This window comes from Atractosteus spatula, chromosome 1 (assembly GCF_055471065.1).
Source record: "Atractosteus spatula isolate fAtrSpa1 chromosome 1, fAtrSpa1.hap1, whole genome shotgun sequence".
Classification (NCBI taxonomy): domain Eukaryota; kingdom Metazoa; phylum Chordata; class Actinopteri; order Semionotiformes; family Lepisosteidae; genus Atractosteus; species Atractosteus spatula.
In genome coordinates, this window is record NC_142706.1 from 37,177,953 (window position 1) to 37,408,482 (window position 230,530).

Here is a 230,530-nt window from a genome sequence, read left to right on the forward strand (position 1 = left end):
CCATGCAGAACTTTTCCAAGCCCTTCAGATGAGGTGCACCTGTGTACTGCGCTTCTGAATTCTGTTTCTTTAGCTTAAACCACAAATATTCTATTGGACTGAGCTCTGGAGTTTGTATTGGACAACTAAGAAAACAGATTTTTCATTCCCTTTACTTTTTTGAAAGTGAATTGAAGTGCGCTTCAGGTTATCATCGTGCTTGAGCTTCTAGTTTACTAAGAATGTGAGGAAAGATGTGAAAACTGATGTCCATACAGTAAGTGATCCCACAGCAACGTAAGAGAGCTTGAGCAAACGTTCCAAGAATAATGGGCAACAATTTCACCCAACCAACCCAAAGGGTGGTAGAGACTTATCCAAAAAGAATGGTGGCCATAAATTCTGTCATAGGTGTTTCCATCAAATATTCAGTCCATGGGTCTAAATAGTTGTGTAACCATCCATTTTCTAAGCACTTTATCTAATTCTGAGTTGCAGGGACAGCCTATCCTGGCAAGCAAGAGGCACAAGGCAGGAAAAACCCTAAATAGGATGACATTCCATTGCAGGGCACAAACTGGCAGACGCACACACCGGTGCCAATTTTGCCAGAAGTCAATTAACCTACCAGTGGATCCTGAGAGGAAACCAGAGCACCCAGTGAAAACCCACACAAACATGGGAAAAACATACAAACTCCATACAGATAGCACTCCTGGAAGTGAACCCAGCCCCCCCAAGCACAGCAAGGCACTGAACACTTATGCAATCAACAAATGACATTTTGTTTAAAGTTTTTGCCCACATTTACTGTAATTTACAGTAACTTACCCTTGAAAGTCTTCAGTTTGTGTGTTCAGGTTTTGAAAAAAGTTTAAAAAATGTTTATGTATCATTCTGTAAACTTTCCCTAGGAAGGACCTGAATACCTTTTAAGGCACTGTATCCTAAAAAAATATAGCATTAATAAACCTGGAAAAGCCTCTTTAATGTTAAATAAAAATGGAAATCTCCAGTACCCTCACCTACTGTAAAAATAGTCAAAACATTTAAGAACTACAGTACGTCCTAGTCAGGTGAAACCAGTATGTACTTGCTAAATGGCTGGAATGTGTATTTGTGAGATAACTGAAAATAACTGTCACTTGTGTTTTCGGTTTTATGTATCAATATCAGGAACAGTATCGCAGAAGAGAGCGTATGGCAAATCCATACTATTACATCGGTACTGTATGCACAGAAAGAAAAGACAGACTACAAATCTTTTTAATGTTTTATTTCACAAGGATGGATTAATCATTAAATCACCAGACAACAGTAATCAAAGAAGTAAACATGTAGACAAAGAAAACTGGTAAAAAAGGAAGGTAGGGAAAAGTGTGTTCTGAGTTCCACTTCAAGAAGAGCAGAGCCTCTTGTACTGCTGTGCCTCTTTATTAGCATGTGGTGTGTGCTTATTTTCTGTGAGAGTACCATTCATCCTTATTGTAAAGACAGTGCTGCAGTTCACATAAATGAAGACAATGCTAAACTATTTGCATATGCCTGTCATAGCTTAAAATTGCATCGTTCCTACTTAGGTAACACTGTGAAAATTCCCTGTTAATCTTAGCTGCCAACAGATACTACCATTCTCTAAAAAAAGAAAACATCCATTGTGGTTCATTCCATGAACCTAGAACTTAGTCTGCTCTTGATTACACTGCAAGAGCTGTGTATCTAGGTTATACCTTGGCAAAAACTCTTTACATCAAAATGTATAGCTACATGCAACTAACTACCCAACACATTGAAAAAAGTGCAAAGTACCAATCTCCAGTTACAAAACAATACTGATTTACTTTTGTCTACTAAAAGGGTAATGGAAGCACCATGCTTGAGTTGACTATGGCATGAGTTACAATGGCGAGGCAGTCATGTTCGAGCAATAACATCACACTAAGGTCACCTCATCCTATTAAACAAACAGACACTTCATCTTCTCATCAATACCAGAGAATCTGAGGACTCAAAAACACTGATATACAAAGGAACTGAACAGTCTCCCTCACTGATCCATTGTAATGTCACAATCCTCAAGTCCAAGACTTCAGCCCAGGCTGGTGATGTTTGAACGGCCACCTGGGGGTGCTACAATGCGGTGACCAGAGCGTCGAGGAATGTTGTCATCGATCTGTGCACCTAGAGAATGAGGCATAGTGAGAAGTTAGGACAAATTCAGGTGATGCTGATTAATTCAGTACCTTAGAATTTCTTTTAATAGGCTGCACACTGATGTGAAATATTTCATGATTGAGTATTTCACAGTAGAGTCCTAATCTACCTACTGTACTTGCTACAGTATACTGTATATTAGAGCTACAGCAATTGGTAAGTTTCTTGATAAGATTTTGCACAGTAGTGTTTAATTATCCCTCTTAACATATTTCTAAAGGTCAGGGCCTTTTATGAGTTTATTGGCCAGATTTATGCTTTTGTATCACCACAAACCCATTTTTACTTAGATTGTACAGTTAAAACAAGGTACTATTGGAAAAGAAAGAAAAATAAAGTAATGATATGCACAAGTAGTACGTTTCTGTAGAATTTCTTTCACTAAACACTTTAAAAATCAAAGTGGTGAACAAACTGATTTCTATCAAACTAGATATTTACCTTATGAGCTATGCATATAAATGCATTTACTGTACAAGTTTATAATGAAAAATAATGTGATGATATTCACAAGTAGTACGTTTCTGTAGAATTTCTTTCACTAAACACTTAACCCTGTAGTGTATTTATGGTTTGGTCACCCCTAAAAATAAGTGGTGAACAAACTGATTTCTATCAAACTAGATATTTACCTTATGATCTATGCATATAAATGCATTTACTGTACAAGTTTAAAAAAAGGTATTAAGTATTTATAAACATAGGTCATGGGATGTGCCACAAACATAAAACACAGAATTAACAAAGCATAACAGAGGGAAATATTATTTTGTAGAAATAAAACTCTATTGAAAGGTTCATGCACCAATTTTCAAACTAGTTATTCCGTAAAATGTTGGGATCCAATTTATAATGACTTACCCAGATTTCTGAATGAATGTCAAGGAACAGTTTCTTATAGATTACTCCTGTTTGTTGTCTAATATGAGGAACGTAATAGTCTACAAAAATTATCATGAGACAATGCAATAGGTGTTAACCTCACAAACCTATGGCTGGTGTGTGCTTGTAATGTTTGCTTGTATTTGTGTACCCTTCCAACTGTTGTCGAGAAGCTGCCCCTGGAAATATATAAGATGATGCATGTGAGAGTGCTATTCTAAATACAACATTATTCACATAATATATATAATACCAACTGAGTATAATGCAGACCCATAATATGCTGCTACTGGAAAACAGCACTTCTGCTACAGTTTTGTTATACATTTGTACTTAGCCAAATCATTATTATCACATTACAATCGCCTTATACACAGAAACACATTATAATATTGTCCTGTATAGAATTAGCATGTTCCACAATAGCAAACATTGTCTGAAATGAAATACAGAATATCTTCCATTAGTAAGCACAAAAGTTAATGTGTAAGGTTAAAACTTGACTTCTTATATTTTTGACTGTACATTTATTGAGGCCTTATTGTGGTTTTAACATGCTTTGTGCTTTTCTGTAAAGTGGTATGATGTGGTATTTGTCAACAAAATAATCTCTGTAACACAAAATCATTGAGAGATTGTTGAACCTTCTCCTATTATGAGTTAAGGAAATAGCTTAGAATTCTGTTACTGTCTTAACTACAGGTATATTATGCTGTGCTTTTGTATGAATATTTTGTAAATGTGGTTACATTTTTCCTCTGATAGACAGTAGAAGGTAAAGCAGTAAGAATGCAAGAAAAAGTTAACGAACGTTTCACATTTCATTGTCGTATTAGTATTAGGTCTGAGATCCCGTTATCTTCATTTTGAAGAGACAATGAGCATGTTTTCTTTCTCAGCTGTGAGGAATCTGTAACTCCCAGGGTAAAAAAAACGCTTTCTCCAAAGGAGTTACTTATGTTTAAATCTATTTATAATTAACACGGCTCTTTATCTTGTTCATTTTCTCAACATCTTATTTGAAGGACACCAACAAACACAGACATTCCCAGACATTAAAATACATAAACACACACCATAAAGGGGTAGAAGTACAGCACATACTGTAGACTACAGGCAAGTGAGAATGTTCTCATGACTGTAGTCCAGTGTGTCCTGGGTGGCCACACTAAATCGGAGAGCAAGACAACATCGCCCTACCTGATAGGCTGAAGTTAGATTGGTGAAGGTTCCTGATTGGAGGAGCCTGGTTCTTGGCAGGAGATGATTTTGCTGATGGTGCAGGTGTGGTGTACTTCGGAGTTGCAGGGATTTCATACACAGGCCCATCATACATGCCCCTAGAAACTCCACGCATTCCCATTACCTTGAAATACAACAACACTGCTTTAAGACAACAGCATGCCAAGAATATACTGTAGAATTATGCGTTAGATTAATAACCATGTTGTACCTCTCATGAATGTTTCCTGACCTCCTGTACTACGAAACAAACATAGATCATTCCACATGGCTTAGATGAAGAGCTGATACAATGGCAGTAATAAATTAAGGTGTACAAATGAACACAGTAAACATTAAACTGAGCCAGAAGTTGATTGTCTGTATTCCTTCCTATTTAGGAGGTGGCGCACTGGCAAGATAGCACAAGTGTCTGAAAGCTGGGGCTCTTGGCAAGTCTTCATGTTCTCCCTGTGTTCGTGAGGCACTAGACTCTGGTTTCTTTACGCCACCCAGGGGCATGCAAGTAAGAGTTTATTTGTAAAACGTCACTTGGATCATAGAGAACATTAGTTCTGCAAACAACTGAGAACTATAATTTCTGAACTACATAATTATAACAAGGATTAAATGGTTTAGCATTAGATGTTTTACATCTTTATCCTTCGGGTGGGTGTTTAAGCTGCTGTTACAATATTAGCAGAAAGAGTGTACTGTATGCATGATGCTCATAAATGATGCAGCACTGCCATCTACTGGAGTATTTTTTGGAGTATTTGTATTGGATATTTAATCAAAATATTTTCAGGGCATGAAAAATAAGGAGCATAAAACACCTTTTAGAAAAAATATTTCAAAGCAAAATACATGAAACACGGAAATACAAATCAAAATCGGGGCCCTAAAAAGTCCAAAACAGAAATGCACTCACAACAGAAGGTCCCGTGTGAAAAATAAGTCATCTCTGTAAGTTGAAGGGGGCCTTAATGTGCATGTAATTTCTTTATGTAAAGAAATCTTCTGTGCAAGTGATTTGATATAATAGGATCAGGTTTTTACATTTTAACTGTCTCGTGTTTCATTTTGTTGAGAAATATTGTGTGGTATTTCACTTCTGAATCATTCAAATATTAAACTACACAGAAACTACACTGCAGAGTTGCAACTTGCAACAAATGACAGTGCACAAGAGATGGTGGAAAGCTGCAAATGATGTCGTAGTTTAGTTTAGTAAACAAGGACAGCGCACAGATCATAAGCTGTACCAGAGTAAAAAAAAGCTAATTTACTTCAGTAGTCCATGGGCAGGTCACAACCAACAAAATACAAGTTCAAATTAGTAACACGGGTTACAACTTGTTTGATTTTTAGTCCTAGTTGAACGCTAAAACCTACCAGATAGTCTCTGGGCGCTATACCTGAACATACAAGAGAAATGAAACAGCTTTAATGGTCTAGCGGCAGATTACTATTGCCCCAAGATGATCCTGATATACAGTAGGAGACTACAAAAGTTAATTGTAGCAAACAGCCATATCACCCTGCAACTCACAACTGGCAGCCCACTGAAGCTCAGCAGCTGTGAGCCTGGTCAGTACCTGGATGGGAGACCTCCTGGGAAAAACAAAGATTGCTGCAGAAAGAGGTGTTAGTGGGACCAGCAGGGGGCGCTCACCCTGTGGTCTGTGTGGGTACTAATGCCCCAGTATAGTGACGGGGACACTATACTGTAAAAAGGTGCTGTCCTGTGGATGAAACGTAAAACTCAGGTCCTGACTCTTTGTGGTCATTAAAAATCCCAGGGCATTTCTTGAAAAGAGTAGGGGTGTAACCCCAGCATCCTGGCCAAATTTCCCATTGACCTTTACCAATTATAGCCTCCTAATAATCCTCATCTATAAATTGGCTTCATCACTCTGTTCCCCTCCCCACTGATAGCTGATGTGGGGTGAGGGTTCTGGTGCACTATGGCTGCAGATGAGTGCTGCACTTTGGTGCTGGTGGAGGGGAGTCCCCATTACCTGTAAAGCACTTTGAGTGGAGTGTCTAGAAAAGCACTGTATACTGTAAGGAATTAATTATGAAATGGACTACTGTAGCATCAAAAAAACAAAACCAAGTAGGGAAGTTAAAAGAACTGTAAAAAGTCTAACTTCTTTATGTTTTTTTTCTAAATCAGTTACTAAAAATTTATTAAACACATTTTTACAGTTTAAACAGTAAAACAGTAAAACAAGCACTGAACACTAAACATTTTAATCATTTTCAGTCCTAAAAGAAAACTTGCAATAAATAATTGGGTAATATCCTCTTCCATTTTCAACAGCTTGTCTCTTGTTCCTGCTGTTCTCAATTTGATATGTACAAATATGTTTAACTGCTATAGTCTGATAATGTATGCTCCATGATTTATGCTATGGTTCAATATATAAACTTAATTACCTTGTGAAATACTGTATACCGCAGGATGCATTAGGACTTGTGAGCCTTGTAAATAGCCGAAATTGTTCTCATTTTAATCTTTTCACATGCCTATAATATACCAATCCCTCTAATGAAGAACATAATTTGCTCCTTTAAAATTCATAAATTGGGAAGGAATCCCATTGTTTTATGCTAAACTTTCCAATGTGTGACTGAGGTTACAAAAATCAAGTAATACACAAGCAGGGGTTGGTTTTTACCCTAACAAATCCCTAAAGCATCATAGTAAAAACACTTTTTCCTGTTAATGTAATTACCCTATTTACCTTAGAACAGTATATAATATAAAAAGACAAGAAAAAATGCTTAACAATTCTAAGAACACAGAAACACTGAGGACCTGTGTTGTGGGAGGTCGCATTCAGCTAAAAAAAAGGATGAACCTTCACTGTAACAAAACCCTCTTGGTAACAGAAAAAAATGGGTATAAAAACAAATGTTTCATTATTGTGAAATTTGGAAACTGGGTGGCTGTAAAGTGAGGCAGGAGTGTGTATATTTTTAGAAGCTACTCTTGAGCTCTTGATGTATAAGAAATTAACAATTGCAATATGTAAATATATGATCTTAATACAGTTAACATTGTGAACATTTACATATCACTTGCAGATGGGAAATGCTTTTTCATCTCTGTCCCACTTAGCACCTGTGAAGAACAGCCTGATGAATTGGCCTGCACTGTTTCCCAATCTTCTTGGGGGAGATTCTTGTACATACAGAAGACAAACTTGACATCATGTTCTCTTGTTCCACTGTACAGTATATAATGGTATATCCCAGCTGTTTCATCGCTGTAGCCTACTGTACAGTATGTCACAGATTTAAATTTTAGCTTTTTAGTTTTACAGTACAGTATGTTTACTGATTTTTATACTTTGCCTTCACAGAGTGTGACAAGAAATCAGGTTTCATATTCACTTCAGTTTCAACTTCCAATAGCTTTTCTGTACCCTTAGCAAAATGAAACCTCATCTAACCATTAACGCAAGACATTAAATACTGGTGAGGGTCAGGAAGCCAAAACCTGTCCTGTGAACTGATAACATACCTAGACGGGACACCAGTGCATCACATGGCCAAGGATAAAGAGGCAGTTTACAAAAAGCCACTCTAAACTATCAACCAACACCTGCCAGAAGTGGATGAAATCAAACCCAGGATTCTGAGAGTGTGGGACATTGGTGCTAACAACCACAACCTCAAGGCCTAGTTTTTATTTGGTACTGTAGGTCTGTCTGTCACTAAATTCCTGAGGTACACAAACTTTAAATGTTCACTGCAAATGACAGATTTGCCACAAACGGCACAAAATAATGGCATTTTACCACAGCAAATGCGGCAAAAGACGTAAATATAATCTGTATTTATCCAAAAATGGCACTTCTTTAATTTCAGAATATTTTTGTGGAGTGAGAAATCATTTCCCTCATGAGAGTTTATTTCTGTTGTGAACCAGGAAGTTTGATGTTACAGCATATACCCGTTTAGAAATGTTTTCCTGTCCCTTTTTAGACATTTATTTCTTGCTTGTGTTTTTTGGAAGGGCTTCCTTTAAGAGTTTTAATTTGCATTTTTCTTTATTTTTGTTTCACATTTTGCACTTCCAGGCCTTTGTACTTCACCCTACTCTATATTTGACATCAGGTGCAGAGGGAGGTTCACGCAAATCACAAAAAGCAGGAGCGATGCCTGTTGTAAGGGGGTGTTTGATAAAACCACAGACAGGCCTCAGGCCTGAAGAGCTGAGGCATTACCTTGTTCCTCGTCTTGATGCGTTGGTACACATACTCAGGGAAAGGCTTCCGGGGAATGTAACGGCCCATTCCCTGATGGACATGCAGATTCCCATCTTCAAACACTATTTTGCCTTGGCTGATGACCACCAAGGGAGACCCATGACACTCCATTCCTTCAAAGATGTTGTACTCCAGAGCCTTAAAACAATCAAGTGAAAGTATTATTTTAAAAAAAACAAACAAGGTCTGCAATTTCTACGCTTTCAGTGCTTGATACAAAATTTAGCATAACCTATTTAAAAAATGGAGAAAAAACTAACTTTATTCATAATAATATAAAAAATATGAGCAAAGCTCTACAGTACAGTATGTTACATGTTTGTAATACACTGTTGCTTAGGAGTTAGGAGTTAATACATCAGATACTGTATGCTTGTTCTTACTGATATTTGCATTTTGGCAGTAATAGTCCTTATCTTGTCAGGATCCCAGATGACAATGTCAGCATCTGAGCCCACGGCTATCCGTCCTTTTCTGGGATACAGATTGAAGATTTTTGCAGCGTTGGTGCTTGTGACAGCCACAAACTGGTTCTCATCCATCTTACCAACTGCCTGGCAGAAAACAGAACATATTTTTCCTTTTTTCACAAGGATGGAAATTTGCATGCTTTTCATAATGTGGGACTTTAGTAAAATACAGGTTTTACTGTCGTAAATCAGTAATAAAACTTTGTACTTGAAAAGTACTTCCTCTGAACCTGCTTGGATGAGACTGCCCTTCCAATCCACTCCAGTCCAGATTTTTGCAGTAACCAGCTCCTTAACTGATATTCAGCAGGATTAATAAAGCAGTTAATGGGAGGGATTTATCCAAATTCAGCAATGAAGCAGACTGGACTGCTAGTGCAGTAGTGATCTAGACAATCATGTGCAGCTGGAAGTTCCAACAGAGGACCAGTAGATGGCACTGTCCCATCTAGAGCCACAAAAGTTAATCTTCCACTATGGTGACAGCTGCCACTGCATTGTAAAAAAAAAGCATTATTTATTGGAAGAAATGTGAAAGTGAAGTCCTCACTATTTCCAAGTGTTCAAGATCCCATGATATTGTTGTCCAATTCAAGCTTTAACAATCATGCAAAATCTAGAAGCCTCAAACTTCAAAAATACAAGTTCCACACTATAATGGAATAACTACAGTAGGTTTATGGTAATGTTCATAGGTATAAAGGTATTTATAGAGGGGGAACAGAAAGAACTATAAGCTACTCTTTTTATGACTTTGAATCAGAGGTAGTAAACGCAGACTCACTACGGCCTTGTCCCAGACGACTGCCATCCTCTCCTCAACTCCATTAGTCCCCTCAGGAATGAGAGTGAAGTTGTCCTTCCCAATAGCTTTCTGAGCTGTGCTGTAGGCACAGTGAGCGCTGCCCACCACCTGCAAGTCTCCGCTGAACAAAAAAAACGACAGGTCAGAACATCAAGGCGCCAAATGTGATGCAACATGATGTTACACCAAATAGATCTATTTATGTGTAAATAGACCATGACCTGAAAACAAAGAGGCTCCAACAAGGCCCAACCAGAACACAGAATCATTCAGAACACAGGTTAAATCCTACAGTCCAAACATTAAAGGTTCAGTCCTAGGCTTAGTCATTAACAGACAGTGATGGGGATATCCCAAGTAGTAGCACACAACGGGCCAAATACCCCTGGCTTTGGGTGGGGTTGAGTTGATTTGGGTGTCCTTGAACAACAGTGATGTCTGGGGTCTGTCAAATGCCAATGATATAGCAGTGTTGCGACAGAGACATTCAATCAGTCAGTACTGTGCTGGGACTCACAACATGAAAATAACATGACAACACTGACAATTGATCTTTTTGTCCAGAGAGACTGCAGTTTTCCATATTGACAGGGAAAATAATAGAAAATACTTCTGTAAATATTTCATCATCAATCATCCTGCTTATTTTTTATAAAAGCAGAGCATTTGGCGATTAATACAGCAGTAAAGAATACATGCCTGAGACTGAGAGCTTTAAAACAAATGTATAAAAGCAGGAAAGCAGCACATATTGTGCATCAAAATAAACATCAATTATAACTGCACTGCAAGTTATGAGGCACAGGGCTATATTTTTTGTAGTAGGCACACTGATCTTAAATTGAACGGAGATCGCATAGGCAAATTCATCTTTTTGATTAACATTTTTCATCAATTGGGGGGTCTACAGTGAAAAAATCACAGGCTAGTTGTGTGTTTGGGCACTACTGGAAGCAAAACAAGTTGTACAATACATCTATGACATACTGTATGGCTGGTACAGTGTTGTAGATGCTGTCTTGAGTAATTCTGTCCCTACAGTATACTCTTTTAAATCCTTGACAAGCACATGCAAATGAAGCCTAGATGTCACACATCATCTTAGCTAAAACAAAAAATGCTCAATGGGGCTCATATGTGGCAAATAGGGCAACAGTGTGACTGCCATGTTATTATCTCTCAAGAAAGCCACTGTTACACAAGCAGCATGAGGACATCTGTAGTACTTCTCATCCTTTTTCATGATGATGCCATTCCATGTACATGTAGCTCTCTCATTTACTGTATGTTATTTCCGTGTTACATCTCATTCTACCACTTATCTATTGACTGGTATGTTTATTGTTGTGTAATACCCATTGTAAGTTGTGCTATGTTGTGCCTGATGTCCTTATTATTTATTGTTTTGTAATGTACTTTGCACATTGTATGGTGTTGTCTGTTGTATTTGCATGTCGTGAGAGAACAGGGAGATTAAGAATACCAATTTGCCATAATGTACATATGGCAAATAAACTCCTTTCTCTCTTGCGTCAGCCCACAGGAAGGGCAGCAGGTAGGTTCAAGGACTTGATAAATGAAGAGTCTGCAATCAGGCAGCCTGGAATTTGTGGAGAACAAACAGTGGTGGTAAAACTATCACACTTGGACAACTGCATCCAGGCTGGCACAGTGTCAAGCTTGTGGCTACCCAGGTTGTGGCCTATAATTGGAAGTACACTGTACTGAAAGTACAAAGTTTTACTGTAAGGGCTCATCTTAAAACATCTTCTTTTCCAGATGGTAAATCACAGTGCATTGAACCAGTCCAGCCTCTAACATACCGAGGGCAAGATTGTATGGTCTTCTTGATAAAAAAGAAATATTGGTTTCTTTTCCTTTTCTTTCATCAGGCTGGGAATAACAACAGGTTAAATCACTTCATCTATGCCCAGTCAACTCTCAACTGACTCAGTGTTTACACCTGAGCCTATCCCAGCTATGAATGATCTGTTAGTCAAAATGATGAGAAAAACTCTGAATATATCTCCAGAACCTGTATTCTTTATTTAACCAAAAACATACATTGAGTGATATTTCAATTGATACTCAGTATATAATTTATATTTGTATAATTTTTATTTCAGTATATACATTATATTACACTATGTAATCAATAATTGATCATGTTTTAATGTGATTCTTGACAGACTCATGCCATTATAAAAAAAACATTGCTCAATGATTGGTAAAACAAAAAAATGTAATAATGAGGTTAGGTTTTAAAATCATGACTGCCTTAATTTCCAGACTAATGTCTTCCAAAGATTGCTAATAATATTTTTGTCTAATTTAATGTCCCTATATGGTCAGTAATGAAGAACTTCAAGTCTAAGTAAAAACCCATTTTTTTAAAGATTATACAATTTTTAACCAGCAGATGTCCCTAACAAGCAAAAAATAACCTGAAAGACAGGAAGTAGCGTCTCCTAATTATAATTAATACATTATTTCTCATATTGTTAAAGTTTTTTTCTCATTTTCAGAATAATACAAAGATTTTTTAAAATAATTTTAATCCTGGCTGTGGCATTTGCAAAGGCTAATTTATTGTTTCTTCAAGAAGAATAGTCCATCTTCTCTAAAAGGGAGCATCTTTCATAACTAACTTGTCTCACAGCCAAGGTCATCAAAAGATTTCTTTTACAGATCTTGAAATAAATGTGTTCATGACTGTCCTTTTAAGACACTTCCCTTCTTTCGAATATGAAGGTCTAAAAGAAAACAGAAGAACCCTTAAGATGCAACTACTTGTTTGTAGGTGCTATGTGACACTGTATCTGACTGTATTGTTATTTCGAGTATCAGCCAGAAATATAAATGTAATGAGTGAGATTCTGGAAAGAAACTGTTACCCCCTCTCAAAGATCCTGTTTTATTTGGTAGCCAAGCATAGACAATCTGCACACACCAGTTTTGTTTTCTTACCTGAACTGGTCCACCACTTACACTCCTATAACCTAATCATCCCTAACGAATAGTAACAGTGGAATTTTCCTGGACTCAGTTAATCCCGTTTGGATGGACCTGCTGTACCATCTCCATTACCTTGCTGGCAGGCTGACACAGCACCAACTAACATACAGTTCTTTTACTTTCTGAGAGCCTTCCTTTGCTCTTAATACAGTACATGTTTTAACCCAATGTCTCACCGACAGACTAATAACCGTCAGTGTCACTGTGGGTCTGTTCTAACCTGGAGTCGCACCCCAAGATTGCTCCTGTAACTGACCCCCTTCTGGGGTAGATCTGTCGCTATCTCAGATGTCTCACCACAAGACTTTTTTCACTGTTGTCAACCACAACCGTGTCAGTCGGCCTAACCTAAATCTGAGCCAAAAACCACCGTCTACTCCCTCAACACTTATATAGGGAACCTGGTCCAAACAGGTGATACCAATTCCCTAATAACCTCCGGAACATTTGGAATAACCTTTTCTCCCTATTCCTGGAGTGTCTTGAGCCAATTTCGACACTCCAGATGCAGCTGTCCTGTTAAAACCCCCCAGTAGAATAGCTACGCAGCCGGTCAATTTTGGAGTGTCCTCTGTATAACCATAACCTCTCTTTTTTTATTTATAGAAGGTACAATGTCTTGTAATGCAACAGCACTTGTCTTTGAAAGTCTCTAGGGGTGCCGAGCAGTTAAGGCAACAAATCTGTCTTCACAGATCTTTGGGCCTAGTTTATTTTAAGAATCCAGGACAAGGACAAGTGTTCTGCATGAAGGAGGGGGGAAAGCTCTGAATACTTTACTTTGCTGAGGATAAAACATTACAGCATTCTATATTAAAAAGACACCGTCTGGCTTCCCAAGTGGCTCACTAAAAACACTTCAACCAAAAATGAAAAGGAGATACGAAACCTAGTAGGAAACCAGTTTTACATCAGTGTTTCTTTACGTTAACACGTGTAGAAATGACCAGGCTCTGCCAGACCTCTGTGGGAAGAAGTCAGCCGAGTGTATTTGCTGCACTGCAAGGGAAGTGTTTTTTTTCCTCCTTCTTTAGATGCTAAAGCCCTGCTGTTAAAAAAGTGGGCAAGGAGGCAGTGGGAGCAGCACTGTACGTGTCAACAGTGCATGGTTTTCATGTGTCTCAGAGTGGCGCAAGGGATATGAGCCCCGATACTTTTGAGTGGGTAAAAGTTGAGTGTTAAAATCTGCGGTTGGGGAAAGGGAGGGGTTGGAAATCTACAATTTTAAGTTATAAGAGAAACGGCAAACATCAATATTTGTACAGTACCAGGATGGTGCTTATTTAATAAAATGAAAGGACCTGTAGGTTTTAAGAGGTTTTGATACTGTTCCAATTGGCAGTGAGAATGAAAGACACTGGCTCTGTACTGACTGCAGAAGAGAAACATTGACCTGTCACTAGTGTTTCAGGCGGCAGAGACAGTACAGGACTTTGTTCTCTCAGCCAAGTGCTGGGCTGAGGCACCAAGACTGTTGGTACACTGATTGGGGTAATCAGTAAATCTGAGAACTACTGTTTTAGTTAAGTAGTTGTCATTTTCACAAAAACATTTCTGCGGCATGTTTGATTAGGTTAGTAATCACAGCAATAAAGTGAGCCTTCATTGTAAGATACATATTTTCATCGTTAAAGCGCTGTTAGCCCAGACCTCAAAGTCAGTTAGTGTGTGGCAGAGAATACAGCATACAGACACTGCCTTTCTAACCTCTCTTGGCCATGTTCTCAAAACATGAACTTCTCCAAAACGTACTGTATGTACTATTCAGAAAAAAAAGATCCGCTTCAACTTTAAATAACCACACGTTTTCAAAGACAGATCATACCAAGCCAGAAGTGAATTGAGGTGGTCTGGTGTCGTAGCATCAGGACTCAATGGAGGCGATGTCACAAAAGCTGCTGCCTTGGCCCAGTTCTTACTCCAGTAGTGAGTTCCATCTGTACCAAGGCTCGCAGTGATCGGCTCTCCAAACACTACAGATCCTAGAGTTTCAGGTTAAAAATAAGACATTAGTATAAATCTACTGTATGTTTAAAAGCAAAAAGCCTTGTTTTATGACACGATAATACTTCATTGTTTGACATCTCAGAACATTGTCTCGCATCAGAGCGTCTATGTTTACACACACAGAAACTTACAACCCATGTAAACAGCACAAGTAAACATTACATTAGAAAAATAATATTAGATAACAGACTATACCCATACATATTCATATTACACCGCTCATACAGAAATCCACACAAATTAAACCAGAGCCCTGTAAATTTACTCCACCCACAATTATACAAAGCCCATATAATTACACATCACCCCTTCACCTTTGCACATGATCCACTGATTGCACTTGGTCATAACCCATTACTCCTTAGATCCACAGGCAGCACAATTATTTGTAAAGAGAATCATCAAAAAAGAATGAAAAGCAGTGGTAAACTCACGCAACCTTTGGGCATGCCAGTTATCACATCAGAAGAAAGTGTATTATTAACTTTAGCCCACTGCAATCTTCTCATATGGAATTAACTGTGCCAAAACATGTGGATTGATCTGTAATTGGATAATTCTTAATAACAAAATATCTGGTTGGATTGTGTTAAAAGCTGACAAAATGCCAAGGAAAAGTACTCTAGCGTATAAGCTGTGTTTGTCCAAATGCTTTGAAATAAAGTAAATGAGGTAAACTACTGCATGAAATAGACCATCCTTGCCATTTACTAAGTGAGATTCAAAAGCAAAGTCCTCTTGGCACTGAACACATCACCTCCCACTTTTTGGCAGTACCTTCTGACAAGTCTCTTCAGAACCTGTTACTTCTGGCACAGTTCACCCCAATGAAATGGATATGAAAGGATACAAAAAGGAATAAGCAAAAACAATACAGACCTTTCTTCTTGGACTGAGCAATGATGTCAGCAGCACTCTTGCTCATCACCTTGGTGATGTACACTGGGCAGTTGACTCGGTTTCCTAATGTGATGGCACGGAAAACTGCCTCCGACTCCAGCTGCAAGACAAGACACTCGAGTCAGCCACAAAGATGGAGAACTCCCTTTCACTAAGCGGCTTTTTGCACCCTTGCCAAGAGACTAAAAGGACAGCAACAGACTGAAACCCCTCGTTGTTTTATTTTCACAAATCCTCTGTCTGCTCCTTGTGCTCCAAAACTGACATTTCCATGTGCAGAGAATATGTCCATTCAAGTCCACTCAACTCAGTAAATCTAGCCTTTCAAATTTTAAGGGCGCAGTATTACAAGCTTGATTATAACTGAAGTGTAATGCCAAGCTTTCACCATACTTTTTAAATAAGATCAAGACCATTAGTAGTAGAAAGGTCAATTATCCAGTGACTGGAATGAGAAACAGGAGTCTGAGTGCCTATTGAAGCCACAACACATGCGTACTGTATGTCTCTAGTACAGATAATTTTGTCACTGTTTTATTTTCCTATATAGTGTGGGGATTTGTGGATTCTCCATCAAACATCAAACACAGCAGCTTTATTAAGCTTATACTAAGTAATATACTGACTAATTTGGTATTAACATTGAACAGATGTAGTTTCCCTTCCTTACAAAACTACTGTAAAACTGACAATAATGTATTCTTCTAAATCACATGGGTAAAAGCCTATTACAAAAGTAAAACAACCTCTTCTGCATAGCTGGTGCACATAAATACTGTAACCAAAATTCATACTGAGAAGCTAATGTAATACTGCAGTTCTGTGCGAGACTGACAATTAATTAAAAATCTAAATTGACTGAAAATGTTTCTTCACTTAGATGTACAGTAGATGTTTCACCACAATGTTTAACTAATGAGAACATAAATCTGTTAATGAGACTTTTTTTTACAAAAATGCATACTGTACATTGTGTTGTAAGGTACACTGTATTTTAAAGTGTTAATGGTACAAAGGAAATACTGAAGGTCCTTACTTCTTCAGGACGACTCAGTGCGTGTCCCTCTGGTCCAGTTATGCCCATGCTGAGTATCCTGTTTTGTTCCTGCACGAATCAGAAAATCAGAGTCATAGTAACATCTTAGTATCTACTGTATCTCGTGGTTTTTACTTCAATACCATATGCTATTGCACAATGAAAAATTGACAGTCTTTAGGAGTTTTACACCAAATTCAAAAGGATGGTCAGATCCTATTCTCACCTATTTTTATGCACCTATATATATATATATCATTCCCCAGACTTCCATTTGCACATCTGTCATACATCCCGCCCACCTACACATCTTCACCATTGCAGCAGCTCCCTGACTCATTCCGTAAAAAAACGTGTGTGTGTGTGTGTGTGTGTGTGGAGTGTCATTCTGCCTCAAGTAGGCGAGTTTCCACAAACAGCCTCTAACACATTCCATCATAATATCACATTTATTAGGATCTGACCAAACTACAGAATAGCTCATTGTGTGGACACAAAATGTAATAATGTACTCTACCTTTTTAATAGCAATAATATAAATGTTTTTGATTGAGCGATACTGAGCTCAGGTGATGCAATTTTAAAAAAAATCAAAGCATGTAAAAGTAGTGCAAAATTGCTGTCAATCAAGAAGAGGCCATTCTGCTCATCTAATTCATAAGATTTTTTTTAGTAATTATTTCAAGACTAGTTCAATTCTACTTCAAAATTAGTTCAACTATTTCAACCATTCAGCATAGGATACTCCTTTAATCCCTGGAATCTTTCTATTGTGGGTAAATTTAAGATCAATAACCTTCTTGAACTCGACTAAAACTGTTGATGATATGCCAAATGAAGACTTACTGTACTATTGGGTATTACACAGCAGAATTTTAACATTACATCCTTTGATTTAAATTCTGTTTTTAGCTACATATCCTAACATTTTGTTTGCCCTGCTGATTGCTACATTGTTAAAAAGATTAAAATGATGCATGTACATACCTCTTTTTCATACAGTATGTAGCCTCTAAAAGCTTAGTGGTTCCCATTTTATATTTGGAGTTTATGGTTTTGCTAGTTCCACGCTACACCCTGCATTTGCCTACATTAAACATCTCCTGCCAGGTGATCACAGAGCCATGAAAGTGGTGGTTTTTGAAATCCTTGTGCAATTCTCCTAGTTTGGTATCATCTGCAAACATAATCTCTCTCCCTGTGTCTGTCAGTACTAATGAAAGAGCTGGACGGTCATTTGCCATCTTAGTCTGGTGAAAGGTGTTTTATTGTGGAATAGAGATTATAACCAAAGGTTGGGAGAGATGACAACAGCTTCAGTAATGTTTAATTATTCCTGAAGTCATTTCCTTACATAAAAACTATAAATCCTATATGTAATTAAGGTGGGTAGCTGCAAAGAAACAAGTAATAGGTTTATTCCATGCTGACAAAAGAAAGAAAACAACGTTTTGGCCGTGGAGCCTTCTTCGGGTGTAAGAAAGATGTACAGTAAGTGGCTTACTGCCCTGTCTTTCTCACACCTGAAGAAGGCTCCACGGCCAAAATGTTGTGTTTTCTTTCTCCTCTTTTCAGCGTGAAATAAACATATTACTATATGTAATGTTCCTTCAACCTCATCTCAACCTTTGCAGCTGTCCCTTGGTCACTCCTCACTCTGCATGGGGGTCCCAGACTCCTCAACCTGTGACTAGGGGGCTGGCCCTCAGTCAGGTGGGTTTAGACAAATTTATTGTGACTAAAACACTATAAACCTTTCAATAGGCTTAATTCTTGGGTGTTGTTATTCCTAGGAAGTTATAGAATGGGTGATCTATCTTCACAGTGGCCATTGATAATCCACAGACATTTAAGAATTAGAACAGTAATTAATAGATTTTTACAAGATTTCACAAGATTCCTAATTTCTAAGACGTGTCAAATCATGTGCTTGATCTTTGCTTTCCAAAAGCCCATGGTGAACTCCAGAAATTGCTAAAAAATTTGAAGGACTGGAAGTGTCTAAATGCTTACGAAACCTAGACTCATAGGAAAGGAACAAGGCTGTTCCAAAAAGTCAAATGCACCAAAGAAAAAAGTGAAGCCCGCAACAATTCTGCAAAAATATTTTCTCGTTAAAGAGTGAAGTGCTCAGCTTAATACATTGGCCAATTCCTAATGCATTTTAATTCAATGTGCATGGAGAATAATTTATAATCTAAAATAATAATAATGTGCTACTGTAATTGATGGCATAATTCCTTAGTTTTCTCTAATGTCAACTACGCCCATCCCTTTGTCGGCCATAAATCGCTGCCTAACGAAGATCCATTTGGATCAAAATGTCTTCAGCAACATTATGCTTTGTCAGAACAGCTTTTGAATATATTGTGACACAGTGGTGTTTTTATCAGTCGGCTTGGAAGATGCAGCTGTGGACAGTTCTGACTTAATTTTCACAGAATGAGAATGGGTAGTTGTGAAGATTTCACCCTTTAGTAAGAAAATAATTTTTGTAGTACAATACTTATGCAAAAAAAATGAACCAATTTGTTGAATAATAACCCTCCTGGTAATGAGGCAATAGATAAAATTATTAACAATTTAGTCCTTCTTTTCATAATCTAAAATTATTCTCTATATTCCTTATGAGTAGAACTTTCTGTCAGTCTTCTTAGTAAAAAGGTGTTTTTAAAAATCAACCCCAATACAAAGCCAAGATAAAAAAATAATGTACTGTATCACACCCACAATCAAAACATTATCCAACAGGAGCCACCTGATAAATACATAAATATTGAAAAAAACCCGCTAGATGTCTAGATGGAATTGCAATGAAAGATTCACACTGTAGAATCTCTTTTCCTTGGCATACTAATATGTATTCTCTTGTCATATTTTCCCATCCCAAAAATAGACACAGTTTTTATGTTCACTGCCTCCGTACTGAACAGACTGCTTTTGTTCACATCTGAACATTTCTAATTTTGTCACAGACTAAAGCAAGATCTCAAGCCATCCTGCAGCAGTAAACTGCAAAACCTTTGGCAGTTGTAAATTACTAGTTCCTTTGATGCCAGATTTTAGTTGGATAGAAAGAGAAACTGAAAACTGAAAGGCACTACCAAAGCATAAGGTGAATTGTGTAGTGCCACTTGGGTCTGATATCTGCTTTGTTACACATTCCACTCGCATCTCTGTCCCGTATTGTATTCCCACGCGCACAGTCTTTAACAAACGCTCACGCCGCAAGTACTGTAATACACCCATCACCGTTTACTCCCGTCACTATTTTAGTTCTCCTCTTTCCTCACTTCCCCACTCACTATTGCGGATACTCCTAGAGCTCCCAAATGCACATTATTCTCTTCTAAGCCTAAACCTCTGTATTTGATCTTCTAGCCTGCTCCTCGTTTTCGACTTTGCCTTTCGTTTTGGATTAAATGCCCTCTCGTTATCTCTCCCATGTTCAGACATACTTGCTTGCTTCCTGGTTTCGTTCTTCGCTGAGTGATTTGAATTGTTGCTCTCTCGTTGTCTCTCCCATGTACAGACCTACTCGCTTGCTTCCTGGATTTGTTTTTTGCTTGGCGATTCAGCTTAGTGATTTCTTTCTCTCCTGACTCCTGCACAGGATCCATACACCCTATCTGTCCAACCTGACAGCTTTATGGTCTACAAACTCAGTAACTTAAGTTGTTGGTTTTTGTTTGGGAGTATTTTGAACAGCTTTTATTGCCTTTTCTATCTTTAAGTGACCCAGTTTCTTAACTTTGTAGCACATTCCTTACTCCAATGTAAGAGACCTTCATCTTGATTCTCATTATTATATTTCCACATACCTTATTCTCTAAGAGTCTGAATTCTTATCTCATTAATAAATGTCCTTCTTTGGCACCATTTGGAACTACTTTTGGTGCTTTTATGGTGATTAACTCCAATTAGCATTCATTTTAGTTATAGTTTTGTATTTTATTGCTACAGCAATGCCTATGTATTGCACATACCTACAGTGCAAACACATTCACATTCATATCATTGAAAGTACTCTAAATTATTTTACTTGGTTTCTTAAATTAAACGGAATCAACAATTAAGTATTGGTTTAACTTAATATGACTGTAAAGACAAAAGTCTTAAATGTGCTGTAAAAGTGTTATATTATAAAAACATCCTAATTGATGATTTATGGTATATATCAAAAGCAACAATGCAGACATAACTGAAAAGCAATGACTTGCGCTCAGCTTTCTCTGACATTTCCTCTGTTAAAACATGTTTTTTGCCTTTTAATTTCAAGAAGACAAAGGCAAACCAAAATTACTACACAAAGGACAAACTCAGAAATAATATATCTGGTGGGTAGCCGTGTCAGCATGCGTAGGCTGCAAAGGAACAAGTAATAGGTTTATTCCCTGCTGAAAAGAGAAGAAAGAAAACACGTTTCGGCTGTGGAGCCTTCTTCAAGTGTGGATATTAATGACACCTGAAGAAGGCTCCACAGCCGAAACGTTGTTTTTTTGTTTCTTCTCTTTTCAGCATGGAATAAACCTAATACTTCTTCCTCAGAAATAATATGCCTTGTGAGAAACAAAAACAAGTCTCTCACCTGAGCAATCAAGTCTCCATTTTCAGCATGTAGCAGGACCACTGCTCCCAGCCCCTTCAGGAAAGTGAAAGCTTCATAAAGCTGTCAAAGAAGCAGGATATTAGTCAAGAACCCACAACACAGCCATCTTGGATACAGTATCTCTTCCATCCCTCAGGATTTCTCTAGGCATAGTGTTCAGGTTCTGTTGATAAAATCAAACTGAACTCCTACAACAAAGCGATACTCTTTTCAACAGCGGACAAAAGCATGTTACAGAATTTCAAAATTATGGAAACAACCCATCTTTTTCATTTTATGTTTCCTTATTGTTGTTATCTAATGCTTACAATTATAATATATAAACTGTCATAATACTGGCAAATATGACATAATAGAAAATTTAATTAAACAGATGTTAGAACTTTTACTTCTACATTATACTGTACCAAATTATTTTTTCCTTTTGTGCTTTATTTCTAGATAAATAGAATAGTCAATGACAGTTCTTTTTCCAAGATAACTTATGAACTTTATTACTTATTTTATAACTTACTTTCCAAGTTATAAAATAGATAATAGTGATAATTTTTATTTGGCTGTACACTCTCTAAAATTCCACTTCATAATATTGCTATTCTACATATTTACAAACAAGGTGTACCAGTCCGTATCCTTGATCTGTAAAACTAGTGTTACACCTGTTAGTTATGACAAGAAATAAAAAGCAGATAATTATTCTACAATTAATTTGAAACAAGAACACAAACAGTAAATATAGACTATGGTATAAAATCATTTTCTGAATGAGAAATAGGATGAGTAGACTCATCATACTTGTTAAACATACTTTGAAATAATTAACATCTCTAGGCAAAAGAATACTGTGTAAACATACATTAGTTAACTAATTTGTACCATCTACTGCATATAACCTAATTATTCAGAAATTATATATTGTTACGACCCCAAGTGTCTAGGGGTAAAGGGGTGTAACATTTAGGATAATTTTTGGATGCAGGTGGGTTCTGGTGAGGGACTTAGGAAGCATGACATCAAGGGTTGGTGCAAAAAGTGATTATTTTAAGGTTAATAAGTGACTGGTACGTAATAAGACACAATAACACACATTGAAAAGGAACCAGAGTGGTGCCAAAGAAAATAAAACAACAAACAAAATGGAACTGGCTAAAAAAGTGAGGGAAAGCTGACCTAACTACAAAAGAAAACCCAAAACACACAGTCTTTGGCATCTTCAAACGCCCTAGCTAACCTTCACTGACTACCCAAAACCATACAAGACAAAAGGCACTCACCCACACTAAACTAGTGTTACTAACACAAAAATCAACTATGTGTGCAGAATGTACCCAACAACCTAAACTAACCCTATACACAAAAGTTTAAGTTTACTTTCTTTAAGAATGCCACAATAATTGTACTCTTTTGATTTGAAACATTAAGTCATCAGCAAAGAACAACATCATTTCTGAAAGGTAATTTCTTTCTGAGCCAGGCTGCAGAGTATATACAGTACTGTACAAGATTTTTTGGAGGGGTTAGTACACCTATCTGTGTTACACATTTTAAGACAACAGCATAATTCTAATAACTAATAATTAGCCGTTGATGGCAGGTGATGTCAGTAAATTTGATCAGGTCACCGGAGCTTGTAGCTCAGGCAGTAAAGACACTTGCCCGAGTACAGGAAGAGTTTTATGATCACGGGTTGGAGTCATGTCACTTGCCCACAGCTGCCTGAGATCTGATTTCAGGGTGGTGCTAGTCCACCAGGGCTCTCTTAGCTCTCAGCGACCAGTCCTGCCTGTTGTTCCATGAGGGCTGTGCTGTCTGTGACATGTTGAAAGACAAGTGGCGTGTACGGCAAGTGGGCAAGTCAGAGGTGTCTGCCTCCTCTTCCTCACTCTACCCTGTGTGTTGGCCACGAGGATTGCCGCTGGGAGCCGAGATGTGAAAGATCATCAATTCCAAATCAGGTCAGTGGAATAAAACTAATATTGCCTAAATTATAGTAAATGCTAAAAAGTACCAGTACCATCGGCAAAGTTGTGGTACCTTGTTACAAAACTCTCATATCAATCCTTTTAACACCCTTCCTGGACCGTGATTTTTCATTATTCAACTTCTGCAGAAAAGCCTTTGAAATCCAGTGGCAAAAAGGGGGCCAATTCATGAATCTTACCTGGCTGTCCGTCATCTGAAAGATGTCCTTGTATGCCATGTAGACTTGGAATGAGTTAATTCCTTTTCAAAGGAGGCAAAAGGATAAAGCATTACATACAAGCAGCTTCTGCTGCTGTCAACTTTACCATTTCTGTCAGTACTGGGTATATTTCTGAGAAAATATCAGTGGACATTAAGCGCCACAGTGTTTACATTGTCAACACAATTAGTCAAACCTTTGCCTTCCACAAGCATCACCATCTACAGTATCATGAATACTGAAGATAAGAGATCATGCCAAAAATGTCACATTTTAAATGCTGGACCAAAACCCACATCATATTTTTATCACCAAAAAAAGCTTTAACATAACAAAATATGCTAACAAGTTAACAGCTCATTCAGTTAATGCATGGCACTTGAATGTGCTTTCTGTCTGAATATTTATGCAATGTCGTTCTACTAAGATAACTGTAGCTATAAAGACTGATGATTGGCACTTAGCAAGACATTTAAATGGGCCAAAGTGGCACCTAATTCAGCTCTCTTAATTCTCCACCAATTTTATAGGCTATTAGGCCACTGAATGAAATCAGGTGATCTGCTAAAATGACTCTTCTGTCATTATCCGGCAGAAGAGCGATTTCTCTTCTGCCGGAGTCTACATTTTATATAATACAGAACAAATTTATTTATACAGAGAGAGCTATCTGTGACATCTAACTTTGACTTTAAATAAGCAAAAGCAGACATAAAATCTGTTAACCTGTACTGTGAAATGTCCACAGCCCATTAAAATCCTTTGATTTCACAGAGCCTGCTTGCTTTTAAATCACACCATAATCCTGAAAGCACAGCACAGTATCATCAGCATATTTATAGGGAAATGCAATCTTGTAAAAACTCACTGTGAATTCACTCTTGGTGTGTCTATAATTTTGCTTTGAAATAAAAACGTATACAGATTTATTTTTTAGACAGATCTACGCCCATGGCCAGCAAAACAAATCAACTATTGAGGAATCCAAGCTGTTAGAACTGCACATGCAGCAATCGAGCCGTTGACTAGACACCCCCTAGACGGACAGTCACCCAACCCACGAAAAGAAATGAATTACAGTGAGAAGGGAGTTTGCTAACTCCACATCAGGGGTTTCAGAAGATCAGAGCTCAGCGCTGCTCACCTTTTTCTTGCACAAGCACCTCCAACTCCTCCTTGACTCCTTCGTGCCAGTGGGGGATGTCAATATGCAGGGCATAGTCACAACAGGACTTGTTATCTGCTGCTTCGTGCCACTTCTCAAAGGCAGCCAGAAGACTCCCACCAGGCTGGGGGACCACGTGGTCAACTGAAAGACAATGAACCAACTCCTATCAACCCACAAACAGAAACTGTTGATTTGAACTGTCTTACACCTGAAGGCCCAGAGCAAACTAGTCTAATTGTACTTTGTACATTATCCTACCATCCATTACCAAAAAGCCACTTGACCTGGTCAGGGAATCAGAACTTAGAGCCTCTGTTGGATGCAGTGGACACAAGAATGCTCTTACTTTTGATAGTATATCAGTCCATGGCAGATCCACAGAGAAAGAGATGATTAAGAAATGGCAACCAAACCTAGGTTGTATAAGGTTGATGGAAGAAAACCTAATAAACCCACAGATAATATGGAAACACTACACTACACAGAAGGTGCCCTAGCCTGAAATCAAACCTAGCACCCAGGAGTTGTGAGGCAGCAGTGTTAAATGTCATTCCATTGAGAAAAAATACTGTACTAACTTCTGAAGATGATGTTTTTAAGCTTTCATCCAAGTGTTAATTTTCTTAACTGGGATACTTGACTCTTCTAATAGTTAACCATTTTACACATTATTCATATGTGGGCTAAACTTAAACTTCACACACCTTCAAAACCAAAATCTATTACTTGGGGCTGGAAATAACTGTTTAATTACCAGCCTAAAACCTGTAGCAATCCCAAAACTTCACTACTGAGAACTACTTCATAGACAATACGAAGTGTAACAGGCAAGCAATGGAAGAACAGGAAGATATTTAACAAATGTGTAATAAAACAGCAGGGAAAACAGATGGTAAAATTTACTTCTCAGTTTGATTTTCATTAAGCTATCCACCCTTAGATCTCTCCTCCTTAATGACTGTTATTGTTTTAAACAAAATATGCAAATCAAGAGAAAATGTTTGTAATGAAGTAAAATGATTTATTAATCCTGAAATGTAAAATCATTCAAAGCCATTTTAGAGTTTTGTTTTGACTTATGGAAGCCACACTGTAAACTGACTTTTAAGTAAAGTACTATAGATTAGTTCTTGAATATAACTTTAAGCGTCATGCAATTTCATGGAAAACATGTGAGGAACAAGTTAATTCTCAGCTGAGGAATTAACTTCTACAAAGTAACAGCTGAAATGTTGTTTATGTTTTGTTGTATTGTTACAACCCCAAGTGTCTAGGGGTACAGGGGTGTAACATTTAGGATAATTCTTTTGGAAGCAGGTGGGTTCTGGTGAGGGACTAGGAAGCATGATAACAAAAGTGGGTGCAAAAGTGATTTTAAATTGAATAAGTGACTGGTCAAACACAATAACACACGGGGTAAGGAACTAGAGTGGTGCCAAAGAAAAGAAAATAAACAACATGGAGCTGGCTAGGAAAGTGAGGAAAAGCTAACCCGTCTACAAAAGAAAACCCAAAACACACGGTCTTCGGCGTCTTCAACACCCTAGCTAACCTTCACTGACTACCCCAAACCATACAAGACAAACAGCACTCACCCGTACTAAACTAGTGTTACTAATACAAAATCAACTACAGTAAGTGTGTAGAATGTACCCAACAACCTAAACTAACCTTATACACAAAAAGTTCACACAAAAACACAAGTGAACTAGGAATACAAATAAGGGAAAACGAGAGTAATCAACAGGAACAGGGTACAAAAGAACACAAAGGTTGAACATGTAACACGTTAGGGCAAGGTAATGGCAAAACAAGGATAAACACAAACAAAAGTACAAGGAGACAAACAGAAACAAACAAAAGCCAAAGCTATAAGAAAACACACACAAAGCAACAAAGCAACAAAGCAACAAAGCAACAAAGCAACAAAGCAACAAAGCAACAAAGCAACAAAGCAACAAAGCAACAAAGCAACAAAGCAACAAAGCAACAAAGCAACAAAGCAACAAAGCAACAAAGCAAACAGGACCGAAGTCAAACAAAAGGCCTCTCCTTCCTGAAAACCTCCATGTTATATAGTGAATAAGATACACTCTGATTGGCTGAGAGGCTGATTGATTATGATGTCATACGGAGCAGTGGTGTAATGGTGGGACAATGGGGAAGGGAGAACAAGGTCAGCAGTGTGGAACATAACAAAAAAAAAACACACACAGACCACACACTGGGACGTGACAGTATTTATTTTATTTTCATGCAACAATGCAACCGAATATAACCCAAGGATGTGCTGTTTGTGTGAAAGCACGCCATTCAGGAGTTGTTTAAATATGCGGGTAGGGTGACTATGAAAAATGTGAATTAAATTAATGTTATTAACTAATATTATTTAGCTAATTCAAAGTTGAGAATACTGTACCTGTTTACCTATTTAATAATAATTATTATTTCATATAGCACCTTTCATCACACATTATTTCCAGGTTTTTTGCAATAAAATAAAGCGGTAGCCAAAACTTTAGAAATATATGAACATACTGTAGATACAGAGAATTAAAGGCTAGAGTAAGTTTTAAGATGGAATTTAATAGTACTGACTTTTATTATTATTTTTGCTAAACAATGAATATGCTGTTTTTATATCATTTAAACAGATACATACTAGATAAAACAAGCCTTTTGATTTTACAAATATTATTTGTTATATATGTTATATATTATCATCTATTTTAGTTTCAAGTCCAAATTAATGACAGATCAATATTAATATCTGTATATACTGTACAAACAACATAAAAATGCACAATTCATACAGATATTATTGAAAATAAATGTGTTTTTAAACCTGAAAAAAAAACAGAAGCCTCAGGTGTCACGATTGTAATCCCTCTGTCACGGACGTCCAAAGGGACTAACCGTGGGGAGCAGGAGAGCGGAAAAAGACCCATATGCGTAGCGGCGAGACGGGAAAAAGGCCCAGGCTCATTAGTGCAAAGAGTTCAGGAATGCCGTATAGAAACCTATGCCCTCAGGGAGCGGACGTGGGGCGCCCTGGTGCTAGGCGGGTCTCAGGACATCCGAACGTCAATGCTGAGCCAGGACAGAGTGCAAGACCCGGAAATATATAGCCCAAGGGAAAGAGAGGGACAGGAAGGACAGCAGACCGGAAACTAGGGACAGGACAGAGAAGGAGCGCCCTCTGGCTGCAGAGGGCGTGACAGTACCCCCCCCCCCCTTCATGGGCGGCTCCTGACGCCCATACAAATAAAGGAGCTGCCCAGCACTGGGGGGAGGAAAAACCTCATTTAACTGAAAGGAAACCTCCGGGAGTCCACGGCTGAGAGCTACCCCCTCCTCGGGGGTATAAACCTTTATTGGGTGGAGGAAGGGGGGGTAGAGTAGAGCTCCGGAGACTTAAAACAAAAAAGTACACAAGCACAAACACAACAGACAAAAACCTGGGAAAGACCAGGGAGACAAACCACACAAAACAGATAGGAACCAAAGTTCCGAGACACAGGGAGCAGGGGGGACCAAAAAGGAGGGGAAACCAGGAAGAAAAAATCAAAACAAAAGGCAAAAAACAAGAAAAAAAAACACAAAAACCCCGGGGAAAAATACCGCAGACTGGGCAATGGGCACGTTCACATTCTAACGCTGATATCGGAGTGGAGAACCTGAGGAAAGCCAGACCGAAGTCCGCTCACAGACACAGATGCCCGGAGTGATATCCAGCGAAAAGAATGGAGGAACGGCAAATGGGCACATTCACATTCTAACGCTGATATCGGAGTGGACAACCTGAGGAAAGCCAGACCGAAGTCCGCTCACAGACACAGATGCCCGGAGTGATATCCAGCGAAAAGAATGGAGGAACGGCAGAACTCACCAAGCTGACGCTGATATCGGAGTGGACAACCCGAGGAAAGCCAGACCGCAGTTCGCTCACAGACACGGATGCCCGGAGTGATATCCAGCAATCAGGATGGGAGAGCCAGCTCAACATTCAATCACTGATACCGGAGTGATCTACCCGAGGAAAGCCTGGTGCAGGACCCGCTCACAGGCACGGAAGATCGGAGTGATATCCAGCGATTAGAATAGAGGAACCGACTAATAATAAAAAAAAATAGCCCAGAGCAAAAGAAAAAAAAACTGCGGCAAGACAAAAAGCGCCGCTCACGGGGTCAGTAAATGGCTCAGCATTCTGTCACGGATGTCCAAAGGGACTAACCGTGGGGAGCAGGAGAGCGGAAAAAGACCCATATGCGTAGCGGTGAGACAGGAAAAAGGCCCGGGCTCATTAGTGCAAAGAGTTCAGGAATGCCGTATAGAAACCTATGCCCTCAGGGAGCGGACGTGGGGCGCCCTGGTGCTAGGCGGGTCTCAGGACATCCGAACGTCAATGCTGAGCCAGGACAGAGTGCAAGACCCGGAAATATATAGCCCAAGGGAAAGAGAGGGACAGGAAGGACAGCAGACCGGAAACTAGGGGCAGGACAGAGAAGGAGCGCCCTCTGGCTGCAGAGGGCGTGACACCCTCCTCTTAAGGGTGCTCCGGCTCTTTCACATTTTAGTTGATAATATGCACCTGCCTCCAATCCAGCCCATCCTTATAAGCCCAGACGCTCACTCTATTCAAGACTCTACATTGGAAGACGGATGCCAAGAGGCCCGCCTACCACCAAGTCGCCCTACGCCCTACGCCCTACGCCCGCGTCTTGAGGGCACAGGCCTCCTATCGGCGTCCTGACTCAGCTGAGTCTGGAGCTCAGAGTGCCTGGTCCCGTTATCCCCATTTTTATTCCCTCTCCCTGCACTGGATCCCGTTCCGGTTTTTAACTTTGTCTTGTTTTCGTCTCGTCTGGATTTCTCGGTTTTTGGACTCTTGGACTTCGCCCTGGATTTCCCCCCCTGGACTCCCTCTGACTTGTTTACCATGGTCACGCCACCCGAGCACCAGTGCACCGTCATCATGCCCCCCTGTTCGTCAACCTGCCCAGTTCCTCATCGTCTCCTCCCCGTGTCCGTTTCACTCCCTTCCTAACCAACACATCGTAACATCAGGAGTGTTTCCTTATCTCCCTCAGGGCCCAGCTGTGTTGCTAAGGAAGTTGTTTCTACCATAGGCGGATTTCAAGCACTTTCTTTCATGAGTGTGAAGATCTCCATCGATGTTGTGTTTCTTTTCTTCTCTTTTCAGCATGGAATAAATCTTTACGGATTCCTTTGCAGCCTACTCATGCTGACGCAGCTACCTAATTGAACTAATCTCCATCTATACTACTACTACTACTAATAATAATAAATATAATAATAATTCCTTATACTTATATAGCACTTGTCCTAACACTTCCCTCCACCAATGTGCAGCACACCCACCTGGATGATGAGACGGCAACCATACTGCGCATAGTATACTCACCACACAGTGGGGAGAAGTACAGAGTAATGAAGCCAGTTTATATGGGGATTATTAGGGGATATATACAGTATGGGGATTATTAGAAGATGATTGGTAAAGGCCAATGGGCCAATGGTAACACCCCTACTCTATTCAAGAAACACCCTGGGATTCTTAATGACCACAGGGAGTCAGGACCTCTGTTTTATGTCTCATCTAATGAGCGGTACCTTTTCACAGTATAGTGTCCATGTCACTTTACTGGGGCATTAGGTCCCACACAGACCACAGGGTGAGCACCCCCTGCAGGCCTCACTAACATCTCTTCCAGCAGCAACCTTAGTTTTTCCCAGGAGGTCTCCCATCCAGGTACTGACCAGGCTCACACCTGCTTAGATTCAGTGGGTTGCCAGTTGTGTGTTGTGGGGTGATATGGCTGCTGGCAAAGTACTATGAAGCATGAAATATACAGTACAGTATTTCTATGAAGTATTTATACTGTATAAAGCCAGTAAGTCACTTTCTTGTACAGTAGCTGTGATGGAGGTGATTTGGAGAGCAATTAAAGGGTTAAAAGTTTAAAACAAAGTGGTTGAAAAAAGTAAATTTTGCCAAACATAAAGTGACTAATGGGTGTCATGGTGGTCTAGTGGTTTGTATTCCTGACCTGAGGTGCTATCTCTTCGGAGTTTGAATGTTCCCCCTGTGTATATGTGGGTTTCCTCTGGGTGCTCCACAGTTCAAAGACAGTACTGGTAAGTTAATTGGCTTCTGGGAAAATTGGGCTGTTGGCGTCCCATCCAGGGTGTCCTCTGCTTTGCATCCATTGCCTGCTGGGATTGGCTCTGACTCCCCCGTGACCCTGATTTGTATAAAGCAGTTTGGAAATGGATGGATGGATAAAGTGACTAATATCTTGGCTGTTATTTTAAAAGTTAGTATGAGAATGTTTTGCTCACTGAAGTGCTTTTTATAATGGTGTTTGTTCCAAAATAAACACGAGAATCATCCATTTTTAAAAATGTGTACTGTAAGAAGGAAAGAGTGACTAAAGTATCTGAAAGACTCTGGACAACTAAACATAAGTCTAGACTAGAAAGAAGAAAGACCAGACTAGAAATCTGAAAAAAACACTCACTAACTCCTTAATTTTACCATTCATGACATATATTTAAGGCTACCGTGGCTAACATTTCAATACATGTCCCTTCAGCAATCTGGACTACTTCTGCCTATACTGTAGGCCTTCTTTTCTTGCATGTGGATAGCTAACACACTGTACTACATTCTGTAAATAACTCCCCAGGCACATCTTAATAGTCCAATAACTCTTCATAGCAGAAACACAATTTTGGTATAAGCAAATCCTATAAAAATCTTTTTTTTATTTAAAGTGCTTTTTTAAAAAACAGAATGTGCAGTACAACAGCACATATGTAATCAAACAACTTATATTACATGTAGAACTTACTCCCAGGAGTAACACTAAATTATACATTATAAGCTTTAGTTGTAGTGAAAAGATAGATCGTTAAATGCATTTTCCAAATAACAACAGTCCAGTGGATTTTGCCAACACATAAATGTAGTACTGTACACAAGAAGGCTCTAATGACAATTGTGTGAAATGTGGTCATTAGTAGAGTAAAATGAGGTTTAATCAAGAACACGTAGAAATTTGGATTATATTCATGTAATAAATCCTTAAGGCAGCCTGGAGTTAGATCATTTAGTGCCTTATACAAAAGCATACAAACTTCAAAGTCCTTGTTAAATTTCAAAGACAGCCAGTACAATTTAAATCAGACATGAGTTACATTCTGTTTTACTTATATTTATGTTATATGTTGTTTTAGTTATTTCACAAGCTGCAAAAATTCTGGGCACAGTGAAGTCCATGTATTATCATCACTCCAGAAACTCCACCACGTAATGCATTAAAATCTAATATTGATTAAATAAAGCTATGTGTCAACATTTCAGCAGCAGATTCAAGGGCCTTAACATAGCAATATTAATATTAACAGAAGGCCACGGTACCACAAAGGATTCTAATTTCTGTCAGCGATTTAGTTTAGGCACCTTAAACAACAACACTGAATTCACCAGCTTTCTGAAGCTATTGGAGGGAGCCTATGAGCGTGACCTCACTACACTTTAGCATAGTTTAGCTTGGGGACATTCTGTTGCATCCATATCTTAATGTCAAACAGGTACCTGTAAAACACAGAAACCACAGCAGTAGCATCTGAGTTTTGTCACGATCGCAAACCCCTCCTCTTAAGGGCGCTCCAGCCCTTCCTCGTTTGCCTCTTTCCCTGCACCTGTACCTTGTTTCCACCCTGTTTCAGTTCGCCTTTATAAGCCAGGCGCTCACTTCACTTGTGGCTCTGCATCTGATTTCCGTATCGTGCGAGTCCGGGTCCTGATGAGTCTGGCTCAGTCATGGTTTTAAGTCTTTGTTCCTGTTCCCCTTGCCGGTTCCGACCCGGTTCCTGATTTTAATCTCCTGTTTCGGATGGATCACCTGGCCATGGACTTATTCTTGTGTTTTTAGATTCCCTGTCTGGATTATTTTTGGATTGTTTGCCTCGGCCACACCTCCCCCGTGCACCAGCGCACTTTGGACACGCCCCCCTGTTTTCATCCCCGTATTCCTGCATGACTTTTCCCCAGTGTTTCCTCACTATTTCGGATTGTGTAGTCCGCATAGGGTCCGGAAAGAACTGTTTCGTTACAGTTTGTCTGTAAATAAATCTGAGAACCCAACTCCCGGACAGCAAATAATCTGATGAAGAGACAATGTGCAAATACTAAACAATACAAAGCAGGATAATGACAGCCTGAGCTAGAGAACATGCATGTGCTGTTGAACTGGTTGATTCTGGACTATGACTCTCCCAAGCCTGGCTCTTTCACCCTCTAAAGGTTTGATTTGATGAATACCTGCAGACATCTATTTCCTTGACCAGACATCAGCCTGCTTGAATGGGAACTATAGTACGTGGTAATCCTCAATTGGTACCATTTCAGTTTGGAAAGAAATTGTCTGAATAATTTATTTTATGAAATCGCCTTCTCTTCCTCTGAGATGCAGAGAAACAAAAAAAACATTGCATTAATTGTATTTCTCACAGGTTCAGTCAATTCTTACAAGCACTCTAAGGTCTCTTTTTATGTAATCCTTTTATTTAATCTAGTTAAACACCAGATAAGTCAACTGAGAAGCAAGGCTCATTTGCAATTTTAACCTAGTCCAGAGGTCTGCACAGCAGCACAGAAAACAAAAGATTGAAGAAAGAATGAACTGACTCCTGTCCCCACAAAAGGAATTACACAAGATGAGATCTCTCATATAAATTATTTTCAGAAAAAAAGAGAAAACAGTTGTTTTTAGCTTTTTAACATAAAAATACTTCTGTTACACATATATATCAAGCATGATTTGTATAGTGATTAAATTACACATTGAGCATGAATTTCAAAAGTTGATCATTTGTAGATCGTGTTGTCTATACTCGAGGTTGTAACCTTAAATCTATTTGTTGATGTTTTCCGTTTCTGTCTTTAAAATTGTGTCCTGAATAAAACAGGAAGGGCTGGCCAAAAAACTTACACTACTGAAGCATGATAAGAAAACAAAAAGAAATGCAAATATCAATCATGACTTAACAGCACAATACAATCAGATACAAAACTGGATAGTTTTAGCTTGATTTGTCATTTATTCCAGTCATTTGCTAGAGCAAACTGGTAAGAACAGCAATTACTGATGTAGTATGATAAATGAGCTTGATCCTAAATTTTAACATGACGTAGAAAACTGTAGTTAGACTGATAAAAACAGGCTTTCCCAATCAAAGATTTGTAATAAAAGGTAAACCATCGATTCACTTGTGTACTTTATTTTTTAAAGAAGGTCAGTCTGAGTGATAAATTTAGAAAATATTTTCTCAAGTGCCATTTTTACATAATGCACATCTTTTAAAAGCTACTGTGAAACAGTGATGGAAATGAACACCAGACTGCATTCTAGGAAACACACAGTACTATTGTGATTGGAAAAAAAAACAATTTAACTGCTCTTAAAAAAGAGTTTAGCATCCTGTACGACAAGGCATCCAAGTTAAACATAAAGCCTGTATTATTACCTTTCTTTCTACAAGTCATTGTCAAATCTTACTTTTACCATTTACTTGGAAAATATCTTTTCAACGAATTATAGAGGTTAAACTATCCTTTGAAGATCAGGAAGCACAAGTTTATCATCTTGGCAAATCTAGCCGCATTGTCCAAGTTAACCTCAGACTTACTTATCATGGTGGTTCCTCCTGCCAGGGCTGCCTTGGTCCCCTGGTAGAAGTCATCCACAGTTGTTGTCCCAAGGTAAAGCTTCTGCAAATAGGTGTTGACATCGATCCCCCCAGGGAGAACCATACACCCATTGGCCTCTATAGTCTTCACCCCACCCGGCACTATCAGGTTCTCCCCAATCTGCCTGGAAGGTGGGAAATAAAATACAGAAAAATCACGTCATCGCTTTTATTGGAAAACCAGCGGCTGGTACGCAAATCCTTTTGTTTTATTTCTTTAGATGTTTCTAAAATAATAAATATCACCTCTCTTTAAAGTGACATTTGAAGGTGTCACGGGAGTTCGCAAGCGGCACACACAGTCATGGACTTTACCCACTACGTCATCATCTTAATTAGATACTTTTCATCAGACAAGTAGGTGTAAGATAAAAAATGAATAAAAATAGATCACTAAATATACTACATTGTCAAAACAAGCAATGTTCTCACAATCAAAGCAAGTGATTTACCCAAACATTCGGTATTCTGTTCTCTGCTATACGTGTTCCAATAAACATATATTTTAATGTGCTTTATGTGTCTAGAACTGTATAAAAAACAAAGAGAAAAAAATAATCATTGCAGCACTTAGAACAGTTATGGGAACACCCTGGAGCTTTCCAGAACTTTGGTTCTGCACATAGTTACCGTAATGTTATTCTTGCCTTTTTATGTCACTTTCAGTCACTGTCATTCTAGAGCAACAGCGAAGGGAGGTAATGGAAAAGTAGAGCATGTCATAAAACCATGAAGTGGATGATACTTGCTTCCATAACAAAATCCTTTATAATCTCATAAACAACAAAAAACTTCACAAGCTAGACATTTGCTGCTCACAAGAACACTGATCTAGTTTCCTCACTGGCACTGAGTGGGCAGTGAAGACGCCAGACTGTTCTCAGCCTACTGTCACGTCAGTATGTTTTCCCATTGCACTTTGTTGACGGGAATCATAGGCAGCATTAATGTGCCAACTTCCTTTGCCCAGCTGCAAGTCATTTGGATCCTTACTGAGAGGGCTTGATTACTGATATCAATCAATGTCAATCCGATAATCCAATATCAAAGGCCCAACTCTTTTATCTGTTCTATATACAGTACTGTACATCTAGACTATCAAAGATATGCACAGTATTTTATAAATATTGTGTAAATCTGAACAAATGTTACTGTCCACCTTACTGTATTTAATAAATATAAACAGTGATAACTGCGTTATTATTTAGCAATAAACCGGGGTAATTGTAACTTGTAATTCTCTTCATTGCAATAACTGTTGCTTCATGCTGTAGTCCAGTAAGTTGAAGGCTAGACTATAAAATTATAAAGCATACACTGTATACAGTGTATAAAAGTATACACTGTGCTTGCCACTGCAGAGTTATCTAAGATGTCACATTAAGACTACCAGTTTATACATTATTCTAATCAGTTTAATACTTACTTTATCAGCCCATCTTCTAGATAAATGTCTGCAAAGAAAGATTGATCATCATTGATCACTCTTCCTCCCTTGATAAGTAAACGGTCACTCTGGAAAACACAAAGAAACATGTCATAAGAGAGCTTGATATCAACATCACAAGTTCCATTATTTGCTACAATAGGTACTGTATACATGTGTGATATATACAGCATAGTACATGTTGAAAAAATAGTCTTCCTTTCTCATTTTATTAATGATGTGCAAGCATAAAAATGAAAAGTTGAAAAGTAAACTGCAAAACCCTGCAAGATAAAGAAAACAAGTCTTCAACGCCTGGTCAGGCATATTTGTTTTTAAGTAAAAAAGTAACTGAAATACAAACATCAGTAGTTAAAAAATGTAGTAATTTGCGGTCAGTCCTACAAATGTGATTACAAAATTTCACATCAAATACAATTACAAATTCATTTCAGTCACTATTTCCATATTAATTTTTGGTCAAAGATAACAACCAATTGGAAATAAAAGAGTAACCCAAAACAGAAACTTAGGAATAACATATAAGGTAGCTAATGAATTAGTCCCTTTAGAAAAGTATGATCTAAATTTAACAAAGAGAAGTACTGTACTGATAATATCAAGTAAAGCTCCTAGATGCTTAAGAATGTGATTATCACCTGTCACAAAAAGCCACTCAGATTAAGAAATACTGTAGAAGTATAAGCTGAGCTGGCCCAAAACCATCCACATACCGTGGAGAATTCTGAGTAACAATCACTCCACTATGTTTAGAATTGAAAGGCTACAGTGTGCTCCAGTACTTTAAGGGCAGATTTGAAATCCATCTAAAATTGCTACAGTAAGTGTCCTGATCCAGAGAGCGCCACCCTTAGAATATAAGAACTATTGATAATCTGAACTATTCATTATCAGATATAGAAGAAGAAGAAGAACTACAATATGCATAATCTGAGACAAAAACAATAGATAATATGTGTATAACAATAGTGTTATACTCATGTAGTACTGTATACACAGTAATAGTGTAGGCAGAAATTAAATCATTTTCAGTAAAAACAGGTAAAAATATTTCTGAAACTTCATGGGATTTTCTAAGAAAAAATTAGAAATACTGTAGATGTACTACTGCAGTAACTGCTCTTGAATCTACTGTATAGTTAAAAATATAACAGCTTCCAAATGTAATGGATTAATTATTTAAATGTGTTTGCCAAGCACATCTGAAACAAATCAACTGTTTTCTATCAAATGCAGTGAACATTTCATGAAAAAGTGTAAGGCAAATACAAACCTAATCATGTAACACAGCTTTACAGCTTTATGCAGTTTTTTTTTTTCAAATCAAACATTTTATGCAACTCTAGGAATGTATTATTTTTTTACATAACATATTGTATCAATACCATATTTTAAAAGAAGCAAGATAATTATATAAGGACAATGGAAAAAACAGCTCACTTAACCTTAAATTAAAACACCCTTCACTTTTTAATAGATGGTAGAATATCTGTCCATCCATCTTCTAACTGTTTCTTCCCCTTCAGGGTCACGGGGGATCTCGGCAAGCAATGGGTACTAGGCAGGGTACACCTACGACGCCAGTCTGTCTCAGGGCAACAAGAAACAAACAGACACGCACACACTCGTGCCTAAAGTAGGTCCAGTTTTCTTAGAACCAGTTTGTTCTTGGACAGTGGGAGGAAACTGGAGGTGCCAGAGGAGAGCCATGTGAACACAGGGAAGCTTCAAATAAATACAACCCCAGGTCTGGAATTGAATCCAGGGACCAGTACTATGTCACGATCGTCATCCCTCCTCTAGAGGGCAGTCCGACCCTTTATTGCCAAGTTCATTATCACGTTCACCTGCCCCCTTGTTCTGTTCTTTATTTAAACCCGGTTTAAACAACTTTATTTGTCATTATACTTACATGGGTGCATAGTATAGTGAAAAGTGTTTCTCATTAGTCTCTCAGGTGCAGTATATATATATAGAACAGCAGACAGGACAATAGACAGAAATACAATAACAATAACAGTGTAAACAACAGTATGGTGCCATACTGAAAGAATAGGTGGAAAGAGAAAAGAAATGGGGAGCAGGGGAGAAGATCCAGTGGAGACTGCAGGAGAGGTCAGAGAGAAAGGATGGGCTAGAGCACATGCGTCAAACTCACAGCCCACGGACCGTATTCAGCCCACCATCCGTTTTAATCCGGCCCTTGCAAGACTTTTCCCGGTCTATTGTATGAGTCCCGAGACAGCAGGAACTGCAATTCCCACGAGCTCTTGGCTCCAATTGCATCACGCAACAACTGAGTATTAACGTCCTCCCCTCCCCTCTGGAGTAAAATTAGATTGGCTATGTTTACACAGATATCACCGTGAATCTAGTAGTAGAAAAAAGGCTAGTAATAACAGTAATAAAAGTCATTTTGCTAGTAATACATAACTGTGGTGAAGGCAAGTTTTATCGTGGTTGAAGAAATAGCTAAATCGGGAAGGGAATGAGCCAGAAATAGATGTCAGGGAAAGAGGTAGAATGGCAGACAGAAGTGAGAGTAGAAATTAGGTAAGAATTTGTGGATAAACCTAGGGCTGATGCTCAATAGGTTGGGGTTTTGGCAATTAGAGAATCATGAGCATAAAAAGTAATTTCCTGATATGGGAGATAGCTGGAGGTGGCCCCCGAGTCACGTTGGAGGCCAGGGGGCAGAGAAGACAGAGATCCATGGGACGCCTGCCAACTGATTTGAGAGTAGGATGCTGTACTGGAGCCAAGAAAGCAAGATCAAAAGAACAAGGGCATTAAAGGAAGGAAGCCAGGCCAAACAGGATACCAAGGTGAGAGAAAAGAGGAAGACCAAAACTTACATTAAGCAACAGGACAAAAGGGATTCAGCCTGGGAGTGATCTGTTTTGGGTTTTAGAAAAAGGAGTAGAGCAAACAAGAGAGGTCAGTAGACGAACTGGTAGAAAACAGAGTAGGTCTGAAGAAGAAAAGACTGAGGGATTGAAGGAACAGAAATATATGAACAAGATACGGTGGAAGACCCTGCAGGCAAAGCAATGGGCTGTTCAGGGGTCCTTGCAGCAGGCTGAAATGTGAGTGATGGATGACATCATCACCAGACTCAGAAGTATGTTGCAAGAACTGGGGTCGTGTATTTTGAATGAAAGTTTGTGTTTGTGAAGCCATAGAGGAATGAAAAATGACATACCTTGACCAAATTTAAAGATCAAAGTGGAAAATGTCTGTGTCAGCAGAAGCAAAGTAGGTAGAATAAAAAACATAGCAATGCAGGTTAGAGCATAGTTCATACTCTGGAATACATACTGGAATAAGACAAATGCAATAAAGCAGCATTGGGTTTTGTTTTTGCTTCACATCAACAGGATTTCTCTGTATTACTTGGTTTGTTGAAGCACCAGAATTTTTTGGTTTCAAGCAGGTGATCAAGCAGGTGATCAAAAAAGAGGAGCCACAGAGCATTTCACTGAATGTGAAATGAAATACAAAGCAAGTAGGCTAGAAACAAGATTTATAGATAGATAGGAGGAAAGGAGATAGATTAGAGCTTAACCTTCTCCTGAAATACTGTTTTAAATTCCACTTAATATCCAAACCTGTTTAACATTTTAGTTGTACTGAACAAAGGAGTGCAGGTACAGTGGTTCTGTGTAGTTTTCTTGTTATCGCATAAAGTCTCTTTCAAAGAAGGCTGGCATGAGGAAGATTTAGATACTCTTATGTCTCAGCTTCAGAAGTTTTAGTTTAAAAAAGTTAAAAACGATTTTAAAATCAGAAGATATTATATGATATGAAGATATCATATAATATCAGATATCAATAATATCATATATATGAAGATATTTCCCTGTTGATAACATCTACAGTATTTAGTTTTATTACAAGACTTGGCATTGTTCTCTAATCTCTTAATTACTTCAGGAATCAGGAATGCTTTTTTTTTGTCTTCATCCAGCTAGCAACCTAGTTCATGCAACCCAGATCGCTTTCTTAACAAGATCTTTGAGGTTGGCACTTTAATTGCTGCTGTGACTCCCTCCTTACATAAAATGTACTAATTTTAAGCTGACATCTTCATCGCATACTTCTCATTATCAAATCCAGTGGTTTGTGAGATGTGCAAGAGACAGCAGAGTAATTGCTGCAGCTGTTCCTAATCTTGCTTGTGTTAATTTAGAAAACTCTTCTGTGACCATATTAAAGCAGAAAAATACCATTTAAGACTTTAAAGACAATTTAATAAATATGATATAACCTAAGATCGTTTTCAATTCATTGCAGCTCTAATACCTCTAATGAGATATTACTCAGTCTTGCTACAGTGGAAAGGCCACATTAATACAGTACATGTAATAAATGTGTGATGTGGTAAATCTATGCTAATACTGTATCTCTAACTATTCCTGCTTATCAATTCCATATAGTGAAGACTGAATTTAGTAAAATGATGGGCTTAAAATGCCAGAAAAAAAAGAATTAAATTACACTCATCACTCATTATACATGATGAATTGCCAATAGGCAAAAACTTCTAAAAGCAACACAAAATTCCCATTACAATACTTGTAAAAGGTTTCAACACATTCAAAGTGCTCTTAAGAGGACATAAACAAGTTGAGTTTAAGTACTTTTCTGATCTATTTGAATAGTTTGATACCATTAGGTGCAAAGTACGTTACAACAAATAGAATTTACAGTACCAATACTTACGTGGAGAAATAACAAAAAATGTTAAATTATGTTAGTTAATAAATATTGTGCAGTCAAACACGGAATAAAACCCATACTGTAACTGTAAAAGTAAAACAAAGCATCAAGGTGTCTGGTGATATCAGTACTGTGTATTCATAGTGCGCATAAATAGAAATAAAGCATTTATTTGTATAAAATATTACAATTTGTAAATCAACGTTATGGTTAGAAATGATGGATTCTGTACCATAACTAATATAATTTTTCTACAATTTCTGTTACGTTAGACAAAAGCCTAGAGGAGTGAAAAATAAAAATGGAACAATGATGCTTAGAGCTCATATTAGCAGGGGAAGTTAACTAGCACTGTATAACAGAAATACTGTAGGTATGTATTGCTCATTTTTAGCAAATACTTGCAAATAAAGCACTCGTTTAACGAGAGATGAGTGTACATGCTTCTGCGGTCATTGACTACAGAAATCTTACTTCCTGCATAAGAGACAAAGTATATCTGTCTGTCCATTATGTTCTGTTTTCAGAGCTCAGAGGCAACGATATGCAAGTGCTCTCCAAACACTTGCATTTGTCAAGAAATATTATTTTCTGGCTAAGCAGTGAAAGCAACAAATCCCCATTGATCCACATTCCAATGCTACAAGGAGCCCCAAAGAACTGAGTACATGTCAGTTCCATTTGTATGCTCTGTTAAAGTAATGGTTATGCATTACATTAAGGGACACACTATATCCTTTTACTGCTGCAGCAGAGTATGGTTTGCCCAGCCCAGAAATGTCAACCAATACCTACAGTATACTGTAGATCATGCTTTGCCCGTCAGGATATTTGCACAGATCTTCCTACATATCGTGCCTTTACCAGTTTATCACCACACATTGAAGATGACAAGCATCTTCTTTATGATATGCTGAATGCTGTTTAATTGCCTTCCAATTGGATTTTAAAATGGAAATTCTCGGTTTCATGAGAAAAATATGACCTGTTTGGGTGGCTTTGACTTGGCGTGTGTGAGCTTGCAGAGTTATGGGACAGAGCTGCACTTTGCTGACAGTACGAAAAGTACACATTTTGCCGGACATATCTACAGTGTTTATCTCTCTTGTACATAAGAAACAGTACTGTAGTGGGACAACTGCCAACTACAATTGAGGGAGGTAAAGAACACATGACTCTAAAATCAATAAATTGATTCTATTTTTTTTTAAATAATCCAAGTTTGAACCAAAGGGTTTAGAGTGTTCTAGTCCTTGGATAATGATGGTGTGCTTAATTACTTTTATTCCCTGAATCTAAAGACACTGTAAATTGTACTTACTAAATTCCAAAACCAAATTTAAAATTTGCTACTGTACTTTCAGCAAACAACTGTGTTCAATTAATCAAACCACATTAATTTGGTAATAAAGGAGTTTCTTCCACTAAAGAAAAAAAAAACATTAGTGTTGGTTTTCTAAATACTACTGTACCTTGACTACTGTAGAGTAACAAATAATGAATACATTTTCTATATTAAGGCAAGACTTCATTCAAGACTTCATTTTTGAGTTTTGACACATAAGTGCCCAACAGTCCCCGCTTCTCTGTGTCGTTAGGGAATTCAATAACAACACTGAATGTGTTTGCAGGCCCACTTGTGCCACCGCTGCTAATGGAACGCTCTGCCAACAGCATCCCTCGGCAATGGCCCAGTACATCAACATCAATCCACTTGTTCTAGAAGATATGGAAAGGAAAGTATTCTTTGGCAGGCTGTCCACACAGTAACCACTTTATCTCAATTGTGATGCTGGAGGCAGCAAACTCAAGTTTGTGTTGACCTTGTGGAATGAGCTGAGTCAACAAAGTCAGCCCTGCCAGACAATCTACGATAAGACAAGCTTGAAGACTGAAGTTTTTTTTTTTTTGTTTTTTTTTGTTTCAAAAACTACAAAAAAAAGAGAAATGATTTTGCTGTTCAAGTTTCTGTGAGTGTTATTTTTTGCTGTTTGGACAGATTGGGTACTTGTCTACCTTGACTCCATCTTGTGCTGACAGCACACCCTTAGCAAAAGGAGATATTTACAGTATTTCACATGATGATGCCATTCAGTGCTGCAACAGATTTCTTCAATATTAAATGTTACTAAGAAATTCTCATGAATGCTTAACATTTCCTCACATTCTGAACTGAGAAAGTCTTAAACAGTTCCGATTGTTCTAAACCACAGCTGTGTGAAAATGAAACAGATCTATTTTGAAATGGTTGCATATTTGATCATGTTTAATGTTAATCTTCGAGACGATAATCTTCTTAACTGCTTTCATTTCTCTTATTTGCCATCTTAATGAGACTTGCTTGCTTTATTTTTCACTATTAAACTTATATTAGATTAAAATCATTACAAATTAAGTAGTACATACAGCACAATCAGTAAAAACAATGTATATACTGTACACGAAAACCTATATCAGACAAGTTGATCCCTTTATCTAGTTTCATTAGTCTCCTGAGCAAGCAGTCAAAACTAATTACAGAGACATATACAGTATAAACAATTAGACAGGAAAATTAAAAACACAATCTGTGCAAAATTAAAGATTGAATGAAATACAGCCTCTATTTATATCCTCCATGTCATTTGAGCTTGTCATCATTAATATTATAAGATTCCACAGGCTAAGTGACAGTGAAGCTTCTGTTTCCATGGCTACATGTGCTGCAGAAATTTCTCTTTAGATACAGGAAATATGTGTGACAAGTATATTTCTATAATGATGTGTATTAGAAAGATGGGTGACATGGCACTGCCCAACAGCTCTTGGTCCCCCTCCACATCCATGCGGGTTTTCATTAAGTACTCTTTTTTTTACAATTTTAAGATTAAGATTTGCTCTCCTAGGTTAATTAGCAACTTTAAATTGGCCCCATGTGTGGGTATGTGTGTGCCCAGCAAAGGACCATAATCCCATCCTATGCTACCTGTTCTCAGTTTTAAATGCACTTCCATGTAGTTTCCACTTGTGTCTTCTAGTTTGTGTTTTGCTGTCTGTTTATTGAATAAATTCACTTTCTTTGTACTCATATCAGGTCCTCTTGTAATCCTCTCTGTTTGAGATTAAAAAGGTTTAGTACTTTCAGCCTGTCAGTGCAGGGCATTTTTTAAATCCCACAATGCATATGGTTGCTCTTCTCTGGATTAATTCAACATTCGTTTCTGTAACATGGTAAATAATTGTACACAGCATTGTAAATGAGACCTTACGAATGTGTTATAAAATGTTATCATGACACCCCTTTGTTTGAATTCTGCTCTTACGACTACACCAGTATCCTTACATTGTGCTTCTTTTTTAAATGCTTCCCATGTTGTGTGGAAGATGTAATTGCTGTGTCAATAGAAAAACCTAAGTCTTTTTCATAAGTAGCTTCTTCTAGCTCAGTGTTACCCCTTGTATTTATGGTTTAAGTTTTATGATCTGCATTCAAAACTCTGCCAATAAAACACCCAGAAGAATTTATCCTCTCTTAGCACAAGTAGGATGCTTATTTATAACAGATGATGTATATTTTCAGTCATGCAGTCACCCCGATGTTGGGAGCTCAAAGCACTTTCTTATTTTGCTGATTATGTTCACCTGCCTAGTCCTGCCCCTCCTTATTAAAGCCAGGTGGTCTCACTATTCTGGACTCAGTATTGGGAGATGGACGCCCAGAAGCCCGCCTACCAGCAGGTCCAGGAGTGACCTGACGGAATAGGCTTCATCACGGTGTCCTGACCATCTGAGTCCGGGGCTCGGAGCACCTGGCCTTGTCATCCTGTTTTTATTCACCGTCCCTGTACTGGATCCCGCTCCGGTTTTTAACCTTGTCTTGTTTTCGTCTCGGATGGACCACCCCGTTCTGGACCTTGGACTTCGCCCTGGATTTTCCCCCTGGACTCCTTGGACTTGTCTGCCTTGACCACGCCCCCCCGAGCACCAGTTCACTGTCGTCACGCCCCCCTGTTTGTCAACCTGCCCTGATCCTCGTTGTCTCCTCCCCGTTGTCCTTTTCCACTTACTCCTGGATTATACCGGCTGCATAGGGTCCAGAACTACACTTCACGGGAGCCTGGACCAGCTCCCATTACAGCAGCACAGCAAGTCGAATTCAGAACGATTTTTGTTCTCTTTGTGGAGTTTAATGCCATTGTCTGACCCAGACAATCCTTTGTTTAATATCTTCTGCTTATTTAATGTTCTAATACAACATTCTAATAGAACATACTAGAAGAATATCAGTATATGAAGTAGATAAAAGTATAATGCAATTTTGCATTATAACGTTTTGTGTTTAATAAACATAACAGTCTGTATGGATCTACAGTACGTTACATTCCACTGTTTCCTTTTCTATTTGAGTCTATATACAGTAAATTTAATATAAAAAAGATTTTAATATAAAATTTTGTAACCAAAAACGGTATGGAATGTGATTCATTAATATGATCACACATCACAATTATGAATAAGTCAGACTCTCTTAGGGCTGAAAAGCTTTTTACATTTACATTTAAGTTTTTAAAAGAGAAAAGCATCAATGACATCAGCGCTGGAAATTTGTTTCATGTATATGTTAGTATTTTATATACTCATATACAGTACATACAAAGTAAAGGCAATGATCCATGCTCAATAGCCCACAAAGTGAGAGTCATGTCCCCATGAGAGAACATCGGAGCGGACCCGATCCGTCACAAAGAGTTTGTCCGAAGGGCACGTGGGAGGTACGGGGTGGTCCTTGAGTGCGTCTCGGACAAGGTGCTCAATGTTAGAGCGGACGGCAGCAATGATCCGGAGAGAGGGGATGATGGGTTCGGAGACAGGAGAGGGCGTCAGCCTTGCCATTCTTTGCACCGGGGGTGTAGGTGATGAAAAAACTAAAATGGGCAAAAAATAGAGAGCACTTGGCCTGGCGTGAATTTAGGCCCTGAGCAGACTGGATATAGGACAGGTTCATGTGGTCCGTGAGGATGGTGAACGGATGTTGGGCTCCCTCCAGCCAATGCCTCCATTCTTCCAGGGTGAGCTTGATGGCAAGAAGCTCTCTATCTCCTACATCGTAGTTAAACTCCGCCAGGGAGAGACACCTGGAGAAGAAGGCACAGTGGTGGAGAGTACTGTGATCCCTGTGGCGCTGGGAAAGGACAGCCCCAACCCCATGAGCCGAAGCATCGACTTCCAGGACAAAGGGCTGTGAGGGGTCCAGATGACGAAGGAGAGGGGCCGTGGTGAAGAGGCGTTTCAGGCGGAGAAAGGCACAATCAGCCTAATCGGTCCACTTGCCCAGAGTAGGACACTTACACGTGAGGGCAGAGATATGAGCGGCGATCGAGCTGAAGTTCCGAATGAAACGGCGGTAAAAATTGGAAAATCCGAGAAAACGTTGGACCTGCTTCTAGTTCCGGGGGGTTGGCCAGTCCCTTATTATGGCAGCTGTCTTGGCGGGGTCCATCTCAATACCAAGAAGGGAGGGAGATGACCTAACCCAGGAATTGAATAGTCGAAACATGGAAAGTGCATTTTTCCAGCTTGTGTAAGATGACCAGGGGAAGGGTCATTCATAACAGCTGTTTTCGGAATGACCTACTTAAAATACTAGATATGGACCTTAGCAAAATGGCTGCCAAAAAGAATCAGCTCACCCGTATATGGAAAGGGTCTACCCTGAGAAACAATGAGACACAGCTGAGCAGCATCAGGAATCGAAATATAAGTGCCCCGGAGGCAGTGAACAGGGCGGAAGCCGATAAGGTGAATGCGATTTGGAGGAAGAGAGAGGAAAGAGGTTTATGTTAAAGATCGGACTAAAGAATAACGGACTACTGAAAGGAGAAAAGGTTTATGGTTTTTGGATTGCGGACAGTGGATAAGGATACATCGCGGATTGGCTTTATTACGGACTTTTGGAACTCGGATCGGATCAGGATTAAGGGAACGGATTACGGACTGGATTTGGAAGATAGTTGGAGGAAGAAACGCCACGAAACTCAGGAAAGAAAAGTGTGGTGTGAGTACTTCTCTCATTTACATAAACTTTCCCCCGGAGGCACCACACTTGGCATAAAGACTGTTCTTAATGAGATGGGTTAGGACCTCCCTGACATGAATGACATGTTCCTGAGGGCTACTGGAATAAATTAAAATATCATCCAAATAGACGAGAGCGTACTGCTGAATAATATCCCGGAAAATGTCATTTATATAGTTCTGAAAGACAGTGTTAGCAAGACCAAAGAGCATGACCTGATATTCGTAATGGCTGTGAGTGGTGATAAAAGCCGTCTTCCATTCATCCCCCTCGCGGATGCGGATAAGGTTATATGCGCCACGAAGGTCGAGTTTGGAAAAAATCTTTGCACCCCGAAGGGACTCCAATGCCGCAGGAATGAGCAGCAGGGGGTAGTGATTCTTAATGGTGATTTCGTTGAGACCACAGTAATCAACACACAGTCGTAGAGATCCATCTTTCTAAGTAATAAAAAAAACTAGCACAGGCAGGTGAGGAGGACGGACAGATGAAGCCAGACTGCAGGAAGTCCTGAATGTAAGTTTCCAAAGCCTTGGATTCATCCAACGAGAGGGGATAAACACGCCCTCTAGGTGGTAAAGCATCAGGAACTAAATCGATAGCGCAATCGTAAGGATGATGAAGGGGAAGAGAGAGGGCCCTACGTTTACTAAAAGCAATGTGAAGGTTGGCGTAAGGGGGGGGTGACATGAGAGATCTGAGCAACAGGAGGTTTCGTGGGGAGCTGGCAGCAGTGAGTTAAGCAGTGGGGTCCCCAGGGTCCCCAGGCTTCAGGCCCTCTCAGACCAGGAAATGCGGGGATTGTGTAGCTGTAACCAAGGGAAACCAAGAATAAGTGGGAGTGACGGAGAATGAAGAAGGAGGAACTGAATAACTTCCTGGTGGGTGGCTCCAATACGCAGGGAGAGAGGGATCGTCTGCCATTCAACCAATCCTTGAGAGAGGGAGGAGCCATCGATGGACTGGATGCAGATGAGAGGGGACAGGCAGCAAGGGAATCTTCAAAGAGGCGGCGAGTCCGGAATCTAGAAAGTTGCCCACTGCACTTGAGTCAATGAAAGCCTGGAGAGATTCCTGAGACCCGCCCCAGGAAAGAGTAGCAGGGAGGGACAGCCCGGACACGGAAGGGTTGAGTGAGAGAATACTGACCTTAGCAGGGGGATGGGTGGAGCCAGGGGGTCGCACCGGACAGGAAGCTCTGAGATGATCTGACGCCCCACAATAGAGGCAGTGCCCCTCAGAGAGTTGGCGGCTCCGTTCCTCTGGAGCAAGACTAGAGGGGGAGGGAGTGGATGGTGTAGCTGGAGAGGGAATGGGAGCGGTTCGGCTGGAGGCAGAGCGGAGCGGGAGGCATTCGGTCCTACGTTGCTGTAGGTGGACATTAATCTCCGTGACCAAAGAAGCAAAGCTCTCCGTGGTCGGCGTATGGAAGGGGAGGTGAGCCAGGTGATCTTTCAGTTCCTCAAAGAGCCCCCTACGGAACTGGTGGATGAGGGCTTCCTGGTTCCACGCAATCTGGGAGGCCAGAACCCAAAAGTCCGTCACATATTCCTGGAGAGGCTGCGCACCTTGCAATAAGGCCGAAAGACGAGAGGCAGCGAAGTAGGGAGACTGGACATGTCCGAAGCTGGCGTTCAGCAATGCCTGGAACTGAGCAAGGTCTGAGGCTTCCTGAGCATTTCTGGCGAGAAGGCCCGCAGTCCATTCCAGTGCCCGGCCAGAGAGGTAGGCGACCATAAACGCAATGCGTTCTCGATCCGTGGGAAAACAGTCCGGACGGAGGTTATATGCCATCCAGCACTGCGTCAGGTAAACCTGGCACAAATTCGCACTGCCATTGAATTGGTCTGGGGTGGGGGGTGGCAGGGGACTGGAGGAGGCAGCTGAAACTGGAGGCAGCATGGGGTTAACCAGTTGCTGGATGGTAGAATTCAGCTGATCCAGTGCCTGGGAGTGCTTGGATTAATAGCCAAGGGAATAGTGCCCGCGGGATCCATCTTTCGGCTCACGATTCTCTCACGGGGAACTGGACTTCGGTGGATTGGGACCCTATGCGAGGCACTTCTGATATAGACGGTTCGGCATTGAGATGGAAGGCGAAGGCTTGGTCAAGGACTAGGCTAGGAGGTCAAAATCCAGAAAGGTTACGTGAGTTCGAAGGTACCAAATCGGGAGGCAAACACGTTGTCGAGAACAGGAGCTGGGGTCATCATTCAGGAAGGTATCGAGAGTTCAAAGGTACCGAATCGGGAGGTGAAGTAGTAGTCGAGGAGAAGCGTAGTCAAAATACAGGGTGTATAGTAACAAGCAAAGTAGGGTTGGGAACGTACGAATACGGAGCTCAGGGAGGAGACCTCAATTGTGAGCGAGGAAAGGAAAACTAATGAGGGTTTAAATAGTGCTGAGTAGACTGGTGCGTGGACATTTAGGGAGAGAAGAGCTCGTGGGAATGTAGGAGTGCTTACATGCCCGTGTGCGATTCGTGACATAAGCATAGACATTACATACTAAGTGATATTTTTGCGTTATGTGTGTGACAAATTCAGAGAGCTGTCATTCCTTAAAAATATTACAGTATATGCAACGTTTCTCTACTTTGGACCCCCACTTCCCACACACTGTGATAATATGGCTATGAGATCCCTTAGGTCATAGTGAAAATGTGCATTTTAATTCACCGATTTGCATATATTAAAACCCACTCAATGAGAACTATTCTTTTGTGAGAGGCTCTTGCATTTTAAATTCGAAAACAAAATATACAGTATAAAATACACTGCATTATTATGAATGGAAACTCAATCCATTGACCGTTATTGCTATAATCCTTTTGTCACACACACCATGATAACTACTGCCTTCAGTGCTGTAGCACAATGCCAGTCATAACACCATCCGTCAGAACTCCTCTGTAGCATCCATATAATCCAAAGTAAAACGCACACAGTAACTTTACATGAATTGCAAGTACTGTATTACTGTGAGTTAATATTACAAATTATTTGAAATTACTCTCCACAATAGAATAACAATAGGTAGAAATCCCCTTAATCTGTTATGTTTTTAAGGTTTTTTTACCTTACTAACTCGACTACTGCCCTGATACAGAGAAACTCAACAGCACTCCTGATTGATTACCTCACCAAGAAGAAAATATGAGAGCGTTTTCAATATTACCAAGAACGTCTTGGCGAGAAATCCTTACACGTTTCTACTTAGCATGCAAAAACTCAGTACTCAGTAGGATTTTTAGCATTATACTAAGAAACACTCAAATGCACTCTGTATAAATGCTTCTACTGTATAAAAATTTTTAAGAAATTCAAGTGTTTCACTTTTTTTCACAAATCCCTAAGGGAGTGTACATTAAAAGGGCTAGAGAGAAGGAGAGTTACAGAGAGCAAAGCTGCCCTTAATCAGGACTGCTAGGGATTTAATGGAAAGACTTACATGGCTCCTGAACTAAGACAAAAGGCTTAGGAAACAGTTCTTAATTCAGCTTCAGACCAATAGCTTTGATTCGAGAGCGATCGGACAGAGAGTCCATACAACCAAAACAATAATAAAGGTGTCGCCAATATTTCAGTATGACCTCAGTCATTTGTTTCAGTCTATCATCTGTATTTCACCATATCAAAAAACAGAAATTGTTTTTTATGTACAACAGAAGGAGGAAATCTTGTAATTGAAAAACTGTGCATTTTGATGTTAGTAAAAAAGTGGGGATGTGGATTGTAACTTAATGGCTTATACTATTTCAGTGAACCGTATCATTGCTTATATGAAATGGGGCTGTTACCAGTTCATCTTGAAGCGCACATCTGGATTGATAAAGATATTTGCTGATGTCTTCCTAAAAGTAAATCTTCCTAAAAAAAAAGTCATATATGGATTGACATTTCCTGTAAACTAATAGAATTCTGTCCACGGTGATTAAAATATAACTAGGTAACTTTCATTAAGACTTGTAACTTCCACAAAAGAGTTATTATAATGGACAACATTTATTAAACAAAATTACAGGCTTCTTTTGCACAATATAAATATTATTCATATTTTGAGCTTCTGAGGGAAATGGGCTCTGCATTATCTACAATTACATGCAACTTCAAGGATAACACATTTGTAACACCTTCTAGATTTGATTGGGTTTAATCACGCTTAATCTAAGAAGTGCTGAAGTTCTGGCAACTACTTTCTACAGTCCTACTGTACTTCCTCTAGTGGAGTACACTAACGAGTGTTAGTTTATTCTATATACAGTATAAAGTTTTTTTTCAGCCATAATGACAATGACAGGTAAAGCCACTTGTGAATGAAAACTATCCGCATACTAGTTCTTGCACCAAAAGTACATTTTTTTTGCTGAAAAACACAAATGTCAATAAACTGTTAATATAAACTTAATATACACTATTGCTTGCGGGAGGGGCAAATATCAACAGACCTACTGTACATTATGAGATCCAATTAAGAAGCACAATGCTTTTGCATGATGAAGACCGGTTGTTCAACTAGATGGAAATATGGAACTATTTCATCGTTAAGAAAAACTAGTGGTAATACAGTACACATACAGTATATGAAATAAGAAAAAAGACTAGGCTGACCAGTAAAGAGAGGAAGGCTGGCACATGAGATACTGAATGCACGGAAAAGGTTATTTTATCTTTTGTCTGGTGCATACCAAAAGTAAAATACTGTACTACAGCAACATAACAGTATGAACACAACTGTCCCTACACATTACAAACAGATTGGAGCAATTTCAGTTTCCATGGTTACCGTCATTCATCTTTTAGTACCTACAGTAGTGCCTGAAAAGCTTTGAAAAGAACTGTCTATTCTATTGGACATGCAGCACAACGTTTGCATGTTGTGGGAAGAAGAAAGGGTAAGCACTGAAAACATAGCCTAGCATATAACTTAAATAATGCAGATGGCATTCCAGAAATGCAACGGGGAGCTAGAACGTTGTAGATTTTGTAAATAGGTCATTACAGGAAAACCTGCATTATTGTACATAATTTTATTTTATTTATGTACAGTATTTTCAATAATGTATGAAATTAACTTAAAAAAAACAACCTATTTCTGTATAATGAATTCAATCATTAAAATGAAGGAAATGTCGGAATATTGACATGGTTGATTGAATTTTAATTAAAATGTGCATATTGGTATGCATATCAATAATAATATCAAGTTATTAAGTAAATCATTTAGAGTTAAAACATTCTATCATCAACAGAATGTTTGTTGTTTTACATTCATATTTTACTCATTTACTTTTGAATTCCCGTTAATATCCCGTGCAATTGTGATTATTCACAATAGCCATAATTCTAAAGACTTGGATAATATATCTATATGCATTAAAATACTTGCTGGAGAACAGTTTCAACACTAGTTCCTGCCAAGTGATTTCCTGTCCAGCATTCATACAATTTCATTCTACAAACCTTGACTGTATTATCCAGCTATTGTTCTATTAATGGAAGCCAAAGGTGTTGTCTTTGCTACAGCCATCCCTGTCAATGGGAATAATAGCTGTCACCTTACTATCCTTTGCTCATTGAACACATTTCAAATGTGCAGGAACATAAATGTTTTTTTAAAGTACTTTATTCTGGGACACAACGAGTGATTCGAAGATGGGCTGATCTCCTTCCATCTTTTGTCTGTTTTAATTCTCGATTATCCAGCGCGTTTGATCTCCAAACTGCAATGTGTTATTCGGTGAAATGCATTAAAATGGCAATAGTACCCACGCAACAAAACACGACGCATCTATTAATTTACATCACCTTGTCGTGGTAGGACACAGTTTTTGTTTAATTTTAAATATTTGGAAATTGCATTGAGAACCCCAATTCAGTGTTCATTTTTAGATCGCTCTTGCACAGCAATAATAGACCCACCTGAAATAATAATAGACAGATGGCGAATAACGGAATGATATGCACGCAAAAATCCTACAGATCAACCTTTTTACCACGACAACTCCAGAATTGTGTTTAACAATTTTAACCAATAATTGCGATTTTTTTCTCTGCCATTTTTTGTCAAGGCAGTACACATTTGTCAGTTCCCAGCTTCGCCCTCAACGAGCCGCCATAGCTGTCGAATGCATTTCTCTCCTTTTTCCTATTATTTTGTTTTCCGTCCTCAATTCTCATCTGGCATCACCAAAACGCATCATTATGTAGCGTCATATCACCTACGAAGCTTTCACTATCACCAGCAGAGATTACATCTCAGTCCAACATAAAGACACGGTAGTTATAAAATACATTAGAGAAGCAACGCCTAATACAGTATTTTCTTACCGTTATGTGAGGGATACTTTTCTTTCCTTGATACCCGGACACAGACATTCTTGCTGGATATTCAAGATAACGATCGAAATTTTTTTTTTTTAAAGAAATCACCAGCTCCTTTTAGTCCCACTTTCAATATGATCAGTAAATCTGCCACCTTTATGTAGCAAATAATAGATGGACGAATCTCCCTACGGGGAGTTGCTATCTAGAGCTCCAACTAGGGGCTGTAGCGCCCTCTGCATCATAAAACCTGATCGTTCGCGAGGGGCAAAGGAGACAGTCGACGTACAGTACAGCAGCTACTGTACTACTATAAAATGGTAAAACTGTAGCTTCTAAACCCAGTTTAAAATACCTCAGTAGATCAAGACTTCATTTTGAATTTTAGGTACCTTTTTACTTCATGGTTAACTAAAATAGCAGTACTGAACACTTCTGTTATCTTGTTGCCACCACAGTATGAGTAAATAGCTGAATTGCTCTGATTGGTATTGTGATTTTGACGTACCTCTGAAAACATCGTTAAGCATATACTGTAGCCTGCAATGTAACTGAAGATTGCGTTTAAACCGGAACGCTCACTCCACCAAAAGGGATCAGTATATTATTGTAGCCACAAACAGATATTTAATTGAGGAAAGTACTGCAATACAGAAAATCTCATCAGCTTTTTTCAGTTCTTAATATTGCAGTGTTACAAGCTTTACGTTATTCTAGTAATCTAAAAGGTCATTAACACGTAAAAAAATACACAAGGCCTTTAACAAATAAGAGTAAACTAGAGTGTCGAAAGTGTATGGAAGTACAGTATACGTGCATGCTGTATGTGAACATGAATTTATCCAACGAAATAATAATCTAAAGAATCAAAATCCTAGGCTTCTGTTTATTGCATCTTACAATTTTTTTTTCATTAAAAAACGAGACAGCAAAATACTACACTTGAAATCCATGCACTTGGTATCATGCTGTGGCCTTTGTATGAATGAATGCATGCAGATTTTTTCACACCATACTACAGTACGTGCTACCAAATTGGAAGACAAAGAAACGTCTTGTCTACTTCAATAGTCTTTCAAGTTAATTGCACATATTTACGCTCTTACAACACTGTGTCTCAAAAGTTAACAGAGGCATTCTCACAATCTTACGTTATAGTCAACTGAAGCTACTCTACCATGCATTTGTTATAGCTTCTAATTAATCAGTGTGAATTACCGCATTAAAAAGTTTTCTAACACAAAACCAAAACATCCGTATCTTCATAAAGTAGGTATAATGGCTTCTAGTTCTCTAAAATATTTGAAGCCATATCACAGACCAAATTTCTTAATTGGATTAAGCAAGAAGCAATTATTTTGTGATACCAAAACCTTTACATTGCTTCAAACTATCCAAGCAGGGTCAGGAAAAAAACGTACGAAGACGCTAAGCGATGCTAAGCGTACTGCATCAATGCCAAACAGCTTCACTTCGGCAATAAGGATGGAACCAGCGATAATACTTCTCCGAAAACCTTGTTTGTGCCTGAAGTAAGGTTAAGTTTAAAAAATAAATCACAGCTGTCTTGGTTTAAAAATGCCAAAGCCATACTAGGTAATAGCTCAAATGCGAACTTTTTCTAAACAGTGTTTCTTGTTATATTGAAAATAAAGCAACAAATTAAATATGAATGAATATTATATTAATCGTATCATTACGTTTTCTGTTGGTTATAAATAAAGAGCGGGGTTTTAAAGAACACGTGAGAAATAGTAATGATAACACAGTACATGCAATCTTTCATGTTCAGTATACAGTATGAGTAGGATGTTATGCTTTTAAGTCCTAGAGTAATGGATTTGTATCCTACCTTTCCATTTTCCTGTCCCTGTAGTAACTCCTTGCCAGCTGGATATTTAATTTCCACTCCCAGGGTCTTATCGTCCCTGTCGCTGGGGGAACTGATAATCGAGCCGGAGACCTCGCTCACATCACTAGCTGTCTCGCTGAAATTGTCCCCTTCCAGCATCTCCCGGCTTCCACTCCTCGGGGTACGGTTCCCTTTCCTCCCTACGCTGTAAGAATCGAAATCTATGGTCTTGTTCTCGTAGGCCCCCTCCACAGAAGCAAACATTCCCCATGACTTTTGCCGCGGGGTCTGTGCAGTGGTACCTGGTCTGGCCAAGTAAACTGGCAAGTCATCTTCTTTATTCCAGTTTCTCCTACGCTCAGCCATCCCAATGCGAGTCAACAGACGGGGAAATCCAAATCCGATCAGGAAACGCTAACCATAAATGAAAAAGAAGCAATGCGGTAAATTTGATCAGCTCCAAAAATAAAACACGCTCCTCTGGTCACCGCTACCGCCAGCTGAGAACCAATCACAAATAGCTGCAATTTGATTTATAAAGACAGCGAATCCAGTATTCCTGTTCGACCTTGGCGATTACAAAGGAGTACTGCAATGCACTGATTCTCAGGAGCAGCGCAACTCGAGGGAAAAATACCAGTTTGCGCCGAAGTCTGGCTCCAGCTGGAGAACGTAGTTGCTATACATCAACCGCTTTGCAACAGTCTATCGATTGTTCAAGAACATGGCCAATTAGCAAAATTAAAAAGCAGCTCAACGCACTAAAACAGTTGCAGAATAAAATATTTTCCCAGTTCTTTGAAGCGTAGAACCTGTCGTTAACAGAAAAGGATGCTGCAGTGAGCAGGAACAAAGCACGACAACGGTTAAAAGATGTATACCCACGGTCCAGAAAAACGTTTCCTCATTTTGCAGACGACTCCGTTTACAAGCACATGGATGGTAACGAATGATAAAAATAACAACAAAAACTTAATTGAATGAATAATCCTTAATCGACTAATGCAATTAAACCCATAGCATGCAGGTGTCTTCATTTACCAACCAAGAATTTCGATCTAGATGAAAAGCTTATGGTCGTGAACGATTAAAAATGCCTTCTTTCAAAATAAGCCCCAACCGTAAAGTTGCAAGGTGGATGTGAGTTTATACGTATGTAGCGGTGGCAAATACTACTGTAGATGTAAGGCATCTCCACTGACACGGAAGTAAAACGTCTTGCTACTGCGTACTTTTAGGATTGTCTGCACCAGTCTTTATTCACAGCTGATGACTGGTTAAATTTCCACGCCAAGATGACTCAAACCTCAACGATCTGTCATTGAAAACGCAAAACACATCGCTGGTTGTCTCACATAGTTATATCGGAATACACTGGGAGCTGTCCATCAGCACTTGCTGTATTTTTGCCTTTAGCGTACGCCACGCACATTTTTTTAAGCTTTTAAACGTGGTACTGCATTGTAGGCTTTAGTACAGGAATATCCACCCATTTTGATTAACAGCTTTATCCTTAGAGAGTCGTGCTACTACTGTACAAGCGAACAGCATGCGGTTTATTTTTTCTTCTACACTGGTCAAATTAACTAGGCAGGCTTTGTTAGTGTGGAACAATGATGGTATAGAAAAAAATAAGTTTACTGTCAAAAGCTTTTTGCTGAAATAAGGAAACAAAATAGGGTGTTTTAAAATCTATTTAATTTTTGAAATTATATTAAAATGACGAGTAAAGAGACTGGACAAAGAATAAATGCTGGAAGAACTGTGACCTTTATTATCTTTAATTAAGACTTCTGCATTTTAGTTCTGCATTTTAAAGGCTGACGTACAGTAGATGTACACATAGCTGCTATTACAAAGGTTCTTGGCTTGACTTCCAAGGCCCATTTCAATGATTCACAGCCAAAAATACTTTTAACATAACATACACTACAGAAATAACACTACTAATAAATTAGTTTAAAAAAAAAACTTGATTTAAAGCAGAATTATTCCATTCATACTGTCATTGACCACAGGCTGTTATGTTATCTCACATTTTTAAGCAAGTCAAGCTAAAGTTGACGTAACCAGGCCTATAAGGCACTTCACTGTTTTACTACGTGACTGAGCAGTACTTAAAAAAAGTTCATAATGTTCATTACAATTAATGTATTGAAACATGTCATTTAAATAATGAACAGCACAAATATTAAAACTAGAGCACACACCTAATATGTTTACTCTAATCATAATAGTATAATAACAATCATATACTGTACAGTACAGCAAATAATGACTGTTGTACAAGGTAATAAGGGAAAAAGCCTGGTTTACCAGTCCTTTCAAAAAGATATCCTCAGTGAGCAACAGGACATGCTGTTTAACTAGTGTATCTCCCAGCCACGCAGTCACAAGTTACATTCTTATCTTAAGCAGGGAATGGAGAAGGGTTGTGTGTAGGGGAGCATTCTTTTTGTTAAGGAGTGATCTCCTTGTTATAAGAAGTATCGCAGTATCAGAACACTGCTGAATAGATTCAAAAACAGTTTCATCCCCCAAGCAGTCTGCATCTTAAACAGCTCAAATTAGCACCATCATATATTAGCACCTGCACTTTAAGGTACGGCACTGTTTGCACTGTATCCTGTCTTGACTGTATTATAATGTCTATTGTCTAAATTTATTGTCCATGTCTATTTGTCATTTGTGCCTATTTTTTTTTCTCTTATGTTATTTGGTACAGCCAAACAAGTAAGTATTCCAATACACTTGTTGTATATGGCAAATAAATAAATCTTGAATCTTGAATCTTGGTTCTTGGTTGTTCTATACCTGTATTCTCTGCTGTATAGCAAGGCTGCTGATGCAGAATTACTTCCATGCACCAGATGCTCCATTCCAATGGAAGATGAATTGTTCTCCTGTCATTGTTCCAATGTAAAAGTACACCATTTACAGTACCCCCATCCAAAATCATTTTCTTTTCATTTTTTCACCCTTAAGAGTGTTCAGTTTGAGCATTATCATTTTTGTGAAATATTACACATCGCCTGCAATTAGAAAGTGGGACATCTTTGGAAAGGGGTCCACACACCAGTAGGTACACTCATTTCATTTCAGTGCAGCAACAGATTGGAAGGAAGTAGTTTTGGATCAGAAGTCTCACTATACAGTACAGAATAAAGGTATATTTATACACAAATATACAAGTATATTTAAGAACTGAGATAAGAAGGTAGTTTTAGCACAAAGGAATGGAGGTCTGGAACAAGCCACCCAAACATGTTATAAAAGCCGATACCCTGGTGTCTTTAAAGAAATGTTTTAGTAGCAACCAAATAGGCTAGATGTACAGTATAGTAAGCTTTCTCATGTTGCTTAACAAGAAAAAGGTTGTTTTGTCTCTAGACACGAATGTTATTTCAGATAACATCCAGATGCTATTGGACTGACACAATGGCATCTAATAATGTATCTGTATTTTAAGGGATATAATTGAAGAGGATGTGCATAAAATCCCACTTTTTTTCTTAGGCAAATTTTCAGCTCATACATTAATTTTTTCCAGTTTCATTGGCTAATTGACTAGGTCGACTATTAAACTGCATAACAAACTGAAATGAAAAACATTAGGATTGAGGTCATCTGTAAATAGTTCATATTCCTTAAGTCATAAATTGCTATTAAGAATTATTTTGTCTCCAGACGTAATACACCATAAAGAAAGCAAAAAAAAATGTATGGGTTATTCAAAGTTTAATTGGCAGTACTGAGGAGGGCTAATGTTGTGGACAATTATTAAAAATACCACAAATGTACCTTTGCCTGAAAAATATTAAACATTGCTGCGTGTGCTTCTTATAAAGAAAAATAAAACAAATCATGCTGCAATGTTTTTTTTATGAAATTTTATTTTTTTTACAATTTTTACAAATATTATAGAAATCAATACATCTTAAAATACAAAAATACATTTGTATTAACAAGATAATTGTTCACGTATTTACAATTAAATACAAGTATTAATAATAAAGCTACCATACACAGAGCATAAACCCAAGGGAAAGCTCATATAGTTTCACTCTAGTACTAATCTTAACAAAAGTATATGCTTTTTGTAATCACACATTGCATGTCTAGACATGTATACACAGTGAAAAGCCTTGGGTTGCAATATACAGTAAAAGCATGACAAAAATCATACAGCTGTATTATGGTGCTCCTTTAACTAAAAACCCAAGGCACAAAGGGGGTAACTTGTAAGTTCTTGTCATTGTTTTTTTCCATGTGTAGGAAGGGTTTTCTTTTAGAAATAAAACATACATTAAACTAAATGAATATGAAAATAGTTCCAACACATAAAAATCATTTTAATTAGGTAAGGTAAGCATGGTTGTAGAATAAGTGAGCAAAGCGGATTCAAAATCTTTGGAATTAACCCTGCTGTATTTGGTTAGGTCTGAAATTGGACACTACTGTAACAAGTAAGCATAATCCTATGGTCTGCCCCCTCTCTGCCTCCATAAGGCACTAAAGGAATTCCAAAGGATCTCACTGACATGCCATTAAATAAATTGACATTCTGTCCAGTATTAGCAAAAACTCTCCTTCTAGTGTTATGTTAAATTAGTAGATTTATACTATATATACATAAAGTTATCCATTCCTAAGATATCTGCTATGCAAACACAGAGAGTCTTTGTTCCAAATGTTTAAATGAAAAACAAATTATTTAAGAAATAGAAACATGCAAGTGATTAAAAGTATACTACAGTTGTATAACAGTGCAGTATTTTAAAAATGGAAGAAAAAAAAACAGCTAACAGTATGACTGCAAAATACAAAACCTTTTCAGTTTTATAAAGGGCCCACAATTCAGTATTTAATTTCAATCAGTTCATGCTCTCCAGATTTAAAATTATGTGCAATATATTACGTCTTTTTTAAGGGAAATCTGTGCTCATAAACTGGGCAATCTGTACAGTATGTTCTTAATCCAATGTATGTTTTCAATGTGTGTCTTGTGTGTATAACTGCACATAAACTTGCACTATAAACTGTTCCCTAACACCTTTTATTGAGTTTCCTCCTCAGTATTAGTCCAAGACTAAGTCTCATCTTGGAAATGTGATGAATGTCACTGTCCTCAGTTGGTAAGTCTGTTTCTAGGTGAAAAGGCAAGTGTTTGTAAGCACCCTATAAATGCTTAATACCAATGTAAAGGCATAAAAAACCCTATATAAAGATAGGAGCTGAGATTTTAAAAATAATGTATTGGTTATAAAGCTCATATTATGCACCACCCACTTAATTTTTGATCCAAGCTTCTTCTGTCTTATAACCATTCCATTTTTATTTGAATACATAAACTCATCAAACTTTTTAACATTTAAGCCTACTTCATTATTTATGTTAACAAAGTAGCAAGAGGCAAGACATTCTGCTGAAATAAGATGCTTCCTAAATGTTTTTAAATGTTTAATACTTCAATCTTAAATATAGTGTCAATTTTAGAACTGATTTCCCATGAAAAACATGAAATATATACATACTGATAGACTTTGTACACGTTGCACCATATGTTTATATTGTAAAAGGAAGCAGCACAAAATAAGTGTAATATTAGGTAAGTGGCAATTTCTAATAAACAGTTGTAAATAGTACAAAACAAATAGTACTATAAGAATTCACTGAAATAAACAGTAAATGACAAACACAATAAGATACATAACAGTTTTATAGCTTGGTAAACAGCAAACCTCAATGTTTCAAGAACATGGTAATCTTTAAAAGAGATGAATACACCAAAATACTTGGAATGTATAGACAGATCAAATTTGAAGAGAAAGGCAAGAATTTGATACCAGGCCTAGGTTATAGCATTGCTGATTAGTAACTAGCACCATAGGTTTGTGCATGATACACAGTTTACTGTACATGATTATACACATTGTACTGTATGTACTGTATGTACAGGCCAAGCCCAAACCTTTAAGTTAAATTTACATTTAAGTTAGTTCACACCAGCATGAAGGACTTCACACACAGATGCATTTACTGTATAGGTTCTTATTTGAAGACCATTCCTGTGTAATGATCCATATGTTATATTAAATACACTTGTGCACCTACAGTAGTAAATATACCCTAGTGCTTAATGCAAGCTAATCATACTGTAAGTGAACCTGGGGTTCAGTGTGGCCAAAATGAGGATGCTTTGAATGTTCACATACAGGATATTTGCATTTACTGTTCAGGATTTTGGCAGGTTTCAACAATGTCAAGAATCTTTCCCAAGGATGAAACTAAAATAATTAAATTAGATAATGACGGTTAAGTGACTGATTTTCTCATCTTCCAGTCTCTCAAATATTTCTCTTTAAAGCATTCAGGCATTGGTGTTTTAAACCAAGGAAACTGTCTGCCTTTGTAGAATTCCATGCAAAACCACAGAGCTCCAATGAATGACAGTTACTTCTAAATTGAACCTATTCCCTTTCTTCTGAAGTAATTTGCTGTGAATTGGGTTGGAAGGCCAGACTGCTCACACAGTCCTGTCGGCAGGGGCTTGCTCTTCTGTGCTGGTGGTTATAGCACTGCAGCTCATGGCACTTCAGAGGAACTGGAAACATGGCAAAAACACAACGTTTATACATTAAAGTATTCAACACATTTGAATAGAAATTCTGATTAAAACACTTAATTCTAAAGTTTATGGATTCACATTTTATCATGTAGACACCAATAAAAACACCTACTTTTTATATTGAAGCTACTGTATATAGGAGGCAGACAGTTAAATTGTTTATTTTACATGTTTTCTATTTTCCTTTTTCAAATGAGCCTTTCAAGAACCTTCAGTTTTCAAACAGCAGCTTGTGAAGACTCCATAGAACATTCTTTCCCATATACTGTAAAGAGCAGCCCTTTTATTTTCTTACTATTCCTAATCAAGAACTACGGTATGTCCCTTTGTATTCTTGCTTCCCTTGCATTCAGTGATTTTGCAAATGCCATCCAAAATAGACATGGAGAGGATGTGAGGATACTTTCGTATAGACATTTTGGAGCTCACAGAGTAAATGCTAAGTGCATGGTGTTACAACTGTGAAAAGCCCAACACAACACCAGCCAACACCATCCCTACTGTCAGTCATGCTGGCAGAATTATGTTCTAGGAACAAGTAATAGGTTTATTCCATGCTGAAAAAAAGAAGAAAGAAAATACAACGTTTAAGCCGTGGAGCCTTCTTCAGGTGCGACACCTGATACCTGACACCTGAAGAAGGCTCCACAGCCAAAACGTTGTGTTTTCGTTCTTCTTTTTTTCAGCTATTACTTGTTCCTTTGCAGCCTATGCATGCTGACGCAGCTACCCACCTGAATTATGTTCTAGTTATGCTTTTCATCAGCTTGGGCTGGGAAGCTTGTCAAGCATGAGGGCAACATACAGTAGTTGGAATGAAGAACTAATAAAAATTAGAAGGAAAAAATTCCTACAAGTTTTTCCACACCGTTCAGCGGTACAGTAACCCAAAGCACAAGGCTGAAGCTGCTTAAGGAGAGTTTAAGCAATTTGAGCAAAGCTGCCCAAAATAATGAGCTAAAATTACATCAAGCCAGTGTGCCAAATTGGTAGAGAAACCAAAAAGACTTGTGATAATTGTTGCCAAAGCTGGTTCCACCAGATATTGAGTTCACGGGTCGAAAAATACTTATGTATTCTCTTTCATTTTGGTGACAGATACTGTAACTTATCTTACACTTTGAAGTCCACGTTGAAAAAAATATAACATTGCATCATTTTTTAATAATTTTTTTTTTAATAAACAAAAAATGTGATTCTCTCCTCAAAAAGCACCAAAACATCTCAGTCAATCCAGGCACTCAGCACATGCAGTGTTTCTACCTTTATTATGTATTTGACCTAAATGGTTGAAAAGAGCCCCACATAGAGAGGTTAATGACTCTAAAGTGGCAGATTCAAACACCGTTAGACAGGATCATTTTTATAAATATACAGTACTTTCCTAATTGTTTTTTACATTTTACTTTCTTATTTCTTTAAAAAAATGAAACAATTCTGGTATCATTCATTGGAATCATAACCTCTGTGGTGCCAAGGACAGTCATCAAGAAACGCTTCTTTATTTGCTGATACAGGCACTGATCTTGAAACTGGGGTCAGGTCCCAGGATAGACCTCTTCGAGTAAAATGTAATGGTGCACTGTGGGAGTATGTTCTACAGCAACCGATCCTTACTTACAGGATGTAATGAGGGTGAAAACATGTTGTATCTTACACTGTGTGGTAACATTATCCATACGGCCAGACCAGGATTATTTGAGAATGTTTCTCTTACGAAAACATGAAACAAGTGAGAGAGTTGTTAGAAATAATAATCATTTCATATTTTGCATTCAATACATTTAACTAAAATATGATTAATAAAGCTGTTGCTGTTCAAATCAGAGATAATGCATGGTTTTAACTCCACAACCCACTTTTTTTTTCTTGTAACTAAATTAAGGATTGCACTACATTCTGGCTCTCATGATCATGTTCATTAGCTCCCTGTGTGTTTAAAAAGGCCCCAGACGCCTTCCTATAAATAAAACATACTGCATACTTACTGCTTTTTCCTTCTTCTCCCTTGGCAGGCCCACATTAACTTTCTCAAGGAACGCTGCTGGTGCAAGACCTCGCCTTCTATTGACCTAGAAGAGGAAGAAAAAGCAGGGCTTGTACTTGCAAAGCAATCCAGTTAATTGCTCAATTAGTATGAATAGTAGGTTTCTAATTCATACAGTATGTATTACTTTGATCACAAAAATGAATGTGTTTACAGAAATTGATTTGCATCTAACACTTGCTCTTTTTAATGTCAGCTTCTGCATGTCATAATGCATATGTCACTAAATGCATACTCAAAGGCAAGGTGCAGTAAACGTAATGCTTCAGTTTTTAAAAATAATCGGATTACATGAAATGGCAAAAATGAGAAGAGTTTTAATGCCCATTTTCTTGTTTATACTTTTGTAGAAGAATATACAGTATTAAGTTAAAACAATGTGTTTCCCAACAAGATACAACTGCAATATGCCTGTGCACTCCTCTCTGTACCAAGGCATGTTGGCAATATTATGAACTCTCACTTACATTATGTACTTTACATTATGGGACTGTCACATTCAAAAAGATTACATTTTCCTGCTGTACACTATTGAATGCTTAAACATACATGGCATAAACATTTTAGAAACTTTTCATGAATATGAACCAAATAGTATTGTTTTACAATGCCGTTGAGGAAGAAAAAATGAATTAAATAACATCACTGCATGAATTTAAAGCTGTAATGTAATGTGAAGGCCAAGAAACTGTCAGGTGAAATGTTATTACAGTTTACATATTCATAACAATGTGGTATAATTCACATTCCAATTTCTTCTCTGGGTGGCATTTTTTATAAAATGAATTAGACATAACTGGTACTTTTTCATATGCACTTTCATATCATGGATTAAAGATTATGCTAAAGGCATGAGGCTTAAAGGTGGAATTAACATCAATGTCAATTTCAAAACGAGGTCAATATCGCAAAGAGTGATTATCATTTTTCTCATTCATGTGTTAATTGTAATATATCATTTAAATATGTAGTTACCATGAAGTATTGGAAACAGAGCATTTATTTGTGTTTTGCACCTTTATTTTTTAGTGTATATACCTATAAGTAGTAAAAAATATTTCATTTAACAACAATTTGCTCTGAGATGTTGTTTCCTAAATTTAATTTCCTCACAGAATTTCTTTAAAAAATACTATAAATATCATATATACTATTTAAGATATCTGAAATAGTGCAGAAGTAAACAACAAAACAAATAAAGTAACGTTTTTATTCTCAAACAGAAACAACTGATTTAAATGATAGAGGTGTGCTCTGTGACCAAGATGTTATAACTTAAAACCTTGCTCACATTCCTGAAACGTTTCATGAGAGCTACACCCTTTGAATTCTACATATTATGGGCACATTAACAAGTCATTTAATATAAAGTATATAGCTGGTTCGCAACACTTCACAGCCCAAATTGTCTATGGACTAGTGAGCACAAATAAAGCCATCCCTGTGTTGCAGGAACAGGAGGACATTCTATCTGAATGTATAATTATTAGATCCAAAACAGAATACAGAAAAGCAGCAATGATTCTGGCAGTCCTGAAACAAGGACTGAAACTCAGCAGCTACACTATATTGTCATACGTACAATGATGTTGGTATATTTCCAGTTACACTACAAGACTGTCATTGTAAGAGGAAGAAAAAAAGACAAAGTGGGGGAAAAAAATCACATTCGACTGTATATGCTTTCCTGCCATCTAGAGAACATCTCTTAGTCTTATCAAAGATGCGCACACCAGTAACAAAACATGGCTCATATGAATTACACAGACAAGATTGAAACTTCAAGAAAATAATGTTAAAGTAAAGAATAAGCCTGGAATAAAAAAAAACTGAAAATCCAGTTACATAATTAGATATACCAAACAGCAAATATGTGATTTTAATTGTGAAACCTATCCCAGGGCGCTTTTTAAGTTCAATTCATAATTTACTGCATTTAGCAGAACAATACATAAAAATGATTCTTGATCTGGTAAAATATTTTCTCAACTCTCCACAACAAACACTGACTGATCAGATCTGTGGAAGTACAAAGCAATATTATTATACAGTGTACATCTTCAAGATACTTTCCGAGCTTGGGCCTGATACGCTACAACTTATTGTTCTTTTACTTAAGACTCCTAATATTCATGAAATAATAGACTCATTATGACAATCAGTAGTAATAATCTACACATTGAATCTGAAGTCTTCCTCTCATGACTAGTATTCTAGATGATCCTCCTCAATTCAGAAGGATTTCTCTTCATTCCTACAGTATAATCAATAGTCAGGATCTGTACAGTATCTGAATATCCTGATAATTTCCTTTGAAATTACTGTATTTAATCTTATTTCCATATTAGTGAATTTAGACCTTAAAGTAGTGTTATCTTAACAAATTTTAAGAAGTACCCCTGGAGCATTTTTTGTCATATAGGCTAAACAAATTCAACCGCCCCAGAATTCACTTGAAATCACATTTGGTGTAAAACCCAGTTAGACAAAATCATCAACCGTGAGATTTCTACTAGTTTCATTAAAAGTCAAATACCATAGCATCACCTGGGTGAAACTCCTTAAGGGGACTACTGTGATATAAAGATATCTTTCTTTCTTCTAATTAAGTTCCATCTCATAGTATTGTTTTGTTTCTTATCGAATGATTTCACAACTACTTTAAGGGTCAGCTTTCACAAAGCTTTTGCCATTCACTATTCTTGCTCACGGATCCCATTCACATACTGTAGGATACACAACAAATAATCCTACTCTGTTTTTCAAGGGCTGGAAGATCACAAAATCAAAGGCAAAACACGGAAAAGATCACCAATGTTGAGCGGATAGGTATTATATGAATAAGTGGAAATAAAGAACTGTACAGTAAATAATTATTTTGTGTTGAGCTTAGACAGCTCAAGCACCTTCGTAAGAACCAAATGAAGGGAGGCCATATTGGAACACCTACACTACTTTAAGACTCCTAAGATTAAACCTGTCCAACCACTGCTCTTGCTCTTTCAACAATACAAAATCATGTTGTCTGTCTGACTTATGAGATCCTAATTGAAAAATGGGCAAAATGCTGCTTCATAAGAGGATGGGGAAATCATGCCCTGTCCTGCAAATTGTTTTCTTTAAACTATAAAAGGCAAAAATAGGTTGAAAATATAGTGAGTTTCACAAAATAAACTTTATGCACCTTATAAGGGAAATCATATTCACAAGGAGAAGTTGCTCATTGCTAAACAATACATGGTCTGGCATCAAGAATATGACATATCTCTATCTACAGGTTTCTGTCTGTTTGCTCTGAGCTTTGAAATCAATATGTATATTTTAATGACATAAATACTTTTTTATTACACTTACATTTATAGCATTTGAATAGAATGTAAATTAACATTAAATAGTTTCAGCAGGACGGAGTGGACAAGTTCTATGTTCTGGACGAGCTAAAAAATCCAAGCTAAGAAATCCTCATGCATTAAAAAATCAATATGCTTTAAACATACTATGCAAGCCTATCCTAGTGAACACATGAAAAGCAGAAAAGATGTCCCCCAACTGTTCATACTGTACCTCTGCCTCACAGAAGCCATCCCTCCTTGGTTTTCCAAACACCCACACAGTGTCCCCTTCCCTGAAAGCTAGCTCTCGGCTGGGGTGAATATTGGGGCTGTCTTTCAGGGGACTGTAGTTGTAGATGGCGACATACTGCAATTCACATACAGAGGGAATGTGCAGGTCATTCGAATAAGCAAAAACTCTGACAAAAATGTGAATGCGACTCATGCACTTAATTCATGTTCCAACACCTTTAAAAGTCAAACACATAAATGATTAAGGGGTCTAATCACAATCAGGACACAAGGAGGTTCCGCAGTTTGGAATTAGTCTTTTAAGTACAAGCTCTCACTGAGATTTCAGTTTCATCCTGAAGCAAGTACTGAACCTCTTTGCTATGATGTCCAGTTGTGGCAGGGGATTCTAGTCCAAAATTCTAGAATCTCAAAACGGGTGACAAACAGACTTTCTACTAAGGTAGAAAGGATGCCAGGTGGAAAATGTAGCTTGCTTTATGACTACATTTAGTCCATCACCACCAAAAGACTTGCCATGATTACAACTTAGTCGTTATTTCAGTGGCTGAAAGATAAAAAGGTCTTTATAAAAAAGGTCTCTATGTGTAGCATCCAGTGAAAACTGATGTTTATACAGCTTGTGATTTGTTGTGTACTGTGTATAGGCTCACAGAGTGTCACGTGGTTACTGTGATCTCGCAGTGCAGAAGCCTGAAAAGTGAGACATTTTTTTTAAAAAGAGAAGAGAAATTTTTTTTTTCTTGGGGAGTGTGGAAATTTCCATCAAATAAATTACTAAGAGGTGTCAGAGATTTGTGGGGGACGTAACATATGGCAAAACACTTCTGAAGGCCTGATATTTTTAATATCACTATATTAAAAAAACTCCTTGTGCATGGACTCAATTCTGTCAATTTTGACATAAAATGGAACTTAAGGTTCAGTGGTAGGACCCCCTCCCTGTTATGCCCATGTGCAAACTCTTTCTGGAATCATTGCACAGCTCAATAGTGTAACTTCATTTGGTTGACAGGCATAAGCCCACTTCTGTGGAAACATTGTTTTTCCAGTTTTCATTTTATCTCACGTGTGTTTGTGTTTCACTATTTTTGTGCTTTTGGGGTATTTCACTAACACCTTGCCTCACCGTGTTCGTGGTGCAGCTTGTGTGGTGCTTCCATTCCGTCTACAAGAATGTAATTCACGAACCAATACTGAGCTTTGGAAACTTAATTTTGAAATGTCTGTTTTCTCCATTGCTCTGTTGTCTGTGAAAGTTAATATTGTGAATACTAAGCTATATTAAAAAGTACAATGTCAGAAGGGACAGTGAAAAGTATAACCACAGTCCCGTGGTCATACAACACACAAATAAATATGAATATTAGGTTTATTAACTCTGCATGCCGACAGGGAGAACAGGATAGTCTGAAGCCTGAGAGGGTGACAGTATCACAGTGGGAAACTCCTTACCTGGCCAAGCATGACATTCCAAGTGAAAATAAAGATGTCATATATGATATTTACACAGAATATATCCATTATATTCTACAAGATAAACAATAATTTACAAGAATTACAGTATGTACCTACCTTAGTAGGCTTCACACCAGCACTTTGAGAAAATGTTTTCAACTGATGGGGTGTACTGACGTTCTGCGAATAAAGTTTGAAGCTGTTACAATTTCAGAATGTACTTTCTGCTGCATCTTGCAAATGCACTGAGCAGTATATTAGCAACAATATATCTGATTTTTTAAAAGAAAATACATTATAGATCAATTTAACACCTTTTTAAAGATACAATACAATACATAAGACAATAATAAGATACAATACATTAGATTTTTTTAAAGAAAATACATTATAGATCAATTTAACACCTTTTTAAAGATACACAGTTCATTTCCTCACATGAGTTCCTCAAAACAGCCAGCCTTGGATTAATCCCAAAACTACACATACTGTGTACAGTACCAGTGTTGTCCACTGTGAAGGAGCTTGGGGTTGTTACAACATTAAACATAAGAAAAGTTTCAATTTAGAGGAGCCTGTGTAGTCCTTGTACAGTATCTCATTATTGTTTCTAATAGCTAATTAATCCTAGTCCTGTATTATATTTAGCTCTTTATTGAACAATCCCAGTGAAATATCATCATGGCTCCTGCAACACTCCTATTCTCAGTCTTAAATGCCCTGACCCTTAGTTGTTCACTTGTCTCACCCTTACTATTTGACATATGTTTATTTTTATATATAAAAACCTAAATTAAATAAATATCCTTTTTGTGCCTCTGCTGGGTTGTACAGTATCATCACTGCTTTCCAACAAAAAAAGTTTTATATCTAAGAATGAGGAAACAGAAAAGGCCCCTTTTTATACGAACCATACAAAAGTGAAAAACTAAATAACAGATGTTTTGTTTTTTTTTAATATATCACTAGTTTTACTTGTCTTTCTATCAGTGGAGATGCTAAAGAAAGAGGTGCTACCTCCTCTCAAACATGTCTGACTGCTCAAGACCTCATAGCATTTATTAGAAGAGTGACAATTCTGCTCATTCTGGACTCAGTGGTACCCAGCACCACGATACCACCACAAATACAGATACCACCGGGCGGAGCAGTGGCACTGTGGCTAAGGATCTGTGCCTGTGGCTGGAAGGTTGCCAGTTCAAATCCTGTGGCCGGCAGAGGAATCCTACTGTGTTGGACCCCTGAGCAAGGCCCTTAACCCCAGCTGCTCCAGGGGCGCTGTATAAATGGTTGACCCTGTGCTCTGACCCTAAGTTTCTTTCTCCCTGTCTGTGTGCCTGTGTGTCTCATGGAGAGCAAGTTGGGGTATGTGGAAAGACAAATTCCTAATGCAAGAAATTGTATATGGCAAATAAAGTGATATCTTATATCACCATTGCAGAGGATACTCTAGAGGAGTGAAGCTCACAAAACCCAGAATAGTTCCAGTTTTTAATACATGGAAAAAGTGTTCCTGATGGGTGCATACAGTACCACTGTGCAGAAACAGATGGTGGATTTTTTTGTACAATCATTGAACAAGGGCAACGCAGCTAGGAATCATTGGCCCAGCTGCCTTGATTAACTGTTCAACACATCTAAGATTAATGTTGAAGGATTGAGAGTGTGAAAAACTAACTTTGATGGATAACGATTAGGCCAACTCATAAGGGTACATGTACAGTATGTGTATTACACACTGATGGTAAGAGCTGGCCTGTTTAAGCATTTGTAACTTAACACTTTAGCAGAGACTTCATATACTCACTGTCTAGAACTTATTCTGTTGTTAATGTCAATAATGTGTTGTTTACAAACACCACAATACTTCAAGAAATCACTATACAGTATATAGCATGTTTTCAAAAAGCATTTTTGCTTTTAAGGGTCAAGGGTACTATGATCTATTTAAGACAAAAAACAAGAACATATAGTCTTTTTTTCTATTTTTTTAGGGTGTCACATTTATGTAGTTTACTGTATGTCACAAAGCAACAATAGCTTTATTCATGATTGGGAGCCACGTACTGTACATTCATCCTTATATTTCCATTTGAAAACAACTCTGTTGTACAATTTAAAGTGCAATCTTACATCTTTTAGTAAAAATGTACTTTTTAGATATTTCTCTCTTAACCCTAGCCCTTACCTGCTTTAATACAATGTTAATAGAAATATAATACAGTCAAAGTAAGTTGAAGCATAACCAGGAGAAGAAAAAAACAAGAAAAAGACTAGTTTTGCATGGCACTTTAAAGAAAAAAATAGATATTAGTATACCACTGGGCAATAATTCTTCACAGCCCCTTTTCCCCTGAATTTGGTCATTTGATATGCTATGAAACATTTGAAAAGCTACTATACTGGGATTATGCTGTCCTTGATGAAGCAAATGACCATAAAGTCAAGATAATAAACATTTTAAGCCAAGGAAACTTCTTCACTCTAAGTTTATTCAATTTTACTGTAATCATGGGTGTTATACAAACTATCGAAGGCTGGGGATGTGTTAATATGTCAAATGGTAATTGATCATGGCTTATTTAGAAACAGATATTTAGTTCTGAGACTTCTTATCACAGCTTTTAATTGCACAGTGAAAAAAGTAGGATTTAGGGTTTAATTCACCAGACATATTCTAATAATACACTATTACTGCCAGCATTTTTCTGAACATACTGTACATACACAACTTAAAAATGTAAAAATACTTAAGAAGTCAAAAGATCAAAAGAGGTCTGAGACTTCTAGCCCTGGCTGCAGCCCATAGTAGACTCACCAGCTGAGTCCTGCTGGGCTTATATGTGTGAGAAGTCCTGAGGTCTGAAGAGGACAGCTCTGCGCCAGCAGGCGAGTCAGAGCTCTGGAAGAGAATATGGACCTTCTCAGCAAACAACCCATTGGCCCCCAGTGTCTGGACACTGATTTGAAATGGCACTGACAGGTCAACATTTTCCAACACCGCCTGAAAGAAGCATTGATAAATGGAGGTGTGAGAACAGTGTCAAAATGTTCTTTACAATCACAGACAAGAGTCATTAGCATCTAAGAAATACCAACAGCACAGGTATTTACCAAGAACTGGGATCCTTCCATATAAAAAAAATGAGATTAGTTTTATTTTACTCAAATGAAGCTGTGCAACTGGTCCGTCAGTGCCTCTATGTCATGCTTTCTATTGTGCTGGTTTCATTATTACAGACCTCGTGTGACTGGTCTATTTTAGCACAGAACCTAAGATGATTCTTGTATTGTATTCCCATTCTGGAATGAGGTAATCAGAGCATTTCAACTGAGTTTTTTAGTTCACTAAATGTAAAAAGATAAATATAACACTAATAAATTAAGATTATATAATGTACAGCTAACAAACCTTTATAATGAAAGCTCTATAGTGATGTTTTTTGTTTACCAAATGTATCATATTCTTATTTTATCACCACTGCCAGATGTCATTTTTATTAAAAAAATATACTTTTCCTTTTCCCTTTATAAAGCATATCATTTGGCCCTTCAGTATGTATGTCTGCATTAGACTTTGCACATTCCATACTTCAAATGAAAATGGTGTTGGATGGAAACATGTAAGCACTGTCATTAAATAATAGCAATCAACTACCAACAGTGGAGCTTAGAGATTATGCAAACTGTACATTGTAAGAGTTTAGAAAGGAGTCAAGGGTTTATATTATTTTAAATGCCGCTGCTCTAATATGGATCAGAGCTGCAATTAACCTCAGGCTTCTTTTTACCAACCTTTAAGTGGAAGTTCAAATACATGACTGATTGGACCAGCTAATCTTGCATTTTAAGCACTTCAGGAAGGCAGAAAAAATTGACAATATAGCAACGCTGCTGCAAATGTCTTACCTTAGTACAAGCTGCGCTCATCACTGATTTGTGGAATTCCCCATCAACATAGATCTATAATTAAAAATGGCATTCTTTATAGCATACTGTCTAAATATACTGTGAGTGTGTTATTAATTATTCAAAGCTATCAAAGTCCCATCACTGTTTCTCACTTTGACACCGGACAAGAACAATGGCCTACCTTAGCTGTCACTGTGAGATGCAGTTTCATTTTCAAATGAACATCACTCCATCCGTTTCTGAACCCAAAGCTAATCATAATCCTGTGTTAATTTAGGTGGGTAAAAATGGAAAAGGGAGGGGGGTGTTGACATCTTTCTCATGAGAACTGTTGTATACTTCGACTAAACAGAAATGTTATGAGCTTTGTCTTCCACAAATGTATAGTAGATCAAAGTATTATAAATAATAGAGGAAGAACAAAACCACTGGTGTAACTAGTTGAAATAGCAAGTGACAACGGGTATAAATACTGTAGATTTTATGTGAGGAAGAAACTGCTGTCCTGGTTTCAGAGCCAAACCCTAGATCATCTTGAAGCTGCACTCTATCTACTGTAGAAGAAAGACATTAATAGTAAGTGTGCGTGTGTGGGGGATTCTTTTTGGACATGATGATCTAAGGATTCATTTTAAACGAATGAATAACTGGAGGAAAGACATATTGATTATGGTGATGGTGTATCTTGCAGCTGGTATTTCTGGCACTACTTCCTAATCAGGAGTGATGAGCAGTATTTTTAGAAAGAGAGGCAGCAGCTACACTCACAGGTGGATGAGCCAGTTCTTGGCAGAAAGTGTTCCCTATGGTAATTCAGGAGGGAAATAAAGAGGGTAGAGCACAGTATATAAAATAACATATTTTGGTTTCCATGGATACGGCATTAAATGGGATAGGGCAGCAATTCATTGCCATGGGAACAGAAGGCCATTGAACCCTTGATCCTGGTGTTGATCCTCTTCCTCAAATCAACAGAGGACCCCACCCACCCCCTTCCCCTGGAAAAAAACAGCATTTGAGACACTTCCCAACCCATCCAAATTGAAGTCACCCAGAACATTCTATCAAGAACACTTTGCAATTCTTTTCTATGGAATGTTGAACATTAAACATAGCAGGCCAAGATTATGTAGGTCGATATTGCTATTCTTGGCAACCAAACTTTAAATCTAAGGCAACAAGTAAATAAATCATACCCGGTAACCATAAACAAAAGTGCCATTGCTACAGCCCAGCTCATCCAGTGGGGGTCTTTCCCAGCCAATCATGAGGCTGCTTTGACCCACAGTCTTTACAATCTGAAGCGAGCCAACTGGTGAAGGGGGTTCTGGGGGAAAAAAGAAAATAAATACCCTAAATAAAATAAAAGGATTAGGGCATTCTATCTAAACCTCCTGAAATATTAAGGATCATAAAATGGTGCAGTCAACATTATCACTTCATTTCATTCAGATAATGTACAATACCTATTCTAGTATTTTAGTATCTTGCTGTTATCCCACATAGAAATCCTTCAAATGAAAATTTTAATTTGTGTTTTCATAGAGTTTTAAGTCATGAGTGCTATTATAATTAAATGCAGAAAGTGAAAAGCTTTTAGCTGTGCCAATGGCTATACTGGTTCACCATAGAAATAAAGCTCACACTCATTTTGTAAACTGATGAGGAATTTCATTAGCACCTCTTTTAAGATACAGTGCTTTCTAAATCTGTTCACCCTCCACCAATCACATTTGACAGCAAATATTGCTTATATATTTTTTTCAGATCAAAACTGTAGTGATCAAACCGAATATTGTTATACTGTATGTGACTAGAAACTTATAAACATCTTGTACAAAAAAAAAATCTATATATACTGTACATTCACATTTTCGGACTCCATTGGTTTTCAGGCTCCTAATACGGTACATTAGTAGTTGGAAACACTTTTGACTGCAGTTTCAGCTATGTATCTTTAACATAGCACTCTATCAGCTTTGCAAGACTGATGAATTTCATTAATACAGATACAGTAGGAACAGCAGATGCTCTTCCTTTCAAGCTAGTGTTACAAACTGCACCTTTATAACTACATACTGCATTTTTTAATGTTACCTTAAGAGCAACGTTTTTCCTGTTTATACTTCCTTTTACACCATTACCTCCTTCCTTTCTTTGCAGTTCAGAAATAGTTAAACAATATATAGTGATATAATAGCACTCTATTTAGAAAAAATAGGATCTCAAATACAGTAGATCCCAACCTAATTGATGCATTGAATGAACTAATCAGTCAGTTGTGCTTTCCAGGTGCTAAATGAAAGGTGCCTCTAAAACAGGAAGGATCACTACACTAGAGATCCAGAGTTGCCCATCTCTGAGTTTGTCATTTGCATCTGGAAAATTCAGAAAAATGTCAACTTTGATTTCACAGTTTACCCTGTTCTGTGGTGAGACATAGAAGATATCAGATACCTGAACACATGCTTTAAAAAACACAAACACAGAAAAAGAACTAAATAAAAAATTACATATAAAAATGAAGGAAGTATAAGCAGGAAAAACTTTGCTCTTAAGGTAACATTAAAGAATGTGGTATGTTGTAAAAAAAGGTTTCGTATAATGCTAACCAAATATTTACCCATTTTGAAGCAAAGATACAAGGTACTGTAGATCTCAGTTTTTTTTCTTAAATTCCTTCCTAGCCTACTTCTGACCTCACTACCCCCTTCGCCATTCCTGCAGGGCTGTTAGCAAGCATGCAGGGTTTTCATCAAAACCAAAATGATCTGCAAGCTCATTAATCACTGACAGTGACAGTGATCAATATGAAATCACTTTCTTGGTTTCCACTTACAACCAATAACACGTTGCCTATGTCGTTGTCAAACCACCATTTTTTAAAAATTAGATTAGATTCATCTTATCTATTTCTCTACATCACCCTGTATAGAGATCCTCCTCATTTAGGGTGATGCTGAGGAAGCAGAAGCAGGGAAGACAGGGTTAAAGATGAGGTTGCAGCAGCCCTGTCCAACAATGGGTAGGAGGGGAAAGTTACCATATATGTACTTATAATTGTATAATCGTTACTTATAATTATACTTATATAATTACTTATATAATAACTTATAATCATTGGTTGGAGCTAACAAACAATACCACTTTGAATCGGAAAACTGGTGTTTCTTCATAAAGAATTAAGAATTAAGAATATCTCATAAATCAACACTGACACTAATCATTTTGTAACTAGCAGTGACTGTCTCTGAAAATTATGTATAAAAAATAAAAAAATGTATACTGATGTGCTCCTCATGTGGTATTGCTTCCGTAGTTCAATCACAACAATCTGAATCTTTTGTGATGCAAATGTTTCCTAACAACAGTACAGTATTTATTTCACACGTATTAAATTCCTGACATTTCTTTAACTGTGCAGAGCTTTGCTGCAAGGCATTCATGTTTTTTTGCTCTTACTTTTTAATGTACCATAAACAATAGTTCATTTAAGCACATGTAATATTCTAGGCAATTATGAATTGTTATAATTTTCCTCCTATTATAGTAATTACTTTAAAACCAGTTCACTCCAAGTGTACCTTTTGTTTGCACCTTTTTATTGTTGCTGCAAATGATACTTGGATCTATTTTATTTTATAGTTACAACCACAACACACATGGGAAGCTATTGATTTTGAAAAATAAGAACACTACTTTCTTCAGACCAGATTAAACCAATCGGGAGCGTGTTGCCACAACCATTATTAAGTCTAGCTTTCCCAGTGCAATCATTCTTGATTTACTAATCAGTAGTTTATATGATGCCCACACAGAGGCAATTCATAGTTCTAATTCCTGGTTTGCATTGATCGTTCAGAAAAGAGACTGAAATTATCTCATTTTCAACTGCATTGTTTAGCTGTGTACAGCAGTTGCTTAATTAACTAAGAAATGAGTTAATATAATATCTTTTTGTATTAATTTAAATGTTTTTCTTTTTTTAATTAAATGTATTTGGAACAAGAAAGATCGTTACTCTTCACTGAATCCTGTGGTATGTTTTGAAATTGCTGTTTCATGTGTTATCTTCTGATAGAATCTGACAAGGTGCACTGAAAATATGGATGTCTCTGGAAATTGCTGATGTCCCTCTTATACCACTCAAGTGATGTCTAGGCAAATCAGACTAAACCAGACTGAGGACACAATGCTCCAGGGTAATGCAGAGCACTGCACCAAGGGTATCGAGACACAGTGTAGGAACCTTTTCCTACCAGAATCAAAAAAATAAAGGAAATCACACATGATACATTGAACGCTGCATTTCTGTTCATCTGTGCACCTGTCATGTGTGGCTGTACTTAAGATAAAGTCAAATAAAACGTTATTACACAACAAGCATGCCACACTGTCTTGATACAATATATTTATTTATCTAGTATTCAAATTCATACAATATCTTAGCTTGAAATAAACTGAAAAATAAAATAAGTAGTAAAACCAGCATACAAGTTAGTGTGTTAACTTAGATAAAAGTGTCCATGTCTTTTAAATTTGGAATTTTAACTCTTAACTTTCTTTGTAGTAATTTAATAACTGAATCCTTTAAATGCCCTTAGCATCTGCTTTAATCACATTCAGTACCATTCACAAATAATTCAATAACAATAACATATAAAATGCTAATATTTTAGTCCTAAGAGGGATTTTAAAAGATCCCCTGCAGAATTCAAAGATAGATCAAACATAAGGATGCTTTTACCTTGCTTGGCTCTTATTGATCTCTGTTCTGGAAATAGGCTATTGGAGATGATCCCCTTGACATTTTGCTCCTGGCTGTTCAGTAGTGACAGCTCTGACAAATGGCTCCTTGCTGCAGCTGCTGAGGCACGACAATTTGCATCATCCCTGGAGAGCCATGTGTTATTAAGTATGACTCCTGCGTCTCGCCTTGCTTGGCTGGTACCTCTCTTCATCTGCTCCCCGGCATCTTTTCCCTGGACATCACTGGGCCTCCCAGCGACCTCTGCCTCATTTTCCGGCTGTGATTTGGATGGTCTGGGACGTCCACCCTGGACCAGACAGGGAGTTGAAAGCAAACTGCGGTCTGTCACGGGGTTGGAATCAGACGTGACCGATGAAACCTAAAATGAGATCACAGAAGGAGTCTGGGATAAAACAGGGAGCATCTTAAGTAGCAGAAATTCAAAGCCCTGGGATGTCCCATTGGGAATGACAATATTTCCTCGTACAAAGGACCAAAATGATCATATAGTATGCCAGTCAGTTTTATCCCTGCGGGGCCATGTTCTGATTTGTGATCAGGTGACCTTCATGAGACATTAACTTAACCATTGGACCTCTTCCTACACCTGCATCCCACCAGGGCTTCAAAACAGAGCAATGGGTCTATTCGAGTTTTCAACTTACACGAGAAAGCTTCCCTGAAGCCTGAAGCCAGTTTGATAAATAATTACTTCAGGATACAAAAACAGCACAGTGCTGCTAAACTCCAGATAGGTCAGTTATCTTGGACGCAGATAAACCAATTCGTAGTCACTTTTATAGAGAGTACTTGGCACATTTCCCACTTTTGAAATAAGTGCATTTGTGCACTTTGGGTTTTAAAAGCAGATTTCTAGGAGATTTTATTTCAAACTAAGTTCATGTTTTTAACTATGGAATTTACAGTAGATCACAGAAGACTGCATGCAATATCTAAAAAAAATAATTACATTTTCCTCACCCTTGAAAGAACTCTAGATGTTAGGCAATCTATAAACTACTATTCAGAAATTTCCCATTATAAACTTGATATTTCTGAATACATGCAAAACAAGTGTGAAAGACTATTGTGAATGAAGATTAAACCGGAAATCATTTAATAAAATCTAGTTATCCTGTAAAGACCACTGGAATAATATATTCATTTTAATGAATGAAGAGTCTGAGTAGTATAAGTGTTAACCTGGTAATTGCTGCAGTGTGTTTGCTGCATTTGCTGATATAGCTGAATGATCCTCTCAGGACTAGTTAACCCTGGGACTGGACCAGTACATTGTTTATCAGAGGGGTGCAGGTCTTGGTGCAGGTCCTCAGTTTCTTCTAGAAGACATGCAGGAACAAGCCCCGCCTCTCCATTTACTTCTGCATGGTACAGCCCATGGTTGTCTGGAACTCCAGTGACTTGAACTACTTCCCCAGCAGACAGAGGCAGCTGAAACAATGGAAACATTTTTTTTAACAGTATGCTATAAATGGTGATTTCTAAGCTAGGATGTAATAATTTATAGATTTTATTAGATATTTGTGAGCTATTTGACTAAATAAAATACAGATTTTATTTCTGAAGCAGATTAAATTAACCTGAAGTAATGATAACTCATTATTTTAAAATGCTGTAGCTCTTTCAGTAAACATCTCACTGCATAAAATCAGATGTCAGTTACAATGTGACAATGTGAAAGATAACTGATAATATAGTAATCATTACAAAGGCCTTTTCTTAAAATGATCCCCTTAGCCTTACTGCTGGAGAAATTCCTATCATTTAAAACAGTTAGTTTTAGAATTTAAGAAAAGTACCACCAACTGCAAAATGAATTTGTTTCAATGAGAACTGAATCACCTCCCTACTCTAACAATGGGAAAAGTATAAGTAAAAAGTAAAAAAATGACCCTCAGTACAGCTTTGCATTAGGATTGACATATCTTTTAAACAACACACCTGGGAAGTCAAGCTGCTTTCTTATGAATTTGCATTGTATTATTTAACACGTCAATTTAGATAATGTACTGTCTGGCAAAAGATACACATCTTATCTGCTGCATGATATCCCATTTCATTTGCTGTTAGAAACCATGCTGTAGAACCAACACATTGTTTCTGTTCTCTCAATCCTATCTGTGGCATGTGCTATTAACTCATAATAGCATCACTGAAACTGAAAGAAATAAGTGCATTAATAAGTAAAGTTTTTTACTTACTATACAGTATTGTATACTATAACATTTTTGTATTTTGTATGGCATTTGTATATGCCCTTTGTATGTGTACAGTATGTGGAATATTTTCTATATTGAGCAGATTATTATGATGCTGCTCATTATAACGTGCTTTTTCACACTGCCACTTACAGTACATTCCAGATATTCAGCTCTGAATTACTGGCTTAGAATTCTTAAGCAAGAATTATTTTTAATCCCCTGAAAATAATTTATAATAGAACTATTATTTCCAATTACTATAATGGAAATCATATACTTGGTTACAAGTACATCTATGTACTGTATGTGTACCAGAAAGTTTGAAGTGTAGCACAAGCCAAAAACGTTCACAATACCAATGCATCTAAAATACATGACTAAAAACATTTCACATTGAGAAATTTCATATAATACAGTATCTCATGAAATTGGGGGTGGCATGGTGGTGCAGTGGTTACCATTGCTGCCTCACAATGCTGGGATCCTGGGTTCAATTCCAAACCTGGGTTGCTAGTTGCATGGAGTTTGTATGATCTCCCTGTGTCTGTGTGTGTTTTCACCAGGTACTCTGGTTTCCTCCCACATTCCAAAAACATACTGGTAAGTTAATTGGCTTCTGGGAAAATTGGCCCTGGTGTGAGTGTGTGTACTGTATGTCTGTGTTGGTATCTGTGTCTGCCCAAAGACAGACTGGTATTCTGTTCAGGGTGTACCCTGCCTTGTGCCTATTGCTTGCCAGGATAGGCTCTTGCTCCCCTGCAGGTCTGAACTGGAAGAAGAGGTTAGAAAATGTACTGATGGATCTGATATAATTAACTGCTCAAAGGGCATTAACAGTGCGGTGGTACGCTGTACCTAAAGCTTGTTTTCAGATACATGAGGTTTAGTTCTTCTAACTGCAGAAGAAGTTAAATCAATGCATGAATTTAAATATAGAAGGACTTCCACAAAATGCTTTAAAGTAATGTACTGTGTACAGTACATGCATAGCCTAGCGTATAACTCTATTTCACATCTCCTGTATATTCCATGTTCTTGCTGGAGTGAATAGTATCAGAGAAAATGGTGAATATTTACACCTACTGTAGTTTCTCTGTTTCTTTTCACAGTAAAAATAGAAAAGGCTGAAGTGAAGACATGACATAGCGGATGTATATGCAGTAGTTTTCTCAGACTAATTAGGGACAGCAGCAGCTAATCAAGAGAACCACAATTAACAAATGTCCACTTTGTTTCAAATAACTGGCAATCCTAAATGTCTTTAAATGTATTATACAGAGTGTTATACTGTACACAGAAGGAGAAAACAATCAACACTGTAAATCAGCATGTTGGATCTAGAACAAAGCACAAAAAAAAGTGGTTTGTTCAAAAACTGTTCAAAGCCAGTTCCATTAAAATGAGCGAAAAATGAAAACAAATTGAAAGCCGTCATTCCTCAAGGGGAAATGTTAAAAGTGCTCTAGACCTGTGCTCGATTCTTACAGTGGGCAGCACTGTGCTCGGCATGTCAGGGGATGGAGAGTAATCAGCTGTGGCTACACAGGAGCGGAAGCTGAGAGACCCATCGAGATCTGGGAGGCTCCCTCTGCCGCTGGACAAGGAGCTCTGCAGGGGCCCTAGAACACAAAGAGGTGTTGCAGCCCCTCATTACCAACACTACTTTGCTCTGGGCTCAGAAGAAGATGAACGTCACTTGTCCACGGTCCCTGAATGCAGCACGCTGTACTTCACCCCAAAGGCAGCATTTCTTTTTCATGTCTACAAAACACACAGGATTTTGACTTTCTATCAGTCTTCATGGATGCTATTTCAGTATCTGGGACTTTGAAAAAGTAATAAAAGAACACGTTTTTATCCTATACAAAATATGTGTGTTGCATACTTGCCTTCTTCATCTGTTTGCGTCTGCTGTCCCCATATATCCTTATAAAGACCCTGAAACAAATGGAGATCAAATAAAATGTAGGTTTTACACCAATTTTCAAAGGTGTGCTACAAAAAAACAATGTATCAGTAACTGTAAATGCTGCACTTGATTTTTTCTATTCCACCACATAAAATCAAAGCAAAATTCTTCTGCTGCCTCCTTTCAGTGTTAAAGACAGCAGTAAAAGATACTCAGCTGGTAAGGATGCTCTAACACAGGTGGCAGATGTGAGCTTGGGTCGTGTCACTAGCCAGCTGTGAGCAGGATTCCCTGGCGGGGCAGGAATCGTCAGCAAGGGCTCGATCAGCTCTCAGTGACAGTGACCCCTGCAGCCTTCCACACGCTTGCAGGGACATAGTGTGGTCTGCCATGAGTGCGCCTCTCCTCCAATCAACACTGAGCTGTAATGTCTCTGACATTTTAAAAGGCAAGTACTGTAGCTTGGACAAGGGCAGGCTGGGGGAGTCTACACTCTCTCAACCCCTCCCCTGGGAGTGACAGGCTTTGAAGCTACAGGCTGATTGAAAAACAAACAACTGGCTAGTGCAAACTGGGAGGGTAGAACAACAGTAATTGTGAATCCTAAATTGGAGGTTCACAACTAGAAAATACAAAAGTGTGCCTTTACTGTATTTTCTTCTTCAATGACAAAAAAGGAGAGCTAAATTTTATCCCAGTATACTTGCAAAATGCTTAGCTGTTGCGTCGTCACCCTCCTATAAGATTCCTCCACTCCTCACTCAGAACAGGACCCAGCCTTGGAACTCTTCCAGGGTAGCCTATCTGTGATATTACATGTCTCTCCAAGGTGGTCTAAAAGGCTGATTAACTTCTTAAATACATCGTAGTTGTCCTTCAGCTTGGCTCAGCAATATTGCTTCGGTTTTGCACTGTAATATTTTAGAATGAAGTCTACAAACATACATCAAAACAGTATCACTGCACTGCCATCAGTAGACAGGAGACAGTAACAAAATTATTATTATTATTATTTTTACTGCATTTCACATATAGGAGGGGAACCACTTTATCCATCAAGTGCAACACCCACCCTTCATGTGCCAGCGGCCCCACTATACTGATTTGGTTTGGAGATTGAGCTCCAGAAAGAAGAGCACTACCTGGATCTACCAGAATCACTTGCAGAAGTAATCTGGTTTTCTCATGACTGACCTGGCCGAACCTTGGTTAACTTTCGAGATCTGACAAGGCTGGGCTACAAGGCGGTAAAAGTAAAGTAATGATTCAGTTTGCAGATCATACTGAAACTCACATGTAAAGAAAACAATGTCCTAGAGCTTGGAAAAACTTCTGCTGGTTAAGAGGTTTCAAAGAAACTTGGCAGCAACATCAAAAAAGCAGCAGGTTACCTAGCGTTGTAACTGACCCCAATTCAAGGGCGTTATCTGCAGTATCTTTCTTCAGCAGTGCTTTATTACAGTACACACAGACAATAGCCCATAAATATATTACTGTATATCAAAATACGACATAATTCATTTGTTTTAAGTAAGGATATATATATAGATTACTAAATTTTAAATCAGCCCTCAATGTTTAATGTATGTGGTTGGTATTGAAAACAAATGGTTTCTAAACAGAAGATGTACTGTAAGTAAGCACATTATATGAAAAGCTAATGACTGCTGTAATATAACTTAACTTATCTCCGTAGTCTGGGTAAAGAGTGGTCACTGTTTCTGTCATTACCTGACTGCTGTGTGAAAGACGGTAGGTGCCTGAATACTCCATCAGGGCAGTGTCGTTCACCAGGTCTTCAGCTTCCTCGATCACATTGAAGTCAATGAAACCGTGCCTGCGCAGTGCCCTCACCAGCTGAATTATCAAGCTATTGCGCTCCTGACATTTCTGGACCAAACAGGCAAGTCTGGCCTATTAAAGGAGAACCCCAAACTTGAGCATGGCAGTGATTCAAAGAATCCACCCTACTGCTACACAGCAATGGCCAATTGAGTGTGTCAGCAAGAGCAACAACCCCAAAATATCTCTATTTTTGCTCAAAACGTGAAAGGCAAAACTGAGGGGGAAAAGGAAAGGCAGTACAAAATGGAAAACATGTTAAAACTGTCTTTTCTGTTCAGGAAAAAAAAAGAGAAATTTTGATTATTTTGGTAATTAGTACACCTTTCATCTCATCATTTAAGCATTTTTTGAAGAACATGAATTGGAAAAGTTGAGTTATTGGCAAGTCACTGATTTATGATTAATGTCTGAAAAGGTCAGCTAGGTACACTATCCAACCTTGATGATTTTAAATGGTGAACGTGCAAAACTGGTGTAACAGTATAATGAACAATCCATGCACAAAATCATTAGCTTATTTAATACTTAAAAGCACTTCTTGCGTTACCCAGAGAAGAATGTATAACTCACTACAATCAAGCCTTTCTAAACTTGTACTATTTCGGAAAAGCATTAGTGTACAACTAAGCAAGCAACTCAATGGTAATTTAATATATCCATCTACTGACTATTATAATCTGCAGGAGAAATAACCCCTGGAGAGCTGTGGTCTGTCACGTCTAGTCTCCTCACTGAACTCTGGTGTCTGTCAGCTATTCACAGCAGAGATGTTGAAGTTGTATGTCTGTGACCTTTACCCAACCTTTCATTTTCCACATACAGACTCATCAGATGACCATTTTTTTTAAAAAGACTGTTTTGTTAGAACTATCTTTAAGAAATCCTGAAGATGATGTGGATGATGACCGTTTTGCTGATAGTTTGAACTGACAAAGAAACATGAGCAGTGTGAAGAAACATATACTGTACACTTCTCTTATTATCAAAGGAACGGTTACTGGGACAAGCTGCTTATTAAAGTAAATTACAGGTTACATTAACTCACTGGATTGGATGGATGACACATTACTGGAAAGAGACTGCAGATCATCCTAAACTACAAATGCCCGTGAGGAGAAATACTGTGGGTTTAATTCACTCATCAAAGTGATCATACTGTACCTTTAAAGGAGCCACATCTAATTCAGCTTCCGTCTTCTTTCTTAAAAGTTCATCAAACTATAAAAAATAGAAGATGTTGTGGTCTGTAATGTTTTATGCAGGTACTACAACTTGTTAAATTTGTTAAAATAACAAAAAACAATACTCTTGCTCTACTTATAATAAAAATAAAATAAAAAAAATAGTAAAAAACTTTTAACCTTCCCGATCAGGGCTTAGATTGATTAAAAACACATTTTTTTCTGTGATAAAAACAATAAAATACTCCAATATTTTGTATTAAAATCATTTTTCTGAATCCAAAAGGCTTTATAAATATCACTTGGGGAATTTGTGTGAACTAATCTGTATACTGTATGTTCTCAGTTCTTTCAACTGCTGGGTATAATTCCCATTGCTACAATCTATGACTCTCCTGTTACTCTTACAGCATGTTTCTATTAGGTTTATTTTTTATTAACATCTGGTTTTACTGATTTGCTTACAAAACACACCAATGTACTAATTTTATAAGTTACAACAGAAATTGTTAACACTTATGCACTTATATATACTGCAGGAATTGTATATTTATCAACATAAGGCTGTTGTACCGCCATTCATAGATAAGACAAAACGCACATAGATTTTCTCTATAAAATACTGTTTTTAAGGTATCTTAAATGGTATTGGTGAGATGCAAATACACAAACTAAAAGAAAATATATACATTTGTTTAGTAATATGACCCCAAAATGAATCTTACGGTTTGAAATACCTGGTTTCTGATGTCCTCGTATCGAGACTTTAGCATTTTTACTGTCTCACCCCAGTCTTCTAATTTACTGACCTCTTTCTTTAGGGCAGAGTTCTCTGCTTTAAGTTCATTTTCGAGGGCAGACTATTTTAAAGAGAAAATAAGGATACTGTGAATTTGAAAAGTCCAATAACAACATTTGCAAACTATAAGACTGGATTAACAAATTACAAATAACAGACTAAAAGCCAAAATGATACCAAAATTGAAAACAATATTGAAAAAAATATGTTTTTTAGTTTGGGGAAGCTAAATATTATTTACTCTATTTTGTTACATAACAAAAATTCACAATAAACCTTGTTTTTCCAAAAATATTGTGCTATAAAAACACAAGGTGTTTTAAATAACAGAGTAAGATTCCCATGGAGATTTGACAGAAAGGGCCTGTTGAATGATAATCAATACCTTCATATCAAGCTGACTCTGTATGTGTGCTAGTGGTGTTTGGAGCTCATGACGATGGACTTCCAAGTCGGTGGGGTCTTCCAGCTGGGATTTCAATTCCAAAATACCCACTGATACAGACTCTCTTTCTGCCATTCTTTTTTTCGTTTCACTTATCTGGAAAAAAATCTTTTGTTATTGAGTCATTAACGGTTTGCAGTACATTAAGTGTTTTCACAGTGCAATGATTATTTACTGTTTTCCAATGCCTTGAAATTCTGAAATATTACACAGGGAATAATAACTTTCTTTGTTTTTACATCCCTGTTAACATGAATCACAGATGGAGACAAATTTAAGAAGAGGTATGAACAACTTAAGAAGGGTTAAAAATCATGTGGGCTTTTTAGTCAGCTAACTGATGCAAGACTCTTTTCTAGAAAGAAGCTACTGTAGGGTTTCAGTAACACGTACAGTAACATTGCTGGACAACCTGTTCCATACTACCATAACCCTTTGTTTAAAGACGTAATCTCCTGTCTCAGTTTTAAATGTACAGTATTTCCCTGCAGTTTTCACTTGTGTTCTCTGGTTTGTGATTCTATTCAAATGACACTGTATAGAAAATGAAATATCAGGCACAGTGGCTAGCATTGCTGGGTCCCCAAATTCAATCCCAGACCTGGGGTGCTATCTGTGTGGAGTTTGTATTGTTTCCTCCGACGTTTTTTTATGTTTCATGTATGTCAACCATGCCTGGTGGATCTGGCACTGCGTAGGTCCTCAAACTGAGGTGCTCCGGTTTCCTCCCACAGTCCCAAGACATGCTCCTGGGTTAATTCTGGGAAAACTGGAACTACAGTAGTTGTGAGTGAATGTGTGTTTGTGTCTGTGTGTCTGCCCTGTGATGGGCTGGGTGCCGTCCAGGGTGTACCCTGCCTTGCACCTGTTGCTTGCCAGGATAGGCCCCTGGCTAACCCCGTGACCCTAAATTTGAAGAAGCGATTAGAAGATGGATGAATGGGCGTCACTCAAAGGCCTTTTATTTTAAAAAGAATGAAACAATTTTAAATCATAACAAATGACTACTGCAATTCTGATTGCTTACCTATACCTTCTTTCATTTTTTTGAAATAGTACAGTACTTAACATAGAGCATGCTTATTGTCTATACTGCTATTAAAGTGCTACTCAATAGAGGGAGCTATTGGCCTTCAGACGTATTTTTATATCCCACTGACATTGCGTATTATCGAAAATACACCACAACAGTTAATTACCTCTTTCCTTAGTTTTGCATTCTCTTTTTTCAAAATGTCTTCCTCTTTCACAGACTCTCTCATTCTTTTGACTTCATTCACAGCCTGGGAGAGTTTTTTCACTGCTTCCTCTCGTTTAGACTCCGCTAGACCCAAGTCTCTGTACCATTTCTGTGCCTAAAACAATTGGGACAGTGACAGACAGCGACAGTGAAAAATATTTAGATTTTAGTCAACTTCAACGTGTCTATTCAATGCACCCCCAGGGGGGAAAAACAAATAAGGGGAAAAAACAGGTTCTCTGGGAGAAGAAGAAGTAAAGAAATGGAGCTTTAACAATTCCCCATCAGAGTGAAATCAGCACACCTCGGATTTTGCCTTTTCTAGCTCTTCCTGAGAAGTCTTCAGCTCTGCTGCCATGTCTTCCAGCTGCTTTCGCAGCTCAGCGTCTTCTTCACTCACAGTAGGCTTCGCCTGGAAAACGGGATGCCATCTGACTGAGAATACCAGCTTCTACCAATATACAGTATCAACAGCTGCACAAGGTTTTTTCGTATTTTAAAATGTATATATGTCATACATAAAATAATAAATATAAATAATTACATAAATGAAAAAAATGCCAAACACAGGTAAGTAACCAACAAATAGAAGCTTTGAAAAAGGGATTAGTGTTGCCACAGAACATCCATTATCCTTTCAACACCCCCGCCTCCCTCCCAAATCACAGACAGTTATTGGCTTCATTCAAGAAGTGCTGGACTACTGAACACAATCTGAAAGACCACTGTTACTATTTGACCTATATGGAAGTTCCTTTATTGTATATTTTAAGCTTAGGATGATCAAGACGATAACAATAAAGCTTATGGGAGAATCTTAAAACAATCTGAAGTGTGATGGTCAGTTGATGAGGCTGATATAAATCATTGGACATTTGGCCTTCCTAAAATACTGTGCTACATTTTTGACTGCATTATCTATCACTGATAGATATTACTTACCATCGTTTCTCTATATAGGAATTGAAAATAATAGGAACTATTAATGCAAAATCTTAACACATTGATAAAACAAGAAGTTACAGTACATACTGTATGTTTTACCTACATTCACTGAATTCATTGGGGTTTTTTTATCTAAGAACAGCATCCCAAGTACCCCTGCTGCTGTTGATCTGAATGTAATTACCTGGCTTACACTTTTTCACAAAGCCACTTAGATTTGTTTCTATTTATACAGCTGGATTTAAAATATAGCTGGAAGTACTGTATAGTACTATTCTCAGGGGTTTAGTCGCAGTGCCCAACCTGAACTGAACCCATAGCTTTGCCTGAATTTCTACATACTGTATACTGTACAGCTGCAAGTTATTACCTGTGTTCTCTATTTTTTACCCATATTTCATTTTTACCTCAGTTTTTTCCTCATTTTCCATTTGAGGATGTTCTAAATTTCCTTTCTTTTCATCCATGTTGTTTCTTAAAAGCATCTCATGTTCTTTTCTTAATACGTCCATTTCTTCCCTAATCCTTGCTTCTCTTTCAATCATTTGTTTTTCACGGTTTTCCAGGACTAAAACTTTTTCTAAAAGCTCTTTATTTTTGTAGCTCGTGATATTAATTGTACTTTCCCATTCCATCTTGTTATTGGCATCCTTTATTCTCATAACTCCCAGTTCTCTTTCCAGATTACTTTTCTCTTCTTGAAGAAGAGCCACAGTCTGGGTGAGCTGTTCATGTGCCTCTTGAAGATCTGAATATTTTTTGGAGCTCGTCTCACATTCATTTTTAAGTACCAGAAATTCCTGCTCAGAGTTCTTTATGACTTTCTTCAATTCAGCTATCTCCTGAGAACTTCTGCTTTTTTCAGTTTGAAGTTCCAAAATAAGCTTTGAACCTTTTGTGATATCTTCTTGTTGCTCATTAATTTTATGGATAAGACAGTTATTTGTTTCAGTCAAGGGCTCCAGTTTGAGTGATAAAGCTTGGATCTGTGTCTCCAAAAGACCATTTTCTGCAGTTGCATCATTCAGTTCTTCTTTGAGCTGTACAGTTATGTTAGACCAATTTTCTATCTTTTCTTCAAGTTCTGTAATAGTCTGGGAGTGCTGATTATTCTCTTCTTCCACTTTTGTTTTAAGAATCTGTTGCTGGTCTTTCTCTTCTTTCAACTGTTTGATTATTTCAGAACTGTCTTCTAGATCCTCTTTCAGTTGTGAAGTAAAATTCAAAAGCTCTTCCACCTTTTCTTGACTCTCTAAAAAATGATGCAAATTCTGTTTGTTCTCATTTTCCAGCTTTAGCATATTCTGATGTTTTACTTTTTCCTCTTGAAAATTCAGGATCTCTGAAGACATTTTCTTGATGCTTTCCTGTAGCTCAAGAATCAGTTTTGAGCCTTCTTCTTTGTTTTTCTGGAGTTCAAGAATTGTGCAGCAATATTTATGATTGTCCTCCTCCAGCTTCGAAATATTCTCCTGGTACTGTGAAATTTGCTTGTGTAGTTTCACTATTTGGATCTCATGCTCCCTTTCTAGTTTTACGATCTGCTCGTGAAGTTCCTCATTGCGTTTTCCAAGGACTTTGTTTTCTTGTCTCCAATTATTTTTTAACGTCTCCAGCTTCAAGTCATTTTCCCCTTTCAAAGTTTCCTGTTCTTCCAGAACCATCTGTCTCTGAAACATGCCGAATTTTAGTTTGGCTTTATCTTCAGACAGTCTTTGCATAGCATTTTCAGAGAAAATGCTTTCCAACTCCACCTTGTTTTTCTGGAGACTTTGTGCATCAGCTTCTAAATTCAGTGTAGTTCCTTTCAGGGACTCAGTTCCCTCAGCTGGGGATTCAGTAGTAAATAAAGGACTTGACATATGAGAACACTCCTGAACAGTGTGATTATCCACAGTACTACAGTCAACATCTATGGTTTTAGTGACTAGGGATATAAAATTGGTATTCTGGGTTTTGTGGCCCATAACCTTCAGAAGGCCTTGTTGCGAGTGAATTACAACTGTTTCTTTATGTTTTGAGAAAAAACTGTCTCCTTCATGTTGACTCTCCTCTGTATCCTGGCTCTGGTTATGGATCCAAAGCTTAGAAGGCAGTGTGAGTTCATACTCTGCAACAGTTTTAAACAAGTGAGACAGCTCCGATTGGGTCTCAGGCTCTCTCATAATCAACTTGACCTATAGGAAATTCAAAGAAAAAATGTATTATCCAAATCCGATCATTTTTATTCATTAAAATATGTGTGTACAATTTAACTTTTGGCGACAAAGTATTAAAATGTCCTTCTGTAAAACAGAAGTTAAAGAAACATACGGTAATTCTCTAATAATCTGTAAGAGTCAGCTTTGTCAGAGAAAGCCTCCTGTTATTTGTAACTTTTCCTGGAAGCTGGCAGATGCAAAACTTGCACATTAATGACTTAAATGTAAACCTTGTTGGATTTAATTATTCTTCAACATTGTGCTACAAATCTTTATATAATCTTTACATAATCATCCATATATACTATGCAGTGTTTATATAGTACATTCTCATACATACAGTGTTTATATAGTACTTTACATTCTCATACACACATACTGTAGGTTTGAGTAGGGAGCTGCACGTACTGTACATGTACAGTATGAAAAAACAGAAAAGGACATTCAAACTGGAATTTGTATTACAAATAATATAATAAACTGGGCTGCATCAAGTAGGGATTGATGAGGAAGAATTAAATGTGTTCATCAAGTACTTGGCCTAAGTCTCCCTGACGAAGAGCTTGCATGATTTCCATGAGGACCCGTGAGTTATTATCCAGGAATGGAAACACCCACTGCTCCAGGAGTTCACATGAGCACTGAAATGAAGATCCTAGCTGAGGAACTAATTCTGCAATGATAAAAACAAAATATTTTTTTTAAATAACAGCCTTGAAATTAGCTGGGGATAATCAATCTGGTTTGTTTTAAGCTTGAGTAATGTTTTACGTTTAAGTACATATCTTCATCATGAAACTAACCACGTACTGAACTAGCCACTTTAACGAGTCATACAATTAGTTGAGTGGCCTCTGTCTGAGTGTAATAAAAGTGGTTGTCATGGTTTCAGAATAAATATGCCTGTCTCTGTAAGGTCCCTCTGTCAGGTAGTGAAATTGTAAGATAAAATATCAACCATGAAGACAAAATAGCTTTCAAAACAATTTAGGGATAAGGTGTGGAAATATATACAGTAGAACAGGAGAAGGGTATAAAAACAGTTCAAGGACACGTTAAATCTCTTTGAGCATGTTGAAGTCAAACATTAAAAAGTGGAATTCACCCAGACAATGCCTACAGTAGATGACACTGTGATTCCTAACTGAACATCCAGGCATGGAGAAAACGTCTTAAGGCAGCCATCATTACATCAAAGGAGACTTTAGAGTTATAGTTCAGCTACTGAAATGGGAAAATATATCCATGGATCAACAATATCATGGTCACTCCACATAGGGAGATTATATTGAACTGAAAACAAAATCTGAAATCCAGCATATGGTTTGTAACAGCAAAGACCTAAGACTGAGGCAAACATTCACCTTTCCAGAGGACTGTGATACACAGAATAAGGAAAAAGAAAAAGAAAGTGAATATCCTTGAATGTCCAGTCAAAGCCTAGACTACTTTCCATAGATTCTCAATAGGATTTAAAACTGCAGTCCAAAAGCAATCCCAAAGCAACTTGTGAGACCTTGCCACAAGAAACATGAAAACTGCACCAAGCTGGTGTGCAGAGTTGATAGAGGCTGATCCAAAAAGACGTGTGGCTGTAATTGCCACCAGATGTGTTTCTACTAAATATAACAGATACAGTAGGTCAGAATACTGCATGAAATCAGCATACTGTATTTCAGCTTTTCCATTAAGCTTACACTTACTTAAACTTATCCTTTGAAGTTTTCATTTTGGGCATATAGGCTATATAGGTAGGGTTAAGACTTTGTTAATAACCTACTGGCAATGAAGATTGCTTCTTTCAGGCACTGTGTAAGTGATGGGGTCTGAACAGCTTTATTCCTGGAAGGATCAAGAACAGCTTCCTTTTTCAACTGCAACATGTCCTCTATGAAGACAATATCACCAGCCTGAAGGAAACAACTATATTTAGACCACAAACCACAAAAAGGAAAAAAAAATCACCATACTTTACTCAACGCAAATCACAACATGTTGTCATAAATGTTGTCACCTGATACAAAATGTTCAGTTGTGTAACCTCAGTTGAACCAATATACCGCGGACTTTAACAGAAAAAAAAACATGTTCTCATGATCTATTAGCTCACTTATACTAAATTAGGCTAAAAATCTGTTTGTAATGGATGGTACAGTATGTCAATGTATGACAAACAGCACTGTAGAACACATGGCTTACCTGAAGCTGTGATTTAAGATCAGTCAGAACGTTATTTAGCTGTATGTACTGGCTCTGCAAGTCTTGCTCTTCCTACAACACAAGACACTGTAAGAGACTGGAGCTTATGACAACAATACCTCACTTGTTGTCATCATATGTTGGGTTAAGGAAACCTAATATTTTTCATATTTAAAAATGTTAAAGTTTATTTTAGCACAAAGATACTACAAAAGGATCAAACCTACCGTATACAGTACCTCAATATTTCACTAAGACAGATGTATTACAAATTTTTGTTCTCAAAGTTTTAAGCACTATTCACACCTCCAAAAGCATCTTTACTGTTGGTGAAAAAACACCCTCTAAATATACTCTGCTAATCCAGAATCCATCTGATACTCACCATGAATTCTGTGATTGTGGTATAAAGCCTGTTCAGTTGATTAGACTTCAGGGAGTCCTAAAGGAGGAAAAAAATTGATCAATTTGATTTTCAAGATGATAGATAATACAATTAGGGAAAAAAAACTATGCACAATAACACCATGTCATGTGTCCACTTATTTTTTATTGTCACTAAAATAAAAAAGAAATCATATGGTAGAAATTCTTGTCTAATGAATCTGTAATGTTTTTGAACTCCAATCAAATCAATTCTTCATTCACAAAAAAAAATGTATTTCATTTTGAAATATTCAGTTTTCCAAGATAAAAATGTGTACTCAAAAGTTTTAAGACTGGCGCTGTTCACCAGCTGCACACTTCTGTTTACATAGTACATTTATTCCTGGTTGGATCCAGAATAGTACATTACTGTTGTAATGCCAATTATAGATAATGAAAAAATATTTAATATACAATGATGCTGTACTATTATATATGACCAAGCAAACACAAAAAAAAACATGCTGTTACACTGCATGACTAGCAAAGCTCACTTAAAAAATACCATAGTCATTAGCTTCCTTTATAGTTACTATCTTTAAAGTTTCAACACTATGTTGAACTCTGGATGCTCTTATCACTGCTACTTAAGTTCTGTGGCCAATCTAAAAAGTAAATATTTCTGTATAATAACTTGCACCTTTACTTTTAAATAGAAATAAGCAATATATGCTAAGTATGAAAAGAAACCACTTACAGCGGCAACAAATGCACAAAGATATTATAAGGAAAATGAATCTTTTTACAGCTGGACCACTGACATGTTATTAATCAGACAGTGCATAGATAAAAGATTGCTCATGGAGAGCAAGTTGGGGAATGAGAAAAGACAAATTCCTAATACAAGAAATTGTATATGGCCAATAAAGTGATCTTAAGTCCATTAAAATTTACAGTAACTAACATTTGTCACCAAAAAGATGGATCAATGGAAGGTTAACTGTGAAAGTCACAGGCTTAGAAGCAATGCAGCCTTAGAAGCAATGTCTTGTGGGATTCTTTTCCATTGCTGTTGTAGAGCCTGGACAAGCACGTCTCTGTGCTTTGGATGCAATGCATGATCCTAATTCATCCCACAAATGTTCAACGGGACTTAAGCCTGGTTATTTAGAGCATCTACAACATACAGTAAATGACACATTCGCATCTCAAAAGAAATCCATTGTTAACTGCTTGCAATGTTGTCAGACATGTTGTCCAGTTGGAATGTTATCACATCTGGATGAACCCACAAGTGCTACATTTGATAAACAAAGTGTTTATGTTTATGGTTTTTGTCTATGTGAAAAAAAGCTATGGGATCCCTTGGAATGAAATGTATGATATAAATGTAAATCATCATTATTTTTAGAATTATTTGTCAATTCAGCACTGTAGTGTCAAGTTGTCATCAATGACTATAACTGGAGTTTTATGGTGAATAGACACTCCTGCAGGGACCATCACACTTGGACTTTGCATAGATCTTGGTGAGATGTGTGACTTGTAGTCTTCCAGACTCTTGCCTCTCATTGATGGACTGTGTTTGGCCGTTAAGTCTTGACAGTTTAGAAATTGTTGGCTATGAACACCCCAGATAGTGAGTGACAGTGTTCTGACTCTAACATACTAAAGGCACAAAGGCCTATTGTTCTCTTGTAAGCGTATTAGTTCCTTTCTCTGTTCTTCAGGCTTGGGCTTTAAAGGGTAAAATCACTTCATTTCTTGCACCTAATCAACTGTCTCTCTTATGAGGTGATACTTATGCAAGTCACTCAACTGCATTTCAGTCACGAGCAGTCAATAAATCAAAATGACAGCAAAACATCTAATCAATATCCAAAATCTATATTCTTTCTTTTTCTAAAAACATACCATACATACATAAATAGAATGATACTGTATGTTGCTTTTGATGCTCAGTATATTAAACACAAAATGAACAATGTGGGCCTTTAACTCCAAAAATTACTGTTATACAGTATTTAAAGGTTGCTGTTCTTTTTTGTTGTTGCTTGTTGACATCCAATTCCTTATATTTTATAATAAATTAGGGACTACATTAAATTTGGGAACTAGAGTATGAATGCCAGGAATAGGTAGGAAATAAGGAGTTCATAGTTAATATTATGGGCACTATGCAACTCTTTAAAGTAGAATTTCTTGAAAACATGATGAGTAACACTTCATATCAAGTTCAATTCAGTCAACCTTTTAAAATTTGGTTTGATAAATAAAGAGATAAAAAGGATATACTGTAAGGCTGGAATGTATTAGTCAAATTTAAATCACTGTGCAACATCTTGCTCTGTAATACCTACCTATCTCTGTAAGTCCTTCATTAACTCTCTGGGCATCTGCACATCTGCTATGATCTTGTCCCACAGATGCTCTAACAACAATCATTTCTTCACCCTTGAAAATCTCTCTCAAAAGTTCTTCACTTATGGTTTGAGAACAAATGCTTACAATTACAGTATGTGGCCATATAAAGTACACTGCATTGTCCTATAACGGACTGCTCTGCAACTTGCCGTAAAAGCAAAAGCTTGAAAGAAAGTGATAAATCATTTTCAAACTCTAGCATTTGCATTGAAAGCACAGGCATATAAACAGATGAGGCCAAAAGTGATTGAGTAATCCTCCTGAAACCATGCTCAATGAGAACATCATTCAACCTGATATTTCCCAAAAGAGAGCACGTCTCAAAAATAGACTTTTACCATTAGTGATACATTCTGCTTGGTTTGGTGAGGTAGCTTTAGACTAATATCTTGATTCAGTTAAGTATATTATCCACTCAGATCAGTGGAAGATTAGTGAAACACTTTGAAGAAAGTATTAACCCGAACCCTTACCTATGCTAAACCCTGAGCTAGGGTTAGGGTTAGGATTCCCACAATACGTAGACAATTTTGGATCGCATGACTGTGTTTTCAGACAGGAATTAAATTAAGGAAAAGAGACATTTCAATGTTATCTTCATTTATTTTTCTTCCATATATGGCCATACACAGTATGCTGCATTGTCCTATAAGGGACTGTTGTCCAACTTGCCTAAAAGCAAAAGCTTCAAAGAAAGTGATTATTGTTTTCAAACTCTTGCATTTGCATTGAATGCACAAGCATATTAACAAATGAAGCCAAAAGTGATTGAGTATTCCTCACTCTTAGCCTAGTTTAGCCTGAAACCATGCTTATTGAGAACACCATTCAACCTGAAATTTTCCATAAAAGAGTACTGTACGTCTCAAAAACAGAATTTTACCATTAGTGATACATTTTGTTTGGTTTGGTGAGGTGGCTTCCGACTAATACAGTACTGTATTGTAGCAGACTGAAGTAAGTATGTATGTATTATGTGTTGTATTTATTTAATTTTAAACATGGGGAAATAAGGTGGGATGCGTTGTTACTCTAAAACATCTTTATTGTATATAAGAAACACTCAAAAGAGATTTCTAACCTTCAAATGAATTAGTCTAAATATGATTTACTTCCTTCTATGGTATAGAAAGACATTTACCAAGAAACAAAACAAATATTTTGCTTTGTGGCTTTGTTAGAGGAATGAAAATGTTATGCAGGAATTAAAAACAAAACACTTCTGTGGCTTCTCATGTCCTGTCAGCGGATTTTCTCTTTGCTCAGTTTCACCCTCAAACAGCATAACATGATTAGAAATACATAACCCATCCCTTTCTGTAATGAAATCTATAAAAAAAATATTTATAATACTTATTTTCCTATCAGTGCTACTTACTCATAAAATGTTTGTCTAGGGAAACCCTTTTGACACAGTAGATGAACTATGGTTCTGTCTGAAATACAGTATGTACTGTATATTAGCTGGCTCACTAATCACCTCCATACAGTATACGTGTGTCCTATAATGGATACTGTTGTTTTTTGAAGGAGGTGGATATTTTTGTAATGCTATGTAAAAAATAACGTAACTAACTGTGGATGTTGCACACAATGATATCTTTACTGTGTCATTATAGTGAATAACACTTACCATATGCTTGCTGTCAACAGTTACAGGTCCGTTGTTTTCAAAATTGGCAGAACATTCTTCTTTGGAGTTGATATCCTTCCTTGCCTGCGGTAAGTTTCTTCTGAGGCGCTCATTCTCTTCCGCAAGCTCTTCCAGCTCTTCCAAAAGGCTGCTCTCGGACAGCTTCAGCTCGTGTATGCGGAACCGAAAGTCCTCCAGCTTTCTGCTCAGAAATTCCTCATTCTCCTCAGCATCCTGAAGCCGGTCTTTAAGTTCTCTCCTCTCCATGTGACTGGCCTCTTCCCTTTCCAGCAAGTTGTTTAAATCCTCTTGAAGACTCCGGATGAATCCCTTTATCTTATCCTCACCTCCGTCAAGAAAGGATGTTATTCTAGTGTCCACCACATCCAACTCTGTCAGCCTCTGGCCTCTTGCAAAAGCAGCAGAATCCAAAGTGTGTTTCTCCAGCTCTGTCCTCAGCAGAGCTGCGGAGGCAGTGAGCTTGATGATCTCCCTCTCCAGCTTAAATATCTGCCCCTGCAGGCCTTGCTCCCGTTCCTTCATGAAACCCAGCTTGCATTTAAGCTTCTGCTTGTAGTGCTCGAAATACTCTGACTGCTTTCTCATCTCTTCTTCTTTCATTTTTATTTGGTTCTGAAAGCGATGCAATTTCTCCTTCCAAACCTTTTCTAGTTTTTCCTTTTCTGATACCTGTAAAATAGGGCAAATTTTGAAATACAGTAGGGTCTCAACATTCGTGAGGGTTCGGTGAAGAGAACCGTTGCAAATTCCAAATTTGCATATAACCACGTCCACCCCTATGCCATCGCATAATGTACTACAGTATGCGATAGTATATTTGATTAAAAGACACAAATGTACTTCCCTTATTTGACAGTTGCTAATGCATTGGCTTTATGATAATTTAAATAACCTTGATTAACTAAGATAAGCAACAGTAATCAAAACCTTATAGTAATTAGCTAAAAAAACAACAAATTCCTCCTCTTCGTCCAGTGGATGCCTGCAATTTCCTCTATCTGTGTGATTACCACTGTAATTAAAAGGGGAATAAAACTGTCAATGTGCCTGTAAATTCAGCTCCCTCCTGTCATTGTTCATGCTGCTGACACAGAACCGGGAGTGTTCATTACAATACATAATCCAGACCGTGTTGAGATGCTGGATAGTAGGTACTTAGGCACAGGGCAGGGAGAAGCTCACTCACTAGCTAGATTCGACTCTTGATCCTAGTCTGTTGCGCCGCTAGTTTGAAACTTCCCCTTAAAACCCTTTGGCTCCTTTTCACCCCATTCTGCTCTTCTTCCCACTCTTCAACAGGGTCTTCCTTCAACAGAGTCCGTTGGCCAGTCCGAATCATGAACAAGCTGATGTTTAATTTGCAGATTTAACTACTGTGATTGTACTAGGTAATAAACTTGAAGAACCCTAATAGAAATTATTTTTAATAGTGTCGATTACATTTTGTTTGGAATAAAAAGGGGGCCGATGATCGATGAATTTGAGAAGAATTACATGCTTGATAATTCCCGTTTTCTGATACAAAATCTTTGGATGTACTGTATACAATGACACCCAAGACAGTCTTCCGCTGCTATAAGAGAACATTTTGGAGACTGCGTGTCATTAGTTATCGTATCAAAATTATACCACATTTTGAAATATCTAACACAGCAGATACACACACACTGCCATTTGCTGAACATGAACAGTTGACACAAAATGGAAATGTATGTTCTTTATCAAATGAAAGGCACAGCTACTGAATTGAATGCTAAGACATTGAACATGAATTGTAATACGTCTTGCGGCACCTCTCATCAATCTCTAACTTCATACTGCAAATGAAACAATATGTACTGTACACAAACGTGGCTTTTCCATGAGATGCTAATTCTATTAATACCTGGTACACACAATAATTTTATGTGTTATGGTTGTGTGTACTGTAGATACTTCAGCTGGCAGTTAGATTTCTGCATGAAATATACCCCTAAAAATCATAACAAATATTCAAAAGCATGTATTATACAGGTGTACTGAATCATACAGTATATTGTGCAATATTACTCTAAAATTAAACTGAACCAGAGTTTGAAAACAGAATTAATCATATGGATTTTACCATGTTCTGTATTTCTTCTTTGAGCATTTGAAGCTTGTCTTCTTGTCGTTGTCTTGGGACAGCAGATGGCACTGACCTTACAGTGAGACTGTCCACCTTAGCCAGAAGATTTCTTTCTGAAATTTCCAGTTCTTTAATTCTGTCAGGCAAATTAATATTAAACAAGAATGTACCATTGACAATAGTAAATGTAATTAATTGAAATATATTATTGTATATAATTATAATACATGATTTAAAAAAGAAAAAATAAGAAAATACCATGTTAAAATAAAAAAAATAATTAATGCAAGTATTCAGAATCACTTGCTGTTGTCCATTTCATCCTACAGTATCACCATATACTGTATATATTCTTAATTACAAAACAAATATCAGTTTCTTGTGGATAGAAAATTATATACTAATCTGAGACTAAATCTGTATAAAAACTGTGTTAAATCTCATGTAGTCATATACAGTAATAGACTCAAGCATAACTAAATCATGAGTGCCTAAAATTGAGTAATACGGCATGGGTAGTATACCCAAGTTCCATTTGTTGTTGAAATACACCAGAGAAAATACATTTAATTAAGATATTTTCAAGTACAAATTTGATAATCCCTATTGTCTAAAATAAGAGGCATTTGTTAATGATATGCAATGTGGGAGGAGGTAATTCACTTTAATGGTTTTTAATGCTTGATCTGAGACTGAAAACCTTTAGCATTTTTTTTACAAAAGAAAAGGAAATATAACAGCCATACAGTCAGAAGATCATTATTTTCAGATTACCGGTTTTTCAGTGCTTCTTCAGACTCTGTGAAGCTGTTGACATTATCCCGGAGGCTGTGCTCCAGCACTTTTACCCTCTGCGACAAAAGCTGAAGCTCCTGGTTAGCCATCTGCTCTTCAGGTTGCTTGTCAATTCTCTCTCTTTTTGCCTCCTCCAAGTCCTGGAATGACCAGGAGGTATCAATCTTCAAGTTCACATTCACAACATCATCTCCCTCAGAGCAGGGGACAGTGAAACTGTAACAACATTCCTTGATTCTCTCCAAGGACTCCATAAGTCCAGTTTTACATTTGCAGATGTCTGAGACAGTGCTGCTGGCATACCTGCCATGTCATTTACCAGACCTGCCTGAAAACGGTTCACATCTTAAAGTCAAGGTATACTGCTGGATTCCCTTTTGTTCAGTGAATCTGTCTTAATAATTGATAACAGAATGTAGAAGCTTGCCTGCTACTGGTTGCATAGTCATAAAACATTAACAAGCCTCTCAGATTACCCTCTTCATTTAGGCAGCACCTAAGACTGACAATAAATACCTATGCAGTATTTGCCCCTCTGTCACATTTCACTGTGATAAAATATGGAATCATAATGTGTTTAACTGGGACTTTTGCCATTGGTCAATACAAAACACTCTTTAATGTCAAATAAAAATACAATTCTACAGATATTCTCAAATTAATTATAAATATGAACAGAAAATAACTGACTGCATAAGTATTCATCCCCTTTGCAATGGAAAACCTACACATGCTCTGGTGCAGCCAATTTATTTCAGAGTCACATAATTAGTTGAAAGGAGTCCATCTGTGTATAACTTAGATGTTGCACATGAGTTCAGGTTAAATACACCTCCCTCTGCAAGGTCCCACAGTCGATAGCTGTAGATCCCCACAAAACTTACTGTATAGTGTATCATGAAGACAAAGGAGCATTTAAAGCAAATCGGGGAACTTGTTATTGAAAAGCATCAGGGGAAAGGTTAATTCCCAAAGCTCTGTAAAATCCATTTTAAAGAAATGGAGAAAATACCGCCCTACTGTGAATCTGGATAGAACAGAGCATCCTCAAAAGCTAAGGATCTGGGCAAGATGGGCTCTAGTCAGGGAGGCGTACAGGAGGCCTGTGACAACTATAAAGGAATTACAGTCTTCCATGGCTAAGATGGGAGAAACTGTGCATATGACAACAATTGCCTGGATGCTGCACAAACATGGGCTTCCTGGGAGAGTGGCAGAACAAAAACCACTGTTTAAAACAACTGACATCAAACCTCAATTACAGAAGGCACGAAGACATGTGCGATACTCTGAGACCAAATGAAAGACGATTCTATGGTCTCTCATGAGATTCTATTTGGTCTCTCATGAGACCGAAATTGACCCTTTTGGCCTCAATGCTAAGCACTATGTTTGGCACAAGCATAACACTGCACATCATCCTGAAAACACCATCCATACTGTGAAGCATGGTGGTGGCATCATCATGAAATGGGTATGTTTAGCTGCTTCGAGGCCTGGAAGACCTGCCTGTGAAGATAAAAGGCAATATGGATGCAGCAAAGTACAAAGAAATATTGGAGGAAAACCTGCAGCAGTCTGCAAGAGATCTATGACTGGGGACAAGCTTCAGAAGGACAATCACCCAGAGCATACAGTACTGCCATATCCTCACTGGAATGCCTTAAAAAAAGTTGTTCTGGAATGCCCTAGCCAAAGCCCGGACCTCAATCTGATCAAGAATCTGATGCAGGAGTAGAAAATTGCTGATCACCAGCAGTCCCCCCTCCAACTTGATGGACCTCGAGCAATTCTGCAAAGAACAACAGGCAAAAATTGCAGTGTCCAGATATGCAAAGCAGGCAGAGACTTTATCAAGAGGATTCCTGGCTTTAGTTTCTGCCAAAGGTGTATCTATCAAATATTAACTCAAAGGGGGGTGAATACCCATGCACGCAGTTTAATTTATATTTATAAATTAGGAGGATATATAGTTAGGAGTGTTTTCTATCAAAGCTTTGCAAATTCTCTGGGTTCTGGTATAGAGTTTAGCATGCTGCCCGTACCCACAACTTAGTTCTCAAGCTTTGCTCCCTGTTTGCGTTTCTCTCTGAACTCCCACCCTCCTACGTTCCGACTTTGCCTTTGGATTACCATAGCGCTCTGCCTCTGGCTATGGACCCATCTTGTTTCCGGACATCAACTTTGAATTTCCTGTGTGTTTTGGCTCAGTGTCTATTTGTTTACAAACGTTGCCTTCTTCTTGACTATGGCCCTGGACTGTTTTTGCCAGCATCATGCTGGCCTGCCTGCCCATCACCGCTCTGCTCATTACCTGCTACACACACCGTGCTGCCTGCTGCTTTCCTCATTTGTCTCTTTCAATCTGCACATTGGTTCACCTCACAGCTCTCAGCTGTGGATTACTTCATCTTAAGCAGCCAGCAAGACAAAAACATTACAATTCCATATTGTGACACAATAAAATGTGAAAAGGTCCAAAAGGGGTGAAAACTTTTGATAGGCACTGTACATTTAACATATTCAGGTTAGCTTTTAACATTTAACATAGCTCAGGTTAGTAATCTATCGTCAGTAGATTACTTCATTAATCAATGCAACAATCAAGCTCCCAGGACCCTTTCCACACCCAGGAAACACAGGTCTAACCTCACCCAAGGAGAAATTCAGGCGCCCCGATCTATATATCAATGAATAGACCTATATACAGTATATACAGTACCTATATATCAGTGAAGCCTCCAGACAACTAACCAACACTTCATCTACCATCCTCTCCCACAGGATCCTACTACTAACTACCAAATGGAAGTGGTATCCACCATCTCTCTTCTGATCAGCAGCAAGGAGCTCCCCTAAGAGGTGAACCGTCTCATCGTTGAACATCCCCAGGTATCCCCATTTTACCTCCTCCCCAAAATCCATAAACCCGACACCCCTGGACGCCCCATCGTCTCAGCGTGCAATCGTCCAACTGCTCACATCTCTGCCTTTCTCGACAGCCTTATTAGACAGATGGCTGAAGAGCTTCCTTCATACAGTATATCAAGGACACCAACCATGCCCTCCAACTTTTTTAACAATTTCCATATTCAGGTTAGACTAGATATCTTGTCAAATTAGAAAAATCAATAACCTACTTTTGGATTAACTAATAATCAATATTTTAGTGTACATAATAAATTAGTGAAAAACATTTGAGGTAAAAAAAAACAGGTATTTATGCCTGTAACTGTGCATATACTGTAGTATAGCCAGTATCAGAAAGACAAGTGGGTTGATGGATATAATGATAATAATAATAATTGCTTACACTTATATAGTGCTTTTCTGAACACTCCACTCAAAGCACTTTACAGGTAATGGGGACTCCCCTCCACCACCACCAATGTGCAGCATCCACCTGGATGATGTGACGGCAGCCATAGTGCGCCAGAACGCTCACCACACATCAGCTATCAGTGGGGAGGAGAGCAGAGTAATGAAGCCAATTCATAGTTGGGGATTATTAGGAGGCCATGATTGGTAAGGGCCAATGGGAAATTTATTTAACTTTATAATGGGAAAGGGATATGTCTTTCCTGGATGGTATATAGTAGAATAGGAAATATAAAAAAATATGATTTAAATTATATCATATACAAAATGTATCATAATTTTATAATCTAATTTAATAATTAAAAATAAATAAAAAATATATTTGTAGAGGTTTCTCAAAGCTAATGCCAATGAACACAGTTCAAGAATATTAGTGTATTATAAACCTGAATAACTGACAGGAAAAGCATTAAGATTACTAACTGAATTACAGTATTTCCTTCCATCAGTTTTTCCTTTTTTCAGCTTTATCTCACACAGATCGTCACTGTATGCTTCCTGTCAATCTGAGAACTGTTTCCACAGACTACTCGGGCGCTATGAAATTTTTAGTGTCCAGTACAACTGAATGGGTATCATATGAAAATGACATTCAACAAGATCCGTTATGTTAAACATATTAAACATCTTATTTAACAAAATGTGTATTAGTTTGACTAAGTTTGCATTCATTATCCATACATTAATGTGTACATAACACATTACAGTGTGCAAGGCTGGTAAATATTTAAATCTGATAAAAAATCACATACCTCTTGTAAGTCCTTTACTTGTGACTGCAATGCACGCTCTTGCTGTTGTAAGTTTTTGATTTTCTTATCTTTAGTACTAAGGTCATTTGTCAAACTATTTAAAACCTGTCTTTCTCTGTTTATTGTCTCCTCTAATGACGTCACAAGCTGAGAGTTCTGTAAGAGCTGAATATCCAGTGCTTCATTCCTCTGCTGAAGTGTGGTTTCCATTTGTTTCAGCTTACAAATATTTTCTTTTAGAAAATCAAAGTTCTGTTTCAACATTTTGTAATGCTCATCAGATGCCTGTAACTCCCTCACCTTTTTCCTTAGCTGCAATTCAAGATTATGCCTTTCTTTCTGCCACGCAGACTCCTTAATTTCAAAGTCTGTCGTTAACCTTTTCAGTTCAGACAAAAGATCTGTGATTTCCTTATCTTTTTTGGTGCTGAGGCCTTCAAATTCACAGATTTTTTCTCGCAGTTTGGATTCATAGTGTGAACTTTCAGACTCCAGTCGATGAATTTTCTCTTCCAGTTGTTTGTTTTCAATTTTTTTTTCCTTGTCACACCGTTCATAGTTTGCGCACTTCGCCTTCCATCTGTGAACCTCATCACTCAAGGCACGTTGTTTAGCACCAAGTTCTTCATTGCGTATGGACAGTCTCCTCTGTGTCTCCTCCATTTCTTTCAGGAGCTGTTCTTGACTGGTTAGCCTGCTTTGATGCCCCTGTATGGTCTCTTCTCTCATGCTCAGCAGTTTCTCCATTCGAGTAATTTTATCCCGTCCATTTTTTGAACAGTCTTTCTGCATGTCTTCCAAGAGAGATTCCAGCATTCTGTTCCTTTCTTGTAGCTTTCTTTCAGATTCTGTGTGAAGCACCACTTTCACCTGAACGTCTCTCAAGTCATTCGTCAGGCTTTTGACTTGTTTGTTCAGTTCACTGATGTTTATGCCCTTTTCTTTTATATCTACCGCATACTCGGTGTCCATCCTAATAATAGCTCCAACCTTGTCTAATTCAATCCTTTTGTCAAGTTCTTGCCAGACAATCTCTTTTACGGCTGGTATATCTTGAGGAATGTCTTGACTTTCACCATGCCTTTCTCCATCATGTGTTTGGTGAAGTACCAGAATCTCTTGCAGTGGAACAGCTGTACCTTTGTCTGGAATTTCTTGTGTTGGGGTCTCACTCTTGCCTTGAAGTTTGCTTTCCACTTTGGCCAACTGTTCTCTTTGTTCTCCTACCAGTACCTCCTGGATTACCACCTCTTTGACTGCACTCTGTGGTTTTCCAAAAGGCTTGCTGAGGTTTGTCTTTCCAAAGGCTGTCCCTGACAGCTTTTCCTTCAGCCGATCGTTTCTGATTTCAAGGACATTTGTGTGATCGCTCATGCCATTTACCTTCTCAGCTAGATCTTCGTTAGCCTCTTCTTGAACGACACCCCTCTCTGTATTTTCAAACATTAGCACCTTGATCTCCTGCATGTGTTGCGGCTCTGACTCATCCCTCTCCATTTCTAACACATTTTGTCTTAAAAACCTAGTTTCGTCAATTTTTCTTTTCCGGGATGTCTTCGTACTTTTCCTCTGTATGCTTCAGTTTGCTTAGGGATTCTAATTCTTCCCGATACTTTGTGCAGTCTATATTGAAGTATTGGAGTTTTTCCCCATATTTGTTTCAGAATGTTACCACTGTGCTTTATGTTTCATTTTTTTGCATGTTAGCTATATTATGGCTAGGAAGAGAAATAAAAGCAATATTTCTTCTTATGTAACATCCGACTTATTTTCAAAATCACTGATAATTCTTTCTGAAAAAAGCAAATTCTGCTTATTTTACATGAGTGGTTTCTTCCTTAAAAGTGCTACCAAATAAAAAACGCCATTATGGATTGTCCGTTATACAAAAGGCTAAAAACATGTAGTGTTTTATTTAAACTCAAATAGTAATTTACATTTTATTTCAATTTTAATTATAGTAATTTACTATATAGTGTTTCTTGGTGCACTTGAATGTTAACGCATTCAACTCATCATGTTCCATGAGTTCGTTTTAGTGCCTAAAGTGGGGGAAAAAAGAAATTAAACCCAATTACATATTATTCTACGACTAAATACACAGCAGACTGTTAAATACAAACATCAAATAGTAAATTGGTAGAGATAAAACAGACAAAATTAACATGGCTCTTTTTCTAGAAATGGTAAAAGATTGAAAGAGAATCTAAAACCACAGATTTAATTTTGCTGTATGATTTAGACATTCTAAAATGTCACAATATAACTAAAGAAATGAAGTACATGTAAGAGACAGAAACAATTCAAATGTTCTAACACTGTACAAATTACTGTATGAATGCCTTTTACCTGTTCTTTGATTATGTTGTCTTCATGGCCAGAGAATAAAAGCTAAAGAAAAAAATAAAAAGAGAAACAAAAACTAAAAAAGAAACATAAAAAGTTTCCCAGAGAAAATAAACAGGAGAGAAAATAAAAACATGTTATCAGCATAATCTCTGTTAACATATTAACTCACATGCAGTATTACAGATAGCTATTTCAGAACACAAAGAAATGTGAATACAAAGAAAGACATACAGTTTCCAGCTTGGTAGCTAGCACATTTGTCATTTGCATTCAACTGGCATATCAAACCAGCATAAAAAGAAAAAAAAACTTTAACAGTGCTGTTTTCTCTTTAGATGCGGTAACCCAGATCAAAAACTCCAACCAAATTCTACAACAGCAATGAATACATTATTAATAGGCACAGAAATAAAAAGGAAATCATTACATTTCATTCAGCATGTCAACTAACACAGAAAATCCAAACAAAACACATACTGTATTAATGACAGTAATAATGTAGTAAGGAAATAATTTTAGAAAAATAAGCTGTATCCAGTACTATCCAGTTCTTTTATTTGTGTAATACAAAACAAAGGTATAAATACATTATGCACAGTTTAAAATATCAGCTACAATATTTGGAAGATGAAGGAGAGAAGGAGATGCAATGAACAGAAGACGCATTCTGTAATACAAGTGTCACAAGGCAACACTTAATTTTTCTGAGAGTGAGGAAGGGAGAAAGACAGACTGCAAAAATACCTTTTCTTCAATTTCCTTAATTTGTCTTTTCTGGATCTCTATCTTATCCTCCAGTTCTCTTATTCTCTGTGAACAAACAAACAAAAAAAAAACCCAATTCATTTTAAAATGCTTGTGATGTGTGTTTGTTTTAAAATAATAGTATTATCTACATATCTAGATAAGCCACAAGTGGAAAATGTATCATTTTATAATAGAGCACACTCACCAGTGACTTTTTAATGCCATTCCCCAACGCATATACAAGAAAAAGTATCTAGTTCATGAACACCCATACAGTACAACACACTGCACTCCTACTGTGGCATGTGAAGCACAGTTGCTATGACAACTGGCAGCAAGAACAATTGTGAATTAATCTTCCACTCAGCTAATGCTTGAGCGGATTTACCCCCAACTTGTTATGGGATAGGAAGGTAAAGAAACCCAAACTACCAATGCTGTGGTGTAGACCAGTGTCACGCAGGTCTGAATGACCCTACTACAGTCTTTCTATCTCTTCTGACTAACAATGCCCGACAGCTGCAAAATGTACAGTTATTTAACAGTAATGTTTAAAATAATTAGGTCTATATGGGCATTGAGCTGATGAATTGTGCAAAAATACTACCTACAGTACATTTACTGTGGTCTGTGTTATACTGTATGCACTTCTCGTGGAGTTACAGTACTGTATGTCTTAGGTATAGAAAAAATAGTACCAATTTGCTCTCTGGGAGGGTTTAAGAGGCTACGGTTTCTTTGAGTGATGACTAGCTGTCTAATCAATGCAAGCAAGTTATAACACGCCTTGTGAAAAACACTGCAATACAAGCTCATTAATGGTCAATTATCCTTCAAAGAAATGCTTTGTCACTACAGTAGGTTCCCTTTGGTGTACTTTTTATATCATTGCACTTACACAAATAAAAACATTCTTTTGTAACACATAACAATAGTTGAACCCCACGAAGGCAAATGCATATTGCTTGATAAAAACTCCCAAGGTTTTCTTTTAGAGAATGTTTAGTTATTATAAAGGAGAAAGTATATAAACAACTCAAATACTACAATTTTAAAAAATGCTGAGGTTACAAGCAAGCTTAATTTTTTAATACTCCTGACTTAGTTTTCAGTGCTATGTGACAAGGCGTAAATTAAGCATACATAAACTTAATATTCAACATTAAAAAAAAACATTTCTTCAATGATAACATTTGCAACCTAATTAAAAATGAATTTTTGAAAATACAGCAATGTATACCAGAAAAACACAAATACCAAGAGCTCACACCTTAAAAATAGGGAAGGATAGATATGATAAAAAGAAAATGCTGTCACAGATTTTGCACTAAGAACAAAGAAAGGTTACAAATGAGAGACCATTCAGCTCTTCTAGCCTATTTTAACCTTTTAAAATTTGCTTTCACCTCTTAAAATTAATGGTATTTGCAATCGGTATCAACAATATACTAATTATACTACTAATTATTAGGTACTACATGTGAGCTGAAATTTGATTAGTGGACTTAAGGAGAGGGAAAGATACTCACTGTGGGAGTGCCTGATACATTATCACCTCCATCTGTGTATGTTCATTATAAAAAGGTCACCTACAGTATCAAGAGCTTTTCAGTCAGACAAAAATGGAGCAAATTCAGAATTGAATTCTCCTAAGTCCTAAGTGCAATAACAAAAAACTAAATAAGTAGTCAGATCAGGCCCCAATTAAAAGCAGTAACTAAGGACCCAGCTGGAATGAAAATTACAGGAAAAGACTCACGGTTCATTCAGGATCAGAATTTAGAACATTAGCACAGACATTAATTTAAGAAGATCTGTCACAAAGATTTCTTCAGGTGAAGCACAAATATGTTTAAGCTTATACTGTATACTTATAAACAATTTAAGACTTTAATCAGACTTTGATCTTGCTAGTGTAAATACTACTCTTAATACTGTAAATACAGTAATAATAATAATAATAATAATAATTATTATTATTATTATTATTATTATTATTATTATTTAGGTTCTCTTTACCAAAAACTCATAGTCCTGTGCAATAGTACACAAATAATACACAGAAAGAAAGTCAAGAACACTGACTTTGTGTAACCAGGAATAAAACTAAATCATTAAAAGGCTGGTTTTTAAGTTCTGAATAAACCAGTAGTCCGAGAGTGTTTGGATTCTAATCTAATGGATTTGTAATAGTTTCCCACAGACATAATGCTGTATTCAAGAAGGCCTTATGACCCATTTTGTGGACCTGAACCTCGTCTTCAGCAGAATAAGAAGATCTAAATCAGTAGATCACATGCGACATGACTTTTAAGTAACCATTTAGTATCTTATATATGAACAGACAAACCTTAAACTTAATTAGAACAAGGTGCAGTTTAGAGGGAATGAGATTTACATGCTGAAGCACGAGTAATTTTGGAATATGAGCTGCAGAACTCTAGAAATACCAGTCTGTTTTGTTCTATTTTGAAGATGTTCCAGTAAGTATGGCATTAAATTAGTATAATCTTGAAAGGTATGCATTCATGTCAGAATCAGATCCTGTAGCTACAACTGAGCAACATTATGCAAATACAGAGACACTTATGATGTTCAAAAGTAACACCAATGTTCATAACTTCTCTGAAAAGTTTGACTTTAGCACAGCTCTCATCAACAATGAAGTCACCCCTTGTAATTGCAGTGTTAGAAGTCTGTGAGCAAAACCTCAGTCTTAAAGTTATTTTTAAATATATTCAACTATTATTTTCTTTATCAGACAGCTGGCAAATAAATCTGAGTGCACAGAAGAACACAATGATTGTAAATGCAAAGTGCAGCTTAAGTCATTGACATTTTCTCCCATCTCAGCCATTGAACTCTGTATCTTATTCAAGGTCATTGGGCTTCATTGTGAGATCCCTCACCAGTTTCCTCCTTGCCTGACTGATCAGTTTGGAGGGACAGCATAATCTAGACAGATACTTTATTGTCCACTAAATTTGTCTTTGGCTTCTCCTATAGAAGTACAAAACACACAAACAAAACACAAGAGTCACCTAAAATCACAAAAACGGAATGTGATACAAAAATAAACTGACAAATAAATAGGTAGGGGTGGGGCTACATTTACAGTACATTCTGTACATTCATTGAACAGTTTCATTGCAGAGAGGACAAAATGTTTTTATTTGAATTTGGTACCCTATACCATCTTCCTGATGGGAGTATTATGAATTGAGAATGGAATGGGTATGTGGAATCAGCTCCTTGCCATTCTGAGAACTATTATGATATAAATCACAGAGCTGGAGCTGCTGTTTCCCAATTATGTTTTCACAGTCCGGGACAGTTTGGTTTTGCTTTTAACCCCCAGGTTTCCTTACCAAACTGTCATGTGAAATACCAGGCTCTCAACAAGGCAGCTAGGTACTGTACTTTGTGATACATCTTTCACTTCTTTTGATTGGCTTCACTGTGCACAAAGGGATATTCATTGTCTTTTCATTTTTAATACCCTCTTAGCCTGTGCCTCTTTACAACTGTAACACTAAGGTACGTATGAAAGCACCTTGGTCATCATGATTACATTTTTACTTAAAATTCACTGCCTGAATTCCAGAGACAGATGTATTTATTCTGAAATGACATTAACCACTATTATTGTACACAAACAGAGGCCATTCAACTACAGTACGTGTGTGGTACTTTGGTGTACATAAATTAATGTGGTTTGCCACAGCAAAGGGTTTGAATCCTTATGGGATTACTAATTTTCTATTTCTCTTTCATATTAATCATATATTTAATTATTTTTATTTTTTATTTAATGTGTGGAGTAGATTGTGTATATAACAAATATTAATATTATAACTCTAAAGCAACAACATGCACATGTACTTTAAAATGTGCAAAGGTGTGAATACTTTTGCAAGGCAGTGTAACTAATTGTTACATTTGTTTCAGTTGTATTTTTTGTGCAATGTGGTACTCTTTTACTCTTCCTAGACAATGTCTCATCACGATATGAGCCATTGGCAGGATCTGATACTTATTAGCTATGCATAGGTCTAAATAAAACGTTTGTTGTTTAATATTGTATTTTTACAGCTATGGCCATTATTTGTTTTTCATTGGTGGTAGAATATGCCACTATTAATACTGTTTATTAGTTTCTTTATTATAGTTTATTAATACATGTTAAAAATGTCATTTACCACAAAGAATAAGCGGAAATATGTTAGATAACGTCCATGTGCTGTCCTAAGTCATGAGGCAGTAAACATATTTTTGCTTCAACAGTACAGTAACTCACCATCCAAGTATTTTCTATCATTAATTATCTGTGCCTTGATATGCAATGCCAGTCTGAGGACCATTTGATGATGAAACATTATAATTAACCTGTTCTTTTTCAATTTTACAGTGATGTTACATACAAACACCGCAAAACATGTTTACATTTTACTGGTGTTTTAATGAAAAAATATTATTTCAAATGAATTTAACCCTTCACTGAAACTGGGTTATTGTAGAGTGCTTCAAAATATGACCGGGTTCTAACAGTGACCAGCAATGTTGTTGTACAGGTATGTACAATCTGCATTACAATAACTACATTTTCTTATCAATATTTCTGGAATGGCAAAGTTAATGCCTATTATTCACTGCAGTCAGAGAACCAAGCCTTTTCTCAACATGTGTTTGTGGGGGTTTTGACAATCTATACCAACCTGATGATTCACAGTAGTGTATGACAGTAGCTTTACAACTGCAAATACAAATAACATAATAGGATTTCAAGGTTACCTCCTGTCAGTCTGGCATAGATTTTATCTTTTCCTATAATCACTTTGAAAAGCATTTGAATTTTAATTGTCATTGTGAATCAATAAAGCAACAGTCTAAACAGTACTCGGTTCACTTTAATAGATACAAAAGAAAACCTTTGACATATGGCAGTTGCCAAATCAACATCAAACTGAGCGACAGATTAACAAAATAAACAACTGTCTTCCTCTGACAGGACCAATTATAATCCAGTTTCGTTCAGACAATAAAAGGCTATTTCCTCAATTTTCTTATGGCAAAATAAGCAATTATGTATGTTAAGATAGAACAGAACAGAAGTCTATCTAGAATTAGCTGTGCACAGATATTGAAAACTAGTTGGAAAGTTGTTTTTCAGAACAGTATACACAGTGCGACGGATAAGGACTGAATGGTAAATACCATGCCGACTGAAAGCAGCTTATGTTCATGTGATAAATTCCTACTTAAGTTCCAACACAATGGGTTGGAATAACAACACCCATGAAAAGCCTTTTTTGTTAAGTTTACAACATGTCGGATTCTAATTTTTCCATAATCTGATTAGTTTCTGTCTACCTTCTACTGAGCGCTGCAGACTTTTAAGTCCACTCTCGACAGTTTATACTGTTATACTGTTTTCCCAGACTGTTACCCTCTTCTGCACATACTTCTAAATATCACCACATGACCTGCTGCTCTCAGAAAGGATCTTTTATTCTGCAATTTTTTCTTTTGTGTAGCTCTACCATGAAAGAGTTGTGGGAGGCCATCTTAAAGGTAAGTGACTTACAAATGAATTTTCTAGATGGACTTTGGGGGAAAAAATGAAAGGGGGCTTGTGTCAGCGCCCACGTGAAATAAACACAGATTTGCACTGAAAATTATAAAAAAATATATATATATTAACAACCTCATCTACAGCAGACACATCGACTAAAGTATTTTTCTTAAACAAGTGTTCACAGTAAATATAAACAGACAAACGTAATTAAAGGTACCATAACCCATATTTGTGTTTTATTTATTAATAGTATATAATTATAAGTAATTGATAGGCTGTATTATTAGACATTCACATCAATGCAACGTGCACATAACATGTAAAGACTTACAGTACTGTATAAAAACAGTCTATCAAACTACAGCATAAACTGCTATATTCCTGTCAAAAAGAATAGTCTAGGTGGTAAAAAAAAACACATTTCATTAAATTGGCGTATAAGCAGTTAAAAAAAAAGTATAGCGTTTCAAAGTATATAAAGGTAATTTTTAAGATTTCAATCAAGTCTCTGCGAAGTTGGGGGGGTATTGAGGAAGCACCAGCTACAGTATACTGTATACTGTACAGTACAGCAGAAGCTGAACAAGGATTACAGCGATCAGAGGGGATACTGCATCTTTTATTGACGCTCCTGGTTTCATCCTGACTTACCTGCTGAGCCTGCTGTAAAAGCTCCGTGCGCTCTTGCAAGATCTGACTGTCAAACTCTCGGCTCTGTCTCAGAATCTGTCTCCTCAGTTTTTCCACCGCTATTCTCAGCTCCTCCTTTTGCCTCTCTGTCAAAGATTCACCCACTCTGTGGCCTGGGTCTTGCTGCAGAGCATTATAGAGTGTGGCTTCCAACTCCTGGATTTTCTAGGATAATTTAAATTACATAGAAACGTTCACATTGCGGCGGAAATAAAAGGGGGAAAAGTAATAGAGTTGAAGATTACCGGTATACTGTACGTATCCCTCATCTCTATTACACACAGAACAATAACAAGTGCACTGAAACAAGGAAACAAAATGAACGAACGTAAACGACATTAAGTATATTTAATAACGAAAAAAAGCACTGTGCTGTACAGTACCTTATTTGTTTTAATACAATTGTGATCGTTAACTTTAACAAAAGAAAGTGGAACAATTTGACCGTGGTATTTTAATTACGTGAAATGTAGACGCTGCGGAGTCCAAAAAAAACAAAATGTACAGTACTGCCCCCTTGTACGCCGCGCTCCCAAACTCCTGAGCTCTGTCTAACTCACACCCACTGCCGTTGTGTTGCCCTTGGTAACCGAAGACAAACTACAGCAAGTCTTACTTTGACATTTGTTAAATTTTTGCCGATGACCAAAGGTTGGGATAATCATTCATCAGAAATGCCTGTGGTTTCCTTTTAATACATTTTAAATGAAGCTTTTTTGATTAAAGATTACAAGGATTCATGACACGCAATAGGGACTGCTTGGAAATGTAATCGTCATACTGTACATCAAGCGTCCACCCAGCTTTTCAATCAGGCCCATTATCGTATTACGAATTCCTATTGTTTAATATTCAGCAGTGCATGGAGGGACATTGTTGTAAAAGATGCAGTATCCCTTCAACACTAAAACTAGGTCACAAATGCAAACATGAGAATTTATTTATATTTCATTGATAAAAAATGCATTTCTGCATACCCTACATTTGGACAGATCCACCCCAGACATATTTTAGAAATAGTTAAACAACTGCACATTTTATGAAACATTTGTCCTGGCTAATATTCCAAATACGTCTTTAAAATGGTATCACTGAAGATCACAAAATGCAGAAATACTTTGCAACTAAAATGTAATGGCACTGAGCAAACAAGACCAGAAAAGTAAAGCACATTTTCAATCAATCAATCAATCATTTTACAAGTCTTATCCAGCATGCACTTTTACTATGGAGTTAAGCATGTTTTCTTACCATATAGGCCTGATCCAGGGCTTGTTTCCTGTAATCCAGCTCTTCCTCTAGATAACCCTTTTGTTTACTGAACAGCTCCTGACAGGGGATAAAAGAAAAAACAACTTTACTCAGAGCTACTGTACTTTACAGTTACATGATGAATCGGAGAGCCAGCATGCTTGATATTTTGATGACTACGTTGTGGCGGTGGCATGTTGTGGAAAGATTCAACAATAACTGAAAAAATAATCTTTTTTTTTCATTGAAATGAAAACGGGAGATAAGAATCAGAGGAGGATCTCATTAATTTAGAAGGTTATGGGAGTGAGCTTCTCATTTATGGAAGAATAACACAAAGTTGCAGTTAAAATCTCTTTCCTGGGCTTCCAGTTTGGCTCGACCATTAAAGGGTCAGACATGAGCACGGGGTCGAGCCTGGGTCACCTCACTCGCCTTTACTAAGATTCCCTGAAGGTGGACTTCCTACTGAAAGTAAAACATTTATCAATGAAGTTAAAACAAATATGGAAGAAATAATGTTAAGTTGACCAAAAAAACCACAGGTGTTGAATGGTAAAATTAAATACACAAAAAATTAGTTCCAGTTCCATGATCTGCTCAGTTACTCCTTTCTTCTACAGTTTCTACCAATTTGTAGAGGAACCAAAGTACCCGCAAAAGTCAAACGTTAACTTACTAATTGGTTAAATATTATTTTTGAAAGTTATTTTCAGAGTGGAACAAAAGTGTTTATAAGTTATGGCAGTAATAAGACACTACTTTTACTTGAGAAAGGTATAATTCATACAGTTATAGGCAATGTTAAAATAAAAATGTAACAGAGACTGCTAACAAGCTAGGGGTGGCATTCAGGCTGTGTTGCTGGTTTAGTAACTACAGTAGCAGCTACAGTAGGTGATCCCAGAACTTTATCTAACCACTTCTTCTAATTTCCCATGAATTCACTTTATCAGGGTAGTTGGTTTAAGAGGCCCACTACACCTGAAATAAAATAAATGTAGTCTCATACAGTATATTCCTACTGTATATAGTATGCCACTATAAAGATGCCAGTTTTTTTTAGTGAGCATGAGTATAAAGGACATGCAAGGTCACTTACCTTTTCATTCTCCAGATCGATCATCTTCTGAGCCAGAGCGGCCTCTGTGCTGTCAATCTGTTTTAGCCACTGTAGAGGGTCAGACAAAGCAAGAACAAATAGCAGATAGCAACCGGCTTTTAAGGTGGGAGTCAAAATGAAGAAAGATCAGGAAAAACATGAATACAAAATGTTACATCGCCTATTACTATGTACTGCAAAAGGATTTGTACTTATATCACTGAGACAGGAAATAAGAAATATTCCTAGTTCATTGACCTATGAAATAAAGGACATACTGGAAATTGATTGCTAATGGAATGTATAATTTACCTTAAAAAACATTTTTTTGTGTGTAATGAACATGCACTGATGGGGCAGCTGCAATGCAAAACAATATGGTGACAAATTAGTTCATCGATTTAGATTAAACTGTTCCAACTCTTATCATATTCAGTAAGTATTTCTTGTCACCTTCAGGATAAAACAGGAGAGGCCTGAAGAACAAGCCTGACACCACTGCACGTTTTTGCAATGAAGGTGAAGAGACCTCCTGCAGATTCTATAAACCTTTCATGATAAACGTGAGTTTACAATCATAACTTAATAGCCACAGCAAAATAGTCTTACATAATCACACACATAGTCCAAAGTGAGATGTTTTATTTCTTATGATGTTTGCAAAGACATACGGAGCAAAGGAAATGTTCTTTTAACTAACAGAGTTTGAATATCAATTGTGTTCACTCTATTTTCATTCAGGTATACACATGATAATTGCACAAGAGTAGTAACACATTGTAATTATACAATCAGGGATGATTTTACGTATAAAAGGCATAAATGTAAACGCTGAACTTAGAATTTATTTTCATTATAACTTAAGTACTTTACACATGTCTCCAATAGTTTTCTCACTCTCCTTTCTATGTTTTAATAATCCATTATTGTTGTTGAAGTATTGAGTACTCTCTAAAATGGAACTTATATGACAATCATTATTTATAACCACTATTTCTGCTTACAGTAAACATCCTGATACACAACTAAACTAAACACAACTAATTTTACATCAGTATCTTGCTGGACACATACATGATTTAAATAGCAGATAGGTTTATTGATTATTATTATTGTACGTACCTTGGCCTTTTAACAAAATACTGAGCTTGTCATGTGATATCATAAAGTCCAGTGCTCACTGTTGGTCATGCAAGTTAAAACCCCTAAATGAAGTTACGAATATGTATCAATAACCACTCAGAAAGACATGATTTTTTTTTAATTAATGAAGAAACAGCAAGCCATATGACTTTGTTCTACGTAAGTAACAAAGAAAACCGGGTTGTAATTGGCATGACTGAAGGTAGCCCGTCCAAAGAATGGGGTGTTCTGGTCCAACCATCTTGAGACTTTTCAAGAGAGAGCACGAACATGGCCACATGCTGGAAAGCAGAGGGTCACTCAGTTGTCCCAGGCGGAACATCAGAACCCTTTTGCAGAAATTGCTTTTAGATTGCAAATGCTTACAGCACATTCAATTCCACAGGAAGAAGTAACCTGCCTATCAGTGGAATGACTGTAACACCACACAGTGCTAAGATTACAATGACAAAACTACAGTAGAACAATGTCAAGGTCTTTATGTGCAACCAACTCCCCAAGGCCGTCAATAGGAGAGCCCTGCTACCAGCCAACCTCTGCCAGCTGACAGCAGGTACACAGGAAGAATGGCACAGCAGGCCACGCCACAGCAGGCTGTCCAGAGGCCAACCAGGTCTGGGCATCAATCCTATCAGGGCTGTACAAATGCCTAGTAAGATCCAACCCATACCCAATTCTAACTTAATGTTTTCATTGTAATAATGTGACAAGTTTCCGACTGAAAATCCACAATTCTGTGGTTATTTTTGCTCACACATCGGGTGAGTCAAATCATCAGTAATGTATTGTTAGTTGAAATCAACAGGATAAAAAGTACAAGAATACATGATACTTGTAACAGAAAACATTACAAACATAAAAACAATATGCCCAACTTACAAATGCCCATGCCATTTGACTAAAGGGTTGAACCATGTACTGTAAGTCGGTTTTCACGTAGCTTTTCCTCAGAATTTGTAATCAGTAGCTGTCCTTCACTCCCAAAATTTGGAATCATCTCACTGGCTAAATGGCTAAAAGCCCTCACCCCAGCAGGGGAAAAGACCTATACATGCCTTATTCTGAAATGTATACTATGTAGTCATGTAGCACAGACCCACAGTTCCTGTAGCAGAGTTGGCATTAGATAAAACTCTGATGAGGCTCATACAGCTACAGTACCACTTCAACCTCACAGGTATCCCACAAGCTACAGGGGGTTACTGTTGGTGGCAATCCAAAGATATCCAAGGTTGCGTGCAGATGAGCTAACCTGTATGCAAAATATTGTGTCTTTGCTCAAGAAATCTTGGTCAAAGTCGTTGATAACATTGTCGAGGCCTGAAAGAGGTCAAATCTACAGGGCCCAGCATTCACTCCAAACAGTCTTCACTTGTCGATCCACTGCCTACAGCTCATAATCTGGACTACTCTGTGGCTATGCTAACATTGTTTTTTTATTTATAGAGAAGAAAAATTAATATGTTTTATTTGTAAATCTCAAACATTGAATAATCAATTCTGTATTCTGTATATTAGAGTTGTATTAAAGCGCTCCTCAGAGTAGTAAAATAGATAAAAAGCTCAAAGCCTATGGGAGGCTGAGAAAGACTGTCTTGTAGGGGCTATATTATATCTAACTCCCAGAGCATTTAGATGACAAGATTGATCTATTCAGCTGCTCCAAATGTTAAGTCAATTAAAGAACATTAAGAGCATACTACATTTATAATATGTGAATAACAAAATTCTGAAGACTTTATCAAAACTTAATTGTTTTCAATGATGCCTGCACATACATTATATATTTTGCAAGCATAATTTTGCTTACCTGAGAAATGTATTTCAAACAATTCTACCGCACAGTTTTAAGAGAAGTGTGCTATTTCCTGGTTAGGTGTTCTAACTTGTGTTCTAACACTGTCTGCAAAAAAAACTGCTTCACATAATAATTTTACAATATTTTCATATTTTTTCCTAAACTGAGCATCAAAAGAAACTTTTCTTGTACAACTTTTAAATCTTCAATTCGACCCAGCTACTGTGGTTTGTAAATTGGCAAATCATGCAAATCGAGAAAGGGGTGATTAATGAGAATTTTCACAAATTTGTGTTTATTTTATGCCACCAGGTGGCAGTAAAAAACAAGGGAACAGGACCATTGAGAAACGCAAAATAGCATGTTTGTTGAAGTAGTTCAGGTGGGTAGCTGTGTCAGCATGCGTAGGCTGGAAAGGAACAAGTAATAGGCTTATTCCATGCTGAAAAGAGAAGAAAGAAAACACAATGTTTCAGCTGTGGAGCCTTTTTCAGGTGTCATGGTGTTCCAGGTGTCAAGGTGTGGAGCCTTGTTCAGGTGACACCTGAAGAAGGCTCCACGGCCGAAACTTTGTGTTTTCTTTCTTCTCATTTCAGCATAGCATGTTTGTGGTGTACTTATTTGTCTAATATTAGTATTAGTCTAATATTTTGTTTGTTTTGACAAACTTTATACAGATATAATATGCAGGGAAAGTGTTGTTACAAGCTAAAAGTTAAATATTTTAAATTTAAAGATGTATAGAGGTACTAAAACATGTTTTATCTATGTGTATATGGAGTGCTTTGCAAATGTATTCACCCCCTTCCATTGATGACCACTTTTCAGAATTATAAATGATGTATACTTATTTTTTAAAGAGAATATTTTAGAAGTAAAATAAGTTAACCGTTAGCAACAATGGCATAAAATGTTAAAAATGGGATTTTCTGGTTGGGTGGCATGGTGATGCAGTAGTTAGCATACTGTAGCTGCATTGCTGTACTGGGGCACTGAGTTTAGTTCTGTACCTGGGGTGCTATTGTTGTGGAGTTTGTATGCTCTTCCTGTGTTCTTGTTGGTTTTTGCCAGGTGCGTCAGTTTCCTCCCACAGTCTAAAAACATACAGTACTTAATTGGCTTCTAGGAAAACTGGCCCTGGTATAAGTGTTTGTGTCTGTGTGTGCCCTGCGATGGACTGATGTCCAGGGTATCCTGCCTTGCACCAGTTGTTTGCTGGGATAATAATAATAATTAATAATTGCTTACATTTATATAGCGCTTTTCTGGACAATTCAGAGACTCCAATTAACCTAGCTAGTATGTCTTTGAAAACGTGAGGAAACCAGAGTTATATTACCTCTTATATTAACACCAAACACTTTAAGTACTTTCAAAGTGCCATGTACAGTACGTGTACAGTAATATTGTTGTATATTTAAGACATCACAGTCAAAATGAATAAAGAAACAAAAACATGCAGATGACATAGGTTACATATTTTTATTGTACAAAGGCAAAGTAAACATATTCAGAAATAAAAAAGAAAAATATTCCATGAATGAAGTATTTCAAAACACAACTGTACCTTTTCACAAAGTGACAGCACTGTGCCTGCTTGTATCACGGCAACCTGTTCCTCATTCCTTAGGTTCTGTAAAAAAATATTAGAGGAAAAGAACAGAACGCTATCACTTCCAACCAAAATTCTCAAGAGAATGCTGCACTGTATCAAGGACAATTCAAAACGCTGTAAGATGCTGCGCACAATGCATCATCATTCAGGCTGAACCTTAAGTGTATAATGATAAAAATAAAGATAAAATTCAAATGGCTATTGAAAAAGTACTTACTCCATTATCTCCAAGAATATCAAGTTTCTTCATGAGATCAGGAATAACAACATCCTAGAAAACATGTTTTCATTTCAGAATTACATGCAACAACCTTTTTGCAGTTTGTGATGGGCAAGAATCAGTGGAAATTAACATCTTTGTGTCTGAAACCTTTAAAGCTTGGAATACATATGTAGAAGACCTTCTAACATTTTTGGTGATTACTGAAAAATGGGGGGTGGCAAAGTGACACAATAGTTATTCCAGACGCGGGGTGCTATCTGTGTGGAGTTTATATGGTCTCCCCATGTTTGTGTGGGTTTCATCTGGGTGCTCCTGTTTCCCCCCCCCCCCCCCCACAGGCCAAAGGCATACGTGGAAGATAACTGGCATCTGGAGAAACTGGTCCTGCTGTGTGAATGTGTCTGTGTGTGTCCTGAAATAGACTCTGCCCCCCTCTGACACCCTGAATTGGATGAAGCAGTTAGAAAATAAGTGGACATTGAAAACCTGTGTCTTTCACAGAAGGCCAATTAAACTTTACACTGGCACAAACACACTCACACCAGGGACAATTTTCCCAGAAGCCAATGAACCTACCAGTACCAGTACAGAATGTCTTTGGACTGTGGGAAGAACAAGGAGCACCCAGAGGAAAACCATGCAAACACAAGGAGAACATACAAAAATCCACATAGAGAGCACCTCAGGAATTGAACCAAGGACCCAAGCACTGCAGCACCGTGCTGATCAAGTAGAACGTAGTAAAAGGTCATTCACAGGTGGTGGCAAGAGGTGGTTTAGCAAAGGATCCATAGGCTTGAAAAGCAGCCCTACCTTGATGCCCTCCTGGTGGCAGTGCAGCTGCAGGGCACTACTGTTGTTCTCCGAGAAGGCTGCTATATGGAGATTAAAAGCTGGGGACCTGCGCTCTCGTTCCTGCCAACAAACCATTTAAAAATCATCATACTGTCCTTTAAAGCGATGAGCGAAATTAATGAGGGCAGCACAGATGCTTCTGAAGTAGTAAACCAAGATTAAATACAGTTTAATGAAAGGCATTGTCAGTGTAACAAATGCTATTGGTATCAATATTCATTGGTTGCATTTTTAGGGTCTCTGAGTATATACAGTATACTATAATTCTTACACACTCCTGTCCTAGAAAATCTCTCTAAATCACTTTGTGATTTTGCTTTCCTTATTTACTTATGTATTTAGATACAGTATATAAGACGTTCTCCTGGAAAATGTCCTGTGATTGCATGAATGGAACTTTCAATACTGCCACCAGCTTCTGTTTTTAAAGGTATCTTAATGACAATACCTTCTTTGATGGGAAAAACGGTAGTATAAGGAGATCTGCAAGGTAAGGAACAAAAACAGATCACATCCGTCTCTTAAAAATAGGACCTCTGTCACTACCTACTGAGTGAAGACTACAGCATAATCCTAGCTGGTGGACAGGGAAAGGACAGCTTTGTATCATCAATGGAAGGTAAGACGTGTTTCCTTTGTGAAGAGGAGGCTGCACTGCTTTGTGAAATAACCCGTGAGTGGAGGTAACATACAATATTCTGAGGTGCTGTAATGTCCTTTCTTGGCTAGTAGATCAACATTTGTCATTTTGTCAAATATGCAGTATGAGTCCTACAAAGGAAAGCGGAACTTTAACCCTCGAAATCATAATCACGCACAGCAGTACGTTGCCGATAGTCGATAACCTGACAACCAAAATTAAGTTTCTTAAGAGATTTCAGAACCTGCTCAACCTTTTCTATGGATGCAAACAGAACCAGAATGTACTTACATGACTTTAAAAGCATGCGAGGGATCTGCTGAAATGAACCGGGTGAAAAAGCTCGGAAAGGGGTGGGATTCAAACCAACTGAATGGAGTAAAACATGTTAAATGAAGGACTGCAATAACCAAAACTTGAACCAAAATGTTTTTTTCTGAAAGAAAAGTTGTGTTGCTATGACGGCTGACATGAATTCCACTTACTGGCAGTCTGAATAACCTATTGCTTTGAAAGCACAGTACATTCCATTAGCTCTCAGCACAGTTTTATCTGAAGAGGCTGTCATGGGTCTGATGTTTCAGTTACATTCATATGAACTAGAACTGTCACTTACAAGGGCATTCAAAAGCTTTAAAATGGAAAGGAGAGAGCCTTGAAAATCTACATATAAATTAATCTCAATATTTTGGTTCACATAAAATAAAATTATATGCCTGTGTAATCATTCCCTTGTGGGAATGATTTTACTGCATAACTGCCATACAACAGAAACAAGATTAATGAATACATTTATTCTGATGTACTGTGGTCCATAGAATCTCACATTTCAATGTGAGATTGTTAGACCACCATATATTATGCAAATGATTTGTAGTGTGCTAACTGCAGTGGAGTTCACGTAACAGTCATGCATTTAATTGTTTATACATGTAATTAAAACAGTTCATGCAGGGGAAGTGAAAAAAATGAACAGTGATGTAGTTACTTTCATAGAAAAAAACGATTTATTAAAAGGGAAAAAAATATGCTCAACATACATTAGAATTTACATTTTTCATTTAAAAAATAGCACTTATACATTACCCAACATTTAAACATACACTGTACATAAAGCACATTAAGGCAGCATTAAATAGCTTGAAACAAACAAAAGAAATTACAAGTCTTATGTGTGTTATCCTACACCTACAAACTTCAGTGTCTTATTAAATGTATGTTCTGCATTTTGGCTCAAAGACAATTTCTCCTCCTGCAGACAGTTTCGAGATGGAGTCTCTTACTTCAAGTTCTAGCACTCGGAACTCTAACAGCTCGTTCTGGTCCTTTACATCTTGCATCTCGGTCTTGAGACGGCTCTCGTTCAGCTCCAGTTTTGTGATCTGAAAAGGATTAAATGCAATAAAAAAACTGCACATGCAGTGAAATGAAGAAGGGAATTAAAAAGGTTAAGTATCGTGTTTGAATCGTAGGACTACATGTTTTGTATATCTTTCTCTACAGCAAAAGCTTATCTGCAAAAAGAGATTTAGAAGTTTGGATTTGTCCAGTCACAAACCTGTAGACCTTCAATGGGTCTGTTAATTCATCTTCAAGTTTTCAAAGATTGTCTTCTCCCTGACTGCCAGTTTTGAAAACACTTTTTTACTTAAGTGTCTAAACTCTCTTGTTCATGGCCTAAGGTAATATTACAAATTCCATTATTCTGACTGTTCCCCAGATGAATAAACAATTATAATATAATAACTGAATTATATGAATCAATATAGGTGAGCATGTGATTCTATAACTGTATATTAGACTTGAACTGAAACCGGCACTGAGCACAATATATGTGTTCAGTTTTACCTACACAACCAACCACCACTGAAGCTGAATGTACTGTAATTGTACACCTGAATGGCACAAGTGGAAAGATCTACAGTAGCTGAGCTTTGTGAAAGCAAGAACCATTGTGAAATATTTGACTCACTTTAGTATTTTAATTACCTGATTAAATAAAATGAAAAGTTTTTTTTTAAATGACATAAATTAAAGCAAAGAATCAGCATCTCACTTTGTGGTCAGAGCAGTGTTTAGACCTTGCTTTCATGCATTACTGTCAGTACAGGCAAAGAAGCAAACCAATCAATAGGTCCTAACACATTTTTCTATACTTTCTATGAAAAACTAATAAATTAAATTAATAAATTGATTAATTAATTGAATGCCTTTTAAGAGCTATATGCATTTAAGTCACAACATTATATAAAACGTAATAAAAATGTGGGCATAAACCTACAGTATTTAGTTTCATTTTCAGAATGAAGCTTAATATGTGTTTTAAAAAGGATTTCCAAAAGTCATCTAATTCTGTTTCCCAGTTTGTAGATGCCTTGACCTTTATTAAACCCAGCACATAGTATGCGAATCAAGTCCAATGCCAGGTTTATGTACTGTACCTTCTCGAAGAGCTCCTGATTTGTTCTGATGAGGTGCTGTTTTTCTTCCACCCATTTGGAGTCCTGTTATCAGAGTGCAAGTCTCAATTAGAACAAAATAAAAAATGCAGCAGTAATATCAAGAAAGATGACTCAATGCTGTTGGTTAAGGTACATCGTACTAAGTCACTGGCAATACTGGTAACAAAATTTACATTTTGGACAATGACAGAAAAATATTGTTTGGTTAAAAATATCATCAAGATAATAACAAATCACTGCAATTCTAGCAGACCAGAAGCAGACTTCTGATTTACAGTAGGCATTGGCACATAAAAATAAGCAGCCCAGTAAAAAAACAAATCCAGCGGACAAATAGCATGAAACAGAAACATACAACTTTTATCACAAGAATGACAAATATATACTAGAGTAGAGATGACCCTCCATTAGTAATATGCATTTCACTAAAGTAGAATCTGACAAAATAACATTATACAAGTCATATAAATCTAAAAATTAAACTTTATTTTGCAAAAGGGAAGGTAGGCATAAATATGAAATAATTTTATACAAATTCGGTATTTTTCAAAGGTACTGCTCACATTTCCAACAGTTGTCATTAATTAATTTAAACGCATTTATTTGTTACTCCAATACCGTATACATTTTTCCTTGTAAAAAAAAACTTGCAGTATGCATTTCTTGGAGCACAGCTCAAATAAAGCCTATGCTAATGAAGATATTACTACATTTTTCAACTGAGGAGAAAAAGGATTTTATGAACAAATAGCCACATCCTAATATGTCAACTAAAGCGTACAAATTAGTGTTAAAGATTTGGGTGTTTCCTTTTTATTATTAATGAAAAATATGGTGCAGACTCTATGCAGATTTTTAAAAAGTAAAATGTGTACTATAGTATGATTTTAGTATGATTTATTTTTGTACTATTGTACTAATTTAAGATGTCTTTAAATAAAATACACTGGATACATTTCAAACAGAAATTTTAACTTGGTTATTTCCTTTATTACAAATATAAGTCACTAGCTTAGAACAAATATACTGTTCAGCCCCATCTTTCTGGGAGAAAATACAAAAGCATTCTGCATAAATTATTACAAATAGTTCACACAGGGGTTTTGAAATAAGCAGTACCCTTTAAAGTGGCACTGTGATTAACCCATCTACAAGATATGCAGTTTAGAAATGTTAGTTTTTTGTTATCAACTCACATCTCATCTGTTTATTAAACCAATGCAAGTTAACAAATATTTAATAATCCAGCTGTACTAAAAACCTTTGTGAAAGATGTGTTGAGAACTAAGAGAATAATCTGCTGAAAAAAATGCTGTATTCTTTCATCTGGAGATAAATGATGCAGATATGGATATATGACATGGTGATCAGTACTTGGAAATGCACCGAGAGAACAACTGAACCATTGAAATCCACTGCAATTTAAACCACTATCAACTGAGGCCTTGATGAAATGGTTCTAACCTTTTAAAACTTGCAATATGTTTGGTCACAATTTACTTATGTATTTCATATTAACACAGGGTGAATCTCATAAGAATCATAGACCATTACAGACATACAGTATACAGTACTGTAGACATTACAACTTCATTACAGTTGACCAGATGTGTACAATTCGTTTGTTTCTTGTAAGCTTCTGTCCGCTATACAGAATACAATAGCTGTATTCTAATCTGTCAAATGTATGTCTATACTCAGAATTTTTTACATACATCACAATATGTGCCACAGGTACTGTAATTGCAGACAACTGTCCACTGAAAAATAAAGAAAAAAAAACACCTTCCAAAGAAAATTCACACAATCACCGTTCCATCTGGACTTTTTGAAAACAGCCACTTTCTGTTCACAAAAATGGAATGGTCTCAGATGTGGTGCAGTAATCGATACTGCAATGTATCAAAAAGCAGGATGACAGATGATGTCAGCAAAATGCCAAGCAAAACAGAAAACTGTAATGACAAGACAGAACAAGGCGACGGAGATCTTAGCAAGCAGTTTATTTCCAGATCCTTTTACCTGCCCCCTCTCTGCCAGGGATTTCTCAAGGTCTTCAATTTTCCCCTGGTATCTTATTAGATCTGCATGCAGCTGCTCACGGGTCTGTGGAGACACAATAGCACGTCAATTAGCCTGCAGCTTTACTAATTAAGGTTTACAAACCTTCCTCCTCGTGTAAGCACAAAGGTAATGTGTAATAGGTCCTTAAAGCACAGTACATAACTAAAAGGTGAAGATGTGGAACGCAACAAAAAATCTCCTACTGGGAAACTTAATCTTATTCAAAGTAATGTCCTGCTGAGATGCAGACTGGTAAAAATTACTGCAATTTAAATATCAAAGAAAGGCCCAGAGAGCAAAACCCACATTTTGAAAAGAAATACTGACAGGCTTCTGAAGCAATGATTCTGTTCCTTCAGTGTTCAAATGATCATCTTGTGCTCAAAACTGAATCTTATTATGAAATGTCTTTCCACATTATATATGCTACAAAAAGAAAATGCCATGTGTTGTCTTTGACCCAAAACATTGCGGTAGGGAAGAAAATTTGGGAAGAACCCAAAAGGGTTCAAATAATTTCACTTCAACATTCTCCCGAATGTTAAATATGCCTGGAAAAAAATGGGAGAGGTTGGGAAGAATTCAAACAAAGGCTTGGTCGTTTCAAGGATGTTTAAAATAACAATTTTACACAACGTGGTCAAATATAAGAAAAAGCCTTGCTTAGAAAAACAACTTCAACAAAGTTAAATGGGATACAGAGCTCGAGTGAGACAGAGATTGAAAAATCAGATAAAGGCACTTAGCCGCTTGATAATATTCCTTCTGTCCATCAGCACTTACCCTTGCTTCCCTCTCAGCATCCAGAGTCCCTCCCACCTGTTCCTGAAGGAGAGCGTAGGCCCTCTGGAGAGCCTGGTACTCTCGTGTCAGCTGCCTGAACCGCAGCTCAGACTCCTCTCTGGAAATTCCCTAGGAATCAGGCACAAAACCACCCGGCCTGTCAAACAAACTTTCACATTTTTACAACAGCTAACTACAAAGTCGAAATAAGCTCAAATTGCTTTTCACTAAATCTCTACACCATAGTTGAGCGCTGTGTTTTGCCAAAAAAATAAAACATCCCCCCCAGGCAGAGTTCACATGTGATGACGACCATTTATTGTGCAGCCAAGTTAACTCACTAACTCACAATTCAGTCCGACAGATAGAGGATATATGATTAAACCTTTGTCGCATTGAACAAAATGTTGCCGGGACGTCTCGTTCAACCCAATGGGGATGTACAGTGTGTGTTGTACAGTATATAATAATTAAACTATTTTAAAAACTTGGGATTAATAATGATAGAAAAAACATCCAGGACCTAAACTGGAAACCTGTTAAGACACAATGGCTATTAAATTGAAGGAGATGTGGTTGTAAAATAAAAAACCCCAGTGATGACTGTTTTTTTGTATCAAATACTATACAGCAACTCGATATCAATCCACCTTTCTGGGGTTGGGGGGGTTCAGTTATTATACTTTACATAAAAATAAATTACAATAGCTTCCTTTTGAGCTGAAAATGAAATACATTCAATACTACTGAAAAAACGTTTTAGTGAACATTTGTTTCAAGGTTTTCCATTTTGGTGATTTTGTTCTTACCAGCTAATTAAAATCACAGAAGAGTAAAGTCTTTGTGTCACAGTTAAATAGCTTTAGCCCATCTGTGCCCAGTGACTACGTACATATTAATATATGTTTACATGTAATTTCAATTTAATTTACATAGTTAAACAAATTGTGCATACTCCCTGTCGATATTAGGGTAGCTTACTGATGCCTCTAAGGTAAGGACCAAGGACCTCAAAGCGCATTGTGTAAAATAAAAGATGTATGCAAAATATGTAAAAGACCACATTTTTCCATTATTTACAGTATAGTGCTCTCTCTCTCATCCTAGCGTTAATCCCGCATCAGCAGGGATTGCTGATGCGGGATTGTCATCAGCAGCTTGTCGGCACGCCCGTCTCCATTTGGTGGTTTGAACCTAATCTTTGAGCTGACGTTGCCATTAAATGCGCCTGCCGTTGGAGGGGAGGGGGAGAGGAGAACAAAGTAATGTACCCAATTCATAGAGGGGGATTATTAGGAGGCATGGGAAATTTGGCCAGGACACCGGGGGTTACACCCCTACTCTTTTCGAGAAACACCCTGGGATTTTTCCCACGACCTCAGTTTTACGTCTCATCCGAAGGACAGCGCCTGTTTACAGTATAGTGTCCCCGTCACTATACTGGGGCATTAGGACCCACACAGACTGCAGGGTGAGCGCCCCCTGCTGGTCTCACTAACACCTCTTCCAGCAGCAACTTTAGCAACCTTTTTTTCCCAGGAGGTCTCCCATCCAAGTACTGACTAGGCTCATACCTGCTTAGCTTCAGTGGGTTGCCAATTGTAAGTTGCAGGGTGACATGGCTGCTGGCATTTACAGTATAGTGCTAACTGCCCTATTTTCTGTAAACACAACTGTGCCTTTATTCTTCAAGCAGTCTTTCAAAGAACAGACTCTTTGTGAAAATAAAAAGTAAGAACAACGTAAGATCCAAAGGAAAACGAAAAAAGAAACGTCCACTTCAAAATCCCATGATTGCACAACCAAGAACCATTTCTTCTCTGACTTGCAGAACTCATGTTTGAGACTTGGATTCGTATTCAATCACATGTGACTTGGAGATAACTTCAAGTCATTTTCGTTTTCTTTTACACAATATATTCTACCTCTTTTGATGTAAAAAGAAGATTGTAGCTGGGAAGCCTTCCCTGCAGCAGGACTGGGGCAAAACAGCCATACAACATGCGCAACACACAGATAGAGACTGACTTGGGAAAAATAGAACTATGGTTGCAACTCTTCCTACAATTGCGGCATAAGGTTTTAATACTGAAATGTTATTCGTTTTAAATTTTGTAAGAAAAATACTGAGGAACAATGGGGATGACAAACTTTAACATAATAAAAAATGTTTATTTTTCTCATTAATTGCTTTTACTGGTTAGAAGGAAAAAGTATTATGAAAAATGTGACAGTCACTTTGTTATAAAATTTATGTAAGAATCACAGCATGCCAGCTGCTCTCACCACTGATTACAGTTTAATCACTCCTCCTAGTGAAGGACAAAGTGCCCAATAGCCAACTTACAGTGCCCTTGAATAGTGAGACAGCAAAGTCAAAACAGCTACAGTATTTATGCTTTGAAGTGAAATCATTTCTATTTACGATCATGAGATTGACATGGATGGCGAGTACAATATATTACACATTTTTGCGCAATTGCATGCATATATTTGATGATATTAGAACAGGAACAATTCTTGGAATGTTCCGACTTCCAACTTTTTTCATGTAAAATGCATGCTCAATTGGATTTAAATATAAAGACCGTGTGCCTCCACTCTTTTTTCCACTCTTCTTCTCCTAAAGAAATTAATGGTTATATTGATTGTATGTTTTGGGCCACATTAATGCTGTACGGTGAAGCACCACCCAATGGGTAGGGAAACAGAATTGACTGGCATTGCAACCTCTATCATACTTCAGAACTTGCTCAGATATGCAAAGATACTAGGAAAGTTCTGGAACAAGAATTTATGGACAGATGAATGCAAGACAGACCTACAGTATACTAAAGTGATGGAGAGGTTAAATTGTGGAGAAAGAAAGGAACTGCAGATGCTCAAAAGACTGACTACCTCTTTTGTAAAGCACAGCCTATGCCAACACCTTGGCAACTGGCTCACTTGTCTCTTTGGACGATGTAACTAATGAAGGCAACAGCTGCTGTTTCGGCTTCTGTAAAAGAATATTCTTCCATACTCTTTTGGACAGGGCTTCACCATGCAGCATAAAATGTCCCAACTGTTACTGCTGTTGCTGTATTTTATCATTTATTATGTTGCACGTAATCAAGAGTTAAGAGTATCAAGAATATAGAGTAAAAAAAAATGGATAAACAATACATTTACCTGAGAAGAGATAAACTTTCATAGCTGTCTTGCGATTTGTGAGTCCTTTGTTAGACACAACACATTTGCTAGTACTGTCCATATAATTTCAATCTGAGGGACTCGTGACTGAAAACATTGGACTTAAATACAAGTCTGCTACTTACGTCTTCCAAGTCTTCTTCAGGAGTAGCTGGAGTTCTGTCTGTTCTGTCTGTGGTGTAAGATGTCAAAGAGGAGGTCTCAGAGTCCACAGATTCTTCATCAAATCCAAAATATGTCTCCACAACATGCCTCTGAGGATATAAAGCCCCAACACAGTCATTGAATTACACCAGCAAAAACACTCATTTACTGTACACATTTTACGTTATCACAACAAAACAAAGTACACTTCCAAATGCTTTAGGCCTTTCTACCACTACTTTCTGGTGCAGGACAACACAATCCCATCAAAGCATCAAAAATACGGACAGATAACTAGACTTGTGGTATTAACTGGTACAGTATCTACATCACAAAGAACAATTAGTTACACAATTAATACAATTTCCTTTCACTTGATTAAAATGAACAGAAGATAAATACAGATATGTTTATCAGGGCCAGGTTGTACAAAGAACACAAGACATGATAAAACAGGCAGAGGCTATTCAGTCATTAAGTCAGTTAATTAAGATCCTCCCTATGAGGGGAGAGTCCAACTTGGAGGAATTCAGTCACAATTGCAAAGATGGCAGTTTTTCACAATTGATGCTTGGGTTGCCAGTCCATCTAGCAGCAATACCACCTTCTAGCCCGATCTCAGACCTCCAAGGAATACCAGGCTGCTGCTTGTGGCACACCATTAGGTGGCACACCTCTCTTTGGACCATAATCTCCAAACACATTCCCCAGTATGGTGAACAGAAATGCCACTGTTTGGAAGAGACATGAAACCAAGGTGTACTTTACAAAAGCCATTAAAAATCCTCTGGCACTGTTGTATGATTAGATAACTATAGCTTGCTGGTTAAATTTCACTCTGGGCTTGCACAATCTGGCCTGCCTAATGTTCCCATTGCAATTTCTCACTTCTCTACCTGATCAGCCATGTACAGCAGCAGAGGTGTTGGTGTATAATGCCTGCTGCCTGTACCCAGGTACCTGTGCTGTACTGGATTGAGGTGGCTTTCCTCTTACCTAAAAAGAGCGTTGGCATCCTCTCAGACAAGTGCTATATAAATGCTATATAAAGGAATACTGGAATTTCTGTGTAGCTCGTTCATCTTCTCTTTGCTAATATATCCAGGAATATTATTAAAATGCTTGGTGAATGAAATCATGATACCTGCTTTAACAACATGGGCAACTTGTCTCACACCCCCTTCAGTAAGGATGTGCCTCCTGTTCTCAGTTTTATTGAGCCTACCTTCTACTTTCTGTTCATTTCTTCTGGTTTCATATTTCATTGATTATTCTGAAGAGGTTCACGGGGTTGTCTGCGTCACTACCTTTGAGGATTTTTAATACTTGAATCGGACGTACTCATAGCTTTAAAAATAACAAAGTCATCAAAAGCTATCGAAGCCTAAAAGAAAAGTTATTTTCACCAGTCAATGTACTGTAGGACAGTGATGTGGTGATAAGACCAAGATTGTACATGGTTTCTTTTCTTTCTTTCTCAGACTATGGTGACAAACTCTAATCAATAAACGCAGTTTAACCAGTAATCTTTTTGGATGGACCTCCTTCAAAAGCATTCTCAAATTTAAATAAGGTTATCAAATATTCACTTGTTTCACTTGTTCAAAACATGAACATTATTTAAACCTGCCTCTAAAACATGTTAACTCTCCCCAATAATCTTAGTGCCATGTGGTTATATATACTGTAAGATTGTCTAGTTCAATTCTGATAGTTTCTATATTCTTATGTGTAATAGAAGTCTTTTGTGTATAATGTCTTGTTTTGGTTATCACCCGTTCTATGGATGGGTGTTACAATAGCAATTTTCCTGTTTTACTGTAGGAAAAGTCTGGCTAACAGCCAGTGAATAATATGTTGGTTTTTTAAGTATAATTGGCTGAATACATCAGATCCTGGATGTATTTTTTTGTTTACATTAAACCCTTCTACATTTCTGTGCCTCTTCTATGCTAATATTATTTACAGAATACAGAACTTTGTGTTTCCACAGCCCGAGGCTTGCAGCCCATTTCTTGCTTGATAGACACTAATGATACCGAAAAAAGGACTGATGTTCATCGTGTCCGTGAAAAGACGTTTTAAACAGTGTTTCGAGATCCGGGTCTACTGAAGCACATGGGGGTAACTAGGGAACATGAGATGTACAGTAATTGTAAAGCTACAGTTTATATTTCAGCTCATTTGGTAAATGTTTTTCTCATAATTCTTACACTTGGAAGGAGAACCGCCCTATAACCCTAGGAATACGTGCAGGATCCCATGGCATGCTTTTAAAGAGTTGAAAAGAAGAAATTATGTTTATTGAATGTAGTGTGTCATCACAAAAGTAACAGCTGTAAAGAGTAGGATGTACTGTATCTTAAAAATCCAAACATGATGATTTACATTAAGTCACCTCTGAGCCAAGGCACCTTGTCAAACTAAACAAACCCCCTTCCCCACCACTTCAAAAAATGTAATAAACTTGTCATTTTTCTAAATCATTGATCTGAACATAATGCAAGCCACACTTGAAAAGAAACAGAACAGCAGCATTTCGGAATTAATTATCCACTGGGAAATTAACAACATATTTCAGTATTGGAGGAAGACTGGAAGAACATTATACTATAAACAAGTATTAAAAACCTGCTGTTTCTAGAAAACATTTATTCATGATTAACTAGGATATGCAGGGTAACAGCAATGTGGAAAAGATCAGAGTGATTCCTAGAACAACAGGTGACTTCATCTGTGAAAAAGAAAGGTGTTGTCGTGGCAGGAAAGACATGAAAAAGTATAGACAAATTCAGATTCAAGAAGAAAAAACATGAAACAGAATTAACACCTGAAAATTCAAATTCAACTGATAAAATCACTAAAATCACTAAAACATTTTAAATGTGAAGTGTTGCGACCATGTATTAAAAGCACTCTGTCCATGGGCAGACTGTAGTTATGATTGTTCTTTATAATAAACATTGCCAAAATTACTACAGATAAAAGATGACCAAGAATTTAAGATAAGCTCGACTGTATGTACTGTAGGTGTGTAATTACTTATGATACTCTGTAATATTTCTATTAGTCAACAGCAGTGTCATAACAGCAGTACATATTTGTGATTTGGGAAAAGGTAGATCAAGGTGCAGTAATTAACATGAGGCAATGGACAATCCAGAATAAAAATCACAAGAGACTCAGCCTACATCATTACAAATTCAAAACACCTTTAGCCATGAAGAATCTGTTTGTACCATAGGCTAAAATTAATCCTAAAAATGATAAGTACGCAAACAGATGGGGAAAAAAAAAGAATGATCAAAAATGAATCAAATTAATCTTGAGCCTCATTAGTCTATGCACAGGAAAATACAGTACAGCTCATATACAATTAAATCAAGGTCTTAACAATAAATATTCATTCAAGACATACACCAGCATGAGAAAACAAAAACAACTAGTAAGGGTGGACTTGGTTTTAAAAAAACAACAGGAAATAATGTACTAAAAGAACCTATTCTATTACATTCTGCTTCTTAACCAGGCAGCACGGCTAAAGGGATCTGCCTTTGAGTTAACAGCACAATCCCTACAGGACAAAATATGCCATCAACATCCCTTACATGTAAACTGTATCTCCTCATCTACCTGGTAAAGCCATTGTAACCTGTCCTAAATAATCTATAAATTAAAGAAGATTTAAAAATAATTAAATTATTTTTTTCCCCCAAAGGAAGGACCGGATAATATAACTCCCAGACTTCAAGCTTGCTTTCAGATATTGATAAACTCTTACCTTCATGTTTATAGGTCATTTCTTGGCACCCAGAAAAATACAGGCAAACAAGAGCGCACAAGCAGATGAAAGATGAAAAATACAAGATAAGCAGCAAATACTCCATTGTCGCGTTTTACACCAAAGCGGATTATCCTTGATTCAGCCCTTTTTAAAAGGTCTTGATGTCAGTCAAACATCCACGGCAACACAACTTTACAATATATGATTATAAGGCAAACGAATCTTAGATCATTAATACTAAAATGTTTTTTAAAAATGAGTCCTTAGGCATGTACTGTAATTGGCTATAATCTACTAAATCTCAGCGATAAAAAAAATAATTGGATTAATTTCTGAGAAGGGATTGCTTCCTTTCCCTGAACTTTTGTTCATGCCAAATTTAAAAAGAAATTGCTCTTTTTACTTCAGATCAACAATTTCTCTACAACTACATAAGCCAGCAAAGGATTCTTTCAATCTTTGAAGACCCCCTCCCCTCAGCACTCTGACAATACAGGGACGTGCGTGTGCCTCCGTTAATGTGATAGTTATCACTGACTCCTGCAGTCTCCTCTCCACCCCTCCTTTGCTTCTATCTAACTCCATGAAACGGTCTTTTCGGTCTGCATTCAGCGTTCACAATTCCCCATCTCCCCAGCCTGGTGTTACTGGGAGGGCTCTGCAAACCCAGCAACCAAACCTCACTGCATTTCCACTTCATTAATACCCACAGCACTAATCCATAACTTCCATAATTCCTATAGCCCTTAATAACGGTAATAGGGATTTTACCATTTTTTGTGCAATTATGCTGTCAGGTAAAAACAAATTCATTCTAAAAATCAGGGATGTCAAACTGTAAAAACACAGTAAACTTGTACAGAAATCGAATGCACTAAAAAATTATTTCAGCATTTTTCAGCAAACAGACTAGCTGAACAGTTAACATGAAGAGCTTTTAAAGGCTGAAAGGTGTACTCGGCTACAACGACAATACCTCTGTGTATGATCAAATGAGAGAGAAAAAAAATGACAATGCAATTTCAAAATAAAAAAAAACACTTTTTAATACAGGAGAAACTAACAATCCTATTAATCCAAGCATTTTTGGAAACAATGGATCTTGCAATGATAAATGTTAACTTCTTGAACTAAAGTCTATACTGTGATCCAATATATTGGGTAATACATCAACATATTAAGGATCTAAGTGGTGCTATCAAAATACATGACGTTCAACAGCTCTGTCAGCTGTGGGTTTCATTATGAGGACTGCAAACAACCCGTCTTGGACACATAATGAAAATTACTTTGACTGTGCATGCGCATATTTTAAAAAGCACAGAACAAATTAGAGTTTCATAAATTGTGCAAGATTAGTGGAAATAGATTTTTTCTCAATGTCCATGCTGTACGCCACAGTAGATTACTCACTAAAAGATATCAAAGTGACTAAGGAATTAACTGACCAGCATACAGGAGTTCACCTTTTAAATTCTTAAAAGAACAGATTCAGAATAATTCAGAGTCTCATGAAATATAGCATGCATAATGAACATGAACTAGACAATGCACTAAATTGTTAAGGAGAAATAAACTACTTACAGGTAAAAGCAATTTGTGGGTGAAATACTTTCACGCATGATTTATATTAAGTTTATATCTTAAGCATCAAATTTAATGCCTCTCAGGGCTTAAGAAGTTTGTAAAATGTTGAGAAAGTGCTACAACACAGCGGACCTAAGTATTACAGTTAGTGACTGTGGTTTGAGAGTTAACATGCCCAGAGCCACACAGACTAACTCCGTGGTCCTCAGGTTCACATAAGACAAAATGTTAGAACTGAAAGAAAAACTTACAATTCAATAGCATTAAAAGCACTGTCTCGTAGCCACAGATGGACATAACACCATCATATGATGATAGAGTCCTTATGATCACAAATAACTGAGTTTTTTTAATTTAAAGCCACAATAACCACAATCAGTTTTGTGAAGTGCTTAAACGGATGAGACTAAAGTAAAGCCACCTCTCAATGGTACTGTACATTGTACACAAGAAAATTCTGTAGCGGTGCTGTCTGGTTCTGACCCTGAAAGTAATAGAAAATCTAAATCTCCCAAAAAATGAATCATGTATAAGGGATTTAAAGAGAACAAAACAGAATTCAACCCTCACTAGCCAGGTAAGCACGGCACTAAGTGCAGGAATAAAATATATTTTTTCTCCCATTTACAACATCTGATTTTAGACAGCAGGAATCAGCCTTACCACAGCCCCTGAGTACAATTAGAGGCTGACTTGCATCCTCTGCGAGACAGTTGCTAAGAGACTAGAGTGACAGAGCAAAACTTAAATAACCCAACCGCTGTGAAGAAAACAGAACAGACATATTCCCCCAAGCCAGCCGAAAGAACAACAGGCACCATCATGTGAATCTGAGATAACTTTGTACATTTTGAGAATCCCAAATGGATAATAAAAATAACATGAACAGCTTAAAGAACTAACTATGTATGTGTCACGTCCAATTTCAATTTCATCGTCTTTTCAGAGTAAATTTAAGAATTAATTTCTCAAAACACGTAGCTCATATCTAGGTAAAGCCCGGTAACAAGAAAATCAACACCCCAGTTAGAACTCTTTCTAGATGATGATTCTATTCTGGGCCTCACACAGTATCAGAAACAGATCTGGCTGCTGTTGGCCTCCCTCTCCTGGGATGAACGGATCATGGCCAGGCCTGATATTTTTTATATGAACTGTCGACATCTAGACTGCCAGGGACTGACCTAAAGTGGTAGCCTGGAAGAGCTGATGCAGCCAAAGTCTTATTTCTTGGACACTTCCTTTAGATCCTTAGGGAGAAACGTGGAAGGGAGTATCACTAAACGGCAGGGCTCTGTTGGGGGTGGGGATTGGTTATTTTAGTTGTTGCATTTTGGCTGGGAGGTTAAAAAAAGCAAGGTATTGTACAAAAGGTGCCTCAATCTTCAGTCCAACCTCCGTTTAGATCCCAGTCCATCAATAATAGATCACCACACATCTGTTATCAGTGGGGAGGAGAACAGAGTGATGAAGCCATTTCATAGATGGGGATTATTAGGAGGCCATGATTGGTAAGGGCCAATGGGAAATTTAGCCAGGACGCCAGGGTTACACCCCTACTCTTTACGAGAAGCACCCTGGGATTTTTAATGACCACAGAGTCAGGACCTCAGTTTTATGTCTCATCCGAAGGACGGCGCCTGTTTACAGTATAGTGTCCCCGTCACTATACTGGGGCATTAGGACCCACACAGGCTGCAGGTGAATTTCAGGGATAGTGTTTACTCAAGTACAGTACATCAGATTTTTTATTTGGCATTTAACAATGTCCCAAGCTTTAATCAAATATTATGAAAACACTGTAAATTAGAGGTTGGTACAGTAACAGTATGCTTTCGAGATTGAAAGATTTATTATTAAAATTATGGGTTAGCACTGCTGGAAATCTATTAAGTGAAAACAATTACACCATAATCATTCCCAATGATGCAAGAAAAAGAATCACTGTGTACAATATCTAAGAAATGCTGTACACCTCTAAAAGCAGGACATATCTTTAAACTTCACACTTAACAAAAGTACACTACTTTATATATGTAGACTAATACACTAAGACAGTGTATTAGCGAGATTTTATAGTCCCTATTGGCTAAATTACTAGCACTATGACAGCATGTGAAAGTGAATCCGTTCCTTGAGCAAATGACAGATTTCTGATTGTAGCAGAGCAAAACAATCTCGCGCACAGTATTTGTTGTTTAAATGAAATATACAGTAAGAGAGTATAATAAGAATTGCCAACACAGCAACACTGGCACGAACATACCCCCAACATGGTTCTATAATGTGCAGATACCAGATTTTCATTTTAATTAAGCTGAAACGTTCATATACAGTGCACTTCAGTTCACTGTTCATTGGGTTCCAGCACCGAGTCATAGAGCGATACTTCAAAGGGACTGTGAGGGAAAAAAAAAACATACAGAGGACTCTGGTTCCCATGAAAAAGAACAGTTTTTGTTGAGTCCCCAAATCAAGAAAACATTACCTTACTATTATTATAGTCTACAGGCATGTGACATTAGGGCGATTTGATCTTTAAATCACTGTTTACTAATCTAATTAATTAACTGAGCAAACAAAGTAATTCACTCCGTGTAAGGAAGTCCACCAATAAAGTCATATGAAATAATGTTAATTGACATTTAATTCAGTTTTATAAAATGTTGTTAATTATACTTGTTGTTGTTACTTGTTGTTATACTGTATTACACTTATGGTGTCTAACAACAATATCTTACAAAGTATACTGAACATTCATTCAGCTTGGCCAGCAAATATTTCAGGTAAATTTACTATGTGCATACAAGGGGTGCAATTCTGTTTGTGGCACCCAATATAATACATTCGGGGAATTAAATAATTTTAACTGAAGTGTTGCAAGCGTCAGTAATTGTACAGTGGCAGTACAAAGTTTTAACCTCCCTCGGACCTATACCACATTTTGCTCAACTTCAAATTGCAACACATTTGAACAGGATTTTTTGTGCAATCAACAAAACAGACTTGATTTTGAAATGGCATAATTGTTTTTATTGTAAAAAAAAAAAACTTTATGAAAAAGAGAACACCGAAAAATACATCTTGGACAAGTATTCACCCCACTAAGACCTTAAGTATTTAACATCGAGGTCATTGTCCTGTTGAAATATGAATGTCTGCCACAGATTCAGATCTTTTGCAGACTGTTCCAGGTCTTTCTCCCGGATCTACCATTTGCTCCATTCATTCTACCCTCTACTTTGACAAGCCTGTAGGTCCCAGCCAATGAAAAGCAACCCCAGAACATTATGCTGCTACCACCATGCTTCAATGTGGGAATGGTGTTTTGTGAGTGATAAGCAGTGCTCTTCCTTCACCAGACATACGGCTTTCATTGAGACCAAATAACTCAATTATTCTCTCATCAGACCACGACTATTATTTTTCCATATTGATTCAAAGGACTCATGCTTTTCTGCATATTTAAGAAGGGACTTGATGTGAGCTTTTTTTTCCCCCAAATATGGCTTCCCCCTCGCCACTCTATCATACAGCCGTGATTTGTTTTGGCCTCTTGACCACTTCTCTGACCAATGCCTTTCTTCTCTGGCTGCTGAGTTCTGGAGGACAACCTGGTTGTTGAAGATGCTGAGTAGTTTTATGTGTCCTCCAAGCCCTGCTAATTGATTTAAAGTGCTTCTTGGGATATTCAGTGCCTTATCAATCTTCTAATGCCCCCCGCCTGACTCGAATCTGTCCACAACATGTTCCTTAGTTGTTGCAGAAGCTCCTTTGTGTTCATATGGCTGTGTCTGCAATGTCCAACAATGGGAATGCACAAAGACTGGTGTGCTCAATCTGAATGGTTAACCTTTTTAACAGCACACAGGTGTATTCCGATCAACATACTGTACAAATTCTGAAGCAACAGGTTGGTTAATTCTAAGGGGGTAAATACTTTTGCAAGGAGGATTTGTAACTATTTTTAGCCCCTAACTTTTAAACACATTGATATCGTAGAGCAGTGGTTCTCAAACTTTTTGGACCAAGTACCACCCCTAATCCAACCAAAGCATCCAAGTACCACCTATAAGTCATATTCTCATAGGTACCCCAGAAATTCTCAATGACCAACATGAGCGCGCGTGCACACACACACACTCACACATACATATAATAAATATTATAATAATAAACTGTATTTGATATAGCGCCTTTAAAGGTGGCTTCTCAAAGTGTTTTACAGAAAAAAAACATTAACAACAACTAATAAAAAAGCACCATTTCAGTGAGAGGGGTGAGCCTGTTTAATTGAGCAAAGCAGATGTGAATTAATTTTTCGAGCCTTGATACAATTCACAACAGAGTCTAACAGATATTAAATCGTCAGGCATTTTCTTGACGGCAAAGGTCTCGCGGTGGATGTTGTAATGCGTACATTAATTTATGGAGCAACCTCTCTAATTCGTGCAACTACACCGTTATGTTGGCTTGTCATTGCTCTAGCACCGTCTGTACAAACTCAGACGCATTTTATCCAGTCGAGGCCATTCTCTTCGAGAAATTCATTCAAAAGCTGAAATATGTGCTCTCCTGTAGTTCCTGTTGGTAGCGGTTTACAGAACAGAAAGTCTTCATGGGACATGCCCTCAAACTCGTATCTAACGTAAACAAGCAAATTGGCCAAATCGACTACAGACTCATCTAATTGCAGTGAAAAACATCTGCTCATCTTAACGCGCTCTATCGGTGTACTTTTGATATAATCCTTCATTTCAATAATTCTATGAATGACTGTGTCTTTCAGGGGGAGGGGGGCAGCAGGTCGAGCTGTTTAGTAGCTTTTTCTCTACACATAATACGTGTCAGCTCTTTTGCCAACGGTAAATAAGGTTCTTCAAAAATAGTGTAGCTTACCTGCTTTAGCAATCCACAAGCTTACATTTTTCCGTGTTTCCGTTTTTATTTCCGTATTTATTTAAAGTTTTTATTTCATGCGCATGGGAGCAAAACACAGAGACGCTCGGTGTATTTTTCTCAAATTAGAACAGTTCTTAAATATTTTTCTGTTATCACGCTTTCGTGTGCTCACAAGATTACCTGCGTTCTTAGCATGTATTTCTATGCATTCCTGTGTTTACAACGTTGGCATTGTTCCAAAATCATGCACATTCTCCTTTCTCCCTATTTGCTGGAGATACAGTAGCTTTTTTAAATACAATTGGTCACTTGCATCCGTAGCACGCATTCCTTTAGAGTAGTATAGAATTACAGAGTATCTCTTGTGTCCACTGAAGTATTAGCGCGCACTGTATCGTAGTACGTAGGCTGCGTATTCGACACGTATTAAAATACAAAATATGAAAACCCGTCCCGATTTTTCAGCGCACACGACACAGTTCCAGGGTCATTTGGCGTACCACCTGGCGGCACTCTGCGTACCACAGTTTGAGAACCACTGTCGTAGAGGATGCTGCTAAGAACACATAGGAAGGTCTGTTGCGTTTTCCAGTTGTAACACAACGAAATGTGGCAACAAAATGGCGGTCTATACTTTCTACACCCACTGTATACTGTACTGTACTGTATGTAGTATATCATCACATGTAACCGAGTTCATGTAATGTTTGAAAACATGACGTATAAAATAATTTATAAACATTAGCTGGCTTCATATTTTACTCCATCATTTCACAGCATCTCCCTCACTGTTCACACTTGGTCCATCCATCCATTTTGTAACTGCTTTATCCAATTCAGGGTTGCAGGGGAGCCGGAGCCTTTCCCAGCTAGCAAGCGACGGACACAAGGCAGGATACATCCTGGACAGGACGCCAGTCCATAAAAGTGCACACACAGATACACTCACACCAGAGCCAATTTTCCCAGGAGCCACTTAACCTACAAGAACATCTTTAGACTATGGGAGGAAACAGGAGAACTCATGTGAACCCAGTTTAGTGGGTTTTTCAATACATTATCACGACAAAAACATATTTGTGAATTCTTCAAAACTGCACTAGCTTAAAGACATTAAGAAGTAAACAAACAGAATACTGTACATCTAATAAATGCAGAGACATCTTGGAATTTATTTTATACAACGGGAATCTAAACACATTCAAACATCTTTGAAAATCTCATGCCAGCTCATGAATCATTTCAGCAAATTAAAATCCTACTTACCTTTGGGAGCTTGATGCTTTTCCTTTTGTTTTTTTTGGAGAGTCTCAATCTGTCACGCTCCTGTCAAGGGACAAAGACATTGCAAAGCTTGTCAAACTTTTGAAGGGAAAACTGAAACCGGGAAAGAGATCTAGGAATCAGACTGCTGCAGTCAGTGTAAAGGAGACAATTTAGTAGAAAAGGACAGGGTGGAAGTGAAAAGTCCTTTGGATTCATTAGCCTGTATGAAAAATACTTTTAAACAAGCCTGCCTTGTAAGGTTGATGCTCCAAGACCTGGATATCCACAAATCAATCCCAAACAATAAGGAAGATGAAGCTTATAAAAATAAAGATTTAGCTTTGACACTTCAGGTTTCCAACATTCAGCACTGCACAAACATGGAAAGGTGGATAATTGTTTCCTGCATTGTCAGCACTTTGTGACCCTGTCCATTTTGGTTTTTTTTTTACAAATTTGCTTTAGTTACAGTTTAGCAGATGATTATATATTCCAATCAACTTGAAATTGATCAATTCCACTCAACCTGTATTACGAAACTGTGGCAGGATGGATTGGGAGAGAGGAAGATGGGTCCAGTAGGTACCCAGATGGGGAAGAGGAGAGACAAGAGCAGGAGACTCATGTAACACCAAGGCACTTCTCAGGACAAAGTAGCCTTAGTTGGAGAAGGTTCATAGGAGCTCAGCAACTCTGGAGGCATATACTGTAAAGGAGCAACTAACAAATGAAAACTTGTCCAAGACTTAACAGGGGAAAGGAAATGGTATTAAAAGAAGCAGTAGCAGTCAGTGCCAACACTGGGAGGTGCTGCCTGAAAGGTGAGTTGCCCCAGCAGCAGGGCACAACTGGCTGAGCAATGCAAGAGTAGGGTGGTTAAGCACCGGCCATGTTTCAAGAGAACTAAATATGTATTTTAAAAAAATGTTAAGAAAAAAGCTTCAGAAGTTCCAAATGTCAAAGGAGCACCAGGATCACAAGGACCAGTTGGAGTGCCTGAGTCCCCTGTGCCACCTGCTACTGCTCTGAACACTGAGAGGACAGCTAGAAAAGCACAAGAGGAAGAGACTCTTGAAGACCTCCTTAAATGGGCAGAAGATAACAGGAGCTCCGAGAACTGCAGCACTGAAAACGGAGCCCCAGCGCTGGTGCAAAAGAAAAATTAGCTCTCAGCCTTGTCTGAGAGAATGGACTTGTGAAATGGTATACAAGGGGAAATTTTCTCTGTACTGTTTTACTGGTTGTGGGTCAGTCTACTATTCAGGGTTGGATTTATCTTGGTTAGATTAAAGGTTTGACTGGTTGGACTAGGATTAGATTAGGGACCAGTGGGACTAGGAAAAAGTTTTATCTTTATACATAAAATTGTTTTATTTTTCTTCTTAAGAAGACTCCTGTAAAATTGGTAAGCTTATTGTTTTCTCTTTTCGTCTGCTCACTTCCTTAGTATCACCATATGCATCCTGTATTGCTTAAAATCTGTGGTTCCTACAAGGCTTCAAAATAAAGATTTTTTTTTTAGTTTTAAAAGCTTGCCTCTCAGATATGACCTCCTTTGGAAATCGATAAACCAGCCGTAAAGGGTCACCTTTGGAGCCTTCTCTGAAGGATTAGCCTTGCAGGAGCATTGGGGGGGCTACACCAGCTCTCCCCAGAGGTTTTAGAGTTTGTGCCTCTCGGGGGCAAGAGACTCAGCAGCGCCAGGCAAGCGTCCTCTCAGTGTCCTTCACAAGGTAACTCCTGTGCTCTTCTAGTTGAGGTGCAACAAAGGCTTCCCAGAAAGAACCCCCTGCTTTTGACCTTCAAGGTAGAGCGAGTCCGTGTGCCTCAGCGTAAGCTCTCCCCTGACAACTTTTGGTGACCAATGTGTGGCTCAAAAAGGGGCCTGAAAGTTTTTTCTCAAGACTTGCAGAGCTAAGCAGAGGAAGTAAAAACCCTAGCCAGAAGTATAAAGCTAATACATTCAAGAACTACTGCTTTGATACAAGAGGTACCTGAACTAAAGTTAATAGTGAAAACTCGAAACAGGCTTTGAAGGCTTTAAAAATGGCGGCCAGTGCGAGTTACTGCTTTGTTGTGAACCCCCCATATGCTGATCTCCCAGAGACTGTAGAAGATATACAGGTATACTGTATAGGGCTTCTGGATGCACAGTGTTAATTTGGGGTAATGTCCATGATGGTCACCATAAAGGTTGTGCCTGTGAATGGCCATTTCCTAATGGAAGGACTCAGGCAAGAAATATTATCTAAAATGATACCAGCACAGCAGTTTATATTGCATGGAGAAGCTTTTGTAATGATTTACTGAATAAATTACCAAAAGACATGGTCCTCCTGTCTTCAGGAGCGTACACAGATAAATGGCTGAAAACCCACTGTGCAGAGGATAGGACTATCTGTATCAGAAGGAAGATCACACCCAAAGCGGGGTGACTGGGTAGATATGGAGAATTTAGTAAAGCAGTACAGTAGAGGGAGGCTTCCGTAGACAAAGGACACCTTGCCAGGGAACAGTTTATGACCGACAAGATGATGAGGACTCCACTTGGAATGAAACAAAAGATACCTCTCCCTACGATCTTCCAACGGGAGCTGACGATGTTAAGTCAGGCTATATAAATGAAGGTTCAGGAGCTGAAATGTCAATGATAAATTCTAGGCCAGGATTTAAGGCACTAGGCTATGAAAATATAACTCTGGCTGATGGGAGCACAAAACATTAATGCCTTCTACTGTACTAATAAATGGAATGTAACAATGCTACTTGGAAGCTATGACCTTATCCTGCTCAAAGACTTAGACAGGTGCAGCAGCACCAAAACCACAGAAACGACACTAGCCGAGTCAAGGCTTCTCTGGTACTGTATAAGTCAGCTGACATGTCAGTTGAAATTGGAAAAAAAGGTAGAAGAAGCTCAGATCAGTAGTGCTAACAAAAATACACTCAGGCAACTGTTAAAACAGTGGAAACATGAGCAGTGATTCTGCACACGAGATAGAAGGAGGAATACACCCCTCTGTAAGACAGCCTAATCTAAACTCAAAAGCTAAAGAAGAGTTGAGAGTAATAGTTTAAGAATCAGTAAATAAAGAGGTTTTAATACCTGTTAAAACAGCACTTACCAATACTCCCATTTTAGCTGTACTTATGCCTGATGGGACATACCATCTGGTCTGCAATTATAAATCCTTAAATAGTAGGACAGTTACTATAGCTCTACAGCCAGCTTAATCTATCCTGGTGCTACTATTAAGCACATTAAACTCTGCAAATATAAAACCCGTATAGACCTGGTAGAAGCATTTTGGTCTGTGCCTTTGAGCCCCTTAAGCATGCAAAAAACCAAAAAACGGTTATTACTTATGATGGACAACAGAACATCTGGACTAGGTTACCTCAGGATTATAAAAATGCCCCAGTTGTCTATCATGCATGAAATTCTAAAAGGTGAGGACTGTAAAGTTTAAATTGACCATGTGTTTTTGACTCATGACGATGAGACTAAACATTTAGAGGCTGCTGGTCGTGTGTTTCAAATAGTTACAGTTCTGTAAGGGCACGGTAGAATATTTAGGATTTCAACTCTCCTCTAACATTGATATTACTGGAGACTATAAGGAAAAATAGAAAGCTGCCAGACCCTACTTGCAACAGAGACTTGAAAGTTAATTTTGAGAAATGCAAATTATATACGTGATCATGTGCCTGAATTTCAGAAACTGGCCAAGCCTTTGTACGCTAGACTAGGAAAAACAGAATGGTCATCGAATGACGAAGATAAGCGAGTACTAAGCAATTAAGAGAGGCTGTCTGTCTAGGCCTACAGTACCTCTGACCCCTAGGAAAGCAGAACAGAGACTAAGAATAGAAATCTCTACTGATGTGAAAAATGGAACAATTAAAATAATGAATGAAAATAAGATCTCGACTGCAATTTGGATGAAAACCTTTGGAACAGTGGAGCAAAAGTTTGTGGAGGTTGAGCGAGAACTTAGCATGTTAATGTTTTACTGGTTTAGACTTAAGGAACTAGCAGTAGGCAAAGACATAACCCTAGTTACTAAATATAACAACCTTAAGGAACTGTAAAAGAGACTGTTATAGGTGCCAAGGCTACTAATGTAAGATGGGGGAAATTTCAGAACATTCTCCTAAATCCTTAATTAGTGGTAGAAAAGGACGGTAGTCTACAAAACACAGCTTAGAGTAAAGAAAGGAAGGACTGACAGTTTAAAGTCTTCACTGATGGAAGTATGAAGGGAACAGATGTGGAAAAAGCCTTATGGGTCTACATGATTAAAAAGAATGACCAGACAATTTTTACTAAAAGAGGGAGCACTACTGGTTCTGCACAGAAAGCTGAAGTAATAGTAATCGTAGAAGCCTTAAGCCAGTGTGAAAAGATGAAAATTAGGAAGTTTATACTATTAACCGATAGCTTCTACTGCTATCATGCCATAACACAGAATCTTGAAATTTGGTGTCAAAATAATCATGAGAATTTGAAACGAAAGCCCATTGTTCATGCAGGAGAATGGAAATTAATAGCTGAGTTTATGGTTAAAATGGACATCACCCCTGTGCACCAATAAGGGCATCAGAAGTCTGGAGATCATGCTGGCGGTAAAAACGAGGCAGACCTACTGGTTCAACTGAGGATTATTATAGTTGGAAAATCATCCTGGCCTGAGAAGGGAGAACTTAGGGAAGAGCCCCCTGATCAGGTGGCCGAAGTACTGCAGGGAAACCATGAGGAATTGGGTCATGTAGGTACTAGATATATCACCAAGCACTGTAAGACACTTGGTCTGAGCATCCCTTGAGTACGTCCACATGCTGCAGAAGAAAATGCACTACATGTCAGGTAGAGGAGGGTCAGCCCCTACATCGAAAAGAGGGTGAGAAATCTGTGAAGTCCTCTCTGCCTGGAGCCAGTTAAAGCCTGGAGCTAAAGGGAATATTAAGTATTTTTTTGGCAATTGTCTGTAACTGCACTGGGTACAGTATATCAAGGTCTACCCTGCCAAAGTTGCCACTGCAAATGTGGTTAAAAGTTTGCTAACCAATTGGTTTTGTGACATTGGGAATCCCTGAGGAAATTAGGACTGACCAAGGTACTCATTTTAAGAATTCTAAAGTGTTATTACAGTTATTACAGCAACATGGAGGACAGCATGTTCTCTCTCCACCCTACACTCCTCAGTGCAACGGATTGGCTAAAAGGGCAATTGGCCTCGTTAAGAAGGCCATAGCCAAAAACTTTAATACAGTAGCTCTAATTAGCCTAAGAATTTGATTAAATTACATTCTATTCTAAATGGGAGATGTAGAGAAAATCGACCCTCGTCCACTCGGGAGATGTTGGGAAGGGAATTCCAGTCCCCTGAGACTGGAAGCAGGGGGAGGGAAATTGAGCAAGCTCACCTCTGCCCTCTCACTCCAGGCACCCAGGGGATAGGCACCCAGGGGATAGGTCCGTAAACCAGACATTCACAGAAGAAATTGACACAGTAGAGGAGGTAATCAGGCCTAACTTGGTAAGGACTTCAGGATGTAAACAGACTTACAAAGGTGTCTTAACAGATCTCAGATGGAGCTTTAGATAGATTTACTCAACAGGCAGATTCTTGGCATACTAAGGAGGAGCACACATTCGTGCATGAAAGCATGGGAAGAAACATATGTAATATAAGCTAAGAAAGGGATAAATGAGAAATTACCTGTATGCCTTAAATGGACTCCTTATAAAAGTGGAGATTGTCTTAAGTGTGGGAAAAGCCCATATACAGTAATCTGGACCAGGGCCCCAGGGAACAAGGCCCCATCCTCCATCCCTGGAAGAGATAAAGACCAGGCCTCGGGCCTAAGAACTAAGCTTTTAGGAGGAGCCATGGTAGTGTCCTGTCCTGAATGAAGGCCCTCTCTTCCCGAGCTTCAATTGTGGTGCAGGGAACTGAAAGTGATGAAGCCTTAAACCGGAAGATGTAGCTGTGGCATTGGGACGGTACCACTCTGAGAAAATGCATAGTACAGTATACAGTATGAGTATATAGTGACGGAAACACTATACTGTAAACAGGCACCGTCCTTCGGATGAGACATAAAACCAAGGTCTTGACTCTCTCTGGTCATTAAAAAATCCCAGGGTGTTTCTCGAAAAGAGTAGGGGTGTAACCCCGGTGTCCTGGCCAAATTTCCCATTGGCCCTCCTAATATAATCCCCATCTATGAATTGGTTTCATTACTCTGCTCTCCTCCCCACTGATAGCTGATGTGCGGTGAGCGTTCTGACACACTATGGCTGCTGTCTCATCATCCAGGTGGGTGCTGCACATTGGTGGTGGTGGAGGGGAGTCCCCATTACCTGTAAAGTGCTTTGAGTGGAGTATCCAGAAAATTGCTATTTAAGTGTAAGCAATTATTATTATTGTGGTCCAGGAATTTCACTGAAAAAAATACTACACAATATCACTAGCTCTCTATTATTTTAGTAAGTAACCAATGAAACTAGCTGTAACAGCAGCTATTCATTAATGAATTTAATACTGGCTGCAAACCCTAATCAAAACCACGAAAAACCCTTCAGGATGACATGACAGAAAGTAATAGAAAACGTTCTCTAGGTATCCTATTTTAAATGGAATGTGTACATTCAGTTGTGCAGAAAAGAAAAACAATCAAGAAGTAAAAATAATAAAATGGTATAACATGGATACATGGCAGCTACTAGAGGATACTGTTACAGCTTTAGGTGACTAAGAAGCGCCTCTTAGATTTTAGATAAAGTTTGTGACACTTCTACTTTCAAGGGCGAGAGGTCTGAGGTCTGGGGGGGTTCCTTCAGCAAAAACAATTGTAAAGTTTACCTTAGTATACTTAGTATACCTACTGCAGGTATGCTGTGGGTTAGTGATTGTTAATGTGCAGTACAGAAACATACAATATAAGATCACATTAAGAGCACAGAGAGACAACAACAAGATCAAGAAAGAAGGGGAAGAGAGAGGAGAGACAAGTCCAGAGGAGTCGAAACTTGAAGCTTGCTCCAGGCGATCCAAACAAAACCTGACCGGAACTAAGTATTTGAACCTTGCTAGAGAGAGCTTGCTATTCTGTGGTTTTAGAGAGCTTGGGTTTCCTGGGTAAAAGATGACTCAGTTAGAAACATCTTTCCTACTCAGGTTGCATTTTTATGGATAGGGATATAGGCTCCCATTTATTTTGTGGCATCCGGGGTGCAGAGAGAGAGATTTAACTGCAGGTTGCATTGTATTTAGTTAGAAGGCAGCTCATCCCTTATGTGGCCTCTGTAGGCATTAAGAGTTTTATACTTAGTAGCAGTCTGGGGTTTTCTGGGTGACCAGAATCTTAAGCCTCTGAAATGTCCCGTTTGTAATAGTGTACTGTATATAGAGTAACTTGTGTATTGTATGTTTTGTTGTGTGCAGTGTAGTTTGTGTCTTGTCACTGTAATACATATTTGTTTAACCAAGTGTACTTTTGATTATTGCTTTCTTCACCGAAGCTGTGCCAGAGATTAAAGAATTCATGTGCCTCTAATTATACCAACTGCTCGGGTACTGTATATTCTGGAAAAAGCACTTAATAGCTGGAGGTTATGAATAAATTATTATTTCACTTATTGACTAAAACACTCGGTCAATTCCTGATTTTCACTATTTTGGTAAAAATACTAATACAGACTACTGCGATATTGGCTTAAAGGATTCAAGGCCAACAACCTAAATGCATCTAAGAAACAGTTTACATTTATACTTTTGGCCTGACATTGCAAAGACCCCAAGGAAAAAGGAGTTTAAAAGTCTAATAGGAATAGACAAAGCAGAACAAAAATAAAGCCTACAACTGTCTGTAGCAAGCTATCTGGATATTCTGTAAATTATACCTGTACTGTACTTTATATCACAACAACAGCCAATAGCTGATAAAAGCCCCAGTTCTTCAAAATAGATATACAGTAGGTTTAGACCTAATTGGAATCTTAATGGATCCTTTCCCTGGATCTGGATTTGTAATACTTCAGTCTGGGGAGTGGAGTTCAAAACAAAAACAGATAATTGAGAACTTATCGAGGTTCAAACAGTTCAAAGTGAAGATTTGTCTAGTATTTGATTGTCTAAGAGAAAGCTTTTATTCAGCTGGGATACCTAATCCCAATGGAATTTTTAATATTTTAACATCACTGCATTTGATGGATGAATGTGTAGCAAGTAAAATTTATTAAATTTCACTACAAGCTGCTGAACAAAGCTAGAGATTGACATAATCAACCAGACTATGACCTCTGAAAGCGCCTGTACATTTTCAGTGAAAAATGTCATTGCAACTAATTGATACTAATTCCCTTTTAACAAGAGAGTTACATTGTAAACAAGTTCAACAGTGGGCTTCACCTGCTCCTGGCCTTCCACCTATCTGTACTGGGCCAGAGACCATTGTGGTGAAATTAAAATTTAGAGACTTTAGAATCAGATTAACTCTCCATAATGCAAATTTACAACTAACCATTCCTTCACACTTAGGGAAAAAAATGTACCAAACCACCAAGGCAAGACAAGAAGATACTTAGGAAGTAAAACAGCTGGTTTGTAGATGGTCTAAACAAATCAGAAACTGTGCTGCAAGTGCTTAAGGCAAACGGAGAAGATCCACGAACAGCATATTTCAGGCTAGAAACATATTTTGCATTCATATTGACGGTCCCCAAATAAGCTACATGAAAATCCACACTGCAGGGACAGCAAAGCTCACCAAGCTCACCACGGTCAAGTCGTCGATCATGCTCTGCTGCTCAGCCACTTGCAGTTTGAGGAACTCGATCTCCTGCTCCTCGTGCGTGTGGCTGAGATCATTGAGGGAACTCGGTCTCTTCAGAGCAGTTTGCGTCTGGGAATGTAATTTCTCCTTCTGGAATAAGAAAGCAAACAGACGGAGATCAGGCATCTTCAGGACAATTCACAAGAAAAGGTGCCCAGTTGTGCAGTTCACAATGTAAGTTTTGATTTAACACATACAGTCTTTATATTGAATAATAAACATGATTGCAAATCAATTACTGTATGTTTTCTAAAAAAACTTTTGTTAGTTCCTGTAACAATGCAACTTAAGCCTTTCTTTATCAGTGTTTCTCATTATTGAGAGCCTGTAAGTCTTAATGAGCTTGCATGACTGCAAGGAACTGCAGGTTCGGAAGGTTATCTGCTCCATGACACTGTACATCACCCTTTTCTATAGTTTTAACTGTGCAAACTAGTCCATAGAAACAAGGGCTGAAGCTGAAAAACTCACATCTAAATATTCATTTATCCTAAGACAGTATTGTAAAATCAAAGACAATCTGTTAAATTTGATTTGCAACCTTTTTACATTTTCATTTTAAAGGTACACACAGAGGGGAAAAACATTTACCTGGTTGATTTAGGAAGCTCAGCATGTTAGCTTTAGGATATTTAAGTCTGTTTAAAGTTAAAGCACTACAAAACTACTACATCTCTGCAGTCTCTATTTCAGTTAGAATTAAAATATCACAAATCTCAAACAGCAACACATTTTTATTTGAAGTGCAATTACATTTCATTTTTTGGAGGAAAACCATATAAAGAAAAAACTGGAGAATGATGTCTGATAGAATTCCCATAGCCTAGATTTTTCATTTTCAATGCCTCAGATTTTCTTGTCTAATCACAATTTACAACTGGCTAACCCAAGAGAATGTACTGTATTTAAGGGGATGCACAGGATAAAAAGAGAGTAGAGAATTATGAAACATGAAGTCAGCTTATTAGTGTGCGATAATTAAGCTCTTTAAAATATCTGTAATTCTGGTTGTATTTATTTTTTGGTCTGAAATGACCAAGTATAGTCATGTTTGCTAGGGACAGAAGACAAGAAACAGAGAAGAAGCATTCTTAATGAGATGCAAAAAAAAAATCTTCACCATCAAATACAAACTCCAATAATAAGACTGAGATAAAGAAAGGTAAGTAATTTTCATATCTGAACCAGAACAGCTCATCTGGACAAATCTTACCCTGGTTTCCATGGTGTTAACACGAAATATCCCCCAGCAATAATGCCCGCCACATACAGTGTACAGCTGGGTGGACTGAGCAGCAGGTACAGTATCTCATTCAAAGGAAAACGGGATGTGACCACTAGTTATGAACCCAGTACACTTACCCACTATGATATGCTGTCCCAACGATACAAAGAAGGAGCCTTTATTCATCTTTGGCTTTAACCTACCATATGAAATGCTATTTTCCTTACAATTTAAAAAAAAGGCAACACTTCTAACTTTTCTGTCAGTGTATTAAATGATGCTTGGAAATAGCTGAATTGTGAAATGCAGTGTCTACAGTGTATGACCAGTCTACAGAGAAAATTGTTTAAATTTGGAAAAACATTTCTTAATAAAATTCCATTACCAGGACTATGAAAGTTACCTTGAAGATCTGAATGAACCATTTCTGTTGCAGCACAATCCTAGCAACTCATTTTGTATTTATGAAACCTGCATCCTGAAACACATATTGATCTCCTTAATGCTGAAAAAATCTCCAGACAGCTCAAAAAACATTCACACAAAAAGGTCTTTCTTTGAAACAGTGCCTAAGGGAAATTATTAAACACACTTTGCAGACAGAGGATAAAAACGTTTACCTAATAAACATAAAAGAATCCTTGTGTTTAATTGGAGTTTGAGCATTTACAGTACAGGCTTTTTGTGCATGTCAGTGGGGTGAACACAATGCTATTCTATACAAACACAGCAATCTAATAAAGCATGACTTCATTCTGAATTACTCCAAAAACTGCAACCAGGTGCAGGGTGAGATACTGTAGCAATCAAATAAATTGAATTATAATAAAATATGGTTAGAAAATTAAGATGACACCCCCATAAAAGACAAGGAATTGGATTTTAATAGCTCATGTCCAACATCCAGTCTTTTTTTTATTATTTCTTTAATGAGAAGATTCTGACTTTCAATAGCTTTTGGAAGTAAATTACTTCTTTTAACAAGAATCTCTTGATCTTTTCCAGACACCACTGTAAATTATTTGAATATAACAGATTAAGAGTTACCAAAATGCTGTCTTGTCCCAGTTGAGACAATTATTGCATTTACAAAGAAGATTAAATGCAACTGAATGACATATGTATCTATAATAATAATGGACACTACACTCAAAGGGCTTTGTAGGTAATGGGGACTCCCCTCCACCACCACCAATGTGCAACATCAACCTGGATGATGCGACAGCAGCCATAGTGCTCCAGTACACTCACCGCACACCAGCTATTAGTGGGGAGGAGAACAGAGTGATGAAGCCAGTTTATAAATTGGCATTATTAAGGGGCCAATATTGGTAAAGGCAAATGGGAAATTTGGTTAGGATGCTGGGGTAACACCCCTACTCTTAGAGAAAAGCCCTGGGATTTTTAATGACCAGAGAGAGTCAGGACCTCGGTTTTATGTCTCATCTGAAGGACGGCACCTGTTTACAGTATAGTGTCTCCATCACTATGCTGGGGCATTAGGACCCACACAGACCACAGGGTGAGCCCTGCTGGCCCTATTAACACCTCTTCCAGCAACAACCTTAGTTTTTCCCAGGTGGTCTCCCATCCAGGTACTGACCAGGCTCACACCTGCTTAGCTTCAGTGGGTTGTCAGTTTTGAGCTGCAAGGCGTTATTTAATTAAGATGCACAGAAGAATGTCACAGTCTTCTGTGATAATAAGTTTGCTCACCATTTCGGCATGCTCCCTTGTCAGGTTCTTCAGCTTCTCCTCCATGCGCTGTAAGGACTGCAGGAGGTCCTCGTTCTTCTTCGACATCCTCTTGTTCTTCTCAAATAGGGGCTTCATCTGGCTTTCTGTTTCTCGGACACGTTTCAGCTACAAGGCACAAATGTCAGTCCAGACAGGTTCGCCTGCCCCCCACTATCTTTCACACTTCATGCTCCACATTGACCTTGAAGGTCTCTTTACTGCTGTGGCCAGCTGTTTGCACTAGGATCTAGATCATGTTATTTGACCTCAACCAAACTGCCATTAACTGTTTCCTGCCAATTCACTTTAGACAGATTTTGAAACAGTGGCACCTTTCATATGCAACACCAAAATGGAATGTGTCTTCTTTTCAATCAAGCATTTTACATTATTCAGATACAGACCCATAAAACCATAAAACAAACTGAGGTGACTGCACCTCTTTGTGGTTTTTTAAACTGCAGTTGCCTTATATGTACAGTATACTGCGTTTGAAGCAAGAGGTTTACACACTTACACGTGTGACTTGTGTTTAACAACCTACGGAATTTAGTGCTTCAGTTATTTTCCACATTTAAAAAAAATATACTTAAATTTCATATATGCTCTACATTTTTAGAACTACTTAGTAGTTGAGTCACTGAAGTGATAGTCACTGTTGATGTATAAAAATTGCAAATGCATATTACTTTGAAAGTGGTTTGCCTGGCTGTCTGAAAGAAGTGGGGAAATCTCCCCATGGGCTTCAAATCAATGACTTTTGTGATTAAATTACACAGCCAGTGTGCTTTACCTCTCTCCCAGCTGAGGAAGCCATGTTATCAGAACACACCCCTTGCCTCTGTAGACATGAGTGAGGCCAGATAAGCTGCAGACAAGCAGGAAATCTGTCCAGTTCCTGCATGGCTCATTAAAGAGAAGACAGACCGTGCCATGTCCTGAAGGTAATACTAAGAATTGTGGGCAGTAATCAAAGGTGAAAGAATTAGTTTTTGCTTTACACCGCATTATTTAACCTTTTATGTGAGAATGACTGATGTGTAGCAATAGCAATGCTGTGCTGTGTAGGGAGACAGTGATTCTAAATTTTTGAAGTTACAGCTACTTGAAAAAAATGTTTTTTTTAAGGTTAAAAAACCACTTCATCTAAAACTATACCGCAGGTCCCTGAGCAACTCGTTCAAAAAACAGACCGTTGCGGTTTGCCCTGTTCTTCCGATAGGCCTGGCCCTGAAGGCCGAACTCTCTCACCAGCTCGTTCCTCTCATCGGCCAGCAGCGTGTTCCTGTCCTCCAGCTTGCGAATGACCGCGTTGAGCTCCGCGATCTTCAGCTGAAAGCGCCGCACATCCCTCTCATCCAGCTGCTGCTCCTACACACCACAAACTGCTCTCAAAACGTGGGACAAGCTACAGGGCCAAGGGTTTCCCAGCTTCACTCCGCTGGATTTAGAGTTTAACCATGTGCGGCTGAGTGGCACTTTCACACACCTCAAACCTGAATTTGTAAGTCAGGTCATTAAAAGCGTTTTTTAAAAAAAATTTAATTCCAATCGGGAAATCAGGGAACATTAAACATTAAAACAGCTGCTACATATTCAGAATTTCACATCTTCATTTAAAATAAATTCTTACTTCACAAAAGATATATTCAGTGAAACAAAGAAGTGAAAATTTTCCTTTTATCTTCACATGAACCCAGAAAATCCATCAATTCATGCGGACATAAACTGCACATCAAAAACATACCGCCATGTAATTTCATGACAAGTCAGACACACAAAGTCAGGTCTTTAGAAAGTGAAGTTAGAATTTCGAATGAAGAGTGGCTTAAAATTTGTGAATTTCAATGGAGATGTACTAACTCGCATTTATGGAGAGAGTTTTGCTGGAAAAACATTGTTCGATTTTTCATTACTCCGGGTCAGAAGGCGCACCATACTGAGGAAAACTCTAAGTGTTGGAGACAGTGCGGAAACCAAGGTAATCATTGGCATATATTCTGGAACTGCCCTAAAATAAGGCTTTTCTGGAAGGAATTACATGAGGCCCTGGAAACTATATTTGAAAGGAATGTACCCTTTACATTTGAGGCTTTATATTTTGGTAAACTGGATTTTGATTGGAAGGGAACGGATGAATATTTGTTTGGAGTCCTTATATCAGCAGGGAAGAAAGCTATAACAAGAAAGTGGCTTCTCACAGATCTACCAACAATGAATGATTGGATTGAATTAATAAAAGAAATATATATAATAGAAAAAATAACATTTTCACTAAAATTACAAATGAACAAATTTGTCAAATATTGGTCTGGATGGGTTCAGTACATTAAACCTTTAAGGTCAGATTTTGTTGAGATACAGAATAACTGAAATTTAATAAGATACATTTATATACTGTAGTCTACTCCCTTTTCATATTCATAAATGTATACATCTTCCTTCTTTTGAATGTATACAGTTTTGTTAAAAAGTTATATAATTGTAAAAAACTAGGGGAACAAACAGGAATTTGCGCCTGCAATGTAAGGCTGAATAATGGATGTTCTTATGTAAAATGGTTTTGTTTTGTTCTATAAAAATAAAAATAAAAAAAAAATTATAAAAAGTCAGGTCTTTAGAAGTAGCCTTCTTAAAATGTTAGTTATTTTGGTTTGCTTCCAGATTCCTATCAGAAACAGTCTAGGTTGCTTCAAATTTAGACATACTGTACTAGGATCATGTTTTTTACACACAGTTTCAGTTATGTTAAACCTTTATTACAAAATAGTTTCTCTGTAGTAAAAAAAAATGATTGTGTTAAGAGGAAATTGGAGATCACTTGCATTTGTGATATTTTGAGAAATGATAAAAAAAAATGTTGTTTTTAGTGATGGAAAGTGTAGTGTTAGAAGCTAATTGACACTCGTAGTGGGAGAGGCCTACGATGGAGTCGATAGGGTTAAACTGAAATGGAAAATGAATGAATCGAGAGAACATTACAATATTCTGAAGAAAACTAGACAGAAAGGTTGAAATCTGCTGTCCTCACCTGGCAGAGGATAAAGTCGGCAGCGTCGCCCAGCACGGGAGGGAGCTCGCGCTTGGGGCTCCCATGATGCCGCTCTGCCTCCTTCACCTGCACCAGCTGCTCGTCCAGGGCCTCCTTCTGCAGCAGCAGCTTCTGAGCATAACCCGCTTGGACACCCAGCTCCTTCTCCAGAGCCAGAACCACCCGGTCCTTGCCTTTGATCTCGTCCATCTGCCGAAAAAGAGATAACAACCTTACACAGGAGAAGGGGCTGAAACATCACACGAGTCAAGGCTCCTGCTCCAATAAAACGGTTAAAGGGTGAAGCGCGGTTTCTCTGTAGCAATTTAAGAATACGTGTGAGAGTGGAAGGACCATAAATAGAGTCTCTGTTACAAGATATGGGGTTCAACAAAAGGAAACATCATGGTAATTACACCTGGAATTGTAACAGATGTTCAAAAATGACAAATTTGAAGAAATGAGCAAAACAGAATTCTGGTCTCAAGAACAATTTCCATTCGAAAGGGGGCTATCGAACAAATTTTGGAGAGGTGGAAGAGCGTCTGCACATGCTATCACTGTACCGCCTTTCCATAAGAAGAGCCCAGTCTCCAAACAAATGGCAGAGGTTTAAGAGTATCTGTCGGCACTCTGCTTTGTGAAAAAATAGACCTTTCGGCAGCAGGAAGCAGGTTGAAAATAAAAAAAAAACATGCCTCAAGACTGACAGTACCTTAGGAATTGCAACCAAGAAGAAGCAGCTGAGATCTCAGCAACACAGTCACATCCAAAAAAAAGAAAATCAGTCACATACTGTACACCCTCTCTCCCCCGCCCCCCCTTAAAATGGTTGTTTCAAAACCAAGCTGATTCTTAGAAATAAAACGAAATCTTTTTTGGAAATGATATGCAGGTTTTTCTATGAAGTCACTCAATTCAAAATTAATTTTGTTTAGACTGTGATAAGAAATTGTTAATATAATCAAGCTACCACTGCACAATAGTGAATATAAAGGGAAAAACAGATTAAGCCATTAGTGTCAGTGTAGCCGATTTGAGACATTTGTACAGACAAGTGAGTTAGTGACCTTAGTCTTAATATAAGAGAAGGCATCAACCTGATTACAGCCTTCTAATGATTCCACTTACTCAGGGTATAGGTGGAGAGTTACTGAGAACATGACAAGCATAAGAGGCATTATGACTTCTCACTCACAAGCTACAATAACTAACATTTTAAAAACAACGCACTCAACTTTAGAATTAATGTGTTTAAGAATGTTCAGCTTTAATACACTGAGGAGAACAAATCTGGAAGAAACTGTCCAATCCAGTAATTTCAGCAGGGTTAAACTGCTTCCAGGTAATCTTTAAATCTGCCTTACAATACAGAAGGCTGCCAAAAGTTCATTACACCTTTTACCTGTGGGAGTAAAAAATTTGGAAAATGTAAAACTAAGAAATGCACTAGAATCAACCTAATTAAATTGCATGCAATTGTAATTATACAATTAATTATTAGAAATGAAATGAAAAAAAAACAAGTGGTACGTACAAGCCTGCCTGGGTAATATTTCATACTAATGTCATACCATGTATTTAATGTGTTGCAATTACAGTATATAACTGTCAGGCTTAAATGTCAAAACTGCAAAACGTAATAAAAAAAAACTTACCTCAAAATAAAATCCTCTAGAAAATGTTAAAATGATGTATTCAGCTACCTGTCAATTTCCTTAGAAATTATAATAGGGCAAGATGCTCATTCTGGTTCCCAGGTGCAAACAATTAGTCCCTTGCTTGGCTTTGTGTGCTGGGTGCATTTCTTTCTTAGACCAGGATATACAAAGCTATCCTCTTCCCTGAGCTCACTGACATTTTAACAACAAAACACAAGATTCCAGTTAGTTTCATGACCTGTATCATGAAAAACTTTCATTTTTTTTGCCTCTTCAAGCTTTATTGTCTCCTCAGGTTTTTCAACATCTTCTTACACGCTGGGCAGCCCACTGTATCACACTCACCTAATTAAGAGGGTCACAAAATAGGTTGGTTTTTTTTTCCTCTGACAGCGTCTGGCTCCATAAAGACTGCAGGACCTCCCTAAGCTGAATTTATTTTTAATTAAAGATCAACAGTGCAGCAAAGGTGAAGGGATGTTTGGCATCTTCTCAGCTTTCACTATTAATTTAATCACAAGCACTTCTGCCAATTTCTTTTACATAGAACACAGGTGTGCAAGATAAAGATTCAGTGTCAGGTTGGCATGAGATTAGCCTGACTTCCTTGCCCTTCTTCCACTCAGTTAAAACAGTAAAACAACAGGAACTCCAGTAAATCATGCAGACACATCCCCAATCCTGCCTATATTTAAGAATCCGTAACAAGGAACTACACCCGACTTTTGCCTGGATGGTGTTTCTGCGTTTTCCAGCCTAAACTTGGTTCTGTTCACGAACTTACCTTTCAGCCTGAATTATTAAAGAGTTCTGCCAGCTACTGCTGTGATATAAACAACGTCAGAAACAATTCAGTTACCCATCTTCCACAGATACCTTCGTCTTACTTTGATTACACTCCAAAAACAGTGGGGAAAAATGTGACAACACTCCCTGGTTACCATAGAAACCGAGCCCATTCCATGTGTATGGAGAAGGAAACGAGCCCTATTATCCTATAATATTCAAATGAGCCCCCTCATATCATATACTGCTGGAAGGAATGCATTTCATGTTACTCCAGACAAGAAGCTGTGAAGCTTAAGGGACAAATAACCTACTTCTGAAACCCCTTCCCTTGGTACATGTTAGTCTGAAATAACAGTGTTTGACTTACAACACTGTAGTTTTGTTTGCATACTCACTGTCTGCATTGTAATGTATGACACTGTAAATATTATTTTGGATATATTGAGGCATTTGACAATTGTCTAATGCAAAGGGAAAAGGACAGAAGCATATTTCTGCTCAGTACACTAAGAGGCAAGGCAGTGAGATCCATGTTTCAAACATATTGCTAAAACGGGAAAATGTTAATATTGTATGAATGTTTTATTCCTTTAAGCATTCTAAAAGAGCTTTAGCTTCTACTTTGTTTTTTGCAATATTTGCCTGTTATTGATATTACCAGGCAGCCCATATGCAAAAAGTATGCATGCCTGTACTACAGTTGTGGTGGAGGTATTTGTCAGAAGTAACATCTGATGATAAAGGTCTTCATGGAGGCTACCATATACTATTTCCAGCTAGGAATGATTTTGCTACCATCTCACTGGTTTACCTGTCCAGCCATAGAGAGATTGATACATGCAGTTTATTTTTGCAAAGACATGCTTATTTGCTTGTATGTGCGAATACAAAGACATTAAGGAAACACCAGACTTACTGTAAACAGAACAGCAGCAGTAACAACAAAACTGAATAACATACAACTTAAATAAAAGTCAGCATAAGCAGTGTGCAGAATAAAACATCAGTGTGAGTCAGTGGTAGAGGTAGAATTCAATAATCTGACAGTTGATGGGAAGAAGCTGTCTCTGAATCTGGTGGTACGTGCCTTTATGCTCCTATAAAGCTTACCAGAGGGCAGGGGAGAGAAAAGTAAGAAACTACTGTAGGATGAGTGTTATCCTTAATAATACTCCCAGCCTTGCTAGGTAAGCGAGCTGTAAAAATGTCCATAACAGAGGACAGCTGTACTCCAATAATGGACTGGGCTGACTTGATCACCCCCTGCAACGCCTTTCAGATAGATAACGAGATGCTGCCAAACCACATGTGAGCAAACTTTAAATAGCACACCTGTAGAATGTAGTGAGAATAGCTGTAGATCATTGCAGATTTATTTTCCAAGTGTCTGAGGAAGTAAAGGTGCTATTGCGCCTTCTTTATAGCTCCAGTTACATGCTAGGACCACTTTAAATCATTAGTAATGAAAGAACACGGGAATTTGAAGCTTCTAACCATCTTTACAGCCACCCCATTGATGTGAAAAGGGGTCTTCACCCAATGGTCCCCACCCAGCTTTCTGAAATTGACAATCAGCTCTTTGGTTTTGCCGACATTAAGAAAGAGATTGATATCAAGGCACCAACAGCCAGTCCAACTAGCCACCAGCCAAAAAAGGAAAAGCAGTTCACCCAGAAGGACAGGATCCCTCTCGGCATACAGTATTACCGGCCTTTAGCATCATGAGAATTTTTGAAGGCCTGTGCTTTCATGTAGCGTTAAGTCATCTGAACTGCTCAACTGTGTTTGAGATAATTCAATAGGTCCTAAGCTACATTGCTGTAAATCAACATGTCAGCCCTTAAAAGCTGTTTACAAGCAGCGCTTCTTCTGCACACAAAACACAACAAGGGCTTCTAAACTGGCTTATTTTACTATCCAAAACATGGAAGCTCTTATCAGTTTTAAAAGGTGAATAATATTTTAAATAGTATTAATCAGTACAGATGTATATGATGTGCACGTGATGACAACTGTGTGCCGGAGCCTATCCCAGCAAGCAATGGGCACAAGGTGGGATACACCCTGGATGGGATGCCAGTCCTTTGCAGGGTACATGCAGACAATTCTCCCAGAAGCCAACTGAACGACCAACATTTCTTTGGACTGTGGGAGCAAACCAGCACACGCAGAGGAAACCCACGTTAAAACAGGGAGAACATACGTACAAACTCCACTAGGACAACAGTCTGGGAATTGCACCCAGGGCCGCAAAGCTGTGAAGCAGCAATGCTAACTACTGCATCACATTGCTGACCAGGTTATGTGAATTAAATAAGGAGGATGGTGATCTGGTTATGCACAGCAAAGTCAGATGGCTTTGTCGTATTCAAGAGCATTCTCAACCTGCTCCTTCTGATTTGCAAATTCCTTGAAAGTAAGGGGAAAAAAGGAAAGGGACTGGCTTTTCTACAGACATTACAAACTCACTGAGTACCTTCAATTTCAAGGCAAGCATGCCAATCTGCATTTTCGGCTACATCTTATAATGGTATTTCAGAGCTTAATGCAAACACTATACAGTATGTTACCAAGTTAAAAAGAGCTACCTACAAGGTTTTTTTTCTCCCCAATTACAACAGACCCTACAGACCTGCTGAATCAATTCAAGTTTTTGTACTTATTTTAGACAAACTAGAAAAGGAATTTCAGTTCAGCCTTGAATATACTATATCAAAGGTCTGAAACTACTTTTTTGAAAACTCTTTTTCATGCTAGTTTTTCATCTGTTACCCAATGACCTACACCAAGGAACCGTGGAAGATGAAATAGTGGAGCTCCAGTCAGATGACAGTTTGAAAGTAGTTCTGAGGCTATAAGCCGTTTTGGAATGTGGTCTTTGATTTACACTACCCAGTTCTGGGACTGTCTTTACATGTTAGCATACTGTATATACACAAGTGAACACCGTACAAAACAAAGAGGAATAAAGACAGTCTTGTACGGACTGCAGTGATTGAAGACAAATACTACAGACAGAAGGTCAAGAAGTGACCAGCACATTTCTGTCTTCCTCATGTTGAGCAGGTGGGCACTGTTTAACTTTTCAACGTCATGCTGTCCTTGTTTGACAGATGTTTATTATACTGTAAATGCCTTCTCTACTACTAACCATAAATTAAATAAGCCAGCAGCCATATCACCCTGCAACTCACAACTGGCAGCCCACTGAAGCTCAGCAGGTATGAGCTTGGTCAGTACCTGGATGGGAGGCCTCCTGGGTAAAAACTAAGGTTGCTGCTGGACGTGGTGTTAATGGAGCCTGCAGGGGGTGCTCACCCTGCAGTCTGTGGTGTAGGTCCTAATGCCCCAGTATAGTGACAGGAACACTACACTGTAAAAAAGCACCGTCCTTTGGATGAGATGTAAAAGCAAGGTTGTGACTCTCTGTGGTCATTAAAAATCCCAGGGCGTTTCTTGAAAAGAAGAATGGGTTTTAAACTGGCATCCTGGCCAAATTTCCCATTGGATTTACTCATCATGGCCTCCTATGAATGAACATCTATGAATTGACTTCATCACTCTGTTGTCCTCCCCTCTGATTGCTGGTGTGTGGTGAGTGTACTGTGCACACTATGGCTGCAGTCGCATTATGTAGGTAGATGCTGCACATTGGTGTTGGAGGAGGGGAGTCCCATTACTTGTAAAGCGCTTTGAGTGGAGTGTCCAGAAAAGCGCTATATAAGTGTAAGGAATTATTATTATTGTATAGAATGAATTTCACAAAGAATTCCTCATTCTCCCTTGGCCAATTGCCCACAAAGCTGGTGCACACTGACTCCCACAGGGACTAAGCTGGGGCGCTAACCTCATCTCGCCTGCGAACACCAGTGCCCGTCTTTGGCTGCGCATATCTGAGACCTTATAGCATCAGCATGAGCTACAGTACATCTATGACAATATTAGACTGGCTTGCCTGTTCACACAGCACACACAGGCTCCACTTCTTAGGAACCGATTTAAGATTCCCACTGATTTCCTTATGATGGATTTAAATGTCTGGACATGTACAGCTGTACAACCAGAGGATGAGAAGAGATATACGAAGGGGAACTGTTGGAATGAATTTTTACATGGTAATTAGACTCGCTCGTTTTCATCAATTTTCTTTGCTTCTATGTATTTGTGGTGTGGTCAATTGATAACTAGTGATTCTAAATCGGGGGCTACCATGAGAAAAAGTATTACCAATTTAGGTAAACAAATGTAGGTACAAGTTAATAAACATTAACACATACAGCTTCATACCCTCAGCCTTGTGCATGAACCGATATTTCAAAGCAAAAAACAGGTATGGGAAAACTTAAGGAACTAAATGTTATATAGAACACCTAAGCAGACTAGATTAATGTGATGACCAGAAGAAGATCTGGACTAGTTCTATACCTACAAATCAAAATATAAGTATCCCACACCTCCCACATGCTCCCCAACTCACAGCATGGCTCTGGGTTTGAGAAAGTCCAAGGTTAAATAAATTACTTAATCACTGTTCACATCCTTGAACAGACAGATCTCATATCCTGCTGTGCAGGTAGTTAAAAGGATTGTGTTTGCTTACACACCTGTCTCCTAGGCTTCTATTAAACAGAGAATCCAAAAAACAAGCCTTTCCCCAAACATATGTTTACAATAAAACAATCAGCAACACAGAAATTCATGTGGTACTGCCAATTAACCTATTTTTTTGGCGACTGACATTTTTCACTGTGCATTGTGGGTAAAAGATTTTTTTTTAAAAATGCCTGCTTCAGCGATGCAGTTTCTTCACAGAAACATTAAATGATGACATCACTAATATTTCTCAACTGGAAGACCTGAAATTCTGTTTGTTGTGATGCACGGTGCCCTTCAAAAAAGACCACACCAATGACAGCAATGGCAGTCCATTTAGCTAACTGGGACACAGTCTGAAATGTGCCTAAAAGCATGTGCTTGAAAGAGAAATAATTTTTAACACAAATCTTGTGAGTGCTTTCCCCTGTGCTGCACAAGCAACCCTAAGTCAAATGACGCTCTGTAATTCTTGGTTTGGGCTGCACAACTAGAATATATTGCAGGTCGAATTCCTTTTAAATCTAAGCCTTTCTAAATCAGGTAATTCTACAGCTGCTTTTGATAACTAGAAGATAGAACTCCACACTAAATGCAAGGCAATTAACATTTTATTGGAACTGTTTCATTTGATATAGCCTTTTAAAATCCTACATTATGCTGCCCTCATGTGGCACAATAGATAAATAACTCAGACATTGTTCCTGTACATTGAAAGACGAACATTAATAATATCTAAATATACTTCATAATTTCTATAAGGAAATATAAATCTATTAATAAAATACTTGCCCCATGCTAAGTATACTCATACTTAGAACTAAAACAAGTCTTCTGCACTTACTGAAAATTCCTAGCAGACATAAGTCATGAAACTCCCAGTCTGAAAGCAAACTAAATCAGTTTGGCATTTGCAATAAACCATGGCAAATTATACAAGAAATATTTAAACGTGTGGCATTTTGAATAAGGAATATATTAATAAAAAGACTTTAGAACTTGACAGTATATTGTGTACCACAGCCCAGCACACGGACAGCAAAGAAAAGTATTACGAAATGAGGGAATGCAGACAACTAAATGTCTTTAAGTCTTGTAAATGATCTAGCAATATTTTGATTGTGCTACACTAAACTAATAAAAATATACATGCTAACGGTTTAACTATGTTTGGAATGGCAATATACATAAGGGGACCAGGTTACAGGACTGTTTTCAAGAGGACACCCTTAATGACATGATCCACATTGCCTGGAAAAATAATTATAGAGTAATTTAAGTGATATTTATCATGAAAGGCTCACATCTTTGTCATCCACCCGTGTACATATTTGGACGGACAGCTACAGTCATTCAGAGACTCTTCACCAAAGATGCACATATAATCTGAAAGCTGAGGTAATATGCAGAGAAAAAAAGGATTTATCTCACCTGACAGCCAGACAAGAACAACACAATAACTTCAACAAGACTTAAGTCGGGAACAAACCTAAGATGCAGGCATCTCAGGCACATCAGTTGATCAGACAGTTTTTTATTAGAAGTGCTTTATACAACAAATAGTGCCAAAGAGATTTAGGTGCTTCTCTACAGCACATTTCACTGCAGTGGGTTTCGGACCATTCCTCAGAAAAAGACCTTTCTCCTTACTGGCAGAATGATCTGCCCGGGAGCTCTGCCGCCCAAGATTAAGCAGACAGAGACCCAACAAGCCCATTTTCTCAGCTAAGACTGGAACCTCTGACTTGGAGCAAGAACAGACAGACCCTGTCTAAGAAGCAGCTACTCGAGCGCTTCACTCGCTGGCTGACTGTCCACTCCTTCTCCCTGCCTTATACTCAACTTTACTGACCCTTTCCAGCTGCAACTCAAGTCTCTGAAACACATACATACTTAAAGATTTGTATGTTTTTTAAAGACCTGATTCATGATTGAAAAAGGTCAGTAAATGGAGCTGAGAATGAGACAGGGGAGCAGGGAGCTTGACTCTTGATTGAAATGTCCCAGCATTTGGTGTTTAGAAATATATCAAAATAAAGGGGCCCTATAAAGACCGGGGACATCTTTATAAGAGCACATAGTACTGTTCAGTTGAACACTGCTAAACACTTCTAAAATCACGTCAATATTTTTAGTGAAGCAGTGAAAAATTACCCAGGTAACATATTTTACTGCCTCAGTGAAGAAGTCTTCTATTCCAAGTAGCCTTTTTCTTGAAATCAGATAGTTATGAAGAAAAAAAACAGAAACCAATTTTCACGACTCACTAAGCGGGGCATTGCAAGGAAGGTACAGGGCAGAATCAATGGCTCAACAGTCTGCAATAGCAGGAAATAAACAACACAGAGCACTGTAGAGAAATATGCTGGAGAGACCAGAGAACTTACTACAGAAGACATTTCTCATCTAAAGTAGTTTTAGAAACAGCTTTTGTAGTTCTCGAAAATAAAAAAAATAAAAAAGAAAACAGCTTTTATTAACTCACAAGATAGAAGTCTACTTAGATATATATTTAGGAGGCTGAGAGTGACACTATAAAACCATTCATATATAAGAGTCTTATAATGAGCTGTTTACTATTAGTGGGCATCAGTAAGAGGGCACACCAATCGGCAATTCAATTCAATCGGTTACACCTGCAAACAGGACACTGTCAACCCTTGAAGTCCACATTTTCTACAAGATAACAACTATTTTCCACTCAAGTTGAACATACTAGGGTATCTACTAAGGTACTAAGCAGTTTTCTGTATGTCCAAAGTTCTATGATGCTTGTTCTATGAAAATGACTCTTCAAAGGTTCCTCTGGTTATACCGATTACACATCTCTCAAACGCCTAGCCCCAGATTACTTTATGGATGTACTGTATGACCACAGTCCTATCTGCTGCTAATCATTTGCCATTTCAGGCCTTCTTCTTCTACCTAAGACCAGGCTCCACACAATGAGTGATGGGGCTTTTTCTTGTTGCAGCACCACAACTGTGAAACTCACTGCCCAAACGCATCACACTGTTTGCGAATGTGGACATTTTTAAAACGCTGTTAAAGATACAGTATACCTTTCTCTAAGCAGAAGTTGGTTTTAGTCCTTGTTTCATTTGGCCAATTTAATGTGCGACTTTAACTTGTGTCTTCTCTGCATGTACTGATGTACGGCGTTTGTATTTCTTGAAAAAGTCTTAAAAATAAAAATTATCCTGGCAAAAGAATACGTTCTAGAACTTATTTTCTGCACAAGTGTCACTTCCCTCTAATGTCAGCTAATGTCAGTATGGGCTTTTTTCCCCCATCTTGACTGGAAAAACAAGAAAACATCATACTACTAGGAAAGACTATAGTCCATATTCAGTAGAACTGAAAAGAACTGCAGCATGTTTGTTTGGCAAATACGCTTATTCTATACATATTAGAACTGTTTTAAGCTTTTTTGCTGTTCCTTAAATAAACTGATGACCAGAAGCATGAAACCTAAAACCGCTGACTCCTGTAGGCCCAGAACGGGCCACAGCTTCCCACAGGCTAACTGCTTTAGCCTTGGAAAGTTCTGGAGGAGATGCTCACCAGCCTGCGGATGTCTTTCTCGCAGTCCCGTTTGATCCGGTTCACCTCATCCTGGTGTGACTGGTAGGCCGTCCTCAGGTCTGCTGCTTTAGCCTTGTCGGCCTTCATGACGTTGGCCAGGGCTTCCTCTACCTGCTTTTTGGAAGACTTGAGCTCCAGGATCTCCTGCTGCAGCTTGTTGCGCTCGACGTCGAAGGTGCGCCGGGCCTCCTCCCGCGCCTCGCCCAGGAGAGCGGTCTTCACCTTGTCAGCGGCCCCATCCCGCAGCACGTTGACCAGGGACTGCAGGCGGTGCAGCTCGCTGTCTCGGATCTTGACGACCCGGCAGAGCTCCTGCTCGTGCTGCTTGATGAGGACCTCGCGCACAGCCTGCAGCTCCTTCATCTTCTCCTCGTGGAGTTTGGCCTTCAGATCGGTCACCAGGACGGTGTGCTTGTGCTGCTCCAGCTCCCGGGCCTGCTTTGCCTCCTGTAGCTTTTCCCGCAGCTTACTAACCTGGGATGATAAAGAAAAACAAATACAATTTTAAACATGGACATCCCGAGTAAAACGAGGTAAAAGTTATGACAGACTGGCTCCGATTCTTGGGTGGCAAGGTGGTACAGAGGTTAGCATTGCGGCCTTGCTCCTTTGAAACCCTGGCTTTATTTCTGGGAGTGCTATCTGCATGACGTTTGCACAAGTTCTCCTTGTGTTCGCACGGATTTCCTCTGGGTGCCCCAGTTTCCATCACACTCCAAAAACACAGTGATAAGTTACAGTAAATGGCTTTTGGGAAAATTGACATTTGTGCGATTGTGTGTATGTCTGTGTGTCTGCCCTGTGCAGGACTGGCGGACTCTTCAGGGTGTAGCCTGCCTTACACCCGTTGCTTGCAGGGATAGGCTCCGACATCCCCCGCAACCCTGTACTGGATAAAGCGGTCAGAAAATGGATGGATGGCTCTGGTTCTTGCGAACTGTTCTAAGACATTCTCTGCTGTGAAAAACGTCACAGAGAGATAGATTCTCTTATAGACCAGAATTTTTTTTCACTTTTTTGTAAAAAGGGTTTTTTCACTTATTAAAGAGGAAACATGAACATATTTATTTTGTAGTAGTGATATTGTGGTATAATTCTGTGTTTATTAAAACGCAGATCTAGGGGAGTCGACTGCATGAGCATATGATTTCCACATTGAATAAAAAAAGCTCCTTCCTCAGTTCTAGCTTACTCAGTACAATCTGCATGTTACCAATTTTGTATAGTCCATAAGCTGTATATATTTCCATTCTTCCATTCATTTCAGCCTGTCTTTCCTGGTGCGAGGTGCAATTACAATCTGTATTCCTCCAGAAGGGTAGGTCTCAACGGTATGGCAACAGAAGACATTTGTCAAGTAGTGATGAGGATCTGGAATGTACTGTATAGGAATTTTCTGTGAGAAAGCAATTTAAAATGGGACTATAAAATACAGAGTGTTCCAGTGTATAAGTAAACAGAACGCTGGTGTCCTTTAACAGTAGTACAGCATGAACGAACACTCCTGATTCCCGATTTAACAGAGTAATTAATTATTACAAGTAATGGAAGCTTCGAGCGCTGTACATTTATTCATTCATATTTTAATATAGGTCTGCAGGAATTGGTGTTTCTTACTTATCCGTACTGTTTTTGAAAGACATAATTAGACACTGATGTAAATTTACATAGTTTAAAATGTATGAAGAGGTTATGAACTTTTATGAGGAATACCTCTCTGGAGAGAAAAACTGGATTGAGAGAAGCATGCTGACATTTTTGCAAAATGACTTAAGAGCATTCTGGAAAATTTTTCAACAGAAGACAACAATACCTGCAACACAATTCTTCTGACTTAGTCTAGGCGGCCTACCTGTAACCCTGTTTCCTATATGAGCCACTATAAAAGTATTTCCATGAAGCTCAATGAAGGTTTTGACCTTGTTTGGTTTTAGCAACATTCTGAACAGTTTTACATGCAACATCCAGAGCATCAACAAATGTATTGGGAAAATCCTTCACTTTCTAGTGATGCATTAAATCAAAGATGCTATGCATGACAGGACAAAGGTACAGTATATACTGAATGATATACTGTAGATAACTACTGAAACTCATTACAGAACAGGCAGTTTATTACCAACAAAAAACAGATTGGAGCTAATAGCATTTCATTGTGGAACGGCAGTTTGTTGCCTAACTGGGAGACTGCAGAGACAGGATTGATATTAATGACTGTTGTGAGTGAGGGTGTTGGTGCTTGCTTAGTGAGCACAGAAGTTTTATTGAAGAAACAAATGGCACAAGAGCCTTCACATAGGAGATACGTGACCACAAAGTACATCCAATGGACGTTTTGAAATGATACACAAAGATTTAGTGGCATTGGACCCACCTTCATGCCAGTGATCTTCCACATGACTGCTCAGAGACTGCTGCATGGCCAGCTGGACCAGCAAAAAGAGGATACTGGACCAGTGGGGACACACCTAGTAAAAGTGTTCCAGCTTCTCAATTAGCACTGCACTGCCTTGACTGTTCTGGTGGTGGCGGCACGGTGGTATAGTATTTCTTCTGTTTTAGACCAGGGCAACTGATTGTTCTGAAGTGCAATATGTTTGCTACTTCATACTATAATATGCCTAGCCATGGGCTGCCAGTTTTGATGGACTTTCATGGTGAAAGCCTGTAGGTGAGTGATACCATAAGGCTGGACGTGTAACACAAATATCAAGAGAGATCAGCAATAGTGAAAACAATTCATGGCCTGTATGAGTATCGATATCAACCTCATAAAACGCCTAGAATGAGGTGGAAAGGAACGAAGATAATATCTCCACTAGCAACAAAATGTAAAAAGACATGGCAATAGCAATATAAGGTATACCCCCTTTAGGACTGCAACAGTCATTATAGCCAAAAGATGGGTCTAGATCCTTTACAACACATAACCAAAGTACAGTATGTTTCATTTTTCTTTTGTCCCAATACATCTGGTGACTTTGTGCAGATACAGAGTATTTTTATATGCTGTAAAAATTGATTGAAAATTCACTCCAGGAAATAGCACCCTTTAAGCAGACCTAAATCTAAAAACAGACCAGTCCAGGTGGGTGGACTACTTTGTTTTTACAAATTACATTCCTCTCTACCTTTTACATGACAAGGGAATTATACTGATGGAAAAAAGAAACGCAACATTTTCTGGAATGAGAATACTATAGATATACAGTAGCTTATGTACCTGTACTTCCACAAAAAGTTGTCAATTTGTTTTAAGCCCTCTGACCAGCAATACACCTTGTGCAGTGAGGTATTGCAAGTTGCCAATTACATGAAAGCTCGTTAGGTGAACTTTTACCCAACGAAGTCCAGGTGGAACAATGCCTGATCAGGTCAACTTTAAAAATGTCTTAATTCAAAGCTTAGGTCACTGCAAGAAAAAAGCCACACTTAGTCAGTTTTGTGTGCATTCCATAATGCCTCGAATGTCACCAGAAGCAAGGGAGAGGGCCATTGGCATCCTGCAGACAGGTATGTCATGTACCAGCGTTGCCACACACTATTGGAATTGCAGAGAAGGTTTCAGCAGACCGGCAGGACAGATGACCGTCCAAGATCTGGTCGCCCTCGAGTGACCACACCAGAGCAGGATAGACACATTGTTTCAGATCTGCCAGATCGTACTGCTGCTGAAACTGCCAGCAGACACAGTGTCTGCATCAGTGACAGGACAGTCATAACAAAGAAAAAGGACTTCACAGACATACAAAAAATAGAGCCTAAAAGAATAAGTTTCTGCTCACGCAAATTTACCTATGCTTTCAAAAGCTAAAGAAAAAAAGCCTAAACAGCAAAAAGGCAGCAGAGAAAGTTTATGGTCTATGTGGAACAGTAGCCTTCAGGGAATAGTGCCATAAAAGTAGGTCTATACAGATGCTTTTCCAGAATTTATTTAATGTGACATTTACAGTACATTGCTCCTTATATTTGTACCAATATGATAAAGGTGCATCGGTGTTGACTGAAGGCATTTATAAAAACTGAACCACTAATTGGGTTAATAGAAAAGGCCAGAAAACATTCCAACCATTATTTAGTACAGCATCGAACTTGATGCACAAATACTGCTTTTGATAAACAAACTATGAAGGGGACTATTACAATTCTGAAATATCAGAAAGTTGATAAAAATATTTAGAAGTCATAAACAACTCGCCACTTAAAAAAAATCTTTTTTTTTTGCATCACACAACGTAGCCTAAAAAATGACACTTGAGTTTTGCTGCCACAGCAAATGTAGACCTTGAGGATGCATTCGTAAAAGGTCAAAGCGCTTTCTCTCCCTTCATCTGCTAGCGTTCTTGCTCAACATCTTATTAGAGAAAGGCCCAGGGTAACAGTGGCCTGCTGATTCAGTATGCACCAGTCACAGGAAAGCCTGTCAATAATTCAATAAATCACCATGCTTCAGAAAAAAAAGACTGTCAGACTACACAGCATGTGAGCAACACAAAGCAAAAAAGAAAGTAGCTACAGTATGCATGTTGCCACACTTGTCATTGCATAGACTCAAATGATTACAAATACCCATCCTACCCGGAAAGGAACATGACAAAATGTTCAAGTCAAATCAAAACCACCTTAACAGTACAGTTTTTGAGGATCCCAATAAATACTGACAGTGGATGTAGCCTTTCAAAAGCGCCCATTAATTTGAATTAATATCTTTTGGCATTAAGCTATTTCTTAACCTAACAGAAAAGCACAGAACATATGTTCAAATATCAGCTTACTTGCAGTAGGTTGCAGTTTGCACAAACTCTTGTCAAAGTAAGTTTAATTGTGTGTGCAGAAAACATCTGGGTTCATACAATTACATGACTACTGAGACGTTTTGGGAGTGAATTCAGTACATTCTCTCCTGCTAGACACTTGAACTGGCTGCAAACTGCTGAATGTTTAAAATGGGGTATACTTAAGACTTGCCAAAAAAAATGAAATCCTGGTGAAACTTTGAAGGTCTCTGGGCAAAACAAATATTTTAGCACTATTAGGAGCATGATGCAATTCCATTTTTAAGTACGCATTAGTCATTAGGTACAGCTATTCAAATACAAAGCTGTTCAAAGACTATCAAAAGGCATTATGTCATCTGTTACTACTGACTGAACTAGAATGTAGTCTATGAAGAATTAGAGTAAAAAATGGATATTGTACATAAAAAATATTTGAACATTTGCAATGTCTGTGCAGCTACAGAGCATTTCAAATAGCACTTTTGAAACGCAGAGACATCGGACCATGTACAATGCTAGACCAAACGAGACTTGCTTTTTAATGAAGATGGAATCTCTAGCTGTATCATTCTGCAGCTTTTCTAGAGAACTGTCTTGTTTCTTTATTGAAACATGTCAAAAACTGCCTCTGATCAACAGCACAGGGAGGAAAACTAAACACATTGGAAATGTTAGTGATAGAGAGATGCTTTACACGAGTGTCCTTGGATTTTGATGAAGTTACTGTATTGAAGAGTTCGCTGGGAGAAAAAAAATGAAATCTGTAAAAATGCTAATGCAATTATCACACAATGTAATATGTAGCAGAATGAGCGTATTTCCTATTAACATCACCACATGATTTAGCATGGTTATTGGTGATGTAGAGACAAGTCCAGACTGGTGTAAAACTTCTGATCTCCAGTTTAACATTTGAAACTTGTTTTATGAAATTCTATCTCCCATTTTACCTGCAAAATACTGTCCATTTATAATCTATACTACTGTTACAAATCTCCTACATATTGAGAATGTGGTTTATGTGTTTATTTTCTCTACATTAGATAACTATTTTATATAATTTCTATATAAACTATTTTGACCCATTGTTACATTAAAGACTTACTTACACCACAAATACAAGGTGCAATGAGATGGGTGAGAGAATTTTTGGCAGTTATGTACCTGTTGCATATAACTCATTGTAAAACTGCAGATGGCTTTAACTGAACCTGTATGAAAAACCCAATCTCTGTCTTCTGATTTCTGAGTAATTTAATTCACCATTACTTCAAACTTGTCCTGGTTTTAGGAACTGCATGTGGGTTTCTATTGTTCATCTGCATCGTTATGGGTTCTTTTATCACTGTATTGTTTCTTCGTTCTTTTCATTGGTATTGTTTCTTCGTTCTTTTCATTGGAAAGGACCTAGATACTGGATATCTTGAGATGAAAATCACTATAAACCTATTAAGCTGTAATACACAAGTCATCGAGTATTAAATGCCTGGACTAAAATAAGAAAAACAAATCCAGAATTTTTTAAACGTCTTTAGCACTTTCCAAAAAATAACTGGTGGACATTATTCTAACGTATGACAAAACTGCAATAGGCTGTTTTATGAAATACATGGTCTGCTAAACTCAGCTTATTACTGCCTTCTTTTCTTTTTGAAAACTAAAGTAAAACTCAATTTTAGAGCCAATTAACAATAACATTTAAAACTCACTTACATTAAAGCAAACAAGAATCTATCAAAGTCACGTTTTCTTAGTAAACGCATTGTGAAAACAGGCCAACACTTGTAGGAGTACAAACCTTTCAGAATTTCAGAACATCTCACTATATTTGCAGTATACAGTACTGTATGCTGCAGCCAATTGAAACAATGAATGAAAAAGATTAAAGCAAAGCAAATGCGATTACTATGATAATGTGAAAGAGTACTGTACAATATTTTCATATTTTATATTTTCATATTGTACAGGGGGGGAGGGAAGATCACTAAAAAAATGGAAATGTTTTATCAAACAGTAACAGGGAAGATAACCGTGACCTTCTCTGAGCCTGAATTTCAGAACATTAAAATTGCTTTTGGGGGGGGGGGGGGCGTTTTTCAGATGGGATGTTACAGAGCAAGAACTACGGGTACAGAAATTGATGGCACATGGCGACAACTATCAGATTCAAAGACCTTACAGAAAAATAATATTTGAAGCTGTGAATTGGCTAAACACAGCATTCACATCCACTGGGGAAACATGAAAGATAGATATAAGACTTAAGGAACTGCCACCTGCAAAGAAGGTGGAACTGAAATGTGTGGCTGAGTCCACAGGGGAGCTGCTTCACTTGACTACACAGACATCACAGAATTAAGAGAAAGAAGCAGGGGGCCACAAATGCAGGTATATACGTTTTCACCATAGACACTACTGCCATTTCAGGAACACGCAGTTCTCTTCAATAAGTAGCTACTTTGGTTATTTAAAACATTTGAAGAGATTAAAAATTCTGTCTGCTTTACTAGTGCAGGAAAGGAACCACAATTTTACAGGTAATAGAAAAAATAAAGCATTTTTTATTTCAACATGCTTTTTAACCGATAGGATCAGAGGGCTAATCAGGGGGTCATGAAACCCCTCCCATGCTGAAAACACAATTCCTGACTGCAACGAGAGACGGAGATTACAAAGCAAACAGCCGACGTTGCTACAGAATCCAATTATGGCAGTTAGGTTTCTGTTACTATAGAGCCAAGGTAATAAAACGTAATACTTGCTCTGTAAAGGAGTTGCATTTAGAAGTGTCTCAGGTACTAGGGTCTGATGGCATCATACCAGTTGTACTTAAAGAAATGAGCTGTTATTCAGAGTCACTGAGCCAGGTCCTGCTACAGTCTCTCAAGACAAGGGCTGTACCCATGTACTGGAGAATTACCATAGAAAGGGTAAGAAAACTGAACCAAGTAACTACACACCAATAAGAGAAAACCTCATGAACACTGGGAGAACATGCAATCTACTGTATGTGTGAAGAGCAGCTATTACTGCAGATGCAGATATTACCTTTATTGGAACAAAGAAACTAGACCATATCCACAACACACCCTGTAGTCTTTCAGGGATTAATATTTAACATGCATTATGGATTGTGTTCTTCCTGGACAGAACAGAAGAGAAGGAAAAGATGGTGCATACCTTGGTTTTCTCCTGCTGGAGCTCAATCTGAATATCTATCAATTTAGTCCTCAGCTCCTCATTAGTAGCCTGTAAGGCATCTATCAGAGCCTCAGGCTTTTCACTCTTTCCCCGACTTTTCTTCGACATTTTTCGCTCTTCTCAGTCCTTCAAAATCCCAGAATCAAAATAGTCTGTCATAAAGAAATCCAGTTATGGGCAAGCATGTTTTTCAAGAAGCTTTCAGCCATCATCAGCTGCTTCCCTTCAGTCCTGCAACAGAGGAACATAAAAACGTCGTTAAAATAGTTCATTCAATCACAATCTGTACAAATATCTTAAGCAAGATTAAAAAATTTCAACTCTGAGGAAAGCCACTAATAAAACAGCTAGCCTACATAATGACAACACAGTAATAACAGCTTTTACTTTATGTAAGTATTTGTCATCTATCCCAGATTTCTATTATTGAGCTTACAGAAGTGATAAAAAGAGTCTTTGACATTTCTGCAGTACACCACCATTTATACTTCTGATTAGTTAAAGGTAATGAAATTAAAGAAGTAGTAACATTTAAATTAACCTTAAACTTACCTCACAATTTCCCATGTTTAGTTTAAATGGACTGTGAGATACATCTGAAACCAGTCCATGCAGTCATAACTCTGAACTCAGCATCAGTGTAACATCACCAGTTTGTCTGTTTTTACTACAGCGTTTGGCACACTTGGCAGCAATAATGAAGTATTTAAATCAAAGGAACCAAAGTACCTATTGCAGCAATTATGCTGGAAACTTGACCATGACTTGGGCTCTTATCTTCATCCAATAGATTAAATGTATTCTCAACAGTAACTAGCTAATTTTTTATCTATATTGTAGCTCCATATAAATACAATACTATGCACTTTAAGACACCTACAGAAACATGAGCCTTAATGACTTTTAGTTTTTAAATACAGTGCATTCGGTCTATGATCAGAAAACAAGAAGTGTAAATATTTCTAGCCAAATAAGTTTATATTCAGTATTATCCTGAAAAAAATGCTTTGCTTTAACACAGTTGTCACAGTTGAGACAAGCACGATTTAAAAATTAATGACGCAAGGATAAGGACTTTATGATGTGATTTTTTTACCATATGTTGTAGACAAGCTTTGTAATTGTGGGCGAGTCTTCAATGGATAAACTTGGCCTTTGTTCTCTGCTAAGAAGCACAGTGCCAATACAATCACTCTCACTCTATGACAGTGTACCTGCTGTTCAGACTCATCTATCCCAGCGAGACTGCCAACAAAATAGCCATTTAATATAATCCAATTACACACACAGGCACAGGATCAGGGGTTCCACTGTCTACACAAATGTCTGGCTAGGAGTTAATCCAGCACCCAGATTAATACAAGTTCTTATATAAATAATGAATACAATTAGTAAACTACTGCAAAATGACTGAAATCATTTAGAAAAAACAGCCACATTTATTGTAACAGTAAAAACAAATTGGCCAAAACTGCCTTCACTTCAAACACACAATATAGTGCACAGTATGTCTTAAAGTTGGGAGGGGAGAGTGGTCACTTAAATTTAAATATGCACTGAATAAAACTCCAGGCACTTAGATAAGAACTCAACACTAAAACAAAGTAGATATACTTGCAGCTAAAAATCCATTTAAATTCAATTACAATTATTGGGAGACTTTTAACCGTCAGTATACAATACCGCAGGCTCACTCTGACATTTAAGATAGAATTATCTTTTCAGAATATGTAGGAGTCAGCCTTTACAAACACATACAGTAGTACAGAGGGGTCTATACAGTAGCTCAGCTACTGGAATCCTCTGAAAAATTAACTTAAAAGGGAACTGCAGTCCTAATTTCTCAGACCCGTTATTAAATCTCAGTAACAAAATAAATTAATTGACGGCAAAGAAAAATTTAACAAATTTCAAATGAAGCACCCAATCATGAACTTTGTGAAAGTACTGTAAGTTGCCATGTTTGAGTTCCCACGAAATGTGACGTGATGCAGCCCTTCCTGCTCGCTAGTTACTGTAATGACTAATGCAATGTACAGGTGTGAGCGAATTACTGTAAGTCCAGTTGTGCAGCAGATATTTCACCACAGAAATTTCTCAATGTGATCTGCATGCAGACTCCAAGTAAGCTCCATTTATCAGCAAAACCGCCTCGAAGTCGAGAGAAATATTTCTAATGGATTAAAAGAGATGTATTCACAAGCCTGCTTCTTTACAATAAATAGGGCTGTTTCACGTTGCCGGAAGTTTTGTTGTCTTGTTCTGACTTGCAGAATATAGTGCTGTGCATACTTGGAAATTTTGTCTATTTTGTGATATAAATTGTAGGTTTTACAAGTTGTGGTGTACATTTTACTTTTATTGTGGTTTGAAACTAACACATCTATATCGATTCTTTCTAGCCTCGAAATAAAAATAAAGAGTATTGCAGTTTCCCTTTAATACAAATCATAATGCATGATACCTAACAATTCCAGAAATATGGATTGGTCTCGAGGTTACGTTTTTAATGTTTTCAGCCAACAGAAGTTTGTATGGAAATTTGGCATTCAAAATCTTTACAACAAAGGGCTAATTAGGAAACTTTTCTCTTAAATATACAGTTGCACAGGATATGCAGTAGTTAGGTATATCAGTGATCTACCAGTAAACAGAAGACACAAATGGTGGGCTATTAGACTTACAGAAACTTACATTTTAGTCAGTCAACTGAATTAAAAAAAACATTTTATTACCGTATTAATGTCATAAGGAGAATTTCCTTTTTGTGATTTACTGCTTTCCCAGCACTTTAAACAAAGACAAAAAACTAATCAGATTGCATTGGGAACTGTCCTCATATACAAACACTTGAATAATGATAGAATCAATAATTTCAATCACTGTTCTTCCTCTAGTAAAGTCATTATTGATTCAAAGATCACACTGTCATCAACCCTCAAGCACATCTGCATCTCAATGTCTGGTCTATAATGGCTAGCAAATCACCCGGTTACCCCTGCTCCAACATCTTCAATGAAAAATGCCCAGCATGTGTTGCAATACCATGCCTATTCTGTCATTTAATCAATGGTTTGAGTTGGCAACAAAATCTTCCGCAAATGATCACAGAGTGCTAACTACATGCAGACTCATAAACTGCTGCAAAAAAACATTTATTTAAATAGGTCAGATTTAAGGCTGGTTATCCCTTAATACATTTCACAAGACACAGCTCACTTGCTGCTACAGATACAGGGAAGATAACGTGGACTGAAACTGTACACTATAATGGACACATTAAAGGCTCAGACCAGACTGCACTTTCACTTCACTTTCATACAAAATCTGGACAGCTACTGAGGTAGAAAAAACACCTGTTTCCTTTCCCAGAAATGGCCACAGACCAGTCTTCACTTGTAAGCCACAGAGAACTGAGAATGACCCACTCAGGGCACATAAGAGAAAGTGAGCCAAGGTGTTCCTCACATTAGTTAAAGAGCCAGATCTGGCAAGACCATCTTTAGTTCTCAACAACTGGTCTTGAGAAGACATAATCCCTTCTGACCCAGGACGCTTTGTAGACCATTATATACTGTAAATCATCAATTTTGAAAGATTGCTGTGAAACAAAGACTATTTCGCAATAGGCACTTCGGAATCCTTTCAGACAAAAAAAGCACTGAATAAAACAAATTATTAGGAATGAAAGTGGACTGTCATGAGAGACGATGCCTTGAGAATCAGCAACAGTCAGCAGATCACTGTAGTGTAGTCTATGGGGTTAAAACAGCTCTGTCATGCCTGGAAAGTAGGTGAATCACATACTTCTTATAATTCTGCATTATTAGACTGCAGGTGATACAAGACCAGTATTTTCAGGAACTTTAACCCATGTTTCCTACTGAATTCATAACTTGATTGCTCAATCCAGGTTTCCAGGTGTGATTGACAACAATTTCCATAAATATGTTTCAAACACAACAACATTTAAATTATGCTTTAGAAGGATTTCAAAATAGCACTGGAAAATCTACATTAAATCCACACCCTAAAAAAGTCTATAGTTTCCAAATCAGTTTGTGGTATCAAAATAGTATCAAACTCTCACCTTAGTCTATCAGGAATTTTTAATTTAAATACTTAATGCTCTGCTTACTAATTGATTTTTCTCTCTAGATAATTACAAATTACAATTACACTATATTTTTATAGTATTTTCAGCTTCTACTGTACACCCACAACTGATGGGTAAAGGACAAGAATTGAACACACAGGTAGGAGAAAATGGCTCTTTCACTTAAAACAAAATGTCAACTGTTTCTTTAGCTGAATGTCAAAAGAAACCTAGACTGACACAGCAAGATGTTTTGAAGGTCTGATTAAAGTATCAAAATACAAGCTCCTTATGTTCTGATCTTACATGTAACCAGTCCATTTTGGTTTTGCTTCCAATTATAATACCATATCACATTTGATCCACTGGCATGTCTAATCATATACTGTATGTACAGTATGTTAAATCTTCACTATCGATTAAAAAAAAGAGTGTGGATGCATTCATACTCTAACAGAGGCGTTCTGGATGCTCACTGAAAATAGATTACAAAAATGTGACTTATAATTACAGAAAATCAAATATTTATGATTATTGCACTGTAACTAAGAGGACTTGTGATGAGAAAGTAAGAACAGTATATTGGTGAAGATCTGCAATTTATTAAGTGCTACTCCTCAGGTCTGTAAAATTAGTTAGGATATGGTGCTTAAAGATAAGATGCTTATTAAATGAATTATGCATGACAGGAAGTGTTTAGTACAGTATGTGCAAGTTCCATATCTGCTGAGTATAGGAGGAATATTGCCAGAAATTTGAACACATAGGTAGGATGGATTACAGAACAAGTGTCCCCATCAGTCAAGAAGTGGCATAATCCTGGAACATTTTATATTCTGGGATGCATTATCCTTATTACACTACGGCTTGTTGCCATATACATGACAAGACTACACTGAATACAAAACAGAAAATATCCTTTACCAAATAAAACAGTTCCTGTTGCACTAGCTCCTGTAGTTTTGAAAGTATTATTTATGGTGGTATTTATGTAATTTAAAAGAGTTGGGATGTTATTTGTTGTCATTTATGCCATGACAATACCACAGGCCCAATCTCCAACTGCCAACCAGACACCAGCATTATGAACACATGGTTCATAAAAGGTTACAAATGAGAGGAGGTAAAGTATTTGGAAGTTTGGTAGCTTGTAGCTAATTGATTAAAGAATCTTACCCATCCATTTCTTAAAAGAAGCTAGGGTATCTGCTTCAAGAATGTGGCTGGACAGCTTGCTTAATATGTACACAGCCCTCTGTGTAAACATGTGCCTCCTTATTATTTCTAGTACTTGTGTATAGTACTCTAACAATTATTAACATAGTTCTGTGGGCTTTTAGTTTGAGTTGATCATTTCCTTAAGCACACATTGAACCAAGTTGAGTTAAAAAAAGAAGAATCCCAGACCATTGCCTTCATTCTTTAAAGTAAAAAAACATTGAATAACAGGTTTCAGGGGACTGATATAAGCAGTCCTCATCTTTTTTTAGGCTGATGTGGGGGCTGTTCAGTAGATATGAGTCAGATGGAACTGGCAGCTCCAGACTGGTGAGTATAAATGAGGAAAATACATCTACAATCTGTACTTTCAAAGGCATAAGAAATGTGGGTCCTTTTGACCACTTTCACAGTACTGTTTTCTGAACACAAGACAAGGTATTCCCATATGTAACACACAAGGACCACACCTGGCTTCCCGTGACTTCTGACCAACCTATTTACTGAACAGCAATGTTTTTGCTCATGCTCTTCATAGACGAAAACATTAAGAAATAAAGAGCGTACCGCAAAATTAAATTGCTCTCTCCAATCTAAAGTAAAGGACGGCTGTTTCCACCACCCAAAATCAAACCAATGTCTAAAACCAGCAGAGCACGAGCTCATTTTGAAAGCTTCATCTTGCTCTATAACATTTGACACTCAAGGGCATTTATGACTATTTCCACCTCATTATGCAGCTTCTATAACTTACACTGCACTCTTGTGAAATAACCACTTTTCATTTTAAAATCCTGGCAAACCATTTCATATGAAAAAAAACATTCAAGACGCAGCAAATCGAATTCGGGTCTCTTACTAGATCTTGAATGGTGTCAGAACCATTACAAAAATGTAGTACTAAAAGGTGAAAGGAACTCATGATGGAAAAGATTCACATAGCATTCATACAGGCAGTCTGGATTCATAGTTTCTAGCATACCCTTCAAGTATTTTGTCAAAGCAAGAGCACCAGCAAAACTGCCATTTCCATTAATAGCACAATAAAAGTGTTCACATTTCTGGTTTATATTCTAGAAGATCCCTTCATTTCCTTTCTGTGCTAAGTGAAGAGAAACAGTTATACCTTTTCAAAGTGTCAGACCCATTACAGTTTCTAACACAAGATGATGGCAAGGTTTTGACGAAAAGCACCAGTTTTCATATATGATGAATTTGCAGACCCATAAAATGAACTATTGGTTTTAATTAACCGTCAAAGCTCGACTCCTACGCACAACACATTGTTTCCCACTGCTGGATGTTGGAACTAATTACGGTACACACTTAATTAGCTGAAAAGGGCAAACAAGACAGAAGTCCTAAATGAAAACATACATAGATACTTAATCAAATCTATATTCCATTTCAAGATGTTCAAATAGCATTCCTGATTGTTTGCAAATGTTTTTTTTTCATTTTATGCAATCTGGGCTGAGGTGATATTGGTAAAAATTAATTTGTTACATTTAAAAAAAATGTAATAAGCGTTGCCAGCCACAGAGTTTTAAATATACAGCTGTGGAAAACTTTTTATGTGTGTACCATACAAAGAGTTGCTCAAATGTTTCTTAAGTTAGGCAACACCCACTTGGAAAATAGAGAGTCATCTAATACAGTAATTTCCAAAAATAGTTCTCATGATCATCTCGTATGGATACTGCTGTAAGAATGCCATAAGAAGATTTTAAGAACACAATCATCCTTTCCGAACATTTGCTCATTTCAATGTTACTGGTGACTATCTGTCACCTTAAAAACATATCAGAAAGTAGAAGTGTTTAAGCATTTATTTTGGACTTTTTAATGATTGGAACAACATTTATAAACATTACCCAAAGAGCTGCTGCTGTTTTAAATGCAGTCCCTGCTGACCATCTCCAGAGACTCTTGATTAAGCTTTGCCTACCAATTGTCAGACTTGTACAGTTGATGTTTCAGAATGGCCTTCCTGGCCATGTTTCAGTGATTTCCCCAACACAGAGATGGTCATGATATTCACTCACTGAAAACATGACCTGAATTCCTTGTCTCATGTCCCTACCACCCCTAGTTTTGGTGTGTGATGCATTTCAAAAATGTACTGACATCAGGTACTGTTATGTTACTGTGTACAGCTAGTAATTGTCTGCCCTAATGCACTCTGAAGTTGACTTTTGTCTGAGAATCTTACTCTTATGCTAGAATGAGAGCATTTAGTCACGTATTTGAATGCATTCAAGTAGAAACAAGAGTGACAAACTTTGCTTGGCAGAAATAAAAGGACTTTTTTTTATACAAGTATGCAAATACAGCAACTTTTTTAAGACTAGCTCATTCATTTTTCAATACCTGATAAGTTTCAATTTATCAAAAAGAAATTCTAGTTATGATGATTGACATTTACACTAGAAAGGCTCTCGCTTTAATATCTACTGTAACTAGTGCAGTGTTGGTTACATGAGCTTGGATGGTCAACTTCCAGTCCAACAGGTCACCAAACGGCTAGTGTCCCCAGTCAACAGGGTACTGTTAACCGCAGATAACCCTGGGGTGTGAAAACATACTCTGTCTAGTAATTCAAGGAGCACTGGTAATCAGACCAGCTCTCCTAGATAACCAAACTGTACACCCAAAAATCTAACCACCTCATACAGTACATTCGCTATTGATTTTTTACATTTTAAAGCCTAACTGTAAGCAAAAAAGTCAATAAAAGAACTTGAACCAAATAAAATGCTTATACCTATCCTATTCATAAGAATGAGTTAAATCTTAATTGTTACCAAGGCAACTATAGCTCTGAAGCTAGATTTCAACTCCGGAGCAGAAAACTATCAGCTGAATCCAATTTCCCTTAGGATTCAACATAACATGTTCAACCTCAGGTAAATTATTTAAAAAGACCACGGGATTCACTTTTTTTTTAATGCAAGACAGAAACTTAAAAGACAAGAGTGGGAAATAGATGACTCAGTATGATAATGCATTCGGGTTCCAAAACATAAGGATAACAACTGCATTCAAATATGATAAAACGCACGGACAGTCCGAGGCTGCACTTTGCAAAACACAGTATTGACTCGACATTGGGGGCATCTCATGTGGCTCAACATGGAATGGCACCACCTGAGCACAGATAAAGCTCTGTGATCACAGGTCCGAGCCTAGGCAATATCACCAGATGACTGTGGCTGGGACAACCCAAGTGGCCGAACACAATTGGCCGAGTGCTACTGAGGGCAGGGTGGGATTGGTTGGCTGGGCTGTCTTGGCCGCCAGTGACACTGTGACCCCAACAGTGCTTGCAGACATGTGCTTGTGTCAGTGAGGGATGCGCTTCTCCTCCAAAGTGGCGCTGAATCGATGCTGCTGGCTGTGTTGAAGGGGAAATATGAAGCAGGAGACAAAAGAATTAACTACTGTATAAAGAAGTGCATTTCAAATCGACAGCAGGAAGCACTTCTTCAGACAAGAATGGGAGGAAAGTACATGCTACCCAGCTACGAATTTGATGTGGGTGCCATGACTTCTTTCAAGAAACAACTAAAATAAATCCTAAAAGCATTTAGCTATGACCTACCACATGAGCTACTACAGATGGGCCCCATGACCACCTTTAGCTTGTAACCATTCTTAAGTCCCAAGAAATGAGCTCCTTGAAAAAGAAAGTTCATCTACACTTCTGCATACTCATATACCTGTGTGCAGTTGTGGGACTTTTATGCTGTATGATTAGACCTATCGTGACAGTTTCACGTTCCTCACAATTTCTGCCGCCACAATTCAGTGAATTTTAGGCACAGAGCTTTAGGCCTCTGTCTCATATAAGGAATATTAAAATCCAAGAGTACAGTATGTGCTTTGCAACTGCTGACCACCTCTGGCAACAAATGTATGGGAGCAGTCTGTCCACATGTCTGCTTATGGGGCCTGCACAGTCATGCCCAATGGAAACACAAGGATGTGCATTTACCTTGTAAAACAGGGGTTTTGCCTTGCCTGCTTTTCCTGTGGATTCAAACAATATGTTTGAAAATAAGAACTCTAGTCATCAAGCAAATTCACTGGATTTCAAATTTTAATAGAACGGCTCTGTGGCAGGTTTGTCACACTCTTCCTAAACATGAACTTCAGATGTTCAGGCAAGCATCTCTGAGGATTCTGACAGATTCCTGCAGATTTCCGACAGTCCTGTTTGGAATCAGCCGTTTTAACAGGTTTTTAAAACCATTACATACTGTAAAGCCCACAAATATAAAATGTGTATGTGTAGTTTGAGGTGTTACCCCACAAGATCAAATATAAATCAAGTTGCATTCCAATGAATTCAACCACACACCCACAACTTGGGTGTCAGATTATTGATGAGGTAACAACAACAAACTCCTTGTGTGTATCCTGCAATGAACTATGGACGTAACAAATAATTAGAATAAGATTGCAAGATTGTCTCTCTCAGAAACAAACTTTTAGGCTGTTGTAAAGTTAATGATTTTAATAAAGGAAAGCATTTAAACTATAATGACGTCCTCATCCAAGAGTCAGCTATATTTCAAAAATAAAAGATGACAATGAAAATATTAGGGTGTCTTCTGAGGCTTAAAGAATGCTTTGCATCTGTTAATGAACCCATTAGGCAGTTACAGGGAAAAAAAAAATCAGTCAGAGCTACTGAATGCCCTGGGCACATCTTGAAAGCTGTGGATGCCCTACATTTCTCACTTCATTTCCTCCCACATCAGAGAAACATAAAGTGGCTGAATGACAGTCTCCTGGAATACTGGGATCAGCGACAACAGTATGATCCAGCAAAGAGACAGAGGATAAAAACTAGCCTGGCCTCACTCATTTGTATGGACATAAAAAAGAATTCTCAGAATTATGGTTTACTGGAATTCTATTCTGTAGAGCTGCAATATTTTAAAAGCTCCTTTTACTTACAGCACAAGAGCTTGTAAACATGCAATAGTAAAAACAGTGGGGGGGCTTATGCTTTTAGGATTTTGTTCATTGTTTCCAGTGCGCAAACTCGACAAACTTTCCTGTCATTATTTGTACTCAGTTCATTTCAAAGTGTCATGTGACAGCAGGGCAACGTTCAAATGGTAAGAGTCATTACATTTCTGGACAGAAGTGAAAACCCCACCCCACAGGCTGTGTGCTTGTTTCATCTCCAGGCAAATCTACCAATATGATTCAGAGCAATTTTCCACATTCTCCCATATTGAGCTCACAAGTGAAATGTACCATTCTTGAGTGAAAATGCTTTAAGCATTCAATCCCAGTTTCAAAGTGAGGCTACAGTCAATTCCAGCTACTCACTGCATCATGGTTGGTAATTTCATGCCCAAGGTAATTTTGAAAAGTAAATGCATAAGAATTACTATAACTCTGACACAACCTTAGATTCAGCTATTCAGCTGTTCCAGTGTTAAAACCGGCAGTGTATGTCTGCTATTATTCTTAATTTCCAGCCTACATAGTACAGATGGAAAAAGATTTCTCTCCCACCCTCAATACCCTCCATCTGGAAGGATCGGAAAACCGGTCTTATTTTTTCATGCAAAAACCAAACGACATCTGAGGCAAACTTGCAAGCAATATGGAGAAATCGCAAGCCTTACTGTAATTTCAGCCTCCCACACTGCAAGACTGAATTCAGCCGTGATTGGGAGCTTGTTAGGATGTGATGTATACCACGGCACAGAATGCCACTGGAAGCAGGAAGAGACACAGTTTTATAACTACTTGTATATATACACATGCGGTGCATTTGTAATAAATATTTGTTTATTACCAGTGTGGTTTTTGACAAATAATTGGGCTGATTCTACACCAACACTTTCTTGAACAGATGAAAGGGAAGCCTTCAGCATAAATCCAGTAAACTGTTTTTCATCGACCACACATGGTGAGAAGCAACAGCCCTCACTCTTCCTCAGCTCTGACATAGGCTCAGTCATCCACTCTAATGCCATTCTATATTCAGCTTCACCTTCCCGCATCACTTGATTGACTGCAAATGATTTATCTAAATGCTGCCTGAGGTGTAGACATGTAAGCAGTACATTTAGAGTTTCACTTTCAAAGTCTAATAAAAATTCAGAAAGTGTGTTAATCGCAGAAAAAAAAAACTTCAAAGCAGGGAACCCACATACTGTTTAAGAAAAATCCCTTTTAAAAACATTCTCCATCAATAACCATTACTGTACCTGTGTTTAAAAGAAACCCATTGAAATTCATGCTGTGTTCATTAAAAACAATATTCATAGACCTTAAGTATACAGGACCTTTCTCCCTACTTTCTCAGAGAGGGATAACAAGGTTATTGCAACTGTGCTATTGGCCATGTGTTTAGAATTAGCCTTTTCACAGCAATTTAATCTCAAAAGCATGATCTGCTGAAAAAAAATTGTTTGTAACAACCGCAGAGGCAGAATCTTCAATCTCAGAAGCAGAGCAATAATTGCTAGGTTACAATTTGTACGCAGAGAAATGCAAGCATGCATTCATTCATTCTTGAAGAAGTGCATTCACTCTGTTCCACATAATGATTTCACTTATATAATCACACTAAAACAGCATAAACCTTCAACATACTACCCCTGTGCCATGCAGTTGAAATGGAGTGAGTGGGAGCAAGAAAAAGCAAAATAGTAATAAATAAGACTAACACAGTATCATGTTCCTTGAGCCAAAGGAGAAAAAACCTGAGCTGGGCCTTGAAAGTGGACCCTTCCAATATCACAGTAACTGTAGTCGGGATGCAACCTTCTTATTCTGTTAACATACAGTGTGGATTCACTCAGTCATGTAGTTTCCAGCCCACAACAGTAATCAAAACCTAAAACGTATACAGTAAGACAATAGCATCCATGAGAACAAATGTACAAATATAAGCGCACAGCTTCTGTGATTTCATTATTTCTTTATCTAAGAATATCCTGGATATTAGTTTGAGTGCACTGTAAATCACAACCAGAGAATCCCAGTCACTGTCGCCTGACAGACTCAGGCAAAGTATGGGCCACAGAGCTCCACCTGCATTGAGCATTTACAGACTCAGACACTCTGGAGACTATGCGTTTGTCTTTTGAACTTAAGGTGCCACAGCCATTTAAACTATTAAGTGTTCAAAACAGGAAAGGACTGTATTGCAAACAATTCTAGCAAAATTGTGGGTAACTACAAATCCTACATAAACAAAACTGAAAGTTCTCCACAAAAACATCATCTCCAAAAGGGTTTTCTAAGAAAGAAAACAATGAAGGTGGCTCAGTACTGATGAGGATAAACCCAATTTATGACTTATTCTGTATGACAGAGCACAGGTGTTTAAATACACACTAAATTGCTTTTTATAATAAAAAAAACGTTTCTGTTAACATGGTGCATAGTGCTTTCAGATGACAGGAGCAGAATCCAGTGTAGTCTAGGTCTGCAAGAGATAGCCCACCAAAAACACAGATTGGTACATATGTGTTATATTTAACTTGCAAATGTTGTGTACCATTTTTCTGTGGTTTAGTTATTATTTTATTTCTAATAAATGTTTTTCCTCTCATTCAAGTTTGACTCTGGTTGCTCACTTAGAGTTGTGCCAGAGAATTTTAAGAACCAGTGTGCCTCATGTTTTATCTATCATTCATTCATTTTACGTAAGCACTCTCCATTCTGTAACAATATTAATGTACAGGTAAGTATCTCTGGTTCAAAATAGTTCACTGTGTATTATAAATCATGAAATGATGAGTCTAAAGAAGTACATGGCAAAATATTTCATTTAAAATTACTTCAATGAATATTGTAGTTTGTCTCCCATCCTACAGTCATTTTTGGGATAAGTGACAGTGGGATTTAAAAGATTTTAAAAATGTTTGCTTAACTAAAACTTTAAAACAACAATATATACTAAAAGAACAAATCCTTGAAGACGTTCTTCGAGTATCTTAGAATCCAGTTACATTAAGCATAATTGTTAGTTTATTACTTATTGATTATTTAAATTAGTATGCATTAACATAAAGTGGTTTAACTTGAAAAAGCTGGACACAGTTAGGCTTTCTTCACTTCTTTAAAAGTAAAGGTTGTTTAGTAAATTATATACTGATTGTATTCAGGATAAGAATGCCATGGTAAAGCGAACAATGCGTCACAGAGCAATACCAACACAAGAATTATTCCAAAAGGTACATTACAGCACAGCGAGGAAAGTCACCAAAAGTACCTATTCTTTTCTGCAGGCAACAAAACCAGGTAATGGATGTTGCCATGGCACCACTGGTCGGGTTGCACCTCGATAAGGACCATCATCGTTGAACAGCAGGGAGTGGGAGTGTTTTGCCTTTTACAGCCACACAGTGCGGCGTTGCTATGGATTCCCATACACTGGTACTCACAATTATCATGTTCCATGTTCTGACAGCCACTGTTCTGCATTTTAAACAACCCGAACTGCTTAAATTGGATTTCATAGCAAATGGTCCAGTTTTTAAAGTGTATGACTACTATCGTGGCAGCCATACCTTTATTGCAATATACAATGCGACAGCTCTGTTAGGTCCACATCCCCCAGCGGTTTCTTTTTTCATTTAAGAAGCCTGAAGGACAAGTCCTACAGCACCATGTCCTACACAAAACACTTGGTGAAACAGTCTGAACCAGAAGGAAATCTACAGGGCAACCAATGCCACTTATAGCACAATCCTCGGGGGGGGTCCCGGTACTGACTTGGACCAGCATAGATACAGCCACCTGACTGGTTACATGTAATGAAGCTGCTGTAGAACTGAAGGAGCCCACCCATTCACCCATCCATTTTCTAACCGTTTTATCCAATTCAGGGTTGCAGGCGAGCTGGTCGCAGTAAACAACGGATGCAAGGCTGGAGGGATGCAGGGTTCATGCTGGCTGAATGAGAGGCCAGTGCATCTCAGGGAACACACACAAACACAGACATGCACACACTCACGCCAGAGCCAATTAACCACCTGGTACGTTTTATGACTATGGAAGGAAACCCATAGAGAGCACCCTAGGTCCAGAATTGAACCCAGAACCCGTGCACTGGGAAGCAGAAATGCAAACCACCGCACCATCCTGCTGCCCAACTGAGGGAATCATGAGTGTAAATTTAAAGAATAACTTTACATGATTCTTTGGTTTACACAGTCCTCAATGACAAGCTTTCATCCTTATAAATGAATTATGATATCATGAACACTTCTCCTACCTCCTGATCCTTAATTGGAATCTATAATTATGAAACAAATTTTTGGTGGCAGACTTTTTCCAATACTACTCAATTTTTAAATAAGTATCTTTCAATGCATTCTAACCAAGAACATTTTAAGAATAGCAATAAAAAGCAAAGTGTATAAGTAAATACCACCTAATGCACAGACTCAATGTCAAGTGTGGACCGGGCTGCAAGCACATCTGAAGTACCATTGTGATGGAACATGCATTTGAATTTAAAAGTGTGCTTGTTTACAATGTCATAGGGCCGCACACGTCACGGGAAGTTTTGTTACCTCGTAGTGAATTGCGGAACATGTCTGTGCATTTACCTGGAAATGTAATCTATGTTATGATGTAAATTGGAGGCTTGACAAGTTACAGTGTCCATTTTTCTGTTATTGTAGTTTGAAATGCACTCATCAATGCTGATTCTTTCTAACCCTGAAAGATGAAAATAGCATTGCAGGTCCCCTTTAATGGACAGCGTAAAACTAGCCTTTGTTAAGCATCAGTTAAAATATTTCTAGCGCATTTCTTGTACTGAGTGATTAAAGAAAAATACAACACTAGGGGCTTAAAAATTAATTTCATCCCCCGCTAATGCAACAAGATTTGTTTTTCAGCACTATGCAGTAAAGGTCTTTTACTGAAATTTTAAATTCAGACAGGTTCTACATGTTTTTCCCCATCTTTTGGCTTTGCTTCTTTCGTGCGTTGTGTGTGCACTATTGTATAGCTGTTTGTTTAATATTTTCCATATTCTTCAGTTTAACATTTTGCTTTAGGTAACCGCATCCAAAACATTATCTTCAGTTACGGTTAAACATCTCATTCTGGCAATCATTTACTTAGCTAGATTGTTTTAAGGTTTCTAAAGGGAAGAAAAGGGGTATATTTTCCTTTGCTGTACTAAATCAAACTCTATTTGTATAGCATGTGGAAAAATAATGTGTACAGCAGGACTGCCATTCACTTGTAGAAACATGGTAGAATGGCAGATAGCTGTTTTTTTTTGTAAATAGTCCATTTTGTCAATTTCCTGAGGGATTTCACAGAAAAGACTAGATACTTCCATAGCTCATGTTAGGACATTCCAGTTCATGCTCTCATTTCTAATGCACAATTAAAATGTAAGAAAGGCTGCAAATGAAAGGAGGCCACTTTCCCATTTAGCCTGCTTGGAAGTGAGTAGCTACAGTAAGTGATCCATGGATCCCATCAAGTTGTTTCCTTGAAGGAAAACAGGGTATTAATTCCAAAAACATGACTGAGTAGCTTTTCCATACTCCCAAACCCTTTGCATAAAGAAGTACTTCCACTTCTCGGTTTTAAATGCTCTTCCAAATACTTCTCACATGGATCATCCGATTCATGTTTCACTGTTTATTCTGAAGAAGTCCACTGGGTCAACAATGTCAATGATTTTGAGCATTTTGAATACTTGGTTTAGGTGCCTTTGTAGTCCTCTCTGACAAGCGGAAGAAACTGAACTCTTTTCGTCTTGAGCAGTGTAGGACATTACCATAAGTCCCAAATGTATCTTGGTTGCTCTGGTTCATTCCAGAGCAGCAATATCTTTTGCACATCACCATGACCAAAACTGCACAAAAAAGCAATAGCCCAAGTTAGGGTTTACTAGCGCATTGTCGGTATCTCTCGTTTTAACTTGAATCTACACTTTTAACAATTTATAAGTAACATTGCTTTTTTATTTCTTCCCACAATGTTAATGAGATAAAAGTGTCAAAAAAAACCTAGGTCATTTTCATAAATAGCCTCTTTGCCACAGCCTAGCTGTTAATGGAGTGTGAGGAAGCGTAGACAGGTTGCTGGAAAAAAAATTGCACATTTGTGCAATGGAAAAGATTTATTTGAGAAACTGTTCCCTCAGATCACCTGCCACAACTCCAAACACGAGACACTAAAGTATTCACCCACCTTGAACTGTCGCATTATATTGTTTACAATATGGAATCATAAGGCATTTAATTGGGATTTTTTTGCCCAATTTTGTTGGACACAAAAAAGTCTAATACCAAAGTGAAAACACAATTCTACAGATCTGCCTGAATTAATTTAAAATATAAAACAGAAAATAGCTGATTGCACATGTGCAACCACTGTACACTACCCATATAATGGTACACTCATAGCATAGCGAACTACGCATATGGCACCTGAAAGACAGGCACTAAGCTAGTCCTGGTTTCCTACACCCCAAGACAGAAGATGCTACTGCACCAATACCTCAAACAAAACACTTTGAATACACACGTACGTTTAACTTTCTTGTTCAAACAAAGATTAAGGCTGATTAATTTGTATTTACCTGTATTTTTAATTGTTTTTGCATGACTTATATACTGCTTTTAAGGTCTGTATCCACTAATGACTGGATTTTAACTTTGTTTGGAAAGTGAATTATTTACTGTGTGTGTGTAGATTCCCATTGAGTGCTGTCTGTGCAGGTGACAGGGTCTCCAGTCACAGTCATCAAGCTTACCGTTTCCCATTTTCTGTTATTCATTTTTGCTAGTTGCATATAATACTCGGAGCTTGTCTATATAAAATGTCATCTTCCAGGTTTATGCCCAGTGTTGAATTTTATTAAACTTTTATTCCTGTTTCTACAGCATCCTCCTACTATTGTCTGCAAACTTAAATACTGTAGTTAACTAACTATACCACAATGTAGATCATTTAATTAGGAAAAAGAGCAGTCCTAGTACAGATCCCTGTGGTACCCCCACTAGTTTAGTGGCATCACCCAGTTTGAGCATTCACCCCTTATCTGTACTCATGAACCAACAGTCAAGTAAAAACACATGCATTTCCCCGCATACCAATAGTTAAGAATTCAAAAATTAACCTTTTATGAGGAATGTTATCAAAATCCTTCTGAAGATCTAAGTATAACATATTTAATACTCTGTTTTTTGATTATTATTGTTTCTTGGTCAAAGAACGCTAACAAGTTATTTAAACTACATTTTCTAAGTCTGTGCTGACTGTCCCCCATGTAGGTAAACCTCTTGTTTAGTTCTAATCATTGTTTTCATAACCTTATATTTAATATAAAGACAGATTTATTGTTCTATAATTACTTGGTTCAGTTTGGTTACCCTTTTGATAGATGGGCACTATATTCATAATTCTCCAGTTCACTGGCACTACTCCTGAGCTAATTAAAGACTAGGCTGATTTTATATCCCAAATGGTTTTCACCACAAGCAGGAATTGATTATGTCTTTTCTAAAAGGAGCTTTGAATGTATACTATAAAAATCTTTTTCTGTTAACTAGAAATAAAAAGTCACTATCGAGGTATTCGAATTAATGCATAGTGCTGCTATCCATTGAAATTTCTTTCCTAATTAGTGCTCTCAGGTTTATGGCCTATTCAATTTCTTCTTGGTCTATTACGCTGCAGTTCTAATGACAGAGATATTTCTCTATGATCTCAAAGGCAACTGCTGCTTTGCTGGGTTGTTCTCAAGAGCAGGAGGTTTATCTACACAGGTGCTCTCCAGCTGTCTGATTTGTGCAGTGGTTATCAGCCAGTTCCAAGACACCACTGCAGGATGCACGCACACCAGATGCCAGAAAACAATGCCACTACTGTACTTAGGAGCAATCTCTACCACTATTTCAAGAATTGTTTAAACAATAATTCACCTTGGTTTGTTGAGGAGCTTCAGCAAATACAGGGGAAAAAATCATTTTATTGTCATTATAAAATAAACACAGAGAATATGAAATACTATCCATGCCTAATAGAAATAGTGCTATTATCCATCCATTTTCTAGGCCACTTAATCCAATACAGGGTCAAAGGGGAGCTGATGCCTATCCCAGCATGCAATACATGTACAGTAGGTACAAGACAGGATACACTCTGGACAGGATGCATATCCATCACACGGCACACACACTCACACAAGGGTTAATTTTACAGAAGTCAATAAACCTATCAGCTTGTTTTTGGACTGTGGGAGGAAACCATAGCACTCAGAGTAAATTCATGCAAATACATGGTAAACATGCAAACTACACACAGATAGGACCACAGGAATTAATCCCAGGGCCCCAGTGCTGCAAGGCAGCAATGTTAACTACTGTGCCACCATGCTGTCTAGTGCTATTATGTCAATCATAAATAACTAAACACATGGATTACATAGAAACTCCTAAAATAAAGCGATATTAATCTTCTCAGTCTGGTTTGTTTCCATACAGTAGGTATACAGTTTTCTTTATCTTTATTTTGTAATGCCTAGGTAGGAGCAATATCTATTATGCATTGAAGCCTCCACATAATATACAGTAGGAGAAAAAATACCACTGGACAGTTTTAAAGGCTCTCATTAACAATAAGATTAAGCTTATTAGTCTTGGACTTGCTTAACTAAATTAATATTATGTTGTCTACTGAGAAAGGAGTGTATTTCTAACACAATAGATCAATCATGGCTCACTGAATACCAATTCTCTTCTAAGATCTAATTCAAGAGTCATCAAGAGAACTTTTGTATCTCATTTTACAATCAACCTAAGAGACTACCTGGAAAAAGCTGAATTACATCCTACACAAAAACAAAACAAGACATCAAGATTAACCTGGAACTGGAAGTACTAAATAAACATATCTGAGGAAAACAAAAACAACCTTGCACAAGAATTGCATGAATTTCTTTTTATCTTTTTTTTTTAATCCTTGGCTGCATGGTATTTAGAAACAAAGATTTCCCCACAAACCACAGAACATTTCTTCCGGGGAATACGTACTGTACATTAAAACAGACAACCTAATTATGAAGTCAAAATTCAGTATTTCTAAGAAATGTATATTTAAAATGTGTGATGTTTTGTAATATTTTATCTGTAAATGCTCTTCTTTTCAGAGAAATTGAAACTGCTTTAAAAAAACTCAACCTCAGACAATGAAAAATAAGTCTTAGGCAATCGCCACATGTTCCAGCATATTCTTATTTGAAATATTACAAAACAAAAGTTACTTTCATAACACCAAACTGCTGCATGCTCCACAGTTTATCATCTCCTTACTATTCAACAAATAATCAATAATAACTGGAGAAGCCCTGCATAACAAAATCTGCCAGATAACCACATAATCCACTAGCCATTTTGGCTTGTTAGCTAAAAAAACTAATCAACCTGACAAATCAATTCACAGGCAGAACAATATCTTAGGAAACAAGAAATGGATAAATGTTTTAGAGGAGTGTTTTATTAGTATTAGACTACCACACATCAGGCTTACTCTTAAAACTTTACTATGCCTACAGTAGGTACACAAGACATTCCACAGCTTAGTGTATATAGTAAATATACAGACAAAAACAGACAGAGGATAATGCGTTTTCTAGAGCAAAATGTTTTCTTGGACAGGAGAGCCTATGGACCGCACACAACTAAAGGTTTCATGAGTCAGACTGAAGTGCTGAATAATTAATCTATTGACTAAGCTGCAGAGATCAGAAACTACACAATGGCAGGTAGGCAATGGGAAGTGTAAATGTTGTACTTTGTGCTGTATAATAAAGAATCCTGGGAATCAGCAGTAACCCTCTGCTAACAGATTTAAAGTGGATATGCTGTAAGTGATGAAGGAATACTTACAACAAGTCAGCAACATTTTCAGGCCTGCAGTACAGACCGGGTAGTTTGCTTGTCGATTTAATGAAAGATGGTATTTTTTTTAAACTACACGTCAAACTCAACATGAACTTTAACACAGCTGTTAAACCTTGTCTTCCTTGCAATACTGGACAGGAAACAAAGGGTGTGTCGGCTTACAAGACCTATTGCATAGTAAATGCAGTGCACAGAGTGTATGTTGTGTACATACAGAAGTGTTTGGTATACAAACATGTTCCGCCACAGAGGAAGGGCACATTTTCAGATATCTGACTTTTTAAGGCATTTAGAATCAAATTCCTACAGTACTTCTCATGCACGTCACAACACATTAAGTCAAATTTCATGCACACTTTCCATCACAGTCATTCAGCTCCTACTGTATTTAACATCTAGCAACACTATTATAGGAGTCACTTGTAAACCACACACTACTTCAGTACAGAAACAATAGTTTTTTGACTGCCAGTAACTGACGAATGCAAGCCTTGTGCCCTGAATGTTTTTAGCAAGTGACAACCAATTCCGTTTCCCCAATTAAAAACTCTTAAATCTGCTAATTCTGAAATAAAGTGACCTGCTTTTCTCTTCACATCACTGCCTGTGTTTTACCTCATCAATCCCTCAAGCAAGGATTACAACTGAGGCAGATCCCTAATCCCAGAGCTAATTTAAATCACATCTCTATGCTGCAGTGTACCAATTGATTTACGATACTGTTGCACATTTCATTCTTGACAGTTTTTTAATTAAACATCTCACATTATAGTAGTATACTATAGTATTTTTAAACAGTTATGAATGATTAAAAAAATCATTATACTGTATAATAGGGGTAATGAAAATGCTTTGTAAATGGGTCTAATGAAATGACTGATAATTTTTATGCATTTTAAAAGGAGGTATGTCATTGTTAAATCCACACTAAAAACATGAAACACTATCTATAGCATCTATAACACCATCTAAACACTATAGAACTATTACCACCAAAATACATAGGGTACTGTCTGTTTTACGTTTTTACATGTGATCAAATTTAAACACCCAGCTGGGTTTATACAGAATCCTGGAAGTATTTAAGTGTTATTATCCGTCCATTCAACTATGTATCCATCCATTTTCTAAACCGCTTTATCCAGTACAGGGTCATAGGGGAGCCAGAGCCTGTCCCAGCAAGCGACTGGCACAAGGTAGGATACACCACGGACAGGACGCCAGTCCATCCCAGGGCAGACAACGACAAACACAGACACGCACTCACACAGCCAATTTTCCAAAAAACCTACTAACCTAACAGTATGTCCTTGGAGGAAATGGGAGCAACCAGGAGAAAACTCATGTTAACACAGAAACAACATACAAAATCCATACAGATGACACCCCAGGAACTGAACCCAGAACCACAGCACTACAAGGCAGCAACCAGTGCTACCATGCCACCCAGAGCTATAATAACGAACACATGGAGTACACAGTGACTCATAGAATAAAGCAATACTAACCTTCTCAAACTGGTTTGTTTCCATACAGTGTTTCCTTATTTTTATTTTTGCAATGCCCAGGTAGTAGCAAATTCTATTATTCACTGAAGGTCAACACTCCCACTGCAAACATAAACAAATTATATAAGGGAAACTAAAGACGTGAAGAGCAATATGTACAGCTCTCTCACTTTTTGCTACTATAGGACCATCTTATTTTTGAGGAAGTACAGTAAGCTGTTATCTTAATACAACATGTAGGCAGACACCACATTCAACTCAAGCCTTTGCACCGATAAGTGCCAACACTTTGATAACACTTCGGTTAACTCTTTTGTAGACTACCGGAATACACTCTGAATGGTATTCAGAAAAAAACATTAGTGAAGCTTGTATCATGCTTCAGTTTTAAAATAATGAAGCAAATCAGAACACATGCTAAACTCCACTACGTATTAACTGAATATATGTGGTCGTAAAGTTAAAGGAAGGAATTTCACGCGGATTTACAGCTGTCAGTTCAACACAGTTTCAGAGATACTGAATATAAAACTCATCACTACATTTAGAGTCCATAGGATTGGGCAAACTTCCTTTTTAAGCACTACAACTTGTAGGTTGAATTGTTAGTAATTGTTAATAATGGAAAGACCAAATTTCCTAAAACCTAAAAACAAATCACCCAAATTATTTCACAATACAATGAGGGTAATATAGAAATATCTCTTATGAAATCTTGCAACATTCCACCTCTATTATAACTAACTTGTGCAAAGCTTACAATTAAATCACTTATGTCATCTTTATATATAAATTCTATATATAAAACTTTATCTGTACAGTATATATAAATATACAATATTATCATAAAATCATGAAAAATGCCTGAAAAATGAAAAGTAATTTTTCAATACTGATATTAAAACATCAAAATGTTACCAATTGCCTCATTCCTTGCAACAGATTTGCCTGAAAAAAGGATTCACACAACAGAACATGTTACACGTTCACACAGAACAGAATACAGCTCAGAAGGAATGTGCCTAAACCAGTCACTACACTAAGCCACATTTGAGCTCTAAATATTCCATTGTTTTTGTCACTAATCACAACAAAATGACTCCTGGTGAATCTACCGCAGTTTCTCAGGCTGTCCACAGTGTTCAGCACTGACTGGAAGTTATACATCAGCACCCACCGCTACATCAACATAATATCCATTATATACGGCTAATGATTGTAAACTCAGGAAAAGATGGCCCATTTCCATAGAAACCACAGCCAAGAAACTGCTGAACTTCCTGTTACCGTTCCTGGAAGGTTCTAAAGATACACAGAATTTCTTTGCCTAACTATGCAAACAAAAGATAATTTATTAGCTTGTTCTTGAAGTTTTTTTTATAAACATACCATTCATAATAAATTTGGATAAACCTGTATTTACTCATCACAATAGAAATGTGCAACATCTTTCATCTCTTAAAAATCATTAGTTCCTGTTACTCCTACAAAGTTACTCCTACAAAATCTCCAAAGCAGGCATATGGTTTAAGTGAGCAACTAAAAAAAAGCTGATGATGGGAGTTAAACTACTGTACCATTACCATTGTATTGTAGCTGTCCTGATCTGTAAAACATTTAACATTTTCACCACAGCATTTGTGTTACAGAAACAAAATTAAGAAAATAAAATCTATTTCTCACCCAAGACACTCACATCAATCATTTTTACCTTCAGGCAAGCATACTATTTACATTATCTACTGTATAACCAATCAGTATCTAAAACAAAAATGTCTTTAAGAGTACATAACAACATTCTATATAGAGTGGTTTATGCAACGGTGCTCCTTATTCATTTCTGCCAATGAAAAAACTACCATAATTAGATGCACATGACTGATTTCACAGTAATATTTTTGTTTTAACTTCAGACCACCTAAGCAGGTGAATAATCCTGCATAATTAAATTGACACTGTCAATTCCTGGCCAATGGTTCCTTTCTAACATTAGGTTAGAGGACAGGCTAAAGTGAGGAAGACTAGTTATTGTACAAAAGTAGGCTTACTTACCCTTATAATGATTTAAGATTTATGTTCACTTCTGTGTGTATTAGGTTGGTCGATGTTGGATATCAAGAGGGGACAGTTGTGTGTAAGTTGCAAGGCCTCACCCAAATTGTAAATATTAGTTTTATGACTCGTCTGTAGATCTACTTAATAAATCCTTAGCTTAAGATATTGTGCTCACTTCTCTACCTCAAAACTGACCACAGAAAATGATGGCCTATTTCATGACAAATGAGGGTATGAGGGTGCGTTTGTTAGAAATTCATTGTACCCAAGCTGGTTTCAGATGTGATGTACTGTAATACTGCCCAATCACCTCCTAATTTTCAATGTATTTAATTATCTTAGGGCTCATAATAATTTTCAGCACCACAATGTATAAAATACTAAAACCCTAGTACAGTAACCAAAAGTGATGAAAAACACTTTTGGGGTCTGCAAATATTATGAAAACTTTTTTTTACTTCTAGAGAAGAGACTGTTGTACAGTAGAGGAACGAACAGATAAAATCTACAAGACTACCCGTTACTAGCAGGATCAAATGTTTAAACCTAGTGCTTACTAAAACAATATAATAACTTGGGATTGTACATTTTCGAAATATGACCCAAACAACAAAAAATGAGAATGCTCCAATTTTTTTTTAATTAATCTTTTGGAATTGCTCGCAGAATTCTAAATTTACTTTAGGGGAGGCTGTTTTTAATGTCTGAAATGGACGTAATTAAGTTAAACTGTAAGTCTATGCAAACCCTCCATTTTCTTCTGTGGCGTGTGCAGGGCTGTACTGTACATGATTAACCCTATTAAATTAACCCCATTAAAACATTAAACGAGTAACCATTACTGAAATAATTTAATTAATATTAACATTTGTTTATGTAATGTTTTGTAGATCAATAATACAAATTACATTATCACATAATACATTATCTAATCACTTTTACATGGCATTTTACACTGTAAATACAGTACAAAATCACTTTAAATACCAGGTTTCAAACACACTGTAACCCTCTAATGGTGAAGAGCTGCATATACTGTACAAAGTTTGACATACATGCTTTCTGACAGCACTGAAGGCAAGCTGCTAAGTCAAGATAATCCCTTGAGCTACACATGTATTTTTATGAAGGGTGTTGATTTGAGCACGTACCAGAAGCCATTTAAGGATACTGCGTTTTTCACAGTAGTGCAACAGAATTCTTTCAAAGATTTGTCTCGTGTCAAACTCTGAAAACGAAAAACCAAAGACACAGATACTGTACACTGCACTTAAAAACTGTACGCCATTTCCAGTATAGTTACTTGCTAGCTACTTTGACAAAGGCAAAGTAGTGCAGACATCGATCACCATCTCCACCTAAAATGTAGGAGCCGTTAAAGTCGACAAACTGTATAAATCTCTTTTCATCAGTGTTACTACAGTGCACATAAGTCAATATAATTTCAGAAAAAAATATAAATATTTTCAAGTTCACGAATGCATTTACACTCCTATAACACTGAATCACACCGTTCTTTAAACTGCCAAGGGAAGTTGTTAAACAATCATTTCCAGCTGAAAATTAATATAAACAGAAAATCGGAAAATGTTAAGTGGAGCCAAAACAACAGAAATGACTGCCCTTTGCACACATCTTCTTAAAGATGTTTACAGCAAATTCAGCCATGATTAAGTGACCCTTCCTGAAACACTTTTTCAAGTTTGTTTTGTTAATTCCAACAGGCCCAAAATGCACTTAAACAACAATCCTGACCTTCCTCATAAGAGGAACAGCTATGAGTATGAATTATTCCAATCCACTCTCCACCCACAGTGCTGTGAGTTTCATGATTAAAAAAAAAATCTATTAATATACAGTGCACAGGTCAACAGTAAATTCTGCTCTTAAATTTGAAAACAACTTTTTTTTTCACAAACCAAAGGTTTCTTTTTTCCTCTTTAGAGGCATGTAAGCTCTTCAATCTCAACTGACAATAGTCTTGTTTCAATGCGTATTTTACTTGAGACATTTATTGGTTCAAGGCGTAAGAAGATTAATGCTGATCCACTCTGGATGTCCGTGAAGTAGCTGGCTCTCTTCAATTTCGCTGAATGCCTTTCTAATAAAGGGGAAAATCAGCCATGTGCACAACCCAACAAAAGCCCATGGACCGCATTTGCAGAGAAGTCCTGAAAAGAAACTCTTTCCCTGGAAAATGAGCGTTTTACATGAGACTCTCACCAGCTGAAGATGGCTGTCAGGTTTATACAGTATCATGGGTGGCTCAGTTTAACACTGATTTTGACATATAAACTCCACATGACATACAGTAACTGACACAGGACGTTTTTCAAGTCATCCTTATAGAATGTTAGAAATGAAAAAAAAAAGTTTTAGGACAAAAAGCAGAGCATGGATTATTTTGTTTTAATATTAAAAACAGTTTTTTGTACTGCAAATGAAAGCATGATCACATAAATGTTATGAACTTGCATCAAAGTTTTGATTTTAGATATTGGAAACAAACACAAAATGACCACAGGCCTAAGTGGCTGAAAAAAAAAAACAAAGCAAACAAAGGTTTTACTGTTCTTCAGTTATGAAGGGTGTAAGTGTTCTTTTTCGAAAATGGCAAGATACAGTATATGACCGATATCAGATGCAGGTAGAGGAAGTCCAGAGGTCAATGCACTGAGCTGCACTTAATTTATCAGAAGCTATTAAATACCTCTTCATTTCACTGCCTCGTAATCTTTCCACATCAAAAAGAGTCATTCTAATACACAGTTCTTCCGCCTGGCCACCTAAGGACTACAGGTTACACCAATGCCTGTAGGTTAACAATTCAATACTGGAGCTACATACAAAATGATAATAATTAATTAATAATAATAATAATAATAATTGCTTACACTTATATAGCGCTTTTCTGGCCACTCCACTCAAGGCGCTTTACAGGTAATGGGGACTCCCCTCCACCACCACCAATGTGCAGCCCCACCTGGATGATGAGACGGCAGCCATAGTGTGCCAGAACGAGAGTAATGGCACACTAGCAGAGTAATGAAGCCAATTCATAGATGGGGATTATTAGGAGGCCATGATTGGTAAGGGCCAATGGGAATTTTTGGCCAGGCGCCGGGGATACACCCCTACTCTTTTCGAGAAACGCCCTGGGATTTTTAATGACCACAGAGAGTCAGGACCTCGCTTTTACATCTCATCCAAAGGACGACGCCTGTTTACAGTATAGTGATGGCAAATAAGAACCATTTCAAACACTTCAGATACCTGAAAGACTACAATCAAGGAAAGAACGATCAAATATTTAAACATCAGGGCACAGGTTAAAACATAGGACTGCACGATTAAAGACTTATACTTTAGACTTAAGACTTAAAGCTACATATTTACCTCTCATCAAATTTTTGTTTATAGTTATTTGGTAGCTAGAAAGTTCTAATTTATATGGTACTGGCATTTTTCAAAAAGTTTAAGCAATATAAACTACTAAGGGCTATGTTGTATTTTAAAAATAAAATGCGTATCCCAGTAGAGTATAGATATTACCCATCTCCCTACAAAACATGAATTACTTATAAAGTGATGTCAAAGCAACACTCATTCATAAATGTATGAAATGTATTCATATCTTAATGCACCCATTCGCTATTCCTCAAAAAGGGGTTTCAGCTGTATCAAGAAGCCTGATCTGAAAGGTCTGCCAACTGTGACTTTTAATGCAGAATCATGGCCTTAGACAATACTGATCATGTTCAACGTTTCTTAAATGCAAAAAAAACAACCCTATCTTTGTTGATTTAAATTTACCTTTTGAAATATTCAGAAGCATTTGCTATTCTTAACAATTCAGGAAGAAAAAGAGGCCAAGAAAAGTGTACTGTCAGCAGCCTGTTTTTGAAACAGGCCGCATCTCTTTGCAAAAGCACAGAAACATGAATTACTCCAGAAAGCAGCTCAAGGATGTTCATTCCTACACAAGCGAACAGCAACAACAGGACGAGATTGCACTAGGAGAAAACAGGGAAGCAAAAACACATCTGAAGATGAGACAGTTAGCAAAAATGTGAGTTAAAATCTTAGATGCCAGAACGGAAGACAGAACAAAAACAAATCTCTACTACAGCTAAGAGTACAATTCTCCAGAAACTATGAATGTTAATAAAAAACATAGATATTGTTTTGCATGTAAATGAGATCAGGACATGTGAAATCATGACGTTAACATTATATAGAGTATTAAGAGATGAAAAATGATTTTTAATCAATCTACTGTACCTGATTTACTCATTAACCACTCAATTAAGTTCATATGCTTGACTGTCAGCATGGTGTTCATCATTTATTTTAGAATTTTAATTTTGCCTTTGCTTCATGACTCAAACTTATATATCTTACAACAGATGATGAAAAAATGCACTAAAAAAAGAAGTCAATCATGGTACTGCCAATAAGAGCACAAAATGGAAAAATATCTATTACAAGATATTTGTCACACTTTGTGTTATTTGCAGCTTTAAAGTTTAACTACTGCACCTGGAAAACTCAGAGCATATTTCTGTTCCTATAACAAAAAAATGGAAAATAATTATATATTCACTCAAAGCAAAGGAACTAAATTTGCTAGCACTGATACTGTCTAAATCACATACTGTCATGGAAGACCAGGTTAATTCTTTCTCTCCTGATATTTAGTGTAAAATGTCAGTCCATTGTTCCAACATATGTAGCTTTCAAAAGTGAATTGCAGAAAAAAAGGGCAAAACTTGCTGATTTTCTATGACATCAAGTCTGTAAATCAGCTTAAAATGCAAAGTAGACTCATAATGAATCATTGCACAATTCCATCAGCTGAATAGAAGCATTAACAAGGATAACATTAACTCGGATAATCATTTTTCAATGGAATTAACTAAAAGTGCATCATCAACATTTTACAACAAAGCTGTTTTAGCACTGTTTTTTTTTCAGCAAAATAAAAAAAAACTAAAAATTATCGATGAATAATTGCAATGAATTAATTCTAGTCTGTAACTAAAATGGATGTGGCAAAATAAAATGTGTTTGTATTTGAGAGGAAGCATTCCAGAGATGCATTTAAGATTGACATTATTTAACATTTTTAAGGCATCCCTTCACAATGCTGAAACAAAAGGCTTTTCACACACCATGATTAACAGCATGGGCTTTGCAATGTAACTTCAGGTTAGGCGGTACAGTCCAAGATTAGTCTTAACAAGAGGCTTTTTTGACACGTTTTATCCTCTTTAAGTAAAATTTCACACAATTTACAATGTTAAGAACGAGTAAACCTAGTATTGCCTGAGTCTTAAGAGATTTATTTGGTGGTGGTTGGGAGTCATGGGACTTTGAAGATACTGTGTGGCAATTGAGTGAAAACATCCAAGTTACAACATCTGGTCTCCTACTGTAGATGTGAAGACTGATAAATTTCCTCAACAAATTGCTGAACATTTCCTGTAGTTTCAACAGTGTGCAAAACAGAGCTAATGCTCAACCTTTTAAAACAGCATTCCTGAGCCACCGCTGTAATCAATTAAATGTCACCAAAAACACTATTTTTTAAAAATTCTCCAGTAGTCCCAGTTTCCATAAAAAAAATTGGCCTTTTCGTAGTCTAGAACATTACTAAACATTAACTGAGAGTGTTGTAGTGGAATCTTTAAAATAAACATCAATGTCTACACACAGAAAGAATATCCAAATTCTTGGGTTCTGCATAATAAAATATTACAGGAATAAATACTTAAGATTTAATGCATTGTTCCCAGTGGAATACTGGTATAGAGTGCGTTACATTGATTACAGCATTAATATCAGACCAATACAAACACATTGAAGTACTCTATGGAGTGCTGTTTAGACATTCCATTGGTGTCAAGACCTTAAAACGACTGTGCTGCCCTTTATCTCTTTCATCTGTTAAAAATCTTGCAGTTCTGAGTATGCCTGGTGTTTTTCTAAGTAGGTCACGTTTCTTTTTAAAAGCTAAGAATACATTAATGCTTCTCATGGTGGTCCACTAAGGGCCTGCTGCTGTTATCTACATCATTGTGTCCAACACAAATAGCTGCAAAAAAACACTATTAATAAAGCAAATCCACTGTGCATTCATGAGCCAGAAAGCTGGACCTCCAGACCTCTATTCAGGACACTACTGTCACATTAACTGCTGATTTAATGTACATGTCACAGAGTACAATGGCTATTCCAAATATATGCTGGACATCAACCCATCTTCCTGGTAATTTTGCAACAAAATTTTTTTTAAAAATTACACCACTTACAAGGTGCCCACTCATTCTGTAAATAAGGAAGAGAACAACAATCAACTATCAAGACATAATCAGTCTATTTTGCATGTGAAATGGCCTCTTAACCCAAAAAACAAAACCTCCTGCTCCTACACTAACAGGCCAGAAACGCCAAATGTCCTCCCCTCATTCGAAAGTCATCTGTATCTCATGTTCATGTATAAATGCTGTTTCTTTTCCATTGACCAAGCATGAACCTACAGTATCTGAGGTGAGCAACACTTCCAGAGCAATTTGAGGAAGCAATGTTGGCAGTTGGACAGCACAGTGACACAGTGGTTGGCACTGCTGCCTTGCTGCTCTGGGTTCTTGGGTTCAATTGCTGGGGTGCTATCTGCATGGAGTATGTATGTTTCCCCCATGTTTTTCCTTGAGTTTCCACCCACAGGCCAAAGACATGCTAGTAGTTTAATTGGCTCATGGGAAACACCAGCATCTGTCCCACGCAAACATGGGGAGAACATACAAACTCCATGCAGATCGCTCCAGGAATTATCTTAACCCAAGATCCCAGAGCTGCAATATGGCAATACTAACCACAGTACCACCACGCTGTGCCCGATTCAAATTAAACTAAATAATCTAGAGGTTCATTTACTGCATTTCTTCATGGTCTCATTTGGAGATGGCGAGCTCAGCTCCTATCCTTAATGCACCAGACAGGGATGAAACCCTCAGACCATAACATTACCAGCCTTATTTCAAAAACCTTCAACACACCACTAACATTATCCAGTTCATCATCCATAGTTTTTTCAGATTCACTAAACCATGAACATTGAGCATAGTTTAGCTGTGATTGAATAGTCTATGAGGGATTAAAGTAGCTGAGTAGAGTAATTCTGCAGATAAAGTAGAAAGCTGTTGGGATTTCTACTGATTGGTTTATATTGAATATTAATGTCAAGTCAGCAGTTTTCTCTTAATGATGCTAAAAGCATTATAGCACATGTAACACTTGATCTAGAATTGATTCCCATTTTCGTAATGGTTTTTCAGTTCAAATACAACCTAAGGAATTACTTAATATAAAACAAAATACCTCTATTATCAAGATGCTATTGTAACTCCTGTTCCATTGATATGCTTCTAACACTGAAAAATACCACTTTCAAGAAAAGAAAATGAAAATATAATGAAGAATCAATCATAATCAGTTATAACAGTTATTTGAGAATTAAATCCACTCATTGACACTTTATGTCAGATGAATCTGAAAAAAGTATCCATGAGATCTTTTGTGAACATGGTGAAATTCATACTGTAGGTCTGCATGTAAATTGATCTGATACTCATTAGCACACTGTTACAATTAAACAGCAAAACATTTATACTACATGAAATAAAGCTGTTGGTTTGATGCACAAAACTGCAGCATGCTGCACACAAAACTCTGTGTTCTTGCCATGTGATGTAATGAATGGCAATTAACTAATGTCTATTTTCCACCCTCTTGCTGTCTATCACCACAAATCTTGTTATAGATCATACTGTTCTAGGCTAACATGCAGGTAGCAAGAAAAAAACACACCATCCCAGAATGCACTGATACCACAGCACACCACCCAACACTTGCCAGTCATCGTTCATCAACAATGAATGAAAAGAGAAGCAACCAAACATACCATTTACACATATTCATAGAGGAAAAATACCTGGGCTAACTGAAGTTTTCCACAACTCATCTTATTCTACAAATGAGCAGAACTGCTGTGGGGTCTGTAAGCAAATTATTAATAAATCCCCTGGAAGAATATTTAACTGGATCCTGTAGATGAGTTCATTGTAGGATCTTGCATACACTCCTGCACAGAATCCTAGAAGGGTACTTGAACATCCTTGTCAATGCTCTACAGATGTCATTATTATGAATTTGGCATTTATTCAATGTAACTTACTCTCATCCATTTCCTTTTAAAAAAATGGTTCCTACTGATACAGTCGGTTTTGCTGGAGTAATCTGAAGTAAAGACCCCAGCTGGTATTTGAACCCATGAGAAGGAGCTCTAACCACAAACCCACACTACAGCCCCTGTCTAGATCCTATGTCAAAACCCAAGACCAGATCAATCTCTTTTGCATCCTGCACAGCAGTCTGCAACATCACCAGGAGGAACTGTGTTCAGGATCTTGCATAACATTCAACAGAATACCAGATCTGTATTAATTATTCATTCAGTTTATCCAAAGCAACTTACAGATATCACAATTTCCTTACATACATACAGATACTATGAAATCACGCAGGTGAGCTTGCAGTACCAATTCAGGTTGAGTACCTTGCTCAACAATACAACGGTCTTCTGACCTCGGACTTTATTTAGCCCATGACTCCTTATTAAAGAGTCTGGAACCTTAGCCACTCAAACACAATGTCTACAGGATCCAACAAGATGCTGTGTAAGATCTTGAGTTGAAATATTGACTATGACCTCAACGGTATAGGTTAAGTTCTACTCAGAATACAGTACAACTCGGAGGAACCTTATCAGAATATCACACAAATTTCTTTAGGATGTTCTTAGTATTTTAGGATTTATTATCTTAAGAAAATGTAGGAATTCTACATGATCCTAAGATTTATTAAGGGCAGATTCCCAATCAGCAATTTCAATAATATTTCATAAACCCTTAAAAAGGGTCCTAAAATCCTAGAAATGCCAGAAGTACATATGTAATATAGAATGCCCACTTCAGAATATACTGCTGGAAAAAAGAAATGCAACATCTCCCCCTCCACACTCTGCCCCTCCTCTCTGCGTGGAACAAGCTGAAGAGTGACTCATCCATGAAGAGGACCTGATGCCACTGCTGACGAGTCCATTGCAGCCTCTGTCTGGCCCAAGCCAGTCAGGTGTGACATCTAGGAGGTTTAGCAGAGGGCCTCAGACAGGTCGCCTTGCTCTAAGGCCAGCAGCATGGAGCCTCACTGTCCTGTAACTGACGTGGGCATTGTGTGGTCACTCGAGGGCAACCAGATCTTGGACAGTCATCTGTCCTGCTGGTCTGCTGAAACCTTCTCTGCAGTCGGGACACTGTGGAGCGGCTTACTCCATAGTGTCCGGCAACGCTGGCACATGACATGCCTGCCTGCAGCATGCCAATGGCCCTCTCCCTTGCTTCTGGTGACATTCGAGGCATTATGGAATGCATAGAAATGTGGCCTTTTTCTGCAGTGACCTAAGCTTTGAATTAAAACCTTTTTAAAGGTGACCTGATCAGGCATTGTTCCACCTGGACCTCATTGGGTAAAAGTCACCTAACGAGATTTCGTGTGATTGGCAAGTTGCAATGCCTCACTGCACAAGCTGTGTTGCTGGTCAGAGGGCTTAAAACAAATTGACAACCTTTTTTGAAAGTACATAAGCTATAACTATAGTATTCTCATTCCAAAAAACCGTTGCCTTTCTTTTTTCCCATCAGTATAGATTAAGACTCTGCTTAGGAAACATTCACTCTAAAAGATCAATGCAAATGTCCGTGTAGGAGGTACTGGTACAAAGAACAATGTATTATTTTTACGTTACTAGAGTGCATTATAGTAGTCAAATGAATGCTGCTTATTTTTAAAAAGCTGCAACAGTATAATGACCATCTTGGTCTTTGGTTGATGGTAAATGTAATTTTAGTTGCCTGCAGGTGACAACTTATCATAATCAGAGTGTTAGAAATTACCAGTATTTTATTATTATTAAAACAGTTCCAAACCTATTTTAGAACAATACAAATTTGTTTTTGTTTTTCTGCCTGACTTCATGTACGTCTGCTCTTTCAGATTCTAACTTTGAGGTTGTTCGGCAAAATCTATACCCACAATCTATTAGGTAAAATGTAGACTAGGGTTTTATATGAATCTACAAGATGACATACAAAAGATGTCATTAAGCAAACAGAAAAAGACATTTTCAATTGCAAAGGAAGAGCTGCTTTACACAGGTATAGCCCAGTGCTAGAAAATGAAGGAAATCAAAATAGCAAAGTTACCTTTGACAATGAAGTGAGATGGTACTGAAATAAAAAATGCTAGAAATCAAACTCAACTGTTGTTTTGTTAAATATGAATGTTACTTTTTATTAATTCTTTTATATTGACTCTTAAGGGTCTAAAAGGGCTCTTGTCATGTTATTTGCCAAACCGCTTTATACCATACGGTGTTGCGGGAAGTCAGAGTTTACTTAGCAGGCAACGAGCGCAAGGCAGGGTACACCCTGGACGGGGTGCCAGTCCATCGCAGGGCAAGTGCAAGCCAGTCATACATGGGGAAAATTTGGAGGCCACGGTAAAGGGCAAAGGGGGAAATTTGGCCCAGACACCCTGGGATAAGTGGGTGGCCCCCGCTGGTTCCACTGATACCACTTCCAGCAGCAACCATAGTTTCCCAGGAGGTCTCCCATCCAGGTACTGATATGGCTGCTGGCCTAAAAGGGCTCTTATTCAATATAATCCACCTTTACTATAAGGATCACCAAATGATTCAATATGATTCATTCTTTTTCATAAAGATACACGTAAACATGTGCCAGTTAATCTGAAAGTATAAGATTCAAGCTCTACCAGAAAGATACACACGAGGTCATAGAACTAGATCTTGATGCAAGAGTCTGCAAAGCTGCCCAACAACCAAAAGAGAAAAAGATATAAAAAACCCTCTTTATTACAGTTCATAAATTTATATGTATAGATTGGTACGCACTTCATCCACCACTGAAGTATAATACCCACCTGGTGCCACACAACAACCACACCACACAGCACATGAGGAACAGAAGTGAGGACACATTTCCCCCATCATTCAACTGGTTATCATTATGTAGGCCTGAAAATAAAGACGTACCTAGTCAGGACACCAAGGGTAACCCTCTACTCTTTGGATCTTCAATAACCAAGCAGTCAAAGTAAGGTGGACATCTCATCTCAAAGACCTACAGCACAGTTCCCCGTACTGGGACATTGGTCTGGAAATTCTAGTCCAGAGGGAGAAGAGCCACCTACTTGTCCAATCTTATAATGAAACCTCTTCTTAGTAAGAGCTAGGAAAAAGCACCATACTGGGGCATTGAGTCATAAATAAATGTTTGTTTCAATACTTCCAAGATATAAGACAGATATTCTGAATAGGGGAATTCAGGAGATACCTACAAGTGGAGGCAACTTTCAGCAGTCATACTGAAGGCAATAGGGGGAAAAGCCACAAATACTGTACCTAATGCCTTATGAGTTAACAATTAGGTCCTCAAGAACTGTTTTACTGGCCACTTGGGCACAAAACGAAGTTTATCCAAGGTCTCTTGAGTGGAAGTGAAACTCGTGTATCCTACGCTTGATTCAGCAACATGAAAGAGAACAGGGGTCTATTATTGCCCAAGGCTAAGGCTAACCCAACTGACTAAATTTCTGAGCTTGTTTGCATATTATATGGTCACAAACTGTTACTGACCATTCATAAAAATATATATGATTATGTTTTTGTATGGAAATGTTGCTCCTTTTCAAGAGTAAAAGCCTGTTGGCTGTCCTTAGAAAAATGAGTGAGAGACAAGGTTAACCTGTTAACTTCTTCTGTCCTCTATTTATAGCAAAAAAGAAATCATGACTTGATTCATCAGAACTGTGTGAGGCTACTCTACTGTACATACAAGTAAAACCAGTAGCACTTTAGTTGTGCTCGCACCGTGCCTTATCATATGATCTAACATAACACAACAGGTACTGCTAAAAACGTACAGCATTTGCCAAAAACTTGAATGAAGGCAGATCGCTACTTTCTTTTAATAGGATTCAGCAGGATGTTCACCAGACACACATTTCCGCGTTTCAAAATAGAAACTTTATATCAGGACTAATCCATCATCTCAAATCCATTGTTTGTTTTCTTCAGGTCACATAAAAATGCAACTGTGAAGAGGAAAAAAAAAGCATGGCTTCCTTCAGGCACAGTATTACAAAGAGGACACATTAAAGCTTCTAAGGCACTCTACATTTGCTTTATTAAAAGCTTATAGGCCTACTTATTCTTACAGTACATATGAAATCTAGGGAGATAAATACTAAAGCAGAATCACTCATGGAGCCTACATGGAATATGCACCTATGTTATTAAGACTATGGTTTTGTAATGTTGTTTTCATTGGATAATAATATCATATTTAATTACTTAAATATTGGGATGTGTCTGAGCCTGTAGATCTCATAATCAGAGCATAATTGGACTCATTCAGATTGTTACTATTTTTAACATCTACTCAAATACTAATGAAATAAACTTACATTAACTTCCTGATCTTCTCCTATAAATGAAGAAGAACTCTTAACATCCCCCCCCCAAAAAAAAAACAAATTGACACTTTTCCCTGCATAAGTGCAACACAAGCCCTTTTCCTTCCACTGTTTCCAATCTCTTTTCTCCTTTACCTTTAAGAAATACTGTATCACTGAAATTTTAGAGGCATTCTACAGTCAACAGAGCACCCCTACCAATATTTGCTTAAGAAGGCCGTACATTAATAGCTTCAACATACATTTGGTCCACATGCACATGTACAGATAAAAGCCATTTATATTTATAGTGCTCATATTCCATCCATCCATCCATTTTCTAACCATTCATTTAATTCAGGGTCGTGGTGGAGCAGATGTCCATCCCGGCAAGCAAGGGGCACAATGCGGGATATACCCTGGACAGGATACCAGTCCATCACAGGATACACTCACCCTGGGGCAGGTTTACACAGAAGCCTATTAACCTACCAGCATGTCCTTGTATTACTGGAGGAAACCGGAGCACCTGAAGAAAACCCACACCAACACAGGGAGAATATACAAACTCCATGCAGATGGCCGAATTGAACCCCAGAGCTGCAAGGCAGCAATGCTAACCACAGCGCCACCATGCCACCCTGCTTATATTCCATGAAGACCAAAGAAATCCAACATCCCCCCCAGTGTCTCAACAGTTACAGAGCTCAACTTGCTCTGAAGAGAAAGTCTGATCATGGTGTCAAGGCTGGGTCTCGACTCAAATCAGTAACCAACTGCAACCAGGATTCTGCAGGAAGCAGCCAATAGATACAGGGTGGGATTAGTCCGCAGGGGTTTACTTCACTCTAATGAAACAGGGTCCTCAAAGGCCCCCCAGGGTGCTCTCAGTGAGCGATGTACAGGACCTCCGTTCAACATGGATCCTCCCATACATAGTGATCTTGCCTGTGATGAAAATAAATTCCTTGAAGGTGGGCGGGTCAGGGGACTCAGCCTTGACATTTTCTCCTCTCTTGCAGGAATCGCAGCCAAAAGCCAAGACATGAAAAAAAAATAACCGGAGATAGTGTGGGCATAGCAAAAACTAATTTGAATTTATTTAAAAATCATTCAAGATTCTAAAATTCCAGAAGAAAAGAAAGGTTTCACGTAACCCTTTTAGTTTACAATGTGTCCCCAAAACAGCTAGTATGATGGGAATCAAGGATTCTTGGTTTTTAGCAAAACAGTATAAAGAAAAATGTTGTCAATGAAGCTAATATTCCTTTAATGAGCATTTTACAGCAACTGCTCCAATCACAATGTTGCTTCCTTAAAAATATCTTAGCTTCCTAACCCATACCCTAATACTATGCATTTCTGGTAAAGCACCATGAGCCACATGATGAATTGTAGTATGTAATTCCTATCTTGTAAAAATTAACTAAATTTCTATCCTTGTAAAAAAAAAAGTCAGAACTTTGATGTCTTAATCAGAGGCCCAAATGATGCTCTATGCTACAGGGACCAGTGAAGGCACAGAAGTTCACTCTCCAGACCCATTTTTGACTTGTATGAACTCCTTGTAATAAATGCTACACTTAAGAACAATCTCGCATGCAGAATGAACTAAAACTGTTGCAGTTCCTAAAAAGCGAAACCTTTTATCTTTCCTAAAACTCACTCATCCCCCCCCCATCAGATAACCTTTGTTTCAGAAAGCTGTAGTGAGGGCAGGCTGCTTTCAATAGTATTCAGCCACGCCTTTAAATCAGATTTGAGGAAGACCTATAAACATGTCAAAAAAGGATTAAAAAAGCCATTCATTTCCATTTCACTTCTGGGTAATTTGAAGCTGTCTAGAAAAAAACAAACAATTTTCTATTAATATTACAGCAGGATGAAATGCATTATATACAAATATCTAAAGGACAGTTAATTTAACAATAGACTTAAATTTACAATGATGAAGAAGTGCTGAACCCCTGGAAGTTTTTCAGACAGAAGGCTGCTACTTACAGTACCTTAAACACACCTTATGTTATAAAATCTACTATACTTGCAAAAGCTTGTGAATAGTGAATAGGATGAACAGTGTTTTCCACTACAGCTTTTTTATTAATATACAGAACAACAAACCATTTAAGAGAAAGACAGCTGATTACGCTGCATTAAGACCACCCTTAGATATGTTTCTCAGATAAACCCAGACTTGGAACAAACAGCAAGAAATTTAAATGGAAAGACTCAAACATGTACAGTATAATGAGAACTGGCCACAACAATACCAGGCATTGTACAAATTGCACGGGTCATCTAACTATGAGCCATGTTGAAATAAGTTTTAAACTCTAATAATCGTTTATCGTTACAAGTTCAAAGAAAACTTGCTATTCCTATAGAGGAGCACGTGATTGTATTATGTTTATGGCTCATTACTTTCCACTACACCAAGGGTAAAACCATTAATTAAAGAAATAAATACAGAAGAGTAGGAGTTTATGCCCAAATGTAACTCTAACGGTTTTGGACCCAATACAATCCATCCAGTTTGAGTAACTTTTATCCTTAGAGAGTCAAGGTAAGTCAAAGCCTAACCTGGCAGACACAGGGCAAAGGCATTCATTCATACTGTTGTGCATTCATTCACATACATTATGCACACACAGGGCAATTCTACCCATACCACCTAACCTGAACAGTACAGTAGGTCACTGGAAGAAACAAGAGTACTTGGAGAAAACCCACACAGCCAAGGAGGAACATGCAGGCTGGACACAGAAGGCTCCTAAGTCCAGAACAGAACCCAGGGAACATGAACTGCAAGTCAGCAGCGCAGCCCTAACCATCAAGCCTCTATACCACCATCGACTAAACAGAGAGGAAAGAGAGAACAAGACACCAAACATGAGTTCACACAGAAGTTAAAATGCAATGGTTTGGGTACATAGCACAAATAAAGGAAAGACACTGGAGGCAAGAGCTGAACCCCACAAGAGAAGAACAGACCAAAGGAGAATACTCAGGAACCCAGGAAGGTGAATGGAGAAGTAGGCAGGGCCGATACTGTCCCTCCTATACTGTAGAACCATGAAGAACCATCAGGAGCAATTTGTGGACCAGGCTTTGAAAGGCCTTCAATCGCATTCTCCAGCATTGTATGGAAAAGTTTTGATGTTTAGAATCCCAACTACCTTTAAGAAAAAATAGAGGAGGCACTCCCTGGATATTTTATCTACCGTACATTCAAGCCTCACTTCAAAAATTAGTTGGAGGGTTACACATATGAGAAATGAAGGCACACACAGAATCTGGAAGAAGTAAAATACAGCGACAAACTGCAGAACTAAACCTGCATTCAATGTTGAGTGTTCAAATCAAACCTCTGCATTTATATAAAACCATTCCATACTATGTTACTGTATGGTGTTACAGTAAGTAAAAGGGTAGGCTTTTCTTTTTTCAGTTCACAGTCGATGAATGAAAATGATGTGGAAAGATTAAGCACGTGTTTTTTTTTTTAATCTTCCCATTATTTACATTGTAATTTATTACCTGCTGTACTTGTACAATAAAATCATGTCATATAAAAGCAGTCCACAAATCCTGAATGCATCTGAAATAATTTTTATGATTCAACACATTTTTAAAAAAAATATATGTTTCACTCTTTTTAAAATCTGAACAAGATCCATTTTGTTAAAATATCTTAACCCCTGTAATGTATTTGTGTTTTTTTTAGGCCTACCTGGTAGTTTATGTCTTCTAGATACTGAAAACCAATTTAACAGTTTCCTACAATGTGGATTTCCTCTCTAGAAAGATTTTGAGATCACTGAAGGCGTCTCCACTACAGACATTTGTACTGATGGTATGGACTCGACCATTTTTAAAAAGCAGGTTGTATAGAACTGTCAATGCAGAGTCAGTTAAAGCTTTTCTTACCTTCATTGTTTCAGAGTTTTTTACGCTTGCTAGAATTTGAAATGTATTTAAATTAAACGGCCTTGTATTCTCTCTGTAAAAATAAAAAGGCCACTTTTCATTTTCACTTTGTATTTAATGAAGTCACAGAATAAAAAGCACAGCCAGGGACAGGGTAAATTAATATAATTACAGTGCAGCTGGCCTCAATTTTGCAGTACAGTATCTTTTGAAAGTGCCTGAGCTATCCCCAGAAAGTGTTCCCATTAACCCAGCCATTTGTAAGAGCACCATTGAGCTGCCAGTATTTTAAAGAAGGCTAAATTACATTAATCCTCCCCTATGCAACACAATCACGAAGTACAAAAAAAAAACACATAATACCACTTACAAACTGGTGTATGAACAACAAAGTCAAAAATAAGAAAGAATTTCTTCAGGCAGCAAACCTATTGCATACGCATAGGACAATGTTATATACAGTAGTATATATCATTCCAATACATACCACAGAGTGAAAAGAATAAGGTAAAAGAATACTGAAATGATTCATACAAAGGGCTACGTTGAGTGCGCAGATCAGAACACTAAAGTAGTTTTCCAGTAGCTTGTCATTGTACATCTCAATTTCCTAACACAGTACATGCAGATCTCGTTAGGAAGATGAACTATTTCCTGTGCAGGTTATGTTGTATAACGCTGATTTAATAAAAATGCTAATGCACAAAAAGCAAAGAAAGGATGGCTCAAGAAAAGGCCAGCATAAATAACACATTTACTGATTATTATTGAAGATGTAACACTCACACACTCTTCTCCAACCGATATTTATTTCAGGACCAACAATCACAAAATTACCAAGCATCAAAAAAGTGTCCATGTGGTCCACTGAAAAACTCATACTCCATATTTCCTGCAAAATCCAGGAAACATGTGCCATAATGTCAATTTAAAATACTGAGCTAATTAAGCTATGGGATTCAAAATAAAACTGTATGGCCATTCCCATCATATAATTCCATGCAATTCCCATCATTGCCCATGCAAATACTGCATTTTAAGAGAAAGATGTAAGGCTCACCATGACAATGTTGAATCTTACTAACAATTTATTCATGACTTTTTCTACGACACAGTTCTTTCTATTTCATCCATCCATTTTCTCATCGCTTTATTCACTGGGAGCCAGAGCATGTCCCTGCAAGCAATGGGTGCTAGGCAGGATACCCCCTGGACAGGACGTCAGTCCATCAAAGGACACACACAGACACAGACACGTGCACACTCACCCAGAAGCCAGTTAATCTACCAGTATGTCTTTGGAATGCGGGAGGAGACAGGAGCATCTGGCAAAAACCCACACAAATATAGGGAGAACAGCACCTCAGGAATTGAACCCAGGGCCCGAGAGCTACAAGGCTGCAATGTTAACTACTGCACCACTGTACTCTTCTGCTTTCTATTAGAGAAATACCTCAACAGTTCACCTTGTAGCAAGCTAAAGATGATATTTATGTTTCATTAGCTTAAATGACCCCCTTCACATGGTTAGCTGGTCCAGTCCTTTGCTATTTGGGACTTTCCTTATGTAGCAGGTAAAATAGCAGGGAACAACAGATCAGACTGGAATCCATTCGTTTTTGGCAGGCAGATAGAAATATTACAGCCGCAAGACAAAAATGGAGCACTGGCAAAGAAGGTTGGACCTAGTCCAACTCATACAGTCTCCTGAGGGCAACAAGCAAATGTTAGTGAAACTGATCTGTAAATTTATGATTTGCTAAAACAAAAAGTGGAAACAGGCATCATTGGGAACCCCTGATTTATCGAAATGTCATGCAATTCCCTCCATCCAGAAGGGCCTGCATAAATCTTCACTTTCTTGGTAAGAATTGAACAGGGGTAATGTTACTTTAATTAAAAATCAAAACTCTTTAAACTATTCCACATGCAAAAAAAAACAAACAAAACGTGAGCATGATATACTGTATGGAAAACGAAATAATCCATCCAAAAATATCGAGACTCTGCAACGCGCTTTGATTATACAGTGCATGGAATATTTTTCACCCCCAAAATTTGAATCTTCTAACATACCGAGGCAAGACAATTTTAGCTCTGCTCACATTATTACTTAGCACCTGTGGGCAATTTCCAATCCCTTCGCTGCAGTTATTAGTGGTTTTAATTAAACTATGGGGATAGAACGTGTCATGAGTCTTTTGCCTTTATTCTAATTACTTCCTACGAGGTGTACAAAAAATGTACAATAATATCAGCAGTCTTTGAATTAAATCGCAAAGTCACGAATGAAGTGTCAAATCCCAGCAACCGTGATGCGGCTGTGAAAGAAGAGAGGTGATAAACTGGTTCAGGTTTCTTGTTGCCTCTGCTGTCCAACCCCACCCTCCTTTTTACTGCCTGCAACGTTCAGCTCTGCACCACAGACCACATGGCACAAGATACGCGAGTGTCTCTGAAAATCAACACATCCCTCCAGCGTGCCTTCCACCTTAGGGTCTGCTTGTGCAACAGGAACGAAAAGGAAAACTCAATTTAGATAATCATATTAACCCCCACGGCTATTTTTAAAGACAAATGTAGCACCCAATAAAGTGCCAATCGCATGAGAGAAAACGGCACTAAACTCCTTTGCACAAAAACGGCGTGTAAGCGAGCTGAGAAAATGAACTTGTGGAAATCCTGAGGGTCTTCTTAGCCAAATAAAGCTTAATACAATAATCTGCCCACATTACAGCAACACGAAGAACCCTAATTAAGGTTGACACGGGAAGTGGAAAAACCACTATAATCCGTCTGGTGTATCTGCAGTGTGACATTCACTGTACGTTTAATTCAACACTGTTATCTGGCCAATATTCTGTAACCCTCATCTTTATTTACTATGCAATTAAAGGCACTGCAAAATAACGCCGCAGCAGACCCAAACGTGAAGTAAACGTTCGCCGTAGAGTGCAAAGAGGAACATACGAAACTGTTGAGCTAGAACATGTATATTTACATACCAGTTTACACAGCATGCAAATACCGATGATACCACTTCACAACTTCATAACTGATGTAGGTTCTCAGAAACAGATGCTGAACAGGTTCAACTTGTGCGGAAAGAGAACAAGCACTAATCGCCATAATTAAACGTATCAAACTGTTTGATCTAATTAATAATTACTCACTTGGCATGTCTGATTAGCGCACTCCATGCGGCTTCCAAAAGGCATTTGCAGTAATGCTAGATTAACGAGGGGGACTGTTTTATTTCCTTTACGGCCACGTCGGTTTCTGACAGATCTTCATACGAACACACCTCAACTCAGGATGCTTCAGCTTTACAATTCCGAAAGCAAGGCGAAGACGGATGTCTCTCTGCGAAGATGTAATCGAAAATGGCTTTTGAAGAGCTTTTTTTTTTGCATCCAATAAATCAACTGTTTTAGAGTTCGAGATGCTTTGAAAAAGTTGATCTAATTCAAATATAAGGAAATGCTACAGAAACATTGCTCTCCTATGGACAGCTCCCATGTCGGAGGCAGTCTGCAAGCCGGCACGCTGACACTGCACTCCGCCCACACTAGACGTCAGCCGAGTATGGTGCTTTGCTGAACGGGGTACATGAAGGCTGGCGCTCTTAAAAAGACCTGCTGCTTCGCTGAAATGAAATGACAAGCAGACCAGGTTACGGTATATCACACCTGATCCACCGAGATGATGAAATAAAAGTTTGGGCCTGGACATTTACCTTCTAAATCAGTGTAGGAATTTTGCAGCTTGTGTATGGGTGTGAATGTGCTGCGGCAGATAGCACATGAGATCACGGGAGAGTTCGAAGGTTAATCGATGAGACAACGAGAGAAAACACTGTGGAGAATTCCGATTTTGGAAATCATAAGCAATGGTCTGAACAGTGACATACGAAGTATTTCCCTGTAAATAATCGTACATTGCTGGAAATCCTCACGCCCTGTATTAGTGAAGACTTCAGACCCGTTAAAGTAGACATCCAAGAATGTTCATTAAAAAACTTAAAAGGCATCAATCAGTGCACAACTTAATTGGTGCAATTAAAAACATGATTCTTTAAAAATCTATAAAACTGTATTAAAGGATGAATCGACTAACTGGAGCTAAAAACTAATTCCAACTTTTGTGTATAAGCAGTGCATGTTAGAAAGTTGGAATAAATCAAAATTTCCTCGGACAGTTACTTAGATAAGTGTATTGTAAAATGTTTATTTGGTAATATTTTATATGTCTGGTCATATCTGTGATAAATGGCAGAACATACTTGTAAAATAAGTACTTTTAAAATAATATAAGTAGATTTGTCCGAGTGCATGGAATGTTCAAGGTTTGTTTCAAATGAGATGCTATGTAAGACACCAAGTTATAAACATCCTGTTTCTAAGGTATTGTAACGCTTACGGCCGTCAGTGGTGTGTAAGAGACGGCTTACCAGAGCGGTGACGTCACCGCCCTTCCCTGTAATAGCAGGACTATTAGGACAGAGATCTGTCTTTAGCTCAACAAGCTGGGTCCCTGTTGAGTGACACGGGAGTCCCAGGTTCGAGCCCCCGTTGGTGCGGGGCCGACCTAATGCGGCAAGGGCGCCTACCTGAACCCCGTTGCGTTACAGTATACACAATGCATTATGTCTTTGCCCTTGCTGTAGGATTGAAAGAGGTTCCTAACTGGCTAATGCACAAACTCCTCCAGCTCCAGATGAGACAAAGCATTCATCAGGGCTAAGCTGAGCTGGGACACTGTGAGTGACTAGGAGTCCAGGAGGACAAGTGTGTGCTTATAGAAGGGCTGATGGTAAGATTGGAAGGATTTATCCTTAGTCATCCGTATGACTACGTATGCAGTAGCTGAGGGGATTTCTATACACAGCAGATAAAGGTGTATCCTTTCTCTGCAGGTTGTTTACCATGTAACATGACAAGTGTTGTTTTTATGTTCCCAGAAACTGCTATGTGATTGGTTTGAAATTCCATTCCTTTTTGATGTCATTGAGGTAAATATTGACCTCAGCTGACACCTGCGAAGAGGATTCAGAAGGAGGATATCTTGCATCATCTTTAAACCATTGTAGCACAACTATCTGTATATAATGTAGGCACCAAGTCACAGCGATGAAGTGGATTCCTGTCCTGTGTTTGTCACAACACCTTGGCAAATTCTACTAATAAGATTTTTGGATCAAACCAAAGATTTACTATCAGACTTAATTCCTAATTGATTATTTTCTGGTTTTAGTAACATCAGGGCAGCTGCCAGAACAATTCGAATGGGTGGGCATTTGGTTTTAACCGTGGGGGGGGGCAGGTCTGACCGCCAGTTTGAGACACGTGATTCTACAGATGATAGTTACCTAATCAACACTACAATATAGGAGGCAAACACAAATGTAGCAAACACACCCCTCTGGTGGTGACTGAAGATGGTCCTTTGAACCATTTTTATATCCATTATTTAGACTACTGTTAGCCTAGCTTTCTGATTAACATAATCAGATTAAATGATGTCTGGCTACAAAACCGCCTTGTACGTTGCATTATAAATCTGTACTGAAACCTCAGATTTGACACAGGGTCTGTTCATTCACCATGACAGAAAAAGAAAATTTGCTTAAAATGTTAGATCAGTTACAGAAATCTTTGTCTATATTTAAAAAAAAAAAAATGAAAACATTGTTTCCACTTTATTCGAAAAATTCTTTGGGGGGGAGGCATGTTAGCCCACTTAGCGACGGCTGTGGGTAGAGGAAGAGGAAGAGGAGGCTCTTTGGCCCACCTACCCTGTTTGCTAGTTAGTTAATGACTTTATCCAAGAATCTCATCCACCAGTTTCATTAAAGAAGCCAGGGAATTGGCTTTAACACCTGGGTGGACTGGGTTGTCAGTGGCCTTGAGGATTTTGAATACTTGTGTCAGGTCTTCTTTCTTCTTTCTTCAAGACTGAAAGCCTTCACTTCCTTCAGCCTGTACTCTGTGTGTAGTACATTCCCTCAACTTATGGAATATGTCTAGCTGCTCTTCTCTGGACTGATTCCAGAGCAGCAATATCTTTTAGAATTGTTTTTGAATTTCACTTGATGGTTGTACAGTGTTTGCTAATCCTCCTAATTTGGTATCATCTAGACTAGTTCACCAACTATGCCACAATCTACAGTATTACGTTGATTTGAATTAAGGAAAGGCATGGTCCTCATACCCCGATTTGAGTGTTCACCACTTATCTGTACCATCTGTTTTCTAATTAATAACCAAATCTCCATCTGAATTCTCACGTTTCCCTGAACGTCTACCTCCTGCAATTTGAGAATTGATTTTGAGGAACTGTAACAGAAGTCTGCTGAAAATCTAAATACATAATATATGTGTATTCATTACTGTTGTTGGTTGTTCAAAGAGATCTAACTAGTAGGTCTGGCAAGACCTAACTTCTCTAAATCCATACTATTTCCTAGAATATTATTTTCATATATGTGTTCTTCTAATTAAGGTCTTATAATTGTTTTCATAGCCTTACATGTAAAAGAAGTCAGACATATTGGTTTATAATTACTTGTTTCAGTTTTCACCCTTTCACCCTTTTCTTTGATGGGTACTTTATTAGCAGTTTTTCAGTCCCTGGGCAGTACCCCCGTCTTATGTGATTCTTGGAAGCATTGCATTAATGGCTTCTGAATAACAATTGTTTTATTGTGTATAATTGGTAAGATACCATCAGATCCTGGGGATTTATTCATCTAAAGAAGTGCTTCTAGTACATGAAACACATAATTCCTTTTCTATGCTAATACTGTATAATAGAGGACTTTGTCCCTGCCTGAAGCATATTGCTGACTTATTTCTCAGTGAACACCAACGTACTGTATGCAATTCCGTTTCATTGTCTCCAAGTTTCCTATTTTAGTCACGGATATATTTTACTTCATCCTTGATGGTCCCTTTACGGTTGTACTACTGAAAAAACCTTAACCTTAACTTAGCCACCATTTCAATATTCCTTTCAATTTCCGTCTTGATCTTTCTAATGTCCCTTTTTACCCGTGATTATATTTCATTATACTTTTTTTCTTTAACTGAACCGTGTTATTTTTTATAATTTTATAAGGCACTATATTCCCCATTTTTCCTAATTTATTTGATGAACTGTTTTGGGATAGTGTTTTTTAGCTTTTGATTCACTTTTGACTTAAATTTGTTCTGTGCTTTAAGCAGAATATGATTAAACTGTTGCCATCCATTTCCCACTGATATCGGATCTTTAATGTCCCATTTTACTGTACTTTTAAACTGCGACTCCTTTAGTCTGCTTTCCAGAAATTGTAAATTTAGTTAGGACACTACCTTTACAGTTTGAAAATATATTTCAAACACAGCATTTTGATCACAGTTCCCTAATGGTTCTCTCACCTCTATTTTCATCATTCAGTCTTGATTGAAAACAAAGCATTTCCTCCTGTAGATGTGGGTAGAAGTGATAAAAAAAAATGAAATTAACATTAATTTGGTCTACCTTATCAGTTTCTTTTGTTTACATTCCTATAGTTCTTTTCTATGTTGGGAAAATTGAAGTCTCATAAAAAAATACTTCTTTTTTTGTTCAGAAATTCTTAACTTCATTATACTTTGATGGTGTATAGAATACTCCTAACGCTGTACCTCTGAAATGTTTTTTTTAATGAGTCTGACTTGTATAGATTCAGTGTTTCTTGATTCCTCTAATATAAGTTCCTGAACCTGAATAATCTTTTTGATATATACTTTAGTACTACACTGCTGTACTTAGCAAACTGTTGTTGTCTTATGGTTCCTTGTCCAAATCTCTGCTGTGGAGTTCCAGAAAATGGAGTGTCCAATAATCGCCACTTCTCTTTTTGTTAGTCAAGACAAGCAATTGAGTTTTCTGGTCAGCAATGGAGAAACAGTATATCCATTACACTTAAGTACATCAACCTTAAAATTGTAATAAATTGTAATCCTCTTATCAGATTGTTATCAGATCTTTAATGAAAACCTAATATTAGATAACAGGGACCCCAAGTGAAAAAATAACATAGAATTTTGATACATATTTGACTGGCTTGTCCTCTGTATTGTGAGATTAAGGCATGGCATTTATTGACATCCTCTTTTGATGTTAATCCTTATTTCTTTACTTTTTGTCCTCGTCCAAATATTTCTGACTAACTCTTATTGATGCTCTTAAATACTCATACTTATAAAGAACCATTTTATATTAATTTAATTTTAAAACCAGTCTGTTGCCTTATGTCTTTCTTTTTCACCATGAGCAAACCAGCAAACTGTTAAATCCATAAGAAATTAATGTGATGGACATCCTGAACATAGTTTGTCCAGAGGGAAAATTGGGTTCATGCATATTAAAATAAGTATACAAGAGTAAATGCTGCAAGAGCCTGTAAAAGAAACTCCCGTTTCAGCACTTTGAGATTAATGAGTGTACAAAAACCTAAAACAAACATCTTCACAAAGTAAATAGGCTACACATGCAGAAATCATGGGAACACTATTAACAGACAAGTTGGCATTGTTTATGTAATGTTCCTGTAATAGAATTCACTTTGATGTCATCTTTTGAGCCACACGGTGCATAATATTGTAAGATGTAGTGAGAGGTGTCTTAGTGAGAAACGCACCATCTTGGCTCAAAATTCAGGCCAAGTGCTGCTGGCTTGAACCAAAACAGCCTCCTGTCAATTCTGAAAAGGTGCACAATGAGGCACAGCTGGCCTGAATGAGTCTTTGGCACTCGGAGGGAGTATGATTCCATGTGAGGCACAGGAGCTGTCAGAATAGGTTCTCCTTGGAATAAATGTCTCCTCTGGCCTACTTAAGAGGCTTATAAGGCCAGCTGGAAGGAAAATGGTTTCACTCTGCATCTAGGCTACAATGGGGACATCTTACTGGTGACAGTCTGGGCTGATTTACAGGCTCGTGGAACTCTGAGATCTAGAAAGTCTTGAAGAGGAAACAGCTTAGGCTGTACTAAGGGGTGTCACAGGATCTAGACAAACAGGCATGATAGTTTATTTTTCCAGGCCCAATGGGGATGAAGTGAGCTTGCAAGAATCGGGGTTGGCTTGATGAACCCTTGGCTGATAGGAGACATTTGTACCTGAAGGTTTTTGGCAGTGCTTGGCAGAGTAGTGGTATACCTTTTCTACACAGCTAAGAAAAGAGTTTAGATATCACAGGCTGAGTCACGAGCGCCTTCCTGTGTCTTAACAACTTCTTAGAGACGTGGTGTCTCTAAGAGCAAGTAAGAAAGTAAGGAAACCGCAAACCTGGCTGCTGCTGTGTCAAGGGTCAAGTGTTCATTATAGAGAGGCACCCCAGACCAAACAGGATCAGTCCAGGGAGTTACTGAAGAGTTACAGTGGTCTGGTGAGAGAAGAGTTTTGGTGAAGGGAGAGAATGTGTAAGTGTTTAAGATTTAGTGAGAAGAGTTAGAGAAGTGGGAGACACAGAGTTAGTCAAGTCATGTACCCCAGTGCTTGGTATAAAGCTGGTGTGAAGAGTGACCAGAAAAGAGCGTGAGACTAGAGTGATGTGTATGGGAAGAGACCTGGGAAGACGGACAGGGTACTAACAGATGATGTCCCGGAACAGGTCTGTAAAAATGGTTAAGAGCAGAGACAGACCACATAGAACATGTCTTCTTTAAATTCACTCAATTGATCAGGGGATGGGATCTGGTTGAATTGGTTAAAACTGGTTAAATTATGTGCATCCCTCAGAATTTCCATTCTGTTTAGACAAACCATAAATGGGATTTTTATTTGCTTACAGTGCATGTAAAAACTGTACTAAACATCCAGTAGAAACTTGTTTATATTAAAGTCAATGCACTCATTGAATTTCGGCACAGTGATACTCTTAAGCAGATTATGTTCTGTAATTCTTTCCAGTAACATTTGAAATATGTCCTTTCAATGCCAATGACATTCAGCAATACTCCATAATATTAATATGCTTTCTGCATCTGTATTTGTGTATTCTCAGCTATTGTTTTTTACAGAAAATCAACACTAAAAATGAACTGGAAATTATATTTGAATGACATGTTTTTTGGACCTAATATCAGGCTGTCAGAATCCCCCAAAACTCACTGAATCTAACAATTGCAAGACAGTTTAAAATGGATCCAGTAATAAAGCATAAACAGAAACCCAAAGTAATTTAAATTTATTCAGAACAGCACAAACCACCTCTGCATGGATCCAGCCACTTTCACAGCTCCAGCACAAATAAGCAGTTCAGAAGCAAGATTATCTTATTCAGTCTGTGGGACAACAGTCAGTTTTTATCACATATAATCATTCTAGTGTTTATTTTCTGGAAAACAAATAGCTGAGAATACACATCAGAGAGACCTTCAAAGTGGAGATAAGATCACTTTATTAGCCATATACAATTTCTTGCATCAGGAATTTGTCTTCTCTCATACTGCAGCTTGCTCTCCATGAGACACATAGAGAGGGAGAGAAGCTTGGGGTCAGAGCGCAGGATCAGCCATTGTACAGCACCCCTGGAGCAGTTGGGGTTAAGGGCCTTGCTCAAGAGCCCAAAGGAGTAGGATTCCACAGGATTTGAACCAGCAACCTTCCAGCCACATGCACAGATCCTTAGTCCCAGAGCCACCGCTCCGCCCCTAATTTGTGCTGAGAAGCTAACATCCAATGACCTGTGATTTTTATTCTGATATAAAGCACTGTATTGTGTAATTGAGAGAAATCAGATAGGATAGTTGCACTCTGCTTATAGGTTTTTGATATGTTTAATGGGAAGTTAATATTGTGACTTTACAATATTGGTCACAAATCCAAAACACAGCATGAAATAATGCATATACTGTACGTAATATACTGTAGATAATTATATTTTTGTGTTCTACGAAGATAGGCACGCTTAATTGTTTAATTGATTAAGGTTTCAATGGAAATTAACAGGTAATGGTTTTGTAAGGGTAAAGACAGTAATATGCAGTGCAAAAGAGTCATTAACTGACAAATAAATATTATAAGATTAAATATTATAGTTTTATAATATTAAAATATATTCACATACTTGCATATGCACATCTTTAGAGACTTTGAAACATTTATGCAAACCTGAAACAATTTTAGTAATAAAACCATTTGGCACTAGGTTAAGTGATTTATGCTTACCAGAACAATTCCTTTGAAAAAATGTTAGTACAGTACCATTTCTAAACACAATTTTAAAAGCAGTCATAGCCACAGCAAACTACAAGTTCACATAATACTTGTTGACTTCCACAATTATTTGTGATCCAAACACACTGCAGATATAAGCATTTTCCATTTATGTACGGTTATAAAAACCGGTTATGTACTGTACATGTATGGCTTAAAAACAACTGTTTTAGTACTAATTCAAATTTAAAACGACACCAATAAAATGTACCATTTGATGATCCAGCTACATTCCTTTATAATTAAATATGAAGAGAAGAGGGCAACCAGGTCAGTACTAACCAGTTTCAAAAAGATTTGTTTTGCATAAATGTATATATTAATAATATTATTATGTTAATATGACAACAGGTGAGATGTGGAATATCCCACAGCTCTGAGTAATTTAGAATCTGTAAAAAAAATATAAGTCTGATGTTTATACTCAAAGATTACAGTGCTTTTCAACATCATGAGTTTTCAAAGTGTTTATATACACATACAGACACACAACAAATGCTTAATTTTGTAAGAAACGATTTAGGTCTGTAAAATTATCAGTTATAATAAATAATGATAAAAATGCTTCTTTTTTTCTGCAATACAAGTACAACCAAGAACTATGAATGGAGATGAAGGTGCTTTTAAAGTTATTTGGCCCATTCAACTGTGTTTAAAAACTTCACTATGGAGCATAGGAAACTGGTGCACATACAGTATTAATGAGGCCATAGGGAAAACTTTTAAAAAGTGCCCAAGGACAGCAAGAATCCATATCAGGCAGTACTTAAATTGCCTAAGGTGTGTATTTCATTCTTTGCGAATCTTTACTCTTGTATGCCTGGAGATGTGATGCCTTCAAGTGTGTTAATTCATTGTCATGACTGTCCATTGTCTAGTTTGAATGTTCTTGCTCCAAAATGCAGTTTTACAAAGCAGATGTGTAAATATGCTATCTCATTTCACAAGTGCCCATTAAAATTTATTAAATTGATCTATTTTATGTTTTTTGTGAGATTAAGATAAAAAATAAAACTCCTCAAAGAACATCAGTAGTGCATACTAATGAAGCAAATAGTTTACAAAACTGAAATTTTATCAGTCTGATTTTGATATTTAAAAATCTTACTTTTTTAAAAATGAATTACAAAACTTAAAATTCTGAAAAACAATTATACAAATGCACAATTTCAAAACAGCATAATAGTTAAAAATGGCCAAAGAAAAAATTTCAATCTAAGTCTCTAAGAGAGAATTGGTTTCAAAATACTGTACATCATCCATTTTGAGAATTATGTTGAACATTTCCCTCAACTGTCATATCTCTTCTATAAAATTTACTGCCAAAGCTTCATTATCTGCCTAGAACGAGTTTATCTGCCTTCATTATCTGCCTAGTTTGGTCTTCATCCATGCACTTAAATAAAAATGAAGCATGCAAACCTCCAAAACTGTTTTTCTTAAACGTAAACCAACAGGCATCTTTTCCGTGTATATAAAGTGCCTGGCAACAGTGTTCAGACCCCTGCTGTTTTCACATGTTGTTATTTACAGTAACGACACTTTGATTAACTGTAGCAATTAATATTTGTTACATACACAACCTATTACACACATTCAAAGCAAAAAATGAAAAGAAAACACAATATGAAAGGAGTAAGGGAAAGTTATGATTGCATACGTATTTAAAATCTTTGCTGTGGCAAATCTTAATTAGGTGCACAAAATTACCTTTACAAGCTACAAAATTAGCTGAGTAGTCTCTGTCTTTGTGCATTAATAGTGGCTCACATCATTTCAGAATAAATGCACCTACTGAATTTCTGCAGGGTCTCTCAGTGAGATAGTGAATTTTAAGATCTAACCATGAATACCAAGGAGCTTTCAAAACAACTCAGGAGAAAGTATAAACACAGTTCAAAGACCCTTTATATTTCTTAGCGCATGGTAAGGTCTATCATTACAAAGTGAAGGGCATCCAGATATTGCCTAGAATCAGGCTGCCCCTCCAAACTGAGCAGCCTGGTAAGGAGTAAACTGGGTAGAGATGCCACTGTGAGACCAACAACAGTTGTGAAAGAGTTATAGATCACTGTAAGTTACTTTGATGGGAGAAAATGTAGATGCGTCAGCAATACTCCGGTGGTTATTTCATAAAGGCATTTTTTTTTCATTAAAAGTGAAAAAAAAACATGTCAAGTCACCCATGGGACTTCCAACATAGCACCTAAGAGATACTGCAAATGTGTGGCAAAAGGTTTTGTGGATCCCTTTGGAACATTTAGGTCCCAATCCAAAGGGATCGTGTACATCTGAGGCAAACCCAACATAGTACGTCACTCAATCAATACCATCCCCATTGTCAAGCATGGTGGTTGCAGAACTGTGTCAGAATTTTAATTCTCATCAGCAGGGACTGGGAAGCTTGTCAAGACTGATAGGAGCATAGTTGCATAGTATCAGCATAGTACTGCTAAATCCTAGAGGTAAATTTGCTTCAGACCCAAAATGAGGTCTAAATGTCATCATTCAGTAGGATAACAATCCAAGGATAAAATTACACTACAGTGGCTTAAGAATAGGAACGTGAATGTCCTTGAGTGGCCCAGTCAGAGTCCTGACTTGAATCCTATTGAGAAACGTTGGAAAGACTTGAAAACTGCTGTCTAGCAGTTTAGTGATCCCTAAGCAACCTGAGACAATCTGCCCAGATGAATGGGCAAAAAGTGCACCAAGACAGTGTGCAAGGTTGGTTGAAACTTTACTTCAGTTTGGCCATTCAGCTATTAGATTCAATATTGAGTTTCAGAAAATGGGACACTGTAGGAAGGATATAAATACTTTTGCAAGAGCTCCTGTAAAATTAAATAAACCTGATTACAAACTAGGTGTTGCATGAGAGGTATTTGAAATAATAATAATTCGGTTTTATTAATGAACTCTAAATATGGTATAATAACAAACACAGAAAAACAGCAGAGTTAATTGACTTAGTGAAAAGAAAAGGCTTACATTACACATTAAAGCTTTGGAAAAAGATCTTTAAATGAGTTTTAAAAATACAATGACTGCCATAGACATGGTGCAAGACATAGACATGGAACAAAGGAAAGCTTTGTCTTGCTTTGTGTGGAGCCTGGTCTTCAGGTGAGTAGGAAGGCTTGAATCAGCAGATCTAAAATTCAGGAGTGATCTGTACTCATACAATAAATCTTTAGGATATACTAGAGCTACAACATTGAAAATCTTAAAACATAAAGTAAATTTTAAACATAATTCAACTTTTGTTGTCAAAGAAACAAAAATAGCCTAATATTTCAAATAGTCTAAATTGCATGCATTGTTTTCATGTTCCAGCATTACTCCTCACACTTTATGATGTAATCACAACACCAAAAAAATAGCACTGATAAACCTTTTGACCCTTTTCAAGTGAAATTGCACAAACATGAACTGAAAATAATATTTTTTGATGTTATGATTATGCAAAAAGTGTAAACAATGTTTTTCCTTTGGTTTGCTTTTCCTTTTAATTGCAAAGTACAATAAATTTGAGGACTATAAAACTAAAAAAATTACATTAAAAATATGAGAAAAT

The 230,530-nt window shown here is 37.7% G+C and overlaps 3 protein-coding genes across 7 annotated transcripts; all 3 read right to left on the reverse strand.

Moving 5' to 3' along the window:
* Window positions 1–1,240: 1,240 nt before the first annotated feature.
* Window positions 1,241–56,216, reverse strand: LOC148840842 (dihydropyrimidinase-related protein 1). Of its 4 annotated transcripts, none has more exons than XM_088921488.1 (15): window positions 54,942–56,216; window positions 35,972–36,060; window positions 34,486–34,670; window positions 24,745–24,909; window positions 23,580–23,641; window positions 21,398–21,478; window positions 16,810–16,878; window positions 15,753–15,873; window positions 14,692–14,848; window positions 9,831–9,972; window positions 8,960–9,130; window positions 8,535–8,714; window positions 4,276–4,441; window positions 3,183–3,254; window positions 1,241–2,160 (listed from the first exon to the last, which is right to left on the reverse strand). In XM_088921488.1, the coding sequence occupies exons 1-15, from the start codon at window positions 55,305–55,307 to the stop codon at window positions 2,069–2,071; spliced, it is 2,118 nt and encodes a 705-aa protein (XP_088777614.1). In that variant the 5' UTR covers window positions 55,308–56,216; the 3' UTR covers window positions 1,241–2,068. The 4 variants fall into 4 exon arrangements, with proteins under 4 accessions (XP_088777614.1, XP_088777779.1, XP_088777697.1 ...); XM_088921653.1 differs by lacking the exon at window positions 54,942–56,216 and adding an exon at window positions 53,096–53,408; XM_088921571.1 differs by lacking the exon at window positions 3,183–3,254.
* A 2,602-nt stretch (window positions 56,217–58,818) lies between these two features.
* Window positions 58,819–105,818, reverse strand: LOC148840843 (uncharacterized). The gene is made up of 26 exons (XM_088921854.1): window positions 103,783–105,818; window positions 99,632–99,792; window positions 98,855–98,993; window positions 96,730–97,419; window positions 92,692–92,748; window positions 92,307–92,378; window positions 91,888–92,017; window positions 90,644–90,780; window positions 88,314–90,083; window positions 87,266–87,373; window positions 86,921–87,076; window positions 85,662–85,817; window positions 85,215–85,337; window positions 84,458–84,514; window positions 83,183–83,365; window positions 81,432–81,480; window positions 81,028–81,161; window positions 78,524–78,772; window positions 77,318–77,699; window positions 73,767–73,897; window positions 72,568–72,621; window positions 71,477–71,662; window positions 68,776–68,838; window positions 67,181–67,315; window positions 63,558–63,641; window positions 58,819–61,545 (listed from the first exon to the last, which is right to left on the reverse strand). The coding sequence occupies exons 1-26, from the start codon at window positions 105,277–105,279 to the stop codon at window positions 61,537–61,539; spliced, it is 6,912 nt and encodes a 2,303-aa protein (XP_088777980.1). The 5' UTR covers window positions 105,280–105,818; the 3' UTR covers window positions 58,819–61,536.
* Window positions 105,318–219,379, reverse strand: LOC148840844 (janus kinase and microtubule-interacting protein 1-like). Of its 2 annotated transcripts, none has more exons than XM_088922059.1 (22): window positions 218,882–219,379; window positions 175,375–175,626; window positions 167,396–167,890; window positions 156,789–156,998; window positions 155,009–155,128; window positions 153,737–153,883; window positions 150,739–150,885; window positions 141,955–142,014; window positions 130,397–130,525; window positions 127,080–127,208; window positions 126,255–126,338; window positions 124,212–124,274; window positions 123,054–123,152; window positions 121,089–121,190; window positions 120,270–120,323; window positions 120,005–120,070; window positions 115,497–115,565; window positions 114,395–114,472; window positions 113,105–113,308; window positions 106,876–106,941; window positions 106,132–106,173; window positions 105,318–105,824 (listed from the first exon to the last, which is right to left on the reverse strand). In XM_088922059.1, exons 2-22 carry the CDS (start codon window positions 175,501–175,503, stop codon window positions 105,798–105,800), a joined length of 2,520 nt encoding a protein of 839 aa, XP_088778185.1. In that variant the 5' UTR covers window positions 175,504–175,626; window positions 218,882–219,379; the 3' UTR covers window positions 105,318–105,797. The 2 variants fall into 2 exon arrangements, with proteins under 2 accessions (XP_088778185.1, XP_088778102.1); XM_088921976.1 differs by having other exon boundaries at window positions 105,773–105,824; window positions 106,132–106,204.
* Between the last annotated feature and the right edge of the window lie 11,151 nt (window positions 219,380–230,530).

Bases quoted from the DNA above. Each gene is read 5' to 3' on its own strand.
- LOC148840842 (XM_088921488.1), bottom strand. From the start codon at position 55,307: ATGGCTGAGCGTAGGAGAAACTGGAATAAAGAAGATGACTTGCCAGTT. The intron at 4,442-8,534 runs GTAATGCCTCAG...TTGTATTTCAAG, and splicing joins GCATCAAGACGAGGAACAAG to GTAATGGGAATGCGTGGAGT. The intron at 3,255-4,275 runs GTAGGGCGATGT...ATATATTTCCAG, and splicing joins ATCTAACTTCAGCCTATCAG to GGGCAGCTTCTCGACAACAG.
- LOC148840843 (XM_088921854.1), bottom strand. From the start codon at position 105,279: ATGGAGAGGGATGAGTCAGAGCCGCAACACATGCAGGAGATCAAGGTG. The intron at 90,781-91,887 runs GTAGGTTATTAA...TTATCATTGCAG, and splicing joins AGAAGCAATCTTCATTGCCA to AATTAGTTCCTCAGCTAGGA. The intron at 85,338-85,661 runs GTATTGATTATC...TCTTTAAAATAG, and splicing joins AGAGTCAGCTTGATATGAAG to TCTGCCCTCGAAAATGAACT.
- LOC148840844 (XM_088922059.1), bottom strand. From the start codon at position 175,503: ATGTCGAAGAAAAGTCGGGGAAAGAGTGAAAAGCCTGAGGCTCTGATA. The intron at 123,153-124,211 runs GTACAGTACATA...AATCCTTTTCAG, and splicing joins ATCAGGAGCTCTTCGAGAAG to ATCACAAAACTGGAGCTGAA. The intron at 105,825-106,131 runs GTAAAAGGCATT...CCCCCACTTTAG, and splicing joins ACAACATAATCAAAGAACAG to GCACTAAAACGAACTCATGG.